This window comes from Microtus oregoni, unplaced genomic scaffold (assembly GCF_018167655.1).
Source record: "Microtus oregoni isolate MIOR12 unplaced genomic scaffold, Mior012 000016F_ref0000370, whole genome shotgun sequence".
Lineage (NCBI taxonomy): Eukaryota > Metazoa > Chordata > Mammalia > Rodentia > Cricetidae > Microtus > Microtus oregoni.
In genome coordinates, this window is record NW_024543075.1 from 18905849 (window position 1) to 19113173 (window position 207325).

Below are 207325 nucleotides of genomic sequence, written 5' to 3' on the forward strand. Positions count from 1 at the left end.
CAACCCTGTTGCCTTGGTCTGTGGCAGCATAGACTCTTGTGGCAGAAGCATGTGGTGGATTACCTCATGCTGTCTGGGAAGCACAAAAATAGACAGGAAGGGGCCACGGTCCCAGTGTCACCTCCAGGACATGCACCTAATGACCACTCTCTCCTGGTGCCACAGGTAGGGACCAAGTCTTAATGACTTTGGAAGACATTTAAGATCTGAAAGAAACTCTTCTATAGGAAACTCTCATAGGGTTGAATTGAATGCTAGCTCCCTCTTCCAAATAGGTGTCCTTCCCAGAAGCAGTGTTTGATATTGTTGAAAAGTAGTCTGGAGAGGAGGGCATCCTGGATCATATAGTTTGCCTCTAGTTCAATGACAAGCAGGATGCGCCCAAAGAGACACACGGGGTTGGGGATGAAGCTTGATTGGTCGACCACTTGCATGGCTTGCATGAAGACCTGGGATGAGCCATTAAGCAAGCCAAACTTGAGAATTAAAACAGACTCGGGCTGAACCCATATGGGAGGCAGATGTTTCAGCTGGGGTCAGGCTCGGGAGGTGGCGGGGAAGGGAGCAATCCCAGGTCTTCAGTGCTGGTTACTGTGCATGCCAGAGCAATAGAGAAGGGATTATTAGTGCAGTAGGTAACAGTGGCTGTGGCCACTTCCTGCAGGGAACTGGGTATGAGAAATTGTAGGCTAAGTGAGGGTACACACCCTAGGGAAAGGAACTGTGGTTTGAGGGGACTCAGGAGCACAGTGACCTGGATTTATACCGGGGGTGGGGGCTCCAAGAACATGGGATTTGGCCGGGAATGGAAGTGAGCGGAGTATAAGAGTCAGCCAGTAGGGTGTGGTGAGCGTTCACTCTCCGGCTGTCACGTGTGGCCCCATTGGCTCTGACCCAGCCCCACCAGGCCATGTGGTAGACCTGGCTGGACAGTCAGCAACTGTGGCTTTAAGTCACAGGGACAGGAAAGTGGTCTTCCTGGAGGGACACACAGCTAGATGGGACCTTCTTCTTGGCTGATAACCAGCTGCATGGGGACACTCCCACGTCAGACACAAACATTGTCGCAGGGACTGGGCTTAGCAGGCAAAATAGTTCTCTAATTCCCATTGCCTCTCCTGATGTTCCAGTTTAGCCAGCCCTATGCTGAGGGATTTGCTCTTAATGGATCTGCCTTGTTCTGGGGCTGACAAACTCTTTCCCTTCATCAAACTTTCATGGCTCAATTAAGCATTGGGGGAATGGAATCTCAGTCCCCAGGCCCTGGTGCAGAAATTGCCTCCAGTCCCAAGAACTCACCCTGGCTCTGACAGTGACTCCCCCAGTGGCCTGCAGGAATTGGCAGGGACCTTGGTCTTCTCAGACCCTTGTTCTACCTTACTTCACTAAGGTGAGTGCTCCCCTGGAGAATGGAGACACCTGTGTACCAGCCAGCAACAGCTACCTGAGAACCACTGGCCCTGGGGACCCGCTAAGTCACCAGAGGACTGCAGCCCATGACTGAGCCCAGGTGAAAGGAGGAGAACGTCCCTAGCCTACCTGAAGACTCGTGGGAAATAATTTTTACAAAGTTTTCAGCTCTCGGGCTGGAGAGATGGCTCAGTGGTTAAGAGCATTGCCTGCTCTTCCAGAGATCCTGAGTTCAATTCCCGGCAACCACATGGTGGCTCACAACCATCTGTAATGACGTCTGATGTCCTCTTCTGGCCTGCAGACATACACACAGACAGAATATTGTAAACATAATAATAAATATTTAAAAAAAAAGTTTTCAGCTCTCATAATAGCCCTCCCTTTCTCAGCAGTGGTCATGACATTTGGGGCAACTGATTCCACACACAGTTCAGGAATGGCAATCTTTGTACTGCTGTGAGGAGACGCCTGACCAGGCAACTTATAAAAGAAAAAAATCGTCTAATAGGGGACTTGCTTACCAGTTTCAGAGGGTGAGTCTGGGACTATGACGGTGAGGAGCGTGGCGGCAGGGAGGGAGGTGTGGTGCTGTAGCATAGATGGGAGCTTCTATCCAGATCCACAGGCCCAGGGAGTGCGGCTGGACCTGGCAAGCCCCGTGGTGGGCTGCAGTGAGGTCGTACCTACTCCAATAAGGCCACACCTCCTAATCCTTCCTAAAGGGCCCACTAACTGGGACCCAAACATTCAGATATATGAACCTATGAGGGCCGTTCTCATTCAAACCACCACAAATAGATTTTTACGGGGAGAGGGAGGCAGTCGGAATGTCTCGTTTTCTCCCTGCCACCCAGAGACTGTGGGAACCATTTGCTGGGACTTCTGAGAAAGAGAAACTTGTCAACCATTCATGTGGGAGGGGAATGTGATGTCAGGAATCAAGGCAACTATCTTATCACACCAAGACCTCTTCATGGAAGCAGAGGATGAAAGGCTAGAAATGACCCTGGAGAAGGCAGGGCAAAGAGCTGGGGAGTGTCCCAGTCCGTGATACGTGTCGGCTTCTACATCAGCAGTGTCTAGAGACTGTCACTGAGCCGGCTTAAGCCAGCACTAAAAGGCACTATTCCCTCCAAGGTGGGGCACAACTACATGCAGGGATGCATTTAGGTTTTGGGTTTAGTGGCTGGGCTGCTAGACAGAGTCCACGTGAGCGTCACTTGTGGGAAACACCAGGTAAATTAGTTACCCAACAGCTGTAGATTTTATACATGAATTTTGGGGTATGTGGCCAGTAGCAGGAGTCATCCATCAGTTGTGACAGGTCTGGAGTGTGTCATTTATTTTTGCTGACCGGGGTGACCTCAGTTCTGAGACACCCTATAGTTCCTGCCTCCTGTGGGCACAGCCCAGAACCCTTTTCTCCCACACAGGTCAGGGCCAGCCCGTGTGCTGGGCCAGACCATGTGCAGGACCTTCCCATGTGCAGGGCCAGCCTGTGTGCAGGACCAGCCCGTGTGCAGGACCAGCCCGTGTGCAGGACCATCCCGTGTGCAGGCCCAGCTCGTGTGCAGGACCTTTCCATGTGCAGGGCCAGCCCATGTGCAGGACCAGCCCGTGTGCAGGACCAGCCCGTGTGCAGGCCCAGCTCGTGTGCAGGACCTTTCCATGTGCAGGGCCAGCCTGTGTGCAGGGCCAGCCCATGTGCAGGACCAGCCCGTGTGCAGGACCAGCCCGTGTGCAGGCCCAGCTTGTGTGCAGGACCAGCCCGTGTGCAAGACCTTTCCATGTGCAGGACCAGCCCGTGTGCAGGACCATCCCGTGTGCAGGACCAGCCTGTGTGCAGGACCATCCCGTGTGCAGGACCAGCCCGTGTGCAGGACCATCCCGTGTGCAGGCCCAGCTCGTGTGCAGGACCATCCCTTGTGCAGGGCCATCCCGTGTGCAGGACCATCCCGTGTTCAGGACCAGCTGTGTGCAGGGTTAGCCAGTGTGCAGGACCAGGCCATGTGCAGGGTTGCCATATATTGTAGGAAATAAGTCAGGAGATGAAAATGAAAGAACAGACTCAGTTCAGCCTGAGAACAGTCTTTTATTGGTCTGAGAGGTCAGTGTCCTCGGACTCTGTGCCCCAGGGTAAGGAAAATGCACCCAGCAGGGTCTGACAATGGCTTATTTTGTAGTCAGGAGTGAGGTGGGAGGACCGGGTTTCATCAGGTCCAGAAACTGCGGGGTAGGGGGTAAGTCAGGTTGCTGGGTTTTCAGACCTCCAGCTTCAGGGTGTGTGGTGGGAGAGGGCTGTTTTCTGAATTCCAAGGGTGGCAGGTTTCTTGAAGTCTGGGACTTGCTTAACGGGTCTGGTTTTAGAATGGGGATTCCTTTGGAAATGAGCGTGTGACGTTTGAGGCTGGTACAGGCAGACCCTTCACCTTGCTTGCTCTAAGATGACCAGGCGACAGTTCTATGAGTTGCCTCATGTGGGTGCTGGAAGCCAAACTCGGGTCCTCTGCAAGAGCTGTGCTCTCTCGGCAGCAGAGCCTCTAACTGGTCCTACAGGGCGTGGAGCAGGAATCCCAGGTGGCTAGAAAGCCAGGGTCTCTGACACTCCAGCTTCTCTCCACACCCACCTGCCCTTCCTCATCACATGACCCTCACCAAGCAAATGCCAGCTCCTCTAGAGCTGTGAGCCAAAATAAACATTTGGTTTTTTGTTTTAGTTTTTGTTTTTCAAGACAGGGTTTCTCTGTGTAGCATTGGCTATCCTGGGACTCAGTCTGTAGACCAGGCTGGCCTCCAACTCAGAGATCCACCTACCTCTGCCTCCTGAATTAAAGGCATGTGCTACTATCTCCTGGCCAAAATAAACCTCTTTACTATACAAATTATCTGCCTCTGGTGTTTGTTATAACAAGAGAACACAGGCAAATATGGATATGCTGGGGTTCTGCTGGGGAGAGGCCTCTCCTGTTCATCTCTTCCCATTTTTCTGGCCCCTGCCCCGCTGATACCTGAAGCCACTGGAGAAGAACATGCCAAGCCTGAGGAGTGGCGAAGGGGTTCAGGGCTGGACACTGAGGAAAATGACCAGGACACAGGTGCCCCCATAACTAGGACAGGGGCTTCCATCATCCTTTGTGCCCAAAACTCTGTGGGAAGTGTCCTCCAGGCTCCCGAAACCACACTTGTTTATTCTGTCAACCCTTGGGGTTTATTGGCCAGGACTTCCTGAGTGACTGGGTGAGACCTTATAGCTAATCAGGTCTTCCTAGAGTAAGCAGATAGCCTGGGTGTCCAAGCATGGCCCACAGCAGAGGAAGTGGACCTTCCACAGTGCATGTAGACAGTTCAGTGGCAAAGAGGACAGTGCCACACTGGTTAAGAGCTGAGTCGGTGACACTATCCACCATGGGTATAAAACTCACATTGAGGCTTGGTCCCTACTGTGGAGGGGGTGGGGCGGCCATGGAACCAGGTAGAAATAGCTTGTGAACAGAAGAGTGAGTGTTTTTCTCATGGGAGTCGGTTAGCTGGACCACTTTTCTCTCTTGCTCACTGGTTTTTGTTTTTGACAAATTCTCCTACAGCCCAGCCCAGGCTGGTTGGAATTTACTTTGTAGCTGAGGCTAACCTTCAACTTCTGATCCACTTGCCTCTCTCTCCACAGTTCTCAACCTGTGGGTCACAATCCCTTTGGCAAACCGTTAACCCTCCCCCCCAAAAAAATTTACGCTACGATTTGTAACAGCAGCAGACTTACAGTGATGAAGTAGCAATGAAAATAATTTTATGGTTGGGGTCACCACAACACGAGGAACTGTATTAAAGGGTTACAGTACTAGGAAGGCTGAGAACCACTGGTCTACCTCCTTTGTGAGGGGGTTACAGGCATGTACCACCGCCTTGTTTCATGCATACATGCTAGGCAAGCAATCTTCTGCCTGAACCTCAGCCCCAGGCAGTTCCTGCCTGCTCTCACGCTCTAGTTTTGCAAGCACACCTGCTGTGTGATGCTGTCTCTACAGACCAGACCAGTGGTAGGTGGGGCTGTGTGGTGGTTTGAAAGAAAACAGCCCGCAAGGGGAGTGGCACTATTAGGAGGCGTGGCCTTGTTGGAGGAAGTGTGTTGCAGTGGACGCCAACTTTGAGGTCTTACACATGCCCAAGCCACACCCAGTGAGACAGACCAGTTCCTGTTGCCTGTGAGTCAAGATGTGAGCGCCTTCTCCTGCACCATGTCTGCCTGCATGCCGCCATGCTACCACCCACCATGCTCCACGCTCACCCTCTTGGATAAGCCACACCTACATCAGCTGGACTTTGAACAAGAGTTCTTCTTTTATCAAGCCAACTTCTCCGAGTCCTCTCCCTTGCCTCAGCCTCATCCCTTGACCATCCTGCTGAGCGGTCGGTGTGGACCCCCTAACACGACCCCCCATGTGTCAGGACTTCTCTTGTTTTAATGAAGTCCTCTTCTAAATTCATGGCTCTTCTTTTCTGCTCAAAGAATCCCAACACACAGGATGAGTTTGACTGTGCATCCAGCTCCTGGGGAGGTTCCAGAAGAGTCTGTGGTTAATATGGCTGGTCAACCTGACAGGATCTGGGGCCACCTGGGAGATGAGCCTCTGAGTATGTCCGCGAGGGAGTTTCTAGGTGGGGTTAACTGGGAAGGACTGCCCCCCAGGAGCTGTAGGAAGTACCCTGTGGCCTGGGGTTCTAGACTGAATGAAAAGGAGAGAGCTAGTTGTGTGGGCACAAGAACAAGCCGGCTGTGCCTCCCACCCATCACCACTGTGGGTGTAGCATGACCAGCTGCCTCACGCTCCTGCCGCCATGACTTCACCACAGCGATGAGTGTAAAAACCTTTAGTTGCCTTTGCCGTGACAACCAGAAAAATAATGAACACAGATGGGTACCGCATCAAGGCTTCCTAAGCTGCTGAGACAGGAGTGGCCTGTCCAGGGCCGAAGCCTGGTTCTGCTGTTGACCAGACCTCTCTCCCACTGTCAGTCTTCTCTCTGAAATGGAAATACAGAAGCCACTGCCCTACACAGCCGCTGGGACTCACATAGTTGAAGGCGGAACCTTCCATCAAAAGTGTTCTCTGAGCTCTACAGGCACACGGTGGCACATGCTCGCCCACACACATGATAAATAAATGTAATAATAACAGTGCATATTCAATTGAAGTGCTACAAAGTTCAGGTTGATTACCTGAAAGCCAAAAGGTCACTGGGAGGAAATGAACATTTAAATTTGTTGCTACACAGTCTCTCCTTTGCACATTTTTGCTTTCAAATATGCTTTCTATAGTGTTGATGGCATGTAACATGTAGATGCTACTACCATGATGGAGGTCTCTCAGCTTCCTTACTTGACCAACTCCAGATCCCAATTCTGACAGTTTTTAGTCTTTTGGACGTGCTGAGGGGACTTGATTCAGATTGGGTCAGCAAGGCTGGCAGTTCTGCTCTTGACCAGTAGGGGGCAGAAGAGGGAAGCAAACAAGCTCCTTACGGGGGAAAATGACTTGAAACTAACCCAGAAAGGGCTGTCCCAGAACTGCAAACTCTTTCTTGCCAGTGGTCCTGGATGTCCCTCCTAATGACTAGGGTAAAACAAACCATCCAGAAGGACTGAAAAAATGGGAAGTGAGCCAGCCACCCCCAGGCTCATTTTAAGAGGTGATGTTTTTCACCTGCATGCTTATCTCATCTGAAGACGATAAAGGTCGGCTGTGGACAGTCCAGAGGAACCCAAGGTGGTCCTGAACTCTGACCCTTGCTTTGCTCCTTCTTGAGCCTCAGTCTCCCCGGTTGAAATCTGAGTGTACTTGGGACTTGAGAATCCCATAAAGCTTCAAGTATAATCGTTTGGCTGATGTGACTGACACAGAGTTGGTGCCTGTAGCACGATTGATAAAAACCCAGAGATAGATAATTGGGGCTCAACCTGAAGGTCAGGAAAGCCAAACAGCCAGATAATGGCTCTTACCTCTACCTCAATTTGAAATGGCAAACCTGCCTCCAGGAATCTCAGAATGAGACTGTGTGAGAGCTGTCTCTTCCTGTCTTATATTCCTCTCTAGGACTGGGGTTAAAGGTGTGCACCACTACCACCCGGTTTCTATGGCAAACTAGTGTGGCTACTGGGATTAAAGGTGTGGGTCACCACTGCCTGGTCTGTAAGGCTGACCAGTGTGGCTGTTTTACTCTCTGACCTTCAGGCGAGCTTTATTTATTAAAATACAAACGAGACATCATTACAGGTTTCAGTGTTTGCCACAAACTGGATGGATTCTGATGTCTGCTGGGTGCTGGGCTTTCTGAGCAGCCTTGCTGCTGCTGCTGTCCGGAGGGAGTGTGTGCACTGTAGACTCCAGACTCTTCTCAATGTAGTTGAGTTCTGAGTTCGAGGTTTTCTCTCATCACGCAGAACTGGCTTCAGGCCGCAGCACGAACCAGGATGTGAGCCTCCAGTCGCATCTCCCAGAGTGCCACCTGCATCCGCTCACCCTGCCCGCTCTCCCAGGCATGTCATACACCTGCTCCAGCGCCGTCGCTGGATCAAAGCCTCTGCCCTGTCATGTCCTTGTATGTGCCCCATGCTCCCTTCTGCCAAGGCCTTTGTGCAGGTGGTGGATGGGACCACAGACCAGCCTCCCTTTCCTCGTTTGCAAGATAGACAGCGTGAACCCCTTGAGAGTTGAGACTGATGGGATGGGGAGGCAATGAAAATCAGCACACACTGCTGTCTGCTTCCCCATGCCCATTACAGATGAGAAACCAAGGCAGTCAGGGAGGGAGGGGGTCTAGAAAGTGGTCCAGATGTACAGCCAGATGTGATGGAGGCAGGATTGCCACCCAGAGCTGTTTGCCTGCAGTGGGAACATCTGTTGACTTAGCCCAGGTTTACTGTCCCCCGTCAGTGAGGCCCCACACGCCCTCTGTCTTCTCTTCTCTTCTGCCCTACATCTGTCACATCTGCAACTGTGGATTCCTAGCCATCGCCTTGTTTATTACTGTCTTCCCCAGGAACTGAAGCCCTATAAATGCACACCCCTGGGATGTCTTTTTATTGTCTCTTCTATTGTGTTGTGTGTTTTGAGACAGCATCTCACTATGTAGACTAATCTTGAACTAATGACCAACCTGACTTAGCCCCCCAAGTACCAGGAAGCCAGGCAGGTGCCACCAGGCCTAGCTTCCATTCTGTCTTGTTCATGGATACCCTAGCTTAGTCCAAGGACCGAGAGAAACTTCCAGAACACCCAGAGGGGCTTTCTATGAGGGTATTAAGGAACATGCCGAGGGACCGCTGGTGGGGCACTTGCCTAGAGTACCTGGGCCTGGATTTTATACTTGGCACCACAAACATCCCCACAATGGAGGAGTTTACGCCTCTCACTGTCTAATGAGGTCAGTTCCTTTCTCCCTGGAGACTCTGCCCCTGGGAGGGAAGCTTTAATTGCACACAGAGCTCCAGGGCCCCCTCCTCTAGAAACCCTGCCCGGTGGCATGGCCAGCCTTGCGTCCCGAGCAGGAGAATGGAGCAGGCATTGGGTTTAGACACTATGAGAGTATCTAAAAACCTCCCCAGTAATTGGCAACTGCCTAATCACTTGCTATAATTAGGAGAGCCTGGAGGCTCAGGGGCTGTTCCGAAGGTTTAGGAATCGGGAAGCTTAGAAGGCAAACAGGCTCACTGCAGCTAACTCTAAGGAAGAATGGAAATCCACATCCCCTGGGAACACGTCCCTTCAAAGCATATTCATAGTTCCTGAAAAGTACCACTTTCCTTATTAACAGCAGCTAGGTTTCTTTTTTTTTTTTTTCGGGTAAATTTTCTTTTATGTAAAACAAACGTACAATTCCCACCTGCTTAGCCAGTGAGTTTTCATGAGTTGAACACACCTGGTGTCCGGTCCCCAAAGCTCCCTTGCAGCCTCTCCCAGCCCCCGCTCTCTTCCCAAGGGTAATCATGGTCCTGATACTGAACATGGTAGATGGGGCTGGCAAGATAGCTCAGATGGCAAGGTGTTTGCCACACAAGCATGAGGACCTAATGTCAACCCCTGCACCCATTTAAAAGCCCAGGTATGGTGGTACGTACTAATAATCCTGGGACTCAGGAGGCAGAGACAGGGCAGATCCCAGGGGATGGATGGTCAGCCAGCCTAGCCTAATGTGCAAGTCACAGGTCCTAGCGAGAGACCCTGTTTCAAAAACCAACGTGGACGGCTCCTGTGGAATGACACTAGAGGCTGACCTTTGGACTTTGATGAGAATACACATACCCCTATATGTGTGTATTACATATATATATATGTATATATATATGTGTATGTACATACATGTACATGCATGTACACACACAAACACAGAGACAGTTGTTTTGGATGCTCATGCTCAAAGGCTCCTGTAGCCTACCAGGGTCCCTGAGTGCTGGGAAGAGGGGGTGTTCCATGACTGCTTGGCCTTTTCTACTGGTGTCACCAATGTCTGTCAGGCACTTTTGCAGGCCCAGTGTCTGCAGGTAATTTCATCTTGTAAGAAAAGCCGAAGGCTGTAGTTTTTTGGGGAAATCTTAGATTCTTGAGTGTGGCCAATGAGGAAACGTTGGCACACTGTAGTGCCAACTTCATCCAAGCCAAACCAAACATGTTTCTGGCCTGATTTGGACTGCGGGCTGCCAGCATGGGGGATCTGGAGGCCATAGGCCCACCAGGGAAACAGTTCTGAAGATAAAGATCACCATTTAGAATAAGCCACTAACCCTGGGGGTCAGAGAGGGACAACCAATCGCCAGGGCAGCAGGAGTGGATGCTGGCAGCACCATGAAGGGCACACAGGATGAAACAGGAAGGCCACTGTAGGCAGTGGGAACAGCTTGACCAACATGCAGTCAGGGACCACAGAGGAGTTTGGTGTTGTCGTGGCCGTGGGGAGGTGAGCAGAAGCCAGGGATGTTTGAACCTGTCCTGCAGGTGAGAAAGGGCTGGTCCCTCAGGCAGCGGGTGCAGAGGTGGCAGATCAGATGAAGGCTGGGGCCAGGGGGTTGTTGGCAGGCCTTGGCTATGGCACCAGGTTGAACCTGCACCGGCTCCTGTCTGGGGCCAAGGTCATTGAAGCTGTGATTGTTACCTTTCCCTCTTTGAAATGCAGAGTTTCCAGGCTGCCCTGGAATTCATAATCCTCCTGCCCCAGCCTGTGGGGTTACAGAGTGTGCCACCCTGCCTGGCTGCAGCTCTGTCATTATAAGGTATGAAAATATCTGTTGTATCCACGGGGCTGGCTTATGCCGTGAGAGGCATTTCAGGAAGGCAGACTAGCCTGGGGATGTAGCTCCTCCTACTGGTCTCTACCCTCCCTCTGGTGAAAGATCCAGCAAGCACAAAATCAATTTGAACTTGAATTTTCCCTTGGAGCCCCTGACCTTGCAGATGCCCCTGTCAAACATCCTCACATCCTGGGCTCTGTCCTGCTGGGATGGAACAAATCGTGCTGGATCTGCTTTTCAGACCATCTTAGGAGGGACTGGTTGCAGCTCAGTGGTTCAGCATTTGCCTGGTAGACATGGCCCTGGGTTCCATCCCAAGCGTGGCCAAAAGCAAAGAAACAAAAATAAACCCGGAGCTTCCTTGGCCTTTGCACCATCCTGTCTGAGCCCCTGGTATCACTTAGCTACCCCCAGCTGGTCTCCCTGTCCCAACCTTTGTCCACTTGACAGCTGGGGTGCTCTTTTCCTGATTGTTAGATTTGGTCCAGACCCTTTGTAGGACTCCACGTGACCCAGCGAATGACCACATAGATTTCTGTGGTCCGTCCCTTTCTCCTGTTCCCTTTCTGACCCTTGTTTAGGCTGTGCTTCCTCCCCCCACCCCAGGACCATGCAGACTCCTGCCTCAGGCTTCTGCACTGGCCCTTCCTTCCCTTGTTAGGAACTTCCCTTCCCTGGCAGAGCCTCCTGGTGCCTCCTTCACCTCCTTCCAGGCTTTGTTGCAATGCCAGCTTCCTGTGAGACCTTCCTCCAAGCTCCACCCACATCCACACCCCACCACCCCGCTCTTCACCCCTGCTCAGTCTGCCTTGGCCTTATTAATGTCACTCATGTTCTCTCTTCTTCTCTGAGCTGAGCATACAGTGGTTGCTCAGCGAGCAAGAAATTAGGCACTGTAGACAGGATGTCACAGCAGCGCTTCCTCTAGGTGTCACTTAAAAGAGTAGCCCCTGGTACTTTCTCCTCTGGGCTCCCCTTGCTTTGAACCCCCCAGGACATGGTTCCCAGCTTGAAAGGAGTGTGTCCTGCTACGTGGACACGACTGAGTCTCAAGGCCAAAGACCTGTCATGTCAGCACACATCCCAGGCCAGGATTTAAATGTGGACAGGCTCAGATGACACACAATGTATGCCTGGCGAGGGCAACAGATTCCTTGTGGTCGTTCATCCACATTACCCAATACTGGATGGCACCATTGTGATCCAGAAGTTCTCCCTCTCAAAATAATTGGAAACTCCTTGCTTGGGGCTGGAAAGGGGCTCTGAGAAACAAGTGCAGGGTTCCCCTGGCCACCCTCACCCCAGTTCCTACCAGAGATATTGCCCACAATGCTTTAGTCTCTCCTGCCCCCAGGCAGAGTGGCAGCAGCTGGCAGTGCGTGGAGCTCACCCACAGGAGTAAGGCAATTCATAATCCGTTAACCTTGAATTCTGCAAAGCCTGCCACTCGGCAAGCTGGGGGTGGCTGGAGTCATTCTCGGCTTGGGCAGAATTCAAATTAGCTCCTGCAATCAATGTGCAATTAATGGTTGCACACCCTGGGCATCTAGGCACTGTGCCCCATGCAGTGGGAAGAGCGAAGGGTGTAGCTTATCATGTTGGAGGCAGAGGTGGAGATGGGGGTGCTCACAGATGAGCAATCCTAGTTTGCGAAAGAGATGCTAAAAAGGTCTGAGTTTCATCAAGTCCTTGGCCCAGATATTGCTAACCATGTCAGCATTTACTGAGTGCCTACTGTGTGCCAGGTACCCTTCCCACCCTGACTCTGGGGAACAGTCTTCCCTTCTTATAGATACAGAAATTGAGGGTCAGATAGAGCAAGTGTCTTGTTCAAAGTCACACAGCTGGTCGAGACCTAGATTTACCAGACTTCAAAATCAGGATGCTTGACTAACCCTGCCCAACCAGTTTTAAACCTTCAGCATTCACAGGCCCTTCAGGGCACCCTTTTTGGTGACCACAACTTGCCATCCTTTTTGTGACCTCCTGGGTCATGCTGTTTGTTCTGGATCTCTGGTGTGGCCAGCCTGGATGGGGAAGGCCTGTGTGTTACATCCTACCTACACTTGGCCTCTTCTGCAGGTTGCTGCTTTACAAGCGTTCTGCCCTCTGGTGTGATAACAGGGAGCCTGTGAGTGGGGATTGGTCTCAGACATCAAAGGTTACCAGGGGCTAGCCTTTCAAACGTCGTGGCTCTGCACCCCCAGGCCTCCAGGGTCTTCCAGCTTTTGCAGAGGCTTCTTATAGCCTGAATGCCCTGCCCTCCGTGTTTCTACGGGGACCCACAGACGCTGTCTTGTCGCTCAGCTGGTGGGGCTCTGGGTCCGGGGTAAGAGATCTTGTCCCGCCTTGAGTGTTTGCGCCACATTCCCGTGGGCTCCTGTGGGAGCGCCTTGCCTGGGATCTCTCACTTGTCCCTCTCCACTCCTGCGCGGCTCTGTCCCCCGCCCGCGCCCAGTGTGGCGCGCCCCCTCTCCGAGCGAGCGCGGGCGGGCGCTGAACAGTGTCGCCGACCGCCTGCAGGTGTCTCCCCACGGAGGGGAGCGCGTCCCTGCGCCGTGGCCGCTGCCAGGCGCCAGGGGCTGCTCGCCGAGGCGCACTAGCGCTCCGGGCTCCGGGCGCGCTGGTCCGCTCCACTCCGCAGCCCCGACCGCCTTGCGTCCCCGTCGTCCCGCGTCTCCGCCAGGGGCCATGGGCCTGCGCCGCGAGCGCCATCGCCGACCGCAGGCACCCGAACCCCGGGGCGGGCGCTGACGCGGGCGCCGCTGCCAACTTCGCACGGAGCTGCGGGAGGCGCGGGAGGCATGAAGACCAGCCGCCGCGGCCGAGCGCTCCTGGCCGTGGCCTTGAACCTGCTGGCGCTACTCTTCGCCACTACCGCCTTCCTTACCACGTACTGGTGCCAGGGCACGCAGCGGGTGCCCAAGCCGGGCTGCGGCCAGGGCGGCGGCGCCAACTGCCCCAACTCGGGCGCCAACGCCACCGCCAACAGCACAGCCGCCCCCGCCGCCGCCGCCGCCAGCCCGGCCGGTTCGCCCTACAGCTGGGAGGCGGGCGACGAGCGCTTCCAGCTGCGCCACTTCCACACCGGCATCTGGTACTCGTGTGAGGAGGAGCTCGGTGGCCCGGGTGAGTGCTGGCATGGGGCTCCCCCGGGACGCGCGCCCGCAGGTCCCGGGCCGGGAGGTGGCGCGTCCGGGTCCCTCGCGCGCACCCTGGCTGCGGGTCCCAGGGCGCGCGGTCCCTCCCCGGCCTGAAGTAATTTCCTCGAGCGCCCCCTCTCCTAGCTCCCATCCGCCCCGTCGCGGCCCTGGAGGGGACGGTGGGGGCCAGGGAACCTCTGCTAGGAGCGACCCCTCCCACCGCAGATCCACGGAGCCAGAAACCGAAGGGTTCTGCTACTCCTGTCTCCAAGCTGAACCTTTAGCTGGGGAAAACAGGGAGTAAGGGGAGCCCAATGGGCACCCCTATTGCCACAAGCCAGGGAGTCCTCAGTATCCTGGAGCTCTCCTGGGAGTGGATGCCGTGAGAGGGAAGAGAGGCAGGCGGGAAAACAGGGACAGCTCTGGGCCCGGGGGCTTGAGAATCCAAGAAGTCTTGGCTCAATATAAGGCTTTTTCTGAATTGGGGAAGGGGGCTGGCTTTTCAGAAAGTATGCAGAACCCTTTTATTCCCCACACTCAGGCAGCCAGGGCTGAAGTGAATACCCACGACGCTGGCAGCAAGGCTGGAGTGCTCAGGGGACTTTTGTCTGACAGGGGACTGTGCCATATGGTGGGTGGTACTGGCTGTAGACTCAGCCCACATCTTGTCCGCAGTAAGCTACTGTCCTGGCAGGACCCGTGTGGAAGCACCGTCTCCGCTTTTGCTTAGCTTTACCTTCACACACTCGGCATAGCCTGAAATTTCCCGGACCAGTCTTTAGTTACTAGGATATATGTCCCCTTTCCCCTTAAGATGTCACTCTTGTTAGGACTTGGCAGTGTGTCCCGTCCTCCCCACCCCCAACACTTCTGTGTATTGCCAATAAATATTTGCAGTGTGATATGCAAAATGGAAGTGTTGGGTGGGATCTAAGGCAGAGGGGACTGGAGGGATCCTGTGTTGCCTGCTGGGCCTTGAGGGAGATGGAGGTGGGCCGGCCACTGAACTTCGCTGTCACTGAGCATGCTGGCTTTTTGCCAAAGACACAAGCTATTTGGACAGGACTTGAGGTTTCAGTTTGGCGTGGGAATGGCCATGGATCCCCCTCCAACTGCAGCTCTTCCTGAGATCTGGGAGGTCCTGCCTAGGGACAGGCCACCTCGCAATGCCTAGATGGACCTTGTCCCTGGCAGCCCGAACTACTCTGTCCCTGCCTCTCTAGTGTGTCTGGGTTCTCAGTGGATGGTTTGATGGTTCTCCTGAAAGCTGTGGCCCAAAGCTCTGTAGTTCATTCCTCGCTCCATGCTTGATGTCCAAACTTGGCTGCTGTGTTTAAAAATTATTAACAGAAACATATTCAAAGCAATGTTAGCCCCTGGCATTTTGAGCGTCAGGCTCTGCTAAAGTTGTCACCTGTGGAATCTTGTTACATCTGTGTCACCTGTGGAATTATTGTTCCCGCCTCTGGGCCAGTCAGCCACTTGTGGGAAACCCATTTTTCAGATGAGGAACTTGAGGCTCGGGGGGGGGGGTTGATGAAGGAGCTTGAATTGTCTTCTTGGTGGTTAGGGAATAACCAGAGAAGTGATGGAGAAGGGTCTCTATGCATTTGGGGTCCTGAGACAGGGGTACTTATGGCCAGCACGAGACCTTCACCCCCAACCTTAGTCAAAATGCCCCTGGGTGACCTGCTGGGTGGAGAAAACCCAACTACCTTTTCCCCTTGATTTCTGTTGGCTACACTTGCTCCTCCCAGAAAAATCACAGTTTTCCTCCCCCTGAACTTGGCAAATAGTTGCTGGTGAGAAATTTGGGAGGTCGAAGGTCATTCAGATGGGTCTCTCTCGCCTGCTGCTGCGCACAGCCCCCAGATCTCGCCTTCATCACTGAGCTCCAAAGGGTGTCAGGGAGTACCTGGCCTCAAAGTTTTGTTGCCATGACAACCTGTCTTCTGGGTTCCCTGATGATTTTCTTTTCCTTTTTTTCCTCCAAGAGGGAAAACATCCCAACAAGGCCTGAGCAAATTGGGCCCTACTCTCCCTCGCTGGCTCTGCAGCCAGGGAAGGCCTGGCTCCCCATCCATGCAGCTGGGGGCACTCTGGTGGGGCTTCAGTTTGGAGATCCACCCTGGCTCACCGGATGTTCAGCAGGCCCTCCCCCTCGCTCCCCAGCCCTGCTGTTCTTGTCTCTCTACTCCCGGACACCTGAGTGGGGACATCTAAGGCCCCCTTTCCCACAGATGACTCTCCAGCCTACCCTGAACAGACACACAGTCAACAGCCCCAGTACAAAGGGCTCTCTTCTCCTCCCTCCAAGAGAAGGCATGGGCGTCCTTGCATGCAGCCAGAGGAGAGCAGCCCTGAACAGAGTCTCCAGTCCCTTGCTGCAAATTAGATTTTTTTTTACTGAATTTGATATTTAGAAGAGCTGGGAGGAGCGTGGAGGTGGGGCAAGGTCCCGGCTCGGAACTTCTGCTGACTGTTGCCTATGTGATGTGTGGGCCTCTGCCCTGTGTGTGTGTGTGACCTGAGGATAGGGGTGTCTCAGAAAACCCAAGGTCATGACATCAGGGGCCTGCAATGCAAGGCTGGCTGAGTGACATTGGAGAGAGAAAAAGGGGCAGGCACTGGGGGAGCAGGCAGTGTGCAGGACTCTGCAGGCAGCTCCAAAGCGGAAGCAGAGACCCTGGACCTGTTGATTTATACAGCCTGACTCTGGGCTCAATCTGCCCTGTGTGGGGTGGGGGATGGATGGATCTCCCTCTTGCTACCGTGGGACTGTGTCCAGAGCCTCTGCTTGCCACCTTGCAGATGGGGAGAGGAGCAGCTCGCCCCACCCCAGGTACAGGGCTCAGTGACAGCATGGGGACTGAGCACTTCACACACCAGCCTTACTTCTCCTTCTCTGGTCTGAGCCACTGCATCTAAGCCCATGGACACTGCCCATTCCTCAGACCCTTCCCATAGTCCCTGGCACCCAGAGTCACGAAGGCCCTAGACTACTACACCGCCTCTCAGAATGCCTCCCTTGCAGTCCCTGAGTCTACACTCCAGGCATACTGGCTTTTACCACAGCAGGCTGCCACAGCTCTACCAACCTTTGTACATCCACCCAAGAGCAGGATTCCAGTCTGCTCAGACACTCCCGTTCACCTGACAGAAACAGGCCCTACCTTATGTTTTCTACATGCACTTTGTTTGTTTGTTTGTTTTTCTGGGTTCTGACCATCGGCCTTATGTCCACCATTAGTCCACAGCTCTTGTTCATTCTGTTGGTGAACTCAGGGGTTGATGCCTAGAATTTTCTTTAAAGATTTACTTATTTTTATTTTATGTATGTGTTTTGGCTGCATATGCCTCTGCACCACAGAAGTGCCTGGTGCCTATTGAGGCCAGAAGAGGGTGTCAGGTCCCCTGGAACTGGAGTTACAGACAGTCGTGAGCTGCCACATAGGTGCTGAGAATTGAACCCATGTCCTTGGGAAGAACAGCCAGTGCTCAGAACCACTGAGACATCTCTCTGGCCCCTGGAGTTGACTCTTGTCTGTGCTTTCTGTCGCCATATATGGTGCTTGGGTGGCTGTGCACAGTAGGTGTTCAACAGAACTTTGTGGAGTGTGTATTCGTTGGTGTTGCTGACTCTTGGGATCAGTTCTTCCAGGCCCAAGTTGCTTCTTGCAGGGTGACCCACACTTGCCAGTGCAGGGGCTACCACACACTCCCTAGAGGAGGCATGAGTCCAGACCCTTGCGATGCCCCTCCACCCCCGGCAAGGTTGCTAGTGCTTTAGACTGAGTGAGTGTCCACTAGACGGGTTTCTTACTGGGAGTGTGTGAAGGGTGGACTTGGGCTTTGAAAGGCAACATAGCCATCAGCAAGTGTGACCTCCTCTTGTCCTCATAGCAACAGGTGCTCTGACCATTCCTTCTCCAGCTGAGACATTGAGAGGCACAGTGACTTGCCCAAGGCCACGTATCTAGCAAGTGGCCGAGCTGGGATGTGAACCCAAACAGGAGGTCCAGTGTGTGCCCTCCCCTCACCCTCTTCACTCCATTGTATGCCTCGTAACCCACCTCCCATTCAGTCGGCCTCCCCAGGCTCCTCCAACCAGCCTCTCTTTAGCACTATGCCAGGAGTCACAACTCCTGGGTCTGAGCCCAGACTCTGCTGCCAGCTTGCTAAGTGGCTTTGGAAGTCACACCCCTTTCCCGTGTCTCTTTGCTGTTTCTTTGCTTGGGTATAAAAAGAACATTTGGTGTTGGTTTCTGCTGCGTGACACAGGGGCCAGAGTGCTGTTGTTAAGGCCACAGGCTTTAGAAGCAGTGGTTCTAGTCCCCACCTCGCCTCTTACCTGCTGTGTGACCTTAGGTGGCAGTTTGTTTTCTCTGTCAGTTTCCTCGGCTAGAGCAGAAGGAGCACCCTTGACCTCATGGTTGAATCACCCGGTTTAACCAGGATTCGGGCAAACATCCTTTCTGTGGTCCAACCTGGTATGAGAAGCTGCAGGCCAGCAGTGAGGGGCATGTCCAACTTCAGTATCTTGCGGTGTCTTAGCCCACATCTGGAAATGGAGGCAGCTCACAGAACCACCTGGACTTGGGGCAGATCTGTGTTCACTGGACCCGGGTCCTACTGGGGCATCTACAGTTTGCCCTACCCACCCTCCTACCACACTACAGATAAACACAACAGTTCCAAAGCTCAGGCCCCTAACTCTGAAATCCCACAGGACAACCTCCCCATCACACCTCATGTCAGAACCTCCGGTGTCCTGTCCACTCTTCCATGGGCAGCTCAGTCTGACATCATCCTGTGATACTGACCGAGTCTCTCCTGGGTCCAACTGCACCTGGCTTGTATCTTGGGAACTATTAAGCCAACAACCAAAGGGGCTCTGTTAGATCCAAGCTGGGTTGTCTCCAATGCCTTCCATCTGACTGGGAGCTTAGCTGGATACTCCAGTGTTTTTGAGGTTCTCAGGACCCTCCCGGACCTTTCTGGCCTCCTTTCTTGGCTCTTTGTCCTACTATACCAGCCCCCCCTTGCTAGTTATCCAACAAACTCAGGCGCTCCTGTCTCAGGGCTCTTACACTGACTGAACCTAGTGTCTGGGCATGCACCCAGCCAAACGCAGTTTCTGTTCTTGCTGTGGCACCTTTCCTTTCTGGATCGTTCTGTTGAGTCGGTGACCCCTGCTCATCCCTGCCTCTCTCTCTGTTCCCCGCTGCTCTGAAAGCTGTTTGTCTATGGCATTTCGCTTTCGTTTCTCTTTTCATTGCCTTCCTCTTCCGCTGGGACGCTATCTCTGTGGGGACACAGATTTGGACTGCTGCCACTCAGCAAGGGACAGTGGGATCTTGTTGAATGTGTTGGGGACCTCGTATCACCTCAGGCCAGACTGCTCTGTGCTGTTGTTCACAGGGACTTACCTTAACCTTTTCTTCCCTTGATTCCCTGACTCCAGAAAAGTGTAGGGGACCCGAGGAGCCAAAGGGGCTGGTGTTGCTATTTACTAAATTTGAGGGTGCTGTACCTCTGACCTCTGTAACGCTTATGGGACATGGTGGGGGATTACACTGATGCCGGGTGACAGACTGATGTGAAGGAAGACACCATTGTTGCTCTGAGGGGAGCCCCAGACCTGGGTTTACCTGCTGCCTGAGTAGTAACATTGGTATCCTTGTCTGACCAGCTCAGGACCCCCTGCAGCCTGCATAATCTAAGCTGTAAGGTGAAATAAAGCCCCCCCCCCCCCGCAGGTTGCTTTTGGTCGTGGTGTTTATCACAGCAAGAGGAAGCTAACTAGGATGCGGTCACAGGATGAGGAATCCTACTGGACTTTAAGTGGAGCTGGGAGAGAGTGCCGTGGCTCTTGTCCTGTGTTTCAGCTTCCCAGGGTCAGTGCAGCCATAGAGAAGGAAGGGAGACAGGGGCACAGTGGGGGTGGGGATTGCAGGCAGAGTCTGAGAGGGACACACAGCAAGGCTGAGGCAGAAATGGGAAGCAAAAGGGGCAGACAGAGTCAAAACCAAATGAAACCAAATAAATAGGAAAGGAAACGCAAGGAGACAGCTGCTAGCATGCTCCCCATACACAGGCACACAGGCACATCCCCAGATGTTCGCAGGCACACTCGTGCACACACACACACACATGTACATACTTGTACATGATCACATTCACACACACTCATGCACACACAACCTATTCGTACATGTGTACACCCATAGCCTATGCATCCATGAGCATCTGTACACAAATATCTATACATATCATGCTCATACATGCTTTCACACACATGCATACTCATGCATATATCTACACGTCTTCATTTATGCACACATACTTCTGTGTTCTCATATACCTACCCACCAGCACACATATTACCCATGCATCTGTATACCCATCTGTATACATGTCTACACCTGAACACACATGCCCCACGCATACCTACACATGCACAAACATATCTCTACACCTAACACACACAAACATAGCACACCATGTCATCACTTGCACATACACACCCATGGGTGTGCAGGCTTCCGTGAAGTGTGCAAACATGGAAACTTTCTGTTTACCCCAGGACTAGGGGGGCTGAGCTTCATGGAGGTTCTGTTTCTGATCTGTGGAGGAACTTCCACGCTGGTGTCTATCGTGGCACTGGGCCCCTTCAGTGAATCAATCCAAAGGGTTGGAAGCTCCGTGGCTTTCAAACCTAGTTTGGCTTTCCCTCTGCTAATGAGGACTCAAGGGCTTCTGCCCAAATATGAGCCTTCACTTGCTGCCGAGTTCTTCCCGACCCATGAACGCTTTCCAAACTTGCCCTTCTTTGTAACAAGACTTATTGGGAGGATTTTTGTCTCCCATGATATTTACTCCTTCATTTATTTGTTCATCCACTCATTCATTCATTCATTCATCCTACCGTGCAGCTACCCTGAGCCATGTCCTCTCTTGGATACCAGGAATGCTTAGAGACCTAGTGAAGCAAGGCCCTTGAGGAACTTATAGTTCTGTGGTGAGATAGGCAGATCATAAAATCAGGGGAATCAACAGTTTTGCAGACTCTGTGGTCATGAAGCATTGAGGCAGCTTTGGGTAAACTCGGATACTCTGACAAGGTAGGGTTCTGGAGCAGGTTAGCTTAGTTGTTTTTAATCCAGTCTCACTGTGTCAGGCTGGCCCTGAGCTTGCAGTCCTTTGGTCTAGCCTCCCCAGTGCTGGGATTGCAGGTTGCCTGGGATAGCCCCAGTAGCATGAACTCGTCTGTCGTGGCGGGGCTAGTCTGTCTTCTACTCCTTGACTCACACTTTACTGAGTTGTGCTTTCTTAGAAGATTATTTTTTCAGCTGGAGGTTCATGTGTATTGCCTAGATGTTAGAATGGAGAGGGAAAATGCCAGCTTTTCTGTGAACTTCTGGTCTTCAGCTCATGCAAGCACGAGTTTTCCTTTCCTCCTGGTTTGTCTTGTGAGAGCGGCCAAGGTGTGGCCCAACCCTAACCATTTGCTGCTTCCCACCCCTTGCGGCCTAAACGGTGGATAGTCTCTGGCTGTCCCCCCCCCCGCCTTTTTCTTCATGAGTCAGGATTCTTGGGTTTTTCTGTTCCTTTTGATTACATTTTCTTTGATACCTGATCATTTTCCTCTGGCCATCTTTCCCGAGGTTTGTTTTGTTAATATTTTCAAGTTGAAAATTTTGTTTTCATAGTTAGAAATGATGGGTGCATTTTATTGCTTGGAGTTTGCCTCTGAGCATCACTTTGGCCACGTCCCATGGGTTCCGAGAGGCAGCGTCTTTGAAACGGTTTTGTACAACTTCGACAGTTGCAATTTTGCTTGGCAAGTTCGGAAATTTTAGCTTTGTTACTTCTGTATCCAAGCATAAGTTAGTAAAGTGTTTACAAATTTCCCAGGGCTTTGTCTTGCTTGCCTGTATTTCCGCCATTAATTTTTAATTAACTGAGTTGTAGAAAAGGTGGACAGGACAGTTTTCTGCATATACATTTGCCTATGTGTGTTGATGGGAAGCGTTTTATGGGAAACAGCAGGTGGAGTCCCTACGTGTATTTTAAAGCAGCTGCATACAGAGTATTATGTAGAGACTCCTTGGCTTGAGAGATGGCTCAGAAGTTAAGAGTATGCGCTTCACAGTTATGAACACTGGGCTCCAGACAAGCCAGCTGTGGTTCTACACACGCCTGTGACCTCAGCATTGGGGAGAGTGGAGACAGGAAGTCAATGAGCTCCCCCCTCCAAACTACAAGTTCCAGGTTCAGAGAGAGATCTTGCCTCAAAGGAATAATGTAGGCAGTAGAGAGGACACCTGACACCCTCCCCTGGCTTCTGGGCTTGTGTGCATCTATACAAATACACGTGCGTGAGTTTTTAAACACACACATATATGCACACACTCATGAGCACACTACTGTCTTTGCACACATGCATACACTCACAAACACACTGCTGTCTGTCTGTCTTTGCTCCTTGGGTCTCCCACCAGCTGGATGAATCAGGCCATGCTTTCTCTGCAGCAAGTCTCTCCGTTCTCGCTTGCCTCTGGGATGGTTTGGTTTTTTATTGAGTCCGAGTCTATGTTATTCATCACGAGGAAATTCATGGCAGTTATATTTTCGTTGTGGAATTGTGGAATTGATCTTTTCTCCAGATAAAATGGCTGTGCTCCCTAGTGAACGCTTTCTCCTCTGCCTACTGTTTTTCATACTTGAGCCTGGCTGTCTTCCGTCACATCCCTTTGGCATTTCACGCTCTGCTGTGCTTTCTCTTTCCCATGTCTTCCCGTCAGGCCGAGATACAGACCATGTTTCTTTTGGCACACTCGGAGGGTCTTTACCTCTTAACACTGGACTCCATCACAAATCCATTAGTTTTCACTTTTTAAAAAAAATATTTATTTATTTATTTATTTATTTATTTATTTATTTATTATGTATACAATATTCTGTCTGCATGTATGCCTGCAGGCCAGAAGAGGGCATCAGATCTCAATACAGATGGTTGTGGGCCACCATGTGGTTGCCGGGAATTGAACTCAGGACCTTTGGAAGAGCAGGCAGTGCTCTTAACCACTGAGCCATTTCTCCAGCCCCTCACTTTTCTTTTAATTAAAATATTTATGTGTGTGTATGGTGTGTGTGTATGGTGTGTGTGTGTATGGTGTGTGTGTATGGTGTATGTGTGTATGGTGTATGTGTGTATGGTATGTGTGTGTATGGTGTGTGTGTATGGTGTGTGTGTATGGTGTGTGTGTGTATGGTGTATGTGTGTATGGTGTGTGTGTGTGTATGGTGTATGTGTGTATGGTGTGTGTGTGTATGGTGTGTGTGTATGGTGTGTATGTGTGTGTATGGTGTGTGTGTGTGCAGCAATGTGCCAGTCAGAGAACAGCTCTGTGGAGTTGGCTCTCTCTTTCACCTTTGCCCATGTTTCCGGGACTGGACGAGGTCACCAGGTTTACACAGCAGTACATCTTGCTGGACTCCCTTCTCTATTTTGGTCAAGTGCTTTCAGTCCATAATTCTTTAAACTTTTTTTTTTTTTGAGACAGGGTTTTACTGTGCAGCCCTAACTGACATGGAACTCACAGAGATCTACCTGCCTCTTCCTCCCCGGTGCTAGGACTAAGGTTGTGGGCCACCATTATCAGCAACATTTTATTTTCTAATATTCAACTATATGGGTTCTGTTTTTTAAAGATTTATTTTGTTTTTATTCACATGTAGTCACAAATGCGTTCAGGTACCCATGTAGACCAGCAGAGGGCATCAGACCCAATGGAGCTGGCATGGCAGGCAGTTGTGAACCACTGGAGATTGGTGCTGGGGCCTGACCCTGGTCCTCTGGAAGAGCAGCAAGTGCTTTTAGCCACTGAGCCATCTCTGCAGCCTGTATGGGCTCAATTTTGTTTTCTTTACTAATGACTTAACAACATACTGATGTAAATTAAGTTTTTCATACTCGCTAACCCTTCTAACAAGTTAATGCTTTTAAGAATCACGAGGAGCAAATATCCCATTTTTGGTAGAATGAGGACATTAGTTGCTTCTGAGTCTATTTATGGTCATAGTTGTGGCAATGATTAAAACTTGATTCTGGGTCTGCATGTTCATCTATCGCCAGTTTCAAGTTCTCTTCGGAAGCTTTCCTCCGGTTTTACTTGTATATTGGTGGGCTTCCATGCCTGGCATTATGAGACATGTTGGCCACAATCTGTGTGCCAGTCCCCATGCTGGATGCTGGCCACACTGAGGAAGAAGATGGACTGTGGGTCAGCCTTCCATGGTTGTGGCAAAATGCCTGGCACAAACTACTTAAGAGGAGTGAGGATTTATCTTGATTCATAGTCTCAGGGCTCCACTGTGAATAAGTGCAGGGGGGAGATGTGGAGGGCCGGTGAGCTGCAGACGGGAGACGTGGAGGGCAGGTGAGCTGCAGAGGGGAGACGTGGAGGGCGGGTGTGATGCAGAGGGGAGGCATGCAGGGCAGGTGAGCTGCAGAGGGGAGGCGTGGCGGGCAGGTGAGCTGCAGAGGGGAGGCGTGGTGGGCAGGTGAGCTGCAGAAGGGAGGCATGGAGGGCAGATGTGCTGCAGAGGGGAGATGTGGAGGGCAGGTGTTCTGCAGAGGTGAGGCATGCAGGGCAGATGAGCTGTAGAAGGTGTTTTGCCCTCATCATGCTTGGCACTGCCCAGCTCTTGCTCACCATGTGCCTCCGTAGCCTCTAACTGTAGACATATGTGGTTGTACCTGCTACATCTGCTGGACGTCAGTCCATGTTTTCTGGCACTTAGGATCAAGGAAATGACTCTGGGCCTAACAGCCTGTGCTTTATTCCTGGGCAGAAATCAGCTGTTTGCTTTCCCTGAATTCTTGCATGATATATATATATGTTTTACTTTTTGAGATAAGGTATTTTGTAGTCCAGGCTAATCCAAAACTCTCTATGTAGTGTGAGATGACCTTGAACTCCTGATCTGCCTGCTTCTACCTTCTGAGTGGTGGGATCACAGTTTATACAGTACCATCGTTCTCTGTATGTTAGGCAGGCTCTCTACCAACCAAATTACATCCCCAGCACCAAAAGATTTTGTTTTGAAGATCTACTGTGTGTGTGTGTGTGTGTGTGTGTGTGTGTGTGTGTGTGTGTGAGAGAGAGAGAGAGAGAGAGAGAGAGAGAGAGAGAGAGAGAGAGAGAGCGCCCTGGGAGGTCAGAAGAGGGTATGAAATCCCCTGGAACTGGAGTTTCAGGATTTCGGGTAGTTGTGAGCCACCACATGGGTTCTGGGAATGAAAACCCGGATTTCTTCACGAATGCCAAGCGCCCTTAACTGCTGAGTCATCTCTACAGCCTCAAGTGGTTTAAAAACCTGTCCTGGTGATTATAGATCAGCCCAGAAAGGGTTGGTTGTGATGATGGTGGTGATGACTTAATAGACTCCACTTTCTGGAGCAGCTTTTGGTTTACAGCGAGCTGAGCGCCAGGGCTTAGAGACCTCCTGATTAGCATAAGCTCCGCTCCCCTACTGCCTGAACCCCACAACCAAAGGGTCTGATTGGTACAGCTGATGGCCTCACCTGGCCATCCCCCAGGCCACAGTTGATGTTGGGTTCTGCTGGATGCTGTCACCTGTGGCCTTGGACAACTGGGGAAGCCACCATGGCAGCATTTCATGCTGTGGCTTTTCCTGTTTGGGTCATTGCTTGGCTTGTTCCTCCATCTCCCTTCCAGCCCTGGCAGCCAGTGATCTTTTCATTGTCTCTATGGCTCGAAACTTCCGGCATGTAACGGAGTTGACACACAGTCCGGAGCCTTTTCAGATTAGCTTTTAGCATTAAGCAATACACACGCAAGTTCCTACATTTCCCTGCCTCTCTTCCTCCCTCCCTTTTGCCCTCCTTTCATCCCTTCTGCCCTTCCTTAATCCCTCACCCTTCCTTCCTCCTTCCCTCCCTCCCTTCCTTCCTTCCCCACCTTCTATAGTGTGTGTGGGTGGAACCTAGGCCATCACATATACTAAGCCCCAACCCCAACCTTTCCACATATTTTTCATTATATAGCTTATTTATTTCCTACTAGTTAATGTTCCCCTGTCTGGACTCATTGTTTCCATGGAAAGACATCTTGTTTGTTTCCAAGGTCAGGTGATAACTATTAGCACGCCCCCTGGAAACATCTGCTCAGGTGGACATATGGATCACTCCCCTTAAGTTAACACCAAATAATGCATATTTGGGGGTTCCAAGGAAAGCGTGTTTATTATTGTAGGAAACTGCCCGGCTGTCTTTCCTTTTCATTAGCCGCCAACGCCGACTTGAACTTCCTGTTGTTCAAATCCTTCCAGCTTCTGCCGCTGTGGGCACTCTGGGTTTTATGCTCCACACTGTTCCTCTTCCCACCAGGCTCCCCCAGAACACACCTGCTGACGGGACCTTTGTCTTCCAGATCGGTCATTTTGTCTCTGACGGTTTTAACAAGGTTTATTCTGGCCTCATTGGTTTGCCTTCCAGATAGGTTCATCCATTCTTCAGTCTCCGGTGTCTCAACATCTTCAAGAGGCCTCTGGGTCTCAGATGCCTCCCACTTCTCTTTCTTCTGCCCCTCCCCCCTCTCTCTCCTCCTTTTATTCAGATGGGTCTCACCACAGAGTCCCCATGGCCCAGAACTTCCTGTATCTATCAGGCTGGCCTTGATCTCAGAGATCCTTCTGCTTCTGTCTACCTAGTGCTGGGATCACAGACACTTGCTGCCTCCTACCCACTTTGCTCTGGGCTCAGAATGTGTCCCTGCCAGACCAGCTGTGAGGCCTCCCGGAAGACTGAGGATCTTGCTTCCTCTGGGCAGAGTTCTGCCCTCACTGCTTTCTGGTTTTCTAAAGGTGGGTAAGGTGATGTCTCAACCAATGCTAGAGAAGGCTCTAGGCTCTAGTCCCAGCTCCAGATCATAGAACACATAGCAAAGGAAGGCAAATCCTGGTAGGCTGGAGAATGGTGCACACCTGCCATTCCAGTGCTTGGGCGGCAGAAGCAGGTGGATTTTTGAGTTTGAGGCCAGCCTGGTCTACATGGTGAGACCCTGTATCAAAAAACAAAGAAAGAAAGAAAAAAAGAAAGGAAGGAAGGAAGAGAGAAAAACTAGTTCTGAGGATATGGCTCAGTGGTAGAGTGCTTACTTAGCAAGGCCCTGGCTTCTACTGCCAATAAACAAACAAACAATAAAATAAAATAAATAAAATGAATATAGATAAATGAATTAATTAATCTGTTGTCTGTTCCTGAGTTCTGACCCATCCATTGTCCTCTGGGCATGAGCTAAGTCTCCAAGCTCTGTGGACTAACACTCTGCACTGCTGGAGAGATTGTCCATAGGACCGAGCCTGCGGTTCGGTCCTCAGAGCGTGTCTCTCTGCTCTTTGTGTGTTTCTAGCTCTTTCCGGCCCATCCCCTCCTCATTTGGCTCTCGTTTTGCCTCCCTGGCAGCTCTCCTGGGCTAAATCTGTTCGTATCTCCCAAGCTCCGAGGCTTCTCGGGATTTATACTTTTGTAGGGGCTTGAACACATGCTTTCAGGAATGACTTTGCGCTTCTCACAGTGACTGCGTGCCAGAGGCCCCACTTCACGCCCCACCAGAGCGTGCCAGGCGCTGGTTAGCGCGCCCATTTGCCTCCTCCCTCCTTTCTTTCCTTCCCCCTTCCCTTCCTTCCTCATGCCTTTTTGTTCTATTTTACTTTTTGAGGCAAGGTCTTACGATGTTGGCCAGGCTGATCTTGAACCCTGAGTTCCCTGCCTCCTAAGTACTGAGATCACTGGCATGCAGCCCTCCCCTGGCTCCCTGATTTCTTATCCTCAGATATGAAAGGGTCTCTTTTGGCCTTCTCTTTATTCACAAATGGGTGAGGGGTTCCTCTGGTGGGGTTTTCGTCTTCTCTTCCCCCCTTTCCCTTCACTTCTTTCTTCTAAGTCTGATTCAAGGACTTCATTTCTCTTTTTCTGGGTTTATTTCCATTCTGCGCCTGCTAACTGCAGGTAGGTTCTCTCCATCTCCCCTCCTGGGGCTCGAGGGTGGGAGAAGAATTGCTACCCTGCTACTGGAAGCAGTCTGTAGATTTGTCTCAACAGAAACTCATGGTGTGAAACTCGAATTCTCAGCATGTATCAGCCGCTCTCCGCAGCTGCTGTTTTACGTTGTCCTTCAGGGTACCAACACAGCAGCCCCCAAACACCATGACTCTCAGTCACGGGCATCATGGATGCCGGGTGGATGGGTCATGGGGATGAACATTGGTTTTGAGCTTCCCTTCCTGTAGAGGGTGCGTGTTGCCTGGACAGACCTAGCAATGTGGAGGTCACGTGGGTGCAATGGGAGGTGGAGTGTGTATAGGGGAGTGTGGGGCCACGGGGCCGTGGCATTTCTTGGTCCTTCCTGGATGCCTCCAGTGATGAGTGGATTTCTGGAAATGTCTTTGTTGTCCAGAACAGACAATTGACTGCAGGCCAGTTTCCCAGCAGCTTGCAACTCTGCAGTGCAAGTGAGTCTCTGAGCATTGTATGAGAGGTGGACAGGCAGGGCCCTAGGCTTGTCCTAGAGGCTCCATCCTCTGCCGAGGGTAGGGTTTAGTACAGAGAAAGTGTGGGTGGGGGAACACACAGGACCCAGAAGCAAGATGAGAGCTAGAACTGCAGCCTGTCCATCTGTTCACTTTCTGATCTCTCACCCCGTGTCTGTAATCAACTGAGCGTGTACTAGGACCCAGGCAGGCTCTCCGCGCCCCGACAGCACCTTTGTCCCACGGGTGCTGCAGATGAATGGCAGGCAGCAGGGAGTCTGTCCTGTGAGGAAATCTGTGTGACCTTGAGTAAATCATTCTCCCAGATGGTACCCCATTTTACCCATCGATAAAACAAGGTTAAATGTCCAAATATTGTGGGGGATACCCGAGGTTGTTGTCTAGATTGTGATTGGCAATCTGCCCCTGGGACACACAAGGCATGTTTACTGCTATGAAGTCCTTAGAGAACACTTAGGAGACAGAGAGTTTGCCAGGATGTTGCACTGGGTAGAAAGATGTGGGACTGCTGTGTCTAAGTTGCCTCTGAGAGATGCCTCGGTCAGTTGGCTTGCCTCAGCTGGTGGCTGCCGAGCCACCTGCAGGTCTTGAGGCATAGCGGAGTGGCCACAGCCCAGCAGACAAGGCTCTTGCTTCCTGGGGACTCCTCTCAGTAGCTGGAAGGTGCTCGTGTCCGATACTGCAGTCACTACACTTCTGAGTACTGCTGTATGAGCGGTGCCATGTTTCTTTCCTTTTGTACTGAGGATGCACGGATGAACAAGCCAAGGTGTCTGCTCTTAGCAGTCTCCCGGTTTTCCTTGGAGGCAGTGCTGGGTAAGGGAGTGTCTCAGTTCCTGTTCTGCTGCTGTGAAAAGACAGCATGCCCAAGACAACTTATAAAAGAAAGCATCTAACATGGGGGCTTGCATACAGCTTCAGAGCGTCAGTCCATGACCATCATGGTGGCAGACAGGCAGGCAGGGGGCTGGAGCAGTAGCTGAGAGCTTACATCTTGGTCCATGAGTTGGAAGAAAAGGACTAGGCCTGACATGATCTTTTGAAACTTCAAAGTCTACCCCTGGTGACACACCTCTTCCAACAAGGCCACACCTTCTAATCCTTTCCAAACAGTTCCATCAACCATGGACCAAGTATTTTTTTTTTTTTTGTTTTGTTTTGTTTTAGAGACAGGGTTTCTCTGTAGCTTTGGAGCCTGTCCTGGAACTAGCTCTTGTAGACCAGGCTGGTCTCGAACTCACAGAGATCCGCCTGCCTCTGCCTCCCGAATGCTGGGATTAAAGGCGTGCGCCACCACCACCCGGCTCTGGACCAAGTATTTTAACATGAGCTTACAGGGGCCATTCCTGTTCAAAGAACCACAAAAGCAAGCATCTAGGCTGGCTCTGGAAGTCCAAAAACACAAAGAAGGAAGAAATGTAGGCAGCCAGGTGTAGTACACAGTTGCAGTCCCAGCACTTGGGAGACTGAGGCAGGAAGGTTACCAGTTTGAGGACAGCCTGGACTTCCTAATGAGACCCTGTCTCAAAAATGTAGATACACTCCAGAGTAGAGGCAACAGGTTGCAGTTTCTCTGGGGCAGCTGAGGCAGGGAGCACTCTGGGGTGATGCCATTTCTCTTGGGTGACTGAGGTAGGGAGCACTCAAGGTGATGGCATTTCTCTTGGATGGCTGAAGCAGGGAGCGTTCTTGGGAGATGGTATTTCTCTTGGGTGGTTGAGGTAGGGGGCACTCTGGGGTGATGCCATTTCTCTTGGGTGACCAAGGGAGGGAGCACTCAGAACTGAAGGCAGACATACGCGGGTCACAGTGGTCCAGGCAAGAGAGGCTGGCACCTAGATCCGTGGAGATGGGTGTGAGGAGGGCGATGGAGTAGAAATTGCTCTTCATGAAGACCCTGGAGGCCTCCATGAGCTGATGAAAGAAGCATAGAAGCTGGGACCCTCAGACACTCGGCTTCATAAACTAGCGGAGACGCCATCCTCTGAGAATGAGAAAAATGGGGGAGGGAGATGTGTATGGAGAAAAAGCAGGTGTTTTAATTTGGACACAAAATGTATAGACATCTATGTTGACTTCTAGACTGCTGAGAACCAAAGACAGAGTTCATGGGTATTCATGTTCATGTGTGTTTATACACACATGCACATGTTCATGAGCACAGTCAGTGTCTGTGTGTCCATGGTGTTTACATGTTCATGTGTGTATATATACATACATATATATGTATGTATACACATGTCTTTGCATGAGTTCATGGGGTTATGTTTGTATGTACAGGAATGCGTTCATGTGTATGTTTATGTATGTATTCACTTGAGTTCATGTGCATACGCACATGTTCACATGTGTTATATATGTATCCATGTGTGCACGCATGCATTTTGTGAGTTCATATGTGTGTGTACATCTGCATGCGCATGGGAATTCTCCTAGAATGTCTTACCTGCTGTCCTGAGCTGGCTGAGGCTTTGTTGTGGGGTTATTCTGTGTTCTTCAGGGTTTCTAGAGCACCCCTGTCCTCTACCAACTAGATATTTATGGGTCCCACTCACAGCGGTGACAACCTGAAACCTCTGCAGACATCACTGTCTTTTAAAATTTATTTCTGGATAGACTTACATGGAGCCTTCATAGAGACACTGACTACTGTCCTAGGAGAGCATGGCCCAGGTACTCTGTGTCCTCGCCCCGTCCCTGTCCCCATCACTTTTGTTTATTCCTGCACACCTCCGAGACTGCCTCAGAACACTTCTTAACAATTGACTGCACAGTAGTTAGATTTGGTCATGAGGTAAAACCCATTTGTCCTCCCATTTCCAGGGTTAGACAAAGAAAGAGAATTCAGAACGTTCTTTTCTGATCCACAAGCTGATTTACAGTCAGATCCACACCAGCAACCTTTACCATTCGTGCCCCATTGTCCCCAGTGTAAACACAGATATCCCCAAGTGCTTTCCATGGCCCGTGCAGAGCCTTGAGTGAGAGGATCAATGGGGTAAACTCCATAACTCAATTTGAGTTTTTGGAGGCAGGCAAATTACTACAGCAGGGTTGTCAGATCATGGGCACTGCCAATGTAAGTTTGTAAACAATTTAAAAGCAGTCAGTGGTTATTAAGTGCTGGGTTTAATGATGGGAATATGCAAAAGGAAGACTCCAGAAGCGCTGGGGGCCGGCAGTGTTCTCCTGTTATTGGCTGTAGGATGAGGTGGCGATGGTCAAGGCTTCGGGAATCTGTATGAGGCTTTGTTCAGGCTCAGTGTAGCCATGGAGACAGATATCCCCCCTCCTCTTCAGGGAGCCGATCCAATTGTAGTGCAAGTGTGTGCACCACACACATCCCCGTTTCCTCCTCCTACAGCTTCTGACTTGGGTAGGAGGCAACTTGGTAGGGAGACCCTGGAAAGCATGGGGTTTAGACCCAAGTACTGTGGATTCAGGCTGCCTCTGCTTCTTTCTGTGAAGTTGGTTAAGTCTTTGGCCTCTGGGATCCCATTTCCTCCATCTGTAAAAGGAAGCTAAAAGTAGTTTTCTTTGCAGAACTATGGTGCAGGAGTTCTGTGAACTTTCAAGGCTTCTCAAAAGTGACCCAACTTCCTATTTTCTTAAGGGACCTAAGAGCCCACTGAAAACAAGACTAGAAAACCTGCCTGAAGCCAGGGAACTGACCCAGGTTCCTGACATCCTTGGGTTCACAGGGGGGCTTCTTTGAATCTGCCTGAATATTTAATAACAGTCCATGGAACTGGGCACCCCAAAACTGTGCCCTTGAGTGGCAACCTCATCTGGAAGATGCATGAGCCCAGGCAGGCCCAGATGCAGTCTTAGGCTGATGCTCAGCTAGGCTGAATGGTTGTCACAGTTGTGGCGCAGGCTGACAGCCATGCTGCTGCAGGGACCCGTCCATGGTGCTGACAGGATTCACCTGAGGCCTGCAGGAGGAACCTGACACTAATCCAAGGTGCAGATACTAACTAAGCAGTCGCCGGTCTGGGTGTGAAGAGGTGGGGAGTGGTGGGAGTGGGGTGGGGTGGGGTGAGGTGGGGCTGCCTCATGCCATGGAACACCTGGTGGAAAGTGGTGTCCAAGTTCACAGAGCAAGCAAGTGGGACCTAAAGGGAGCATTAGCAGCCAGCAGGCGGCTCAGCGGGGCTTTGATCAACTGGGAACTTGGTTGAGAAGGGGAGTTAAGGTCCATGCAGGGTTTTAGATCATTGCTGGGACTGTGGCTGCTTCCATTACCGTTACTTTGTGTCAGTAATGAATTTTTTTTTCATTATGGGACCTTGGATTACATTAGAAATATCATGAAAAGCAAGAGGGAGGTGAGGGTTTCTCTCTCCTCCGCCATAGTAGGGACACACTTAAGCATTTGGGGTCAGTGCTATTTGGCCTCCATGAAGAGGAACGAGGATGAACGGGAGTGAGAGGGGAACTAGGGAGTCCTGTTCTTAGAGGAAGCATGGCTATTCTAGTCATCCACAAATGGCCTATGCTTCTGTGAGTGAAGGAAGCTACAGCGGCACACTTCAGCTTCTGGCACCTTGCTAAGGACTCTGGTAAGACATCTGACTCACGAGTGTGGGACATTGTGGTTAACATCGAGACTATAGAAATACGAGTTTTAAGCCAAGAAGAGGAAGAGGGAAGTAAGAGGCTAGGGACCTCTGTGTCAAGCCCAGAATTACCATCAGAGAGAGATGATGAGGGTGGACTGTGTGGCTGGAAGCTCAGGTCGGGCTAGGTGTTCATGATGAGGAAGAGGTTATCCGGAGGTGACCCTGAAGGGAGATGCTGAGGATCTGTTTGAGGACTTCCTTGGGAAGAGACTTGGAGGGGGACATCAAGGATCCTGTGCAGGTCTCTCAGGGAAATAGAGAATCCCTCATGAAGACATGGATACTGCAAGGGCCATGACTCGGGTTGTTCTCGGGGGGGGGGGGGATATTCTCAACCACCCTGTGGCCCATGCAGCTGGCCCTGGTTGACTCATGCTATAACAGGCGGCCAGGGGTCAGAGCATTGGGCAGCAAGGAGCCCATGGAATTGTGGGAACTGGCAAGTGTCAGCCATGTGTGGCTGACTTTGTGGGGGAGATTCTCAACATGGTGCCCCTTGTGTGGTACCAGACGGATAGCCACTTGTGTGCACATGTGCATGCAGGTGCATGTTGACACTGGGTGCCATTCTCCATCTCTTCTATCTTGTCTGAGACAGGGTCTCTCCCTGAACCTGGACTTCCTCACTTTGGCTAGGTTGGCTGGTCAGTGAGCTCCAGGGATCACCTAGTCTCTGACTCTGGGTTCTGGAGTTACAGACACATGCTGCCGCGTCTCCTCAACCCTTGGATGACCATTTGACAGGTGTCACAGTGGTCCCAGGAATCTTCAAGGCCCTTTGCGAACACTTACTTTTGAGACACTAGTCTGTGACCTTACCGCTTGTTGGTTGCCGAGGGGAGCTGGCAGGGGCATGGATATGGAGTAAGAATTGCTCTCTGCCAGGTTGTGGTCTGTGTTCCCAAACCTCCTTCTCCAGACTCTCTTAGCCAGTTCCAAATGGCTTTTGATCACCGTGTCAGTTGTGGGCTCAGGTGAGCCCTGTACTGAAAGCGTTGTTCTCCAGAGGAGCATGGCCTGGTGGCACCGGTGTGACCTGGCAAGCCAAGAGTAGCACTCTTGACCCTGCTTCAGGCTTTGCCCGCTGTGAGCCTGCAGGCTGGCCACCACGCCTGGGTGGGAAGGTGGACGTCCCATCGGTAGGACTTGGGTTGGATGAGGAGATCTCGAATTCTAGAGCTGACATTTGCAGTCCTGGGGGAACCCCGAATGAGACTGTAAGTGATTTATGACTTGGTCACTCTGTAGATCTAGTGTGCCAGTTGGGCTCTCATGGCACATGCGTTTTAAATGCAAAGTGCTGGCCGGCACTGTGTTCATGAATGTGACCCTTCAAAGTTTTTGGGTGCAGCGTGTGCAGAGTGACGAGTGGGTGTCAGGTGACAGTCTCCAGTGGCTGCTCCATCTGGTCCCAGGGCGGAGGTTGCTTGCCTGTTTTTGTATTTGAAAGGCTCTCTAAAACCCATTCAAAATGCCTAGGCACGAAGTGTTGCTGAGATGAGTGTGTCCTGGGGCGGGAGAGAGTGTATTCACGAGCCACATCCCATCCCCCCGTGCGACAGATGCAGACTGGCAATGAGAGGTACCAAGTCTCTTGCCTAGGAAGAATTCCCACCTCCTGGGGGACACAGGGCAGTGTCTGGAGACACAGTAGCATGGGATGGCTCTGACCATGGATACCCTGGCAGGTGCTTGCAGCTCGGAGCTCCCAGAGTCCTGGCCATCCAGGCCCTCCAAGGAGCCCAGGACTCCACATCCGTTCCATAGGGGCCAAGCAGACTGAGCTGGAGTAGTACCCACACCGCCCTGGGCTTCTTAGGACAGGACCAGGCATCACAGCTCACCAGTCATTTCCTGGTCTCCGCTGTGATTGCTCCCTAGTAAACTGTCCTGTGGTCTTTCTTTACACTAGTTGCTGTTGTAACATTTTACCCCACTCCTGCTGTCTTAATAGTGACAATAGAAGTGGGCTTCGCACTTCCCCATCCCACTCCCCGTGCTCTGTTTTCTGAGCCACTCCCCTGCTACTGGATGTTCTCAGTATTTGATTATGGTTTCCGTTTAGATGATGGCATGATGATTACTCCTTTGAACTGTTTTCTTTGTTGAAATATTTCTTCAGGAAACTGTCCCAGCTCGTCTCTTCTTGTCTCCTTCCTTCCCTTCATTCTTCCGCCTTCCTTTCCTTAATTAAATTTGGTGGGAGTTATGGGAACTGGATGTGATGGTGCATGTCTGTAATCTTAGCTCTTTTGAGAGACTGAGGCAGGAGGATGGTGATTTCAAGACGAGCTTGGGCCACACAGCAAGTCCTGACCGCAGCAGACGAACAGACAAACTCATATTTGAAAAATAATGTCCATGGTTTAAAAGTGAAAGTCAAAGCAGGGCCTGGCCAGAGCTCCCCTCTTGCCAGCGCAGCTGCTGGCAGCCACTGTGGAGGTCACCTCCTCATCCACTCTCTGGTGGGTGCTGCGCTGCCCACTGCCCTGACCTGTGGGTGTCGATGTGGGGCAGAGCTCTCATGAGTGTGAAGAACAAAGAAGGGCTTTCATGAGGAGAGACTGTGAGTCACCGAGGGCTGGGAAGAGAAAGGTGCAGAAGGAAGAGCGGTAAGTGCAAAGGCCCTGGGGTGGGAATGGAGCCCACTGGCAGAGAGGACGAACTCGGAGCAGATGTGAACTGTAGCAGATGTGAACTGTAGCAGAACAGGAGTTCCAAGCTTTGGAAGGGGCATGGTGCGGCTCTGCCGTGACTGCAGTGGCGGTGTGTGGGCTTCATTCCAAACCTGGGCTTTCATTCTGGAGGTGATGGGCTGTGGTTTGCTTGACCATGTTGGCTCAGAGTGTAATGTGGGGTTGAGGCAGGAACAGGAAGCCTGACAGTGCGCTTCAGGGCAGGGACACAGGGGGCTTGAGCTTGGGAGGTGGGGAAGGTAGACGGAACTGGATGGATTTCCTGCCCATTGCTGAGAGAAGGAAGACCGAGTTGGGAACTGGCTGCTTGTTGAGACTTCGATAGGTTCAGTGAAAGGGAATATGCTTGAATCCAGACCTGACTGTTAAATATATAGATGCTCAGAAGCCATGTCAGCTAGCCAGGCAGCGACAGAGTAAGTCCCAGAGACGGGGGTGTGACCCAGCCTGGAGCTGCTGGCGCAGGATGGTGCACAAAGCAGATGCGGGCTGCTCCTCTCCTGTGACCCTCCTCAGCTCTGAGCGTTCATTTCCAGTCTTTAACTTTCCAATTTTTATAAAATGGCCTGTCGTGAGCTTGAAGTGATGACGTGGTTGTTTGCATTAGAATTCTAGAGGCCTCTCCTCCGGGAGGCCTCTTGTGATCTGAAGTGAGAAGGAACGTCTGGGTCTGATAGGCACAAAATGAAGGAAACAGGCTCACAGCTCCCCACTCCCCACCCCCATGCCCTTCCACTCCCCACAACCCCACACCCCCTCCTGTGGGTCTCTGCCTGTAGCCTCAGGAGATTCTTTTATAATTATTTCTATATTATTTTTATAAAATGATTTATTTATTTTTATTTTATGTGCATTGGTACTTTACTTGTATATATGTTTGTGTAAGCGTGTCAGATCCCCTGAAACTTGAGTTACAGACAGCTGTGAGCTGCCATGTGAGTCCTGGGAATTGAACCCAGACCCTCTGGGAGAGCAGTCAATGCTCTTAACCACTGAGCCATTTCTCCAGCCCCTATTTATTATTTTTAAGTCCATTGAGTCCTACATGCATGCATTTGAGTCCATGACCTGCATGCATATGGATATGGGGTCTTCCTCTGGGGTCTGGGGGACCAGCCAGTGGCTGCAGTCCTAAAGAAAAGTGACATTCCCCACCCAGCAGCTATTCACCATCAATAGCTTTACTCTCTGGTTTTTTTTTTTTTTTGCTTTGAGACAAGGTCTTCTGGTGCAGAGGTTCTCAAGTGGGTCCTGACCCCCTTGGCGGGATTGCATATCAGACGTCCTGCATGTCAGACATTTACATCACAGTTCATAACAGTAGCAAAATTACAGTTACAAAGTAGCAATGAAATAATTTTATGGTCAGAGGTCACAACATGAAGAACTTTATTAAAGGGTAGCAACATTAAAAAGGTTGAGAACCACTGCTCTAGGCTGGCCAGCCAGTGAGCCCCAGAGATCTCCCATTTCTGCCTCCCCAGTGCTGGGACTGTGGGTATCCACTACTGTGCCCTGCTCTTTCTATGTGCATTGGAGATAGAAATCAGAGACAGAACTCTGAGTCCTCATGCATCCACAGCAAGCACTTTCCCAATTGAGCTAGCATCCTAGTCCCCGGGGCATGTTTTCTACCCAATGATATCACGGTACAATGAGTAGCAGTTGCAGCTTCTACACTGAGTGACTTTCTGTCAGGCAGCTTTGTGTACACTCGGGAAGTAGCTCTGATATTGTGTTAGCATGTACGCAGGCAGCGTCTTCTAATACATCTAGCACATATCCACCGAGCACCTCCAGCAAGCTGAAGCCATCTCTCAGCTTGCCATCCAAGAGCTAGGCTTTCTCCACAGCCGGATCTCAGACAGATAGCTGCAGTCACTTCTGACCCAGGGACACCTCAAGCTTTTGATGCCTGCTTTAGAAAAATTAATAGGTGAGCTGAAGGCATAATTCATGTCTCAGCATGATGCAGATGTGGGATCACAGAGGCCAGGCTCAATTCCATTCCCCAGGCACCTGCTGCTTGCAGGGGATGGCAGACAAGAGTCAGGCAACTTGCCTAGCTGCAAGCGACTGACACAGACGGAAAGTAGCATCTGTATTGGTTCAAGCTAGGGAAAAGGTAAGGCGGGGCTTCAGACTCCATCCTTACCCAACGGCAATAAGTTCAGTCTCATTTTCCACTCTTTCTGGTTGTTTCTCTGCCTTCAGGACCCTGTCTCAGTTGTGGGTTTTATCCTATGTGGCTCTTCATGTAGTTCCCCAACAGCCCCATATCTGGCTTGGGGTGAAGTGCATGGGCCATTGGCTCCCCTCCTCAGCTCCAGCTGGGGCATCAGCTTCCGTGGTCTTAATGTTGAGTTAGTGAGGCTGGGAGGCTGGGAGACTGGGATGAGGTATCCTGCCTTTCCCCACAAGCTTTTCCATGCTTCTACGTGGCTGGCCATTCTGGAAAGCCCTTGTTCAAGGTTATGAGGCTCTCTCTCTCTGTGATATTCCATTTGGACCCAGCCACACCCTGTTCTGCACCCACAGCTGAGAGAAGCCCTCCGGTGAGGTCATCTGTGAATGGGTGCAGTCCACTGCAGGAGCAGAAGCATCGGAAGAAGCTGGACCACGTGTTCTGTTAGTTTCTCTGGTATGAACTTCCACATGATGGCATCTTCTCTGTTCTCTTTTGAGCTTTGCATCCAGCGTTGGCACCCAGAGCCTCAGGCACGCTAGGCAGGTGCTCTACCGGATGAGTTGCACTGGGTCCTGCAAACTCTCTCACGCCCACCTTTGTTCTGTTCACTGCTGATCTTTCTGTCAATATTGTTATCTGCTTTTCAGGTGAGCAAACTGAGGCCCAGCTCAAGGATCCATGTCCTGTAGGAGGTGGGGAAGGTTCTCGCACAGGGGCCTCAGCCTCTCAATCCCACAGAGGCTTTCTTCGCAGCTCACTGAAGGTGAACATCTGTCCATCAGGGGTATACCATGATGCGTGGACATCAGAGGAGGATGGTGTCTGAGTGTGTGTGTGTGCACATGCGTTCTGGTGCCTATGTGTATGTAAGGAGGGCAGAGGACAGCCTCACCTGTCAATCCTCAGGGACCACCCACCTTGGTGTTTAGACAAGGTTTCTCACCTGCAGTTTGCCATATAGGTTTAGGCTGGCTGTCCCAGGAGGCATAGGAATCCATATGTTTCCACCTCCATTAGGCTGGGATTACAAGTGTGTGCCACCATGCCCAGCTTTTTACATGGATCCTGCGAGTCAAAGTCCAATCCTCGAACTTGCTGGCCCAGTCCCCCTCTCCTACACTCTTAAACCGAGCCTGGCTGATTGGCTGTTGGTGACCACTGCTGGGTCTGTTGTCTCCCTGAGGCCAAAGCTTCTGCTTTCCATCCCTCCTTTGCTGGCCACAGGAAGCCTCAACACTTCCAGGGGAAGCAGTTCCTGCTTTAGTTAGGTTGAAGAGTATAGAGATTAACCACAGGACCTATTAATCCCTTCTGGACAGTGTGGTCTGTTCTGAGCCTGATGCCGACTCTCCCTTGTTCAAAAGAGATTAGCAGGTGCTGGAGAGGCGCCAGCAACATGCCAGCACCTACCCAAGGCTTCCTGCGTGCTGGTAATAGATGCTCAAAGGTGTTAGAAAGGGATGGAAACGGAACACTTGGCTTTCTCTGGAAGTTAAAAGCTTGGTCTCCAGAGGAAGGCTGCTGGGATTTAAATCTCTCAGTGGACAATGAGTACTGTGCCTTTTAAACATCACTCTCATCATTAGAAGCCACAAATGAAAGGATGTATGAGGAGAGACTCCACTCAGAAGACAGAGCTGCATCCCAGCATCCGAATGTCACCTTTGCCATTGCTGCTCTATTGATGACTCACCTTCTGAGCGTTAGCTCACTCACCTGCGGGACTGGGGTGAAAAGCACAGAGCAGCCCAGGGTAGGAAAGTTTGCAGGAAGGTTCTGGATGCTTTCCATGGGATGCCTCGCTGGAGCTTCACAGCCCAACAGGGAAGAGATGGTTACCATAACCACAGGACAGACAGAGAAACTGAGGCAGCCCCGCAGTCGGTAAAGGTGAGGGTGGAATTTGAGCCTAGCTCATGTGGCTCCCAAACATGTCAGGGAATGCTGGAAGGATGTGAATGGGTGTGTGGATGGCTCAGCTAGGACCCTGTAGAAGAGCTGTGGGCCCTTGTCTCCCCGTGCTGGCCTAGGCATACAAGCACGAGCAGGAACCAGGTGTCTGCTGAAGGAGGAGCTACGAAGTTCAGGCAGTGTCAGTTTCTCTGGGCCACAGGGTCTGAAAGTAGCGGGAAGGTTCTTTTGTTTCTTAGCTTCTCCCTGTCCCTTCCATCCGCACAGCAGCCTCTAACCACATGGGGCCGTTAGATTGAAACATAAGTGGATGAAAATCAAATCAAATTCTAATTAACCACTAAATCAGCTTTGCCACTCAGTTCCTCATTGTCGTTAGACAGATGTCACCTGGTTCAGCGACCACTGAGCCTGGCAACACAGATCTCAAATCTGTGCTGCTCTGTCTGGTTGGTGTGGCCCCTCTGGTGCCTTGTGCCCTGTCTGTCTGAAATGTCCCCATGGGCCCATGTTTGAACCCTCCTTCCCCAGCTGGCCCTGCCATTTTGAAGGCTGTGGCACCTTTAGGAGATGGTTACTGGCTGCAGAAATATGTCATTCAGGGTGCTTTTAAGGTTCCTCCCACCTTGGGTTCAAGTCCTCTGTCTGCTTCTTGGCTCACCCCGGTGTGAACAGCTCCCCACGCAACCCCCCTCTGCCATGGACTGAGCTGCCTCTGCCACTGTTCTTACCTCATGGACACAGCCATCTGAAAGCGTGAGCCAAGGCAAACCTTCTTCTTTTTTTTAAAAAAATATTTATTTATTTATTATGTATACAATATTCTGTCTGTATGCCTGAAGGCCAGATGAGGGCGCCAGACGTCTTTACAGATTGTTGTGAGCCACCATGTGGTTGCTGGGAATTTAACTCAGGACCTTTGGAAGAGCAGGCAATGCTCTTAACCACTGAGCCATCTCTCCAACCCCCCAAGGCAAACCTTCTTCCCTGGAGTCGTTTCTGTTGGGTGTTTTTGGTTACAGGGACTTGATAGTAACTGATACAGATGGAACAATGGGTTCAATTGCAGTTGTTCAAAGAATCCAAGGGAATGGGGGTGCAGGACTCCCCATAGGTGCCAGAATCTGAGGATGCTAGAGTCTCTTGTCTAAAAATGGAGTATTTGCATTAAACTTACGTACCTTCGTGATACTGTAAATCATCTCTAGATTACCTAGAATATGTAATGAGATGCAAATGATATGTAAATAGTTGTTGCCCGCTACTGTTTAGGAAATGGTGACAAGAAAAATAGTCTGCGTGTTTAGCATGGGAGCAGTTTTCCCTGATATAGTTTTGATCTGAGGGTCATCAAATCCACGAATGCTGGGTTCATTCACTTCCTCCTCATCCCAGCTGAATGTCCTCAAAGGCCATGTGTGCTTCCCCACCTCTACCGATGCTGGACTTGGTCACATGTTTTGACTGTTGAAATGTGAGTGGTTGTGGCTTATGTCAAATGTAGGTGTGGTGGGCCTCTGCCCTTGGTCACAGGACATCAGTTAGGGGGTGTTCCTGGCCTGGTCCCATATGTGCCCAGGTTCTTAGCCTCTTGCTTCCTATTCTTGTCAGCACTGGGCCTCTCTGGGTAGGGTAGCACCAATCTGTAGCAAAATCTATAGTGAAAAATAAACGTGGGCAGGAGAGGCTAGCTGGGACGTCTTTGAAAGCTCCTGCCTGATTTCTCTTAGCCCACTATCTTGCAGTCGGTCATAAACACTTGCCAAAACCCAGTCCTGGGCCTCCTGGTATCAGAGCCTGTGGAGAGAGCTATGGCTGAGAAGATAGCAGGGGCACAGCCAGACCCCAGTTCTGACAGACCTAACACACTGTGGAGTTTGGCTCTGCTGGGACCAGCCGGCTGGGAGCCGGAATGGTATACTTGTCTTCTGATCAGCTTCTTTCGAAGGGCCCGGTTGTAGGCTTGTGATCCCCTGTGTGGGTCATGCACGAGGCTGTGGGATGGCAAAGGTCTTCTTTTCATAGCAGGGAGCATTCTTCCCAGCTCATTATCTACCCAGTGACTGCCTTGGCATTTCCCTGCCTTGACCTCTGCTCACATTTATGCCTGCTGCGGTCACTGGGGCCGTCAAGATGACAGGAGTATCACACCCCACTGTCAGCCCTTCCTGTCCTAACATGCTGTTGTCTGACTTCAGACCTTGCTATCCCCAATTATAAAAGGACAGCAGTAATGGGGTCACTATTCTTTTCTAGAGACTGAGATAGGGAAATGCACTCTTGCCCTTGGTTCATTAATTGATGTAACATCCACAAGGGCCAGGGGAGAGTTAGGGAAGTCTGGGGAGTGTTGGGGACTGAAGAGATGGCCAACCCCTTTGGGAAAGCATAGAGATACAGGGCCTGGGACCTCTGGAGATGGTGTGGCAGTGAGCTAAGCTTGGAGGAAGGGCAAGATGGATGAGCAGGGAACTCTCAGGCAGTAAGAATGGCTTGTGTCTGCGCGTGATGCCAGTGTTCTGGAGCGGGGCTCCTGGCTACCCCTTATGGCCATTTCTCAGAGAAAGTAGTATTTGGAGGGCACCAGGGTGGCTTAGCATCTGGCTTAGCTGTGTGTTGGCCCAGGGCTTCCTTCCCTCCCTTCTCGTCCCCTCTCCTCTGATATGGTGTCTCCTTGGCAGGCCCAGATCACTTGCATTCTTCTGCAACCTCTGCCATCTTCTCGTTTGCTCAGCCCTAGGGTCTCAGGCAGATCAGATTCCAGGTTGCTGAAAGACCCCTGGAATTGGCACTTTCTCTGTCCCCTTGAGACGTGATCTCACGCTCCCACGGAGTATTCAGAGTGTTGTGGTTGTGATGTTCTCCTTCATGAGCACCTACTGTGTGCTGGGCCCTCCTGCGGTTGATAAAGCAAGGATGTCTTCATTCCATTGAGAAATTCATGTCTGGGCATGGATGGGCTTGATGGCAACCTCATCCTCCTGTTCTCGTCTCTGTGCAACCTGAACAGCTGTGCCTGGCTGCCCCTGGCTGCTCTGGGTCCTGTTTAATCGATATCTCATTTAATGCTCATAGCAGTGCGGGAGGCGGGTGTGTTCTGCTTTTACCCAGACTTTATGGGGAGGAACCGAGTCTCATCTCAGTGCTTTGGAGCTTTTTAAGGTCACTGGCCAACAAGTGGTGGAGCCATATTCGCCATCCCCAGCCATCTGCAGCTCGTGCAGGCTGATTTCCTGGTGTCTGTCTCTGTGGTTGGAGGGTGGGGGCTGCCCTTATGCAGGGATCTGCACTTGTGGCTCCCTGGATTGTTTGTCTGTTTTGTCCACTCTCAATGTCTTGTTGTTGGGGGAACTGTTGAGCCTCCCAGTGAACCCCTACTTAGCTAAAAGCATTGGTCAGAGGCAAGTTCATCCAGTCCCACCTACTCCACCCCCCACTCCAGTTTATCTTCTCACAATGGTCTCCATGCAGGTGACAGTTCCCTCCTCTTCCAGGAACTTGGGCTCTTCCTGGAGCTGGGCTGTCCCTGAGGTAGCTGCTGTGGGCGCTGGGGACAGGGCCCATCACCAGCCCCACAGCAGGGACAGTTTATGCTATACTCAGGGGCACCAGTTCATTAAAGAGCAAAACCCCATCTTAGAAAGAACATGGGTACACAAGACATCCGAGTTCAAATCCTCTCTCATTGCCTTCTCCCTACTCTGTGGTCTCAGTAAGATTGTATGAGCTCTCTGAACCCCTTTTGCATGTTGCCTGTGAGAACAGGTAAATCCACCCATGAACAGGTTGCAGCTGAGTCAGAGACAGCATTATTCCAAAATGTGGAATGTGCTTTTTAGGCCATCTGGGTTTCTTTCCTCTCTAATTCTGTAGTCCTGCGTCATTCTCAGGTATCCTGGAAGGACGCCCCGGGGAACAATATCACAGACAGTGGGCTTTGGGGAGCATAGGGCAGTGCTTGAGCCCCTGCACAAAGCTGTACCCGGTGAACCACTCCATGCTGTTTTCACTGTGCAGACTGAGTCTTCCCTGCCCAGAGAGGCAGAAGACCTGGCTTAATCACTTCTGGAGTGGACATCGAATCTCTGACTGTAGTGTACGCATCTTGCTACTTTGCCGCCTGCTTCCTGGCTTCCAGCTGGTATTCTGCTTATGCCAATGGGGCTGGTGCTGCCCTTTTCATGCCATATAGATTTTTTTGTTTTAAGTTTAGGGAGCAGGCTCTGTATTTATTCTGCAGGAGACAGATGTCTGGGACACTTGGGTCCATTTACCACTACCAGCTCATCTGTTCGGAGCATTTTTGTGTATTTCTCCATGTCTGTTGGGACATGGCCTGCTCTGGGGTGCACCCCCCACCCCACCGAGTGCAGTTACTTAGTCAGGGACCTGCTGAGGGGCTGCATGTTGGTGCTACAGCCAGCAGTGGCCAGATGCATTGCTCGCATCCCCATCAGGGTTCCATCCTGGGCACGCTCTGCTCCGAGTGACCCTGTGTCCCAGCAGACTGACCTCTGACCTCTGAAAGTACCCGGCTCCATTTGCCATTAGCTACCAGCACACAGACAGCCTCAAGCAATTATGCCAGAACCACATAGGACCTTGAAGGAAGGTGCCATTGTCCTTCTTGGCCTTTCTCTGGGCTCTACTGATGTCACCGTTTCTAACAAGAGGGAAAAAGCAGTTTCATATTCTCAGTCATCAAAACTGTACTCGTTTCAATTTGCTACAAGATAGTGGGGACTTTCCTTGAAGGTCAGCATTCAGTTTCACTCTCTTGGTTCTGTCTGTGCATTCTGAATAATCATGTCTGAAGGTGGATATCATTCCAGTACCCTTGGGCTTGTGCCCTGCGCTGAGATGAGAGAGCAGTGGGTATGGGGAGAAGGCACAGAGATCCAGAGTGAAGAGGGAGGACCCTCTACTTGCTCTGATTCTACACCTTGGGTAGGCCTCAACTTCCCCTTCTGTCAAATGCACCCGGTGTGGTGAGGACAGAGGCTGATTAGGGCAACATGTATACCTGTGTACACAGCCATTCACACACAGAAGTGCAAAGCCCCTCCAGAAATGCAAAAAGGGTTTGTTACAGAACATAGCTATGCATTACCTAAAGAACGGGCAGCCCAAGAAGACAATAAATGTTAAAGACAGCCCTGCTTCCTTTGTGCTTAGTTCCCCCTCCCCCAGATAGCAAGCATTCTCCCTGTTTCTTCTCTAGAGTCAGCCATAGGCTTCCATGGCACCGGGGAAGCACAAATGAGAATTCGGAACTTCCCCGGCATCTGTCAGCAATCAATCCCAGGCATTGCCCTAAAGTGTGTATGTGGGTCTGCCTCATTCTCTGACTATCTGTGTAGCAGTCCTCTCACTGATGTACCTCTGTTTACTCATGATGTAGACTTCCTCCCACCCAAGTACGATGCCGACCTCGTGCAGAAAGCTTTCCTCTGTTACCATAGTGCCCAATGGCTACATCTTGCTCCAGATTCCCCAGGTCTCTGCCTCAGGCCCTTTGTAACTCAATCAGGGTGAGACTGTGCTGTTGTATCAAAAAGGGCCCTGCATCATGGAGAGCAGTTACTTCCTTTCTAAGTAAGCATACATGGTTGATGGAGCCACTCTGCCCCCTGCCAGTCACTCCAAGACCCAGGTTTCTTCTGAGTCATTACTCTACATCCTTGAGGGTACCCCATCGTCAGCAAAGTTAAAGCTGGGCCACCTAGGAGCGGAGAGAGAGCATGGAAGACTGGCACTATCCACTTCCCAACCATCGGAAGAGCTTTGTATGGTTAGGGGTACTGTCGGGGAGGTTGGGTGTCTTTTATGTAAGGACCACAGCCAGGCCTCAGCCCACACCTGGACACCTTCGCCTGCCATCTGGGGCTCACATGTTTATGTCTTTGGCTGTGTCAGTCAGTTTTCTGCTTTGTAAAAAAACACCTGAGGTCATTAACTCAAAATTAGAAAAGGTTATTTCAGAAGTTTGTGTTTGTGGAGATTGGAGATGGAGCTGTCTCGTTGCATTGGGCCTTTTTGCTCCTGCACAATGGCAGGGCACAGCAAAATGGACCACAAGCTAGGAGTAAGGAGGAAGAGAAGAGGGTCCCACAAACCCCTTAAAGAGAACATCCTAATACCCCAAGGTCCTCTCCTAGAAGTCATTGTGGTCAGAGGGCAAAGGGCCCTGGACAGATGGTTCTGTTGCTTAGGTAGATGTCCAGGGACATTCTTGATGTGCCGATGTAGTCACTTGCCCTTCATCATCCCTCCCAGCATTCTTTCTCCATCTCCAGAAGATGCTCTTTCTGCCTCAGGACCTTTGCATGTGCTACACAGCTCCTCTCTCACCTTTCCATACAGCTGCTTCCTCAAAGGGACCTTCTCCAAACTCCTCCTCTAGACAGTCTGGGTATCCCCTTTGACACAGGCAGACATTTCTCCTTCCTGTGTGTTAGCACCATTGTGTAAGAGTGACTTTAAAAATACTGTATTATTTTAGGTCAGCCCCCACTTGGAAGCTGTCAGCTGTATCATGGTAGGTTTTTGTATGCTTAGCATGAAGCAGAATGTCAAGCTGTTGACTTTGTGCTTGTAAAATATTTAATCATTGTCATCACAGGTCCATAGCTCAGGTAACCAAAGCTCAGAAAGGCTGAGTAACGGGCCTTAGATAACACAGCCTGTGAGTCTGGCCACTGAGATTTCAGCTTTCTTGCCTCCCAAGTGCTGGCTTGCAGAGCTTCCTGCAACGAGGTCACCACGTGCTCCGTGCCTCAGAGGGTATTAATAGGGTATATTCATGGGGAGGTGGGAGGGCAGAGTAGGGGTGACTGACTCAGCCTGGGGGAGGGGGCAGCTGCCTGGAGGAGGCGGTGACCTTGGGAGGCAGTTTGGAATAATTCTAGGGATGGTAAGGGAGCTTGAGAGATGAAGCCCAAGCCAGGATGGCTGGGGTGGCCCCACTCTGGGATGCAATCTGGGTTTGTCTGAGCTGATAGGACTCCTGGCATTTCATAAGCAGAGATATGACAAGATCCAGAAAGTTCTGTTTAGAGCATTGCCTTAGGCTGGGGCTGCAGGCAGTCAGTCGGGACTTCAAGTCTTTCTTAACTGGTTCATTCTGATCTAACTCCGGCTGATGAGCCAAGCATCCCACATTAGAGTGCTTTGATGAGGTAGAAGCTTCTCTGGGGTAACAGTCCAACCAGGCAGGCATTAGCACTTACTCCGGGGGCACAGGCTTCTTCTAGACAGATGCTTCATTGCTCCCCAGGTCCAAGGGACCGTGATCACAGTCAGATTCTAGCACCTCCCCAAAAAAAGGAGATCTGGAGATTTGGGGCACAGAAAGGGGCTCAAGTTAGAGTGGGAGCACAGAAGGTGATCCGGGCATGGCTGCTCCTCCTGGAGGGGACCCTGCCACTTCTTTGCAGTCCCTACCTCCCTGCTTCTGTCCCTGATCCCTAACTGAGCAAGCATCGTATGCTGTCCATCTTTGTGCATGAGATTTTTGTTTGCTTTCTGTCCTTGAGAAAGGTGAGTTGTCCTCTTGGCTGCTGAGCTGGGGAAGGCATGCAGACGGTCTGAGCTTTGTGCTAAAAATGACTCCATTCCATCCTAACGAAGGCAGCTCCTAGCTTCTCAGCTCCCAGAGTCATAGGTAGTCAGACAACCTTATCATATGGTCATTTGGGTCATGTGGGGCTGTTCTTCATTCTTCCTGAGGTCCCCAGAGGGAGGTATCCTGGTGAGTCCCAACAGAGGCTCCTCTCTCCCTGTGGTGGGGCTCCCAACAGGGCCATAGCTTGGAGGTTAGTGGTAGTTGGTCTTCCCCAATGATACAGTACAGACCCTGTCTGAGGTGGCTGTGGGTGGCCAGGTTGCAGGTAGGTTTTCAGTTAGAACCCAGTGGGAGCTTGGCATGACATCTCTCCACCCCTGCCCACAGCCTGGTAGGACGTTTAGTTATCCATGGTGCAGGCTTCCCTCCAGAGATACCAGCAGCTGACAAGATGGGTGTCTGGCTGCTCCTACCAGTGCTGGGTATCACTGAGCTGAGGGAGCTCACTGAGCCTGATAACCAGGGAAGTGACAACAGCTTCTTGTGGGGAGCTAGGGTTGGAGAGCAGGAAGTTTGCTTCCCAGAAGGCTATGCGTTTCCTGGGGTTGGAAAGGCTTGAGGTATTGAGGTGGCAATGGCTCCCGGTTGCTAGTTCTTAAAGGTCAGGAGTACATTCTGGTTTCCAGAGGGCCTTCTGAGCCACAGCACCGTTAGGGCGTTTGAGCCTTGGTGACCTGGGTACTCTTGTCCTGGCCCTGTGGGTGACTTGTGAGCTGTTGTCACACCCCTTACTGTCTCCACTGGGGTCTTGGTTCTCCTGGCCAGCTTGTCAGGATGGGGCTAGCGTCAAGATAGGATGCTGTCCCTTCTGCAGTGTCTATAGTGACAAATCCCCGAGGAGCATCTGAGGACTCTGCTGACTTTCCTGAAGATCTGTGGGAGGTTCCATCACACAGCGCAGGTTCTGTGGCATGTTTGTCATCTCGCCAGCTCCACCCCTGCCACCTGGATTTCCCAAGGAGTCTTCCTTCCTCTCATTCTTGTTTTTGGTTTTCTAGACAGGGTTTCTCTGTGTATTTCTGGCTGTCTTAGAACTCGCTCTGTAGACCAGGCTGGCCTTGAACTCAGAGATCTGTCTGCCTCTGCCTCCCAAGTGCTGGGATTAAAGGTGTGCACTACCACTGCCTGGCTTTCTTCCTGTCATTCGTGAGGCAGAACCATTTCCCTTCGTGCTGAAGCCATCCCAGCTGGTGGTGGACACGAGTGGTTCACATGCATGGATACGTGCACAACAGTGTATATGAGGTGACGTGTGTATATGCCCATGTGTGAGCCCTCATCTCTGAGCTTGCTTCTTTGCAAACCCACATGAGGGGACTAAAGTGGGCATTGCAGCCACGTATTTGCTGACTTATCCAGCAAAAGCAGGTGGGCAGGCCTGTGTTCCGTGTTCCACGGCCCACACTGGAGACTCAGTAAAGAGGTCAGGTACCCAGACTCAATGAGCTGAGTGTCCAGTGGAGAGGTAGCTGATGAGCACCCACAAACCCTTGGTTCCCAGTCAGGTGTGGGGGTTGTAGGGTCACTGTAGAGAAAAGGTTATGAGGGCTCCAGTGTTATTTAGTAATAAAAATTCAGGAAGTCCTCTCTCAGAGCATGAGCCCCAAAGGGGTGTTCCTAGGGCAACAGGGACAGCAGGAACAATGACTGAGTCCAGATATTGCTCAGAGTGTGGGGGGCTTCAGAGAAGCCAGAGTACTCTCTCTCTCTCTCTCTCTTCCTTCCTTCCTCCCTCCATTCTTTCCTTCCTCCCTTCCCTTCTCCTCCTCTTCCTCCTCCTCTTCCTCCTCCTCCTCCTCCTCCTCCTCCTCCTTTTGCCATTTTGGTACAAGCTAGAGTTATCTGAAAGGAGGAAACTTTAATTTAGGAAACTACCCTCAGACTGACCTGTAGGCAAGTCATGATTGATGTGCAAGGGCACAGTCCACTGAGAGTGGTACCATCTTTGGGCTGTGGTCCTGGGTGGCTTAGGAATACAGGCTGGGCAAGCCACCGAGAGCAAACCAGTAAACAGCATCCTCCATGGCCTCTGCTCCAGCTCGTGCCTCCAGGTCCCTGCCTTGAGATCCTGCCCCGAGGTCCCTCAATCCTGGATTTATAAGCCAGTTGCTGTTGGTCAGAATTTTTTATCACAACAATAGAAAGTCATCTAGGACAACTGGGAAGGGATGAAGCTCATTCCCATACAAGACTCCCATGTCGCTTTGGCTGCACTGGCTAGGGTACCTGTGAATTAATAATACTGACACCTGGACCCCAGCTCCTAGCCACTGTTCTTTGTGTGTATATGTGTGTGTGTATTTAAATGATTTTTAAATTTTAATATCTCTCTCTCTCTCTCTCTTTCTGTGCTGTGTACCTGTATGTGCAAATGCCCGTATGTCTCTGTGTGTGTATATCCATGTCTCTGTGTGTCTGTATGTGTGTATATGTGTGTGTGTGTGCGCACGCCAGGGTGTTGTGCTGTCTACAGCACCTTTGCGAGCTGTGAAGCACCTGTGTGGAGGTCAGAGGTCAGCTTTCAGAAGTAGTTCTCTTCTTCCACCGTTGGTCCTGGAAACTGGACTCAGGTGGTGGGGCCTGGCAAGCTACTACCAGCTAAGCAATGCTGCTGGCTGCTTTAATGCTTTGTGTAGCTCAGGCTGGCCCAGAACTCATGGTAATCCTCCTGTCTTTGCCTCTGGAATACTGGGATCACAGGTATGTCTCACCACACCTGGTGATTGCTGTTCTTTTTAAGATGTGCAGCGAGTATTAAGACGTGTTATCTTGCCCTTTTGGCCATGGCAAAGACCTGATCTATATACTCTGTGGTGGGGACTCCTCAGAGGCCCAACAGGGAGATGACATGATCTAATTTACTTCTCTAGAGGTGGAAACGGTTTGAGGGCTGTTAAGAGGCAGAGAACCAGGTGTGGTGGTGCACGTCCTGAATTGGGAGGCAGAGGCAATCAAATCTCTGAGTTCAAGGCCAGCCTGGTCTACAAAGTTTTAGGACAGCCAGGGCTGTACAGAGAAACCCTGTCTCAAAAACCAACCAACCAACCAACCAACCAACCAACCAACCAACCAACCAGACAAACAAACAAAAAGAGGTGGGCAGGGAAGCCAAGGAAGCTGTAGTTTTGGTCTGGCCCAGGGACAGTGAACAAAGGTCTGCAATTTACTGCAAAGTCAATGACATGAAGCAGCACAGTCCTGTTGTCTTCCAGTCCTTAGGTTAAACGTCTCAAGTATGTGACAAGGCTGCCTCCTTCTGGAGGCTTAGCCTCAAGAGGCTTCTGGGACACCTGGCCTCAGGACCTCTGCCATTCTGAAAGTCCAGCCTGTCCACCATGAGGCTCTATGATGTCACCATTGCCTTCCTCTTGGCCATTTGTTCTCCCTGTCCTCTGTATTAGTTATTATTTTCCTTGTTTTGGAGACAAAGCATCTGGCAGAAGCAGCTTAGATCTCTCCTAGCTCACAGGTCATGGTGGGAAGCCATGGTGGTGTCTGTGGAGACAGGAGCCCGTGGCGTTTGTTTCCAGCTTAGTGGCTGACTAGGAAGTAGAGATGGAGCTCAGGCTGAAATAGGGCAGGGCTGTAGCCTAGGGTTGTTCCCTGAAACCCACTTTCTCCAGTGGGGCTCCATCTCCGAAAGGTCCCACAGTGTCCCCAAGTGTGATGCAGCTGGCTGGAAGTGCTCACGTACGAGCCTGCGGGAGGTGATTCTCACCTGAATTCTCATCTCCTATTTCTCTTCCTCTTTCCGATCCCTCTGCCTCTCTCTTAGATGGCCCTTGTGATACCACCACCTGGCCTGGATGGTCTGGGATAATCCCTAACTGCTAGGCCCTGCCTCAGTCAAATCTGCAGAGCCCCTTTGCTGTGTACAGGAACTGCCGAGATTCTGGGATTAGGAGGAGGCAGAGGAAGGATCACTCAGCCTTCGCAGTCTGGGCCCCATCTTGAGTAGTGGAGGATGTGTGTGGTGGTATCTGGGGCTCCCTCACCTCTCCGGGTCACTCAGGTGTCCCACTAACCAGGAAAACCCTCTTTAGCTTTTCTCTCTGCCTAAAGCTACTGTGGTAGCTTCAAGACCAGGTTTGTGGGTCTCAGCTTGTTCTTGGGTATGTTGCGGGTGGGAGAGGGCTCTCTGTGGTTGCAGAGAGGCTTGCTGCCTCTAGGGGGCACTAATGTCCAGTTGGCCTCTAACTGGAGGGTGTGACCCACTAGGCCACTCCCCCTTGATATGTATTTCATAGTGTATTAGCCTCCTATGGCTGCTTTTACAAATACTTATAAGCTTATGGTCTTAAACGACATGGACTCATGATTGTACAGTATACCTTAGCCAGCTCAAGCCAAGCTATAGCCTTTTGGAGGATCAAGGAGACAAGCCCCCTTTTCACTGCTGATCGTCAGAATTCAGTTCCTTAGAGGTGCAGGACCATTGTTCCCATTTTCTTGCTGGCTGGATGTGGAAACTGTTTTCAGCTTTTAGAAATTGCTGTAATCCTTGGATCCTTGCTTCCCTTCTTCACCTTCACAGCCAACAATGGCGGGTCAAGACCTATCATGGCTGCCACGTCTCTCTGATCTCTCTGCTGTCCTTTCATTTTCTCACTGCCGCAGTCCACGACGACTTCGGGTGCCCTTGTACAATCCCTTGTTGGTCTCCCATCTCAGAGTCTGCACCTTCATGCCGCCACACCCACAGGTTCTGAGAATGAAGGTGTAGAGGGGAAGGCCATTCCTGTGCTGACCACACAGAACACTAACTAACAATCACAGTGTCGGGAGGGATGGCTGGCAACTCCCCGGACCCTAAGGGAGAAGCCGTGTGTGCATCGCCTCGCTGAAGAAACTGAGGCTTAGCAAAGTTAACTCAAGCAGTGAGCTGCACCGTGCCACCAAATTGATATTGCAGTCATGACCGCCAGCGCATCAGGATGGGACCTTATTTGGAGAGGGCTCCTTTATAGCATTGCATCATCAAGTTCCAATGAAGGCGTTCCCTGGGCCCTAATTCTTTGCAAAGTAGGGGGATATGGAAAAACCCGTGCAGAAGAAAACACATGGGCTCTCGAGGAAGAGGGAGCCTGGTGACACGCTCTTCCCCACAGTCCGTAGGAAAGCCCAGCCTGCACCGCCAGGATTTCAGAGCAGTCCGACTCCCCCTTTCCTCCATCTCTCTTCCTGACCCAGCAGCCTGAGACCCCCTCACCACCCACCCACATATGGGCTCTCAGTTCCTCCATACCCTTCTCAGGGTCCTTTTGTAATGAAACTTTCTCCAGACTGAGGCTGGCCAGGCTGTGCCTAACAGCTGGGGCTCTTCTTGGGGTCTCTGACAGTGGTGTGGGTTGTCCAGGGATCTGCGTAAGGAGGGACAGTGCAGAAGTTGCCTGTCCGAGAGAGGAAGCCCCGGGCTGCAAGAGAAGCCAAGCTGGGTCCCCTTCAGTAGACTCTGCTTCCGTGTTCTTCTCCCAAGTACACAGAACACCACCACGGGCAGCTCAGATGTGGCAGCCATGAGTCTTTCTGCTCCTGACTCCAAATTTCAAAGTCTTCAGTTCTATCTTGCGCTTTCTTTCTGCCCTCCGGACCTGCCTCCGTCTTTGGATTTGCTCTTTCCCCTCTGATGAGGGTCTCCAGGGGTCCCCGGGGTTCTAGGAGATGCTTCCTACCTCTCAGCTCCAAGAATCTCTGGTAGGGGAGCCAGCCTCTGGTCCCACTGTTGGGGGTGGGGATAGGGATTGAGAAGGGAATGAAGGAAGTCAATAGCTGCCGGACGGAACTCTGGGAAGGCCTGATGAGTGACACCTTGGAGGGGTCTCCCGGCCTGGTCGTCTTTGCAGAGCTTCCCACCTACATCTTGCCCCGCTGCTGGCAGCCATGTTTTCTAGGCAGCTCTGTTTCCCGCCCAGTAGAGCTGGGCCAGTCAGCTTCCTTCTTTGGGGAAGTTGGAGGAGTGATTGTCTGGGAAGACTCTCCAGGGACGGGTGCAGGTAGAGACTTGGGGGTGGGGGGAGGGATTGAGGAAGTTTTTGTTCTGAGAACTGAAGAGAGAAATTTGGAAGCCAAAATGAGCAGAGGGGACTGCCCTGGCCTTAAGCAGTTCTCTATCCCCGCCACCCTTGGGATGAAGGAGCGAGGACTCTCTTGTCTCTCCTGTTAACCATCCTATGATAAAGCTGCCTGGGTGGCTCCACCTCCTCCAATCGGCTTCCAGATGGAGCTTTAGAATGCAATGGAGGGCCAACAATATGGCTTGTAGGATGAAGGAGCTTGTGGCCAAACCAGAGACCAACCTGAGTTTGATCCTCAGGACCCACATGGTAGAACGAGAACTCTGACTCCTATAGCTGTCCTTTGACCTTCACAAGAATGTCACAGCATGCGTGGGCATGTGTACACACTAAATAAAGAAAGAAAGCAATCAGAATGCAAACAGATCTGAGCTCTCCTGGCATTCTGGCTTCCCTCTCTCCCTGTTTCCCAGATGTTCCAGTGTCCCTCTCCAGCTGTTTCCAGGCTCGAGGGACCCCACCCTTCCTGCCTTTCTGTCTCCCCCTCCTGCTGTCACCCCATGGTCTTTTGGACTGTGTTCTGCAGCACTCTGAACTCACTCACCCCAGGACCTTAGGATGTTCAGTGCCACTCCCCTTGGTCTTTACCTAACTGCCGTACTCCCATCAAGTTCCAGCTGGGACGATCGTCTCTGGTGACACCCTGCCATTCCTCGATGGCACCTGTGTCCTTCAGAGTAGTCTTTTCATCACTCTCTGTCACTTGGTTACTTGTCTGCTCTGCTGAAATATAAACTTCCTGCCTTATTCATCCCCAAGTTCTCAGCGCTCCCACAGTGCCCACACATAGTAGTTGCTCAGTGAGGTTTTTTTAAAAATTGAATACAAAGACAAAAAAAAAAAAAGGAGCACAGAGTTTAGTTGCTGGGAGCTTAGCCGCAACTGTTGCTAAGGACTTCAGTTTTCCTGTTCTGGCTGCTTTGAGGTGTGCACCCTGGTTCTGAAGGTGACTGGGGACCAGGCTGACAGTTGTGGGTGACAAACAGGAGGACAAAGCTCTGCCAGGGTCACCTTGAAGCGCCATCTATCCAGTGTCTAGCCTTTCTCCTATGGGCCCTGGGTACTGTCCCATGAGTAGTCTGCTTTGTTCCACAGTCCCTGGCTAGGGATTGTGGCTTAGGCTCCCAAGACTGGACTCTGCTTGGGGAGGTCCTGGTCTGAGCCCCAGCCCATTCTGGTTATCTAGCAGATAAGGGTCCCCAGAAACCTGGGCTGACTTCTGCTGGCATCTCTCAGGACCCAGCCTATTTATTAGATATGTCATTAGACAGCTGTCCTTCAAAATGTTCCATACTGTAAAGAGATAGCCCTGCCATCAAACTGATGACTGTAGATGACAGCCATGCATGTCTTCTGTGCGCATATGCACACACACACACACACACACACACACACACACACACACAGAGTTGTCAGGTTCTTAGACGTCACAGTCTGCTGGGCGCAGCCCCACACGGGACAGACCTGAACTGTCATTGGTTATACCCCTCTCCTTCCCAGAAGAAGGACCAGACTCAGCTGTCTGTGCTACCGGGGAAGAAGGAAGCCCACAGTTCCACCACCTTCATGGCTAAGCCACCAGGGTCTGTTCCTATGAGCTGGGGACATACAGCACAGGACTCGTGGAGAGCCTGAGCGATCCACTCCCTGCATAATCCCCCTGTGCAACTGGCTTCTCCCTGCACAGTCTCTACATATAGATGCTGCTTTTCGTTCAAAGAGGCCCAGCTGCAAAGAACTGCAGTGCATGTGGGCCTGGGGTGTGGCTAGCGGCAGAGAAGTTTCCCGCACCGTGGCCCTGGGCTGGAGCCCCACACTGGTGCGGGGATCGTTAGGGTTTGGAGGGGAATCTTGTTTCTGTGATAGCTGGGCCGAAAGTCAGGGTCTGGGGCCTTTTCTTATTAGATTTTTAAACTCCAAGGGTAAAAGGCTGCTGCTGCTGGGGAAGGCTGCGGAGGAGGGGAAGTGCACCGCTAGGAAGCAGTCATATTTCTTTCTAGACAGTAAACAACCGCCAAGTAAAACCCCCGAAACGACACTCTGTGAGCGTCGATGGGAAGCTTCCAAAGCTGAACGTCATGAAAGTTATTGGTTTTGTTCAAGCTTCATCTGATGCTTGCTTAAGAAAATAGATTTGGTTTCCCTTCTTGCAGCCGTCCGCAGGGGGAAATCAGCGCGGAACATCTGTCTCGTGTCATCATTAGACGGTTATGAGTAAACTGGGCCTGGCAGACGTGGGGAGGCACAGGCCCGGCCAACTCCCGCTTATTTCCCTGCAGATTACCCGCCGAGGTATTGGCCAGAGCAAATGTTCTGTCCCAGCATAGGGAAACACAGCCTTGCCCCGGATGTCGTCACTCTGGTTTAGTGTTTGAGCACGCAGGCTACCCAATGTGAGCAGGCAAGGAAGAGGGCTTGGGTTTGATGTGGATACGGGGACAGACTTAGCAGAAAGAGTTTAGGTCATGCCTCTGTTCTTCCATACTCTTGGTTCCTGAAAGGTCAGATGAGGATCCTTGCAACTGATGTTTGTATCGCTGTGCCTCCTGAGAGCCATGTGCTCCTCTGCATATCCCAGCCTCCTTTGCACGGGGGCTGGTCATGTAATTAGTCTAGCCAGTATAGTAAAAGAGGAGGTGACATGTATCACGCTGGATTGGTGTACTGAGGCAGCCATGTCTTGAGTCCTTGAGCCTCTGCGTGGGTGAACCAGGTAGGACAAGAAGCCCAGGAGGAGCCTCTAAGAGATTGAGGTGCCTGAACCTGCAGTCAGAGCTCACCACGCGTGTTAGTTAATTTGGTGGCTGTTGTGATCAAATCCATGACCAACCAGTAGCCTTTAGTATATGAAGGGTTAAGCTGGGCATGGTGGCACACACCTTTAATCCCAGCACTTGGAAGACAGAGGCAGGTGGATCTCTGTGAGTTCGAGGCCACTCTGGTAACTTAATGAGTTCCAGGGCATCCAGGACTATGTACAGAGACCCACCCATCTAACAAAAAAGATCCAGGGGGTTTATTTTGGCTCAGGTGGGAGGCAGGGCAGGCTCACAGCAGTGCAATGTGTATTCAAAACCCCTCACATCCTAGCAGATTGGGAAGCAATGGCTGGGGCTGGGAGTAAGCCTGGGTTAGACAGCCTTCAAGACTCCTTCCAGCTCCCACTTTATCCCCCCAGATCCAGCCTCCTCAAGCTCCTGTGTTCCCCCAGGAACACTGCTACCAGCTGGGAGCCTATGTTTGGGCACATGAGCTTGTGGGGGGTGTATCACATCAAAGCCACAGTACCTCTCCAAGTAATCCAGCCACATTCTGAGTTACTGTGACCACTTGTATGGGGGGCAGGGCATTCTGACTTGTTCGACCAACTACTGTGAGATACTTACTTTCCCATGTGATATTAATATTCTGTATAAAATTAATATTAATGATATGAATAGTGATATTCTGGTAATGTTCTGAGGAAGATTGCCTTGTTCATTTTAATGAGTGAGAACCTTTCAAAAACCAAATGTAAGTTCTTCACTCAATTAATGGAAGTTAGGTCACTTACAGTTCTTCACCATTTAAATAATGCTGCCATCAGTGAACTTGACCTTGCGCTATTTTGCCTGTGTGTAAGACGAGTTCCAGGAAGTGGTGTCTCTGGTCACAGAGATCCACATTTCTCAGAGCCTGCATTTGAATCAGTCTGAGGACAGGGTACGTCTGATGAGAAGACGTGGGCAGAATGCAGACTGAAAGGGACCCCACATCCTTGTAACTGATGGAGGCAGCTGGGTGGGGGAGGGGAGGCCGTGGACCAGTGTAAGGGTGAGGGGTAGGGGCATGGGTAAGGGTGAATAGGGTGTGAGTGTGATTAGGTAGGGTGAGTGTGTGTGTGTGTTTAGATAGGGTGAGTGAGTGTGTGTGTGTGTGTTTAGGTAGGGTGAGTGTGTGTGTGTGTGTGTGTGTGTGTGTGTGTGTGTTTAGGTAGGGTGAGTGTGTGTGTGTGTGTGTGTGTATGTGTGTGTGTTTACTTCCCAGGGCTCTGGAGGTTTTCCTGTAGTGGTCCTGGGTTGGAGCCACATTGATGCTGGGGTCCCTGAGAAAATGTGAGGTCCACGCCGGCATTCATCAGTGAGGCATGACTTCAAACCTCTTCTCCTCTCTGCCACTGTGGGCCTGGGTGGAGAAGGAACCTTCTAATTGGAGGGGTGAGACAGACAAATCTTTAAAAGCTGAAGTCTTGCCACAGGTGCTTCAGGAGACACCGTGGGGACTTGTACTCCCCCTGCCTCCAAGCACCTGACTTTTGATGTTTGTATGGGTGTCATAGCAACCGTATCATCTTCTGTGTCCTTTGATGGCGTGTCTGTAGAGCCCTTACCAGCCTTGGTGCTTGTCCTCTGCATTGTCTATTCTTGGGTGTTTTTCGCTTCCCTGGGGATCTGGGCTTCGATGTCAGCTAGCTTTGTGGAGAATGGCACATGGGCGCCACCGTTTCAAGTGCTTTTGTGTGTGAGATCAGCTGCCTGTCGCCCTTGTACTTGAACCTGCCATTCATCCTCCTGAAACCTCGATAGCTTATGCCTCGTGTCTCAAGAGAAGCATGTTTCTGTTTCTCTCTTGTCCCTCCTGACCATGGGCTGGGCAGCACTTACTGTTGGGCTGCCAGATGGCCCCTTGAGCTGGAATGCTTTCAGATCATCAGGAGCAGAAGAAAACATCATCTTGAGGGAGGAACTTTGCCTGCCAGTCAGGGCAGCTGGCCGGAAGATTATCTCCCTTCCCTAGTTTGCTTGGGACATTTGTTCCTCTAAAAATATGCCCGGCTGCTGTGTACACTCATCCCGGCTGGGTACTGCACGGCTCCAGGAGACACAGTTCGGATCAGCCTCGGTGTGAACTGTCTTCCAGTTTCATGCCGGGTGGAGGCCCTGTGAGCTTGGCCTGGCGTGGGGCTGGGGACACAGAATTCCTTGATCCCGCTGTCACCTGGGCTGCAGTCATTTTCATAGCTCTTTTATAAATTTCTCCCTAACAGCAAACTCGTGTTCTACTGTGATTTGTTTTGTTCTGTGCTGGTTCACATTTCCCTTACATAAATGAATTTAAAGGGGAAGTTTTATATCGCAATTAGAAGTGGAAAGCCAGTAGGACTTGCCTAAAATAGAAAGTGTGTGTGTGTGCGCACGTGTGTGTGTGTGTGTGTGTGTGTGTGTGTGTGTACACTAACGGAGTGTGAGCATAAATGAAAGCAATGCATCAGAAAGCTAGCTAGAGAACCCAACCTTTTTTCATCTTGTTTTTCATCCCTGCCACATGGGGCCACCCACCCCTACCCCTGTCCCCCTGACACTCTCCCCTCTTCTCCCAGTAAGTGTTAGGGGAGCAGTAAAGAGTACTGTATAAAAGCAAACTTTTCTCCTGGAAGTACCCTGTTGGGAGGGAAAGGGAGCCTGGAGGGAGAATGGGCTCTGTCTTAGTCAGGGTTTCTAGTGCTGCAATGAAACACCATGACCAGAAAGCAAGTTGGGGAGGAAAGGGTTTATTTAGCTTACACTTCTATATACTGTCCATTGCCGAAGGAAGTCAGGACAGGAACTCAAGCAGGGCAGGAACCTGGAAGCAGCAGCTGATGCAGAGGCCATGGACGGGTGCTGCTTGCGGGCTTGCTCAGCCTGCTTTCTTATAGAACCCAGGGGTGGCACCACCCACAGTGGCCTGGGCCTTCTTCCAAAAATCACTAATTAGGAAGAATGTCCTACAGGCATGCCTATAGCCTGAGCTTAAGGAGGCCTTTTCCCAACTGAGGCTTCTTCCTCTCCAGTGACTCCAGCTTGTGTCAAGTTGACATAAAACTATTCAGCATAGGCCCCATGAAGTAGCTCGATGTTGATGCTCACATTGTGACCCCCTGGAGGGACCGAGGGAGGCCCAGGCTTGGCCCAGTCCTCTCCCCGCTGCTGGAATATGGCATCTCCACAAGGCGCTTCTGGCTTTGGTCTGTCCGAAAACAGCTGAGTTCTGCACCCTTCGGAGTGGCATGGCTTCCAAGCTGGGCCATTCTTTGGTTGTGTCAAACAGGGTTCTCCCGTGCATCAGATCCTTCCAACAAGTTTCTAGAAGAAAAGCAGGGCCTCCGCATCTTCTCCTCCCATCATCGTGTTTTAGGGTGAGTCTCCTGACTTCCTGGATTTCAGATTTCTCATCCATGAAAAGCTGTTGTCCTTCCTCCGGATGGTTATGAGGTCCCAACAAGAGCACACAGGCATGACAACAGTGTACACACGGACCGTGGTTCTTTCTTGCCACTAGGGTTGGTGTCTTTGATTTCCCTTGAGGGAAAGTGGAGGCCTTGAACCCCAGTCATAGCCAAACATCTGACTCACAGAAAGATCACAAGCTGCTCAAGGCCCTTCCTGGTTCTCAGTTTCTGCAATTGAACCATGAAGTACCCTAGCCCTTCTCCCATCCCAGAGAGCATTTCTTCAAGGGAGGCAGCTCCATGAGTGGGCCATGGCCTCCTGGCTACCCCATCACTGCCCTCTCCTTTTCAATTTCTCTTCTAAACATGCATTCGGGGAGGAAGATGGGTTGGACATTGAAGGATTCCTGAAGACAGCGGGGAGTGGGGGAGCTCCTAGAAAAGAGACCCTGGGAAGAAAGACAAAGGGTTACTTGCTGAGTATTGAGCATACACCAGGGCTGTGGAGTGCATCACCTCACTGAACAGCAGCCTGTCTCTGTCCAGGACGATACTGAGTGCTGCAGGAAGAGCGTAGGTCTCCCTGTTCACAGGTGACACTTGCTTTTCCACTCGAGAGACTCTTCAATGCAGATGTTGTGGGGGGAGGCAGTTCTTGTCTACCTGGTGACTTAGAGGCCGGGGGCTTCCATACGGTTTCTCTGACATTGTCTGGAGGAAGGAGGAGGTAAACTTCTGTGACAGAGCCCCCTTGGGAGGTGCCACACACCATTCCCACACACAGGAGCAGGACTCAGTCATGAGACCTCATCTAGACACGGGGCATGCTGACCTGGCTGCCATTTCTGGTTGTGGAAGCATTATCTGGTGGACAGGTAGCAAGCCTATTCCATTGCACATACACCAGGTGTAAATTAAAAGCTTGACCCGGAGCGGGGCTGGAGCCATGGATCTCCTTTCTGTGCCTCTCAGACGGCAGACAGTTTCACAGCTCCATAATACACAGAGGTGGAAACTAAAAGCCAGAGGGCCCTCCCTGGCCACAGAGTTTGTAAATGGTAGGGTGAGGACTAGAATACGAGACCTATGCGTGCTAACACTGTGGTATTAAAATACTTGTTGCTTTGTGGTTTTGGAACAGTGTCTTGCCATATAGTTCAGGTTGGCCTTGAACATGTAGTCCTCTGGCCTTGTGATGATAGGTATGCCCTGCCATGCTCAGCTAGAATGTCAATAACGAGTCAGAATTTAGGTTCCGTAAGTCTGAAATCTTGTAGAATGAATTCGTCTCCTTGGTTTACCTACGATTCCTCAAAGCCAGAGCAAAGGTGTCTGGAGGCCGTGGTGGTGCCAGTCAGGGTGCTGGCAGGGGCCCTGTCTTCAGTCTGCCCTCCACTTGTAGGGACCATTATCCCCAGAAAGATGTCCCAACTCTGGACTCCTGCCAGGAATCAAGGCCTAACACCATCTGTAGGAGATAAATAAATCGAAATATCATCAGCGAATAAGTGTGTGCCATCTGCTGCCCTGTCGGTTCAACTGGCAGAGGCCTCCAGAGGACTCCAAGGAGTGCTTGCCAAGGCTCCGCTACCAGCCTCGTATGAGAAGAGAAGCGCCCTGCAGGACCTGCTGGCCGGCTCTCCCCCTGGCCCTCAGCACCGTCTCTTCCATCTGGCCAGCGTGGGGAAAATGCCCTTGCCCATTGTCTTTTAACTTACTGGGGAACAGACTCCGGTCTTCTCTGACTCCCAATTGGTTGAAATTCCCTGCTTAGAGAAAGCTTCCTGTGCATAAGTCCAGGTCTCTGGCTGTTTGTGGGACGCATCTCAAGATCAGAGTCCAACTTGGAACCAGCCTGGTCCAAGACCCTGCAGCTGGGTCTCTTCTAGGAAGCTGCCGGTTCATCTATTTGTGAAGGCCCTCTCTGGAGACTTCCTACAGGACAAATGGGTTTCTCTAGATCCTGCCAATCCTGCTAAGAGACAACGGTGCAGGACACTGGCCAGAACAGAGGCTCTGTGCCATACTGCCCGGGTTTGGTTCCTGCCTCTACCGCTGGCAGCATGATGTTAGGGTCAAGTTTTCCGTGCCTCAGTTTCTTCATCTGTACAATGGAGGATGGTAATAAGAGCTGTCTCTTAGGACGGGTGGTGGACTGGTGAGCTGCATGTATAAAGCACTTGGAAAAGAGCTTGATACCAAGGGTGTACGCACGGTGTGGCTACAGAGCAGGGAATGGTGGCACTTAGGTCCTTATAGCACTCACAAGACGGACACAAGGATGATCCCAGTTCAAGGCGGGCCTGGGTTACAGTGAGTTCAAGGCTCTGTACTGCACAGCGATACCCTCTCTTCAAACCAAACCAAACCGAACCAAACATCGCCATAGTAGCAAATGTAGTTTGTTGGCTGACTTTGTGAGGCCAAGGTTGCCACTGTCCCCATCACCTGCCTGTCTCCCACCCTTATTGCAGAAATCTCAGCTTCACCATCTGCCAGGGTGTTGAATGAAATCACACTCCCCAGACTCAGCCAAGGTTGGTGGGCTCCCCATGTCCCCTCTCTCACCAATCAAGCTCTACCGCCAGCTAGGACCCAAGCTTCCATGTGTCCATGCCAAGGGCAACTTGGCCAATCCGCAGCACTCCCTGCATCTCTGCCAGCACTAGGCATCTGTCTTTGGCCTCTTTCCTTGTTTCTGCTTGTGGCTGTGCCAGGTTCCCACCCCTGGTCCTGCTGAGAGTGCAGAATTACGGCTTCCTGCTTCTGGCTTCCAGGGATGCTCAGGGCTCTCCATGTGGGGGTAACTCTGTCTTACCTGAAACCCAGAGAAGGAATAAAAGATAGCTCTGCGGAATTGAGCCAAACCCAGGGCAGGCGCTTCACACTCTACTATTCCAACCTGTCCACAAACCTGGAATAGGGGTATACTAATCCCTTCACCTTCTGTGGTTTTGCCAATCAGTGGTCAGACATAATAAAAATAGTAAGTAGGAAATTCCAGTCATAAATAATTCATAGGTTTTTAAGTTGCGAGGCATTCTAAGGAGCACGGTGAGGCTCAGCGCCCTCTGTCCTGCATGAGTCATCCCTTTGTCTGGTGGATCTACGCTGTATAAACTCTCCTCCTATTAGCCATTCTCTACAGAGAGACCACCACAACATCGTGTGCAGGGAAGATCAGCGTCACAGAACTGCTCTTACATTCTTACTGTGCCTAACAGAGCACACAGTATCTACAGGACCTGGGTCTCTGTGGTTTCTTGGAACATAGAGTTCATGCATAGGAGGAGACCATAGGGCATAGATAAATTTCCTCTTGGCAGACATAGAAAAGGATCAGAGAGGTGGACCTATATACCAAAGTTACACAGCAAGGAGGACGTAGATGATAAATTTGAACCCAAACCCCATTTTCCTTAGAGCACCTTCCTTTCAAGGAGGGTGATGAATTTGTGATGAATGACAGTAGGGGTGGAACCAATCCCTTTGCAGGGGCTGCCTGACTTAAACCTGAGCAAGCTAAGGCATCTTGTTTACAACCGTTTCCTCATTTAGGCCTCATATCAACGTAGGAGGCCAGAATGACCATCCTTCATTGGGGGGAGCACTCCGCAATGGAATGACTAGAAAAGCATTATTTGTCTGGTATGTCTTGCTTAACAGGGGCTGAGCTGGGATTTGAACTCATGATTGCATGAACCAGGAGCTCCATCTGCCCAGCCTTCAATTGACCTGGGGCAACCTGCCTTCCCCCATGGTCCACATGGGAGCCTCTTTCTCAGTGAGACCTAGACTGCAGGAGCAACCTGTGGAGGTGACACCGTGCATCCTAGCCTGGACGTAAAGTCAAAGCTTTGTCCTGGCCAGTGTCCTACTCAATGGACTTCCAGGAACCTCCTTCCTGTTTGGGCTTGCTTTCCTGTGTCTGAGTCAGGAGCTGATATAAAATGAGACCTCATTATAAGACAAGGACCTTCAGAGTTGGGGGCTGGGGTGAGTCTCTGTGGTGAGGCCGATGGTTGTTGAGCAAGGTAGGATCCTAGTGACAGAGACGGAAGACATTTGAGTTAGATCTTGAAGGCTCGGAAAGACCTTCCTGCACAGAGGGGAGGGGGTGAAGGTTTTGAGTAAAAAGGATGGAGACATAGAGGGCGTCTTAGGGTTTCTATTGCTGTGATGAAACACTGAAGCTGTTTGGGGTAAGAAAGGGTGTTCTTATGTCCCACATCACGGTTCATTGCTGGGGCAGTCAGGGCAGGAACTCAAGCAGGGCAGTAACCTGAAAGCCACAGCGGAATGCTGCTTGCTGGCTTTCTCCTCATGGCTTACTCAGCCTGCTTTCTTACACACCCAGGGCCACTAGCCCAGGGGTGGCACTGTTCACAGTGAATTGGGTCCTTCCACATCAATGGTCAACCAAGAATATGCACCATAGGCTTGCCCCACAAGCCAGTATGGTGGGGGCATTTTCTCGATGGTGGCTCCCTCCTCTCAAATGACTCTTAGCTGTCAGGTTGACATAAAACTATCCAGAACAAAGCTGGGCAGTGGTGGCGCACGCCTTTAATTCCAGCACTCTGGAGGCAGAGGCAGGCGGATCTCTGTGAGTTCAAGGCCAGCCTGCTCTACAAGAGCTAGTTCCAGGACAGGCTCCAAAGTTACAGAGAAATCCATCTCAAAAACAAGCAAAACAAAACTATCCAGAGCAGAGAGTCAGATGGGAGGTGGCAACCCATGGAGTGAAGGTTGGCACTCAAAGACATGATGTCTACTGGGCTGGTACCAGGTACATACCCATCATCCCTGCACTCAGGAAGCCAAGAGGATCATGAGGTCAGCCTGGGCAGCATAATGTGCTGTAAACCTGAAATCAATATAAGAGATACAGTGTCTGTGATGATCTCAGTCTTCAGGTCCTCCGCTCGGTGACAGAGTGTGCTGCCCTCAGAGCCACCACTGATACTGCGGTGTCAACATCTTTCCTTGTGTGTCTCTGCCCTCTGAAGTCCACCTGATACATTCTATTCCCATCTCTGCCTTCCCTTGCTGGGATGCTGGCCTCCCATCCGCCAGAGCATCCCTCTGCAGTTCCCGCGAAGGCAGGCTGGGTCTTTCATCATTTCTTACACAGTCCACATCCTCAGCAGCCTCGAGTGTTCCAGACAGTGAGGACACAGCACTGACCAAGACTCTTGTGTCCATAAAGCTTTGCTGGTTGCTGAACATAGGTGATCTTCAGGTTGTGGAGATGCCGCCTTATTTAGAAGAGCTGGGGACGGCTCTCTGATGAGAAGGCCTGGGAGGGGTTTCTGCACACAGATGCTGTGGGGTCAGAATGGAAGTTTAAGGGGGCTGGGATTTAGTCTTCCCAGCTCACTGCTGTGTTACCAGCACACAGACCCATGCCAGGGCCACAGTAGGTTTTCAGTAAAGTTTGGTGGAATACAGTTACATGGGTATGAAAGGCTGATGCTGCTCACTTAAGGAAGGTTACTGATTTTTTTATTGACGTATACTCTACAGGATGGGGGCTTCATTATGACATTTTCACACATATATGTGACATACTTTGGACACTTTCAACTCCCGTCATCCTTCTTTCCAAATTCTATTTTCATGTTTTTAAAATTAAGTTATTACTATTATTATTAATTTGTGTGTATGTGTGTGAGGTGTGTATGGGTATGTGTGCCACAGTGCATGTGTAGAGGTCAGAGGTCAACCCTGTGGCGTCCGTTCTCCCTTTTCACTTTATGCAGGTCCTGGGAATTCACTCAGGTCTTCCGGCTGGCGCTGCCAGCACCTCATCCACTGAGCCATCTCTCTGGTCCATCTTTTTTTCCCCCTTCAAATCTAGATCTTGTGTGAAAGAAAACACAACTTTCGTCTTTGTGATACTGTTTATTTTTTTTAGCACGACGATGAACAGTCCTTTCAATTTTCCTGAAAATGGCAGCATTTCGTTCTTTGTGGCTGAGCCAGACTCCTTCATGTGTCCCCACACCTTCCTTCTCCGTCTACCTATTGCTAGGTATCGCGCCTGGTCCTAGATCTCCGCTGTTGTGAACACCGCTGTGATAAACATGGGTGGGCAGGAAGGAGAAAGTCTGTTTTTAGGACTCAAAATTAAACACTTCTAGATTAGCTAGGTACATTGATTTCAACTTTTATGAGAGAGAGAACACGCTCTGTGGGGTCACGCATGTGGTCTCCAGGCTGTTCCAGACACTGCCCACGCGTTCACCTCTACGGCTCAGGACAGACGTGTTCTGTAGACAGCCAGGACAATAAGCAGGCAAACCAACAAGACTTGCAGGCCTGTCCACACTCTGCTCCTCCAGACCCTAGGAAGTGAGGGCCTCCTGGTTGCCAAGTCTTCACCCTGTCTGTGATTCCATAAATAGGCACAGCACACCCTGGGGATGGCACCATCTGCTTCCTGCCAGGCCCCAGTGCCCCAGATGACCCGTATGTCAATTCACATCCAAGCAGACAGCAAACTCCCAACTGCCCATACCAATAGGCTCTCTCCAGTTAGTGCTGGTCACTGACGTCTCGAGTGAGTGACTGGTACAGGCTACATGCTGAGCCCCACTTGTGGATCTCTGAGGGCGCCCTGACATAGTGAGGGGGGCCTGTTGTGTTTCTCTAAGTTGTTCTATTACCAGTAAGGAATTGGAAGTCAGATATTGAGGTCAAAACCTGATAAGTCAAAGAAGCGATGGAGGAGCCACCGGCTGACCTTTCCCCTTCTGCCGGAGACCCAGGAAGCACATCTCTCCACATGGTCCAGATCAAAAAAGACTATGAATCTCTAAATTCCTCCTATTCCTCCCTATGTGTCTCTCTATTCATGTCCCTGGGTCCTCTATACTCTCTATGGTTAATTCTTGTCAACTAATTGCTGGCTCTGCCCCAATCCAAGGTTAATTTTACTAAGATAGTCTTGGAGCTTTACAGTGCAATCTACTATCCCACAACAGCCCCTCTAAGGCCCTGAGAGTGAATGTGCCCCTTCTAGGTGTGCAAGAGCCCATGCGTGTATTTCTCTACACACCGTGCCCACTCGGGGGGGTGGGGGCAAGCACAGCTGAGGACCCCTTCTAGCCTCTGAGTCACACGGTATTTCCACAGGGTCTTGGGCACCCTTCCATTCTTCTTCCTGTGGGGTGCCAGATTCTTGCCGAACTCGATGTCTTTCCCTTTCCCAAGCCAGGGCTCCCCCAGGGGTCTTGTCATCTTTTCAAGGTGCTTCTCATGAGACCCAAACCGCATCTCCTCTGGCATCCGCTCCCCATCCCCAGCTGAGTCCTCTTCCATTGAAATAGGACCACATCGCCATCTTGGGGAGCTCTGGGGATACCATGGAACCTTCAGGAACTGTTCTTTCTGGGGACAGGTGCTGGTCAAGTTGGAGGGTGACTGACACCCTCCAAAGCATATCTGAATCATCTGGGGGGACTTTAGATTTTTGAAATCAGACTCTGTGTGGGATCCCGTCCCTAATGGAGACCTCGTAAATCTAATGACCTGCGGGACCCTTTCTAGCCTCTTCAGTTCATAGTCCAGGAAAGAATGCTGCCATCAGGTGGCAGGAAGATGGCAGTGCCCGGGTCTGGCCTCAGGCTCGTATGTATGTGCACGACAGAAGGTCAGTGCACTTGTCTTTGGTTTATATCCCTCATAACCCTTTAATTAAACATATCAACTTAATAATACCTGACACATTGATGCTAGCGCCGTAAGGGCCACTTGTAAAAGCAGCAAATCAATATGGCGCCAGGCAGCATCTTCCCCCATTAACGTCTAGTGATTAATCTCTTCCGGGGAGGCTAAGGTATCTTTCGTGTTTAGATGCCAGCTGTTAGGCCTTTGGTTGTTGACGTGTCCTGTCTTCCTCGTGTTGGCTCTACGATTTTTCCTTAAACGTCAGCTTTGCCCTGCATAGGCCGTGTAGGCTGAATCGGCCCGTATCTGCTCAAATACCTTTTTCACTTTGTGTAACAGAAATAAAAGTCTGAGCGCCATTTATATAGCCCCATGTGTATTTCCTCGCCTGCCTAGAGTTATAGTCCCAGGGGATTTCGTAGAGGACCCAGCTGTAAAATGCAGCAGCAGCAGCTGGGCACAGATGGAAACCGACAGCAGTGAGAAAGAGGGCTGGGGTGTTTCGGGGCCTGGCGTTTGGAGTCTGTAGTCCTGAGCTTTGTACTCTGGTCCTCCACTTGCTGGCCTTGGGTTGCTTACAGGAAGTTCGGAACCTTGGCTTATTTCTAAAGTGGGGATGCCTGAAGGTCGTTAGGGGGTGAGCATGAATGCAAGTGTCTTTCCGTGGTAAAAGCACTCCACGAAAGGAAGAGACAGCCTGGAGCAGACAAACGACAACACGTGAGTTACCTTTCTGCTGCTGAGGCAAATACCACAACCGATGCAACTTATAGAAGGAAGAGTTTATTCGGGTTTATGATGCCATGGGGATAGGAGTCTGTGTTGGTGAGGAGACATGGCAGCAAGTGGCAGACATGGCAGCTGGAGCAGAGATGGGGGCTCCACTTTAAACCACGAACAGGAAGCAGAGATTAAACCCCAACCTTTGCCCCCCAGTGAGATGCTTTCTCCAGCAAGGCCACATCTCCTAAACCTACCTGTCTTAGTCAGGGTACTATTGCTGCAATGAGACATGGTAATCAAAAGCAATTTGGGGAGGAAAGTGTTTATTTGGCTTATGCTTCCCGGCCACTGTTCATCATTGAGGGAAGTCAGTGCAGGAACTCAACCAGGGCAGGAACCCGGAGACAGGAGCTGATGTAGAGGCCATAGTTAAGAAAATGCCCCACAGTCTTTTGTACAGCCTAATCTAATGGAGGTATTTTCTCAGTTGAGGTTCCCATCGCTCAAATGACCCCAGCTTATGTCACGTTGACATAAAACTAACCAGCATACTATGCCAACAGTGCCACCAATGGGGGACCAAATATTCAGATGCCTGAGCATATAGGGGACATCTCTTAAAACCACTACAGGCAAAACCAAAAGCTTCAGACTAAAAAAGGATAAAAATCAAAACCCCACAATTGACACAAATTTAATGGCATGAGATGAGTGCTCCCCCAAAGACCAGGGACAGGATGAGGGGGTCTTCTTCTGCTGCTTCTAGTCAACATTGCACTGTGAGCTTCATCCATGCAGATGGGCACAAAAAGCAACAAAGGAGGCAAGGATTGGAAAGAGAACTAAACTGTATCTATTTGCACATAACCCAAGCTTGTATTTTGCACAACAGATCCTGGGAACTCAGCAAGATCCGTCAGATGGTGAATAAGTTCAACACGGCAGCAGCATGTAGCATCTGCATCCAAAACTAATCATATTTCCAGATACCAGCAGCAAATAACCCAAGTGTGGGAGGAAGGAAAGGACTCTGTTAATAATCATAAAGTAGTAAAGAAACATAAAAATACTGGGGATGAACGCAAGAAAAGAGCACAAAGTCTATTCTTTGGAAACTATAAAATGTTGCTGAAAGAAATGCAGGTGGGGCTAAGAAGACAGGGAGGCAGTGGTCGCAGAAGGAGGGTGACATATTGAGCTGGCCCCTCTGTCCTCGGTGTTCTTCAGATTCAACACAATTCTGAACAAAATTCCAACTTGCTTTTCTGCAGAAGTTGAGAAGTTGATCCTAAGCTTCACATGAAAATGCCAGAAACCTGGAATGGCCAAAACAAAATTTAAAGCCAGAATTTCTAATTTCCAAACTTACTACAAAGCTACAAAGACCATCTAGTGCTGGCATAATGGTAGCCATATAGAGCGACCACATACAAGACGGAGCCTTCACTCCTGCTGATGGGTTTCTGATGGCCCAGGTAATCCAGTGCTGGAAGGTCACCTTCAGCAGTGGTGCTGTATTAGCTGGGACCTGCATGCCCATGCTGCACCCCTTATACACAGACCCATGGTCAAGTGCAAGGATTAAAGGTACAAGACTTGGAGACTGAAGGGGTGAATGTCCATGAAATGGGTTAAACAATGCTTGGCTATGATCCCAAAACACTCAGGATGAAGAAAAATGCAATAAGTTGTTCTTCATTAAAGCCTGAACTCTTTATTCTATCATCTGCTTATATCTGTCATGTATCTATCTACCTATAATCTATCTACCACCTATCTGTAATCTATGACCTGTATACCTGTCATCTGTTATCTATGTATCTATCATTTATGTATGTATCATCTATATTTCTATACCTAGCACCTGCTTCTTCATCTCTGTCTAGGCATCTCCTAGGTATACATCAGGTATCTTTAAGGATAACCTGAGTGACAAAAGGCAAGTCATCCCCAGTGTCGCAAAACTAGGGGCCTCATCCACTGTGGGTGGGAGGCCAGGTGACCCAGCTGCTTAGGAGACAGCCTGTGTCTCCTTGAGGACATGACCTACGATTTTACTCCCAGGACATGTCCCAGAGAAACAAAACCTTGGCCACAAAAGCCCTGTCCGTAAACCCTAGCAAATGTCCTCAAAGGGAGCACACGCCCAGTGCCCACGGGCTAGAGAACGGACTGCTGAAATGCAATGCCCGCACTGTCTGCTTTATCTTAGGGCACGTGGCCCAACACTCGCTGGATGCTAGGACCTTCCCGTAGAGCAAGCGGCTTCTCGACTGGTTTCCCCCATACCCTGCAGGGCTGCCACACAGTCCCCAAGCTATCTGTCCCTCCATAGTCTTTGTATGGGGCCTCCTTCGCACCATTATCCTCACACTTGGGACCTTCATAAGTAAAATAAGGGTTACCCAGATGCAAGCATTATGGTCCTGTGAAGTTTGTTAATAACAAAGAGGCTCCGGAGGGACTGACAGGAGGCCTTGTATGCAGTGTGGATTTACTGCTCCAGGGCTGAGGAGTAGCCGGTGGGAAGCACCCGGCCGCCGTGAATGGGGTGTGATGAAAACATCTGAGTTTTTTATTTGTTGAATTTTCCATTTATTACTTTGAGACTGTGGTTGACCACAGGTAACGGGAGCTGCAGAAAGCAAAACAAAGCAATGTGATTCTATACTTAAAAAAAAAATCAATGAAGTGCCAATACACTGTACACCTCAGACACCTTAGAACCATGATGCTGAGGGAGAGGAATCAGTCACAGAAGGCCACGGGCTGGATGGTACCATTTCTGTGAAATCCCACACTAAGCAAACCTAGAGAAAGAAAACAGATTAGTCAGAGCCTCGGGCCGTGAGGGTTGGAGGAAGGAAGGATGGACTGTGAATAGGTGTGGGGTTTATTTTCTGGACAATGAAAATGTGGAAAATTGATCACAGGGATTGTTGGCACGACTCGGGACAATGCTGGGGATACATGGAAAACTATTGACTTGCCTTAGAACAGCGAATCCTGGGCCATGTGAGTTATACTTCAAGCAAAGCATTGTAGAGAGAAGAGACATCAAAACCCCTGCACAGAAACCTTAACTACCACCTGGAGCTGGGCTTGGTGGGAGCTGGAGCCAGAATGGATGCTGTGAGCCCGCCCTCTTTAGGCACAGGGGAAAGTCAAGGGCCACCATGTTCCCACAGGCTCACCCACATAGACATTTAATTTCTTTTAAATGGGTAAAGTGCTTAATACTTAACACATTCATCTTTTTATCACCGAGGCTGTAAAATATAATTTTTTGAGACAGAGCACTGGCTGGTTTGATGTCAACTAGATCCAAGCTTAGAGTCGTCTGAGAGGAGGAAACCTCAATTGAGAAAAGGGCTCAATAAAATACGGCTGTCGGGCGTTTTCTTAACTAGTGATCAATGGGGGAGGGCTCAACCCATTGTGGATGGGGCCTGCTGGTCCTGGGTAGGCTGAGCAAGCCATGGGAGGCAAGCCAGTGAGCAGCGCCCCTCCACGGCTTCTGCATCAGCTCCTCCCTCCAGGCTCCCGCCCTGTTTGAGTTACTGATCCAACTGCTTTTGGTGGTGAGTGGTTACATGGAAGTGTGCATGAAATAAACCCTTTCCTCCCCAGGTTGTTTTTGGTTATGGTGTTATCACTGCAGTACGAACCCTAGCTAGGAAAGACAGGGTCTCGTTCTAAACTCTTCAGGTTCATGATTGACCGAGCTCAGCCTCCCAGATGCTGGGATTAAGGCATCTGCCACTACACTGGGCTGAAATATCATTTTTGACATTAGTTTTCTTTTCTATGTAGGGAGGAGGTCATGAAGGCAAAGAATCCAAGATCCAATCAGTGTGCTAGTCTGGTCTAAATTTGAACACCCCACTTACCCACCTCTCCAGCATTTGGGAAAATAGTGTATCATTAAAGAAAGTTTAAAACGATTTACTCAAAATCTAACAAAAAATTCAATTTTCTTGCTTGAGGGGAGATGTTGTTGAGCTTCAGCCCCGGGGCTTTTGTGTGTTTGCTGCTCAGCCACTAGGCCAGTTCCTTAGCCCCTTTCTCCTTATCGCTCGCTTCTGGAATGTTCTTGCTTGTCAACACATCTATATTGTTGATGATAATCTAAGCAGCGCTATTTTGGCCACTCGGCCCAGGCTGGTGGCTCAGCATTTCAGAGCCTTGCGGTTTTCATCTGTAAAGGCAGGGTCTGGTCTCTCAGTGCAAAGCAGAGGGTAGAAACAAGCCTGCCTGGGCACCAGCAAGCTGTCCGCCCGAGGGTGGCCTGCGGGATCGTGGGCAGGAATGACACAAATCAGAGCAGAGAACTTTCGAGGCCCCCTGTGCTCAGGCCCCGTCTTCCTTAGCCCCAGCGGCCGCCACTGCATTCTGGGCCTTGCCATTGTTAGGTGACTTCCAGGAAGCTCAGGAACCAGAGATCTTTAGGAAACTTTGTCTGAGAACTGTGGAGGTTCCAAGCAGATAAGAGGAACTGGGGCAGGAAGGGTGTGGAGAGGAGCCTGGAGAGGCCAGAGGAAGCCTCCCTGGGTCCACTGTGGGAATTTGAGCTTCTTCTATGGGATGTTTGCTGAGATAGGAGTGGTGGGGCTGCGTCCCTGGCACCCAACCGCCTGCACGGCTAGCTTTATACCCGAAATAATTACAAGGAAACTGTATTCTTTTAAACACTGCTTGGCCCATTAGTTCCAGCCTCTTATTGGCTAGCTCTTACATATTGATCTAACCCATTTCTAATAATCTGTGTAGCCCACGAGGTGGCTTACCAGGGAAGATCTTAACCTGCATCTGTCTGGAGTGGGAGAATCATGGCGACTCCCTGACTCAGCTTCTTTCTCCCAGCATTGTGTTCTGTTTACTCCACCCACCTAAGGGTTGGCCTATCAAATGGGCCTAGGCAGTTTCTTTATTAATTAACCAAGAAAGCAACAGATTAGAAAGAAATCACTCCCACATCATTTCCCCTTTTTCTGTTTAAACAAAAAAGAAAGGCTTTAACGTTAACATAGTAAAATTACATATAACAAAACAGTTATCAAGTAAGAATTACAGTTACAATATTTATATCTATTTTATCTCTTATAACTAAGGAAAACTATTACTATCTATTCATTCTTCAACTTCATCAAAGACTCCAGAAGGATATAATACTACCTAAGTAAACAAGAAATCCAAAACTCTAAAAATGACAGAGACATCTCGCTGCCTGTACAGTCACCCAAAGTTCCTCTGTACCGTTGGGGCATCCATCTTTGGCCTTTAGGCCCATAGTATCCAGCAGACTTTTCCATGAAGCAGGAAATTTCAAAGACAGTTCAGTCACTTTCTGCTGTGTCCTGCAGAATGTCTCACAGACTCTTTCATGAATCAGGAACCCCGAAAGACCATCTCAACTTTAGGCAAGTTCAGCAGTCCTCTCTCTGCGGGTTCTTTGTGTCCAGTTTATGCATCAGTCCAGGCAAGAGCAGTTTCTTGCCCAAATGGCTATCAAACTCCATAACGAGCCTCTTCGATGCCCATCTTCCTCTTGAAGTAGATTGGTGCTTCCAGGAGCAGACGTGTCTCATTGTCATGAAAAGCCCTACGTTATTAAAACATTTAAAATGCCATATTCTGTAGTCTTTGAAAGATATGAAGAATGCCTGTCTGAAATATATCTATGCATATCTAGAAAATCTAACTAACGTGACTACAAGCTTGACTATTATCAATGATTATCCATTAACAACCTATATTTCCTAATTATACATTACATTTTAAAAATGAACTACACCATCACAATACCTTAATCAAGATTAGAAATATGCATATACATATAACAAATTGACCTTAAAATCCATACCAATGCAAATTATTCATACCTATATCATATCCCCCTTTAAGTGTAAAAGAACATTTATAAACAATATTTGGGAATATGGGCACAGTTTTTTCTCTCCAAACTCTGTTTTTGGATACCAACTGCACAAGACAATTTCGAATGGTGCACATTTTTGATAACACTCTGGCCGGACCTTCTCAAAACGCTCAGAGACTAGTTACAATTTTCTTAGGTCAAAGGTTAATTTGGGAATTTTACCATCATTTGCTTTCACAGGACCCCCCCTAAGAAGAACGTCGCCCCCATGTCAGTTAGAAGCAATCTTAGAGGACGACGTCCCCTCTAACAACAGAGTTTGCCCTTAGGGTTAGGGACATCATTTAGTGGTTGGTTTAGGGTTGAGGGGATGGGGAGATATTTTATGGAATTAGGGGTATTTAAAAAAAAAGGGGGGATTCAAAGAAAAACATATAGGCATCCTCCTGAATATTAACCTTCAGCAAGCGAGGAAAGGAGACAGAGACAGAGACCCACATTGTAGCACAGGACTGAAATCTCAAGGTCCAAATCAGGAGCAGAAGGAGAGAGAGCACGAGCAAGGAACTCAGGACCGCGAGGGGTGCACCCACACACTGAGACAATGGGGATGTTCTACTGGGAACTCACCAAGACCAGCTGGCCTGGGTCTGGAAAAGCCTGGGATAAAACCGGACTCTTTGAACACAGCGGACAATGAGGACTACTGAGAACTTAAGAACAATGGCAATGGGTTTCTGATCCTACTGCACGCACTGGCTTTGTGGGAGCCTAGGCAGTTTGGATGCTCAACTTACTAGAACTGGATGGAGGTGGGGGTTCCTTGGACTTCCCACAGGACAGGGAACCCTGATTGCTTTTCGGGCTGAGGGGGGGGGACTTAATTGGGGGAGGGGGAGGGAAATGGGAGGCGGTGGCGGGGAAGAGACGGAAATCTTTAATAAATAAATAAATTAAAAAAGGGGGGGATTAACTGGTTTGATGGGATGACTGGTATTTGTGAATTACTGTTTTTAGAAAATTGTATTGGTACTGTTTCTTGTATATTGATATATTGAATACTGAATGTGAGTGTTCCTACCTCTATTTTTGTATAAGAATATGCTTAGCCGGGCAGTGGTGGCACATGCCTTTAATCCCAGCACTCGGGAGGCAGAGGCAGGCGGATCTCTGTGAGTTCAAGACCAGCCTGATCTACAAGAGCTAGTTCCAGGACAGGCTCCAAAGCTACAGAGAAACCCTGTCTCGAAAAAAAACTAAAAAAAAAAAAAAAACCTAAAAAAAAAGAATATGCTTATAACTTTGTCTATATTGTATTGATACATCTACCATATTACAATGTACATTTCTACCTCTGATACTATTTATGTAATAACATTGTTTACATTTGATATGCAATGACATTGTTTACAGGTGAAGATCATTGTCTTTATATATTGCACAGTTGTTTATTCTTTTAGTCTTCAAGTTAGATAGGTATTGAGAATTATATGTTTGTCATATTTATTTTTAGGTTAATCAGGTTTTTTAGATACATAGAGATTATATTTAGTATAGATAGTATAATCTTCAGCCTCTTCGAAGAGCTGTAGAAAATGGCCTTTAATCTAACCTAGAATCTTCTTCTTTTTTTTAAAAAAAGATTTATTTATTTATTATGTATACATATACAGTATTCTTGGTATTCTGTCTGCAGGCCAGAAGAGGGCACCAGATCTCATTACAGATGGTTGTGAGCCACCATGTGGTTGCTGGGAATTGAACTCAGGACCTCTGGAAGAGCAGGCAGTGGTCTTAACCACTGAGACATCTCTCCAGCCCCACCTAGAATCTTCTTAATCTAACCTAGAATTCTGTACCAATGAGACACAATCACTCCTGGCGACACCACTCTACTCCCGAGAGAACGTTGAGCACTAGAGACACTCCATTGGGAGCTTGTCTTCTTGGCAGAACTGGCCTTTGAGTTAAAAAAAGCACATACCTCAACTACTGACAAAGATACAGAATATCCATAAGTGGATGAAACAGGATTGTCTTATCTTGCCAAGACAGGGTAGGAAAGTTCTAAGAAAGTTCCTTGCCTTTAATAATGGTATGTCAGTTATGTTAGGCCTTAGCCAAAGTTGGGTGACTCAACATTACAAACAAGACTTTGGGTGATTGCCCAGGTAGTCAGTTGTCTCTGTCATTTGTTGCACATTTTGGATATCTCTCATTTGTTAAGAAATATTTATTCCCTTCCCAGATCTTTGACGGAGTTGAAGATTATATAACTGTAGTTACTCTCTACATTATTTAGACTCCTTGAGATAGAATGTTTAGCAAAATTTTTATTCTCAATATTGTTTGTTATATTTATTATTTGTTATTATTGTATATAGTTGTATTTGGTTTAGTTCTGTCTTATTTAGACAAAAGGGGGAGATGGGGAGATGTAGGGATAGCCCAACCCCTTTAGGGGGCGTGTTCGCCTCGGGCTAATGTTTACATATAAATCTGGCGAGCGTAAGCCCCGCTGCCCCTTCTGTTTTCCTGTTCTCCGTGGGAACCTGTGGTTCTGTAAGTCTATTTCCCCATTAAAGCTGTATATATTATTACAATCTGTCTGCATTCATTTACGCTGATACAGATGTGACCAAAGCTGTGTGTGCGTGTGCCGGCGTGCACACGCGTGCATATGCTTCATGCTTCATGTGATCAGAGTACAGAACGGACAGGAAGGAACTAGATGCTTCTGGGAGAGCATGAGGTGTAGCCTGGGCAGGTTGGTGGCCAGAGGAGATGCAGGGCAGGAGGCAGAGGAGCTCAGGCCTGTGGCTTGGTCAGGGATGGGGAGCTAGTGGTTCCCACCCAAGCTCCTGGCACACAACAGGCTGCTTGGCATTCTGGTTAAAGAAACTGCCTCGTGGGTCTGGTTAGGGGTGGTGTTGCCCCTGGGACCCTCCGAAGGGGACAGGCAGATTGTGAAGCTGTGACCTCCTGTTCTGAAATCCTTCTTTTCTTCCCCCAGGTGAGACATGCCGCAGCTTCATTGACCTGGCTCCGGCTTCAGAGAAAGGTAAGTAGTTAGCTCTGGAGCATGTTGGCCCTATTCCTCCAGGGGCTCAGGCCTTTCTTGCTCTCTTTATGGGACTAAGGGCTCCCGAGAGCATATGTCATGTTTTACTGGTGGTCCAGTTTGACTTTAGGGCTTGGTGGCCACACAGAAGACTGTCTGATGGCGTATATCAAATGTTTACGAGGAGGCTCTGTCACCCAGTGATGGAAGCCTTTTCTGCCTCCACACCTCTCAAAGGCTCTGGCTTTTCCTCTGGATGGCAGGGTTAGTTTGCAGCAGCTGAATGGCTCTCCCAGCTGCCCCCTGAGGTCCCAGGTGCTCTTGGGTCAAGTTGCCAGCTCCCCATCTTCCCTCTGCACTTGATTTTCCACTTCCAACAGGAACCAAGGCATAAGAGACGAATGACTTTCTCTGAGCCATCTTCCCCCACCCCTTTGGGGTCTGCCCCAGTGACTTCTCTTTCTCCCCAAGCATGCTCTTCTTCTAGACTCTGTTAGCATACCAGCTTCTTCTTTCCTGGAGTCCTTCTAGTCTGCTGAGGTGACAAAACACCCACCTCCTCAACACACATCAGTGGGCCTCACTGCACCATTCTCTGGGCTCTGTTCTTTATATACAGAGTCACACAGCCCCCTCACAGGTGAGGAAACAGGTACAGCATAGTCACAGAGTTAGGAGGTAGGATTATAACCTGCTCTTTCCTTGTTTCTTTCTGTTCTTTAAAAAAAAAAAAGCTTGCATTTAACTGTGTGAGCATGCATGTAGGCACATGTTTAACTGTGTGAGCATGTATGCAGGCACATGTTTAACTGTGAGCATGTATGTAGGCACATGTTTAACTGTGAGCATGTATGCAGGTACTTGTTTAACTGTGAGCATGTATTTAGGCACATGTTTAACTGTGAGCATGTATGTAGGCACATGTTTAACTGTGAGCATGTATGCAGGTACTTGTTTAACTGTGAGCATGTATTTAGGCACATGTTTAACTGTGAGCATGTATGTAGGCACATGTTTATCTGTGAGCATGTATGTAGGCACATGTTTAACTGTGAGCATGTATGTAGGCACATGTTTACCTGTGTGAGCATGTATGCAGGCACATGTGTACCACAGCGCAGGTCTGCGAGGCAGAGTGTAGTCTGTGGGATTAGTTCTCTCCACCATGTGTGCCGTGGGGGCTGAACTCAGGGCATCGGGCTTGGTGGCAAGTGTTCTTACCCTCTTCCTGCCTGTTGTTTGTCTCCTGAGACAGGGTCTCATGTAGGTCAGGCTGGCTTTGAACTCTTGATCTTCCTGTCTCTACTGAACCTGGTTCTCAGACTCTGTTTCCTCTGCAGCTAAGGTAGATCCAGCAGATTGTGGGAAGCCTGGGGCCCCTTCTCCATGGCCTCTGAGTGAGTTCAGGCTGGCATTTCCCTCCTTGCCTTAACCTCTGCTCTAGACATCTTCATGTTTCTGTGACAAATTATCGACTGCTGAGCCTCTTGGCGGCCACCATGGTCTTATTACTTACTGTGATGGTTTGAGTTGGAAAGGCCCTGTAGACTCATGCTATGAGTTTGAATGCTTGGTCACCAGTGAGTGACACTATTAGGAGGTGTGGCCTTGTTGGAGAAATGTGTCACTGGGAGTGAGCTTACTACTCTGTTATGGTGGGTGTGGACTCAAGGACTCACACATGCTGCGTGGGCACTCACCAGTGAGCCACACCCTAATGTCAGAATGGTTTTTAAAACTTTATTTATTTATGTGTATAGGTATTTTGCTTGCATCTGTGTCTATATATAGGTCATGGGATCCCATGGCACCGGAGTCATGGGCAATTATGAGCTGCCGTGTGGGTGCTGGGAACTGAACCTGGGTCCTCTGGAAGAGCAGTCTGTGCTCTTAACTGTCGAGCCATTTCTCCAGTCTGTGTGTATGTGCCTGCATGTATGCCTGTGCGTGTGCATGTGTGTGTGTGTGTGTGTGTATTGTGTAGTGTATCATCTTGCTATAGTCCAGATTAATCTCAAACTCACGGTCCTCCTGTCTCAAACTCCTGTGTGCTGGACTCACACCTAACTTAGAATGCTCTTTTATTTTTAAAGCATATGCCACATAACAGGACCCCTTATTTGACCTCCCTGTGGGTCACATCTTACTCAGGGTAAACTCAATATTGTTGCTATGGCCCTGATAGGCTTCGTGTGACCTGGTCTTCTAGCTAGGATGTCGTCTTCTGCCACCTCCCCTTCCTCAGCTCCAGAATACTTGCTGTTCCTTTAGTCAGCCAAGCGGCTGTGTGCTTCAGGGCCTTTGCACGTGCTGTTCCTGCTCCTAGAATACTGCTCCTCCAGGTCTCTGTCACAATTACACACTCTTAGCGAAATCTTAGTAGCACCTAAGTGCAGATGCTAGAGACAGGACTCGTATGGGCTCCCCTATGATGCTCATGACTACTGCATTGCTTTATCAGTGTTTGCCACGCCATGCACATTGCATACTTGTGGATGCAGATGTACATACATTTTATATATATGGAATCATGAGTTCCCTTTCTTATCAGACCCACAACTTCTTACCTCATCCCCCTCATCTCCCTCCACCCCCAACTCCTCCTCCTCCTCTTTCTTTTTCTGTGCTGGGGGTAAACCAAGACCTAGCGCATGGTAAAGCATAGTTTCTACCCCGGAGCTGTACACAAGTTCTCCCTTCCTTTTGTGAGCAGCTATAGGATACCTTGCGATATGGAGACTTCATTTAAGCAGCAGGATGTTCGGTCTGTGTCGCTTTTGCACTTTGTTCTGTATCATAGCTAAGCCTTGGGGACCTGCGCACGAGACAGCCGTCTGTCACTTTTCTTTCTCTAGGTCTAGTTGTATGGCAAGCACCACACCTCTTTTCTCTAGAGGACCTCGTGCCTCACTCTCTCTGGGGTTTCCACAGTGACCTCTCAGCTGGCCGCCTGTTCTCCAGGCTGCACTGCTTAAAATCCATTCTGCACCTACAGAATACTCTAGAAGACAATGGTGAGCGTGAACATCTGCCATCTGCTTATGGCAACATGGGGCCTGGCCAAGGGCACTAGGCCTGCCTCCCTACCAACATCTGTTTCCTTAACTCTCCAGCATCTTCTCATGCCTCTGTACCTTGTTGATATTGCTTGACCTTACAAACTTCTATTCATACTTCAAACCCTTCATAGACACGACCCGTTTTGAAAAGCCATCCCTGAGCCTTCCCAAGATGCCTGTCCACAGTGGGTCATGTCAACCCCAATCACACTGTTTCAGAGCCACCTGTACCAGACTGGCACTCCCTCAGGACAGGCGATATGTTTTGTCCTCTCTCACCCTAGAGTGCCAAATATTATTGACACATAGAAAGAGTTTAGTAAAGGTTTGATGAATGAAAAAAGGAAAGAGGGAGGGTGTCTTGGGCGCGGATCTGGGCCATACCTTTTGTCTAGTGACCTGGTTCCAACCTCTGCAGCCTGCATCTGCTCCAGCCTACATGGCTGAGCTGCTGTAAGCCGTCTCCATCTCCACTTCCTGCAGCCGGCAAGCCAGGGTCTTTGAAGGGTACTGGGCAGAAATTTGTGTGAAACAATGTCACAGGGAGCTGGTTTCAGGTCGCTGATCCAGGCTTTGGCTGAGCTGGTTCTCAGCCGCGCTCCTCCGGTTTCTCAGCCTCCCCACCGCTCTGTCCTGATCATAGCGCAATTCTTCTGCTCACTTAATTTAGTGCGTTTTATTGCTTATGTTGGAGAACAGGGGTATGTGGAGATGGGAATATACTGGAGAGAGAGTGGAACCAGTGCCACAGGGGCCCCAACTGCCATTGGTACTACCCTGGGGCCGTTGCTGGCCTGCACAGTCCTCAGCCCTGCTGCCTGGGCTTCACAGTAACAACCTTTCTTGAAAACAAACACACAGCAGAGCCTGTTTGCCTGGTGCCATTTTGCCCTTCACCCCACCCCCTACCCCAGGCAGGCACACTGTCACCTTGCCCAGGAGCAGGCTGTCCTGTTCTCTGTCACCCAACCTGCACCTGCAATTGTCCCTCTGTGTGTGATTGGAGCAAGGCAGTGTGGAGACACCCCTCCCCCCCCGCCAGCCAAGCTCTAGAGAAATGATTCTCAGCTGGTGGGTTCCGACCCCCTTGGAGGTTGCACATCAGATATCCCGCATATCAGATATTTACATTATGACTCATAACCGTAGCAAAATTGCAATTATGAAGTAGCAATGAAATAATTTTATGGTTGGGGTTCACCACAACCTGAGGGTCACAGCATTCGGAAGGTTGGGAACCTCTGTTGTAGAGGGACAGACAAGTTGTCAGAGCCACAGTCTGTGGACAGAGACCCTCAGGAGGAGAGGTGGATGTGGCTGATGCAGGAACAGTCTAGAAATGGTTTCTTGTCTGGTCTCAGGGCAGCAGGAGGAATAGCCCTGTGGGGACGAATGGCCTGTGAAAATGCGGGCTGTGTTGTCAGTGTGGGGGCAGCAGCAGGTTCTCAGGAGACAATGGTGGAGAGCTGAGTAATGGAAGGACAGGAGCCCAGAGAGGTATAAGTGCTCGCTTAAGGTCACACAACACTCTTTGGTCAACCCTGACTCACCTTCTACTGTAGAGGACGCTTGACCAATGTCCTGTGGGCTCTGCCGCTTCCCTCCTCAACCACCCTTCCCTTCCAGGCTGCTGAGCCTCAGGGCCACCGGACCCACCCCACCTCCCTAGCTCCAATTCTGTCTTTCTTTCCCAAAGTTCAGCATCTCTAATTATGGACTCATGTAAGCCCCTCAGCCCGGGAGAGGACGGCTCCCAGATCACAACATCTAACGATTACTTTAGCTGCTCCAATTCCAATTATGCAGGATTACCTTTCCAGGTAATTAGGGATCTGGGTAGCTTCGCCTGCTCTTTCCCCTCGCAGAGCGTTGTATTAACCCTGGCCAGTGACCGGCTTTCATGTTCTATAATTGGAAATGCTTCCTCAGTGCCGAGAAGCCTGTTGAGCGTAAACAGCGGTGATTTAAATTTCTAAGTGGCTCCGCGGGCTCAGCACACTCTGCTGAGAGATGCTGTGCGGCTCAGGGGTCCATGGGCTCCGGCTCAGGGGTCCATGGGCTCCGGCTCAGGGGTCCATGGGCTCCGCACAGGGTTGGGCGGTGCTCATCCCGCACATTTGTGGGCGGGGACCAGGACCCACAGCCTTGGTTAAGAGAACGTTTACCTGGAAGTCTACCCGCTGCTCACTGCTGAACCACCCTGCTTGGGATGTCCTGACATTTGTAACCAGATCTTATTGTCTGTGCTAGTTCGCCTGCTACTGTAACAAACACTTGACATCATTTACGAAGAGGCAGGATTTGTATCTGCTAACAGTGTGGGAGGCTCCGTCCCCTAATCCTTGGCCCTGTCATTTTGGGCTTATGTGAGGCAACACATCTGGCAGAGCACACAGAGGGAAGGGCGGACCAAGCTCCCAAAGTCCCCTTTGAGGCCACCCCCCCATGACCTCACTTTCTTCTCAAATCTGCAATTGCCACATCTCTTACATAAGCGGCACATTACTTATGTCTGACATCTGCTGTGTGCACGATACTATGTGCTGGTCCATGGTGCCTGAGCAGTGTGAAGCATATTCCAGATACCCTACACCACCAGGCCCAATGCAAACAAGATGCAAATGCTATGCAAATGAATAGAAATAGCTGCTGGTCTGCCTCAATAAGGCAATAAAAGCCAATCTATGTTCAATATGGATCACTTTCCTTTTCTTGAGGCAGGATCTCACTACATACCTAGCTCAGGCTAGCCTCAAACTCATGATCCTCCTGCCTCAACCTCCTGAGTGGTCAGGAGATAGGGGTACACCGCTGTGCCTGGCACAGTCTATTTTTAAGCATTTCCCTTGTATAGTTGAGCCTGGGAACAGACTTGTGAATATAGAGAGCAGACGGTGGTTTCCTCCATGTAATGAAAACGCATGGCTATTAAATAGGTGCTCTGTGCGTTCACAGACAACCACGCATAGCTATGGAACCCACTACCTGGTTAAGACACAAAGCCAGGGCCAGCTCGAAGATGGGAGACCCAGCACAGAGGGTCCCCTGTGTGTGGTTCGAAGCTGAAGCTGCTGGGCTTTGTGCCTCCCCTGCCACCCTTACTTGAGGACACTTTGCTTACTCTCTCTCCGGGTGTTGATTTGGTTTGTTGTTTGCTCTTCCTCGACAGCGGCTTTAGGGAGCCAATTTGTTTTTCTTAGAATGCTTTGCAATTACTAATAGGAACAATATCAAAAGCTCCTAGGGCTGAGAGATGTCTTAGTTGGTAAAGAGTTTGCTTGACAAGTGTGAGGCTCTATGGGTGGCATAAGCCTGCAATCCCAGCTCTGGGGCGGTAGAGATGGAAGATCCCTGGGACTCACTGGCCCACCAGACTAACTTGCTTGGCAAGCTCCAGAACTTTGGAAGAGTAAAGTAAAATATAAAACTAAAACAAAAACAAAGAAAGGTGAATGTTAGTCTGAAGACTGATAATCAATATTGTTCTCTGGCCGCGAAATGCCCAAACACACCTGCATAAAACACACACACACACACACACACACACACACACACACACACACACCAATTTACTTCTGTTTTAGTAAATGCCAGGCCCAGTCCTACAACTAACTGAGAAGTTGAGGCTATATCTGTATCAGGCTATGCTTGAGCAAACGGAGGCTAAGTGAGGTGGGGACATCTTGTTGAGATAACATGGTCAGGGGCTGTGTTACCTGAATGTTTCCTGCCCCGGGGTGGAGTCAGGGAGAGGGCTATGGGAATGAAGTGATTCCTGGGCAAACTGGCCAGGGAGGTGAGCTGGGCAGGAAGGGATTGCTAGGAGTACAGGGGCTCTCGTGACTATCCAGCCTTCTGCCTCTTGTGTCTAGCTTCATTGTCTTCCTGCTCTTCCTACTGCTCCGAGAAAGGGACCAACTCCTGTTCCCCTCCCCCAAAGGCCACATGCTAAAGGTTTGTCTTTCAGCCTATGGCACCTCCCTTAGAAGAAGTGTCACAGACAGGCTTGGTGAGAGTCAGTTAGGTTGTCAGGGCTGGGCCTCAGAAGGAGACATAAGGACCCTAGACCCTTCTCCCATCTCTCTGCTTCCTGCCCACCTTTCCCCCTGTGTATTCTTGCCATGGTGGACAGTACCCACCCTAGTCCACAGCAAGGGGCCAAGAGACTTTAGCTGAAACCACCTGTAGAGATATCCTCCAGTTGAAACATGTCTTTCAGGCTCAGGTAGCAAAACTCAGGAAGCCCTAGGAAACTTCTCAGACTTAGAAAGCTCTCAGGACCCCTTCTACAGTCATGCAAACAGAAACAACTGTTGTGGCATCTGTGTGTGGGGGGGTGCAGCTTCTGGGGGTGCAGCTTCCAGGGGAACAGCTTCCAGGGATGCAGCTTCCAGGGGTGCAGCTTCCGGGGATGCAGCTTCCAGGGGTGCAGCTTCCGGGGATGCAACTTCTAGGGGCACAGCTTTCAGGGGTGCAGCTTCCGGGGGTGTAGCTTCCAGGGTACAGCTTCTGTGAGTGACCCCAGTAACCCTCTGGCTCACCAAGCTAGACTCTGGGGAGGATGCTGTCTTCAGTCTGTTGTTGGTTCATTCATGTCACCCCAGAAAATTCACATGACACCCCTGACGCTGTCAGCCAAGGTAAGCCTGTCTGGTCCCAGTTGACTCTTCCGGGATTTTGTCCCCTGGAACAGAAATACAGGGATGTGGGCTCAGCTGCTGTTCCCAGACAAGGAGCTGAGGCCCTCAGTGGAGTTCTGTGGCTGCCACTGGCTCCGTGTAGTAAGTCTTTCTCCTGAATAAAGTCTCTAGGAAATGGGGTCCCCTTTGCAGCACCCTCTCTCAGCCCTGGCACACAGTAGACACTTAATAGGCACTGTCTGCATACCAGCCTACTGCAGGCATGTTATTCCACTGAAATTTCATCATAGGCCTCAAAGGGGGGTTAATTTTTCTTGTTTCTCAGACAGGGAAGTTGAGGCTTGGAGAGAGACCAGAGCATGTTCCGGTCCACACGGTGTCAGAGCTAGGGTTTAATTGTACAGCATCTAAGTGCCATGTCAAAAAGCATGGGCTCTGGATTCGAATTCTTTCTCTGCTGCAGTCTCTGTAGGACATCAGACATGCTACCCATCTCTTAAGCTCAATGTCCCTCCGTAAGATGTGTGGGTCACAGCATGCAGTTTACGGAGTTCTGAGACCCAAGTGAGAAGATTCACACAAGAGTAGATGGACAAATATCTGGTTGGGTGTTTTGTTCTGTTCCCCCAGCTCCCCAGTTCCTCCTGGCTAGCGGCAAACTAACTTGGAAACAACCTGGTTTGTGTTTGTGTCTACTCAGCTAATGTTCAGTTTACTCCACTGAGGGTGGCACAAGATCCCACCCCACCCCCCCAGGCACGCTCCCACCCCCTTTCTTTCTTCCCACAGCTCTCAGGTATGTGTCAAAGCTGTAAGACAGCGACTCAGAGAGTTGAGCAAGGAGCCTGACGTTGCACAGCACAATACCAGATCCTCTTGGCCTCTTGGCCTCGTGCTGGTTTCGCCCCATCAGAAACGTCTTCCCACCCACACTTCTGGTCCCTCTTCTGCTTCCTGGGCCCTGGATAAGCTTCGTGCTGTTCACTGTGTGTTCCCCCTGCCTGGGAGGCCCCTGCCTTGAAGCAGACAGCTGTCAGGGTCCACGTGTTGGAGCAGCTGAGGGAATCCAAGGCACCCTCTGCTCCCGCGGCATCCCATCTGCCGCCTCCCACAGCCATCTGCTGGGCTTGCCGGCGGCATTGCGATGCTTGAACGTGGCGTAGATGCCCAACAGGCTTCATGGCCTTGTGGCATCAGGGAGCCACCTACACCTGCAGCCCCTGGAACCTCAAACTCCGGGCAGCCTCCCAAGGGGGCATTCTTAGAGGCCAGAATCCACTTAGCCTTGTCCCTCCACCCTCCAGGGTCAGCTGGATGGATGCCAACGAGACTCCTCTGGCTCTCTGTCCTGGGCTGCACTGTCCTTGCTGGCCTGGAGAGAGGCCGATGTGCATGCTGGAAACACGGTTTCTCTGGGCGGCTTCTGCCTGGTAGCCCCCAGCATTTGTCTCTCCCTGTCTGTAGACTGGCATGGAGTCTGTCCACCCCACTCATTAGGTTCTGTTGATCATGGCGCTGGGGACAGAGGAGCCTCAAGCTTGCCAAGACAACACTCTGATGTCTAGTCACATCCCCAGCCTGCTCTAAGTCACTTTAATGGTAGCTTTACTGAAATTTTGTGGCCCTCCTGGGCAATCTGCCCATGGAACGTGTCTACTCTAGCAATAGCGTCAGAGCTATTTGCCCACTGCCACCCAGTCTAGAGCATCTTTGTCACCCACCACCTCTCCCTCCACAGCTGCCCCCAAACTAGACAGAGACAGCACCCAGTGCCCTGCTGTTGTGAAGTTGTGTCCCCTGCATGAATTTCACTTCTAAAGGGTTTTTAAAAAGAGTTATCCGTTCTCTCTCTCACTCTCCCCCTTTCTGCATGCATGTATATGCATGTGTATACATGCGTGTTCATGTGTGTTCTTGCATGTATATGTGTGTTCTGATGCACATGTGTGTAGCGGGTATATGTGTGCATGTACATCTGTGTTTAAGTGTTTCTTTTCTTTTTCTTTTGGAGCTATCGTCACTGAACCTGGGTTTCCTGGCTTCAGTAGACCAATGAGCTGCAAGGACTTCTTGTCCCCTTGGGGGTTGCTGGTGTACGCCACCCGACCAGGCTTTTTACATGGGCGCCGGAGTCCCCCTCAGGCCCTATGTTTGTGCTGCAGGCACTTTACCCACTGAGTCACCTCGTCAGCCCAGTAATTCATTTCTTTTGATTGCCAAATAATGTGCTTTTGAAATTGACATAATATTTGCACTTATTTATGGGGTATCAGACTTTGACGTGTGGCTGTAATGTGTAATTATCAAATTGGGTAATTAGCATTCTCAGTTCCTCCAGCAGTTACTCCTAGAGGCTCTAAAATATACCGTAAACCACTGTGGACTGTACCAACCCTCCGGCTCTCTCCTCTGAAACTCGCTTAAGCTGGTTTTCCTTTTGGTATGGATAGAATACATTTTGCTGAGCTATTATTTATTTGTTTAAACCTTTTCAAAACTAGAGAAAATAGCACAATTCAGAGATATGGGAAAATACACAGAGGGCTTGACAGGCCATCGTAAATCAAAACCCCCAGGCTGGGAATGTGGCTGCGAGGCTCTCTCAGAAGCCGCTGTCCCACTGCCTCCTGCACAGGGAGCTCTCGCTTTGCGCTTAGCGTTACAGCAGCAGCTGGCAAGTTGGGGCTTCTTGTCTTTTTGTAAATAAAGTTTTATTGGGACACAGCTGTGTCCATTCTTTCTGTGTGGCTGTGGCTGCTTTTGTGCTACAAGGTCAGAGTTGAGCAACAGTGGCTCTCTGGTTCTTCATAGAAAAGTCCTCAAGGGTCACACTCATGGTGTGGCATGTGTCAGGATTATATGTCTTTGTGCGTATGTGTATTTATGTGTATGTGTGTGTGTGCCCATATGCATGAGAGTGCACACAGAGGCCAGTGTTTAACATACGGTGCCTTTCTCAATTACTCCCCATCTTATTTTTTGAGATAGGGTCTCTCGCTGATCCGAGACCTTGTGGTTTGGGACAGTCTAACTGAGCATGCCCAGCCTTTGCATGGGTGCTGGAGAAGTCACACAGGTGCTCATGGCTCCAGGGCAGGTTCTTAATGAAGTGAGTGCTCTTTTTACCCGCCCTCCGTTTCTTCTTAAAGTGAGATAATAAATAGCCCATCACCAGCACAGGCCACATTTACCTGCCGAGGAAAGCTCAGCTGTCAGGAAGAGTGACAGTGATCACAGGTGTGCAAATATCTGTTGGAATCTCGATTCTATTTTATTTTGTGGTTAATGCCCAGAACGGCAGCTTCTGAGTCACATAGTGTGATTCAGCGTTTAATTGCAGAGGACTCGGCATACTGTCTTCCAGAGCAGCTGGACCGTCCCACGTTCCCACTGGTGATCCAGTTCCCTTACCTCCTGGCCAAGACCAGTCCTCACCTCCTGCCGCCCTGAGCTGACGCTGACTGGATTTTTGCAGAGTCTGGAGAATGCTTCTCTGGGTTTCTAGAAGATTATTTTCTGTTGCTGTGATAAATACTATGACCAAAAGCAACCTGGGGACGAGGGCTTGTTTACAGGTAACACTCCATCACGGAGAGGGAAGGAACTCAAGACAGGAGAAGGTAGGAGCTGAAGCAGAGGTCATGGAGGCGTGCTGCTTTTACAGACTTGCTTCCCATGGCTTGTTCTGTTAGCTTCCTTATACAACCCAGACCACCTGCCCAAGGGTAGTACTGCCCACAGTGGGTGGGGTCCTCCCACATCAATCATGAATCCCAAAAATGCCCCACAGGCCAAGCTAAGAGAAGCAATTTCTCGACTGGGGCTTCTTCCAAGGTGGCTCTGGTTTGTATCAAGTGGACAAAAATTAACCAGTGCAAGGTGGTTGTCTGCTCTTGAAAGTGGGTGGTTTGGTGGCCACCCTGGCCAAAGCCTTCTGTTTTCAGACCTTAGCCTGGCCTGCTGTTGGAGCTGGGGTTTTCTCCCCGACCCTGTACATGTTCCTCACCCAAAGGGCAACTAGTGAGCACAAACTCCAATGACGTCAGTTCCTTCCCTCTTTGAGCTTCTTTACTTGGTGTGGATCTCAAGACATGGCCACTAAATCCAACCTCACGGAGCTTCCCCTCGTCGTTCTCTTCTCAGGGTCACAGGTTTAGCTTTGTGATCCATTTCAAGCTAATCTGTATAGAGTTGTCCTGGGAGAAGTTGATCTGTGCTGCCGACTGGGCTCTGCGCTTTAGAGCCTGCGCCCTTCCTGTTCTGCTGAGTTCTCTTCCTGGGCTAAGCACACCGACCCCAGGTTTTCACCTGTGCCTCCACTCTGCGGGTGGAGAGAAGGATGCACTGGAGGGGGCTGCCTGGCTCCACTCTCCACCCTCCACTGTGTCCTCCTGTTTCCTGTGGGACACCACAAGACCTCTGCTGTCCCCTTGTCTGGATCATAGATGGAGTTGGAGGCGCTTGAACCACAGGCAGCCCCTTCCCTGTTGTCAGAGAGTCCTGGGTTCTGCCCCTCCTTCATTTGACACAACACCTGTCTGAGGACTTCTAGGGGCACAATCTAGACTGTCACAGGTCACAGTCAGAGTGCCGGGACAAGGCACGAGGAAAGGGGTGCAAGGCCTAGCCAGGGGTGAGGAGTTATGGGGGCTCAGATAACATTGGAATGTACGTGTGTCACACCGTAGGGACATCTGAAACCCTGCTTCACCAGCTGCTGCCCAGATAGGCCAGGTGCTGCAGGGGGAGCGGGGCTGACCGCGTGTGTATTTATTACCTGTCTGCTTAGTACAAGAGAGAACTTGGACTGTCAGTCACAGGCTGTGGAGGCCGAGTGCCTGGGCTAAAGACGACCCCCTCCACTCTTAACTGTTTGCTTATCTGTGCTGTGGAGATGGACACAGTGCCTGCTTGCCAGGGTTGAGGGAGGTCCTAATTGTGGAAATTGGAATAAAAGGCTCCAGTTAACAACGGGAAAAGATTTGTGTTTGCTCATTGCTGTCATTTCAATACTGAGAACACGTTCTGCCACACAGACAGGCATGGTCATAAACATACCCAGAACTGCTTCACTATCCACTCTGCCCACCTTCCATCCTGGTGTGCATCCCATTCACCCCCCTCACCCACCCTTATGTACTCACCCACCCATCAACCCACCACCCTCTACCCACCCACCCTCCACCCTCTCACCCATCCACCCACCCACCCTCCCCTACTCACCCATCTATCAACCCACCACCCTCTCACCCATCTACCCACCTACCCGCCCTCCATCCACCCGCCCGCCCACCCTCTATCCACTCGCCCACCCTCCATCCACCCACCCGCCCACCCATCTACCCACCCTCTGTCCATCCACTCATCCATCCATGCATCCATGCATCCATCCATGCATCCATCCATGCATCCATCCATCCATCCATCCATCCATCCACTTATCCATCCATCCATCCATCCATCCATGCATCCATCCATCCATGCACCTACTCACTCATCCCTGTGTCTGTTCACCCACCCCCTTTCATCTATCATGTGTATCAGTCACTTGAGCTATATGATCTAATCCTGAGGCCCTGTTAGTTCTACTGATTCTCTGGCAGGAGTGTACACTGCCTTGTTTTTGGCAGCATGAAGCTGCCCAGGACTAGGTATATCTAGGAACTTGTTTCTAACATTTCTTTGTGTTTGCCTTGTGATGTTTATCCTTGTCTTTTTTTTTTGAAACAGGATGGTTGTCTGTCTAAAGATTTGGTACATGTGAATGTCAGGGTTAGAGGGGGGCACATGTTTATTGGGAGAGGGTGGTGACCAGCCCCTTCACATCCCTGGGGGTTTACGTTGTTTTCCTTTGCCTTAGAAGTAGTAAGTTAGCCTGTGTCACAGGGTCCTGCATGTGGAGAGCTGACACTTGAGCATGCATGTCCTGTGCAGCTAGGCCCAGTCTCCTCCTCTGTAGTGGCTTTGATTCTCCTGGGCTTTGGCGTCTCCATCAAGGCCCTGGCCATGGAAGGAGAACAGCTGAGTGTGGTCAGTTCAGCTTGGACATGGTTCATCCTATTGACTGTAACTCAATAATATCACTGTGCTCAGCTACACACAATGGGAAATGAGGGACATGGGACAGTCTAGTGATATATGAAAATTCCTGTCATGTCCCTGACTCTCTTTCCTGTTCACTAGGCCAGAGGAGCAGGGGGGATGGCTGTAGGGAGAGGCTGTAGGGGGAGGGCTACAGAGGGAGGGCTGCAGAAGGAGGGCTGCAGGGGGAAGGCTGTAGGGAGAGGGTTGCAGGGGAGAGGGCTGCAGGGAAGAGGACTGCAGTGGGGAGAGCTGCAGGGGAGAGGGCTGCAGGTGGAGGGCTACAGTGGAAGGGCTGCAGGGGGAGGGCTGCAGGAGGAAGGGCTGTAGGGGGAAGGGCTGCAGGAGGAAGGACTGCAAGGGGAGGGCTGCATGGGGAGGGCTGCAGGGGGAGGCTGTTCTGGCCTTCTCCTCTTCCTATAGATATGTGGCAGACGGTGAAACCTGAGGCTTGTGGGTATGAGCAACCCAGAGTTGTGCTCCCATGGCCCCAGAGCTGGCCTTCTGCACTTTGTACACCCTCTGAGCATGGGAGCATGGGATGGAGGCACTGGAGGGGTGAAGGAGGCCCTGGGAAAGCCTCTGCCCTGTTTTGGGTAGATATTGCCGGAGATGTGAAAATACAAGAAAGCAGACATCTCCAGAAAGGGAACTCTTCCTTTTGTCAGAGTGACTGCAGGGCAGCAGTTTCCCCATGGAGCGGAGACTGACAAATTTTGTGTGGGGTGCTGGGGTTGTAGAGGATGTAAGGGGGAAGTCTGGGGGTGGCAGAGTCTGTCTGCGGGTCAGTTCCCCTGAAGCCTGGAAATGGCAAATGCCAGCGTTTGGTGTGTGGTGCTCCTTAGCTTCCACAGATGTCACCAGTCCGGTCAGCTTACCTTCTGGAGCCTCCTAGTCACCTGAGGCTTTGGGTTGTTAACCCTTCACCTTCCCTGCGACACATCTCCCCTCAACTAAAAACCTCTGGGCTGGCTGCCACCCTCTCTAGATGGCGGCTTTCATCGCTTGCCGCTTTGAAATTGGAGCTGAGAATCAAAACTAGAAATTACCTGCTTTCAGGCGCTGTTCCTTGCTGATCTCGAGGTCCCCACTGCACGTTCACAGAGCTCCTATTGATCTGCTGGAGGGTCACCACACCCAGGTGTGTGTGTTCATGCAGAAAACGAGACCTTGCTTTCGTTCAGATTGGTTCTGCCTTGCCAAGATTTACTCTGTCTTGTCAGTTCAAACTGCTCTTTTTCTGCCAGGGCAACAGAGGCGGTACAGAGTTTGGAGAGACCTGCCAGTTCGGGTCACTCCTCTGACACTGTGCTTTTTCTTCCTCTGGTTAATTTTGTGCTGAGCACGAGGGAAAGGCACACCCTACTCCTTTTAGCAGGCTCCTCGTGGCAGGGTTAGGTCTGCCTTGACAGGATGCTAATGACCCCAGGGTCCTCCCCGCCAGGCTGTGGCATTATGGAATATTTCCACCAGGGCACTAGATGTTTGTTAAGGGACATTTTCTTCAAGGGAGACCTGTGCAGATCCTGGAATCGCAGTCCTTGGGAAGTCAAGGGTCACCCTTTTTAGCCTGCAGGACATTTACAAGATGATCATCTTTGTTGGCAGGGACGCTGTAAGAGGAGAACCTGCAGGCCACTTGTATCCTCATGTTACACAGGTTGTTGAGGTTCTTGGAGAAGGATATTCATTGACTGAAGGTCTTAGATCCCAAAACCCAGTTACCTGGGTAACGCCTGGCTGTGCTTGAGGTGGGATCAAGTTGCCAGGCAAGCATTCACTGGACCATGTCCTCTGCAGAGCTTCCTGTGGGCTGAGTGGACAAGGTAGGGGAAGGAATTCTAGGTGGAGGATTAGTGCCTGTGAAGTCCAGGAGGACAGACGCTTGCGGGCTATTCTGTCTACAGCAGCAACCAGCTCTAACGAGACGAGGGGCAGAGAGTAGTGGGGAATCAGGTGGGATGTGTCATTAGGCATAAACATCCAAAGTCACTCCAAGAGGGGCTGGAGAGATGGCTCAGAGGTTAAGAGCACTTACTGCTCTTGCAAAGGACCTAAATTCAAATCCCAGCACCCACATCGGGGGCTCACAACCCCCAGTAACTTCAGTTTCAGGGGACCCAACACTCTCTGTGGGAACCTGCATACATGGGTACATACATACACAAAGACACTCACACATAGATAATAAATCTTCTTATAATGGCCACCTAGGGAGCTTGGGCTCCCTGGAAGCCTCGCAGAGGATACTGTATGGGAGCTAAGGCAGAGCGGTCTGATTTGAGTACTGAAGGCTGATTTCCTGGTGTCCAGGCAGGAGGTAGCATCTGCGGGAGGCAGCAGCCTCAGAAGGCAACTGGGCAGGGGCAGAGGGCTAGGTTCTTCAAGTGTGCCTCTGTGTGTGTGGAGGAGTGCAATGCCATGTGATCACTTAAGATATGGACTCGATTCCACAGTCACAGGGAGACCCACAGCCCAGTGTCCCAGACACCTCTTACCATCCATCAGAAATAAAGGCCCAAGCCGAGTCTTGTCAGCTCAGAATCTCTCTCTTTCTCATCAGTGTGTGGCCAGAGGGGGAAGGAGGAAGGGAAAGCAGAGGTCAGGCCTTTCCCAGCAGCCTCTCTGGGACAGATGGGTGATATTTGCTGATGGGGCCAGTGCTGGAGTAGACAAACTTAGTCTGCATGCTCCTCAAAGCCCAACACGAGAGGCAAGATTTGGTGAGAAGAAAATAAGGTTTATTTTAGGACTGATATTGAGACAACAGGGTGGGTTCCCATACTTCCAGCACCATCTGGAGGAACCCAGCATATGAAGGCCTTTTGAGGGCGGGAAATGATAAACAGGGGCATGGGTGGGAGTCTTGCTGGGCACGTGTCTTTGTGTCCACTCCCTGCCCCCACCACTTTGGCCAGAATATACCAACCAGCATTGACCACTTGGGCTAGTTCCTCTAAATGCTTAGAAAAATACATTCTGTCCATTGTCATCTCATCTCACACATCCTTATAAACAAACCGAAAGTCACTGGATGCTCTGGAATTTGTATATCTGAAAGAAAGATTATTTAACCTAATCGTTTAGACTATAGAAGGCCAGCAAAGAAGTAGAGGAACAGGTGGCTCACACAGTGGCCACTGTTACAGGGTGCGGCTCTCCCTGCTCTCTGGACACTCACCACAGGGCATCCTCAGCTTCCCATCCCCCTCTGTGTCCTCTCCTCAGAGTTCTGCTGTCATCTGTCTAGAATGTCCCCTATCACACCCCGCTTCCTCCTGTCTGCGAATTCTGCAGAGTCCTGTCTTATTTGTCTCCTTGTTTCCCATCTTGCTCGCTTCACAGGAACCCTGAACTCCTTAAAGACTCTGCCTGTTTCATTCAGTGCCAAACCCTGCACGATGCTGGGCATCACCAGCCCTTGTCAATGGTCTAAGCCCCGTGCTCCATAGAGCCTCTGCTGTGTGTGCCCCATCTCACCATCCCTGCATCCTTGCAGCAAGCCCACGGCGCAGCTGTTCCTCCAGCCTCTCCTTTGCAGATATGAAAGCTGGGGCTCAGAGAGGCTGACCACATTGCTTATGCTCAGACATCTATGAAGCCTGGAGTCAGCCTTCAAGCCCAGAGCTCTTTTGGGGAGGGAGTGCTATTCTCCTCTTCATCTTCTAGTCCCCTCCATACCTTCTTGTTCTTGGAATTAAATTTCATACCTCATCTTGAAGCCTTCCCCCCTTCCCTTCCCTAGAGGGCTGCTTGAGCTTGAGTTGGAAAGATGGCTGCCACCTGTGGATGTGGTGCTGTCTCCTTGATGCGGATGCCTGCCTTGCTGTCTCACTCATTTCCTGTGGCTTTGTCCTCGGTCCCCTTTAGGGCTGAAGTTAGCAAACTGTTTGAGATGAAGAGCAAGAGTTAAGTTAGTTCAGTCTGTCACCATTAGCCCGTGAAATTCAGAACATGGGGTTTGGCATACAACACAGCTGGATTTCAGACAGGGGTGACACTTGGCCGGTACTGAACCCCAAGCCTATCCCTGGACCCTTCAGACTGGGTCATAGGCACTGGCCTGTTGGCTACTTATTGAGCACCAACTGTCGTGCCTCCCTGCTGTTATTTCTAGGACCTGGTCTTCATAAACATGTTTTTACTGAGGTCAAAACTCTGGGGAAAAGAACAAGTGGCTACTACTTTTCTGATCAATGCCAAGTCTCTGATTGTCCCTGTGTATTTCCAGTGGATTGACTAATATGTGGTTTTGTCCAATTCTGTGCCTATTACACCTCTGCATACTGGCCACATGCAATTCTGTGTGAAATATTTATGTTTGCAGGTGTTCTGATGCTTGAGTTTCTTTCTACATGTGCTTAGAGTAGATAAATCATGTGTGTATCACTCAGTGATGTCTACAGTAAGGCTGTGTAACAAATTACCCTAAACTCAGTGGTAAGTGTACAAAAAAGGCTGAGTTTTCTTCTTTGTGACTGTCAGTTGCTATGGTGAGCGTTTGGGGGTTAATGGGTGGTCAGGAGCCACGGTAGTGTTTTGGTTGGCTTAGCCTACACGTCTTCCATTATTCTGAGGTACCGACTCCGAGAATACTGCCAGAGCCATGGCAGAAATGCAGGAGGGATAAGTGGCATTATGTGATCCTCCAAGCCTTAACATCATCATTTCTGTACGTGCTCCTGGGACCATGCTTGTCAGAGACCCAGTGTTAATGGGATGGGGAAGGAGCAGCAAGAGAAGATGTTTGGTCATTGTAAGTGATGGTGGTCCCATAAGACTAAAGAGAGATGAAAATTTTCTCATTTCCTTATGAGTGGCCATTATAGTGATCGGTGCAACATGTTATATGTTTATGGCAATGATTGTGTTGACCTTCCAGGCTGCCCAAAGGAGAGATTATGCACTCACAAAGAAGGGCCCAACTGGCAGTGGTAACACCAGATAGTGCCATTTAACAAGCTACTGCTCACCGGATGGTGGTGGCACACGCCTTTAATCCCAACACAGAGGCAGGCGGATCTCTGTGAGTCAAGGCCAGCTTGGTCTACAGAGTGAGTTCCAGGATAGGCACCAAAGCTACACAGAGAAACCTTGTTTCAGGAAAAATTAACAAACAACAACAACAAAACCAAGTTACTACTCTATACTTTTACTGTTCCTTTAGAATGTAGTCCTAATTATTAACAACTGGTTTAGGAGCTGGTGGAATGACCCGGTAGTTAAAAGCATTTGTTGCTGGGGCTGATGACCTGAATTAAATCCCAGGGCTCAACAGTGTAGAAGAAGAAAATCAACTCTCACATGTTGTCCTCTGACCTCCACATGCATAGCATGATATGTAAACATGTGCACACATACATGCATGCAATAAATGGATGGATGGATAGATAGATGATAGATAGATGGATGGATAGAGAGATAGATAGATAGATAGATAGATAGATAGATAGACAGACAGACAGACAGACAGATAATTTAAGTCCAGGCATCTTGGTTCACCTGTAGTCTCAGCATTTTTGAGGCTGGGGCAGGAAGATGACTATTTCAAGACTAGCGTAGACATAGACAGTATACCTAGTAAGAACCCCCCCCACACACACACACGAGTATAAAGTATGCCATGTCATGGTATCAACAGCTGCCCCCTGCCCTTGTATGCATTTAGTCCCTTGATACATCAAGAGACCACATCAAAAGTCAGGCATGGCAGTGGCCATCTCTAATACCAGAACTTTGGAGGCCGAGGCAGAGGATTTCAAGTTCCGTGTCAGCCTGGGCTACATGGCGAGACCTGGTTTTAAAAAGTAAAATAATAAACCTTCATTGGGTGAGTGACCCCTGCCACACAGGTGTGTGTAACTGCCCTTTGGGTGTGCATAAGATGATGAAATTCTCTGATGCTGCATGCTTCGGGATGTGTTCACATTGTGAAGTCAGGCAGTACATTCAGCCCAGGTCCAGAGGATGCTGAGTTTGCTGAACAGCGATTCAGGGCATCGTTATGCTTCTTAGTTCTCCACAAGCCCCATGTTTTTGACCTGCTCCCACAGCTCTGCCATCCAGCCCTACCCTGCAAAAGCTGCTGCTGGGCAGTCCCTGCACCTGCTTGCCTTTCTAGTGGCAGACAGTGAAGTGGTTCTGACTGCCTGTCACCGTGTTGCGACACGAAAACTCTTGCTGGTCCTTCTCTGGACCTGTGTGAGAACACCCTTGGGGTTGCTCTACCCTGGGACTTTATGCCATATACCATAGAACACCTGTAGATGGAGATAGTTAGGGATACACATGGGTTGGGTGGGCAGTGTGTTGTGTAACTGTCAGGGAGCATGGTCACACGAACTCCGGTTCTGTAGCCTCCTACACACCTAGGACAGACTCAGCTCAGCTACTCCAAGGGCTGCCATGCATGAAACATAAGATCAAGTCAAGCCTGAGAGAAAATTAAGTCACAGGGCTGACTGGCTCAAGGTTGGGGTGGTGACCAGTGGAGAACACTTGCCTAGCAAGGGAGACTCTGGGTTCCACTTGGCACTGCAGGAAGTGAAATCAGGAGACCAGGAGAACAAGAGCTACAGGAGGCCGCTGCTCACAAACATGGGCGCTCTTCACATTAAGCCTTGGGAGCATGCTCAGAAGTAATGGCGAAGTGAGGACCAGTAGATCTGTAGACCAGAGGCATGAGGCTTGTCATCACTTCTTACCTGCTCTGGTTTATATGACTTGCTGAGCCATGGACATGCTGACCCCGGTGTCATCACACCAGTGACTGCAGATGCTATTAGGGAGTGTAGATTTTTCAGCTCCTCTCTCTCTCTCTCTCTGATGGGGTCTCACTATATGGCCCAGGTAGACCTGGAACTCATGGCAACCCTTCAGCCTCTGTCTCCTTATTAATTGTCTCATATGACAATTGTCATACATGATTTTGCTGTTGACCCACAAGTCATCATGTAGGTCAAGACTATATTTCATTTTCAAGCCTGTGCCTGGGCCAGCTGGGTCTCCTTCAGTTGCGTGTTCCCATCAGTCAGCACAGGGCAGGAAGGCGCTATCCATGCCTTCGTTTGCATTTCCCTGATTAGTAGTGGTTCCGAGAATCTCTTCATGTGCTGGGACTACAATCCAGAATCCTCTGATCTGGAATCCTCCCAGCCAGAGTCCTTCCTTCTGGTCCTCCCATCTGGAATCCTCCCACCTAGAGTCCTTCTGGTCCTCCCTCTGGAATCCTCCCACCCAGAGTCCTCCCTCCTGGTCCTCCCATCTGGAATCCTTTGCGTTGTGCTTTTTCTGAGGAGAAAGGCTGTGGTTAGGGAGTCAGCAGGCAATCCAGACACAGTAGCTCAAGAACTGGCAGGGGATTCAAAAAGGAGGAAGCCAAGTTTGTCTGCCTTGTCTCAAGCATTAATTATTTAACCTTAATTAGCAGCCCTGAGCAGGGAAACTTGTCCTTGATTGGTCCCACAAAGAACCCCAATGAAGACACAGATGTCACGTGATAGATTTTTCTTGATATCTGGGGGGTTAGCTGCAGGAGCCCCCCATAATAAATTCCAACACTGCTCCAGTACCTTATATAAATCAGCACAGCATGTGTACACACACATGTTCCTGCACCTGATAAACTGTCTCAAGTTGACTGACGGTGCCAGCGAGCTGATGTCATACTGTACATGCTCAGTTGTGGGCACGATGCTTTTAAGGGCATATTTTCAATTATGTGGTTGTTTGAATCTACAAATTTGGGACTCATGGATACAGTCAACCATATCTATTTTGTTATGAATGGCGTGGAGGGAAGAGCAGCAAAGCCTTTCCTGGTGCCCTCCTCAGATTGCCTTGCTGATCAAGAAAAGAGCAAGACGAACACGTGAGTCAGGCCCATGGTGTGGTCAGAATCTGCTGCACATGGAACCCTTGGTCCTTTGATATCTCCTGAGGGATGACGAAATGACAGACTGCCTGGTTCCTCTCTTCGTTCAGTCTGTGTGGTTACAGCATGGTCCCTGCTTAGAGCTGGCCAGCACTGGCCCTGAGGAGACAGCATTGCCCAGCTGCCCTGCCTTCCCAGGCCTGCATTCCAGGATGGGGAATCAGACAAACTACCATTGCCAGCTTTTACGCCATAACCAAACACTGGGAGAAGGGCAGTGTGGGATAGAGTGGAAAGGATGGTTTTTTTGGCTCATGGACTCAACAGGTTTAATCCAGGACTATGTTGTTGCATGTACTGGGGTAGAACATTGTGGCAGTGGGGAGGCTGCTCTTCACTTCTTTGTAGATAGGAAGAGGCCGGAATGCAGTTTAGTCCCAAAGGACACATCCTTTTGACCTACATCTTCCAACACGGCTTTGCCTTGTCCTGTTTACTAATTTCATAGTAATGACATCATATCACAAGTGCTGGGACCTGGCTCCTTCCTCAAGGACCACGAGCTAACAAACAAACCCTAGTTCACGAGGTTGCTGGGACACGACATACTCACACCATAGCATGAGCCATGACAGACTCTTACACATCGGGAGCATTAGCTTGTGTACGTGCCAGTCAGGAAATGACGCAGAGAGGGTCCACTAGAAACATAAGCATTTGGGAAGTCTCCACCATGATGGTGTCTTCTGAGGGAAGTTATAAAGGGGGTATCAGAGGGTGGCCATGTGGTCCAGTATGACACCACAGAGGAACCAGTAAGAGTAGCACATGACCTCCAGATCCCTGGAGCCCACTAGCCAAATGGGCAAGGCCTAGGTTCAGTGAGAGACCCTGTCTCAAAGAGTAAGGTGGAAAGCAGCAGAGGAAGACACCTGACACTTATTTTTGGCACACGTGTGTGCACACAACCACACACACACACACACACACACACACACAAATCAGAGGAAGCCGTCACTCTCAGAGTGCGTGTCTCAGCATCAGCTGAGGAGCAGCAATGGCCCATACCCAGTTCTCTACCTGACATTCCCAAGAAGTCCTAGACCTTGGACACAGCTAATCGCAGAGTGTCTGTGAAAGATGTTGAGGCTACAGTACACGTGAGCAGGTAAAGTTGATCATGGTGAGGGCATGCTGAAGGAAGGTGAGGAGCCACCTTACTCAGTCTTCTTCATTCTCTTGCTGTGCCCTGGGGCCCTGGGGCATGTGAAAAGAATCTGTTCTCAGTTTCCCCTCACCACCATGAGGCAAATAAACAGCAACCCTAGGCATTTTCCTCTATTGCTTCCTTCCTTCCTTCCTTTCTTCCTTCCTTCCTTCCTTCCTCCCTCCCTCCCTCCCTCCCTCCCTCCCTTCCTCTTCCTCTTCCTCTTCCTCTTCTTCTTCTTCTTCTTCTTCTTTCTCTCTCTCTCTCTCTCTCTCTCTCTCTCTCTCTCTCTCTCTGTATTAAGACAAGGTCTTACTACATAATCCTGATTGGTCTGGAACTCACTATGTAGACCAGGCTAGCCTTGACCTCACAGGTGTCCACTTGCCTCTTTCTTATGACTGCTGGGATTGAAGGTGTGTGCTACCCCATCAGTCACTCCACTCCACTTTTAGAGACAGTGTCTCCCACTCAACCTGGAACTCATGGATTCGATGCAGCTGTCTGGCCAATGAGCTACAGAGATCTGCCTGTCATTCCTTCTTCCAGCACTGGGGATACAGATGCACACGCAATTCTCCAACTTTTTTATATGGGTGCTGGGGATACAAACTTGAGACCTTGTGCTTGTGAAACAAACACTTTTCCAATTGTGCTATCTCACTAGATTTTCAGCCAAGTTACACGCAACAGAAACACAGCTCTAATGGTTTTAGAGGGAAACAAAGAATATATGGGCTCAAGTAAATGAAAGCCACCCTCCAGGCATGGTTGGATTCAATCTAAACACTCCCTGTGATGTATCTCTTTTTGGCTCCAGTCCTTGTGGGTCTTCTGCCCTGACTTCCTTCCCAGGGAAACTGTCTCCAGAATGTGCAGAGCTTCTGGAGGGCACATGCATAGCAACCCCAGGGGAAGGGTACCCCACAGAAATTCCCATGACTCGGGATCATTGGTTGACTTGGGCTGTGTACCTTTGCTGAATCTATCTCCGTCATCAAGGAGTTCAAAACACTGATTGGCCCGGCCAGAGTCTGTGACTTTTCTCAGGTTGGGAGGAAGGCCAGTCCCAACCACAGGAACTGGGTATGGGAGGGACTTCCTGAGGAGAATTGTTGGTTGCTAGCAGCAGAAGGGAAAAATCCAAGGGCTAGCCTACTCTCAGACTAGGATTTTCTTCCTGGCACCCTGTCTATCCACCAGGGTGGTGGCTCTTGAGTCTGCACTGATGTCAGAGATGTCAAAGAAATGTGGGCACTGAGCAGCAGCTAGAGGTCTGAATGGGGACATACTCCAGCCTGTGTCCTGAGCAGCAGTGTTCCTGGTCGATCTTCTGTGTTGAAAATAGAACATGTTCTCTATTTCATTGGTTTGAAGTTCTGGGGCGTGGAGAGCCCTGCTCATGCCAGGCAAGCCTGCTGCTAGAGCCTCATCTAAGCTCTTCTTTTGCTATTTTCTTTTGGAGACAAGGTCTGGCTGTTTGGCCTAGAACTTGCTACGTGGCGCAGGGTGGCCTAGAGCTCTCTAAGTAGTCCTGGATGGCCTAACACTCATCGTCTTCCTGCATCCGAGTGCTGGAATCGCAGCGGCGCACGCACCATGCCTGGTTGCATGTCGCCTTCTTGTAGGAGAACCACAGACCTCCACGGGCTCCTCAGAAATTCTGCATTCGCTGTTGTGCTGAACAGAGAGCTCGTGGGGAGGGGAGCGAGGAAGGATGAATACTGCAGCTGGCCGCCACCCGTGGCCAGTTCCAACGCAGTTAGAAGCTGGAACTGGACTAGCAGACTGAGCTTCTGACCCATGTCAAAGCCACTTGGGTTAAATGCTTAGCTCCTGGGCCCTGGGGAGCCAGCCCTGCGCAGTGACCCCCTGACCCAGCCACTCATCACGCAGCCACCATCAGCACAGTGTCCGCGGGAAGCTGACAGCCACTGAATGGAATCCAATTAGAGGCTTTTCCTGGTGTGAGGCTATGAGGCCTCTGGCAGAGTGACTGCAGCTTTGTTTGGGCTTCTCAGAACTCATCTATGGATTTTACTTGCCTGAGGAGAGAGATGGGTGTCATCAGAGGGGCTTGCAGGTCAGGGAGGACCAGCTATGGCACATCAGAGCCTCACATCTCACAGGGCATCTGAGTAGAAGCCTTTTGCAGCATACTAGAAAGCCAGGCAGTTAGGGGGTGTCCTGACAGGCAGGGCCTAGGTTCAGGTGGGACTGGGCTCCACTTTCTAAGACTCGCTTCCTTCTGAATTCCCAAGTCTTTTGTCTCCTCATCTTCCAAAGGGGGCCAATAGGCCTTCCCATAGGCGTTAGCCATGATTGTGTCATGGTAACGAGGCCTGACAGGAGTGATTCAGGAAGGACATAATTTACCTTGGTCGAGGGTCTCAGAATGTTCTATCCACCATGTAGGGCAGAACACGGTGGGGCCATTTGGTTTGTAGAGGTAGGAGTGTGTGGTGAAGGCAGTTCACATCACAGCTGACCAGGTAACATTAGGCAAGACCAGAACCAGTGACCACATGGAACCTTCACAGGCCTGGAGTGACCTAGTTCCTTCAGTCAGGAAACAGCCATCATTCAGTACAGGAATCTGTGACAGGCACTGCAGATTCAAGCCATAAGCTGTGTTATGATTTTTTTTTTTTTGAGTCACCATGCACGTAAGCCCTAATCACAGAGAGTATCTTCATCTGGTGCTGGCAGTGTTGGTCACTGTAGGAGGGGCAGTGGGCCAATTCCCAGTCTTCTGGACCGTCTAGCCTATAGCAGGAGTGGCCATCCTGAATAAAGCAACCCCAGAAAAGATGTTAGTGCCCAGAAAACTCAGGCTCTGACACACACGGAGTCATTGAGGCCTGGGTCATAGTAAGTGACCTAGTCCCTCACCACTCAAGCTTCCAATTGACTAGGGTTAGCCCCAGACTGGATGCCAGCATTATTTAAACACTGCATAAGAGATTCCAATGTATGGTGGTTGAACTCACTGGAAGGTGGCTATTCTAGATAAACTCTGCCTAGCCTGGGAATTCAGGAAGCCTATCCCAGGGGGATTGTGCAGAAGATGGAAGCATGACTATAAGCCAACTAAGGTGTGAGCTTATAGGGAATGAAGCTGGGGAAGGGAGTCCAGGAAGGGAAGAGAATGTGCAAAGGCCCTGTGGTACTGAAAGACGGCATGGGGTATTTGGGAGAAGGGTACCAGGAAGGTGGGTCTGTAATCTTACAGGAAGGCTCAGAGCCCATGATATAGAGTCATTATCTCAACAGCACAGGAAACCATGGGGTAATGCTCTCTGTTAACGGCTCTAGCTACAAAGGCCTCCTCTCCATTGGCTTCTGGGACTCCATGTCAAAGCATTTTATAAACCTGATGCTCCTGTCTGTGTTTGTCACCAGACTGACTCTGAGCTACTGTGGGAACCTACAAAGATTTGTCACTTATATTGGTTTAATAAAATGCCGATTGGCCAGTAGCCAAGCAGGAAGTATAGGCAGGGTGACCAGGATAGGAGAATTCTGGGAAGAGGAAAGGCTCAATCTGCAGTCATCACCCAGATGCAGAGGAAGCAAGATGAGAATGCCTCACTGATAAAAGGTACCAAGCCACGTGGCTAACACAGACAAGAATTATGGGTTAGTTTAAGATGTAAGAGTTAGTTAATAAGAAGCCTGAGCTAATAGGCCAACCAGCTTATAATTAATGTAGACCTGTATGTGTTTCTTTGGTACCAAACAACAGTGGAATCGGGTGGAACAGAAACCTCTGTCAAACTGACCTCTTCAAGACCAGGGGCCATGGCTGTTCTGACCTTGGCTCCATCTCTCACTCAGTGCCTGGCATACAGCAGGTGCATTGTAGATATTTGTACAGGGGAAAATGGACTCAAGCAGAAATAGACAAGTAACCCTCTGAGCAGAGCTAGGGCTGGGAGAGCCCATGGTTCAGTGGCTGTGGTCTTCAGAGGCAGCGGTTTCCCTCTGCACCATGTCTACTATGCCTCCCTGCAGACTGGGTGCTGGCTACAGCAAGAGTTGTCACTTTGCCCACTACCCCACTCTCCTGCAGAGTTAAAAGAAAACCCTCCTGAAAGGCTGCTACTGTCTAGACATGCTCTTCAGCATGCTGCTGTCCTGACAGTCCCTGGTGCACTCCAAACTGAAGCTGCACGTCAGCTTGTGGGTCCCTTCCCCTCCCCTCAGATGCTGTGGTGAATGCATTTCAACCTGAACCTCCTAGGCTTTCTGCTGTCACTCTGAGAACTGTGGCATCACACCCAGAACTCTGGTTCTCTCCACATGTCCCAAACAGTGCCCTGTTCTTAGCAGACCTCATTTTCTTTCTTTTGCCTCATACTGTCACTGTCCCCCAGCCAGTGGCAGTCCTGTCCTTTGACCCTGGTCCTGTGGTGAAGACACCTAACTGCCCAGTGAACCCTGGCTCCTGCATTGGGAATGGCTTCTTCCTTCTCTTGAGCACTGCCATGGGATGAGTCCATACTGATGATGTGGCTTGGTCCTAACCAGTCCTCTCCAACCTCTCCTCAGCCTTTCACCGTGTCTGTGTGTGCACGCACGTGTGCTCACACTGACTGTACTGCACTAGTTACGTCTGTGTTCCTGTAACAGCACATCTCACGGAAACCTCTTGAGGGAGGAAGAGTCTGCCCCGGCTCTATCCACTGGCTTTCTTTCCTTCGTATTGGAGAAGACCTGGCAGACCTGTTCCTTTCTAGGCATGGGAAAGCAAGCTAATGGCTGTTTACATCACGGTGAACCAGGAACCATGCAGCAAGTCAGGAGACTGGTACAGGTATAAGTTCCAAAGGTCTGCTCCTAGTGACCCTCTTCCACCACCCACTCACCTCCTGAGAGCTCTGCATCTTGCCTGAATAGTGCCACCAGCTGGGGGTTGCTCATTCAAACAGAGCCTATGGGAGACACCTCAGACTCGAACCATAATACATTTGTAATCTCTAGAGTACTATCATTCCCCTGTTTGCATAGGGAGATCTAGGATTCTCTCAGCAAAGCTCAGGTTCTCTGTGTCCTTTCTTCTCTGAAACCTTCTGCAGTGTTCTGTGGCCCACAGATTCCTGAGTTGGATCCTTCAGCCAGCATTTGTCTCCTTCCGTTACTTTGGTTCTAATCTGGACTCACCTTCCACTCCTCCTCACTTTTTTCCTGTGACACACCCACTTTCAGGGTCCCCCCCCATAATTCTTGGGAAATGCCCCATAATGCTTGGTATGGCTCCTGCTGACCTCAGTCTGAAATACTCCTCCCACTGTTTACAGTCACACACCCTGGAGAGCCCAGGTCAGGGGTTGTCTCTGTTAGCAATATAAATTCCTTTGGCTGGAAGTCATTGCTCCTCCAAGGTGAATTTGAGTGAGATTTCTAGACTCGGAATGAGGTGGTACTGGTAGCTGCTCTTTTATTTGCCTACTCCGCTTTCCTTCCAGGAGGCATTGCTACTGCTGTTGTTGTTTTCTTATCCAGCTGTCCACAGACAGAGAATGTGAGTGCAGTCCCCAGCTGAAAACCTAGTCCTCACTGGTCAAAATCGGTTTGACTATCCTGTCCCTTAGCAGGAATTGGCTTTTGTGAAGGTGGTGCTTAGCACTATGAGAGTCTCTGGAAGTTTTTCTGCTCCTAGGAGCAGACACAGAATCAGCCTCACCTCCCACCTCAGCTCAGGGTACTTCGGGCATCTATGAGCACAAAGGCAAAAGGAGAACTCATCCCTGGTCACTCTCAGAATGGAGGGAAGGTTCCTATCTGTAATGATACCTTGAAGTAGCTCCGTGGGTCTGTCCCACGGACTGCCCTCCAGGGGTTCTTGCATGCTAGTAAGAAAAATCCCCTGGCCAGGTATAGCTGCACGTGCTTGAAAGTCCAATGCTTAGGAGGCTAAGACAGGAGGATTGTGAGATCAACGCCATCCTGGGCAACTTAATAAGCCCCTATCTCAATTTTGAATTAAAAACAAACAGGCTGGATATATAGTTCAGGGGTAGGGCATTTGTCTACCATTTGTGAGGTTCCAAGTTCAATTTTCAGTATCACATACATGCAAAAGAGACAATTCTGGGACTATGGGTTAAGGGGTTTGATTCAGTGACATCTGTAACTTGCAACCTAAAGCACCGTAGTGTATACAAAGGCTATAGTCAGCTCAATCATTCGGTTATCACAGTCTCCCATCACCAGAAATAAATCAGTAGACTATGATTGTCCTCTGTCGATGACAGAGGTCAGGGATCATGGATGCATGGGTTCTGGGGTCTTCTGGGAGTGCAGGGGTAAGAGCAGTAGTTGATCTGGGTGCCCTGAGTTCCACGGAGAGGCTCGGTGCTGGCCAAAAGTAGCTCAGCACAGCGGCTGACTGCCCTGCCCATTGCCCAGCACCAGGCTGCACTTGAGCAGTGGATTCTGGTCCCATTGTCAGGTCTCCTTCTATATTTGAATGATGTATGTTGAGGCTATTGTGGCAGAGTGAGCACATGGCTCATAAGCAGCCACACAGTTGTGGGACACTCTCTACTGCCCAACTGGAACACTGCCAGTCGCTCCACTCAATCCCCTGGGGGAATGGAAGCTGGGAGCTGTCCATTGTGCAGTGCTGAAATTGCACTTGCAGAAGTAATGCAACAAGAAGAGAGGAGAGAGGGGGAGAGTCAGAGGCACTGGGAGAGAGAGACAGACTCTGCCTCACGAAATACCACCTTTCCACAAAGGGGACTGGTGGCACTGGCCAACTGTGGACCTGGAATAATCCAAATGGGACACATTAGGTCAAGAAGTAAGGTTAAGCCAGGCAGTGATGGCACATGTCTAATTCCAGCACTCGGGAGGCAGAGGCAGGTGGAACTCTGAGTGCGAAGCCAGCCTGGTCTACAGATCAAGTTCTAGGACAGTCAAGGCTACAAATAGAGACTCTGTCTCATAGACAAAAACAAAAAAAGAAGTAAGGTTAATACAGTGTTATTTGGTCAAAAGTATTGTCACTCAGAAAGTAAAGTTATATTATCATGTATATTGGGAACAATTGTTGGAGAAAAAGAATACATTGTATCCACTGAATTGGATACCTTGAGCAGTGAGGTGCTTAGAGACAGGGGCATGATTAAGAGGAGAGAAGCACAGTTTTGACATTCCTGTGACCACTACAGAGATAGAGAAATGAGGGTGGTACAGAGGAGAGAGTCATTTCGGGAAGGAGGGACAGATGATGGATCGGGTGGTACAGATGGGCCTGGCCGCAGCAAGGACAAGTAGATGAGCTGTGATGGATGTGTTGATCATGTCCCCGTTCATCAATGCAGCTTATTGGGGAACATGTGGACCCAGGGAGGTGGGAGACTCTCCCTGGTTTGCTTCTATAGTTGGCCCGAGACATTAGAAAAGGGTGACACTGTGTGTCTTAGTCTCTGTCCTGATCTCCTGCCACTGCCCCAAAGGACAAGCAATGGGTATGATCTGCAGAGGGTATTCCTCAAGATACATCATCAAAACAGGAACTTGAAACGACAGTACCAAAGGTAAATCCAGGCAGTTCTCTGGTCACAGTGAGGACCAATCCAAGCCCTTGATACCGCTCATTCATTGTACAGGAAGCCAAGTTTTATGAACTGGAACATGATGAGTAGGAGTTTGGGAGAAAAGATAGAAGGAAACCAGGAAGGGGGAGTGTGCATCACACATCTTGTGTCAGAAAGGGTGGGCTGGGCATGGTGGCTCTTGGCTGTACATCTGACTCTGAGGAGCTGAGGCAGGAAGATGCTGAGTAGAACTCATAGTTCTATATATATATAGACATAGTGAGACCTTGTATCCCAATAAATAAACAAAAAAATAAAAACTAAAGGATGGTAGGTTCACATAATGTATGGTCATGATGGTTGTTTTGTGAGAAAAGGACCTGGGAAAAGCTAGTAGAGCAATGCTCAAAGTCCTAGATGAAAGTTTGGGTCACTGAAAAATGCTTGATAATCTAACAACATAGGCTCCAAGTCATGAAACCAATGTTGGCCACGCTTCTGGGCCCAGCCCTGGAAGGGAAGCACACCCATCTTGGACAGGAGGCGAGGGAGAAGGGACAGCTAGAAGGAGGTGTGAAGACAACAGCTGCTTATTGTATGACCAGGTGGGAAAGTATTTTAACACTTGTGCTGTCAGGATGTCTGCACGTGTCTGCCGGTGGCTGTCAGACTGAGCTGCGAGCCGAGAACGGCACGGTAGGATCTAGCCTTTGCAAGCCAGCCCTACTCAGAGCATATTTTGCTCACCAGGTAGATTGACGGGTCATAGAGTTTTAGAACAAGGTAGGGCCAGGGTGGATTTTTCCCTAGGAGTCTCCAGGCTTTCTCAGCCAGATTCTAGTGAGAAGTCACCTGTGTCCTCCCCCTTCCTTCCTGAGATGAAACCTCCAGGCTCCTCAGCTCGGCTCCTGACATCCTCTGGTAGGCCACTGCAGCCAGGGCAGCCTGTGTCCGCCTTGGCTGTCACTGTCTGGACGTGCCTGCCTGCTGTGTCCCGCTCTTTTCTCCTCTCACCAGCGGGAGAGCTGGCAATCTTCTGGGATTTAATTACAGGTTCCCCGAGGGCCTTTCAGCCCATCACAGGGCTCCTGTAGGCTGCTGGCTGGGAGGGTGACATGGGCTTGCTGTGATGATCAGCAACTTCCCTGCTTGGTGGCTGTACCCAGTAGCGAGCCCACGCTCCTTGGGCTGCTTAGCATTTGTTTGAGCAAAGCATGCCTTGGTTCCATTTTGCAAGATCAGAGAGCCAATGGGAAAAACACTCTCAGCAAGAAGATGATGAGAGAGAGAGTTAGCTGTGCAGACAGGGAGGCAGCCAGCAGGAAGGCGCTCTCCTGGAGGGATGACTGTCCCCCAAGGATCCTGGATACGTCCCATGGTTAAATAAGGACTTCGAGACTCTGCCCACGTTAATTAAGTCAGCCTGGCATGCAGACAGCATATACTTAGGTGGGGATCACTTTGATCCGAGGCTGCTACGTCAGAGTCCCCAAAGTCAGCGGACCAGGGTTAGGGAACACACAGAAGCCCATCTCCCATCCTGCATTGTCTGCAGAGCCTTTGCTAACTGGCTTAGTGATAAACACTGAATGCCTTAGGAATCTGGAGGGATCTGTGGCTGCTGGGGAGGGGGTGGTACGGATGGCTTCAGATGAGACAGAAAGGGTTGTTTCTAAGGGCTTGAGAAGACGGCTCAGTGGTGCTTGCTGCTATATCCAACAATCTGAGCTGGATCGCAAATGGTAGAAGGAGACAGCTGACTCCCACAAGTTGTCTTCTGACCGCCGTAGGTGTCAGGTGTGTGTGAGTGTGCATACATAAAGAAACCAATGGAAAAATAAAGGGTAATTTTCATTACATTCTTGAAACACAATGATCATGTGGGAAGAAAATAATGAGCGGGGGCGGGGGTGTCTCAAGGATGTCTCAGGGAGGACTTTCAGAGAGGCCATGCTGTTCTTCCACAGGCAGGGTTCGCCAGCCATTTCCCAGGGCTACTCCCTCATTTGTTGTCGAGAGCAGACAATCCCCCTGCCTCTACCTCCTGAGTGCTGAAATGACAGATAGGCACCCCCCTGCCCAGCTCCTCAGTCATCTCCAAATACCCTGTTTAGTGTGTAGGTGTGAGACAGCTCCCCACCAAGAGAGAGGGAATGAACCCTTCATCTCTGAACCCCTTTTGTTTGCCTGTGGAAAGAGCTGGGAGTGTCTAAGCACCCCTCATACCACGCTCCTCCTTCTGTGTGAGAATAGAGTGATCTGATACCCCATGCGATGTCATGTCACAACCTTACTTCCCTTCCTAGTATGCTTCTCTTTCTCCTAGGGGTACCCCTTCTTTACAGGACTGGGTCTTGATATTTTGGGCAAGGGGACTCCACCTCCAGGAACACAGGATCTAAGTGGATCTCCCACCTTCCTGCTGCTCTGATGGGCACCAGACAATGGGTGGCTTATGGTTTTGCACGGCTTATAGAGAAGTAACACTGTCCTTCTGGGCATGTGGGTTGGGCTGGAGGAATGCCCACTAGGAGCTAATGGTGTGTGTCCTTGTTGCCTTCTGATGCCCTGAAAAGACTGTGAGGTGGCCTGAGGGACAGAAGCAGATGGTCAGCATGTGAAACACAGCCAAGGAGCTGGTGAGGAACATGGCCTGGATGGTGGATGGCCTCAGATTCTTTAGTAGGGAGTTAGACTTCATCTGAGCAGCAGTGAGAAGCTACCCCCACCCCCGGGCATCCCCACATTCCAGAACTTCCTTTGTTGCCTGACTTATTCTTCCATACTGTCTAGGTTTTAACGGAGAGCTGGAAGGCTCAGCGTATCCCTGGGCTCTGCTGACAGCTTGCTGGAGGAAAACATAAGTTGACATCCTCACTGGGCCTGCTTTGACTCTGGGCATGATGGAACTGGACTAGTTCAAAGGATAACAAAGATGGGCTCTTTTATCTCTCCCCTGATCAATTGGTAGTGGCTGCCTAGACAGCTGCACGTGCCAGGGCCGGGGTAGGTTGTGAGGAGACTTCATGGATTCTGTAGGACAGGTTCATGATCGATTAGCGATGTCTGTCCTGGGTAAAGAGAAGGAACCAGTGACTCATTCATCTGGCGCACACAGGTCCTGTAGGCGCCTCCTGTAGTGCTGCATGGTGGTTTAGCATGATGGATTGGCAGCTTGTAGCGCCAGACCAAGAATAAAAATGTCCACCGATCCAGAGAGGCTACACAAGTCTACAAAGCTTTCCAGGTCCATTCTTCCATCAGATCTCCACAACTTCCTAACATTTTACAGAAAGGTATGTTCGATGCCTACCCACCATCCCTCCTTCTGGTACCCACTCTCCAGTCTTGCCCCAAGTAGCTATTCCTGTGTCCAGGCCTCTGCTTCAGGATCAAGAATGAAGCAGGAGACCCATGCCTGTGGCCACAAAAGCCCACAGAAGCCTCAGCCAGAGTGATTGGGTTAAAGGTATCCAGGCCCAGTTAGAAGTCAGGTGATGTCAGAATGATGGCTGGGCATGGTGGCATGTGCTGTTCTGGGGAACACTGGGGAAACTAAGGCAGGAATGTGGAAAGCTCAAGGGCAGCCTGGGCTATGCGGTGAGATCTACAACAATTTTAAAAACCACAGCAAGAGTCCATCTGAGGGGCTGGAGAGATGGCTCAGTGGTTAAGAGCTTTGTCTGCTCTTCCAAAGGTCCTGAGTTCAATCCCCAGCAAACCGCATGGTAGCCCATAACCATCTGTAATGAGATCTGGTGCCCTCTTCTGGCCTACAGGCGTGCATGCAGGCAGAACACTGTATACTTAATAAATAAATTTAAAAAATAAATTAAATAAAATAAAAAATAATTAAATAAATTAAAAAATAATTAAAAATAAATTTAAAAAAAGAGTCCATCTGAAAAAACAAAATGATGGGGCCCAGTGGGTTGGAGGTGGGATATGGTCTGGGAGTGTGGCGTCTGCAGCCTTGTGTGTCACTTTTCTTGCTGCTGTGATAAAGAAGCTGATGGAAAGCAGGTTAAGGGTTAACTCCGGCTCACAGGTCCTTAGGATGCAGTCCCTCATGAGAGAGAAGGTGCAGTGGTGGGAGCATTGCATCACCAGCTGGGGACCAAGTGTTCAAACACGTGAGCCCACGGGGGATGGTCCACATTCCAGCCACAGCACCTTGGCAGCTAGCTTTGTACATTTCTCTCAGCATGGCATTTGGTGACATGAGTTCTGAGCTCGGTGTCAGCCACAGTGAGACACTGACTGCAGACCAGGGGATATTTCCCTCTGAGAACCTCCTCGGTCCTCAACAATTTTCTTGTCTCTGCATGCAGCCTGGGACCCAAGTTGCATGGTAGAAGGTAAAGCCCCATCTAGAGAACTGAGTCCTGGATCCAGTTGTGTCTAAAGCTCTAAATCTATCTATCTATCTATCTATCTATCTATCTATCTATCTATCTATCCTCTATCTTCTCTCTCTCTCTCTCTCTCTCTCTCTCTCTCTCTCTCTCTCGTTTGTTTTGGTTTTTGATTTTGATTTTTTGAGACAAGGTTTCACTGTTTTAGCTCTGGCTGTCCTGGAACTCTGTAGACCAGGCTGGCCTCAAACTCCCAGAGATCCACCTGTCTCTGCCTTCCTAGTGCTTGCATTAAAGGCGTGTGTCACCACTGTCGGGGCCTGTCTTTATATTTTCAACTGGCAGTTTATTCTATCATTGAAGCCTGTCTGGGTTGTGTTTTCTGTTATCTGTGTCTAAAACAGGCTAGCTATCCCATCTTACATGGGATCTTATATGCCCATCAGCAGGCAAAAAAGGGGTAGATTAATCTACGTGCTTCCAAAGCTCTGCCAATAGTTCTTTTCTGCCTTAGAGGAGAGGCCAGAATCTTCTCTAGCCCCAAGGACTTCCTAGTCTGGCTCCACCTCTCTCTGGTTTGGATTAGGGCCTTCTAGGCTTTGGGATCTAGGTTCCCTCACTGTTTCCAGCAGCTTCCTCTTGTCCTATCTCCTGCCTCTGGACATTTTGTCTCCTCTGTCTGGAATACTTTTCTCTTTCTTGGTCTTCAATCCTGTCACTGTCCCAGCCCCAGCTTGTGTCTCCAGGCTACCCCTGCTTTCACTCCCTACTCCCAGAACATCACACTTGCTTGAATGTAGGATCTGGGTGCCGGCTTACCACCTGCTCTGGTTTGGCGCTCCGGTGAGCTCTGGACCACATCAAGTTCATCTTTGGAGGCTTCCAGAATTTCTGTTGCAAACACATTGACCCTGAAAGCCTCAAGAAACCAGCAAGTCTGTCCTCAGCCCAGCAGCCAGTGCAGTTTACTGAAAATGGGAACTACGTTGTGATGGACCTTCATTTAAACTGTCTGTCTGTCCAACCACACTGGTTTCTGTTGTAGACTCAACACGTACGGTAGATGTGTTTCTATCTCAAGCTGTCTGTCCAGACACGGCAGCTTCTACCCTTGCTCTTGCTGACAGAGGGTTCCTCTCAGAAGCACTTCCTTGGCTGACTTTTCCTTCTTGTTCAGGCGGCAGCCGATGTCAAGCTTTAGCCTTGGTCCCTGGGCAACCCTAAGAGATGAACCCCTTCTTTTGTACTGAAAACTTAATTTTGCTTAGTAATGATGGAACGCTTATATAGCACTTACAGAGTATTATGGTACTAAACACTGTAAGAATTACAACACCCACCTTCCCAGGTGTCTCCATGGGGCTCCCTGGAAACCAGAGACAGGGAAAGGGATGGATGGGAGTCTTTGATTTTCTTTTAGAGCTCTTCTCTCAGGAAAGGGGGTTTAAAATGAGCAAGGAGTGTATCTGGGAAAGCTTCTAGGAGGGGCCACTGTCTCCCCAGAGCAGATCCCAGCCTCCCTTCTCCACAGCTGCCAGAGGAGTGAGAACGAATAAACGTGACCTTGTGGTCCAGCCAAGGACAGTTTTCTACAGACAGCGGGAGCCCTGGTGGTCCTGCCACTGCAGCCTGCAGATGATGGGAGCCCTGGTGGTCCTGCCACTGCAGCCTGCAGACAGCAGGAGCCTTGGTGGTCCTGCCACTGCAGCCAAGGACTCAGGCATTTGGCATTGTAGAGAACTTTAGATGCTTGGCTGGGAGCCCCACCTAGCAAATGGTTAAAAAGGAAACTTTTAACAGCTTGTTGTTTTTAGTGTCCCCAGGACAGCATGAGCTCATGCTTCCTGCTCAGCCCCATGCTCAGTACTCTAAGCAGCGCCCTGAGCACGGCACTCAGTGTGTACTTTGGACTGAATGGTGAGCACTTTGGGCCTGGGCCAAGAAACAGGCTGGCTTGCGGCTGTAAAGGACCAAAAGACACCTACTGTGCATGGCTGTCTTTGCTTTGAAATATATATATTCCTGAGACAGAGTTTCTTTGTGTAACCCTAGCTGTCCTGGGACTCACTCTATAGACCAGGTTGGTCTCGATCTCACAGAGATCCACCTGCCTCTGCCTCCCGAGTACTGAGATTAAAGGCGTGTGCCACCACTTCCCAGTGCTTTCAAATATTTCTTTTACAACAGAATGGAAAGGTGGCACACACACACACACACACACACACACACGGCCAGAATCGTCAGTTTGCTTGACCCACTGTCCCCTCTCTGACTCCGCACCCCATTTCCTGGGAAAATTTCCAATCCAGTATGGTGCCATGGGCATAAACACATCCTCTAGGAGTGGGGGTAGGGCAGGTGCTCTGTTCTTGAGTCCCCTCCCCACAATTGTCCCCCCCCCCCTCGGCTTCGACTTCTCTTTAGCACTGATCAAGATCTGTCTGGTCTGCAGTTTCCAGAACCTTCCTTGATTGCAATTCTCTTTCAAGCCCCTTGGGAACCGAGGTCGGTCCTTCAGTGATCATAGAACTGTTGGTGACACTGAGCACCCGCTTGTGGGTGGCTTGTCAACTGGTATTTTCATGCCAGGATGGGTGTGGCCAGGAACAATCATCAAAATATTTAGCTGGCAGGAGCAGGGCCAGGCACGCTTATCTAGTGACAGACTCATTCCCATCCACGCATATCTTATTGTTTGTGCTGCTGCAGCTAGCATTGTAATAGCAGCCAGCTGACATAACACCACTCCAACCCCAGACCCGCTTGTGCTCAGCTGCCTTCCAAATTCCCCTTGGCCTGGCCGGCAACTCAGTGTACTTGCCTAGCATGCAAGACGCCCTAGCGCCTGTTCCCAAATCTCCCCCCCACACACAATACTTTCCCAGGAACTCTGGGAGGCCTGCCTCTCAGTAGGCAAGGGAGTGGAGAATCCGAGAGGGTTCCTCACTCCTGATCGTCAGGCTTAATGGCTACAGAACGTTCTGTTTGCTACTGCACCAAGTTCACGCTATTCCCCATGGCCCACCCATTCATGTTATTTCAGGGCATCCTGTGGGAATCAATAATGCAGCCGTGACAGCCTTTATATCATTAAGATGCCTTCAAAAATTCATTTTGGATGACTCTATGATATTTCATAGTGTCAGCCGAGACGTGTGTACGCAGCCACTAATTGCATCATTATTTATCATAGCAAAAATGGAATGTAATTAAGTGACACATAAAAATGCCCTGAGATGATATTAAAGAAAAGAGACAGGGTACAGACTGCATGATCAGCATCTCTGAACACGGGGGTAGTGGTGGGGATGGGGCATGGTCCCTGGGCACTGGGAGGAAGCAGTCCCCATCCACCAGAAGTGGGATCCAGAGGAGGAAGGCCGTTCTGCATTTTTCCATGCTTGTGGAATATTTTCCCCCTGATTTTTTTTATTAGTTTGCTTTCTATTGTTGTTTAAGCATCAGGACCAAAAGCAACTAGGGGAGGAAAGAGTTTGCTTGACTCGCACATCCAGATCACAGGCCATCATTGCTTGAAGCCAGGGCAGGAACAGAGACCGGAACCATCTGGGATGTCGCTTACTGGCTTGCTCAGGTTCATCTACCTTTCTTGTATTTCTCAGGCCCACTTGCCCAAGGGTTGTACCTCCTGTAGGGGGCTGGGCCCTTCCACATCAATCAACATCAAGAAGATGCCCCTACAGACATGCCCACAGGCCACTCGAAGGGAGGCATACCTTAGCTGAGGTCCCCACTTCCCGGGTGACTCTAGTTAGTGTCAAGTTGACGGACAACAACCAGTGCAAATGTGCACGACTTTTCAACTTAAAAATAAGTAGAAGCTGGAGGTGATGCAGGCCTGCTGTTCCCTGTTCCATCTGCTCAGGAGGTTGAGGCAGGTGGATTGGTATTTGAGGGCAGCAGGGGCTACAGAGCAAGATCCCGTCTCCAAACGATGATACGATAGGGCGAGAGATGTAGTTCAATGGCAGAGCACTTGGATGCTTTCCGCAAGGCCCTGGATTTGATCCCTAGACCTCAGAAAAGTGTAGAAAAATGTAATTTAGTTCAGCCTGTGAGCCTGGCTCATTGCTCTCGTTTGAAACATTCTCGTTGGGAAACATTTTTTTTCCTCCCATTATTTGTTTTGTTTGTTTTCTCCGGACAGTAAAGACAGGTACCACCGTCTCTGCTGGAATCATCTAGTGCGCCCCTTGGACTCTGAAGCAGCCGCAGCTAATACGTAAAGCGATCGCTGTGTTCTGATAAAACTTTATTTGCACAACAGGAGGCAACCAAATCCGGGCTGTGTTTCCCCACACCCACTGCCAGTTCCTGCAGCAGCCTACCTACATTGTTTGCCTTCAAGAAATGAACTTTATTAAATATTGGAACAGGTACAAAAGAATATTTATGAGACGCAGTCTTAAGAACCAGCAACAAGAATGAGTGAATCACCAATTCAGGCAGCTAGCCACCAGTCTCAGCTGGGAGGCCCCGGGTCCCCATCCTCACCCACTTCCTTCCAAGGAGCCCTCACCCTGATCCGTAGCTCACTTTTATCTCACTTTACACCCTGCAAAGTTGTCACTTCTGTTTGGACTCTGTATAGAACATGCGTGGCACACGCGTGATTCCATGATGAAGCTACATGATTTCCTTAGGATTTCTCCAGAGTGAGGGCCCTGGCCATGATCTACTTGTTGTCTTTGTGGCTCACATTATTCCACATTACCACTAAGCTGCAGTCTAGACTTAGCATCTCCCGTTGGCTGGTATTTGCTTGGGGCATTTCTGTTGTTGTTTGGTTGGGTTTTGTTTGTATTTTAATCTCGTGAGCCTGTGCTACAGCACCAGAGTTTATGTTGCGTGACTAAGGCTAAGCTGCCGAGCCTGGGGAACGGGCACATTTAACAACATGAGGCCAAGTTAGGCGGGGTCAGAGTGGCTGTCCCAGTCTCCAGCCCTCTCTGCGTTCTTGCCCACACCTGCTGCTCTCAGACCCAGGCAGCTTTCTCTCTCTGTGCTGTCACCGACTGTGCCCCTGACACCTTGAAACTTGGTGTGTTCTGAGACATAAGGACTAGACCTGACCATCAATGCCAGTCTTAGCTGGCATGGCTTGGTCCCGAGGCTCGCAGGCAGCTTGGGTGGGTGCATAGGAGGTGAAGCAATGGTGGGAGTTTGGCCTTCATGGGGTTTGTGGAGATGGACATATCCCCAGCTTGAGCCCTGTCTTAGGGTTTCTACTGATGTGAAGAGACACCGTGACCATGACAACTCTCATAATGGAAAACATTTCGTTGGGGCTGGCTTACAGTTCAGAGGTTTAGCGCATTGTTGTTATGGCGGGGAGCGTGGTGGCATGCAGGCAGACACGGCGCTGGAGAGGGGCTGAGAGTTCCACATCCTCAGGCAGCAGGAAGAGTCAACCACTAGACTTGGCTTGAGCTTCTGACACCTCAAGGCCCACCCCCAGTGACACCCTTCCTCCAGCAAACCACACCTACTTCAACAAGGCCATACCCCCTAACAGTACACTCCCTACAGGGCATTTTTCTTTTTTTTCTTTTTATTTGTGCATCCCAACTGCAGTTCCCTCTTCCTCTACTCCCCCACAAGTACCCCCAAATCTCCCCTCTCCCCCAGATCCATTCCTCCTTCCTTTCCATCATAGGCCCACACAGCAAATGGGCCTCACTGTGGGAAGATACTCAGTGCTTCAGGAACAGCTAGCCATACAAAGGCCCTGACGCAGGGGAATGAGTGAAGTACCACCCAGCAACAAGGAGAGAGCAGCCTTGTGAAGGGAGAAAGCGGGAGAGGACCAGCAGCTATGTTGAGCAGAGTCTGTTCAGGCTGGTGGGGATGGGGTGTCAGGCAGCCATTGTGGGGAAATGTCCATACATTATTCTTGCCTGAGAGACTTAGGACACGGACTAAGTTTTGAGGAGACTGATGCCTGGTCCCACTTGTGTAGCTGATTGAGTGTGCATGAACCTGCCTGTGCTTGGGAAGCAGGTGTGTGGTTCGAGTGCAGTAGCATGCCAGACTCTGCAAGACACACCCCACACCCTCAGAGCCCAACCCCAACAAACACCCTTAAGCCTGGGACTCAGAAACTCTGGGACCAAGTGGTTAGATTCAGGACCTCTGTGTATGTGGTTCGTTAGTATGAGGAAGCCCATGAACTGTCAGGGCCTTGGTACTCCCCATTGTATACTGAGGACAATTGCGGTCGACCAGGAATGAAAACAGCGCAGCGATCCAGGAGGTGCTCATAAACACAGCCCCCGCACCTGCTGCCAACCATAGCTCCAACATTTTCTGGAAGTTGAGATGCATAACTATAATCATAAGCTGAGGCAGGAGGGATGTGAGTTCAAGGGCAGCCTGGGCTGCACGGTAAGACCTTGTCTCAGCATACATTACAACACCAAAACTCTCTGTCGTTATTCTCTGGTAACGCGGTATGGCAGTTCCTTTCTGTCCATACATCAGACACCCAAGCGCTCATGTGGGCACAAGGATGTACCTGTGTCCATGAAGCCTTGGTGTCCCAGGAAATCTGGAGCCCAGCCCTGTGGACACCAAGGGGTGCCTGTGCTAGCTTTTGGTAGCAGTATTTCCCCTGAAGAGAACCATTCATCCCCCTCCATCTTGCACTGATCCTGGTATGAAAGTGCACGGGGCAGGGCAGGGGGAGTGGATGGAAGGGCGGGAATGTTAGTTCACTATCAGATGCTCCAGGCTGGTAATGTTGCTTAATGCAGGTAATGGAGGAGGTGAGGGGCTGGCCTTGGGGGCAAATCCTTGCAGGCTAGACACACGGGGCACGGTAGAGTGCCATGAAGTCTCACCTGTGACACCGTGTTCTGGTGAGGAAACCAGGAATTAGAGGATGAACCCCAAATCCTCAGAGCTGCGTTTTGGCTGGGATACAGCCACACTCTGGAGTAGCCCAATTCAACATGCAAACACCATGAGGGCGTAGACTAGTAAGCTGGAGGCTGCTGTGGTTGGGTGGAAAGAGGGTGCTGAAGCCTCACTGGGCAAGTGTACAGTTGTGACTGGATTGCTTTTATCCCTCCAGAAACTCTCAAGCTTGGAACTGAGGGAGGGGGAATTCTGGGGAGGTGTTTAGTCAGAGGACTTCAGTTCTGTGGTGAGGCCACTCCCTTCTGTCCCTCCATTTCCAGATGGGATAATGTAGGGAGAAGGTCTCACTCCATGCCGGCCTTCTGATCTCAGACTCCAGCCTCTGAAATCCTAAGAAATAAACCTGTGGTCTTTCTAACTGATCCACTCTCCAGGGTTCCATTGCCCTGTAGCTGCATGGGCTGTGGCGCTGATCACAGCTGGGACAGGAGAGGCATTTTAGGCCAATAAAGAGTACCTGGACAGCTGGAGGGAGCCCGGGCACCTAGAAGATGTATTAGCTATCTACAGACACAATCATGCCATGTAACAACCACATCCCTCAGAGGTGTGCAAGGCTGAGTCTGTCTTGCTAAAGCTTCTGACAAAGCTGGCTAGAGGCTTCTGCTGGCTTGCTGTTAGGGATATAGACTGCCTCTCAGGGTGATCGTGTCACTCAGCCATCCTTGGGCTAACTCGGGTTTGTCCTGGATGAAGATGAAGTCATCAGTGACAATCAGCACGACACCAATTTTGCAAGGTGTTCCTGTCCCATTAATGTCCTGGTCGAGACAAGTCATAGAACTGGGCCCAACCGGAGAGTGGAGAACTTGGGGAACACACTTGCAGTCCCCACCACAAGAAGTTTGGAGGTGTTGGACAGAAGGGTACAGGGAAAGCTGACGTGCAGAGGTCATTGAGGACAGTGTGTGGAGCAGGGAAGAGGGAGGAGCCGGTGGACGGCACAGACAAACCAGGCGGCAGCACGTGCTGTGGGAGTTGATTGCGCTGTGTTCAGCCTGTAAGAACCAAGGCAGGCTGAGGCATTTGGTCAGCTGCACAGATGCCCAGACACCCCCGGGACGTAATTGGCCTTGGCTTCCACAGAAAGGTTAATTGCTCAGATCACAGTCTGCAGCTTCTGGAACTGACAGAGCAGCCCCTCCACTCAGGCCCCTCTGGAGGCCTGGTTTTTTCTGTCTTCACTGGTGGCTTAGTCAGTGCTGTGGCTAGCAGCATCAGATGGAGCGGTGGAGATGCTCCCAGGAGGCAGACTGACCAGCAAGCAGACATTCAGGGCTGTGACAGACATCCTTACAGTGCCAGCAAAGGCCAGCAAAGGCTATTTGGGCTGTAGAGGACTCTGCTAGCAGCCTGCACAAGGGCTTATGCCAGGCCCCTTCAGGCACAGCTGCATCCAGGTGCTCTGATCACGCCTTTTCCTACACCAGCTTCCCGAGAGCAGATTCTGTGAGGACAGAGGTGCCCACCGCAGCTTCAGCTCTCCCTTCCCAGTTTAGCCGCCTCTGGTGGGAAGGGGAGCCAAATGGTTCCCAAAAGTCAGGTTGGGCCCTGACTGGCTCAGCTTCAGTCACGTGTCCAGTACAAAGTCTTAAGCTTGGACAAGGGTGCCCAAGGTGGTGATCTGGCCCTATCTGCAGAGGACCTGGGAACTGGAGAAATAAATGCTTCTTCGAGGGAGGGCCACTTTCTCTTCTCTGCCTCCTAGAGTTCATCTTTAAAAAGCTTCGCTTAATAGGCCTGCTTCAAGAGCTGCCTCATGGGATTTTAATCTAAATTTTATTACTACTGAGGTTGGATCTATTTTTCCAACTGATCTTAACTGGATTGGCTCCTTCTTTTGTGAACTGTCTGGAAACCTAACCTTTTGGGCCTCCTTAAAAAACTTCCTTTTTTTTTGAAACCTCAAACCTCAGGCACTGGGAAGCCGCTGCTCTCAAAGGCCGCCAGCCTGCTTATTCCCTGGGACTTTGATCTTTATAAACACCAAAGGAAATGCCGTTTTTATTGGCAAAAGCTTTGTGGGTGCCTCCAGATGAGAGAGCAAACTCTAAGCTGGAGAGTCTGGATATTTTTAAACTTCCCTACCAGAGTGATAAAGCCGGGATCCTGTGGTCCAGGTGGGGGTGGCAGGGAGAGGGCATGATGAAGGATGCTGTCTCCTTCCAGGGTTGGCACAGGGTGGCTGACAGGCCAGACGGATCCCCCTCCCTGTGATACACACACGCACACACACACACCTACATACATTTGCACATGCACACACATGTGTGCGTACACACTCACACAGTGGTACTGTTTTCCCTCCAGGCCAATGTCCCCTGGACCAGAATAATCCTGATCTATCAGTGAGGCATGGTGGGTTTGCCTATCATCCAAGCACTGGGGAGGCGGGGGGGGGGGGGGGACGGACAGTGATGAGTTCAAGATCACTAGCCTTCACTTCCTCATCTGTCTAGTTCAAGTTTTCTGGCTCTCCTCTTGCCCTTGTGGCGGAATCCCCCTGGGGATTCTCTAGCAAGGTCAGTCACTTGCTTCTTGTCCTCACCGCCAGGCTGGCTCCACTAGCTCGGCAGTCTTCCCCACAGTGGCCTTTGCTCCCTGCATCCTGGCAACCTTCTTGTGTATTTTGTTGTTTCCTGAAAGGCCCCACTGAGGCTCTGTCATTCAGATAAAGCAGCCCAGGCCCTGCAAGGTTTAGGTCACTCGCCCACATGCTTCTAGGTACAGGAAGCAGCATGCACACCCCAACACTGTCCCTTCCTTTTGGAGGGAGTCCCAGCTCTGCAGCCTGTTGGTTGGAGTCCTGGGCTTGGCACTTAACCTCCGTTTCCTCACGCACACAGGGTGGTGATGGAGATGCATGCTTGCTGTCTGTTGAGTGCAGCTATGGTGCCTGGCTCTCCTGGCTGACATAGTAATGGCCATGATGGAGTGGGACCCACTTGTTCAGTGTGGCGCTCCTGGGGAGCTGGGCCAGGTCCATTTCTTCTGTGCCTATGGTGCTGATGCTAGGCTTGGGATGTGGTTCTCTTCTGCTTTGGTTTCTTTCCTCGCTGCTATGATAAAACACCAACAGAAACAACCAAAGGGAGGGAAACCATGTTTTAGCTCATGGTTCCAGAGCATTTCCACCAATTGCAGCAGAGAAGGCACGGTTGATGAATTCATGATGGCGGAACTGTACGGTGGAAGCTGCTCACATCTTGGTGGGCCTCAAGTTCAATGGGAGGCCAGAACCAGGGGCAGGTATTACCTTCAAAGGCCTCATCCTAGTGAGCTACTTCTGGCTAAAGCCTGCCTCCTAAAGGTTCAATGGTCTCCCCAAACCACCTAGGGGAAGTTGCCCAAAACACAAGCCTGAGGGAGCCATTTATAACTCAGTTCTAACAGGCACAGTGGTTTCTGTTTCTCAGACCAGGTTAGTGAGGAGGGACATTGCCTTGGAAGGATTGGATCCATCAGGTCACAGTAAGAGGGTCCCAGTGGGGCAAAGGGCAGAGGCCATAGCCGGCTTGGCCTCCAGCTGCTAGATAGCCCATATGTCCTCTGCTGCCCACTCTACCTGGCTTCCTGGGACCAGAGACTTGAGTTTTCTCCACCCCACCCCCTCTTCCAGTCTCTATGCTCTCCTCTGAAAAAGAGGGCAGTGAGAAGATTCCAGGTCCAACAAGAGCCAAGCCTGGGCTTTCCTTTTCGTGTGTCTCACTAAATCCCTGCTGTAGTGTTCAGGGAGGCGAGGTCACTCGCGTAGACCACACAGCAAGCAGGCATTGAGCTGGATTGCAGGATGTCCTCATTAGGGTTTCTATTGCCGTGATGAACACCAGGACCAACAGCAACTTGGGGAGGAAAAGGTTTATTTGGCTTGCGCTTCCACATTACAGGTATCACTGAGGGAAGCCAGGGTGGGAACCCAGAGGCAGGAACTAATGCAGAGCACTGGTTGTTCCCCGTGGCTTGCTCAGCCCAGGAACACCTGCCCAGGTGTCACTACCCAGAGGACCCTCCCACATCAAATAGTAATCCAGAAAATGCCAATGTGATGGCCGTGTTTTTATAACTGAAGTTCCTCTTCCCAGATAACTCCGGCTATGTCAAGTGGACAAAAACAAACAAGCAAACACTAACAAGGATGAGGAAGATTTCCGTTCCTCCGCCCCAGTAACAGCCACGCAACTCTAGACCTGCAGCAGGTGGCATGGGAGCAGCTGATGTCCACGAGGTCCAGGGAGTTTCCCACCATGCCCTGCTGGCCTCATCCCCCAACTCCCTAAGGGCCTCTGAGCTCCATCGCTGACTGTGCACACCTGGTCTTCCTCTCTCACACGGCTTCTTCCAGCGGTCACTCAGAACGACCTGTCTGTTCACACCGTGGCCTGCTGAGGGAATGTGGTCCTGGCCTGGCCAAGTCTCAAAAAGGATCTTGATTCTTTAAAAATATGGCCATGACACTGAATTGTAAATTTAAGAATATCATAGGTGGCTGTGAAGAAAAAAACGGGATAAAAATTGAGACAGAAAAGGACAAAAGGAAAGGAGGAGCGGGAGAAGTCGGGGGAAGGAGCACGAAGTGACAGAAGCCCAGAAGCCTGCCCTCAGGACTCCTTGAAATTCTCTGCCTGCCTCTGTCACAGACAGAAACAGGAGGCTGGGTGACCCGAGAGCAGGCTGAAGGGCTGCCTGTGGGGCCAGAACTCAACGTTGGCCTTGTGATCTCCTGCCTCCTCCCTCCCCACCATCCAGTCCCAGCACGTGAGGCAGTGGTGTGTTCCCCAAGTCAGCATCTGAGGCCTGAAGAGAAAGAGCAATTGCTGTCATCTGGTGCTGAAGGCCAAGGTCACAATGACAGGCCTCAGATGTTGTGCGACTGTCCTCAGCTCCAGCAGCGCCCCTTCTAAAGGGCACGTCTGCCGGAGATGGTTTAGACGTGACAGGGACTGTGGCCTCTGAGGAGGGAGAGCATTGTCAGAGACAAAGCAGTTTGTTCAGTGGTCGCTGATGAGAGAGGAAAGGGGACTCCTGAAGGCCTCCTATGTACTGGGGCTCTTCCCCTAGAGGATACACCAAGAGGAAGGATCAAGCCACTTTCTTTACACAGGGGTCTCCCTGGCACCACTGCTGAGGCTAGGATGGGCCGGAGGGGTGTCTTGGAGGAGGTGACTTTGAAGAAAGCTGGTGGCTTAAAACAGCATGGATGCATCTACAGATGAAGTTCACAGTGTGAAGTCCAAACGTCTGTCACAAGGGCTGGATTGCTTTCTGGAAACTTCTTGGTGCTGGAGATGGAATCCAGGGCCTTGCTCATACCGGGCAAGTACTCACTATAGCTGAGCCCCACCCCCAGCCCTGTGTGACACTTTCTTGATGCCCTTGAGAACCTGTTTTTCTGCTCAATTTCATTCACCCAGAGCCTTGAAGTGCTGCGTCCAGAGTCAGGAGTCGGGGTGCACTTGCAATCATAGAGTTTGGGAGGCTGACGTGGGAAGGTCACAGATTTGAGACAGCCTGGGCTATCTAGGGAGATCCAGTGTGTGTGGATGATCAACTGAGCAATAACCAGACACAGAAAAAAAAAACATGCCCCTGTAGTGTCAGAGTTAGCCCTATCATGTGGGCTATAAACTCAGGGAGGAGCCACGAAGAGCTGAGGTGCCCGGTGTGGTCTGTGTCCCCTGTCGGAGCTCTGTTAGGAGGTAACCCTGGCTTAACTTGGCCCAACCTCTGTGGCCATGTAAGGATGCGGGCTCATTATGCCACACCCACCCAGTTTGCAAATGAACTTCAGAACACTGGAGTTTGATGAGGCGCTTCTTATTTTTAAATGTTGACAATGAGTGTGGATATTTTTAAAAATATTGTGTGGGCCAAACAAGACATTTCTGCCGCTTGGATTCTGTCTGCTGGAAGCTTGCAAGAGAGAGCCTTGTCTTTCCCAAGGGGGAAGCTGAGGCCCCAGCAGCAGATGAACCTTTGAGCCTGCTTGGCCCTTTGGTCTCTCTCAGTTTCCCCTACTGAATACCCCTTTCCTCCAAACTTCTGTCCCTTGGCTGCTAATAGAATGCCCACCCTTATGTTCCCATTATGTGACAGAAAACAGCTCAGGGGGGGCACGGAGCCCCAGCCTGGTTCTGCCTCTGCCTTGCTCTGAGACAGTACATCCCAGCTGGGCTGTGGACAGGAAGCCTCTCATTTGCAGGTGACTCCAGACTCCCCCTCCTGCTTCTGCGAGGCTTCAGGCCTTTTCCTGGCAGCCCACGCCTTCTGGTCACTGATCCCCCCACACTGACATTTCATAAGCAGCAGCTGTCACTGAGCCGTTCCCAGCCCCAGCAGACCGGCTTGTGTCATTTACATGATTTAACATGCTTGGCGTCAGGGCACGCTGCCCAGCTCAGCCCACAGCCACTGTGCTGGGCCTTATTGATCCAGTGTAGTAAACTGATGGATTCTTTTTCATTTATTTATTTTGAGGAAAAAGGTTGTTTTTCCCCCACCATCGCATCTTGGGGTCTTATGTTTCCTGTGACTTTGCAACAGTTGCCCTTTGAGCTCTCAAGGATTTTATCTGTCTAAGGCTGTTGTCTCAGGCCTTAGGGGTCCCCTGGATGACATCACACCAGGAACACTGAGAATCTTAGTAGGAACAGCTCAGGCTTCATCTAGCAAGTGCAGACAGAGAGGTGCTAGCCCTTGCTTCACCAATGAGCTACCAGTCCTTACATTGGGTCAGGAAGTGGGTGCAGAGGCCCCACTTTCACGTGGGAACACTGGGATTCGATAGGTGTCCCCTGCCCAGGCTCCTCCACCTGCGCTTCTCTGCCTTAGCGTTGATAACTATGACCTGGTTTTCATTCATGACCCAGGGACTGTGGCTTCACATGGTGATGGCTGCTGGCCCAATCTCAGGCTTCTCCCCATCCTTCCGGGGTGACCTTGCTGGGCCCCATCAACCTGTGTAATGATGGTGGCGTATGTAGCACTGGTCCCATGAGAACACAACCAAACTGAAAACTCCTGTCACTGTCCTTCCATCACAAAATGTCGCTCTTCTGCTCGTGGTGATGCTGACCCTAACGAATCCAGCACACCCACAGTCAGGCAGAGACAGAGAATATCCAGATACATATGGTGTGACGTACTTCTAAGGATATTCACTAAATGTGTTTACAATCTATACTTTCCATATGTGGGAGGTGCATGTGAGGATGCATACCTATCTACCGTTCTATATATGTGTGTGTGTGTGCGCGCGCATGCGTGTGTGTGTGTGCATGTGCGTGTGTGCATCTGTGCACGTGCATGTGTGTGTGCATGCACGTGCGTGAGTGTGCATATGTGTGTGTGTGTGGCACAATACCCACTCTGCATTTTCCTGTGTGTGGTGTTGAAAGAACTCAGGCATGCGAATGCAGAGGTGAAAAAAGGAGTTTGAGCATCTTCCTCTATTGCTCTCCACCGTTTCTTTCCATCTTTTGAGGGCAGAGTCTCTCCCTGCATCTGGAGCTCACCCTTTGGGCTAGGCTGTCTGGCATGCCCCCAGAGTCAACCTGCCTCTGGCCTCCAATGCTGGAGTTACGGACATGTACCATTGTGCTCAGTTTTTTATGTGGATGCCAGGGGTTCGAACTCAAGTCCTCAAGTCAACACTTTTACCCATTAAACCTTCTCCCTACACCCTGATTTTCATTATAGATTAATTAATTAATTAATTAATTACATTTTAGATAGAATCTTGTGCATCTCAAGCTAGGCTTGAGCCAGATGTGTAGATGAAGATGACCTTAAACTCTTGATTCTCCTGCCTCCCCAAGCCCAAGTACTGGGGTTAGAGGCATGAGCTACCACACCCCAGTCATGGTGCTTGACTTTCATGTTATTTAGTGTGAACTCTACTTAAAAGCATGTTTACTGTAAAAACAAGCCTTTTGATGGCATCTCCTTCCATCAAGAGGTGGTCACTCTTCCCCACAACCCCGCATGGCCAGGTATGTGGTAGGGGCATGCTGTGCCCACACAGCTCTTGGGAGGCATCCCCTCCTTCTCAGAGCGAGGCTTGACTATAATTGTTTTTTTTTAAAAAAATATATTTATTTATTTATCATGTATTCAATATTCTGTTTTGAGTGTATGCCTGCAGGCCAGAAGAGGGCACCAGACCTCATTACAGATAGCTGTGAGCCACCATGTGGTTGCTGGGAATTGAACTCAGGACCTTTGGAAGGGCAGGCAATGCTCTTAACCGCTGAGCCATCTCTCTAGCCCTTGACTATAATTGTTGATTATTATACTTGTTCACCAGCAATGGCCCTACTTGACTTTCACACACACACACACACACACACACACACACACACACACACACACCAGCAGCAAGCCCATGGGATCCACAGGGACTTCTGCACTGTCTGTCATTCTGGCTCCGTGGCTACCAAGCCCACTTCTCAAATGAGAGCATCAGGGATGGAGGTGACCCCCATTCAAGGTCACCGGAGGCTGAGGCTGGATTCCCCCAGGTGTCTCTGAGCTCAGTGAGGAGCGGACCCTGGCTGGCTCTCAGCTGGGGAGACACTGCAGGGAACGGAAATCATTCCTGCAGACCCATCAATCCCATCAGTGTCGGGTCAGAGTTGACCTCACCAAGCTGTTTTTTAAAAAGGCAAGAAGTGCAGCTAACAGGATTAACTGTCAGCTCGGCCCCACCTGATGAGAAATCTTTCCATTCCTTCTGCCCCTGAAGGTCACCCATTCCCTGCTGAAAATCTCGCCATTAGTGGCAAGTTCGGGGACCTGCCCCATCCCGTCTTTGCTTACAGGTCTCTCCCCCATCACCAAGGCACCTGCTGCTCCCCTCTCTCCCCAGTCCCCCAGGGGGCTACTGTCTCCCACCACTTTACTATTCCCACCGGCTGCTCTGTGTCCTCCAGACACTAAGTGCTATCCCAGCACTGACCTATGTTCCCCAAAGTCAACTCTCTTTTCCGTGTGTGTGTGCAAAAGGAAGATGGGGGATCTGAACCTGAGCGTCTATCCACACCGTCTGCAGTCCCCTCTGCCAGTGCCTTTCTTTTGTCTCTCTGTATTAATTAGTGTATATTATTTGTAAATAAGAATCACTATGACATTTACACATGTAAACAATGTATTTCCATCAATTCCACCCTTCTCTTATCCTCCCTCCCCTCCTGGCACCCTCCACAGTCTCCCTTTTACTTAATAGAAATATAGGTTCTGATAACGAGAAGAAAAGTGTTTGGCTTATTTCACCTAACCTGATGACTCCAGTTCTATGTATTTCCCTAAAAATGATATCATTCCATTCTTTTTTATGGCTAAATAGTACTCCTCTATGCATATGCAACAACGTTTTCCTTATCTGCTCATCTGCTGGCTCTGTATGTATCTACTGAGGCTAGAAGAGCAATGGACACTGGTGTGCCGTGTCCCTGTGACATGCAGAGTTGGACTCCTTTGGGTACACCCCAGGAGTGGCACAACTGGGTCACATGGTCATCCTGTTTTGTTTGTTTGCCATACCTGCCTGCTAATTTCCACAGTGGCTGCAGCAGCCATTTATAGTACATAGATCCCAGTCCTGGGGTGTCAGGTAGGGTCTGAGCCTCTGCACTCCCCTTCACCAGTTCCCGGTGCCCGGTGCCTCTGGATAGCTGGTCAAGATGCTACGGGCACCATTGACTTGAATCTAGATCTGACTGAAGACCAGGATTGACCCCCGCAAAAAGCTGAGCCAGGGAGGGTCCTTGAGAGGTGGAGATACTCCAAACAGCAGAGGGAGCCATTCTGATGGAAGAGTTCCTGGGGGCAGCGAATTGTTCAAATGACACACAGCAGTTCCCTTTATGGAGTGGAGGGCTCTAATGTCCCCAAAGGCTGACAGCAATGGAGAGCTGGTGCCGCCCTAGCCAGGAGAGGATGCTTAAAGCCAAGAAGGCAGAACACAGCATAGGTAGTCCTGGGCGGGGCAGACTGGGCAGACACCAGTGTTCCATTACCACTGAGGGCTGAGCCATGGGTCCGGGCAGCTCAGGTCCCTGGATGCAGACCTGAGTAGAGACGTGGGAGGATGTCTGGGTGGCATGGAGGGAGGAGGTGGGGTAGAAGAGAAATCCACAGAGAATCACCAGCATGGGAATAACTACACAACATACTGGGGCCGAGCCTCAGCCTCCTTCTACAACGTGGCCAGTAGGAGCTTGGGATGTGACACAGTTGGTAGAGGACTTGCCCAGCATGAATGTCTGGGTTCAGTTTCTAGCATCTCATAAAATTAGGCATGGCGATATATGTCTGAAATCCAAGCATTTGGGTTGTGGAGGCAGGAGGATCAGGAGTTCAAGTCCATCCTGAGCTACACAGCAAGTTGGAGGCCAGCGCAGACTTCATGAGACCCTGATATTCACCCTACACCCCAAATTGAAAACCATTAGAAAGGTTTTAAGAATGCATTGTTAGTACCCCTAAGGACTCTTTGGATGGAGGTAATGAGAAGTTTTAGAACTGCTTCTTCATTCTCTGGTTCAACTCACTATTTCGATCTTTTGAGGAAATTGAGCTGTGCCACCTGCATCTCAGTCACTGCTTCGGGGGATTCTTATTTGCCTCTTGGGAGTGGGGTTGGTTCCTTGGGGGCAGAGTGGGTACTAGTAACCAGGGCATCACTAGGCAGCCGCATAAAGTGCCAGCGGGGAGCACCCCTGATTTGGTGAGGATAGAGAACCTGGCACTTGTACCCCAGAAGTAGGCTGGGGGATTGGCTAGATTCAGCTCGTTATCCTCTCACTGGGCTCTGGAGCACATGCAAGAAAGCTCTGCCCATGTAAGTCAAAGAAGCTAATAATAATAACAGGCTAGGCACAGTGACACACCACTCTGATCCCAGCACTATGGAAGCGGGGATTCAAGTGCCAGGCCAACCTGGGCTATCTAGTAAGACCTTATCTATGAAACACAAGCAAAATCATAATAATAGACATTGTAATTGTCATGCTAAGTTTCAGACCCAGCAATAAATGACACTGAGGTCCCACCAATCTCCCAGTGCCCATAGAGATCTTTGGGGATCCCTGGAGCCTTTTCTGTTTACCCACCAGAACATGCATTTCCCTCTGTGCCCTCCAGCGAGGATGGCAGTAAGGCCCTGGTTGACACAGCTCTGAGATACTGCTTCCCAATGGTGCCACTATGGGTCAGACACGATCCTTCGGCTGAGCACCTACCTCCTGTCCTCCCTGCATCCCCACATCCTCTACGCATGTCTCTTGAGGACATTCCCTTCCTAAAGGACTGCAATGACTATTTCTCTGGGAAGCAGTCACTTCCTGGATCCCCCTTCCAGAGCCCATTCCACAGAAGAGATCACTGAGGTTCTGAGTGGGCCCCTCATGGCCAGTGAAACAGCCTGGATTTGATCCCAGGCCCCGTGGATCCCCAGAGGTTCCTGGGCAAAGACAGAACCGCTGGTCCCTTCAGAGCCCAGCTCTGCCATCCTTGGAGGTAGGAGTAGGAAGCAGCTGGTCACACGTGCGTGCGCAGCCGAGCACAAAGAATGAACACACGCATGCCGACTGCTCATCTCTCCTCATACAATTCAGGACCCAAACCCAAGGAATGGAGCCACCCACGTTTAGGCTGCTCTTCTCACTTCAATTGACCTAACTAACTAACTAACTAACTAGCTAACTAACTAAACCCCCCATAGTCACATCCTCAGTAGAACCCAACTCAAGCAATTCCTCACTGAGAGTCTCTTCCCAGGCGGCTCTCGACTGTATAAAGTTGACGGTTGACTATCTTCATCTTCCCAACCTTGAGCCAGGTTTCTCTTTTCCACCAGCTCTTGCAACCTTCTTGTGGCCAGCTCTCACAGAACGGAGTGGTCTTGGGTTTATTGCCAACCTGCCAGGCTTGATTCATAATCGCCAAACACATCAGTGTGGTGTGGGTGGGGATCCATGCTGGGTGGGTCTCCATTCCTACTGTTTATACCGCCCCCTTCCATGGACCCACAAGCTCATCTCACCCCACTGACTCCATCTTCCATTGATGACCTCAGTCGGAAGCCCCTGGGCTCCATTCCCACGAGTCAGCATGCTCTGTGCACATGACGGCATGAGCGGATCAGTGACCAGGTCCCTCACTGGGTGAACTAGAGTGTTACATGGTACTCAGAAACTACTTCTCCCCCAGTGCTGGCACCACAGCTTTTAGTAGTACCCCTACTTTATAGAAAAAGAAACTGAGGCACAGAGTTGGCTCCTGAGCCCCGGAGTTGGGTGGCGAGAAGCTTGGCCTGGCTGGACATGAACTGCTGGCTTAAGACAAGGTGCCAGGATGGGGTTCTCAAGGAAACCAGAGACCAGAAGAAAGCAGGCGCCTTGCAAGTGACAGGAAGAGGAGGGAGTGACATTGTGGGACAGGAAAACAGCAGCTGTTCCTAAACTGGGTAGCAGTGCTAGTTGCCCAAGATGGACCCATACGCGAAAACCCAGAAGACACAGCAAAACCTAGAAGGGCTGAGGGGCGGCATCCCTTAGGAAGGGCTGAAGCCAGATGATCTTTCTCACTGGCACCTGTGAGCTTCTCTCCTGGTCCATCTCAGTGACATCATGCTCAGAGTCCTAGAAAAGGGCCGTGACAGATCATTTCTAGGCCAGTGATCAAATTCGATCAATCATCTATGTCCAGGCTCACAGCACAGCACAGCAGCTCCTGGGAGAACCACAGGCCAAAGCCACAGACTTGGCAGTGCTGGTTTCTAGAAGGAGGTAGTACAGGGTACAAGGGAGAGTGCAGGGTAGGTAAAGGCACAGGCAAGGCTTGAGGTCAGGTAATGGGATTAGGGACATTTGTCGCTCAGGTAACAGAGACCCTCCCCCAGTGGACTTAGCAATGGAAACTTTGCCCATGTAGAGTCTGCAGTAGGGGGAACCTCAGGGCTGAGATGAAGGGGCCCTGCTCTATGCCTTCAGTGTCATCTTCACCCCACACTGGCCCGTCAGGGTGGCACAGCCCAGGAAAACCTAGAACTGAGCTTGGGTTTGCAGTGACCTTGTCTTTGGTGGGTGTGCTGGCTGCGTAGGGTGGACCGTTCCTCACCTGCTCCTGCCTTGCTCTCTAGGGGTGCTGTGGCTGTCAGTGGTCTCCGAGGTGCTCTACATCCTTCTGCTGGTGGTCGGCTTCAGCCTCATGTGTCTTGAGCTCGTCCACTCCAGCAGCGTCATAGACGGGCTCAAGCTCAACGCCTTTGCTGCCGTCTTCACGGTGCTCTCAGGTAAGGAGTGTGGAGAGCAGTGCGGGGAGGCGGGGCAACTGCTCATTTCCCCTGGCTCAGCCCCAAGGGATGCTGTGTACCGGAGCCTGGGGACATCCTCTGTGAGGATGGAAGAGCACAGGCTACTGCATATCTTCTGAGCCCAGACCCTACCATTTATAAATGTCCACAGCATGCTGGGCATGAGGGTCTGGCTTTATAGTGACAAGCGCACATATATACCCAGGGTCAGCCGTGTGGTGCTTAGCATGAATGTGTGGTGCCGCAGGAATGTATGTTGGGTTTGGGCATGAGGCAGGGAGGTGATAGAAAGGGGTGAGTGGAGGAGATCCCACAGGGCTACAAAGGAGGACAAGACAGTGAGGTGAAGGGAAGGGGTGCATGGAGGAAGATCCCACAGGGCTGCAGAGGAGAACAAGACAGTGAGGTGAAGAAAAGGGGCACATGGAGGGGGGTCCCACAGGGCTGCAGAGAAGGATCCCTTCTGTCTGAGGTTGCTGCTTAGTGTCAGAGCATAAAGATCCAAGTTCCATCCCTCGCCATAGGGGAAGGAAGGAAGGAAAGAAGGAAGGAAGGAAGGAAGGAAGGAAGGAAGGAGAGGGAGGAACAAAAGGTGAGTTCATCGGCAGTGAGGACTTCTGCCTTGGACCTCCCCTTATGGAGGTGGTGAGGAAGAAGCCCCCGCCCCCGCCCCCAGGACTCAGAGAGATGGAGAAAGCACACCAAGACAGGGCCTTGGCCCTAGATGCATGGAATCCAGTCCCAGAGTGCGGAGCAGAGAGTGCTCCAGAGTGTGGCCATTGTCCTCGGGGCTGACCAGCCATGCTGGCTAGCCTCTGTAAGGCATCTGTTCCTAAAAGACCATGTGCAAATTGAATTTCTATAATCCCGACAATCCCATTCTTCATGCACTGGAAGAACTGCCTTTGACAAGGGACATAATCACCTCTAATTGAGGTATGTATAGAAACCAGAGGGATTTCTCAAAGAACAGAGAGCTGAACTCAACAAGTTAGAGCCTGCTCCCCAGATCAAATGCACCACAAGGACCTGGGGGAGTCCATGTAAAGGGGAAGGGTTTAGCGATAGCCTAGCACAGCATCTGGCTCTGTCTAGTTCCTGGTGCTCCCGGCTGAGACCCCTCCTGCCCTTTCCAGTCTTTTATTCATTTGTTCAATCAGCATCCGCTGAAGGTCTGCTGGGTTCTAGTCACTGGCCTGGGTTTAGGGGATGAGGAAGAAGACTTGCTCATAGGAAGGTTTTTTTTGTTTTTGTTTTTTTTGTTTTTTTGCATTGAAGAAAGATGTGATGTTATCATAATGTGGCCTGGGTACGTCTCTGTCCCAGGCGGGAGGGCCATCCACTCCTCCCTAGGAAGTGTGATGCTAAAGTGGGGTGTGAAGGAGCCATGCATGGCAGGAAGGCAGAGACAGGAGGAGAAAGGTGCTGAGGCGAGGCTGGAGAGCTGAGGTACCTTGCTGCTTTACAGAGGCCTCCCAGGTTCGTCCTGCATGCACAGAGGTCAGTGAGCTGTTCAGAGCAAGGGGATAAGGAGTGACAGGATCAGGTTCGTACTAGGGATGAGTTCTGAATTCAGGGTGGGGCCTGGATGGAACCAAGCAGCATGACAGTAGGAAGCTGGGTACAGGCCTGTCATCCCAACTATTGTGGAAGCTGAGGCAGGAGGATCACAAGTACTAAGACCAGCCTGGACTGCGGACTGAGTTCAAGGCCAGTTTGTGGAACTTAGAGACTCTGTTTTTAAGTAAAAGATAAAAGGAAGCTGGGGCTATAGCTCAGTGGCCGTGCTTGCCTGTCACATACGGAGTGTCTCACCATCCTAGCCACCGCGAGACAGGGAGGCTGCTGTGGAAACCAAAATGAGAAATAGCAGAGATTAAAACAGGCACCCCCTCCATGGCGAGGCCCCGTGGACTCCGAGACAGTGGAGGAGCAGCCATTAGGGAATGGCAGGAAGGTGAGGTCAGGCTCGGAGTCCACAGAATTCAGAATCTGTGAACCAGTTTGGGAAACAATTTATACCCTTATTTCTGCAGCTTGTAAATGCCACTCGTCATTCTCCCGCACCATGGTGATGGGGCAGGCATTGGGATTCAGTGACCTGCAGCATCCATCCTTTCCACGTCCCACGGCAGCTGCCGCAGGTGTTCCGATGTGCAGCCTCTGGAGCAGGGCGCTTATTAGGCCTCCGCCAAGTCTTGTTTAACATGCTCACAAAACAGCGTGCATGTTCCCACATGAAGAGTCTTGAGTGTTTTGCTAAATGTATTCGCCTCTGTAATCAGCTGAAAGTATCGTTCTGAGGAGGGCTCCACAGGTCCTGACAGACAGGGAGCCCCTGACTCAGCCATGCAGAGGTCCCTAGCTGGCCTTTGCCTTTAGACAGACTGAGCAGCGGGCTGACTAAGAAGACATGGGGGATACAAGAGGGAGGTGGTCAGAGTGCTGGAGGGGGCTGGGTGCACTCCTCATTCTGGCCAGCATCCTCCTCTCTGTTCCTTTCTCTCCCTCTGCCCCTCATCCAGGTACCCCTCCCACTGCCATGTAGTCTCCAGCCCTCCTCCCACCTTCTTTAGTCCAAACGAGTACACATCAGTTGTCAGTCAATGTGGCTTTAATGGTTATATCAACCGGACAAGATTTAGAGACAAGGGCTGAGCTAGTCCGTGAGGGAGGGTTAGATGGGCTAGTGGAGGAGGAAGGCCCATCTTCACCATTACCCACCATTCCACGGGCTGGGCTTGCAGGCTGCGTGGAAAGGAGAAAGCCAGCCGAGCATCCCACGTCTCCCCTGCCTCTTGGTGCTAATGCTGCCCCGTCCTCCAGCAGCCATGATGGATGTACCCGCTACCCGTGAGCTGAAAACTGGCCCTCCCTTCTTTAAGTTGCTTCGGTCAGGAATTGCAGGGATGAGGGAAAGCAGCTAACACAGCAGCCATCTCCATCCCACTCCATCCCACTTAGCTTCTTCCACAGGCTCAGCACGGCCTCTGCCCGTAAAAAAGGAAGAAGCAACAGCTCATCCTCCCAGCAGGGAGGCCCACTGCTAGCGCTGCTGGAGCAAACCCGCTGTCCATATAACTCCAGACATCTGAACAAGTCAGGGCTGGGGGAGGTTAATTGACCTGCTCTGGTTGGCACAGCTGGCCAATCATGGCCCTGGAATTAAGCCACTTCAAACTGGCTTTCAAGGGTCTCTGTGTCTCTGCGGCTTTCACAGAGTCACACTGTGGGTGTGACCAGGTAGGAGGACAAAGGATTTTCTTTTTGTCAATTAATCTGCAGAAAGCAGAAACTCAGACGTTAATAGCAGCCAGGTGAAGTGGTGAAGACCCAACTATCAGGTCATGGAGAGAAAGGGTTTAATATTTATTCTTAGGAGACACTATGGAGATGGGGAGAGCCGAGCAAGGCAGAGACAAGCTTCAAGGCTCTTACAAACAAAGACTGGTGTTGGAAAGACACAGGAAACTGGTTTAGGGTGGCCCCTTGGGAACCTTAGAGGGGTGGAGTGATGTCGATGGGTCCCCTGGGTGGGTGGGGGAGCCACTGCAGTCCAGGAAGAGGCCAGTGCCGGTGCCTGGGGTGCACTGGGTCCTGCCACCTACTGAACCAGATGAGCCCAAGGTGAAAATGTTCCTCTGTTGGAGGAGAAAGCAGAGCCAGGCAGCTCTTATCATGCAAACTAGTTATTAGGGTTAATTAGCAATTATGAAAATTAGCCCACTGATTATAGCTGGTTATGATGGCAGCATTATGGGGGAGACGGGCTCCTGTGGCTCAGCTTGACTCACACCCCTTTGAGTCTTCACGTGAACCAGTCCTGACCTTGAGTTCTGTCTTTGGCCTGCTTAGTCTGGTTTTAATGAGAATCCGGGTAGGTTTGTTGAATATCTCCCATCATTAGATAGGCATGGCATCACATTCCTGGGAACCCATCATTCAAGAAGCTGAGGCAGGAGAATTGTGAGCTAAAAGAAATAAGAAAGGGTCCAACTGCATGGCACCAGGCAAAAGAAAGATAAAAATTCAAAATTTAAAGTATGGTTTCTGTAATACATGCCGAGGTGATGTCTATAGGGTGTGCTGTGTTCAGGGTTGAGCTGACCTCTCATAATGTCTTTAGCCCGAGTGTGTGTACATCTGCTTCTCGAACAGTGGCAACAGTGGCACCGTGCAGTGGGGGTCGCAGTGGGGGCAAGTCCGCCATGGGCTCATGCTACCACTCCTTGTCGTCTAGTGGTGAAGACCAGACTGTAGAGAGGAAGCTGGCCTGTCTGCAATCCTGGCAGAGAGCTGTTGAGCCCGGCGCCTGTCAGGCTGAGCTGTCCAGAGCAAGGCTTAGCCTGGGTCCGCAGGCTGCCACCATCATCAGTATTCCTAGCTGTCCTCGAATATCCTGAGAGTGACAGCTGCAGGGAGCAGCCTTCTCTGGGTGAGGCCTGGTTCAGGTACTTCTCTCACTGAAGAGTGTCTGCTGTCTCTAATATCAGTGGTTGTACAGGTGGTGATGGCAAGGACTAGAATGATAATGTTTCCCATTGTTCCCATGGTGAACTTGTGGGGCCCGCAGTGGACCACACTTGTAGGGACTCACGCAGCGCTCTGAGTTCAACTGCTTAAATCAGAAGAGAGAGTTAAAGTAATAAATAATTGAAAGTGTGTCGTTAGAGGGAGGAATCCTGTCTTATTGTGCAGAAAGGTAGCTGTGGTTGACAATAATTGTGTATGGGTTACATTGCAAGACCTTGCCAGAAGACAAGGAGGAAGAGGAGAAAAAGGTGGAAGAGGAGGAGGAGGAAAGGGTAGAAGAGGAGGAGGAGAAAAAGGTGGAAGAGGAGGAGGAGGAAAGGGTGGAAGAGGAGGAGGAGGAGGAAGAGGAGAAGGAGGAGGAGGAGGAGGAGGAGGAGGAGGAGGAGGAGGAGGAGGAGGAGGAGGAAAGGGTGGAAGAGGAGGAGGAGGAAAGGGTGGAAGAGGAGGAGGAGATTCTGAACGGGTCCCATACAGAGACCCGATGGTGACATACATTAGTTATGTTTCTTGATGCTATGACAAAGATCTGATAGAAGCCACTTAAGGAAGGAAGGCTTATTTTAGCTCACAGTGTAAAAGTGCAGTCCACCATGGCAGGGAAGACACGGAGGCAGGAGCATGAGGCAGCCAGCCACCGCATCCACAATCAGAAAGCAGAAGATGTCTCCTCACTCCCTTTAGCCTTTCCACCCCAGCCTAGGGAATGGTGCCGCCCATTTGTGGGGTGGGAGACGTTGCCGTGCTCCATTAAACCTTTCTCGAAACACCCTCACAGACATGCTCAGAAGCTTGTTTCCATGGTGATTCTAAAGTTTATCAGGTTGACAATGAAGATTCACCATCGCAGATGGCTATGTCAACTGCCCTAATCAACACACCACATGCCTGTGTTGGAATGTCACACCACCCCCAAATATGTACAGTTCCTGAGTATCGCTTAAGAGAAAAACACTAAACCAGGGTCATAGCTCATTGGCTGCCAGCTCACCTAGCTCATGCACAGCCTGGTTCCAGCTGCAGTGTCACAAAAGTGTATGAATTATTTCAATTAAAGATTTAAAATTACACAGTTTCAAAAATAAACAAACCAAAGTTGTAAGGATGTTCCAGATTGTGTTGTATTTATATTTATATTTATACAACTAAAAGTCACCCAAAGAGCATCTCCCAGGACTTGGGAGGTGAGGCAAGAGGATTGAAAGTTCTAGGCTAACCTGGGCTACATAGAAAGCCCCTGTCTGAAAATAAAACAAAGCAATAAAACAACGTTTCAGCCTTGCATTAATGAAGGAACAGTGCTCAAGGTCTGCGAAAACTATGCTGAGACCCCAAAGTGGGTCACAGGGTTTCTGGTACTTTGGGGACTGTGGGGGGACTATTTCCACACTTGTGGCCTTTTCCCCACCTTGTGGTGTCAGTGGAGGGGTGTTGGATCCTCCTCTGTCCTCTAGGCAACAGAACCTTAGTCCCAGAAAGGCTGCGAGCAGGCAGGACAATTTCTGCTCTCCTCCAGCTCCCGGGGAAAATGCAGCTGATGTAGGAAAACAAGCCATTTGGAAAATTCCTTCACATTCTACCTCACTGTGGGCTTTCAGTAAGATCCACGTGGCATAAAGAGACACCTGTCCGTTTCCCTGGAAATAACCAGCTGTGTGAATTCAGCAACAGCCTATTTTGTTACGTAACGAGAAAAGGAACTTTGGGGATAAAATAAAAACTAACAAGGACTTGAAAGCTAGGGTTTGCGCAATGTTTTAAAGGTGAGCTATGGGGCCAAGCACAGGGTCTGGGGCATGGGAGAGGTTTGGTCACCGTTGAGCAGGGGGGCTCAAACTCTGGGAGGGTTCCCCCTTCATTGCAGACACCCCTAGCCTGAGGAACTAGGTGGGAAGGAAAGAGTGGCTACCTCCATCCATCATGGAGCCTGGGAACTAGAACATTCTCTGGTTCCACTCTAACTCATCTGAGAAGGTGAAGCCTTCATCTCACCCCCGATCTGAGGGGATATTTATGAGTCCACTCCTGCCTGTGACTGACAAGTGTGTCTTCCCTCAGCCGCAGGAGGCTGGGGTGGAGTACCGTGCTCAGTCCCCACCTTCCCTAGGTAAGGGCCTTACAGTCACACTTCCTTCTGTTCTGTGGCTTTGGCGCTTAGTCTGCTTTGGAGATTGGGGATTCATGGTGGCTTTAGATCTTGCTGTAGCCTCCCCCAGACAGGATGAGTTCCCTGGGAGCCTAATTCCACTCTTTACCTCACCCATCCAAACTCAGGCTGTAAGAACCTCCACCCACGACTCCCACTAGCTTGACCCTTACCTTGCCGTAGCTCACTGGGTCTTTTGCCCACGCCTCAGAGGGCAAGTGGTTAGGTAGATTTTTGTGGCTCCCAGTTGCAGAGAGTGACACACAGGTTGGTTCATGGCATATCCCAGCACCCAAGAGGCTGGGGCAGAAGGATCATGAGGTTGGGGCAGGTCTGGACTACATAGTGAGACATAGTGTCTCAGAAAGAGAGACGGGGAGGAAGAAGAAGAGAAAGAGCAATGCTGTGTTCATTATTTCCCTGACACTGTGACAAGCCCTGGCAGAAGTGCTTGCATGGTGAAGGCTCATTTTGGCTCACAGCTTCAGAGGTATTTCAGCCCATCATAGTGGGATGAGGGAGTAGGGGGTTGGGAGGATGGGGAGGTGGGGAGAAGCACGCTCTATCCACGGTAACAGGAGTATGTGGCAATGCTGTTCATTCACATCATGACGGCCCAGGAAGCAGAGATGACAGGTCAGAACCTAGGTCAGGCATAACCTTCCCAGGCCCCTGGTGACCAGCTTCTGCCATCCAGTCCCCACCCCCTAAAGTTTCCATAGCCTTGAAAATCATGCCACAGTATGGGAGCCAAGCACTTAAAACATAAGCCTGCGAGGGATACTAGAGATTTAAACCATAGCAATGTAGAGGATCTAAGTCATATAAATGAATATTTGCATATTATTAAAATTATTTTGGTTGAAGGTGATAAGGGCCTAATTAAATCAGATGAAGGAAGAGAGGGTGGTGATAGAAATTAGTTTGTTCAGTAACTGGAAGTAGGGGCTGGCCAGGCATTGGGCACAGCCATGTTCAGGCCCTTAGGGTATCGCCTGCGTTAGCAGTCATTCACCGACTCTGTCAGTATGGATAGAAGGCTTGTCGTGGGACTCCAGACTCATGGAACTCCCAGAGGTAGAAAGGTCTGCTCCTGGAGTTCTCTCCATGCTGTGGGCTTAACACTTGGACCAAGCGGGGTCTGGGCCATGGTGGGCTCAAGGAAATTTGCTGATGGCAAATCCAGATGGATTGTTAAGTCAGAGGACTGACAGAGGCTCTGAAGTGGAGCCAAGGGACTTAGGCTTCTAGGAATAAGCAGTTTCTTCACTAAAAACTATGAACGTTTTCATCCCTATGACAAAATACTAGGGAAAAATAATTTTAAAGAGTGATGGAGGTGGGTCTTGTATCTTATCTGTTGCTTTCATTGGTTAACTAATAAAGAAAACTGCTTGGCCTGATAGGACCGAAAATTAGGTAGGCGGAGTAGACAGCACAGAATGCTGGGAGAAAGAAGCCGAGTCAGGCAGTCGCCATGATTCTCCCACTCCAGACAGACACAGGTTAAGATCTTTCCTGGTAAGCCAGCTCGTGGGCTACACAGATTATTAGAAATGGGTTAGATCAATATGTAAGAGCTAGCCAATAAGAGGTTATAACTAATGGGTCAAGCAGTGTTTAAAAGAATACAGTTTCCATGTAATTATTTCGGGGCATAAGCTAGCCATGCGGGAGCCAGGGTGGCCGGAACGTAGCCCGCTCCGCTCCTAACACAACAAAAGAGAAAGATATATTTTGGCTCTGGTTTCCAGAAGGTTCTGGCTATGTTCTGGCTGGTTCTCTTGTTTCTGTCCTGTGTAAAGCACAGCATCATGGTGCAAGGGCATGCTGTAACAGGACCAATCTCATCATGGTGGCCAGGGATGGGAGAGAGCCAGCCAGCCAGACACACAGAGGGACAGACAGACAGAGACACAGCGAGAGAAAGGGTAAGAGAAAAGGAGATAGGGAGGGATGGAGGGAGGTGGAGAGGCCAGGGCAAGACACAGCCTCCGGGAACACACCCACACTGACCTATTTCCTCTAGTCAGGCCCTATTCTGAAGTTTCCAGCAACTCCCCAGGTGAATATAAGCCTGTGGGGACAGCTGATGTTCAAACCCATAACATCCCACACTTGGTCCCAAGGATTTGTGGCCATCTCATAATGAAAGAGGCATTTGTTCTACATCCAAAAGTCCCCAAAGTGTTAACACTCCCAGCATTGCTCAAAAGTTGAAGTCTCAAGTCTCTTCTGAGACTCAAGAACTCTTAGCAGTGGGTAAGAGTTTTAAAACCCAACCAAGCGAGCCATAAAGAACTAGTCACGCACTCTTGAGAGGCCATGCATCAGAGCACACATTCCTGCTTCCAAACTGGAGTTATAGGAAAACGACAGGCAACAACTGGCCCAAGAAAAGGCTGAAAGCCAGCAGCCCGTGCTGATTCCTGTAGCTCTGTGTACGGCACCTGGGACACGCGGTGGCCTGATGCAGGTTCTGAAGACCTGGGGTAGCATCAGCACCCCTACCACCATGCAGGCTGCGGCCCATTTAGCTTCTCTCCTGGGCTGCTTCTGTGTTTGGCCTCCTCAGCTGACGCTACATGCTTCTGGCATCTCCAACTTCCCCGTGGTCTCCCTTGGCAGCCCCCACAACGCCAGCCTCATCCCCACCCCCACCCCTACAGTTTCACATACTGCTCTCTCAGGGGCTGCCTTCAGCGAATCTGGCTCAGCTGCACAATGCCTGCCTTTCTGGGCCATCCTTTGAAAGCTGGGTGGAAGCCTGCATGTCCCTGCCACCCTGTATGTTCTGTATGTCTCAAAGCTAGCACAGCGTGCATGAAACCAGGGTCTGTCAGCCCTTGAATAGTGGCCAGGCCACCTTGGAATGCCAGCAAAGCACCTGGGTCCTGACTTGGGAACATGCCTTGCAGTGCCTTCTCCTTAAGGGGTAGCCTTTTAGACATGATTTCATTTTTATCCCCTGAAAGTGGGTAGGGTCTTTCCGGTTTCACAAAACACCTTGTGAAGCACCTGCCTTTTCTGCTAGCATGTATCAAACTGTACACTGTCTAGGTTTCCTTAGGCCATCTCCAGACACACACATAACGTGTGGATCATATTCACCGCTCAATACATCCATGGATTTTTTTTTAATGGTGTCATTCTCTTTAACAACTATATCCTCTGTGTCAACAGCATTAAGTGTGATCCTTTTCAGACCGAACAAGAAACCTTCCGGACTTCTCTTCTCTGCCCTTTGCTCCTAATGATCACTATAAACTTGTTTAAAGTCACATTCTGAATGCCAGGGCACCTTAAAGTGTGTTGTGTCCCGCCCCCACCCCCGTCCCCCTCCCCGTGTCCCCCATATCCCCCTCCCTGTGTCATCCCCCCTGTCCTCCACCCCCAGAATACTCAGTCCGCTGCCTTTAGTCTTAGATTTCCACAGGGTCTCAGGCATGGAAACATGTTGGCAAGTTCTTTGCCACAATGCAACATGATATCATCTAATCCGGTTCCCCCAAAAACGTTTGTTTCTAAATGAAAGTTCAACAGTATTGCTTGTCTGCATTCCCAGCTCTGTCCTGGTCCTCTGCGCTTCCACCAGAGTCCCTCACTAAACTAAGCTCACAGCCAGGTTCGACGGCTTCTCTAGCCTGAATTTTCCAATTTCCAAACTTCTGAAATCCAATTGCAAGAGCTTCTCAAGCACGTGTCGGGTAACCGCAGCAGTGACCTCGCTACTCAGGCACCAATTTTCTGAGTATTAGTCAGACTTTACATCACTGTGACAGAATACCCCAGAGGAGCAGCTTAAAGCTTGTTTTGGATCCTGGTGTCTGAGGGTCCAGACCTGGGGTTAGGCAGGGTAGCGTGGGAGCCCAGCTGCTCACCTCATGGAGGCCAGGAGGCAGAGAGCAGGAGATAGAGGAGGTCAGGGCAATGTATAACCCTCAAGGACATGTAGCACCACCTCCTAAAGTTTCTAGAACCTTCCAAAATAGCACCACCAGCTGGTGGATCAAGTGCTCAACATAAGAGCCTATAAGGTCCATTTCATACACTAGCTTTAGATAGACCCTAAACTGAGGGTTCTTGGAAGTCAATCCCAGGCGCTTGTGGGAAGGAGGCAACCCCAGGGAGTGTGGCAAAAGTCTGGAGAAGCTGGTCAGAAGGACCAAAGCAAGGAAAGGGAGCACGGATGAGCAGGTGACCATTGCTGTCCACTAGATTCATAGGAGGCTTCAGAGCCCAGCCAGAACTGCTTGCTCCAAGGTTGGTCCCATCCAGCAGCGGCTTAGGGTCCCTCTTGCACCATGAGATTCCCATCGTCTCTCACCCAGGAGACCAAGGACTTAAGGAAGGAAGCCCCCAGGTAACCTAAAATTGTAGGAGGCCTGTGGCCTGGGCCATGGAGACAAGGCTTAGGGGCTGCTGTGGACTGCCACAGAAAGTCACATAAAGACTAGTGTATGATACTAACCAATGCAACTCTGGTGCAAACCACACAGACGCTTCAGTCCTTTCTGGACTGTTCTAACAAGGTTGTTGAGTGAGAAGGTCATCGTGACCCTGTGTCTCACTCCTGCCAGGCTTGCTCCAGCTGTTCTGGTGACCAGACCCAGACACTTCATCTCATCTGTATAAGCTCATGACAGTGTCAGGGGCTCCTGAATGAGACACTTCTAATACAGGAGAAAGTCTTAGGATTTAGAGCAGCCCCTCCCACTCCAGGCGTCAAGGACAACACCCAGTCAAATTGTTTACTTCCTAACAGGGTCTAGCGGGCAGTCAAGCTGACACCCGTTCTCAGCTGTGCCTTGGTTAGGGACACTGAAGTCACAAATACCACTAGAGGGAGGGGGAGGGCCAAGACAGCTCCCCTGTCTGGCACAAGGACCTAAGGGTCTACAGGAAGCATTGTTAGGCCTGGACATCCAGGACGCCCTTTGAGTGTGGAACTGTTGTAGGCTTTGCCTCTGCGGGGACCCTTCTGGCCCCTCTGTGCCCTGAGATCCTGGTCCCAGCCAAGCTTTCTACACACAGTCCTGCAGACATGGCCGTGACTGCTCTCCTCGCTGAACCTAGGTGTGCAGGGGCAGTACACGTCGGCTTCTGCCTGGGATCTTAATTCTGACTCTAAGCATCCATACTCCAGGGCTGGCGGAAGAGTCGACTTTGGAAATGTTCAGGCTCTTCACCCTATTGCCCTTGGTGCCTCACCATGGTTTTATAGTCTTATGTGATACCAGGCAAAGCTCAACAGGGTTTGGTCTTGGTCATAATTCTCTTCCTTATATAGGCCATAGTTCCCAGTCTTTTGGGGACTAGAATGTTCCAGAATTCATCCCTTTTTGGATTTAGACGGTAACATAGACTGCCCATTCCATAGCACCCAGAAGCAACCTGGCAGCATCCTGGACTCACGTGCCCACATTTCCACACAATAAGAGGACATGCCCCTGTGGGCAGCAGTGGTATCTGTGAGTTCAAGCCAAGTCATGTCTGTGGCCAAATGAGTTCTAGAAAAACTCCCAGGTTTCAGAACTCCTGGGAATTGTAAAACACAGTGCAGGAAATTAGTGTCAGCCTGGTATGGTGACTTAGACCTGTAACAGCAGCCAGGAAGCCAAAGCAGGAAGACTGTGGGTTCAAGGCCAACCTGGGCTACACGGTGAGCTCTAGGCCAGCTTGGACTACATAGCAAGGTCCTGTCCAGAGTCAATAGTTTCCATTTGTGTGATCCTACTGTTGCTAGCCAGGTGCTATGACATTGCTATTTTACAGCTGAGAAAAGTGAGACATGGACCCCGTCAATCACGCTAGCTTCACAGCACACATGCCAGAGTGCTGGGCTGAGCCTCTGCCTGCACCCACAAGGGCCTTTCTAGTCCAGGGCGCACTGCTGTTGGAGCAGACATGAATGGGGCTGGGAACTTCAGCCCCTGTGGTCTTACCACTCTGATCGAGGCTCCCGTCCAGTGCGCAAATGTTCTGTATGAGTGGCGTGTGTTAACAAAGCCACCAGGTGTACCTCAGCAGGCAGTGCAGTGGCCAGGGTAAACTTGGGGACGTGTGCCCACAGCTCATGGTTACCATGGAAAAGTATACATGGCATTCAAGGAAAGCCAGAATCTGGGTTTTTTTATGGAAGAGTCTCCTTACTTTTAATTATAAAAAAATGTTTTAAAAACAACTTTATTAAGGTGTAATTTACATACCATCATCTTTTCCCGTGTAAAACATGGAATTTTAAGGTAAATTTTAGTAGGTATCGTGATAGTCTAATTAAAAAACATTTCCACTAACCTTAAATAAATCCCAAACCCAGGAGCAGTTACTCTCTGCTTCCAACCCTGGGTGACCATTGCTCACTTTTCTTCCCCGTAATCTAGCCTGGTCTCCACATTTCCTAGAAATGGATCACGTGGTCTATTGCCTTTTATGAGTAACCTGTTTGAGATTTATCCATATTGCAGCAGGGACTAGACTCATTCCTTTTCATTGCTGGCTAAGTGCTCACTGTATGGACATACCACCTTTTCTTTACAGACTCCGCAGGTGAAGGGGGCGGGGCTATCTCTGCCTTTGGACTGCTGGAGTAATGATGCTAAGAACATTGTAAGAAAGTGTTTCTGTGGGCACATTTTGTTTCTCTTGAGCCTGGGAGAGGCTGGGCCACAAGGCTGAGTCACATGCTTTTAACCCTTGTACTAGTCAAGGAGACATCAACCTAGACCCTCAGCCCAGTCTCCTGCCCTGAAGGTCAGACCTCCCTCTTTCCATGCTTAGAACTAACCCAGTGTCCCATCTCTCCACCCTCACCCCAGAAGAATATGCTCCATCAGTTCAGGCTTTTGAAGATGGGAAGAAGCAGGAAGCATTTTGCCAGAAGGTTCCGTTTCCCCCTGACCTCCTCGGGGATGGGGAGTGGTCAGAGTCCAGGGCCTGTTGAATAAAAACAAAGGAAAAAATACAGATCAGTACTCGGCCATCTCCGGACCTATCTCTGTTTTGGTTGTTTGACTGAAGGTGGGGGTCTATCACCAGCTCTGTGTGCTACTCAAGTTCTAGTCCCTCAAGAGGTGCCACAGGCTACCGAACTGAGTTTGCCCTTGGATCTATGATTCTCATGGATATTTACTCCTATGGTAGAATAAGACCCAAGCTTCTCAGCAGGGACACAGCCCTTTGCTGCCCTCTCAGCCCCACCTCCTGTCTCTTGGAGCTCTCTTTGCTCCACCCTGGGAGCTTGGCCCTGGTTAGTCTATCCTGTCCAGTCATTCTCTCACTACTCTGCTGCAGCTCACTTCCCCTCCCCTCCCAGGGAGGTTCTTTGGGCTGGAGAAGAGGGACGGGAGGCACGGAGGAGGGGGCTGTGATGGGACTGGGTGTTAGGAACACTGAGGGGCCCCTGCCCAGCTCCTGGACTGTAAGGCTGGAGACAGAATAGCAGTGGGAAACAACACCATTTTTTTTAGATCTCTGCAGAGCAAGGATTGAGGAGTCCAAGGAAAGGAGAGGGGAGGCCTAAGCGACAAGGAGACAGAGGAAGATGGTGGCCAGGCCCACTATGACAGAAGGACACACCTATACAGAGGGAGACACAAGCCCAGAGAAGGGGAGGCAGAGCAGTGGAAGAAAGGAAGCATGAGGGAGACGGGCAGGGCACAGTCACATAAGCTCATCTCTCCCGCTGCCACGCAAAGTGAGTCCCAAGACAAGGCCCATCTTCCCAGCTTCTCAAGTAGCAGGATCAGGGTCTGCTTACACAACGAAAGACCCCGTCTCACAATAAAAACCATAAACATAAAGAGAAGACTGGAGGATGCAGTGGTGGAGTGTTCGTCTTGTGTGGGCACGGCCTTGGGTTCCATCCCTAGTGTACTGAACAAGTGAGCCCTAGACCCTCCCCCAAGCCCCTTTCCACTGCAACCCTGAGGAACCTTCTTTGTGTGGTTCCTTGTCCCAAATGGCAGTTCCTCACCCAGATACTTGTTCTTAACTTCCTAGGGTGAGTGCTAGGGGGTAGATGGAGGCAGGGACCCACCTGGGTCAGAGCTCCTGGAAGCAGTCCCTTTCACACCCTACCCCCAGGTAAACAGGTTGGTTTCCTTACACGCTCATGGTTCCAAGCTCCCTTCCTTTTTGAAGCCATTGGGAAGGCCAAGCCACAGGGGCTATGCTTATCCCTTCACATTGGAGCTTAAATGTTACCAGTAGCCTGGAAGGAAATGTGGGCATGTGGGTGTGCTGGGATATTGCAGGATGACAGCCAAGGACAGTGGCCAAGGAGCTGATGGCACCACGGTACGACTCCTATCAAATTCTCTATCTTCCTTCAGCTCCATCTGAGCCTCCGCTATAGGGCAACTCACTCAGCTCAAGAGGAAAGTGTTGTCTGCATAGCCGGAAGCTAGAATAAAAAGACCATAAACTGAGCTCCAGAGGCTGCAAAAAGCCCAGGATCATGACACTGGCAGCTCGGATGCCTTCGGAGGGCTTCCTGGCTTATAAAATCCACCTTCTAGCTACATCCTTGTGGTTTGGCAGCACCACACAGCTCCCTGCCATCTAGTCTCAGAAGGGCATTAATCCCTGTGTGAGGGCTCCACCCCCATGACCTAATCACTTTCCAAGGCCTCCCTTCTGATCCTGACTCCCAGCATCATGGCAGGTGAATTTGGTCGGGATATACCCTCAGGCCACAACAGCCGCCAGGAGGATGGAAACCCAGTGAGGCCAGACTTTCAGACTCTTACAAGAGAAGCCAAAACTCCCATATTTTAATGGAAATCCTCCAGTTTTTAAATGTTGGCCAAAAGCCTCATCCGTTCTCCTGGCTTTCACCAACACCTGCAGGTTGGATTCAGCCCTCCGGCTGCCAGCTTCTACCATGGCTGCACGTGTTTCTATTTCTGTATATGTAATGATTGATTTTACTTCAAGTTATGTCCTTCTCCTCCTTAGCCTCAGGGAACAGCCGTGCCAGGGCTCCTGCGGCTGCCCCCATGCCTGGCATTTAGATGATGTTGCATGCTGGCGCAGTGAGTGAGGTAGCAGTTCCAAGCATGCTACAGCACCCTGGGGACGGTGTGTGTGTGTGGGGGGGGATCCGAAGGTTCTCGAGGGAGCAGCCGGCAAGTGTGAGAATCCTGGCTGCAGGACAGGAAGCTCCTGGTCATTTGTGATTTAAATTCCACCACCTCCTTTGCTCTGTCCTGTAAGCCAGGGACTGTGCAGGCCACCAGGCTGTTTATACAGATGAGCCTGGCCCCAGGCACAGGGCCAGGGAGAAGCTGGCCTTTCGGGGATTGGAAGAGCTAAGGATTTTAACAAGTTTAATAAAAACGGAAAGTAAAACCCGAGCTGGCGAAACGGCTGGTTTCTATCAGTTTTAATGGACTTAAAGGACTGGTGGAGCAAAGGATGCTGGGAGCTCAGAGGCAATGTGCCAGGAGTCTGGAGGCAGGCCTGGGAGACCCAGGCATCAGCCCCAGGTCTTATCCACCTTCTTCTGAGTGTCCAGAAATCTCTCTAGGATTAGGCCTAGAGGAAGGGCTTAAGTAGGAAACTAGTAGGGAAACTGAGGTCAAAACTCCTTGGCAGAGGAAAAAATCAAGCTTATGGAATCCCTTAGACACACCGTGAAAGCCATGGTCTAGTGTGTCCAGGAGAGTTCACACTGCCTGTGCCCGACCCAAGAGGGACTTAATTAACCCCAGGCCTCCTATATCCTGTCTCCCCAGCAGTGCACCCAGTCTTTTGGCATGATACACCTCCACTCCATTTTTAGAGATGAGGAAAAGCAAGTTCAGAGAGATCAGCTAGCCTAAGTCACACAGTTGTGGGTGGGAAAGCCAGACCCAGAGCCCCGCAGTGTCTACCCCGAGCTTGCACACTGCCCCAAGTTTGTATTTATCCCACCTCTCCTCCCCACTGCCCTGAGCCTTTGTTCCCGCATCCCTTCTACTTGGAAAGGGATGGCATGAGCTTCCTTAGGACCCAAATCACTGTTGGGGTACGCACTGGATACTTTCTACTAAGGAAAATTGTCCAATAATCACTCTGTGGTCGGCTCTCAAGATGATGGCTTCAACCCCAGGATGGTCCCTACACAGTGTTCAGAGCCCAGTGACATGGCCTAGTGACATAATGGGTAAGGTCAGAGACCACTAATCACAGAGAAGGATGACGGTGTCCTGGTGTGACAGGACAGAGACACAGAGACAGAGAGACATACACAGAGTCATAGAGGGTCTTGGGCTGAGAGACAGACTTGGTGCTAAGCCCCGTTACCAATGCCAGCCCAGGGTGGTTGCCTCTAGTCCACACTTCCCACCTCCATCCTCCTCACCCCTGTGTAACAGCTGCTACCTTCCCCAGGGCTTGAAAGGCTCCTGGGTTCCTGGTCAAATGGACAGAGCAGCCGGAGGCTGGTCCCGGGTTGTGCTGGTGTAGGACCTCCTTAACAAGGTGACCAGAAGGCAGAGTAAAGGCTGACCCCAGTGCCTACAAGTCCAGTTAGAAAGACATGCTCAGTGGCCCAGGCCAGAGGCCAGCTGACAATTAGGCCAGGAGCCTAATGTCGCACAACACAGGGCCACTAAAATCAAGGTTGGGAGGAAGCAAGGACTCTGGGACCATGCTCACCATGGTTAGGAGCCCAGGGATTTATGAGAGTGATACCATCTCAGCCCCCGGCACCAGGCAGCAGAGCTGGGTCCAAATTTGAGGAAGCTCAGGAATGCATACAGCAGCTGCTGAGCCCCCAGAGGTGGCTGTGTTTGCTTACCTCTGTGTCTCTGGCACCTCATGAACCACTGAGAGCCAACCTCTCTGAGTCTGTCGGGTGAGAAGATTGCTGGCCTACGTAGCTGTCTGTGCATGTGGGTGGATCCTTCCTGTGGCTAGTGTACAGCCACCAGGGAGCTGGGTCCTAGCCTCATAGGCAGAAGTTGCGCTCTTTCCTGGGAGCCATCCCCAGGGGCTTGTGGCCTTCATCCTTGCTGCTAGAGCCTTCTGGGCTCTTGTTTTCTGGCTTACGATTAGCTTGAGGTCCAAGCTGCTGAGCCTTATTTGGTCTGAGGCAGAGTGGTAGTTTTCTGAAGGTCACCATGTAATTTTTATCTCATGATACATTGCCTGGTGGTGGCTGCAGGTGCAGAGAGGAGAGATGACAGCTGCCCTTGAGAAGATTCAGTCCAGATGGTGATCTTGGCTTTTGAAGACACGGCCGAGAACAGCAGAGAAAGGCTATTGTAGGCGGGGGTTGAGGGTGTGGTAGGGTCTCTGCCCTATGGGTCTCTGACTGTGCTAAGGTTGTAATGTTTCCACTGTGATTTTGCTTTACTTTTCCACACTCACTAAATGACTGTGGCTGTCTCTCAGAAACCTGTTCTCCACTCTTGGGCTATGCTGATCACATCCCACCCCTGTCCCATAGCCTGGTCAATCCAAACATCCCAGCTCCACCTCTACCACGCTTGATTCATGGATAAACATATAGTGTTCAGCTGTGAGATATCTGAGACGTTCTGTTGGGACCCGCAGCTGTAAGCTTGGAGCTGGTGGGGTCACCATAAGAAGAAAACCTTCCTGAAGCTTCAGGAGACCCAGACTTCCCTCCTGCTCATTCCAACACCTAGCTCATGCTACTCATGTGCACAGCTCACATGCCTTCAGTGTCTTGAGCTATTGTAGCATCTCTCACCTCAGTTACACCTGTGTCATCACCTGTGACCATGATCATTCTAACAGGGCTGGGATGGCTTACCACAGAGTACCAAGTCCTTGGTGAGGGGCAGTTTGGAGGCTCTTCTTCATGGAGCCACCAAATCCTGGGCTTGTAACTGTTTTACTACCACATTTTGAAGAGTTTGGACTTTCTGATTATCATATCAGAACCACAAGGTTCCTGTGAACTGGCTAAGCCTTTCTTGGGTCAGCCTGTGCCTCTGAGATATTAGTGGCCCAATCAGCAAATGCTGAAGCTGTACAAAGAAATCTGAATTGTATTAAATGTAACCGGGTTAAATTCAGCAACAGGAAGAGCTCTTGGGTCATGGATAAAATCAAGTCAATTCAATAATGCAAGAAGTATGCTCTAAGAGAGGTAGAAATGTGGATGAGAGAAGAATGGGTAAGAAGAAACCTAGAAAACAGGAACAAAAGTGATCTGGACAAGCAGGTTTCTTATCTGACTAAATAGAATTTAAGACCAAAAGAAAAATCATAAGGGTCAAGGAAGGAAATGATAGATATAAAAGAATAACAAACTAAGAAAGCATTTATTCATTGTAGTTATGCAACTACCTGGCAACACTGGCTTCAAAGTGCCAAGCAGTTGCTTATTATGATGCCCTAGCATCGTAAAATAGGGATGACAATTAAATACAACTCAAAACAATAACCAGCTGAATCTCATGAAGAAATAGATAAACCCCTAGTTGTAGTCAGAGGTCTTTAACATGCTCAGAAACAGGGAGACAGAAGACTCAAAGAAAGCAATTTGTAAGCTAGAATTACTAAGTATAAAGAGAATTATATTTCCTAGTCCCAAGTAAAGCCCTGGAGAACAATATAGCATTTTAGTAAGCCATTTGTCTTCCTGGACCTGCCTTTCCTCATCCCACCCCATCCCTCCAGACAGATGCCTGTATGGCCAGGGAGTCCAAGAGCCCTCAGAAATCTTGAAGGCCATGTCTCTTGATGGCGACTCTCTACCCAGGGACATTTTTCATATATAGTCTCTGCAGCTTGCTGTCCCAGAAGCTGCAAACTCCCCAGCAGCTACTTTGAGACAAGAAGTAGGCACAGGCTAGACCACCATTTGTCCTTGGGAAGGTGGCCGCTGGTCGAATCTGACACAGGACAGAAGATGGCTTGCCTAGAAGGGAGGGCTCCTATCTCCTGGGCTCCTGACTCTGGGTAGAGCCAAGTATGCGACACTATAAGACTTCCATAGGCCCGGGGGGGGGGGGGGCGTCTGAAAATTGTCCCCTGGGACATGGTTAGTATTTGAGATTGGCTGACTGAATAAGTGAGCAAACGGGCTGTGATGGAATGGAAAAACATCTGGACTTCGGGTTGAACAGGCTCCTGCTCAGATACACTGTTGCCTTTGTTGTGCTGCCCCGACCACGGTGTTTTCCTCTCTGAGAATTTAATCTATCTAAGAGCCTGTGGCCAGCTCGGATTGTCTGGGCCAAGGCAAGAACAGTGCAGGATGGCTGGAGTGTTTTGCAAACTGTAAAGTGCTTGAGAATTGAGGCTGTTATCTTAGGCTCTCTGGGGTGTGCTGCAAGACAGCAGCCTGTCCCCTGGCTCTCCTCACGTGCAGCAGTTTCCTGAGCAGAAGCTCAGAGCAGGACATGTTGTTCAGCTGATGCCAGGGAGAGAGAGGTGGGAGGGCCAGCAGGGAGGCTGGGCTGCTGTGGGCAGGGCTGATAATGTATCAGTCTTCAGCCTGTTGTGGGCTTGTCCGTGTGTGTGCGGCACTCTCGTGACCAAAATGGGGGAACAGGAGAGACTCCAGCGCAGAGCTGCGAATGGGAACAATCTCTGGCTTGTTTGTCTTCTGAACAGATGAGCTAGAAGGCTTGGAGGGTGGAGGGGACCGACGTGGGGTGGGAGCTAGCTAGCGAGAGGGAAGAAGCAGAGAGAATCAAAGGGACATTCAGAGAGGAAGAACAGAGATAGACACAAGAGGGGCAGCACAGGCCAGGGTGACAGATGTAGAGACTGATGAGAAAGTATGGGTGGGAGCCTGGGCAGGGTCCCACACAGGTCCCAGAGCCCCTTGGGCCTGTCGGGTGGCAGTTCCAGCAGCCTGCGTTCTCTTGTTTTGTTTTTGTTTGGAAGACAAAATCTTGCCATACAGCCCAGGTTGACCTCAAACCCAAGAGTCTCCTGCCTCTGCCTCTCAGGTGCCACCATGGCAGTTCGAGTGTCCAGGCTCAGCCCTCCATAGTCTACAAAGTCAAGCCACTCCCTTCCTCTGGTGGCCAGTCAAAAGAAGTGTAGCCCCCAAGAAGGCTGAAGGAAAGCTTTGAACTTCCCAGCAAGGAGGTTTGCCCTCTAGGTGTTCGGCCTCGGCCTTCCCAGGCTTGTCACCTGCAGGTCACACTTCTAGAGCGTGCCTCCCTATTACTAGAGGGCTGCTGCAACCCTAGCTTCTCCAGTGCCACTCGCCCCCTTTCCCCAGACATTCCCCCTGCCACAACTGTCACCATTGCCACAGGCCAAACTAGTTTTTATTGACTTAGCATTTTTGTCTAAGTCACTCAGTTTCAATGTAACTGAGATTTACTCAGAAAGGAAACCCCAGATCACTATGGGAAATAAAAAAGCTGGTGCTAGTGGCAGTAGAGAGAAGACGATGACACCAGCCATTGTCACTGAAAACTGGTGCTGGGTGTGACATTGGAAGTGAATGATTCTGTTCCCTTCCCGTCCTCCTCTAGGACATTGAGCAATGTCTGGAGACACAGTTATACCTACTGTGTGTGTGTGATATGCATGTGTGTGTGCATGTGTTAACACCCTGCATCTAACAGGGAGAACTGCTATACTCGGGACAGCCCCACAGCCCAGGGTTATCCATCACTAAATGTGTGTAGTGTTGAGGTTTCCATATCCCAGCCCATAATCAGCAGGCTCCAAGCAGATGTGCACATGCTTGGGACAGTACCGACCAGCTTAGGGTCTCAGCCTCTGGGCTCTGCTGAAACATCCACCCTGGAGAAGCTTTCCTGGCCTCTAGAACCCAGAACTCCCGGGTCCCTGCTCCCAATACCCAGGCCCTTGATGGTTCTTTTCTAAAATGTTTCTTTCCATTCATTTATTTTTACGTGTGTGAGTGTATTGCCTGAATGTATGTATGTGCACCACATGTGTGCCTGAGGCCCAGAAAGGCCAGAAGAGGGTGTCTGATCCCCTGGAACTGGAGTTAAGATGGTTGTGAGCCACCACATGGGTGCTGGGACCTTAGTCTTCCATAAGAGCTGCCAGGGCTCTTAACCCCTGAGCCAGCCCTCCTCTTGGAGATTCTCACCTTCCACGGCCTGTTGTTCCTCACTGGGGCAGCGGCTCCCAGTGGGCAGGACATCTGTCTAGTTCACCTTGCTCCGGCCCTCAGTGCTTCAAGCACAGTACTGAAGTCAGGGCAGGCTCTTATGAATTAGGGGTGGAATGAGTGCATGAATGATGCTGGCCTCAGGATGGCCTCTGCTCTGGGACTCAGCACACCTGCTGGGCTCATGCCTCTCCCAAGCTCCATTGGAACTCGGCTTTCCAAACTGACATGCATGCAGGACCACCCAGCCAAGGACACCCCCACCTGGCCAAGGACACCCTCTTAGCAGAGTCACCCTCTCAGGAAGAGATCTTACTTCCCAGGCATTGCCACCGTCCTGTTGTCCCCTGACATGGAGGTGACTGCTAACAGTGCCTTCTTCTCCTACAATAATTCCTTTGATCCTCCAGCCCCCCGGGCTTCTAGACCTGTAGGTCAGCAGAGAGCCCAGGGCACTGAGACCTGTCAGGACCATGCTCTGAGCCCTGGCCTTGCCGGCCCTCTGCACTGGCTCCAGCCTTTGCAATGGGGAGAATCTTAGAACTGTGTATAATGTCTGAGAGCCCCCGGGAGGTGTTTCTGAGAAAGCTGTCATGACCCTGAAGTCATGGGTCTCACGGCAAGGGCCAGAGGCCATTCCCCCTGGAGGCAGCTAGAGTCCATGGTTGTGGCCAGTGGGTTCCTGGGATAGACATCCAAGACAGACAGGAGGGAACAGGTACCGACTGGGGAGTGTATGTCTGGGGGACTGACTGTGGGAGGGATGTCATGGAGGTACCCGAAGGGGGTCAGGCCTTTTGAGACCCTGATCTTTGTACGTCACTTCGCAGCCTCTTGGAACTCCTTCTCTTCTCCCCTGCTATTCTCTGACTCTCCCCACCCCTCCTCCTCTCCTGCCTCCCTATCTTCTTCTTCCCTCCTCCCCATCTCCTTCTTTGCTTTACCTCTTCCCCCATGTCTTTCTCCTTCCTTCTCCTTCCTCCTCCCCCTTTTGACTTAGCCCCAGTCCTCGCCTCCCTACTCCTCTTCCTCCTCCCATCCACCCTCCTCCTCCTTTGTCTTAGTTTCTGCTCTCTTCCCTCTCCCCCTTTTCTTCTGTCTCCTCCCTCCCCACCCCCTCCTCCTCCCCTTTACCTGGTCCGGATGATTATGTATTCCTGCTTGATTATGTATTCCTCCTGTCCTGTTTCCTCGATGCAGGCTTCTGAAATCCCCAAAGCCACAATTTGCGTCTTGTTTTCTGCCTCTCCTGCAGCTGAGCCCTGAGGCCATGAATGTTTCATATCTAACTGCCCAGGGAAGAGGGCATGGGCTACCAGGGCGGGGCAGGGGCATATTTGTTAATATTAAAAATTACCCCCCCACACACACACACATTTGCTCCTGGCCACCCAAGACCCACAGGACCCCTGTGGACCTCACCTTCATGGCCTGAACGCCACCATAGCTTCAGGCTGGAAGGGGTAGGTGGAGTACACAGGCTGCCGGGAGCCCAGGAAACCCACTGTGTGACATTGGGAGGTCCCTGTTAAATGCCACCTCCGATTTGGGCCACTTCACTTTAAAAGGCAGGATCCACACAAGAGCAGTGCTAATGATTCAAGTGGTCTGAGATTAGACCTTTGTAGAAGGGCAGAGAAAGCCTACGGTCTCTGCATAGCGGACTGGGTGGAGGGCGCCCCTCTAATTGCCACTCTCTGGAGAGGATGCCAACCAGCTCGCGCCCTCGTCCTCAGAGGGCAGAGCGAGAAATTAGCTCAAATTGGAGCAGGAAAGATTTAGGTTATATGTAAGAAGGAACTTTCTCAACTCTGAAATATGCTGCCGAGCGAGGCTGCGGGTTCTCCACAGAGAGGCTAAAAATAGCTCATTCTTTAAAAATAGGTCTGGGCGGCTTTAAACCTTGCCAGCGCGGGCGTGGAGATGGTCTCGCAGTGCTGTCTACCTGGCCCTGTTGCCCCTCAGCCCCAGACAGTGGTCCTGCTGGGATGCTGTCTGGGTGTCTCAGATTCGTGCAGAACAGAAGCCTTTTCCACAGCTCCTCTGAGCCCGAGTCACCCATGCATGGGTCTCAGGGCTCCAAGGGGAGGACACTTGGTGCTGTCTGTCTACATTGGTCCCAGCAGCCACCCCACCCTCAGTTGCTTCTGCTTGCTCTGGCCCTCCCTGTTGCTGCACCCCAGCTGAGAGTTGATGGGGGTGTATCCATCTTAAAGCCAGGCAGCCCATTCCACCTCTTGCTTCTTAGCTCCCCCAAGGGCCTGACCACCTCCCTGAGAGGATAGTAACCTTCTCCCTGGCTTCCAGCTTGCTGTTTCTCTCTAATCCCTTCCCCACTATGCAGCCAGAGGGGCTTTTAGGAAGCAGGTCTGGACTTGGGGTGTAGCTCGGTGGTACAGTGTGAGGTCATATGTGAAGCTCTGGGTCCCACCACTGACCAGACAAACAACTGATCCCCAAGAATGTCTTGCTGTAGGAACGTGCTGCCCCCTTCTTTCCCCACAGGATCTCAGGATCAAATCCAAACTCCCTAGATGACTTCCAACTTCCCTTGAAGGATTCTCACTGCTCCACCAGCATCTCTCAGTTCTACCCAAGCCCCATCTCAACTCCAGTTTCCCTGGAAGCTGTGACCCAGCCCTTCTATGGCCTGCCACACTTCCTTTCCCCGGACTCTTTCAGACCCTCAGCCTGGTTGGCACCTATTCTAGGGGGTCCCCACCCTACACCCCTGGACCTCCTGTTTTGACTGTCTTGACACCCAGAGCTTTCCATCCCATTTTGAGACGAGGTCATCCATCTGCCCCCAGATATATACCACCTGCCCAGACAGAAGGTCTGGTGCTTCCAGCCCCAAGAGCTTTGAGCTGACTTAGTGGGGGGAACGGCAAGATGCACACTGCTCAGTGTGGTGGGTCACGCTTGTAACCCTAGCACTTGGGAAACTGAGGTCATCCTGGCTTACAGAGTAAGTCTCTGTCTCATAAAACAGGTTGGGGAAAGAGGCAGTCTGCCTTGTGGATTTGCCTGGGGAAGGATCATTCATTTTTACCAGGTGTGGCAACCTGAGATTCCAGCACTTTGGAGACAGAGTGGGGAGGATCAGGAGTTGGGGGGCCAGTCTTGGCTACTGGAGAGGCATTGGAGAGAGAAGGAGAGTAGGCAAGTGAGGGGGGAGGAAAGGGGTCAAGGGAGGAAGTGAGCAGTTTCCCTACAGTGTCCTGTCCTTCCTTCACCCTGCTCCATTCCAGCTGACCAGGACGGACTAGGCTGACTTTAGACCAGACAATAGAGGACCAGACACTGGTGACAGCCGTCTCTCCAGGCGAGAACTCTGTCCCAGCTTAAGGAGCCATTTAGAACAGAAGAAAGAAAAAAAATCAGTTTGGTAGTGTTACAGGGAAGGAACCCAGGCTGGAAGCGAATCCAGGTGTATGCTTGGGAGTCCCTGTCCCCTCACCATGAAATGCAGATGAAACTCACAGCTTCTTGGCAGGGCAGAAATGAGACCCAGGCTAGTCACAGTGACGGTAAAGTCCTATGGGTGTCCCTCCCACAGTGCAGGCATGTGCTGGCCACCAGTAACCTACAGAACCTCTGTGTGTGTTTGGAGAGGGTCCTTGGGATTCTACTGAGGGAGCCTGCACTTCCTCTAAGCCCCTGAGTCTCTATCCCCCTCCTTCAGCTGCATTATTAACTCCATAAGCGTGTGATGTGAGCATTTTAATTTCATCTATGGCCTCTCAGTTCACTTATCTCAAGATGACCTGCCTGGCAATGCACTTGAGGCAGCCTATGAATAAAGTTAATTTCCCATCACAAAACCAAAAAGAAAAAGAAAAAAAAAAGTCTAGTAGCCAGCAGGTGCTCAGCACAGGTTCAGTGAGACTGCGTGTCACTCCAGGCTCCCCAGCAGAGCTGGTCCTCACCCCATTCCTGCCCTCTTGTTTCTGCTGCCAGCTTGTGGTGTGTCCCCAACTGCCCCGCCTGCTTCTCAAGTCTCTGATGTGACTCCAGGACCTGCTAACAGCTCTAGATCAACTTCCAATGCATGCAAGAATATTTATTTAGACATGAATGCTCCCCAAGTGCTCTCTGTAATAACCGAGACTTTAATAACATCTTTAATAACAAACCTTATTATAAGCTAATTAGTCAGCCACCTCCATGCTCGTGCCATTAAATGGAGCATGGCAATCTCGCAAAGCATTCGCTACTGCAAAAGAGAGCTGGACCAGGAGTAGCCGAGGCCTGGAAACTGGGGCGCTGCCACTGCTCCCAGACCTCACCTGATGCAGGTGCAGTTTCCAGATCGGAGAGTATGCCTTCAGAATAGGGAGCCTGGATCCTGATCTGCCAGACCTCTGGGATGATTAGGAAGCAGCTCTTACCCTCCAGCAGTGGGAAAGAACCTGATTTGGGAAATGCCATGTGGCAAACACTGAGTGGCCAGGTCCATCATTCTCTTCGCCTGCATCCCCACCCTTGCTTCCTGGACTGGCTTTTACTCATGAGTACAGGACCCAAAGGGCGTGCTGGGGAACCATGCACACTTCCAGACTGCCTCAGTTTTCTGCTCTCTGCAAAGACTGTTTCCTGTCTCTTCAACCTGCAAGCCTCTGCTGCCCCTTTTTGCCTACCTAGCCTCACTCATGGTTAGTAACCTCAGCTCGCCCTTGCTCACTGATGAGGAGAGTCGTGGATCTGTTTGTCATCGAGCTTAGTCAGAACTGCTGTGATTACCTGCAGGAGACCATCACAGCGTCTGGCCCATGTTTCCTCATAGACGGAGAAGGGTCCTGACAATCCCCACCCATGGTCCCAGCTCCTTTGCTGCCACTCATTTATATAAGCCTGGCCCAGCTACACAGGGCTTGAGGAGGTGCAAGAGTTAAAGTAGGGGTGGGTGTGGCAGAAGATTTACCTGGAAACAGATGCCAACATCCAGCATCGGAAGGTCATAACCTATGCTGTGCAGGCTTTTTGGTGGTCTAGCTGCAAGAGTCACCCACACTCCTGGACCGTTCAGCCAAGCAAACAGGCTTGGGTGGAAACCATTTCTTAGGTCTGTCACTGTCCCCAGGAAAAGCACACACCACCACCCAACTCAAATCTTACTCAAGTTCTCTTTCCTTTGTGCCCTTGGGCAGAGAATCTGAGTTGACAGCCAACCATTGGGTTCTAGAACCCTCTGTCACCTGTTTATCTTTTTTTGTGTATTGCTTCTGGGATTGGGCTCATGCTAGCCTGCACCAGGGGCACACACCCCACACCACTGCTGTTACCCGATCTGTCCAAGTAGACAGTAGACCAGAAGTTTCATCTCCCATTTGACCCCTACCCTTTCCCATAGTCGCTCCCCAGTCTGCCACTCCAACACACTAGGCTCAGAACCTCCTCTATCATTTCTGCTCCAGTTTTTCTCAACCCATGCTAGTTGAGCACCTGTTCTTACCACTACACTCCAGAGGGAGCCTGTCAAGGTCACCTGTGACCTCTAGTTAGCCAATCCAAGGGTCACTTTTCTATCCCATCATTTGGCTGATACCTATTCTCCTCCTTGAGTGCCTTCCCCTTCCCCCTGGCTCCAGGCTGCCCCAGTTTTCTTCCCCTCCCTGTCGCTAGTTTAGGTTCCTTGGCTGGTCCCTGCCCCCCACCCGCCCCGTGCTGAGCTCCACACCTCTCCTATGCTCTCCCATTCTCTCTACCATGGCTCTCAAGATTCCACCTCATTTCTTCTTCTGTGCTGATGCTGTGCACATCTGTTTCCAGCTCAACAGCTCCCAACCGCAGACTTGTACACTAATGGCTCACTCACTGTCTGTGAAGATGCAAAATAAGCATTTCAAGCAAGTATGGCCGCAAAGGATTCCACCCACCAAGACTTCTTCCCTTTTTCTCTTGGACTTCCTATCAACACATGCATCATCATCTGTCCAGCACTCAAACCAAAGGCCAGCCTTGCCTTTAAGAGTCTTGCCACCCACATCCAGCCGCTGGCAAATACTACAGACATATAAAGCTTTATCTTTTTCTGTTGCGGAAACAAAATACTTGAGACTAGACATTGATACAACATAGAAGTTTAATGAGTACGTGGTTCTGGAGCTTGGAAGCCTGAGATCATGAGACGGGCATCCACTCTGGTACCTAGTGAAGTGTCCTGTGTTGACTCAGAGCAAGTGAGGCAGCTTGAGCCTTCTTCCTCTGCTAGACACCAACAGATCATCTAACCCTAATCGCCTCCAAATTCCATTAGATCCAAATCTATGAGTTCTGTTTCTAACATATGACATAAGCTTTGGTGGGCCACACATAAACTATGACTGTAGACTTCAACCCTTGCCCAGAACTGCCTCCAGACTGGGCCCAAGCAGCTCAGCCCAGCCTCCTTTCTTCTCCCTTCCCCTTAAGCATCCCCTTTACCCCATGGCCAGTAACTGCAGTGTGATTTAAAAGGTAAATTGGCCTGGGCCTGAGGCTCAATGGTGGACTGATTTCCTAGCATTCACAGTCATGGGTCTGATTTTCAAAGCAGAATCTTTAAAAGGCAGAGAATTCCACCGTGTCTTTGAGAGATGCACAATTTTCATGTATTGAGCTTTCTTAAAGTGAGGCCCTTCCCGTTCAGGAATAAGTAGAATTCAATCTCGGGATCAATGTTGTTCTAAGCCAGCGGTTCAACTCTCAGGAGTCAGTTCTTCCCTTCCACAGTGGTCGTCAGGCCTGTACCGAAAGGGGTACTGAGCCACCCCGCTGGCCCCATTTTACAAACAAGGAGACCATATTTCTGATAGTCCCAGTGACTCTTAAAGTCTTTGGGCAAGGGCAAGATACAGTCTTGGAAAAGGGACCGGACCAGGCTGGTGGAGGCGGGAGGTGGGGAGACTCACCCAGTGGGCCGAGCTTCTGAGAGGACAGTAATATCAGAGCTGATGAGCACTGGGCAGGAACAAAGGGGAGAGCCTTGTTCTTCCAGGTCATGGTTTCTATAGTAAAATGGAATGATTAAAATAGTGTGGTATGACCAGGCATGGTGGCGCATGCCTTTAATCCCAGCACTCAAGAGGCCGAGGCAGGCAGATCTCTGTGAGTTTGAGACCAGCCTGGTCTACAGAGTAAGTTCCAGGACAGCCAGGACACAGAGAAACCCTGTCTTGAAAAATGTAAAAAAAAAAAAAAAGTGTGGTGTTGGCACAGCGTGGGTCCTGGGTATCTGGGTTGGTGGGACAGAACACAGGTGGGATGGGCAGTGGGCTAGGAAAAAGAGCTGCATATATTAGAAGACTTGGAATGGTGTGTGGGTGAGCATCCCTCATCTGAAATGCTGCTGGGGCCCAGAAAAAATTTGGAGTACGTTTTTTATATTTAAGTTATTTGCATATGCAAATGAGGTGTCTTGGGAGGGACCCAAGGTTAAACAGGAAGTTCATTTTTACTTTATCTACACCTCAGACACAGCCAGGAGGTAATTTTTATGTGATGTTCACACCTGTGTTTTGACTGTGGCTTGTCATATGAAGTCAGGGGGCAAGCCCTGCTGCTTGTCAACACTGAAGGAGTTTGCGATTTCAGAGCATTTTGGGTTTTTGGGAATTTCGGTATCCTCAACCCTCATAAAAGAATCATTTAAAACCAGTGGAGAAAGAAGGAACCGCCTGTCGGGGTTCAAAACAATAAGCCAGTTGCTGAGGAAATGAAGTCAGATGCTTACCTCACACCGTGTAACAGCTAAACCCTAGAGTCTGGGTGAACTGACATAAACTTCTATAAGTGTGTTGGGGAAGACAGGAGACAAGATGCAAATCTAGAAAAGGCCGATAAATGACTCGACCCATTGCAGGAATGTAAAGCAAAAGGAAATTGCCAAAACCTTGGAGCAACCAAGATGCCTTCCTTCTGTAGACTAACGGACAAACTGTGGTCCTCCCGTCTGTTGGACATTTCTTCAGAAATAAAAACAAATAAACATTCCAGTCATGAGAATGTACATCATGTGCGCGACCATCCCCAGGATGGAGGGGCCTAAAGGGCTTATTGCTTGGTGACAAGCCAGTGGGGAGACTCACTGACTCCAGCACCACCACACGACCGTGGGGACAGGAAAACGGATTAGAGGCTACAGTCAGCTTGGGGGGGCGTAGGAGGAAGGTGAGCAGGTAGAGCCAGGAGAGTTTTAGAGACTTGAAACTCCTTTGGAGGGCCCTGCATGGTGGATGTGTGTCACTATAGAGTTGCCTGGCCCATGGGTGTGCTGCACGAACAGGAGTCACGGGGCTTGCCGTGAGCTTCAGTGAATAGCAGTGCTCAGACTCTGGCTCCTCACAGGAGGGCACGGAACTGACTGCTGAGGAGCAAGGTATGAGCACTCTGTCTGTCAATCAAACTTTGCCGAAAAACAAAACCTATTACTGAAAAAGAAAGCAGTCGCCTTGCCAACCATGCAGCAGCCAGGATTAGTAGCCTGGGTACATAAAAAACCTCTACTAAGACACAGAGAGATTGTGTGTGTGTGTGTGTGTGTGTGTGTGTGTGTGTGTTGCATGGTATGTGAGTGGTGTATGTATGTGTGCATGATGTGTGTGTGTGGTGTATGTGTGTGTGTGGTGTATGTGTGTGTGTGGTGTGGTGTGTATGTGGTTTGTATGAGTGTGTATGGTATATGTATGAGAGTATGTGTGTGGTGTGTGTCTGTGGGGCATGGTGTATGTGTGGGGGTGTAGTGTGTGTCTGTGGTGTGGTAGGTACAATGTGTGTATGTCAGATGTACGTGTTCCGGTGGGCTGTTTACATGTATGAATGTCACCTGGAGATCCAAGGTTGATCTCTGTGCCTTCCTCTATTGGCCTCCACCTTTCTTTTTTGAGGCAGGGTCTCTCACGGAGCAGCTAAGCAGGCTGGCCAGTGAGTTTCAGGGATCATCTCTCTCCACCCGTGCCCCAGTGCTGGACTTGCAGAAGCACGCATGCCACCTCCTCACACTGGCATAGCAGGAATGTGATCCACTGAGCACTTCCCAGGTCCCTGAGGTATGGGTTTAGAGGATGCACATGGGCTAGGCTGAGAGACGTGTGAGCGAGGAAAGTACCGCGGAGCCAGGACAAGGACTTGAACTCTAAAGTCCAGAAACTGTATATGAGGCTGTGCACACCTGTAACCAATTCTGTGGGGGCACAGACACAGAACTGCTGGGACTTGCTGGCTCCCGGCTCAGCTCCAAGTTCGATAACAGGCCATGTCCCCAAAGGACTAAGATAGAGAACAGTAAACCAGGACACCCAGCATCCTCCTCAACCTCCAGAAGAACCTGCACACATGTGTGCCCACACAGTACACATACCATACACATACCCACAACACATACCACACCACACACATATACTACATACTACATACACAGACACCACACACCACACATTCTACGCCCTACCTACCACACACACACCACCCATTCTACACCCTACCTACCACACACACACACACCACACACAACACATACATACACATACCACACCACACACACACACACAGATACCAGAGACACACACACATACACTACACATAGACTATCACATACCACACACACACATATACCACACCACACATGCATACCACACATTCTACACCCTAACACACACACACACACACACACACACACACACACACACACACACAAGACTGAGGAATGATGCAGCCACACATACTTAGAGGAGAGGAAGATGGAACAGTTAATAAACACAGCAACGCCCAGCTCAGTAGGACAATAGCACACAGTGTGGCCATGGGATGGTTAGCTCTTCAATACTTTACAGCATCAAGCTTTGGTAAGGCCTGGGCTCAGCATCATGGGGACTCTGCCCCTGCCATTGGACTCCTCTGTCTCAGAGCCCTGGGGTCCCATGAGGGCTGTGGCTCAGCTCAGGAGGCCACAGTGGACACCTCTCCTCTGCTCCACTCTTGGGGCTTCACCTTGGTGGCTCAAGGTTGGCTGTGAGACTTGTAAACAGTACAAGTAGGACTTTCCCTCCCTTTCTGCCTTCCTTTTTGTTGTTGTTGCTGTTAGATGTTTACTTCCACACAGCAAAGCATGAGGCATCCTCTCCCCTCCCATCTCCTTGCCCCCTTTACTCCATCCGCCATCACTATGGTCTCTTCTCTTATCGCCACGTCTCTCTTGCCTCCTGTTTAGCGGCAGGACGAAGCGCGAGAGACAGTGAGAGGAGGGACAGCAGCAGCCTAGGCAGCATGGGAAGAGGCCTAGTCATAAGATTATCTGGAGCCCTGGGAGGAGGATTGCCAGTAAAGTGTCTGCCAGGCAAGAGTGACCACCCGGGTGCAGATCACCAGCACTCACACAAAAAGCTGGGTGTGGTGGTGCACCCTGCCATCCCACTGCTAGGGGGGACCCGGTGGGGCTCACTGGCCAGCTAGTCTTCGCAATAGGTGAGCACCAGGTTCCATAAGGTGGAGAGCAATCGAGGACACCCACACGCCTCTGGGCCCACACTCACACATCTGAACACATACATACATACATAGTTGAGCGTGAATGCGTGTATACAACACACACCAAGGAAAGCTTTTAAGAGTATTTTGGAACTAGGTGTGGTGGTGAGCCCAGAATAAGACTAATTAAATTCAAAGCTACCCTGATCTGTATGGTAGGGTTTAGGCTAACAACAACCACAAAAACTATAGCAAAACAAAACAAACCACACAACAACAAAATTCAAGCCAATCTGAATCTGGTTAGTGTTTTGTCCTGGTTTGGGTTTTGGGTTTTGTTTTTATCAGCTTGACCCAAACTAGAGTCATCTGGGAAAGGGGAACCTCAACTGAGAAAGTGTCCCCATCTGATTGACTTATAGGCAAGTCTGCAGGTTATTTTATTGATTAATGGTTGATGTGGGTGGGTCCAGCTTACTGTAAGAGGTGCCATACCTGGGTCTGGGAGCTAAAAGAAAGCAGGCTGAGCAAGCCATGAGGAACAAGCCAGTAAGCAACATTCATCCATTGCCCCTGCATCAGCTCCTGCTTCCAGGTTCCTGCCCTGGACTCCAGCCTCAACTCCCTCAATGATGGTGTTACCTGAGAACTAGAATGTGTTGGTCTCCTTTCTTCCTCTCATCAAGACTGTCTCCTTGTAATGAGCATAGGAAACTATGCCTTTTAGATTTGTCTGAAAATAGCCTAGTCAGGATCCCCACTATACCCAAAGCTGTACCCGATAACCAGAACTTAGTGACATCACTCATTCAAGATAACTAGATTTAGTCCTAGACCCCGTGCCACCCACTGGACAGTATATAAGAGACCAAGAGCAAGGCTCTGCTCTGCACATTTGGAGAGACCCCACCTTGATCTGCTGGGGGGGGTCTCCTTAGAATCTTGACCCTCAAATCAGAGACTTCTGTTAGAGACAGGACCTGACCTTCAACTAAGATAATCACACCTGTGAGCAGCCTGGGGAGATTAGCTTAGAACAGTAGTTAGGAATTTAGAGTGTGAGCCTTGTGATGACCTTCATCATAGTAATATAACTTTTGTTATACTCTGTATCCTTGCTCGTGACACTCCCTTCTTAAGACTGAGTCCGTATCTTACAGTTGGCCATAGAGGAGGCCTTCGATGATGGTTTATAACCTGCTCCCCAAGAGACGTGCTCAGTTTTGTAATAATCCCAGTGGCTGTAAGGATTTGTGCCTGGTGGGCATCAGATACCAACACTTGCCCTTGCTTGAGTCCCTTGAGATCGCCCACACTTGCCACGATCCTCATCTTGAGGATGATGGAAAGATGGGAAATTCAGAGGGGTCAAGAGCTTAGCCCCAAACCACACAGAAACGTGTGTTAGAAAAGAGCCCACCCCAGTAATCCTCCAGCTCAGAGTGCTCCAACTGGTGAAATATCCTGACTCACAACACTGCGCATGTTCAGAGTTAAACAGCCCACAGCACATTTGCTCCAGCTACATTCGGCTGTGCCGTGCGATACTTTTGGTCACTGTAACCACAATACCTGGCAGCGGCAACCTAAGGGAAAAGGATTTATTTGGGTTTGTGCTTTAAGTCTGCCTTGGCGGGGGAGGCAGGCTGTACAGCTCATTCTCGGCAGCAAGGATATGACAGCAACTGCTTACGTCATGGCGGACCAAGAGGCAGAGAACGAGACGGGTTGAGAGGCAGGGATAACGGATCCAAGCTTGGCTACCTTCAGTTGGGTTGCATGTCCTAAGGTGTCCACAGTTTCCATAAAAGCACCACAAGCTGTATCAAGATCAAGTGTTCAAAACTTGAACCTGTGGGGACGTTCCAATGGGGACATTTAAGATTCAAACTATACACTATCCCATCCTTTTCAAAATACTGGTTGTGTTAAAAAGAAATCTGTGAAGTTGTTTTTATGTCCCTCTGCTCCCTATAAGGTCCCTTCCTTGGGGTCCAGGAACTCTCCTAGTTCTAACAGGCCAGCTGGCAAGTGGCTGGGGGCGGGGTGGTGCTTGAGATGAGGGCAAGGTCTTTCCCTGGATCCTGACGCCTGCTCTGCTCCACAGGCCTCCTGGGGATGGTCGCGCACATGATGTACACACAGGTGTTCCAGGTCACCGTGAGCCTTGGCCCTGAAGACTGGAGACCTCATTCTTGGGATTATGGGTGGTCCTTCTGGTAAGTAACCTTTGACCTCCAGGTACCAGAGGCTGAGTAATGATGAATAGGAGTGTGTCAGGACCCTTTGGCTTGTGAATGGCAGAAGCCCAGGCTGACAAGAACAAGGGTGCTTACTCATTGGTTTAAATCAGAAGCAAGCATGTGGGTGGTGTATGGGATGGGGGTGGGGAAGGGGGCTGTGTGCATGGGCACATACAACTATCTGGAACTCTGGGTTGTGACAATATCCTGCTCCATCAGTCTAAGCAGAGAGACCATGGGACTCAGCGGTAGTAAGCAACTTCCACATGGTCAGTGTGTCCCTGTCTTGCAGAGATGAGGCCTCTCTTTTTCCAGCATGGGCTGAGGTTCTTAACTTCCCTCTGATGGGCACAGGTCCTTTTCTTTCTTTTGAACGGTCACAGCAATTGGGGAGTGGCTCGAGAGTAGCGGTTCAGCTTAAGCAGGCTATCCTCTGGAGCTAGGAGTGAGTCCCAAGTGTCTAGGTGGACCGCATGCTGGGTGAGCCCCTGCAGGTCCTGTTTCAGGCACAGCTGGCTCCAGATCTGGTGACTTCCTCGGGGACCCAACCTTCTCTCCCCCTTCCTCAGTCTATCACAGCTTTCCTCCCAGTGGTGCTGAAGATGGTCGCCAAGCACCGCTCCAGAACACCTTACAGATAAATGTACGGCAATTGAAAAGGGCAGGATGGGGGATGGGAAGGGGTAGGAAGCAGGGGTGGGGTGGGGAGGGAATGGGAGTGGTTTTGTTGGCTTCTGGGACCCACCTGTGAGCCAATGGTTTACTTCCTGGGGAAATGAGAAGAGGCCAAAGGGTTGCACCCTAGTCTCATTCCTTCCATGGGGAGTGGAGGGATCACAAGGACACAGGCGACAATGGTGGAGCCAGCTGTTAACAGACAGAGAGTGTTTGCCCACAGTGTTGCTGGCCTGGCTGTCTAGACCTTGTGCTGGTGGCTGGGGACACTTGTTGGCTGCCTTATTCAGCTTATTTCCTGAGCACTGTGACTCTGGGCACACAGTGGCTATTCCATGGTGCTGGAGATGCGGCAGTAGTGGCTCAGGTCCCAAGGGTCCCAACAGGGCTCTGGGACAGTTGACTTCAGGAGATTCAGAGAACTCAAGAAACCTGCCTGAGGAACACAGCCCTGGTAGCAGAAGGGACCTGCGTCCAGTGGTCTGGTGGCCACTGGTGATGAACGGCAGGTGTTCTAGACATGGTGTTCCTTACCTGCATTCCACAGACTTCTTAGACTGCTACCACCAAGGCCATGAGCAGCCTGGGTCACATGAACAGTGACCTCCCGCTGCCTATGTGGGAACCAGGGCTTCCACTGTAGCACTGGGCTCCCAAGCTGAGCCTGCTTTTGTTTTTGACCATGGGCCTTGTGTTTCTCTCTGACCTGGCTCCTTTCCCCTTACTGCTTCCGATATAGCACCAGATTCCACAGGGCTGATTAAAGCTACCTACCACGAGGCCTGGATTAGGGCGAGCACATCTCTTCTTGTCACAGAGGCCTGCAGGACAGACAGCCCCGTTTCTCATTCCTTGTCTGTGGGGCCCCACTAACGCCAAAGGAGGCCATATCTTCTGCTTCATAGATGAGAGGCCATTTGTTAAAATTCTTGCCTAAGCCTCCCTGGCTCACTTCAGGGTGGAAGAGACCCACTTTGAGTGAGGAGGTCCAGGCCTCCAGCTTGAAGTCCATCAGGAAGAATAAGACTGAGGACCCTGGGACACTGAGCATTGCGGGCTGCTGAGAATTCTCTGGAGGATACCTGTGTGTGGTGGCTGGTCCCTAGGGACAATGTCCCATGATCAAGCATTACAAGAGACTCGGGTGGGAACCACAGCCTGGTGTGTGAGGTCCTGTGTCACTATATGCACTCTGTGTGTGGGTCAAGGCCAGGAGCAGGGGTTGTGGCCCTTGTTAGCAGCTCTCATAGACAGAAGCAAAGAAGAGGCCTTGCTTTGGGGGTCACCCAGGCTGAGATAATCACTCAGGCTTGGCAGGCTTGTTGGTATGTGTGAGGTCAGCCTCAGTACAAGACTGATGTTCTGTGAACAACGGTAGCCATGAAGGACCCCCCGCCATCAGCATTCAATTGTCCCTAACCCAGATGTCCAGCAGTCCACATTTGGGGGAGCATGCCAAGATGCTTTTCTCTTTGGCTGTCTCACTTCCCTTTAACCCACCCAGAACATGCAGGGCAAGACAGTGGTGGGCATCCAATTGGGAGCAAAGGCTGGGTAGAGTGAGAGCTGAGTGGACCAGCAGCTCCAGACCAGACATGGTGAGTGCCCCCCTCAGCCTGCCTTTGCCTCCCAAGAAGTCGCTGGCCCCGCTTGTGAGATCAGAAAGGAAGTAACAGTGTGTGTCCCTAAGGAGACCCACAGTTAGCCTCAGAGGCTGCCCACTGCCTGAACCTCAACTGGTGGCTTTCTAAAAGCTGCAGAGTTTAGACTGTCGCATGGCAGTGCAGGTCTCTGGCTTGTGGCTTGTTGGAAGATCTGCCTGCACTGCGCCTAACTGGTTGTGTTAGGTGACGACATTGTAGCTCAAGCAGGACCAAGAGTGACTGACCTCTGCCCTCCAACTCTCCGCATTCTCCACTGTGTCCCATTGCCTCCCCTGGCCGATGCTGCTGGGAAGGCCAAGAGAGTGCAGATGTCATCCTGAGCAAACACTGGCTTCTCTGAAATACTGGGGAAGGGGAGAAGCAAGCCCCATTCCAGGCCGTCTCTGCAGACTGTAAACAAGAACAGCCAGCCCTAGTGGTACATTCTTGGTGCCAGGAGGATTACGAACTTGAGGCCAGCCTGGGCTACATTTGAGATCTTGTCACAAATACACACACACACACACACACACACACACACACACACACACACACGAAAGACCCAAAGAGGCTAAATAGTTCAGCCATGCCACACAGGAGAAGAGTGAGTTGGGTCCCTAAAACGTTTGTCTCCTGGCCCGGAGGTGACTCTCTACCACGAGCCCCTTGTCCCATGCCCCGCTACTGCCTTTCCTTCCTTTCCCATCTCCCTGACCCCATGGGAGCAGGAACCTCACTGCTGGACACCCATGCTGCAGGCTGGTCCCAGCAGGTACCTCTGCTGCAGTACTCCAGGATTGCCTGAGGGCCCCAAGGCCACTGTGGGGGTTTTGCTGGATTGGCTGGTGTTCTTCCCAGAGGCTGTGGTCAGCTGAAACTCTGTCCTCCTTTTGCCTAGGATCAGTACAGCGAAAGGGCTGCAGCTGCCCACGGATGTCCTGATGGCTGCACCTTGGAGCCCCGAGACCCTGCAGCCATTTTGCTCCTAATGCTCTTGGGCTCAGAGGGTAGCCTGGGGTAGGCATTGGTGCCCTGTGTCGAACAGTCTGCCCTCAGTCTGCAGCTGTCTGTGGGAGGCTTCCCTTGGTGCTCAGCTATGGTCTCTCTGTGCAGGGCCTGGGGTCCATTGCCGAGTGGTAGACAGGTGCCTTCAGGTCTACTCTCCAGCATGCCTTTGTGTCTCCCAGGGGATGGAGGAGGTGGACAGCCACACCACCTTCTCTCTCGTCCCCAAGTGTCCACTGTGCTCTTAGCTGTGAAACCAGGCCAGCCACCCCCATACTTCCCTGGACCAGCTCAGCAGTGTGAACTGCAGACACCAGAAGTTTCCAGGCCCAGAGGCTTCAAGCTGTGCCCTGTGCGGGTACCTGGGGGCCTGGAGAAGACGGACTGAAAGATAAGAGTTGATGGGGTATAGCCTGAGCCCCACTCCCAGCCCATGAGGGGAACAGTGTCTTCTTATCTGCTCTTTTTTTTCCTTTTTATCTGCTTTTAACCAGCTTTCATCTTCTCTGAGTTAACTCATTTGCTCATTCAGTTCAGAACCCCCTTCTTGCCTCGCTACCAGGGAACTCTATCACCACCAATGCCTGGACCTCTCACCTCAAGTGACTTAACATAGTTCCTCACAGGCGTGTCCAGGAACCGAGACACTCATCATGGGAATGCCTAGAGGCTGTCTCCATGGTGATTCCAGCTCCTGTCAGGTTGACAATTAACACTGACTCTCACCAGTTGCTAATGGAGATGAACATGTTAAGGTGCTGTTCCAGTCACCTGGCTGCCCCCATTCAGGGGATCCCTGTGGTTCTCCACCCTGGGCAGCATGGAAAGGAGAGGGTTGAGGATGCAGCTGAGCTATTATTACTTAGACCTGGCTGAGGCCCCTGGCTTCCCCACTTGCTGAATGGGAGCCCCATTCACAGGTCAGCAGCAAGCCCTCCCATTCCGTGCAGTCAAGACCGTGTGGGATGTGTGGACTTGGACTTTTCCAGATAGAACAAACACCCCATGAATCCCCCTTGGAGACATCAGTGGGGAGCCAGGGATTTTGCCAGCTGACCCAAAGCTGATGAAACTACCTTCCTCATGGAGTCATAGAAGGCAATGAGGGGCAGGATGGCACACTCCTGCCTCTGCTTCTTCCAGTATATGTCAGCAGAGGTATGGTGGGCAGCAGGAAGGCTGACCCCTGCCCAGCAAAAGTCAGGAATCCCTTCCCACCTTAAATGGTAGTGGTGGCCTAGTGGGAAACTTTGGTTCTTATGCCTTCTTGCTAGTTACCAGGGGTAGGGTTCTTTTTCTTGCCAGAATGCGATTAAAAGAAGCCAGCTGAAGTAGAAGGATCAAACAAGACCCAGGATCTCAGCAGAAATGCCCCCAGATGAGTCGGACATGATGGCTTACCCCTGTAATCCCAGAATTTGGGGAGGCTAAGGCAGAAAGGTCCATGTGAGTTCATTGCTAACCTGAGTACCTGGTAAGGGGCAGGTCAGCTAGGGCTGCAGGTGAAGACTATCTCAAACTCACACACAAGCATCCATGGGCTAAAGACCATTCCATCAATGACAGCTGAATGTGCACGGTAAAGCAGCATGCCAAGACAGCATCCTGGACCACTAACAAACTCCAGGTGTTAAAAAACACAGGAAAAGAACCCAGATAGAATGTGTTTTCTGGCCACAGTGAAATCAAACAAAGATGGAAGAAAGTCAGGAAGCACTTGTAAACTAAAGAACACGCTTCTCAACAGCCCCTGAGCCACAGGAGGGGCCTCAGGGGAAACTTTAAAGTACGTTGAAGTGAAGAAATGAAAATACATCCCAAAACTTGTGGAGCTAAAGTAGCACCGAGAGGGGACAGAACAGCGCTGAGTAATTGCTTATCATAGAGAAAGAGTGGGGTGGAGGGGCAGCTCAGTGGCTAAGAGTGCTTGCTGCTCAGTTGTGAGGGCTGGAGTTCCGATCCCAGCCCCTACATACATAACCCCAGCTCTGAGTGGGGCAGAGACCGTAAGATCACTGGGGCTTCCAACCTAGCCATCAAAATATGAGCCACATGTTCAGGCAGAGAGTGAGAGAGGGGGATACTTGATGCCTTTGGGCCTCTGTGCACACACATACACATGAGCACCTGCACGCGTGTGCGCATGCGGTCACACACATGAACACAGGCACACACACATGAATGAAAAAATGAATGAATCTTTTTAAAAAGAGGGAAAATACTTTAAACCAGTAATAAAAGTTTTCACTCCAAGATTGTAAAACAACAACAACCCCCAAAACAAAACAACGGAGCAAAATAACCCTAAAGGAAGCAAAAGAAAAAAGAGCAGAAATGAGCAAAATTGAAAATAAACAATGAAAAAAGAAGAAGAAAAAAATCAATGAAGCAAAAACTCTGCTTTTCAGAAACTATGACAAATAAAATTGACAGACCTTTAGTGTTTTAAAATGAAAATGAGGTACAGCCATGACAGACCCTGAGGACATCAAAAGCATAGCAAGGACATATTACACATGAACTTGATGATTGGATGGACCGATGCAGTTCTCTGAAAACACAGACTGGTCCTTCTCACCAAGCAGGAAATAACTGGATATTCCAGTTTGGGCATTCCAGGTAACTACTAAGAACATTGAAATAATAGTTTTAAAATGTTCAAAAAAAATCTCTAGACCCACATGCTCTTTCTGGGATACCTTGCCAAATATTTGAATCAGAACTAATACCTATTTTCTGTCAGATAATAGAAGACAAGAGAACATTTAGCAATTCATTTTATGAGGTTAGTGTTATTCTGATATTAAAACCAGACAAAGATAGTGCAAAACAAAGAGAAGTAAGACTAATCGATATCTTGAATATAGTCTTGAAAATCCTTCACGAAAGAATAACAGGCAGGAGTCCAGAATATGAGAGAGAAAACATAGACCGTATTGAGGAGAGTTACCCAGTGATGAAGGATTTGAAACACAATCAGTGCCGTCTACTACATTTGCAGCCAAAGGAGGAACCTCCTCATGATCATATCAACTGATACAGAAAAAGTACCTGAGCTATTTCATGTTCCTAAAAAATTCTTCCAGAAAACAAGGATGAACGGGGAAGGTCAACTTGATAACAAAAGCTGATAAGCACCTGTAGACAGCATTGAACCAATGTTGAAGGACATTTTCTCTATGATGTTGAAAACACCACTGTTACTCAACTGACAGTTCTGGTAGCATAATTCGATATAAAAGGCAATAAAAGCCGTACAGATCAGAAAGGAATGGACAGATAATGATTGTCTCTGCAGAAATAGCCAAGGAACCTGCCAAAGCTTCTCAGACTGGATCAGTGAATCAAGCACAGCTTTAGGCCATAAGAGGAAGACAACACAGAGTCAGTTTTATGTCTATAAACTTGCAGTGAAAATTTGGACACAAAATAAAAGCATAATGATATTTCTACTAGGAAGAAAATTAAATGCATAGGCTTTAGATCGATAAAGCATTTCTAGAACTCCTATGCTAAAAACTGGAAAACACCAATGAAAGAAATCACTGATCTTGTTTTGTTCTCATTTTTTGTTTGTTTGTTTATTGAGACAGGATTACTCAGTAGCTATGGAGCCAGTCCTGGAACTTGCTCTGTAGAGCAGGCTGGTCTCAAACTCACAGAGATCCACCTGCCTCTGCCTCCTGAGTGCTGGGATTAAAGGCATGCACCACCACTGCCCTGCAGAAATCACTCATCTTAATAGGTAGACCATGTTCATGGATCAAAACACTCAACGTGATGTCCACAGCAATTCTCAACAGAGAATACAGGTTTTAATAGGACTTATCAAAATTTTAATAACACAGACATACAGATAGGATGTTTTAAAATGCAGATGGAAATGCAAAAGAAATAGAATAGCTAAAATAATTTTAAAGAAAAAACAGGGGGGACTCAGTTTACTCAATTTCAAGACCTATTACAGTTACAGTAATCCATACTGATGTTAGTGTGGGGGGAGGGGTAGACACACCTATCAATGGGACAGAACAAAGGGAATCAGGAGCAGATTCAAATGCCCACCTAATTTCTGACTAGGTACTAATCAGTTCAGTGGCATGTGGACAAACTTCCTCACAAATGCCGCTGAAGCTATTGGACGCCCAGAGAAAGCCAACCTTCATGCAAATTCTGCACTAAAACAGACCACAGGCCTAAGCATAAGATGTAAAACTATAAAAGTTTTAGAAAAATATAGGAGGAAACCCTTTGGGTATGAAGACTCAGCAAACATGTTTAGATTTCACACCAAAAGCATAAAAGGAAAAAAAACATTAACCAATCAGATTTCATCAGCGTTAGACACGTGTTCTGGGAAGCTGTGGAGACGTGCTACAACTGCAAGAGAGGGTCTTTAAACCACACATCTGGTAAATGGCTACTCTGACATGGTGTCTTGAAAGAGGCACAGGTATTTGGTTCCCAGTTGGTGGTCCACTTTGGGGGTTAAGGTGGTACAGCCTTGCTGAAGGAAGTACATCCTCAGGGGCAGGATGTACTTGTATATTCCCACCCTATGGTAGCACTTTCTGCTTTGTGCTACTGTTGAGGATATGAGCTCTCAGCTTCCTGCTCCAGCTTCCAGGCCTGCTGTGGCTGCCATGCCTCCACCTTGCCTTGATGGACTCTTAACCCTCTGGAATCATGGGCCAAAGTAAACTCTCTATTGCTTGAGTTACCTTTGATTGTGGTTGTCACAGCAACACAAAAGCAACTAATCCACCTAGTACATAGAAAGAACTGGACTCTGCAAATGAAGAAGAACACAAAGGGCAACAAAACCCCTCAATTAAAAAGTGATCAGGCAAGAAGGTATACAGATCACAAACAAGCAAATGAAAAATTCAACACTTTGAGCCATTAGGAAATGTGCATTAAAACCACGAAAAGCTAGAGCCATACCTCGCTTAAGCCAGCTAAAATAACAAATAGTGGCCCACACAAATGCTGGTGGGATGTGGGAGACACACACATTCTCAGCAATACATATAGGAAAACTATTGATAGATACAACTTGGGTCACTCCCAGAGCAGTGCTAAGTAAAAAAAGCCAGTCTCAACATGCATGCTCTATGATTCCACATGTATCAAATTCTGCAAATGGTAAGATTCTAAAGATGAAGAGCAGAGTAGTGATCACCAATGACCAGAGGAAGTCGGGAAGAAAGTGGATGTGACTCTAAAATGACAAAAAGAGGGATCCACTGTATGATGTAGTTTGATTGTGACTAGGAGGTACCCTGGTTGTAGATGGAAGCTTCTGTCCCACCCAGCCCCATAGTTATTCAGTCCCAAATAAACATGCAGAGGCTTACATTAATTTTAAACTGGTTGGCCTATTGCTCAGTCTTATTATTAGCTAGCTCTTACAACTTAAATTAACTCATAATTCTTATCTATGTTAGCTATGTGGCTTGGTACCTTTCTCAGTAAGGCATTCTCATCTTGCTTTCTCTGTGTCTGGGTGGTGGCTTTGTCTCTGCCTTTCCACTTCCTAGAATTCTTTTAGCCGGTCACCTTGCCTATACTTCCTGCCTGGCTACTGGCCAATCAGCATTTTATTAAACTAATAATACAAGTGACAATTTTTTACAGTGTACAAGGATGTTATCCTACAGCATTTCCCCCTTTTTCTTTTCAAAACAAGAGAAAAGAAAAAGGTTAGAGAAAGTCCTTTTTTAAAAAAGAAATAAAATAGTTGTGCATGGTGATACACACCTTTAATCACAGCACTTGGGAGGCAGAGGCAGGTAGATCTCTGTGAGTTTGAGGCCAACCTCGTTCTACAGAGTGAGATCCAGGACAGTCAAAGATACACAAAGAAACCCTGTCTCAAAAAACCAAAAAATAAAAATAAAAGAAATAGAATTTTTTTTAAAAAAAAGTCCATGTAAAAATGTAAAATGCACAGAGAATCTGGATACTGTATGTATTGTGTTGTCTTTGAGTTGTTTGACTGCTGAGGAAGGAGCAATAGCTGCCTAAAGACGTCTGGCTATAAATTGTGCTGGATTTATATAACCTGTATATTTTTAAAATGTCTTGACTTCAAATTTTAAGTAAAAAGATATGCTTCTTTGGAGAAGATGCTTTACTTTTGTTTCCACAGGAAATGAGAGTCTGTGGATTTATTCTTGGTTAAAAAAAAATAAGGTTGGATCAAGGAAGACCCCTGAAAATCTCCAATAGGAACAGATGGCCCAAATGACCCAACATTCTAGAGCACCTCTGTTGCAGTTTCTTCTGAGTTCTGCATCCAGAACAGCTTCAAGGCTACTGGCTGAGATAATTCAGTCTCACAGAATACTCCCCTCAGGACTTGACCATAATCCTAAATTTTCTTTGGGTCCCTATAAGATTATGAGCACCCTCAATCAACAGGAAGTAGCCTAGAAAACTATGCCCACATTCCCTTAAAAAGGGATTATGTATGTTTGTCCTTGTTTAGCATGTTGGTTACAAGTTGTTATAGATAATGGTCAGGACAAAAACTAAACAAAAGAGACTAGATTCAGGGTTTTGTTTTGATAAGAAAAAAAAGGAAATGCTATGGGCTAATGTTCCTGTACATTATAAAAATTTATCTTTCATATTGGTTTAATAAAATGCTGATTGACCAATAGTCAGGCAGGAAGTATAGGTGGAGTGACCAGACTAGGAAAATTCTGGGAAGAGGAAAGGCAGAAAATCAGTCACCGGCTAGATGCAGAGAAAGCAAGATGAGAATGCCTTACTGAGAAAAGGTACTAAGCCACATGGCTAAACATAGATAAGAATTATGGGTTAGTTTAAGTTGTAAGAGTTAGAAAATAATAATCCTGAGCTAATAGGCCAAACAGTGTATAATTAATGTAAGCCTCTGCGTATTTCTTTGAGACTGAACAGCCATGGGACCTGGTGGGACAGAAACTTCCATCTGTACTGGTCCTGATACCGTATCACAGTTGCACTCATTCTGTAATATGTTGTAATTGGAGGAAACTAGCTAAAGACAATAAAACTCCACCCATCTCTTTGTGTGTATTACAGTTTCATTTGAATCTATAAGTACTTTCCAATTTTTAATTAATTTAAAAATCAAAGGATAATTAAAGGGGGAAGGATTCAAGAAAATTATATGGTGTGATGAAGACTGAGGCTTATTAGAGATGGTGAGTAGGGGCTGAGGAAGTGACACTGGAGGTGAGAATTAAACAGCTGGGCTGGAACATGGGAAAAGCTTGGACAGTAGAGAGTCCCAGTTCCTGGGTGATAACTGGAATGTGCAATGCTGAGCTATTGCTCAGGGTAGCACTTCCTCTGATTGAAAGCCCTACATGAAGAGTAGATGGGGTGTGGACATGGTCTACAAGTCAGTCTGCCTTTCTGCCCAGAAGTTTCTTTGCTTCTGTTCCATCCCTGCAGCCTCTGTTCAATCCCTGCAGCCTCTGTTCCATCCCTGTATCCTCTGTTCCATCCCTGCAGCCTCTTTTCCATCCCTGTATCCTCTGTTCCATCCCTGTATCCTCTGTTCCATCCCTGCAGCCTCTGTCCAATCCCTGTAGTCTCTGTTCTATCCCTGCATCCTCTGTTCCATCCCTGCAGCCTCTGTTCCATCCCTGCAGCCTCTGTTCCATCCCTGCAGCCTCTGTTCCATCCCTGCAGCCTCTGTTCCATCCCTGTAGTCTCTGTTCCATCCCTGTAGTCTCTGTTCCATCCCTGCAGTCTCTGTTTCATCCCTGTGTCCTCTGTTCCATCCCTACACACTAGGATCCATCCCTACATCCTAGACTCCCTATACCTTAGGCTTCATCCCTACATCTTATGTCCCATTTCTAATCTGCATCCTAGATTCCATCCCTACATCCTAGGTTTTATTCCTACATCTTAGGTCCCATCCCTACACCATAGACTCCATTTCTACATCCTAGGCTCCATTCCTACATTCTTGACTCTGTCCTTACACCCTAACTTCATCTCTACATTCTAGGCCCCATCTCTGTACCCTAGGCTGCACCCCTGCAGTCTTGACTCTATCCCTGCAGCCTAAGCTCCATCCGTATATCCTACACTCCATCCCTATAGCCCAGGTTCCATTTCTACATCCTAGACTCCATTGTTACAGCCTTGGCCCTATCCCTACAGCCTAGGCTCCATCCCTACAACTTTTGATCATTCCTGTCTTCCTTGGGCCTCCATTGCTGTGATAAAACACTACGACCAAGAGCAAATTGGGAGGAAAGGATTTAGTTCATCTTATACTTCCAGATTATAACTCATCACTAAGAGAAGTCGGGACAGGAACTCAAGCTGAGCCGGAACTGGAGGCAGGAACTCAAGTTAAAGCCTTGGTGGAGTGCTGTTTACTGACTGACTCCTCAGGGATTGCTCAGACTTCTTTCTTTTACAATCCAGGACTACCCGTGCAGGGGTGGCACTACCACATCCATCAGTAATTAAGAAACTGCACCCACAGGCGTGCCTACATAACAATCTCACAGAGGCATTTTCCCAGTTGTGGTTCCCTCTTCTCGGGTAACTCTAACTTGATTATAACTAGCCAAGACAATCCCTGTGACCTGGGCACCATCACTCAGCCCAAGCATCACTCCTACAGACTAGGCTCCCTCCCTTGAACCTTTTTGCTTTGCTCAAATCTCTGCCTGCAGACTTTCAGCTTTATCCCTTTACTGGGATCAACCAGGGTGGGAGTAAAGGCTTAGTTAAAGTTAATATTTCTGGCTGTAAAGACTGAAAATTCACCTCAAAACTAACTTACACGAAAGAAGATGTTTACACAGATATGTAAATAAGGGCTTCTGTTGCCAGCGGCAGAAAGCCAGTATGAACTGACTGATGGAGAAAACTCCAAAGGAAAGGATCTAGGTTCCCATGAGCGACAGGCTCAAGGACAATAGCATCGGCTCCTTAATGCCTCTGCTTTCTCCTGGATCAGCTTACGTTTCAGGTTTGGTGGTCCCCAGCAGTTCCTGGAAGACAGCTCACCAGCCCAGCAGCCCAGGAGAGATATGGGCTCTTCTCCATAGTTCCAGCTGAAGTTCTCAGATGGTGTCTCCTGATCCAGAGCTAGGCCGTGGTCCATCCCTAAGCCAAGGACTTTGACAACAGGAAGTAACACTTTGATTGGCCAGTCCTAGTCAGGTGCTCATCCCTAGACGTTGAAAGCAGGCCAGATCCACCCAAACTAGGTGGCCTGAGAGGATGGAAGTAGTTACCAGAAGTAAGAATGGACACCGGGCAAACCAAACTAACACACACCAAATTCTCCAAACAAGTGTGCTTTTTAATTCTTCTACCTCAGGTTGTGAGTTTCTATCACAGGACATCACAGACTAAGATGGCATTTCAGCGCCATTGCTTAGGAGAGAGCACTTGATCAGATCAGCTTTGACTACAGTCATCTATAATCTCTCTCTCTCTCTGTCTCTCTGTGTGTCTCTCTTTCTCTGTCTTTGTCTCTCTCCCTCCCTCCTTCCCTCCCTCCTTCCCTCCCTCTTCCCCTCCCTCCCACCTTCCCTTTCTCTGTCTCTCATAGTGTCTCTATGTCTCTCTGTCTCTCTCCCTGCCCCCTACCCTATGTGTAACATATTGAACCCTTTAATAGGCATGAAAGTCCTTAGAGAGGCTGACACCTTAAAACTTTCTATTATAGACACTCCAGGCTTCTAGAAGATCTAAATTAGCTCCAAAAGATGTGAGGAATCTATTAGTGAGTTAGGCGTGAATGGAAATAAGTGATTATTGAAGATCCACTTGAGAAAGGCCAAATCTACAGGCTTTTCTTTGACTTTCCTTCTGGGATTTGCCGAGGCTGTTGTCAAGAAGAAAGCAGGGCTGCCCTGATAATAGGGCACTGGAAATGGCCATGTTCAGAGGGCTCCAGGTAGGCTGGTGGCAGGTAAAGCCTAGAGCCCTCAGGTACTGTGGTGCTGAGAGAGCAGAAAGGAGCTCGTGGAATGAGATCAGAAGAGATCAGCAGCCTGGATGGAAATCAGGCCGGTGGGACTGGAGCCAGGTGGTCTGACTTTGTGACTCGTTCAGTGCCCTCATCGGGTAGAGCGGCCAAGCAGTGCAACTACAGGGGGAAAGATGTGGAGTGGACATCCGAGCAGGACGTCAGAGCTCCATCTCCTAGAGGGAGAACTTGAACTCTGGGTCGTAAAGAAGCAGGAGTTGGAATGCCTGTCCAGTGATGGCAGTAATGGTAGCAAGCCTCTCCTGAGCTCCTCAGCATGTCAGCCACTAGTCTGGTGCATTAATTCCTGCAACATCCATGCTAGCCACAAGACTGGGTGTGAGGGGTGCATGGCACAAAGTCCAAGTATATTTTCCAGGAGCATCTTAGAGCAAAGGCAACTTAACCCTCAAGCTAAACATGCCCCACTGCCTTCTCCAGCACTAACTTCAGTATCTCCAGTCTTCCCCACTCCAGAATCGCTGCCTCCCGCAGTGTGTTTATGTATCCTGCTGCCTCATGCCTCCGTGCCTTTGCATGTACTGCTCCTTCTTTCTAGAATGTTCTTCTCTGGCCAGGACTTCTTCATCCTACCAGGACCAGTATTGGTCATCACTGTATTCTGGAAAACTGCCCCTGGTTCTCTCTCCTTGCTCTCACAATAATGGCTGAACAATGTGTCTTTGTACAATGTGAAGACCGCTATAACTCCCCCAGATCAAAGTCGAGTGGGAACCAGGCCTGAGGGCTTGGAGTTGTGCTAGGTAGACAAATGTGTGTGATGAGGCTCCTTGTCCCTGCCCACCCTCACTGTGGCATCTCTCTTCTGGTCTCTTGGCAGCTTGGCCTGGGGTTCATTTACCTGCTGCATGGCGGCGTCTGTCACTACGCTCAACTCCTACACCAAGACAGTCATTGAGTTCCGGCACAAGCGCAAGGTTTTTGAGCAGGGCTACCGGGAGGAGCCGACCTTCATAGATCCTGAGGCTATCAAGTACTTCCGGGAGAGGTCAGTGCATACGTCTGGATAGTGCTAGGCTTCTGAAGTCCAGGGCCTGTCTTCAGTATTCCCAAGACCCCAGTCAAGACTGGAGCAAATGGTCTGCCTGAGGTGATCTTGGAGCTGGGACAAGCTGGGTAAGAGATAGTATGGACTTTGGGATTTCTGGGATTTCAAAAGTTTTGTGAATTTAAGATTGTGTGTTGGAGAGATTGCTCAGAGGTTAAGAGGTTAAGCTGCCCTTCCAGAAATCCTAAGTTCAGTTCCCAACAACCACATGGTGGCTCACAACCATCTGTGAGATCTGGTGCCCTCATCTGATGTGCAGGGATACCTTCAGGCAGAACACTATACATAATAAATAAATACATCTTTCTTTTTTAAAAAAATGGTTGCTTAGGACTTATGTGACCAGATTATAGAAAACTCAGAAAGAAACAACATGTATGTGGTAGCCGTTCAGCCCTGGGCTACTTCAGCTATGACCAGAAGGCTGAACTGTGATGACTTCTTTCTTGGGCCCTGCAATGGTGCTGTGTGAAAGGATCCAGCAGTAGGGTTGGTGATGTCACCAGAGATTGGTGACTTCTCAAGGTAAAGGACGAACCCTGATTACCTGTGTATTCAGAAGTGATCTGGGAATAACATGGGTGGCAACAAATAGTGGGTGGGTGGCGAGATAGATAAGTGAATGGATTGATGGATGGACAGATTGATGGATGGATGGGTGAGTGGTTGCTGAATGCTTGGATGGATAGATGGGCAGTTGAATGGTTAAAACCTGGATAAGCAGGTAAATGAGTAGATGGTAGTAGACAGATGGACGGATGCGTATATGGACAGATAAGTGAGTTGGCGGGTAGATAAGGTAGATGGGCAGATGGTGAATGAGGTAGGTCAGTGTTGGACACATACACAGGTGAATGGAAGGATGGATGGATAGACAGGTAAATTGTTGGATGAACAGATGGGTAATTGAGTGATTAGATCATTAGGTGATTGGGTGGGTAAGTGAATGAGTAGAGAAGCAAAGGGGTAGGTGAGTTAGATGGGTAGATTGATGGAAGGAGTAATATATGGCAGGATGGCAGACATAGGGTAGAGGATGGATGTCAGGATTTTAGAAGCTGGAGACCCTAAGTAGGCCGGACTCCTCTCACCTGTTCTTCTGAAGACCCTCAGAATCATCTGGGGGACCCCTGGTATTTGGGGTGCCTCTTGTCCTGCCTTAGTTCATTGGTTCTGAACCGACTTCATTCTTATTTCCTAGCTCCATCCAAAGTCATTCCTGGGGTCGGCTACAATCTAGTACCACCTTGCCCGGCTTTAGCTGCTGGAATCTCTTCTGGGCCATAAAAGACCCTGCCCACCTTACTGCCTCTTTCTGCCCAGGAAGTGGGCCCCACCCAGCATGGCCAGTGCTGCCCTCCTCTGCCCACCTCCTAGGCTGGCAAAGGCTGGTGACAGCTGAGGTAAGGCAGAAGCGCTCTGCCTCCTGTCTTGACCACACACAGCACATCCTGCCTGGGCTCCTATACTGTGGGAATATAAGAAGAGCAGACTCAGCCTGGGGTCTCCATTCTCAGTGTCCCCCGGCTGCTTCTGTTTTCCCCAGTGCTGGGGGTGGAACCAAATGTCTCACATATGCTAACGCTACTCTCCAGTGAGCTTCACCACAGCCCACACCACTTTCCCCTGAGTGGAGTCCAAGACAGAGCCCGCCAGCTATGCTGGGTTCTGTGTCTAGGCATCTAACACCATCCTTTTGGTCTCCCAGTGAGCACCATTAGCTTCATGTGATAGATGAGACTCAGAGATGTGAAGACACTTATTTAAAACCACACAGCAAATGGAGGATGTGGGCTCAGGTCTGTGCAGCTCAATGCTTGAATCTTTTCAAGCTGGTCATGCCCCCAAGGATCAGGCTGCTCAGTGGGAAGAAGCAGACTTAACACCAAACCTAGGCACCTGCTCATGTCCACACAGGTGTTCTGAAACCGTGGGCATGCCTGCCCAGTGCTACAGACATTATGTGTCTGGGGGTGGGAGTGGAACTCTTACTGCAGGTATACGGGACTCTCAGATGAAGGAGTCTTTGTGATTGGGGAGTCAGCCTTCTCAAGTACCTGCTAGAATGTCCAGAAGGCTATTAGCAGTGGTGGATAAAGGCCTGGGCCTCCTATGCCTAGGAGAAACTGCATCTAGCTTGCTCTCAGTGGCGCCCGGAGTGGGAGCCTGCGCTTGAACACATCTTTCCCGATCCCTCCCTCCTTCCTTGTCCCCTTTCTCTTCTCCTTGTGAATCTTGCAACCACCTGACAGGTGAGTCCCATACCTGGTCTTTGGGTGCAGGGTGAGATGGGGGTGTAGGAAGGGGTGGGAGGGGAGAGAATGAGGTAAAAGCAATACTTTTCAGTGGGTAGGACTGAGTGCCCCCAGAGGCAGGCCCTCAGGGCATGTGGAGGACCAGAGGGGCAATGAGGCACTTTCAGGCAGAGGTAGAGCATGAATACCAAATGACGGAGGATGGGCCCATCTCTGATTATTCCAGACCTTTCTCTGCCTCCTCCTTTCTCCCATGGGCGCTCAGAGACTTCCCTACCCCAGAGCTCACCCCTCTTTCCGGTCACTTCTCTGCATGTGTGCCCCACATACCTACGCTAGGGGCTAGTATCACCCGTGTGCCACTTACAGTACCCGGACCCCCAGGATTGTACCTGAAACCTACTAGGAACTCATGAGGTGCTTTCCTGGTGATCCAGCGACCCTAGAGAAGCATGGATGCTGCCTCCCTCTTGCTTAGCATTTAACTCCAGCCTCCTTGTCTGCAGTGTCCTGGCAGGGAGGAGACCATTCATTCCCCGGCATGGTCAGGAGCTTGTCACAGCCCAGGTATCCATAGTCAGGACTGGAAGGGGACAGTGCTCCCTTAAAGCTGTGGTGAATGACCTGAAGCTCCGCCCCCGCCCCGCCCCGCCCCCGTGCCTCATTAGCACTGCAACTGCTTTATGGCGCTTCAATACAATCAACCTGGGGAAACTGCACCCTGTACTGCTGAGGGTGCAGCTCATACCATGCATACCTCGCCCGGGCAGCCGCTTCTCATCTAGCCCCAGCTCCTGCAGCCCTGGACTGCTCAGACCCACGATGAGCGCTTCACAGCATATGTGCGGAATATCACTTTGCACATTCATAACTTAACATTATGCAGAGGTTCATCAAATTTGATTTCCTTTCCCTCCAAGGAGAATGTTTCAGCTCTGCTGCCCCGTTCTATTTTCTTCTTCTTCTTTTTTTTTTTTTTTGTACTGCTCTTTGCCTACAAGCAGCTCAGAGCGGATGAGTTTTTTGCATGGCTTTTTCAGGGCAGGGCAGCCGAGAGCAGGGACAGCAAGGCACACAGAAGGACTGATGAGAAGCAAAGGGTGTCATGGGCTGATCTGTCGCTCTACTTCTGTGTAACTTGACCCTGGGCACCCAGCAACTCAGGTCTTCTGCGCACGAAGAGAGAATCCAGAGCCCTTGGCATCTGGAAATGCTAACGTTTTGCTCCCCTGTGATAATACTGGGTTCAGGGTCTGGTATACGAAGGCTGTGTGTGTGTGTGTGTGTGTGTGTGCACATATACACAAATGCATGTGCCCACATGTTAACACATAGCATTCTCCTGGGTAGGAGTAGTAGGATGCCAGCAGGCTAGCTGATGCAGCCTCCTGATCACTGGCAGCTGGGAGTGGGCACCCCGGTCTGTGAAGCCTCTGGAATTCAGCACTCCTGCTGTCAGGGCTGCCTGCTGTCCCCAAGGAGGGAGTCTTAATTGGCCTCTGGGGAGTGGGTGGGAGCTGCTGGAGGTGCGCAGATATTTGCAGAGCGGGGGTCCCTTGAATACTTAAATGCTCAGATTTGGTTTAACAGCATGTGAGAGAAAATAAGACCTGTTGGGGTCAGAGCCTGGAGAGAACTCAGCCATGCTGAACAAGTACCCTACCTCCCTGTGGGTGCAGCAGCCTGTGAGAAGCAAGGAGCCGGGAGCCCCAACTCGAGGTAGCCTCCTGCCACCTGCTCCCCTCCCGCTTCTCCACTGTCCTGATGACTCACGCAGGCACACGCTTATGCCTCTGCTCCCTGCCTGTGCGTCAGCCTCTCCCTCTGAAGGCAGCTTGTTCTTGCTTCCCAGCGTGTCCCAGCACCTGGAGCCACAAGGGCTCTGCAATGCACGTATTGTTAATTAAAAGCAGGTCAGCCGGGGTTTCCCACAGCAGCCACCCTTCTAGCTCGGAGCCTGCATTGAGTCCTGAGTCCTTGTGGAACCAGACTTTGAATTCAGTCTGCAAGCTGGGCACAGATTATAAACTCGGGTACTTCTGAGGGCGAGGATGGCAAGTTCGAAGCCTTACTGGGCTACAGAGTAAGTTCAAGGGCAACTTAGTGAGACTCAGTCTAAAAAGAAGAGTAAATACATTTTTAAAAAGAGAGAGCTGGATGTAATGGCAAATGCTTTAGTCTAGTCCCAGCACTTGGGAGGCAGAAGGAGGGAGAGCTCTGTACGTTCAAGGCCGGTATGGTCTACATAGTGAGACCCTGTCTCAATATAAATATATGCATATATGTATATATATTCATATTTCATAAATATGTATATACACACATGAAAATAAATAGAATGACCCTGCATTTCCCAGTTATGAGTACCCCCACCAAGTTGCTTCACCTCTGGTGAGTTCTGTTGTCTGGCTGGAATGTGTGTGTGTCCTACCTCCCAGTCTGGTCAGTAGGTAACAAGAGCTCCAAATTTAGTAAACATATCCTCTCTTGCTCCTTGTTCACTTCTGAGACCTCCCCTGTGCAGGGGGACTCATACCCCTTCCTATGGAAGAGGCCAGTGGCATCCTGCAATCTGAATGTTTTCTATTCCTGTAGCCATCCTAGCAGAAGAGAAGGGACTCTGAAGAGAGACACCGGGTCATTCCTTTCACTAAGGCAATGAATGGGCCCCAAGGAATTTCCTGGGAATCTCATGCTGAAGTCTAGTGCAGCCAGGGAGCAGCTTGTCTCCCAGGAGAGATGTCACAGGGCACTGTGGGCCTATCAAACACCTTGTAGACCAGATCAGACCAGAGCCCAGACAATGATGGGTCAGTGATGGAGAGACAGACCACACCTTGACCAGGCCTGCTTAGTTATACATATATCCCATCCTAAACTTAAGAAAAACCTCATGCCACAGGGCTTCAAAGGTAGATACTTTTAGAGTGTGTGTGTTTGTGTGTCTCCTAGTTTTTCTGTGTTAGCGCCTCTTCCCAGTGTGGCCACATTAAGTAAGTCTCCTTTCTCTGTGTGTCACATGGAGTAGAAACAGTTGCAAAAGCCCGTCCCCTGAAGCCAGCTCTCACTGAGTTTCCCAGATGCTCACAAAGCAAGCTGTTCTGGGTGTCGCAGGGAGCCTCGGCCTTCCGAGTGATCACACAGCTCAGCCGTCCCAGAGGGTGTGCTGAGCCCGCCCCCACCACCGCCGTCCCTTCTTCTGCTCGCTCCTGGGATGCATTGAAGGCTTCTCTCCCATTCTCACTTCCCACTCATGACTCTACCCACACCAATCTGTTTCCCAGGCCCTCCTCGACCCACTGAGGCGCTCTCAGTACAGTTCAACATACTCTATGTGGCATAATCGCCCAGCCCTGACTTCAGAGATATGCTGCCTGGGTTCTGTAGACCCTCCCTTCAGCCAATCCCGCTCATCAGTCCCCCTCCTACGCTTCCTAATGCTTTTCCAGGGAGCGATTTCTAGCCTTTCCATTTGCAAGGTGTTTGTAGGACTTTGAAACACAACAGCATGGCAAAACTGACCACACACAAAGATCAGACCAGAAGAGCGTGGACCCTTCAGGGACTGTCTGCTTTCTCGTTTCCTGCCCTCCTTCACCTCTTTGTTGGGCCAGGCTCAGCCATCCTATTCTTCCCCCAGTGACCACAGGGCCAAGGACCCCACATCTCAGGAGCCCACTTCTTGTTGCTGTTGTACTTCTTACTTCAGCTTCTCGAAGTTATCTTTATCAACATGGCCAAACTCACTCACTGTGCTTGCCCTCCAAACCCAGTCCAGTTTACTGTCTCTCTGTCCTGGTTGCACGTTTCTTTTTGTAGGTGTCCCAGCTGGTGAAAACATGGAATAACCAAGTCCTACTTTTGTTTTTGTTTTTTGGTGTTTTTTTTTTTTGGGGGGGGGCGTTGTGTGTTTTGTTTTGTTCTGGGTTTTTGTTTTTTTTGTTTTGTTTTGTTTTGTTTTTTGCGAGAAGCTTTCTCTGCATAGCCTGACTGTCCTGGAACTCACTCTGTAGACCAGGCTGGCCTCAAACTCACAGAGATCCACCTGCCTCTGCCTCCCAAGTGCTGAGGTTAAAGGTGTGCTGGAATGGTCAAGTTCTGATGGGCCCCTGGTCCCACAACTCTTCTTCACCCCAAGACAGTGAATTCTCCCCACAGCTACACTAGGCCTCTCTCTTAGTCCCCCCTCTCTCTTTTGCTGTGAAGAGACACCATGATCAAGGCAATGCTTACAAAAGGAAGCATTTAATTGGGGCAGGTTTACAGTTTCAGAGGCTTAGCCCTTGATTGTCATGGCAGGGAGCATGGCAGGAGCTTGGCACTAGAAGAGTAGTTGAGAGCTTCAGCCTGATCCATAGGCAGCAAACAGAAACACTGGGCTTAGTGTCAGCTTTTTGAAACCTCCAATCCCACCCCCTACACACTTCCTCCAACAAAGCCACACCTTCTAATCCTTCTGATCCTTCTCAAACAGTTCCACTCCCTGGTGACTAAACCCCCACAGCATCCCTCACTACATGCCCCTTCTGCAGCTTTAGGGAGCCACAGAAACACATGGAAACTTACAGAATCCATCACACCATAAGCTTTAAATACCCCCCCCCCCCAGCATCTCACTTTATAGCCTTGGCTAGCCTGGAACTCTCTCTGTAGATCAGACTAGCTTGGACACGTAGAGATGCACCTACCTCCACCTCCTGGGTGCTAGAATTAAAGACCTGGACCAAGTTTTAAATAGTTTTTTTAAAATTTCTTCTTGTTCTCGGTGCTTTTATTTTTAGCTAGACACAAACTTAGAATTCCAACCCTTGGGAGATGGAGGCAGGAAGATTGTGTATTCAAGGTTAGCCTGGGCTACATAGTGAGATTATGTCTTGAAATAAAGGTTTTTAATGTTTTATTACCAGATCTTGTTGTTACTCTCTCACTGTGCCTGATTTATGAGTTAACTTTTTCATGGGTTTGTACAGAGGGAAAACAGTCTGCTGTATAGGATTTGGCAAAGTCCTGGGCTTCAGGACCCACTGGGGTCTCGGGGTGCTTCCGGTAGATAAGTGGGAGTGACTGTAGTTTTCTCCTCCCACTTCCACCCTTGGTCACTGGGGTAAGGCTGAGTCACCTCATACTCACCTGGGTGAATCCAGCAATCCCCTCACGTCTTCCTGGCCATTTTGTGACTCTAGAATCTATTCTTCCAGCAGCCATTGCTCCGTAACACTCTTATGTGATCAGAATAATGAACCCACCTTTCTATCCAGATCACTAACTGGGCTTCCAGGGTCCCCAGAACATCATGGAAATGTCCCATGTGTTCTGCCTGCTTCTTTTCCTGCCCAGGGTCTTTGATCTGCGTGCACTCTGGGCATTCGAGCAGGAATGCATGATCATACCACAGGCATCCCTGCCTGATGACTGCCGTGTCCCTCCTCTGTGGAAGCACTCCCCATGATGGTGGAGGGGTCTTCTCCTACAAATAAGAAGGTCATCACACTGTCCTTGGGGCCTTGTGGTGGGAGGAAGCCTGTGGAGATTGAAGGTGTGATGGAGAATTGGTGATCTGATGGGACTGACACTGGGGAGTTCCTGTATTTCGGGGGAATGATTTCTACCCTTGTCATTCACAAGGCATCTGCAGGCCTCTTTGTAGAAACGAGACAAAATTAACCACCCCTAAAGACCAGGCCAGAGTGTGAGCACTGTGGGGAACTGCTCTTTCCTGTTACATTCCAAATGACTCTATCATGCAAAAGAAAGGAGAAAAAAGTAGAAAATAACATCTTTTTAAAACCCATCTACTTCCCCCTTTCTTGCAACTGCCCTTTTGGTGGAATGTTATGGAATCTTAATTTGCTATCTACGGGGTCATTTATTCCTTCTAATTCTATCCTTCATTCCTTTCTAAATTGGTCATTTAAAATCAGTGTGCTCTTTGTCCTCTGAGAGTGTCTCCTGGATCTGTGACTTCTGAGTCTTGGCTCTACCTTCCCATATTCCTTTGAAGGGGCTTTGATGGGACTTCCCAGTGACTCCTTGCAGCTACTGCTCTGGGCTGGGGTACCCTTAAAATTGTTATTCCTGGGAGGACTGTGGTCCCCAGGTTTTAGGGATGACACCCAGGAGACAACCACATCCTCACCCTGCTCCAAGGATGACATCATCGACACTGCTGATCTACAGCAGCACTGGAAGGGAAGGCAGAGAGCAGAGGGTAATCCTTAAGGCAGGAAACAATGGAGGAAGGGTGGGAGGAACATCTGGAGACAACATCTGGAAGAAATGGCCACCTCCTGAACCCCCGATCTACTTCTAGGAGCTGGGGAGAGAAAGTGTTGGAGAGAGTCCCTGCCCCACGACTTCCTTTCTGCAAAGCCTAAGACACAGGCTTAGCAGATGTTCCGAGACTCAACCAGAATCTGGGGACCACCGTATGGGCTTCCATGGCGCCTGTGAGAAAAGCATAGTCTAGCCCTACACTCAAGACCTGCCTCTCAGAGTCTCATAGTCACATCTTCAGGTGGCATCTGTGCCCTTTAAGTTTAGGAATCACTAGACTGCGAAACAGAGCAGATAGCCACTCTCAGGATCCCAGGAGGCGATGTGGCCAGCAAGGGCCAGCAGACAGGCAGCTGCTCAAAGTGTCACCTGTAGACCAGTGCTGTTTGCCAACACCGTCAGAGCGACAGAAAAGACATGGCGCCGGTGCAGGCTCTTCAGCTGGCATTGCTGGGAGGTTCAAGCCCATCTGTGCACACTCACAGGGGTGATTGGTGGGGAGGGTGTTCAAGGCATGCTGAAAACAGAGAGGAAAGAAGCCTTTCTCAAAGATAGGTCAGATGGAGGCAGTGGCTGGAAACACTGGGTCAGGGAAAGGAAGCTGGCTTTGAGGATGGCGCTGATGGGGCATTGTGCAATAGAGAGCATGAGGGAATGAGGCAGAGCTGATAATGGGTCCCCGTCTGTCTGGCCACATGAGAAAACTCGGTCCACAGAGGTCTGCAGTGCTCTGGCCTCTTCTTCCTCTTAGAGAGCCAGATATGGGTAGTCTTGGCACCTCTGCACTACCACCCTCCCCTGTGACTCCTTCACTTTCAGGATACGGCTCTCAGCTTCAGTTATGACTGCCCTTGGGCCCAGGTAGAGTAACTCAGTGGCTTCTGGGGCAGGAGGCTGCAGCTGCCTGTGGGTCCACTGACCCTGGACCAGAGCCTTGCCAATTTTAAGTCTTTCCTTTGCTGCCTTCAAAACAAGGAAGAGCAGGTCTGTCATCCGCATTCAGGAGGCCAGAGGCGAGAGAATCTCAAGTTCAACACCAGCTAATGTAATGAGACCTTGTCTCAAAACAAAACAAACAAACAAACAAAAGCCAAGAATCTTGAGGCAAATGTCAGCAAGAGAGCTAACTGGGGTGGAAGAAGAGCACACGGGCCAACATGGCAAAGAAGTGCCTGTCTGTGACAGGAGCTTCACAGTGACAGTGTGACTGGACCTTCACAGTGACAGAGTGTGCTGCTGCTGAGATGAGGGACGACTGACAGTTACGGGGCAAGAGGTGATGGAAATTCTGGACCAACTGATGAATTTGTCCAGCGCTGGCCACAGCCTTAAGCAAAAGCTAGTATTTATCTACTCATCAGAGGGAGGAAGAGAGGGGAGGACGAGGGACATTGCAAATCTAAGCAATCAGAACAAGGTGGAGACACAACCCAGGGGACCTGAGGCCCAGAAGGGTGCATATGCCACATCCAAGGTGCCCGGTCCCGCCTGCCACCCGCCAGAATACAGGTTCCACAGAGGCCCTGTCAGCTCTTGATGGTACTTTCTAGGTCTCCTGCGACAGCGCCTGCCATTCTTTAAAAGGTGAACACAGGGCGATGTATCTCCCAGGAAATTTCTACTCAAATCAAAGATGGGTCACCTTGTGACATTTGCAGCTGTTTTCAAACAAGAGCTTGAAGTCCCTGGGGGGGGGGGGGGTATTGTGACTCGGAGCAGCCGCTGTGTGAGGACAGCAGGGGCTTGGAGGCTGAGGTGGCACCGGACCTGACAACCTGGGAGTCAAGGCCTAGCCTGCTGGGTCTCGGCACCACGTTCTTCTGCTTCACTTTTCTTCTTCCTCCTCTTAACCTTCGTTGAGATGGTGGTGCCTTGCTTTCCAACTCATGATCTCTATGCCTCAGCCTCCTGTGCCGCCCTTCTATAGAGCGGGTTTCCTCTCACAGAGTCCGTTCTGGCAGAGTCTCCAGCGAAGCGCCGTATCCACAGGCTCTGTAGGGCTGCAGCAGAGCTTGTGCCTTAAAGGGAAGGGTTACGCCTTAAGGCCGGTTGGGGTGAGGGCTTGACCACCCTTCTGCAGCCCTTTGGGGCTGAGTGTCTGCTTCTAGCAGGAAAATACAGGGGCAGAGAGACTTTGGACATCTGGAGACCTGGTACACTGGGGCTGGGGTGGGGGCGAATTGTGGTGTTCAGTTCATCAGTGACAAGGCAGTGTGACCCTACAGCTCCCAGCTACCCTGTACCTCATTTTCCTTATGTGTTGGTGGACACAGTGGTCATTGCTGTATTAGTGATAGCAGCCACTACACTGTGGTCTCTGCTATGCTCATAATAACAACACTAATGCCTCTATAGTTGCTTCAAGAACTGAAGGCCGGGTTCTGGCACTGTGTGAGAAAGGAAGGAGGAAGGGAGGAAATGAGGAGAGAGTGCGAGGCTAGCCCACAAGGGGTTTAAAACTCCTAATGGCTGGCTTCCATCAATAGCCAAGCAGAGACCCACTGGGCTCAGCCAGGAGTTGACAACAACCAACCTACTGGCAGGACTTTATTTTTCTTATATATGTGTATAGTATGATCCCCTTTCTCCCTCTTCCCTCTCTCCCTCCACTCCCCCTTTTTCTTTCTCCTTCTTTCCCTTCCCTCTCCCTCCCTATCCTCCGTGTGTGTGTGTGTGTGTGTGTGTGTGTGTCCTAGCCATGTGAATGCTCACTGATAGTTTGTGTTTTAGTTGTCCCCCGAATGCCTCATTTTCTTATCCATAAATGGGAAAGTGGTATCCATCTCGTAGGGCCTGTGTAAAGATCTGTGGGCACAGGTAGAAAGTGGGCACTGTGCTCCTCTGGCCCTGGGTGCCCACAGCTCTGCCTGTCCCCTCTTTCCAGCTTTGTGGTGTTCTTATTTCTTTCCAGGATTGAGAAGGGGGATGTGAGTGAAGACGAAGACTTCCGCCTCGCCTGCCGCCATGAGAGATACCCCACCCGTAAGTGCTTACTGTGTTGACGGGGCTGGGACCCCATGCTAGCATCCTCCCCTAGACACACATCACAGACTAAGCTGAGGCCGGCAGCCCCAGGCCTGGCCTGACTTCACCAACAGCTTTTGAGATTAGCCCTGGGTGGGACCTGCCGAGGCAGGGAGGGACAGGTTTGCTTGGGGGATATAGGTGCATTCATCTGTCTCATGCGGACAGACATATTAGGAAGGATGCTGGGCAGCTGTAAGAACAAGTGTCAGCTCCTGCCATCGAAGGGAGGCAGAGCTGAGGGCCTTTCTCACATCAGAAGAGAACAAGCCGCTGAAGATGGCAGGTGAGGCGGTTCCGTTTCAGTGAGCCGACTGCCAGTGAATATGGCAGGTGAGGTGGTTACATCTCAGTGAGCCGACTGCCGGTGAAGATAGCAAGTGAGGGAGTTACGTCCCAGTGAGCTATTTTTCTCTGCCCGTTCCATCTCCACATGGGTGTTTTTCAGGCCTCATCTCATGACCCTGCTGACCCCTCACTCCCACTGTCAAGAAGCTTACTTAGCATAGGAGCAAATTTAACCTCAGAGAGGTAGAGTGAGTTGCTGCAGGCCACACAGCCGTGCCAGTCAGCATAAACCTCTTAGACCTTTGAAGATGTTCTGGAGGCTTCCATATATACCTGGGTCACTATGCTGGGAGCTGAGTCTAAAGCCCGAGTCCTTGACCCTCAGTGTTCTCCTCATTCACATCCTCTGTCTCAATGTATCTATGTTGTCTGTCCGTCTGTCTATCTGTCTGTCTGTCTATCTATTATTTATCTAGTTAATTATCATCTATCTCTATATCTATCTATCGTAATCTATCTCTATCTATCATCTTCCTATCTATCTATCTATCTATCTATCTATCTATCTATCATCTGTCTATCATTATCATCTATCTCTATCCATATATATATCTGTCACCTCTCATCTATCTCTCCACCTGTTATCTATCATCTATCTTTTGTTGGATTCCCTTTCCACCTTATTTGTTGAAGGTCTCTGTTGACCTGTCTACCTTTGCCTTTAGCCTTTCTCTCCGTGCACATGCCTCTGCAGTGAGCTCAGAGCCAGAGGTAGAGGGCAGTGCACGCTGTAGGCAGGCCAGTTTGGAGGCTGGGTAAGTCCCTCTTTCCTAGGGGACATGGCAGTGGTCTGAGTGTGGCCAGAGAGAAGCATGGATTTGAGAGCTTTTTGATGACATTGTCAGAGTGGCTAAGACTGGGCTTCTATGGGAACAGACCCGGACACACACCATATTCTCTTCTCTTCTCTTCTCTTCTCTTCTCTTCTCTTCTCTTCTCTTCTCTTCTCCTCTCTCTCTCTCTCTCTCTCTCTCTCTCTCTCTCTTTCTCACACACATGCTCACACACACATACACACACAGGCTGTCACACATACACACTCACACACATTTGCACACTTACACACATACTCATACACTCACACATAGATTCATGCACACACATGTACACACACATACATGCACACTCACAACGTCAATAACAAGGCTGCATCCGCAGAACTGTTTTGCTTAGGGAATCCAGACATCACAAGTTGGAATGGGGATGGGACTCAAGGAAGCGGCAACTCATTGGCTCTAGCAGAGAACATCAGAGCAGTGACACAGGCCTGGTACTGCCCCAGCTGTGGCAAGAGCTCTGTGGGTCATTGAAGGTGGCTGCCAGAATGTAAAATCATGAACTAGCTTCCAGGCGCTTGGCAGGTGTGCCCCCATGACCACACAAGTTGAAGCAAGGGCAGGGAGAAAGGAGCCGTGGGGCTGCACAGAATCCTGTGGGACCCTTCAAAGGTGTGTGTGACTGCCAACAGGAGAGTTTGCCAAGAAACCTTGAGGCTTGGTGGGTGTTGAGTCTACTGGCTGTGGGGGTGGGCATCTCTGAGGTAGAGGCCGGATGGAAGGAGATCACAGGCCCATAGGAGGGATGCAAACTGGGCAGCTGGCACTGAGGGACTACAAGGTCATCTGTGGAGAAGGGCAGGTACGGGGAGCTGTGCCCTAGGGCTCCAAGAAGCAAGTAGGAAGACTTTCTCTACCCTGGCTTCCCAGGGGGAGAAAAGAGCCCAGTGCCCGACATCTCTGGCCATGTGTCCTTCATCAGGGCAGTTGGTAGAGATAGCTGCACTCCTTCCTGGGGCTTCTGGGGACCACCAGAGTACAGAGGATGGATAGCCAAGGAAGGAATCTGTTTATCTGAAGAGACGGATTCTGTGATGATCAAAAGGCATTCACTTGTTCCTTTACTCATTCATCCATCCACTCACTCTCACTACTCATGGACTTCTGTGGGCCCCAGACACAGAGAGACAAGCAAGGCAAGATCCATGCTGTTACTGCATAGTGTGGCGAGAGCCACAGTGGGGTCCCTGCTGATGTCCCCAGTGACATCAGAGTGTGCCACCTTATCTCGGGCACAGCCCAGGGGCTAGAGAGGATGAGCTCTCTCACTCACTGTGAGTAAATTTAACCCCATGGCACACAAGACAAGGAATCCTGGGGAGGCTAAAAATAGCTCTGGCCAGGCATGGTGGAACATTCCTGCCGTCCCAATATTCATAGCTCAAGGCAGAAAGATGGTAAGTTAGAGACCAGCCTGTCCAGCATAGTGAGACTCTGTCTGAACCAATCAAAAGACTGGGGCTTATCCAACATCATATAGTCGGGCCATATCAGAGGGCGTGTAGGCTCAGTAGTGTGGAGGAACCGTCTGTGTGGACCCGTCTCCCCAGGCGGGGTCCTGAGGATGGGGGCCCAGCAAGAACAAAGTGCTAACAGCCTAGAGAAGCAGCCGGTCCCCAGAACCGGCCTCTTAGCGGCTGTGGGGTTGCTGCCCAGAAAATATTTTGGAACCGCCTGGGCGAGTTTTGCAATATTTCCTTGTGAAGCAGCTGCTCAGTTCCTGCCGGGGACAGCTTGTCGGCAGGAGGCATGGGGGAGGAGGGTGTCAGGGAGCCACGTTATTAAACACTTGCTGCGTGCGCTCTGAAAAGCTCCTGCCTGCTAGCTCTCTGATGACTGATCCATCCAGAGGGCTGAAGAAGGAAGAATTACCAGGCAACTTTGCTGAGCAGTGACCTCACTTTATCTAGTCTGTAATGAAACGCAGCCTGGCACGTAGACATTCTGCTCCCTATGGGCTCCCCAGAGCCCCCATCTCCCCACCTTCCTCTCTCCCTTCCCTCTTGCCACTTTGGGCAATAGCTACACCATGCCAAGCTCTTTCCCTTCTGGGGGTCTTGGTATACCTGTGCTCCCCCTCTAAAGCTCTTTTCTTTTCAGCATTTGTCCCTCTCCAGCTTAACATTTTGTTATGCACGTGGCTCCCATTTCTCACATCTCTCTGATAAACACCTTGTCCATATTGCCTGTGTCTATAGACCAGGTCGGTGAGCACCGTCAGGGCTCAGTCGGTGCCCCTGCACCTCTGTGTGTCTCCCGCCGCTTCCTCCCCGAGCAGCTACTCTGACATGAAGAGTTATATAAACTTTCTTTTACTTCTGACTGCTGCCAAGGTTGCTGTCTTCTTCCCCTCCGTCCTTCTATGATACAGAAACTGCCACCGTCTTTTTGCTCCTGGGGAGAGGCTGCCTTTGAAACCCACCTTTGGGGCTTTTCAGTGCCACCAGCCCACCAGCTAGCTCAGGAGCACATCAGCTGTGACATTTGACGGAGGCGATGCTGCCATCCGATCTGGGTGTCTGTGTCGTCCTCTGGGGCAGTCGGGGTTGCAGCTCCTGGCTCCTGTCAAGTATGATGCCCGGGACAAGTGTTTGATTTGCCAGGTGTGTCTGAAAGGCAGGGCTCCGAACGAGCTTGTTGCTTGCTGGGCGCAGAGGCAGCTGGTGGGAACGCTGTCTGAATGGGCTTTGTCTACAGCTGCCCTCAGAACAGCAGAGCGAATTTTAAGGGAGATTTTTTTTGTGGGCCCAGAGCAACTTGGCGTTTTGATTAGATCAAAATCAAATTCAATAGAACACTTCCAGTGTCCCTCCTGTTATTAAAATGGAAGCAAACCAGACCATATTTTCAAAATAAATATCAAGGCCAATTTGCTGGGCACAGACGGGCATGCAGCCTGAGGACCTAGGAGACCTGCCATCTGGAGGTCAGGGGTCCCATTTGGTATCACACTGGGGTGGAGAGTTGAACAAAGAATGATCTGGGCTCAAGCTGGGGTTCCACGTTTTGTATTGAGGCAGCATCTCCCTATGTAGCCCAGGCTGGCCTCAAACTTGCAAGTTTCCTGCCTCCACTATCTGAACTGGGACGACAGGTGTGTGCCCAATAAGTCTGCCTTCCAAACAGTTCACCTCTGCCGGTGGGGTCCACTGGTCTCGGACCCAGTTCAGAGCGGTTCTTGCCTGCAGCCGTCTGCCTGGGGTCACAGGCTGGGCCACTCAGCAGCGTGAAGGTGGGAATCTTTGCTTCAGTCTCCTTCATCCATCTTCACGAAACATTAACCTGACCTCATCATCCCAGCTCCAGAGCCAGGCCCCTCCCTGCCTGCGGCAAGGGTGGCACACAGCACTCCCCAGAAACCTCTTCCGTCTCGTCTGTGGCTCACTCCCTCTCTCTGAGCCCCTTGCTAACTGCTTATTTCCACTGTCTCCCTACCAGAGTGTTGGTATTGCCAATGCAGGACCCCGTACCAACAGTGGTAGCGCAGCGTATCCCCACAGCAGGTCCCCCTGCAGTTCTGGTAACGATTTAACTTGCTTGGTCCCTGTGAAGTCAGAAGCATCTGTCTTGCCATAAAGGAACTTGGCTCTAGAGACAGTCACAAGCCTGACCACCTCTAAGCTAGCCAATGCCGATGCTTTCCTATTTGTATGATGTTTGTTCCCAGGTAATAGTATTCTAGCCATGCCTGTTGCCAAGAAACACTTTGGGATTCTCATTAAAACACAGGCTGCTGCAGCGCAGGACTAAGCACAGATAAGGCAGGAGGATTACAAGTTTGAGGCCAGCCTGGGTGACATAGTGTCTGGCTATGTCTCAGAAGCCAAGCAAACAGAAGAATCTGTACACTTCCCTGGAGAGTCAATTCCTTGGCTGGAGAGGTGTAGAAGCCTTGCTTGTAAAGTATGATATGTCTTGTGACAGACTCCTAAAACCTTAGAGACGGGGAGAGTGGGCCTCTGCACCTGGTGCCGTCACCCCTTCTTCTGTTGCTGTGCTTTGCTTATCTTCCCCCAATGGGAAGATTGCTGGGCACTCACACCTCTTAAACGCTTTCCAGCCTGCCAAGCATCTATCTGATACCTTGTCACTTCTGCCTGAAATGATTTGTCCCTGCCCTCCAACAGGGCAGTAAATAAACAGCAGTAGAATCTGGAGCTATTGCAAAGTCCACTTGCTGTGTCTGGGAATGGCCACCACCACCTGGCATCCCTGCATCGAGAGCTGTGTGTATCTCCATGTGCTACCATCTGCTGCTGCGGCAGTGAAAGGATGGACATGTCAGACTCCCATTTCCATGACAAACACCATATAGAAGCAGCCTATGGGAGGAAGGTTAATTTGGGCTCATGGTTTCAGAGGTGTCAGTCCATGTCAACTTGGCCCTGTTGCTGTGAGCCTGGCTGAGGCAGAGGATCATGGTAGATGGACATGTGGGGGAAGAGTCACTCCTTTTGGCAGCAAGGACATAGAAACAGTACAGGACTAGGGTCAACATACCCTTGAATGGCTCGCCCCAATGACCCACCTTCTTTAAGCAGGCTCCACCTTCCCCAAGTTTACCCCTTCCAATAGTCTATGCAGATTTTTAATTCATCAGTGAATTAACTGGACACATTGGTCAGAGCCCTGGTGATCTAATGGTTCTGGAAACACACCCACAAGCACCCCAATTTCTTAGGCATCTCTCAGTCTAGTGTATCGACAATCAAGATTTCATGGTACTTGTGAGTCCAGGGCCAACACCTTGGACAAATTATGTCCCCAAGGTCTCTCAGCTCTGAATGGGTGCGGCAACAGCCAGTGCCTACCAAACAGGGTGCAGATCATAGGAACTGGTCCCAGGTGACAGGGACAGCTGTGCTAGGGCTGCTGCCATCTCTTGTAGCTGTGCCTGTCTTTGCCCCCTCCCTGTAAGCATCTAGAAGGCAGGCAGTCGTTCCCATATGTGCCTGTCTCACTGGGGACGTGCCTGATAAAAAAAATCCAAGGGATTGGTGTTTCTGGGGAAGATGCACCAAATAGACCCAGCCTGATCTCAGGTATGAGGAAGGGAGCAGGGTCAGTGATAGTTCAGAGGCACAAGGTCCCCGACACAGCACAAACACCCTCCACAGACCTCCCCTCCCTCTCACATGGGTCCGTGTAAGCCTGTTCTTTGTCCTGAACCTACATCATTCATTCAGCAGAAGTACCATCAGCATGGAGGCAGTGGCTAGGAGCCCACTGTGCACACCAGCAGAGCTGGCCTTTGTCCTGCTGTGACAGGAGGAAATGGGGACTGAAATTGCCGATGCCACGGTACATCTGGAGCCCCCTCATGGTAGTGGCATATGGAGAGTTAGGGCCACACTGATGTTGGCTCATTTAGAGCGTGACAGTGTCTCTAGCTGCTGGGTCACCAAAGCCAGGTGCCTCAACATTAGCCTTAATTTCTTTCTCCATCATCCCCTACACATTCTATCTGTGTCTGTTTGTCTTTCTCTCTTTATCTTTCTGTCTTTCTCTTTCCTTTACAAGGATCTCATGTAGCCTGGGATGGCCTCAAACTCTCTACGTAGCCAAGGATGACCTTGAACTTCTGATCCTCATGCTTCTACCTCCAGAGAGATGGAATTATAGGTGTGTGTCCCCATATCCAGTTGACACGGTGTTGGGGATTGACCTCAGCAAGTGCTCTTCTAACTGAGCTACATCCTCAGCCCTGCTAGGGCCTGAGGTTAGCTTGAGGTACTAGAGACTAAAGGGCGGCCTTGAGTCCTAGAAGGTGGATTTCAGAACCTCGGACAGTGGGTGCTGCACACTTTAGTCACCCCCACCCCTGAGAGAGAGAGAGAGAGAGAGAGAGAGAGAGAGAGAGAGAGAGAGAGAGAGAGAGAAACTGCTTCCCAAATGCCCCAGGCTCTCCACTAATGTAGGCAACTATAAAATCCACTGAATCAGCCACTTGTCCACCTTTGGAGCCTCCTGCCCACATTCTACCCGTCACAGAGCGATTCTGGGCAAGTCAGTTCCCTTCTGAGTGCCCTAGTTTTCCCATGCACATATTCCTGGAAGCATTGACATCCTTGGTCTGGAAGGGCCTCCCACCCTGATGAGCTCATGCTGTACTAGCAGATGTAGCCTGATCCTGTGAGCAAGTCCTGGGGCAGGAAGATGGACCTTTTTGCCCTCAGGAAAGATCAAAACAGGTATTGGCACAGAGGGATCGGATGCTTGGGCTGGAACAGGTCAGATGTTACATGTGTCCGTGGTTTGATATCAGTTTAAAAGAAAGGGTCTGTGTGTGATGGCCTTTAATCCAACGTAATTTGAGGCAGGAGGATCATAAAGTTGAGGCTAGCTTCTCAACACAGTGATAATCTATCTCAGTGTTTCCCAGGAGAGAGAGTACAGGAAATACGGGATGAAGGTAGGGATAGTTAGTGTCCAGTGACACACCAGAGGGCATTTCCAGCAGAGGACAGGGTATGGGAAACCACAGGACAGGGTCCACAAAGACAGGCTGGGAAACAGTCAGGCAGCACAGGCAGCCTCCCTTGGGTGAAGTCGGGCTTTATGGCCTATAGTATCCCTGAGAATACTTTAAACACGCTAATTGTCATCATGTAAAGCCAGACAGTTTTATTTTAAAATCAGAAATTTCAGTGTCTCTGAACCTTCTGGAAGATCTGAACCCAGATTTCCTGTGGTAATATTGTCTGAAGTGCAGCAGGCTGCTTCTGTCCCCACTTGTGGCATCATCTTGGGTCTAGAAGCAGTGCTGAGCTGAGATCCCCAAATCTCAGCACAAGGCCTTTGTGGCTGAAGATGCTCTTCAAGTGAAGGAACCAGAAGAGAAGGAGAAAAGGGGGTCAGGGAGGGTTTTGCCGGGCTGATGAGACCTAACACCAATGGCTCTGGGCCCTGAGCACCTTCTAGAAGGTGAGAGAATGAGGGGAGCCCCAGTCCATGATGGGGGTGGCCACATAGAGCAAGGGGTCAGAAAGCCTCATTTTATCCCTGGGAGTGAGATGAATGCTGCCTGCTCCTCCTTCAAAACCACAGACCCACTTTCTCTGTTCCCATTTGCCGTTCTGCCTGCTGGCTCCTGTGAGAGCAGTTACAGTCATTTCTAAGTACTCATTTAGAAAAACAGCCAAAGATTTCTATGCACCAAATATTTGCTTCTCATTAGAAGAGAGAGAGGGAAAAACAAACAAACAAACAAAAAAACCAAACACCTTTATGTTGGCAACAAGCTCATTCAAAGACTGCAACTGTTTTGGTAGCTGGGGCCAGAACAAATGTTCCTCCCCCAAGGCCAAATGATTCCAGAATGTTTGCAAAATGTTTTTCACTCCTTTAAAAAATGTACAGCAAAATGTACAAAACAGTAACATTAAGGAATATTAAAAACAGAAGGGGAGAAAAGCCGAAAAAACAAAATGACAACCTCCTCATGCCTGTGCCAACTTCTGCATCCAGAGAACAGCACTGAATGGCCAGTGCCTTGGGACGGACGGGCAGTGAGCTCTGTCCTGAGAGGTTTGCAAGTGTCTGCTCAGAATCTCATCCTAATGGGTTCTCTACAAGAGCCGTCCGACTCTGGAGGATGCCTCCGTATGCTGGAGCTCAGAGTGGAAAGCACAGGGACTCTTCATGGAGACGGTTGGAAGCACTGGCCTGTCTAGCTCCATATGGCTGCCTCATTGACCCAGCTGTTGAGCTGGGGTGGACCTCTGTCCCCTCTTAGATAATATAGGGACAGCATTTTGGTCTGACAGGCAGGGGAGGATGTCAGGGCAGGCTCCTCCAGGATTCCGCTGGATGGCAGGTGCTGGGACACTGGACAGTGGTCCTCAATGAGTGACAGGGATGGCTTGGGTACATCAGAGGGACTTCAAAGAGGCTCCTGAGGGAAGGTGGGGTAGAGCCAAGAGCTAACTGGGCACAGGAGGGAGTGTGTGGGATGGGGAAGGGCTGTCCTTCACCTTTCCAGGTCTCTAAATGCAGGGCAGTGGCAGGGGTTGGGTGGGGACAATGTGTTCAGGGTTAACTTGGGCTTACTGATACATACTTACTATTGGGGTGGGGCACGAAACCTAGGGGGTATGGAGTCACCCACTCCTAGTGCCTTCTGGCCCACACTCCTTCTGAGGTGCCTCCGGGCCCACGAGGAGCATGGCTGTGATGGTTGGATGGAAAGGTGGAGAGACGGTAGTGTAAGGAACTGGGATGGATGGGTGGGTGGGTGGTAAATGGGGTAGGGAGGACTCCGTGAACCTACTGGGAGGAGGGTTGAAGGGACAGTTGTAGGGAGTGACTAGATGGTAGGAATGGGAGGTCAGTCTGCTATGCACTGTTGAGCCTATGAACACACACACACACGGTTAGGGCAGACAGGGTGGCAGACTGTTGGTGGGTGTGCCGGTGGGTGCAAGGGTTAGCGCCCCAGTGTCTAGATCACAGCAGATGTGGGTGTAGAGAGAGGAGTGAAAGGAAATGATGGACTGCAGGGGGCTGGAGGGTGAGAGGGGCATGCGTGGGTTTGGGTGGGTGAGCGGGCTTGTGTGTGAGGGGGCTGGTGGGATACACTGGCGGGCAGCAAGCACAGGCTGGGGTTCCGTGTGCTGGGGAGTCTGTGGACGGACAGTGCAGCATGGTGGGTTGACAGGAGCCGAAGGAAGCTAGGGCTGGGCCAGAGGCCAAGGTGGCAGAGGTGGAAGACAGCCACTGTCAGTAATGTCTGCCTTGTCTCTTGCAGGGCACCAGCCACACATGGGGGACTCCTGGCCACGGAGCTCAGCTCATGAGGCAGCCGAGCTAAACCGTCAGTGCTGGGTCCTGGGGCACTGGGTGTGATGTGACCCAAGCCAGCCCCTGCCTTTCTGCCATCGCTGGCACTACCCCTCCCACAGGACATGGAAGCCTGGTGTGTGTGCTGTGGACTCAGCTCTCCAGTCACGGAGACATCAGGCCTATACTGCCACCGCTGCCTGGGTCTTGGGGCCCCACAGACGGGTCGGGCAGGCCAGAGGGACTGTACGGGCTGCACAGAGACTTGGAGGCAGCAGCCACCGCCACGCTTAGAGCCCCACCCAGCTGGGAAGCCAGGAAGGACATGGGCATTGACCATTGAACATCGGACACCCACGATCAGACACAAAGCCAAGCAGATGCCCAGAGAGGCAGGGCCCTGTGGGGACAGCGAGCAGGCCTTATTGATGGAGAGGCAGCGACTGCCTCTGCAGGGGTCACAGCAGGCACACAGCAGGGGCTCAATAAATACTTGTTGAACCTGTTCTCTTGCTGTGTGTGGGCTGGCTCCCTCATCATCACCCTGCCCTGGAGGTGTGAGCCCTGGGCCCTGAAGTCAGGGCAAACATCCATCGATGGCCTGCAGTGGTCAGGCTAGAGACAGGTGGGCAGAGCACCAGAGTCCTGAGCATGGCAGGAGGAGCAGGCCAGGAGCTGGAGAGAGCACATGTGTTCGGGAACCTCAGCAATGTGACACCACCCTGACTCTGGGGATCTTTTACCCTGTGTCTGTGGCCACTTTACATAAAAGTTCTGGCTCATCTGCCTGGTGAAAAACAATTCCTGTCTTGACCGTGAGAGTTTGGGGTCCAGAGAGCGAAGTTTCTTGCTTGAGATTAGAGCTGACATGTGGGGGAGTGAATTTAAATCAGACTCGCTCCCAGTTAAGTCTCCCAAGAGGACCCATCCTGCCCTGAAGGATTTCTAGAGATTGGCGGAGCGAGGCAGAATGTGGTCTTCTCCAGCCGTTACCCACCCACCCACCACCCATCCATTTAGCCAACATTCACCCACCGTCATCCATGCACCCACTCATCCATACATGATCCATCATTTGCCCAGCTCCCATCCCTGTACCACAACCCATTTAGCCAACATCCATCCATACATTTATGATCCATCCATCTATTCATTCATCCATTTAGCAGCATGCATCCATCATCACCTATCCAACCATCCATCCTATCCACCCATCCAGCATCCATCTACCTGTCCATCCATCCATTAACCATGAATAAGATCATCCATCTCTCTGTCCTCAATTATCCATTCACCCATGATCCACCTATCCATTATCCTTCATCGCCATTCCTCTTGTCAGTTATCCGCCCATGTACCAGCCGTCTTCATCACCCAGCTACCCATCCATGCAACTGTCTGCATACAGGTGTCTTCTACGTGCCCCCTACTGTGTGCCACTGAAATGTCCGGAGAAGCAGACAAGTGATGAAATGGGAGATGACAGCTGTGCGTGCGTGTGTGTGCGTGTGTGCGTGTGTGTGTGTGCGTGTGTGTGTGTGCGTGCATGTGTGTGTGCATGTGTGTGTGCGTGTGTGTGCGTGTGCGTGCATGTGTGTGTGCGTGTGTGTGTGCATGTGTGTGCGTGTGTGTGCGTGTGCGTGCGTGTATGTGTGTGTGTGTGTGCGTGCGCGTGCGTGCGTGCGTGTGTGTGTGTGTGTGTGTGCGCTGGGTGTGGTACCCGCCCTGGGGTCAGGCTGCCTAGCATCAGGTCCTTTCTCCTCAGCCCCAGGGGCCTTTCCCTACAGATGGGAGTCTTCACTCTATCTACCTCTTACAGCTGCTGGAGGGTGACATAGAGTCTGGATCATGGAGAGCACACTGCCATCATGTCAGTGAGGGGAAATGGGGCCATAGGGCTGAGGCGGGGCCTGTTGGAGACCACCTGAGTGATTGATAGGTGATGAAGGGAATGACACCCAAGCCATCTTGCTGGTGTCAGGTTGTGGAGGGCAGAGCAGGACAGGAAAGGCCTTTCAAATGGTCCAAATGACAAGTGTGGAGGAAGATGGGGCTGTGAGGGTGGCAGGAGGCTGGAGAGAGGACTAAGAGCTTCAGGAGGGGCCCATAGTTCATCCTGAGGACAGCTGGGGGCTCTGAGCAGAGTGGGGCTGGCCAAGGTGTGTAGTCTTGAAAGTCACCCCAGCTCTGGACTAGAGCAGATGCCCAAGGCGGGACTCCCAGGTCCTTTCAGGGCACTGAGTGACAGAAGGTGCTGTGGCTGAGCAGAGAGGTTGTGGAGGAGGGTCAGGTGTGGGAGGAGGGTCAGGGGCCAAGAGGAGGGACTGGTGTGGGAGGAGGACATGGGAATGCAGAGATGAGCGTCTGGGAGTAAAGGGGGGACCCCACACTTCTGTGTTCATGCGTGCTGTGCTCAGCCACTCTTGAGGGCGCCTCTCTCCCACTCCGCACTCACATGATTGGTGTGGGCAGCTGTGGGGGAGACGAAGTTGGCCTGGGCAGAGCCCTGCACAGCTATGAAGGCACCAGAGGGCCAGCACGGGGAGCTGCAACACTGGCCTTGTGTGAGTGCAAGCCACTCTGAGGGATCCTGAGCGAGGTCACTAGTTGAGAATCTGGCCCACCACCAGGAACCTTGTAGGTCTTGATGGTGTCATCCAGGGACCCTGTGATTCACTCATGGGCCCCAGGAGGCCCAGGAGATGATTTTAGTTGCAAATCTGTCATCTGTTTTAATAGCTGTGTCTATGTAAATGTGTATTAGAAAACTGTGTGGGCGTGTCCACGCTCCAGAGTCAAGCGTTGCAAGTTAGAATGAACCATAATAGGCATTTCAGTAGAAAGAGCTGGCTTAAAGAAAAATGCTAAATAAATAATCATGCAAGTGGTCTGTGATTATGGTATGTGGGTGATCGGAATGGGGGCCATTGTCAGGAGGGAAGGGAAAGAGAATGAGCATGGGGCCAGGAGGCTTCGGGTCCTTCAGGGAAGCGGCTGGAACCCAACTGTCCCCCAGTACAGCAGGAAGGCTGCTGGCTAGAGAAAAGGAAGCAGTTCCAGGTTAGTGATGTCATGGGTCTCACAGTCACCTTCTGAAGGGTTTTCTTCCTGCTGGGAGTTAACACCACTGTGTGTCCTTCCTGGAGCCACAACCAGGAGGTACCATCTGGTCTGAAACCCGGGAGGGGCCCCAAACCACCCAGAGTCCAGGAAGGGAGGCAGAGGGCTGGTCTGAACGGGCTTAGCATCGTTGTTCCACACTCTGAGCTGTTATCCTTCCCAAGTCTGGACCACATCTGGGCACTGAGCTTCAGAAGCTGACCTTGGCCAGGCTCACAGTTTACAGAGACCACGCTAGGAAGTGCACAGCATCCATACCTACGTCTGGGTACACGACACAACCCCATCCTCAGACTAAGGCTGCAGGCTCCCTGATGCCCTCATCTCAAACCCATGGCAGTTTTCCCTGGCCAAAGCTGATGGGCAGGTCCCAGTCTCCACTTCTTCCCTGGTTTGTGGTCTTGATGAGTGGGCACCCTGCCACCCCACCCCCACCGCAGCACCCGGACCCGGTCATATACTCATCTCCTAGGTAATGGAAATGTCAGCTTGATTCATGGGCCTTTGCTGCCAGGCCTGAGGACGAGGCTGGCAGGAGCCGCTGCTGCAAGGGAGGAAGTGAGGGCTGCACCAAGCACTCTGATGTGCATTTGGACAGGCCTGGGTGTGAATCCTGCCCCGTTGCACACTTGCAGTTGGCCCCTTCTGAAAGGAGTCACCCACCAGAGGACGTGCACACATGGAACACAGCTGCACACGGTGCTGCCACGGGGTAACACGGCGGAGAAACATACCATCCCAGGAGGTTACCCACGTAACCCCATACAAGAAAGCCACAGAGTCAGGAAGGCTGGATGCAGACCCATAGGGAGCACAGCTTCTGTCCCCTGGCCAGTCCTTCCTGGACGACTCTCCACCCCGCTCCCGCACTATCACCTTCGCTTTCCTGGAGGACTGGGGTCTGCTGATGGCTGTGGATCTAGCCAAGCTGTGTGACCAGGAAGAGGGAGGAAGTAGGCCAAGCTGCAACAGGGCAGCCTGGGGTGTTTCTCTTCCTCTCCCTCTGCCAGGGAGGAATCAAGCTGGGTGAAGAGTCTCAGACTGGTAGAAAGGGGACCGTCCTACCACAAAGACGGGGGTAGGAGTGGAGTGGAGGATGGCTCTCTGTCCAGTCAGTGGCTTCGAGATGCTTTTGGAGCAATCAACTGAGGCAGAGCACATCCTGGAACTCAGGGGCAGGCTTATTGTTCCGGGAAAGAGTCCCTGCCAGTGATATCCAGCCCGAGGTCTGTGCATCCCGCTCTTAAGTCTGTACATGAAATGATGGTCACTAGGAGACTTGGCTGAGTGTCTCCTGAGAGGGATGCACTGTGAGACCCAAGCTCTGGGTGCTGGGACAGCTCCTGGAAGAAGGTGCCACTGCTGTGCAGGGGAGCCTGTGTCAGGGCCTAAGCTCCATTGAGGTAACACAGCCAGGGTGGCTCATGAGAAGGTGCTTTGGATTGGGGAGGAGAGGATGGTGGAACCTGTACTTGAACCCAGGTCTTCCTGCCACAGAACCATGGCCCAGCATGCAATGTGCTGGGAGAAGGGCACCTACAGCAAATTAGGACCAGTGTCCACCCCCCACAGGCCCAACTCCCTGGCAGAGAGCCAGCCTCAAATATGTTGGCTACCATTGGTGTTGTTGCTGTTCCTATGAAACAAGGCTGCCAAGAGCTGCCCGTATGCCAGGGCTGTGAGCTGAGAGACAGCCCTGGGCACTGGTGGGCATGCAGCCCTCTCCAAACTCCCCAGCCTGTAGCAGGTCCTCAGGGTTGGGGCTTCCTTGTGAACACTGCCACCACACACCTGCTCCTTCAT

At 50.4% G+C, this 207325-nt stretch overlaps 1 protein-coding gene across 1 annotated transcript; it reads left to right on the top strand.

The window, feature by feature from the left end:
* Nucleotides 1-13235: 13235 nt before the first annotated feature.
* On the top strand, nt 13236-204000 carry Gsg1l (GSG1 like). Its single transcript, XM_041667253.1, has 7 exons — nt 13236-13822; nt 77010-77057; nt 131897-132049; nt 166364-166475; nt 180661-180828; nt 192328-192398; nt 202371-204000. The coding sequence occupies exons 1-7, from the start codon at nt 13498-13500 to the stop codon at nt 202466-202468; spliced, it is 975 nt and encodes a 324-aa protein (XP_041523187.1). The 5' UTR covers nt 13236-13497; the 3' UTR covers nt 202469-204000.
* The last annotated feature ends 3325 nt before the right edge of the window (nt 204001-207325 follow it).

Excerpts from the sequence above, each read along its gene's own strand:
- Gsg1l (XM_041667253.1), top strand. The coding sequence starts at position 13,498 with ATGAAGACCAGCCGCCGCGGCCGAGCGCTCCTGGCCGTGGCCTTGAAC. Across the intron at positions 132,050-166,363 it reads CGTCTTCACGGTGCTCTCAG|GCCTCCTGGGGATGGTCGCG; the intron begins GTAAGGAGTGTG and ends TCTGCTCCACAG. Across the intron at positions 166,476-180,660 it reads GATTATGGGTGGTCCTTCTG|CTTGGCCTGGGGTTCATTTA; the intron begins GTAAGTAACCTT and ends GTCTCTTGGCAG.